Below are 288,358 nucleotides of genomic sequence, written 5' to 3' on the forward strand. Positions count from 1 at the left end.
TGGGTGGGTGAAATAAGCATCCGTGTTGGTCTGGGGCAGTAAGGCGCTAATTTGATCATCCCTTACCTGGTCCTGGCAGTGGTCTCCCATGTCCTTGGACAATGAGAGAAAAAATAATGAAGACAATCACTGTGATCCTCATTGCAAAGTCGCTTTCTCAAAACCAAGTGAGAAATGGTTGCCCCCTGCTGCCGCGCACGCCTTTTTATAGGCTCGGGGGGCATTGTGACATCATCAATCACAAGGCAAGCCTCTGATTGGCTGCCATGGTCACATGGTATAACCACTTTAGCCAATCAGCAGCAGGTTAAAGCAGACATACACAGGGCTGTTACCCATAGTGATCAGTCACAGCACAGCCTTCATTTAATTTTTTTCAGACATTTTTATAAATGAGGCCCATTCCATGACCTATGTTTTTTGCCATCCACATCAATGCTCACACATCGAGCAAAGCTTGAGGCTGCACTACTGAGACATTCTGATGTCCCTGGAGACATGTGTGGTTGAAAATGACCCAATATATCAATTTCCATATAGACATAGCTATTCCAGGCAGAAATGAGAGATATTATTGCAGATTTTGCATTGGGGACTGAGAGCCTCGGGTGACTTCTGAGAGCAGTGATGTGCCCTGCAGGCTGCACTATCAGAATTTTATTTTAACTGCCATGTTCCCTTTTAAAAAGTCCTGGCCTCTTTGAAAGTAGCCCCACCCCTTTCATGCTATGCTCCACCTAGCGTTGCCAGTTTTCAGAAAGAAAAACTACCTCCCAAGTTTATATGGCTAAAATGGGAGTGGCTTTGGGGGCGTGGTTTAACATAGGGTGCTATTTCACATCTATGGGTTTATCATATTTCCAGTTTCGCAGCATTTTTCCTGTCTTTTTCAATATAAAATGCAGCCAAAAATCATGTACTGGCCTCATATGTGAACAGGTATAATGAATGAGCTCTTATGGAGAAAAGAAAACTACCAAAAGGAGGGAAAAATCCACCTTCTTCACCTATTTCACTGCTGCCCCTGAACCGCATGGCCCTATGCAGGAGCCCAGATTGACCAGGTTTATGATACTGCTCTGTTCTAGAAAACCAATTGAAGATGACGGTTTATTGCCACAGTCAGCGATACAAAATGTCTGTTCTGATGGATTCATCAGGGGATCAGCAAAAACACATCCAGTATATAATACTACTGGTGCCACTTCCATTTATTTTATTTTTTTTGTGTTTGAAAAAAACGGATCCTGCACAATTGACTTACATTGTGTTTCATGCCGGATCCGTCTTGATCAGTATCTCATGACACACTCAAAAACGCTGCTTGCAGTGCTGTTATGTGTGTCATGGGAATGCAACAAAACGGAAAGCATTTTGGTGCACTCCGTTCGAGACTCCAATAATTTATTGTGTATTACCTTCAGATCTGATGCCTCCAAGGACCCTTCCTCCCAACCTTACCCAAATCCTAATAAAGGAAAATAAAATTGCCAAATGTTCCATAAAATCCTATCCTCTTCTCCCTTAGATATACTCCCCCAATAAGAAAACAAACACCCTCAAACACCCAAGCCCCTATCCATTCCTTACTTAGAGATATACTCCCCCATAAGAAACCTACAGTCTTCAAATACCTAAGCCATATTTGTAAGCCAACAACTTAGTAACCCCTACTCTTGCTCAAACCTCCGTCAAGCCACCTACTCTGCTAGGACAAGGGTCCCCACTACATGACTCACACTCAGATGAATAGTACAGTTGTAAAATGAACAAATCTGCCTTTAGGGAATATACCCTTAGAAACACTAGACATGCAACTTGTGCCCAGTACTTTTGGGGGTATTCTTTTGTATTGCAGTTGTCACACTTTAGGGGTGTATGCAGGCACAGTTGAGTCTACAGAAAAATTTACTTTGCATGACAATTTTATTAGCAACTTTTTAGTAACTAAACAACTTGTCTATAACTTTGATATTTGTGCAGTACCCCAAAATAGGGTACTTGCAAACTTTTCTTGTTATGTCGTGTTTTATAATGTTATGTAGCATGTTAATATCTTGAAATGTACCAGCATATCGCTGTATGGATCAGTCGGGTTTAATAATCCTGACTTAGCCCCTGCAAGGTATGGGATATGCGTCTGCCCCTAGCTGAGCCTAGAGAGTAGTTACCATAGGAAATAAGAGCTCTGACATGTGCTCTGTTGCTCATAAGACAAGGCTAAAGTTCCAGAGACTCACTATCTCTGAGGATTATCTACTGAGAGAAAGAACTCTCTACTTTTATAGCACTCCAGGAAAAGAGAGCGAGAAAGAAAGGTCCAGAATTTGCAAGGCACTGAAGTCAGTAAGGTATTTGCCGTTTAAGGCTGAGGTGGCTTTACTGCAGTGAGAGGGAAATTGCTTAAACAACACTCCATACCAGGGTTGCCATACCAGGGTTTTTGGAGAACATATCCCAAAATCTCGGAGAGCCAACATTTTTTACAGACAAATTGTGAAACTAGAATGACTGGTAAGGATTATAAGTGTAACGGATCTCCTAGCACCCCGACCGGGTACCTCCGTCGATAGATGCTCCTAGTGCTTTCCGAGGACTCCAAGCAGTCCACTTGACACCGTACGCCCTGCAGACCCCACGAACCGCCGCAGCTTGGTTGGGGTCTCACCGTCCTCCACCCACGCTGGACCTACGACAAGGCTCCAGGCTCCAGTGGGTGAACCTCTCCTACAGCCAGAGAGCAGGAACAGCTCTTACAAGAGCTAGTAGTTATGCCAGGGGAATATAGCAAATCTTCAGCGTATAGCAATCCCCCAGTTTTGATCAGTTATCCAAACACCAGTCTCAACATGATGAAGGATAAAGCAGGAACACTTTATTGAGGGCTACCCGCCCGTATTTATGCAGGTCCCCATCTGGTGGACACGCCCCCAGGGGACCAGAATGGAGACTGCGACACACCGAACAGATACAACACATCCCCACAATGCATCATGGTTTCCTCCTCTCTGCCCCAGAGACAACCGAGGAATAATCCAATTATCTCTCAGGACAAAGGGGAGATCGCCAATACACATGTGGAGACAACAGGACAGACATCACCATTTAAACACACAATGTCACACCCTCCCAGCAACCACAGACATTTAACATATTCCCAGATAGCTCAAGTCTGAGTGCATATCATTAGGCGAATGGCACTCAGACCACACGAATACAATTAAACTAGCCATCTGGGTGCCCTCACATAACAAAATACAATTCCAAAGACAGATTTAAGCTGTGCGGCCGGCCTGTCTTCTTTAAAGTTAGTATGGGCCATAATCCTGAGGCAGGAGGCTGGCAACCAGCCCCCTCCAAAACACCGTGGCGAGGTTGGTTTCGTCACAATAAGTATTACACGTCTATAGCTTCATATACTGACAAGAACTTATTGCCAGCATTTACTGAGAGCTGTGAAATGATGATAATTATATCCATGTTAAAAGTTAAGCTGCATTCAAACAGCTATGTCCGTTTTGTGGAAATGTGTAGATCTGGATCCCTGCAGACATGTAGCAAAATATAGGACATGTCACCAGGACTAACACTATTAAACCATACACAATGCCTGATAGGGATGTCCCAAGTGATTAAAAGTGGTGTTATTTAGAGAAGTCACTAACTATTCGCCGGCGAACATTGCTTGTTCACATTCGCCGCGGCGTCTAACATATGCGATGTTCGGTCCGCCCCCTATTTGTCATCATTGAGCAAACTTTGACCCTTTACATCACAGTCAGCAGACACATTCCAGCCAATCAGCAGCAGACCCTCCCTCCCAGACCCTCCCACCTCCTGGACAGCATCCATTTTAGATTCATTCGAAAGCTGCAGTCTTAGTGAGAGGAGGGACAGTGCTGCTGCTGCTGATCTAATAGGGAAATCGATAGCTAGGCCAGTGTATTCAGTGTCCACTACAGTCCTGAAGGACTCATCTGATCTCTGCTATAAGGACAGCGTCCTGACAGCACCCCAAAAAGCCCTTTTTAGGGCTAGTACATCAATCTGCTTTTTTTTTATTTTTTATCCTCTGTAACCTAATTGCAGGTGCCTGCCAGCGTATGTGTCAGGCTCACAGCGTATACTGTGCCCACTTGCCCAGTGCCACCACTCATATCTGGTGTCACACACAGTAACTTGCATTTAAAAAAAAAAACACAACAATTTTGACTGTAATATAATAGCAGTTACTTTTCTGCAAGCGTGTGTGTTAGGCCTACAGCGTCTGCTCTGCCAACTTCTGCCAGTGCCACTCATATCTGGTGTCTCACACAATAGCTTGCATTTAAAAAATAAAAATAAAATTTTGACTGTAATATAATAGCAGTTACTTTTCTTCAAGCGTGTGTGTTAGGCCTAAAGCGTCTGCTCTGCCAACCTCTGCCAGTGCACAGTGCCACTAATATCTGGTCTCACACACAGTAGCTGCATTTAACAAAAATATATAATAATTTTGACTGTAATATAATAGCAGTTCATTTTCTGCAAACGTGTGTGTTAGGCCTACAGCGTCTGCTCTGCCAACTACTGCCAGTGCCACTCATATCTGGTATCACACACAGTAGCTTGCATTTAAAAAAAAAAGCACAATTTTGACTGTAATATAATAGCAGTTACTTTTCTGCAAGTGTGTGTGTTAGGCCTACAGCGTCTGCTCTGCCAACTACTGACATTGCACAGTGCCACTCATATCTGGTGTCACAGTAGCTTGCATTTAAAAAATAAAATACAATTTTTGACTGTAATATAATAGCAGTTACTTTTCTGCAAGCGTCTGTGTTAGGCCTACAGCGTCTGCTCTGCCAACTACTGCCAGTGCCACTCACATCTGGTGTCACACACAGTAGCTTGCATTTAAAAAAAAACTATTTTGACTGTAATATAATAGCAGTTACTTTTCTGCTAGCGTGTGTGTTAGGCCTACAGCATCTGCTCTGCCAACTACTGCCAGTGCACAGTGCCACTGATATCTGGTGTCACACACAGTAGCTTGCATTAAAAAAAATAAGCAACATTTTTGACTGTAATATAATAGCAGTTACTTTTCGGCAAGCGTGTGTGTTAGGCCTACAGCGTCTTCTCTGCCAACTTCTGCCAGTGCCACTCATATATCTGGTGTCATACACAGTAGCTTGCATTTAAAAAAAAAACAAAAAACAATTTTGACTGTAATATAATAGCAGTTACTTTTCTGCAAGCGTGTGTGTTAGGCCTACAGCGTCTGCTCTGCCAACTACTGCCAGTACACAGTGCCACTCATATCTGGTGTCACACACAGTAGCTTGCATTTAAAAAAATTAATACAAATTTGGGGCCAGATTTATCATTAGCTCAGGTCAGAATAATGGAGTGAAAAAGTCCCCAAAAAAGTCCCAAACGCTAAAACTGCGCACAAATTTGCGACTTTTTTCTGCTCTGCACTATGCTCGCCAGTTTTCTGAAAGTGGGCGTGTTTTCTTATGTAAATGAATCTCTAGACAGATTTACTATTGGGACTATTTAAAAAGTCGCAAAAAAGTCGCAATTTCACTCCAGTGAGGACCATGCTTATCTTTTGAGACTTTTTATTAGAACATGCAACTTTTTCATAAAAACGTGCGACTTTTTTGTAAAGATGTGCTACTTTTGTAAAGCTGCTTACTGACGGATAAACTGCTACAGTCAAACCACATTTATTACAGTCTTAAAGGGCCGATCATAAATCTGACTTGGCTAAAACTGACTTAAGCCATATGTGAAAGTGGAGTGAGCTGTCAGAGTCATGATAAATTTGGCCCTTTGACTGTAATATTATAGCAGTTACTTTTCTTCAAGCGTGTGTGTTAGGCCTACAGCGTCTGCTCTGCCAACTTCTGCCAGTGCCACTCATATCTGGTGCCACACACAGTAGCTTGCATTTAAAAACAAAACAAAATTTTGACTGTAATATAATAGCAGTTACTTTTCTGTAAGCGTGTGTGTTAGGCCTACAGCGTCTGCTCTGCCAACTACTGCCAGTGCACAGTGCCACTGATATTGGTGTCACAGTAGCTTGCGCGCATTGTACAACTAAACTAATAAAAAAAAAAATGACAGGCAGAGGCAGGCCACCCCGCAGGGGCCGTCGTGGTCGTGGTGCTGTGATTCCCTTTGGCCCTAGAATAATGCCCAGTGTTCAGAGGCCACTTACCCTGAACTCGAAAAGTTCTGAGGACATATTTGACTGGCTAAGGGCTCTTTCACACTTGCGTTGTCCGGATCCGTCGTGTACTCTATTTGCCGGAATTACACGCCGGATCCGGAAAAACACAAGTGAACTGAAAGCATTTGAAGACGGATCCGTCTTCAAAATGCGTTCAGTGTTACTATGGCAGCCAGGACGCTATTAAAGTCCTGGTTGCCATAGTAGGAGCGGGGAGCGGGGGAGCAGTATACTTACCGTCCGTGCGGCTCCCGGGGCGCTCCAGAGTGACGTCAGAGCGCCCCATGCGCATGGATGACGTGCCATGCGATCACGTCATCCATGCGCGTAGGGAGCCCTGACGTCACTCTGGAGCGCCCCGGGAGCCGCACGGACGGTAAGTATACTGCTCCCCTGCTCCCCACTACACTTTACCATGGCTGTCAGGACTTTAGCGTCCCGGCAGCCATGGTAACCCTTCAGAAAAAGCTAAACATCGGATCCGGCAATGCGCCGAAATGGCGTTTAGCTTAAGGCTGGATCCGGATTAATGCCTTTCAATGGGCATTAATTCCAGATCCGGCCTTGCGGCAAGTGTTCAGGATTTTTGGCCGGAACAAAAAGCGCAGCATGCTGCGGTATTTTCTCCGGCCAAAAAACGTTCCGGTCCGGAACTGAAGACATCCTGATGCATCCTGAACGGATTTCTCTCCATTCAGAATGCATTAGGATAAAACTGATCGGGATTCTTCCGGCATAGAGCCCCGACGACGGAACTCTATGCCGGAAGAAAAGAACGCAAGTGTGAAAGAGCCCTAACACAGGACACCCAATCTTCTACAGCTTCCGCTCGGAACCTTGACGCACCATCCTCCTCCAGCTCAGCTTTGGGCACTATTCAAGTTACCACTCGCCCGCCCGCCGCCACCACCAACACTAGCACCACAGCCGCTTCACTTGATCTGTCAGAGGAGTTATTTACACATCAGTTGGAAGAAATGAGTGATGCGCAACCATTATTGCCAGAGGATGTAGATAACAGGGATATGTCTCAGTCAGGCAGCATTACACACATGGACGTATGGTCTGATGATGATGATGTTGTACCCGCTGCTGCTTCCTTTGCTGAGTTGTCAGATACAAGTGAAGCGGTTGATGATGACGATGTGTCCATGGATGTCACGTGGGTGCCCGCTCGAAGAGAAGAAGAACAGGGGGAAAGTTCAGATGGGGAGACACTATTGTGTGTCAACTATTGACAACTCTTTGCGGTTGTCTAAAATCTATTCCATACACGTCCCCTGATAGGGGACGTAACAGGGATTAAACTGATAGGAATAGTACTAGTTAAGACACCACTCATATCTGGTGGCAAAGTACATTGCACGCGCAGTGCCCCAAATTGGAGGTAGGAGGACCGACCAAGCATCTTTTTCCATCTCCCGGTTCCTAAAATCTATTCCATACATGTCCCCTGATAGGGGACGTAACAGGGATTAAACTGATAGGAATAGTACTACTTAACATACCACTCATATTGGGATTGCATAGTACATTGCACGGCGCACGCGCAGTGCCCCAAATCGGAAGTAAGAGGACCGACCAAGCATCTTTTTCCATCTCTCGGTTTCTAAAATCTATTTCATACACGTCCCCTGATAGGGGACGTAACAGGGATTAAACTGATAGGAATAGTACTACTTAACACACCACTCATATCTGGTGGCACAGTACATTGCGCGCGCAGTGCCCCAAATTGGAAGTAGGAGGACCAACCAAGCATCTTTTTCCATCTCCCGGTTCCTAAAATCTATTCCATATACACGTCCCCTGATAGGGGACGTAACAGGAATTAAATTGATAGGAATAGTACTACTTAAAGGGAATCTGTCACTAGCAATGTAGAATTTTTTTTTTTCATGGATCCATGTTTAATAAAGTACCTTTTTTTCCATCTGTGTTGTTCTTTCCATTGTGAGTCATGTCATTTCTTCTAAAAATCGATTCTTATGATATGCAAATTACGCTGTAAGGAGCCCAGAGGGGTGTTTTTGAAGTGCTGTGCCCGCCTAAATATGAAAACTAATAACGCCTCCAAGTTCAGCCAAATCGCCTCCCAGAGGCGCGGCTAAGTGCTCAACACCCACCCCCCCCCCCTCAGCGCCGCGCTCTGCAAACACCCCGATCCTCCTCTCGTTGGCATCCCAAATCCCGCGCAGACGCAGTGCCGGCGATTGCCTGCGCCTGCGCTCTGATAATACGACTGAGGGCAACAGCTTCAACATCGTCACTGGGCATGCGCCGAGCCCAGTGACGTGTTCGCTATTGCCTCAGCCAGCAGCAAGCTGAATAGGCTGTCCGTCCCCTGTCCCGACGTAATCAAGAGGATTTCATTCTGTATAGGTAGCGATATGACAAATGTATTTATTAACTACTACTATACACCAACGTATGTTTATATTAGTACACTAGTTATAAAATCAATATAATATATGGCCATATGATTCTATACAACCCCCCCCCCCCCCCACACACACACACACACAAATAAAACCCTCAACCATATATGATATAAATAGAGCCCACATCTTTTTATATTATATATGGTTGAGGGTTGAAATAATGTGCTAAGACATGTGACCCCCCCCCCCCCCCCCCACACACACACACACACAAAAAAAACCTCAACCATATATGATATAAATAGAGCCCACATCTTTTTATATTATATATGGTTGCGTGTTGAAATAATGTGCTAAGACATGTTAAACACCCCCCAAAAAATAAAAACATTGAACATTGTATAATAAAAATAGCCCCAAATCTTCCCAGAGGTGCAACGCTCGCTGCATCTCCTCCATGAGGTGCAACGGTCGCTGCATCAACTCCATGAGGTGCAACAGTCGTTGCATCTCTTCCCAGAGCTGCAACGGTCGCTGCATCTTCTCCATGAGGTTCAACGGTCGCTGCATCAACTCCATGAGGTGCAACGGTCGCTGCATCAACTCCATGAGGTGCAACGGTCGTTGCATCTCTTCCCAGAGGTGCAACGCTCGCTGCATCTCCTCCATGAGGTGCAACGCTCGCTGCATCTCCTCCATGAGGTGCAACGGTCGCTGCATCAACTCCATGAGGTGCAACGCTCGCTGCATCTCTTCCCAGAGGTGCAACGCTCGCTGCATCTCCTCCATGAGGTGCAACGGTCGCTGCATCAACTCCATGAGGTGCAACGGTCGCTGCATCTCCTCCATGAGGTGCAACGGTCGCTGCATCAACTCCATGAGGTGCAACGGTCGTTGCATCTACTCCATGATGTGCAACGCTCGCTGCATCTACTCCCAGAGGTGCAACGGTCGCTGTATCAACTCCATGAGGTGCAACGGACGCTGCATCAACTCCATGAGGTGCAGCGGTCGTTCCATCTCTTCCTAGAGGTGCAACACTCGCTGCATCTACTCCATGAGGTGCAACACTCGCTGCATCTACTCCATGAGGTGCAACGCTCGCTGCATCTCCTCCATGAGGTACAACGGTCAATATAATATATGGCCATATGATTCTATACAACCCCCCCCCACACACACACACACAAAAAAAAACTCAACCATATATGATATAAATAGAGCCCACATCTTTTTATATTATATATGGTTGCGTGTTGAAATAATGTGCTAAGACATGTTAAACACCCCCCAACCCCCCAAAAAATAAAAACATTGAACATTGTATAATAAAAATAGCCCCCACATCAACGGTCGCTGCATCAACTCCATGAGGTGCAACGGTCGCTGCATCTCTTCCCAGAGGTGCAACACTCGCTGCATCTACTCCATGAGGTGCAACGGTTGTTGCATCTCTTCCCAGAGGTGCAACGCTCGCTGCATTTCCTCCATGAGGTGGAATGGTCGCTGCATCTCTTCCCAGAGGTGCAACGCTCGCTGCATCTCCTCCATGAGGTGGAACGGTCGTTGCATCTCTTCCCAGAGGTGCAACGCTCGCTGCATCTCCTCCATGAGGTGCAACGGTCGCTGCATCAACTCCATGAGGTGCAACGGTCGCTGCATCTCCTCCAGGAGGTGCAACGGTCGCTGCATCAACTCCATGAGGTGCAACGGTCGTTGCATCTACTCCATGATGTGCAACGCTCGCTGCATCTACTCCCAGAGGTGCAACGGTCGCTGTATCAACTCCATGAGGTGCAACGGACGCTGCATCAACTCCATGAGGTGCAGCGGTCGTTCCATCTCTTCCTAGAGGTGCAACGCTCGCTGCATCTACTCCATGAGGTGCAACGCTCGCTGCATCTACTCCATGAGGTGCAACGCTCGCTGCATCTCCTCCATGAGGTACAACGGTCAATATAATATATGGCCATATGATTCTATACAACCCCCCCCACACACACACACACAAAAAAAAACTCAACCATATATGATATAAATAGAGCCCACATCTTTTTATATTTTATATGGTTGCGTGTTGAAATAATGTGCTAAGACATGTTAAACACCCCCCAACCCCCCAAAAAATAAAAACATTGAACATTGTATAATAAAAATAGCCCCCACATCAACGGTCGCTGCATCAACTCCATGAGGTGCAACGGTCGCTGCATCTCTTCCCAGAGGTGCAACACTCGCTGCATCTACTCCATGAGGTGCAACGGTTGTTGCATCTCTTCCCAGAGGTGCAACACTCGCTGCATTTCCTCCATGAGGTGGAACGGTCGCTGCATCTCTTCCCAGAGGTGCAACGCTCGCTGCATCTCCTCCATGAGGTGGAACGGTCGTTGCATCTCTTCCCAGAGGTGCAACGCTCGCTGCATCTCCTCCATGAGGTGCAACGGTCGCTGCATCAACTCCATGAGGTGCAACGGTCGTTGCATCTCTTCCCAGAGCTGCAACGGTCGCTGCATCTCCTCCATGAGGTGCAACGGTCGCTGCATCAACTCCATGAGGTGCAACGGTCGCTGCATCAACTCCATGAGGTGCAACGGTCATTGCATCTCTTCCCAGAGGTGCAACGCTCGCTGCATCTACTCCATGAGGTGCAACGCTCGCTGCATCTCCTCCATGAGGTGCAACGGTCGCTGCATCAACTCCATGAGGTGCAACGCTCGCTGCATCTCTTCCCAGAGGTGCAACACTCGCTGCATCTCCTCCATGAGGTGCAACGGTCGCTGCATCAACTCCATGAGGTGCAACGGTCGCTGCATCTCCTCCATGAGGTGCAACGGTCGCTGCATCAACTCCATGAAGTGCAACGGTCATTGCATCTACTCCATGATGTGCAACGCTCGCTGCATCTACTCCCAGAGGTGCAGCGGTCGTTCCATCTCTTCCCAGAGGTGCAACGCTCGCTGCATCAACTCCATGAGGTGCAGCGGTCGTTCCATCTCTTCCCAGAGGTGCAACGCTCGCTGCATCTACTCCATGAGGTGCAACGCTCGCTGCATCTACTCCATGAGGTGCAACGCTCGCTGCATCTCCTCCATGAGGTACACCGGTCGCTGCATCAACTCCATGAGGTGCAACGGTCGCTGCATCTCTTCCCAGAGGTGAAACGCTCGCTGCATCAACTCCATGAGGTGCAACGTTGCTGCATCTCCTCCATGAGGTGCAACGGTCGCTGCATCAACTCCATGAGGTGCAACGGTCGCTGCATCAACTCCATGAGGTGCAACGGTCGTTCCATCTCTTCCCAGAGGTGCAACGCTCGCTGCATCTACTCCATGAGGTGCAATGGTCGCTGCATCAACTCCATAAGGTGCAACGGTCGTTGCATCTATTCCGTGAGGTGCAGCGGTCACTGCATCAACTCCATGAGGTGCAGCGGTCGCTGCATCTCCTCCATGAGGTGCAACGGTCATTGCATCTATTCCGTGAGGTGCAACGCTCGCTGCATCTACTCCCAGAGGTGCAACGCTCGCTGCATCTACTCCATGAGGTGCTACGGTCGCTGCATTTATGGCGCAAGGTTCACAGATCACTGCTTATATTCACAGATGTTCAAGATCAACATTTATACTGAGATCTTTTTTATAATATTAAGATTTAATACATTTTTATTTCCTTTTTTTTAAAGATTATATGTAAAATAATTATAATGGATACCGTTGAAAGTTTGGAAGAATTGGAGGGGTTTAAGGAAAATAAAATTATTGAATCATCTCAGACTTCTGTGAGTATGCAATAAAATATTTTAATTACAGTACATATACATTTTTCTTGAAAATAAGCAAGCTAACAATTTCTTTGATTTATTCTAACAGACTACAGATTTGGTGACCCTCAATGAAAATCTAGAAGAGGTTGATATTATTAGTAGTTGCAATGATTCCTCTTTTGATCTGGATTATCCTTACCATCTCCAGGCATGTTCTGTGGATGAGGAAATTGATAATCTACAGGTATTATCTATTTTTAATATTTTATAAAAATATCTTTTGATCAATACTTAATTAGTTAAACATGAATAAGAGAGTAACCTTTACAATGCTAACAATATTTAAATTTCTTTTTTTTTCACTATGCTTATAACTATTTTTATTTGTATTTATAATATATTAAATTTGAAATAAAAAAAAATTGTATATTTTTTTATACAGAATCTGTTTGAAATTAAAATGTGTGAAAATTTTAATGAAGATGGAAGTGATATAGTAGATATACAGGAAACAAGTGATTCTCCTACTAACAATCCGACATTGGATAATGAAGCCCAAGACATTCTAAAAGACGATGATGAAAACCGAGAGGTACAAATATTATGTGTGTAATTTGAATTAGCAAAATTTTAGTTAAAAATTATATTTTAATATTTTAAAATTTTTAATTTATTTCTAATTTTATTTTAAAATTATAGTGATTGATAAAGCCAATCAGCCCCTACCATCCTTCAATAAACAATACCATAGTAGCAGCAAATTTATCCATAAATGTATTCTTTTTATTATGATTATGATTTTATTTATACAATCAACCAACGTTGATCTACAGAAATTTCAACATAACTTCCAATCATTATTTAAATACATAAGGTTAGGACATAGGGTAATTAGTAGAGCTAATTCTTTTTAATATTTCTAGCTAAAATTGTCAAGCTTGGGATGAAAATTTAAATTTATAAAGTTTCTATAAGCAAAGATCGCGTTTGGACTTAGCACAAGCCCTTTTGCCTATGATGGCATCAGACACATGGAAAGAAACGTGCATGTGCTAGCTCGCAAATTTTGAGTTTGCACACTATTAACCGTTTCTGCCTAAAGAAATATCATTTTTGACAATTTTTTATTTTTTAAACAATATAACAGGAAGAAATTAATTTTGTATGTAATGAATGTGTTTTTTAATTAAAAAATATTATAAAATTGTTATTACAGATTTCAACACTTCTTTCGGAATTACGAGAAAAATACAGTAATCTATCAAATATTGAATGCTTCCCTGACAATCCTACTAGACGTGAAAATGAACGCTATATTGAGTTTGATATCGAGCCAGAGGATGATTGTGTAGGAAACACTAATTGGTGCACATGTTTGAGATGTCATGTTATGCCTACATATGTTGAGTCTATATGTTGCCATGAAATATCAAATGCAGAACCTTACATTACGGACAATATTTGTATCACGCTTCATGAGTATTTTAATTTATATTGTCAAAGAGAAGACCTTATAAATATCAATCTTCGTGCCGTTGGTCAAGTTCGAACACCGTCCCCGGATAGAGATTTTAACAGGTTGACATCAATTTTAATTTACCTACTATTACTGAAGTATAATTTTATTAGATTGGTGTATATCTTGATTTATTGCATTAGCAACGCCATTATAATATGGGTCTGATCAGCTAGTCAAGCAAAGCATTATTTTTATACTTCCATGGAGTAGATGCAGCGACTGTTGCACCTCATGGAGGAGACGCAGCTACCGTTGCACCTCATGTAGTTGATGCAGCGACCGTTGCACATCATGGAGGAGATGCAGCGACCGTTGCACCTCATGGAGTTGATGCAGCGAGCGTTGCACCTCTGGGAAGAGATGCAACGACCGTTGCACCTCATGGAGTTGATGCAGCGACCGTTGCACCTCTGGGAGTAGATGCAGCGAGCGTTGCACATCATGGAGTAGATGCAACGACCGTTGCACCTCATGGAGTTGATGCAGCGACCGTTGCATCTCATGGAGGAGATGCAGCGACCGTTGCACCTCATGGAGGAGATGCAGCGAGTGTTGCACCTCTGGGAAGAGCTGCAACGACCGTTGCACCTCTGGGAGTTGATGCAGCGACCGTTGCACCTCATGGAGGAGATGCAGCGACCGTTGCACCTCTGGGAAGAGATGCAACGACCGTTGCACCTCATGGAGTTGATGCAGCGACCGTTGCACCTCATGGAGGAGATGCAGCGACCGTTGCACCTCATGGAGTAGATGCAGTGAGCGTTGCACCTCTGGGAAGAGATGCAACGACCGTTGCACCTCATGGAGTTGATGCAGCGACCGTTGCACCTCATGGAGTTGATGCAGCGACCGTTGCACCTCATGGAGTTGATGCAGCGACCGTTGCACCTCATGGAGGAGATGCAGCGAGCATTGCACCTCTGGGAAGAGATGCAGCGACCGTTGCACCTCATGGAGTTGATGCAGCGACCGTTGATGTGGGGGCTATTTTTATTATAGAATGTTCAATGTTTTTTTTGGGGGGGGGTTGGGGGGTGTTTAACATGTCTTAGCACATTATTTCAACACGCAACCATATATAATATAAAAAGATGTGGGCGCTATTTATATCATATATGGTTGAGGGTTTTATTTGTGTGTGTGTGGGGGGGGGGTTGTATAGAATCATATGGCCATATATTATATTGATTTTATAACTAGTGTAATAATATAAACATACGTTGGTGTATAGTGGTAGTTAATAAATACATTTGTCAAATCACTACCTATACAGAATGAAATCCTCTTGATTACGCCGGGACAGGGGACGGACAGCCTATTCAGCTTGCTGCTGGCTGAGGCAATAGTGAACACGTCACTGGGCTCGGCGCATGCCCAGTGACGATGTTGAAGCTGTTGCCCTCAGTCGTATTATCAGAGCGCAGGCAATCACCTGCACTGCGCCTGCGCGGGATTTGGGATGCCGACGAGAGGAGGATCGGGGTGTTTGCAGAGCGCGGCGCTGAGGAGGGGGGGGGTGTTGAGCACTTAGCCGCGCCTCTGGGAGGCGATTTGGCTGAACCTGGAGGCGTTAGTAGTTTTCATATTTAGGCGGGCACGGCACTTCAGAGGGGCGTTCCTGGGCACCGTGGAGAAAGAAAAACGCCCCTCTGGGCTCCTTACAGCGTCCAAGAGGACCGACCAAACATCTTTTCCATCTCCCAGTTCCTAAAATCTATTCCATACACTTCCCCTGATAGGGGACATAACAGGGATTAAACTGATAGGAATAGTACTACTTGAACACACCACTCATATCTGGTGGCACAGTACATTGCAAGCCGTACGCGCAGTGCCCCAAATTGGAAGTAAGAGGACCGACCAAGCATCTTTTTCCATCTCCCGGTTCCTAAAATCTATTCCATACACCGGCCCCTGATAGGGGACACAGAGATTAAACTGTTAAGAACAGGGTTTTTTTTATTTTAAAAAAAGAGGACAGCCTCTGCGGAGCTGGGTATTTTTTGGCCGCGTTACTGAACGCTCATGCACAATGGCTGTAGGCTCATGCGTCCTTTTGCGGAGGTGACAAACCTGGTCAGTCAAACCCAAGGCAACATCATCGACCTCATCCCATATGCATTTTTTCTGGAGCGTGCCCTGCGAAGAGTGCTGGATCAGGCTGTAGATGAGCATGAAGAGGAAGAGTTGTGGTCACCATCACCACCAGAAGCAGCCTTGTCGTCGTCGATTGCTGGACCTGCAGCAATGCAGAGAGAGGAGTCTGAAGAAGAGGAGTCAGAGGAGGAAGGTGGCTTTGAGGAGGTGGAAGACCAACCACAGCAGGCGTCCCAGGGGGCTTGTTGTCACCTTTCGGGGACCCTTGGTGTTGTACGTGGCTTGGGGGAGGAAGAGACCTTCAATGACGTCAGTGAGGACAAGGAACGGGACATGGCTAGCTTGGTATCCAACTTTGTGCAAATGGGGAGTTTGGTCTGTCACTGTGAAGCGGGCGTAACCCTTACACTACCTGATCGATACAACATCATACCTGATATTTTAAAGCACGTTATTCTAAACAATTTAGGAATGCTAGGTGATTTATGCCCTTTATGGATTAAAACCAGACTCTGCGTCGACTACGTAATTTTCCATGGGAGTTTTGCCATGGATCCCCCACCGACATGCCACAGTCCTGGTGTTAGTCCCCTTGAAACAACTTTTCCATCACTATTGTGGCCAGAAAGAGTCCCTGTGGGTTTTAAAATTTGCCTGCCTATTGAAGTCTATGGTGGTTCGCCCGTTCGCAAACATTTGCGAAAATTCGCGTTCGCCTTTCGCGAAATCTCTATTAATGCATAGTGACGATCATTGAGTCTGGGAGGAAGCATTTAGGTGATTAACTTGTCACATTGTCTGAATGTGCATCCGGACAGAACAGAGTGTGGAGAAAGTTTTCACTAGACTCCAGGAAAGTTGGGTGGATTTGAGTTTTTGAGCTTACCTTAGATATCCATTTGAAAATCTTAAGTGCTGCCTTTGTGGATGGTCTTAAGGATCATCTGGAAAGGTCTAGTGTTGGCTAGGCTGGAGAGAAGTTACTTTTGTCCCTCCATGTTGTTAAAGTTAAATTAAACAAAGGAGGGCGTGGCACGCTATCCATCCTCCCCACTTCCTCGCTTGTGGGAGGAGCTACAAATGTTTAGCCCTTCAAGTGCAACGCCCATAGGGAATTAACAATCCAGAATCAAACGCTGGATCCCTATTATCTATAAAATGCTTAGGATCTGTTTCTATTGCCTCATAGCAAACACGTTCCATCATCTCTCATGGCTAATGGTAGTATCACATGTGTAGGAGTAGATAGTAATGCAATTCCTACTCCTCTCACCAATTAATCACAGTCTTAAGGGTGTACAAAATTAGATCTGACTACTCTGCTGCGTCTGGAGGGAGTAGTAGTAGTGCCCTCTAGGCGTTGTAGTGCTTTCCCACCTCTATAAATAAAAATTCTAATAAATTCACATGACTGTCTCCAATTAATAATCCAATTTTTGAGTTTCTGGTAGATAATTTCAGGTTCTTGGAAGATGGAAAATAAGGTGTCCTACCAGGATATTTAACTGCGGGGGCAGATCTCCTGGGTACCGCTCAGAAAAATAGGAGAATATGAAAACGAAGGGGAGCAGTAACAATTTAAAACTTAACTTTTACTAGATCCATTCCCCCAAGGTGGGGAGTAAGAGACCCCTTACAAACAAAAATCACAATAAGACAGACAAAACCCCTGCAGAGGGGGTTTATTGGACGGTTTGGTGCAACATAGGTGGTGCTGCACACCAAAATAGGTCTCGCCCCCCTCCCCCAAAAAGCCTATGGAGAATATCAAAATATATATTCTCCATAGGCTTTTTGGGGGAGGGGGGCGAGACCTATTTTGGTGTGCAGCACCACCTATGTTGCACCAAACCGTCCAATAAACCCCCTCTGCAGGGGTTTTGTCTGTCTTATTGTGATTTTTGTTTGTAAGGGATCTCTTACTCCCCACCTTGGGGGAATGGATCTAGTAAAAGTTAAGTTTTAAATTGTTACTGCTCCCCTTCGTTTTCATATTCTCCTATTTTTCTGAGCGGTACCCAGGAGATCTGCCCCCGCAGTTAAATATCCTGGTAGGACACCTTATTTTCCATCTTCCAAGAACCTGAAATTATCTACCAGAAACTCAAAAATTGGATTATTAATTGGAGACAGTCATGTGAATTTATTAGAATTTTTATTTATAGAGGTGGGAAAGCACTACAACGCCTAGAGGGCACTACTACTACTCCCTCCAGACGCAGCAGAGTAGTCAGATCTAATTTTGTACACCCTTAAGACTGTGATTAATTGCAATGTTAGTGCAGGAGACAGAGTTGAAGACACTCGCTGAGGTTTGTAAGCTGGCTGAGGGTAAGACTGCTAACATCAATATTAATCCAGGTACGTGTTTTCTGTGACTCCCCACTGCAGACTGAACCAGTGAGATCTACAGTAAGGTCTGATTGGATGGGGGGGCCGGAGAGGATGGGTTGGCCGTCGCTGTGAGTATTATTGGGCCTGTTACAGAGTTCGATTTCTTCACTTTGTGGGTCCATCTTTCTGTTGTTGTTTTTCCGGCCGGAATAAAGTTATAAGTGAGAGAAGACTATCGGGACTGGTATAGGGCCGGTCTAACTGCTCTGTGGGCCTATTTTATTTTTATTTTTTTTCTGATTCCCTTCTCGGCTGGCAGGAATAAAGTTAAAATGCAAGATTGGAAAGAGGGAAATAGGGAAACAGGGAGATAGGGGAAGAAAAGAAAGAAAGGGAAAAGAAAAAAGAAAAAGGGGGGCAGCTGAAGATATTTATTAGGCGGCTGATACAGCCTATTGCAGCTGCTACGTGTCCTCCCCTGTTCTTATTCTCATGTTTACTCTCACTTCCATATGTGCCTAGACCCTAGACCCTAACCCTCTAACCGCAATCGATTCCTTAAACAGGATTTACCCATTCTTCAACACTGTCATATTTTTTCGGACTAACCAGGGACTAATCTACCTCTATGTGGCTCTATCCTGGCATTTAAACTCTAAAGTGACTATCTGCTGTGCCATTATAGACTTCCTTTTTTTCTTCCCTCCTATCTTTTTTGGGGAATTGGACTCCCCTTTTTCGGACATTATGAAAGTATTTTATTGAAACTGTTTGTTTTCTTTCCCTCCCTCTCTGCTTTATTCTATACTAATATATTATACTAATTGTATTAATAATTTTTTGTCTGTAACTAATGTACGTTTGTTCCAAGTTTTTGGAGGGGGTGAGGAAGGGGAGGACAAAAATTTAAAATGCCATAAAAAAAGAGTGAGGAGCAGCGCAGCCCTACGGGGAGTACCGCCAGGCGATCAGTTACAGGATTAGAGAGCGGGATTAAACAACAGGGTTTAAATAAGTTCTTGGTTCCGAACTCGCTGGGGGCTCGTTCTCCACAAATAGAAAAAAACATAGATGTCGGGTCTCAAGGCTTGATGCAGGAGACGGGTTCTACAGGGGCAGAGGGAGAGAGGGAAACTGCGGTGACATATACAGAAACAGACGCAAGAACGATGCAGGACATCCTTTGCACTGTTTCTAGGATGGAAAATTTAATGGGTAATATAGTGACGCAGCTTGGGGCAGTGCAAACAGATGTTACTGTTATACGGGATGAGATGGAGAAAGTAAGACAGCGCCTATGTGAGATGGAGAAAAGGATCCCTGTCCTTGAACACTCTGTTCAAAATTTAGAAAAGGAGGTGGCACTTCTAAAACAGACAAACGTTAAGATGGAACAAAAATTAATTAATCAAGAAGATCCAATATAAGATGTGTAGGGATCCCAGAGCGTGCAGAGGGGGATAACTGTACTGAATTCATGGAGAAATGGTTAAGGGAGAATTGTAAAGAGGGTACTCTTTCCCCCCTGTTCGCTATTGAGAGAGCACATAGGGTCCCTACAAAAAACAGGGTTCCAGGGGAATATACTAGACCGATACTGCTGAAATGCCTATTAGCTAAGGATCGTGATATGATAATAGCTGATGCCAGAAACTCTGAAAAATACCAGATACAGGGTGAAAAGATAAGACTCTTTCCGGATTATTCGGCAAATACTAATGCTCGTAGAAGAGATTATATAACTGTAAAAAAACGATTAACCACCTCCCGACCGCTGTACGCGTATATGCGTCCGGGAGGTGGTTGCTTTATTCCTCCTGGACGCATATACGCGTCTTCTCGCGGCTCCGTTCAGACGTCCGTATGATTTTTACGGATCCACGGATACATGGATCGGATCCGCAAAAAGCATACGGACGTCTGAATGGAGCCTTACAGGGGGGTGATCAATGACAGGCGGGTGATCACCCATATACACTCCCTGATCACCCCCTGTCATTGATCACCCCCCTGTCATTGATCACCCCCCTGTAAGGCTCCATTCAGACGTCCGCATGATTTTTACGGATCCGATCCATGTATCCATGGATCCGTAAAAATCATGCGGACGTCTGAATGGAGCCTTACAGGGGGGGTGATCAGTGACAGGGGGGGTGATCAGTGACAGGGGGGTGATCAATGACAGGGGGTGATCAGGGAGTCTATATGGGTGATCACCACCCTGTCATTGATCACCCCCCTGTAAGGCTCCATTCAGACGTCCGCATGATTTTTACGGATCCATGGATACATGGATCGGATCCGTAAAAATCATGCGGACGTCTGAATGGAGCCTTACAGGGGGGTTATCAATGACAGGGGGGTGATCAATGACAGGGGGTGATCAGGGAGTCTATATGGGTGATCACCACCCTGTCATTGATCACCCCCCTGTCATTGATAACCCCCCTGTAAGGCTCCATTCAGACGTCCGCATGATTTTTACAGATCCATGGATACATGGATCGGATCCGTAAAAATCATGCGGATGTCTGAATGGAGCCTTACAGGGGGGGTGATCAGTGACAGGGGGGTGATCACCCTGATCATCCCCTGTCATTGATAACCCCCCTGTAAGGCTCCATTCAGACGTCCGCATGCGTTTTGTGGATCCGATCCATGTATCCATGGCTCCGAAAAAAAACACGCGGATGTCTGAATGGAGCCTTACAGGGGGGGGTGATCAGTGACAGGGGGGTGATCACCCTGATCACCCTGATCACCCCCTGTTATTGATAACCCCCCTGTAAGGCTCCATTCAGACGTCCGCATGCGTTTTGTGGATCCGATCCATGTATCCATGGATCCGTAAAAAATCATGCGGATGTCTGAATGGAGCCTTACAGGGGGGGTGATCAGTGACAGGGGGGTGATTACCCTGATCACCCCCTGTCATTGATAACCCCCCTGTAAGGCTCCATTCAGACGTCCGCATGCGTTTTGTGGATCCGATCCATGTATCCATGGATCCGTAAAAAATCATGCGGATGTCTGAATGGAGCCTTACAGGGGGGGTGATCATTGACAGGGGGGTGATCACCCTGATTACCCTGATCACCCCCTGTCATTGATAACCCCCCTGTAAGGCTCCATCCAGACGTCCGCATGCGTTTTGTGGATCCGATCCATGTATCCATGGATCCGTAAAAAATCATGCGGATGTCTGAATGGAGCCTTACAGGGGGGTGATCAATGACAGGGGGGTGATCAGGGAGTCTATATGGGTGATCACCCCCCTGTCATTGATCACCCCCCCCTCCCCCCCCCCCCTGGTAAGGCTCCATTCAGACATTTTTTTTTGGCACAAGTTAGCAGAAATCTTTTGTTTGTTTTTGTTTTTGTTTTTTCTTACAAAGTCTCATATTCTACTAACTTGTGTCAAAAAATAAAATCTCACATGGACGCACCATACCCCTCACGGAATCCAAATGCGTAAACATTTTTAGACATTTATATTCCAGACTTCTTCTCACGCTTTAGGGCCCCTAAAAAGCCAGGGCAGTATAAATACCCCACATGTGACCCCATTTCGGAAAGAAGACACCCCAAGGTATTCCGTGAGGGGCATATTGAGTCCATGAAAGATTGAAATTTTTGTCCTAAGTTAGCGGAAAGTGAGACTTTGTGAGAAAAAAACTTAAAAAAATCAATATCCGCTAACTTATGCAAAAAAAAAAAATTTCTAGGAACTCGCCATGCCCCTCATTGAATACCTTGGGGTGTCTTCTTTCCAAAGTGGGGTCACATGTGGGGTATTTATACTGCCCTGGCTTTTTAGGGGCCCGAAAGTGTGAGAAGAAGTCTGGGATCCAAATGTCTAAAAATGCCCTCCTAAAAGGAATTTGGGCCCCTTTGCGCATCTAGGCTGCAAAAAAGTGTCACACATCTGGTATCGCCATACTCAGGAGAAGTTGGGGAATGTGTTTTGGGGTGTCATTTTACATATACCCATGCTGGGTGAGAAAAATATCTTGGTCAAATGCCAACTTTGTATAAAAAAATGGGAAAAGTTGTCTTTTGCCAAGATATTTCTCTCACCCAGCATGGGTATATGTAAAATGACCCCCCAAAACACATTCCCCAACTTCTCCTGAGTACGGCGATACCACATGTGTGACACTTTTTTGCAGCCAAGGTGGGCAAAGGGGCACCTTTCGGATTTTGCAGGCCATTTTTTACACATTTTGATTGCAAGGTACTTCTTACACATTTGGGCCCCTAAATTGCCAGGGCAGTATAACTACGCCACAAGTGACCCCATTTTGGAAAGAAGACACCCCAATGTATTCCGTGGGGGGCACGGCGAGTTCCTAGAATTTTTTATTTTTTGTCACAATTTAGCGGAAAATGATGATTTTTCTTTTTTTTTCTTTTTTCCTTACAAAGTCTCATATTCCACTAACTTGCGACAAAAAATAAAAAATTCTAGGAACTCGCCATGCCCCTCACGGAATACCTTGGGGTGTCTTCTTTCCAAAATGGGGTCACTTGTGGGGTAGTTATACTGCCCTGGCAATTTAGGGGCCCAAATGTGTGAGAAGAACTTTGCAATCAAAATGTGTAAAAAATGCCCTGCAAAATCCGAAAGGTGCACTTTGGAATATGTGCCCCTTTGCCCACCTTGGCAGCAAAAAAGTGTGACACATCTGGTATCGCCGTACTCAGGAGAAGTTGGGCAATGTGTTTTGGGGTGTCATTTTACATATACCCATGCTGGGTGAGAAAAATATCTTGGTCAAATGCCAACTTTGTATAAAAAAATGGGAAAAGTTGTCTTTTGCCAAGATATTTCTCTCACCCAGCATGGGTATATGTAAAATGACACCCCAAATCACATTCCCCAACTTCTCCTGAGTACGGCGATACCACATGTGTGACACTTTTTTGATGCCAAGGTGGGCAAAGGGGCACATATTCCAAAGTGCACCTTTCGGATTTCACCGGTCATTTTTTACAGATTTTGATTGCAAAGTACTTCTCACACATATGGGCCCCTAAATTGCCAGGGCAGTATAACTACGCCACAAGTGACCCCATTTTGGAAAGAAGACACCCCAAGGTATTCCGTGAGGGGCATGGCGAGTTCCTAGAATTTTTTATTTTTTGTCGCAAGTTAGTGGAATATGAGACTTTGTAAGGAAAAAAGAGAAAAAAAAAAAATCATCATTTTCCGCTAACTTGTGACAAAAAATAAAAAATTCTAGGAACTCGCCATGCCCCTCACGGAATACGTTGGGGTGTCTTCTTTCCAAAATGGGGTCACTTGTGGCGTAGTTATACTGCCCTGGCAATTTAGGGGCCCAAATGTGTGAGAAGTACCTTGCAATCAAAATGTGTAAAAAATGGCCTGCAAAATCTGAAAGGTGCACTTTGGAATATGTGCCCCTTTGCCCACCTTGGCTGCAAAAAAGTGTGACACATCTGGTATCGCCGTACTCAGGAGAAGTTGGGGAATGTGTTTTGGGGTGTCATTTTACATATACCCATGCTGGATGAGAGAAATATCTTGGCAAAAGACAACTTTTCCCATTTTTTTATACAAAGTTGGCATTTGACCAAGATATTTTTCTCACCCAGCATGGGTATATGTAAAATGACACCCCAAAACACATTCCCCAACTTCTCCTGAGTACGGCGATACCAGATGTGTCACACTTTTTTGCTGCCAAGGTGGGCAAAGGGGCGCATATTCCAAAGTGCACCTTTTGGATTTCACCGGTCATTTTTTACACATTTTGATTGCAAAGTTCTTCTCACACATTTGGGCCCCTAAATTGCCAGGGCAGTATAACTACCCCACAAGTGACCCCATTTTGGAAAGAAGACACCCCAAGGTATTCTGTGAGGGGCACTGCGAGTTCCTAGAATTTTTTATTTTTTGTCGCAAGTTAGTGGAATATGAGACTTTGTAAGAAAAAAAATAAAAAATAAAATCATCATCATTTTCCGCTAACTTGTGACAAAAAATAAAAAGTTCTATGAACTCACTATGCCCATCAGTGAATACCTTAGGGTGTCTACTTTCCGAAATAGGGTCATTTGTGGGGGTTTTCTACTGTTTGGGCATTGTAGAACCTCAGGAATCATGACAGGTGCTCAGAAAGTCAGAGCTGTTTCAAAAAGCGGAAATTCACATTTTTGTACCATAGTTTGTAAATGCTATAACTTTTACCCAAACCATTTTTTTTTTTTGCCCAAACATTTTTTTTTTATCAAAGACATGTAGAACAATAAATTTGGCGAAAAATTTATATATGGATGTCGTTTTTTTTGCAAAATTTTACAGCTGAAAGTGAAAAATGTCATTTTTTTGCAAAAAAATCGTTACATTTTGATTAATAACAAAAAAAGTAAAAATGCCAGCAGCAATGAAATACCACCAAATGAAAGCTCCATTAGTGAGAAGAAAAGGAGGTAAAATTCATTTGGGTGGTAAGTTGCATGACCGAGCGATAAACGGTGAAAGTAGTGTAGTGCCGAAGTGTAAAAAGTGCTCTGGTCATGAAGGGGGTTTCACCTAGCGGGGCTGAAGTGGTTAAGGGACGCAGGTATAAAGTACAGCTTACTTTTTCCAGCAAAATTAAGGGTGGAATATAAAGGAAAGAGTGTGTTCTTTCAGGCACCGGAGGAGGTTAGCGAGTGGGCGGATGGGAAGGGCCTTTGAGGCTAGGGGTGGTAGAGGGGAAAGGAGCTGATATGCTAGGTTATGGAGTCGTCCCGACTGCTGTATAGCAGAGGGGGAGACTATTTAGGGGGGGGGGGGGAAGTATTCATGGGAAGAGGGAGAGGGGATGTGTTGTTTTTTTTTCTTTTGTTTGCTGTTCCCTCTCTGCTAGATGGTTAGGATTGTTTAGTTGAATGTTAGAGGTCTGCGCGAGAGAGTTAAGAGATTTGCTATCCTTGAGTGGTTGAAGAGGTTCTTGCCAGCCATCATTTGCCTCCACGAGACCCACCTGGATAAGGAATCACTGAGTTGGTTGGAGAAGAGATGGATCGCAGAGGGGTATCACTCTGTATATACTACTTATTCTAGAGGGGTGTCAATTTTGGTACATAATAAGATTAAATTCGAGTGTGTTGTTTGCGAGGCTGATGACTATGGCAGGTACCTCTTTTTACACTGTAACATTGAAGGAATTAAAACTGTAATTGCTAATATATATATTCCACCGCCGCCGTATAAGCCAGATGTTTTGTATCAATTGCACAGATTTATGTTGAATAGACAGGAGTGTGTAATGATTGCGATAGGAGATTATAACGTGGTAATGGATCCACTCAGGGATAGAACGTCTAGCAGAGGGAAGAGAGCACAAAATGTAGATTTTTTCAAAGTAGCCCAGGGATTTAATTGGGTTGATGTTTGGCGTTTTCAGAACCCGGATGAAGCCATGTATTCCTGTTATTCTAAAACGCATCAAACCTGGTCTAGAATAGACATGGTCTTGGGAAATAAAAACTTAATGTTCCAAAATAAGATTAGGATAAAGTATGTACCCATGGCCCTATCAGATCACACTGCACTGGTAATTGAACTAGATCTGAATAAAAATAATACTCTGCCATTCTTTAAGTTTATCTTTGATTTTAGATAAAGAGAGTAGAGCTGAAGAACTTAAATCTTTTTTTAAGGAAAATAAGGCCTCTGCAAGTAGATTAATTGTTTGGGACACCGTTAAGGCATACCTAAGAGGTTTGTTGTTCAAAAAGGTGAACCATTGGAAAAAAAAGTACTAGAGAAAGTAGTAATGTATTGGAAAAAAAACTACAAAAAGTTAGAATAGCCTGTATAAGGCACCCCACCAACTGTAATAAGAAAGCCTGGGAGGAGGAACAGGAAAAGTCAAAAATACATAATTTAGAAAGAAGTAGGAAAGAACTACTCTTCCAGGGGATCAGGTTAGCCTCAGAGGGTGAAAAGGTGGGTAAAATCTTAGCAAATTTAGTAAGAAATCAAAGAGAGAAATCCTGGGTTGGTGCGATTAGGGATAGAACGGGTGAAATAACTAGTACATTAGAAGACACTAAAAAAGTGTTTATGGAATATTTCCTGGAATTATATAAATCCCGGGTACAATATTCAAAACAAGATTTAGATTTATATCTAGATCAGATCGTTTTTAGAGAGATATCCCAGGCCCAAAAAGAATATTTAGAAAAAGAAATAACGGTGGCGGAAATAAATGAGGTTCTGGGAAAGGTAAAACCAGAAAAAGCACCAGGTGGTGATGGGCTCCCCTTTGAAATATACAAAACCTTTTCTCAGGTGTTAGTACAAGAGTTAAAAATAACACTGAATGAGGCCCAAAGATTAAGGGTTCTACCGGACTCCATGAAAGAGGCAATTATCACATTAATTCCAAAAAAGGGGAAAGAACAATTAGATCCCGGGTCATATAGGCCAATATCTCTTTTAAACACGGATGTGAAAATTTTGGCAAAGGTCCTGGCTGATAGGCTGTTAAAGGTTATTAAAGTAGTAATAAACGAAGATCAGACCGGCTTTATACCTGGTAGGACGATATGCTCAAATACAAGAAGGCTATTTCTTAATATTGAAGCTAACAGATTAGAAGCAGGGGAGAAAGCGGTACTTTCACTAGACGCCCAAAAGGCATTTAATTGTATTGAATGGGAGTACCTATGGGCAGTACTAAAAAGGATTGGTATAGGGGAGGGATTTATAAAATGGATTCAGCTTATATATTCCAATCCAAGGGCTAGAGTGATGGTGGATGGGAGCTTGTCCCTGCCAATTGCCCTTCATCGTGGCACTAGGCAGGGATGCCCTCTCTCCCCATTACTATTCGCTATTGCAATAGAACCACTGGCAAGTATAATAAGAGATGATAGTAAGATTAAAGGGTTTCAATACGTGGTTGGAGAAGAAAAATTATTAATGTATGCGGATGATATTTTATTGTTTTTGCACAATACTAGGGATCAGTTTAACAGAGTAATAGAAATAATTGATAGTTTTTTTTTTCTGGTTTAAATATTAATTGGGGGAAATCACATATGTTGTTACTAGGAGAGGGACAGTCACAGGTTGATGCAAGGGTTCATGTCCTTGAGAAACATGAGAGTTTCAAATATTTAGGCATACAAATCTCCGGAAATGTAGAAGATTATGAAAAATTTAATGTACTCCCTTTAATAAAAGAACTTAGAAGTAGGGTACATATTTGGAAAAGATTACCAATATCAATATATGGACAGGTAAACTTAATAAAAATGTTTTTTCTTCCAAAAATACTCTTTGTTCTACAAAATGCCCCATTGAGACTACCGCAGAATATTTTTAAGTTATTCGACAGCCTAATGGGGGACTTTATTTGGAAAGGTGCTATACCGCGGATAAAGAAAGAAGTGCTTCAGCTTCCAGTGCGAGAAGGAGGACTAGCGGTTCCGAATAGTTTTTTTTATTATTTAATAACACAATATGGTCACATAAAAGGTAGTCTAAATGTTTTAGTGGGTAAGCAGGAAGTAAACAGATTGGGGTGGAAAGAGGAATGTAACTACCTAGAGGTGTTGGAATCAGGTACATTGGGGAAAAATAATACAAGCAATAGAATATTAAATTCACTGGAGTATATATGGGTGGAAATTAAAAAAAGATTGGAGATTACAGGTTTTTTGCACTATACACCTATTTGGAAAAATTTAAAGGAACTACAAACGATTAGGACCTATATAGACTGGGAAAAAAAGGGGATAAAATATCTAGACCAGATATTTGAGGAGGATAAGTTGAAAGACTTCAATACACTGGTGAGGGAGTTCGGGATCCCCCAAAAGAATATGTACAAATACTTCCAGCTCAGGAATGCGCTACAGACGGTGAAACAGTTGGATAAGTATAGAAAGGAAAAATCAGATAAGCTGTACAAATGTACTAATGGAGGGGAAAGACGAGGACTAACTGCAAGGAGATATAAGATTTTGATGGAGGCAAAGAGTAAATGGACCATAATGCTCGCCGGGAAAAAGTGGGAGAGTGAATTACCCTTTTTTATGGAAGAAAAATGGAAAGATGCCCTAAGTACCTATGCTAGGATCTTGGATAGGGGCTCACACAAGATCTCACAGTTTTTTATAGTGCATAGATTACATAGATCTCCGTGGATGTTGAATAGAATGGGCGTGTGTACCTCAGATAAGTGTCCGAAATGTAGGGGAGATAGAGCAGATTTAATACATTGTTTTTGGAGATGCCCCAGACTGTTTAGATATTGGACAGAAATAGCAGAGACGGTATTCTCAATTTTGAAGGTTCAAATATCTGAAGATCCAGTGACTTGTATATTAGGGGCAACCGAACAGTTAAAGTTGAATAAAAAGATAAGATTAGTCCTTAGTAAAGTATTATTTCACGCTAGACTACTTATACTTAGGCAATGGGTAAAAGAAGATCCTCCGACAGTGGTTCAGTGGAGAAAAGCAATTGATAAGTTGATTAAGGAAGAGCGGGTGATGGAGGGTTATAGAAAAAAAATCACAAAACCTTGAGGAATTATGGAAAAATTGGCTACTATAGGGCTGGGCATGTGTTAGAGAAAAGGAAAGAAATTTTTTTTTTTTCCCCTCTCTCTCTCTCTCCCTCTAGGGTGGTGGGTGGGTATTTAACAAACGGGACTGATAAGGGAGTAAAAAAAAAAATCCTTTGTGATTTTGTAATGTTAATTGTTAATTTGGATATTTTCTACTGTCAAAATTGATGTGTTTTATGTATAAACGTATATGTTCTTATGAGATTGAAATAAAAAGATATATATAAAAAAAAAAAAAAAATCCAGGTATGCTTTCGGTATCACTCATTATTATGGTCTAATCTGGTGAAGCAGAGATTTTGTTTGATCCATGGGTAAGCCTATCAATAATGAATGCTGAGTGTATGAAAGATGTTTTATGCCCTGATACTGCCTGAGAAGGTAGAGGTTAAACTATTACCTGAAGTCTAGGTAGGCAGAGAGGAAAAATGTAGGCGTGCTCAAACCCTGTCACACCGAGCACGGACCATGCCAAGAACCACTGCATAACTTAAGTAAAAAGAGAAAAGAGTCCAGCTCGATTAAAATTTACCTAAAAGTTACCTATTTTTCAGTGCAGATAAAAGCCAGTTACAGTCCAGTCTACAGGTTTCGGATCAGAGACAATAGCGATCCTTCCTCATGACATACACGTACTGAGGAGGGGGTTGGATATATAGCGCATTACCTGAAGTCTACGCTAAGTGGAAGTCTGTGTGATATGGGATGGCTTAGGGCCAGTGGACTTCCAAAAAGTTTGTCTTTTTCAGATACAAGCTACAGAGGCTGAAAGGAAAAATTAAAGGATAAAGGTAGAAGTGATGATTGAGAATGGACTCTGGAGAGTTGGGAAGAAACTCTTCCTTCAGAGGGCACTCTACCTAAAGAGGATGGATTTAGAACATAGGCAAATCAAGAGAGAGCAGGTGTGATTGGGTTCTGTTGGATGGCTCCTGGGTTCAACAATGCTGCCACTAGGTTAGTTGAAGGTGAATGCTATAATAATGATGAGAGAACTAGGGGAGTTCCAGGAAGGCATATGCCCAGGTCATCTTACCCATTTCAGAGACTGCGGATTGACTACATTCAGAACAAATGTGGAACAGTGTGAATATGTATATGTCTCTGTTTATCTCTTTCCAGGATATTCAGAGATTTGGCCTGTAGCAAAGGCTACAGCTAAAAGATACTGATTGAGGTGAGAGTAACTATCCCTGGGGCTTTTCTCCATCTGGTATACATCTAACCAGAAGATAGGCCTAAGTCCTTATGAAGTACTCTTTGGGAATGCCCCTAGATTAGGTCTCTATTTCCCCATCAGCTCCAGATGCAGCATAGTAGTTTTCCAAATTATGTTGTCTGTTGCACAAATTGATTGTCTAATGTGTATTTCCAAGTTTTAGTTTTCTAGAATCCAGACTGTATAGAAAAAATTCATTCTTTACAATCAGGAGATTGGGTAATGGTGAAACGAGAGACGTGTGGAAAGTCCTAGAGCTACAGTTTGAAGATCTACATCAAGTCCTGATAACCACCGCCACTGCTGTCGAATTGGAAGGAGAGCCTTATTGGATCTATGTGTCTTATTGCAATCAAGTGCCAGGACTATAAGAGCCATAATATTTTGTTTCATGTCGTATTGTTTGTTTTATATTGTACAAAGGGGAAATCAAATCAATTCCAACTGTGTTATATTATCAAGATGAGTTAGGAACAACTAAGTTGACTTTTGCAGTATAGTGGACTGTAAGACAGATAGGACACTTGGTTTTGGTCTGATAAGTACATCTGTGTGACTGGAACTGACCCAGTCTATGGTAATTGTGTTTAGATATGACCATACCAACTGTAGATATTGGAGAACACTAATCTGAAGTGTTGGGAATATAAACCAGTGGAAACTACCTCTAGAGTCAGTAAAGGTGAAGGTTTGTCGCAAAGGATGACTGTCCTGAAGGGAACACCACCAAACAGTTGTAAACATAATGAGTGTAATCCTCTGTTCCTGTCCATTACAAATCCTATCCAACAGGATTCAGGGATATATGTTTTAGGAGCATGTGTAAGTGACAAAGATCCCCTAGGCAAATTTAGAATATTGGTAAAGTAAAAACCTCAAGTTCAGTTGCATCTGTGGCTCCTACATCCTTACCTATAGTTGGCATTAAATATTTGGCCAATTTAAAAATATGACAAACTGGCCTTAGAGACAGGATTTTATACAGGAAAGCCCTTTGGTGTTTTCCCTCCAGTATATTGTTCTTACTTAATTCAGTTGAAGAAGACAAGTAGTGACTCTGATAGTTCCTGACAGTTGGTTTATCAAAACGCAGATATCTGGTGATTGTGTGGAGATTTGAAACTCCGACCCAGGATGCAGGTAGAATGAAGTGGCCAATGTACCCTGATCAAGTACTGATGCCATTTGTTCTATTTTCATCTCCTAAATTAGATCAAATCAGAAAACAAAAGTCTGGTCACGACTAAGGAGGTCACTCCCTACATCCTTTGACTCACATATATACATGGATGTCATAGGAGTCTGCAGAAGAGTTTCTGACAAATTTAAAGCTAAAAGTCTGATAGCTGCAGGATTTGAGTCAATTCTCACGATTAGCAGTAAAAAAAAAAAAAGGAGATTGGATTAACATCTCTATTGTCATCCACAGAGATTTGTGAACTCTACAGAACCGACTGGTCCTTGACAGCAGAAAAAGGAGGGGTCTACAGGAACTGCTGTATCTACATTCCGGACAACACTGCCCCTGATGGAAGGATCACCAAGGATCTGAAGAAACTGATGGACTTTATCAAATGAACAATGTTTTGGGAACTGGTTCAGCGACTACAATGTTTTTAGCATTTGGTTTTAATAGGCAATTATATAGTTCTCAGTTTTAGAAAATAATTTTTAAGAATGTTTAATACATCCATGCGCACACTATGTATATGTGCTGTGCCCCTGTCAAAGACAAAGATTATTCTATCCTGAAGTATATAAAACCTTTTTGATGGTTGCGGGGTAAATAGGACAAGGTGAAGGCAAACCCGAAAAAGAGTTGAGGGGACCTGGTGAAGCAATAAGGAAAGTCCAGCTCTTCACTGTTTAGGGCGTTGGGAGAATACCTGTCATTCATGCCCTGCTCAGGTTATGTGCAGAGGTCTGCCAGGTTAGCAGCACGTGTGTAGTTTTTTTTTGTTTGTTTTGGGTTTGGAGTTGAGCTGTATCGGCCTCTCTTCAGGTGCACTGGGTGGGGTCGTTTGTGTGAGTTTAAATTACGCCCCTTCCCAGTGTCCTGTGCGGGTTAAAGCTTCTGTCTTGCTCTGTGGAAAGGTGGATTTGCTGTTTCTGCTCTGCTGCAAGATAAGTTGGTTTTGGGTTCCTTTTTCTGTTCTGTCTAGGCTGTTAGCGAGACACCTGCCTCCTCCAGGACCTGAGGAAGCAGGCTGCCTCTTTCTCCCTTTCCACCATCTCAGGGACTTTAGGGAATCTTCAGCCTTAGGCACGGGGGCACATTGATTCCCACCTTTAGGGTCTTAACGTGGGCACAGAAGTCCAGGGAGAGCTGGTAGCGATTTGTCAGGAGGTGACCTTTATCCCCAGTTTCTGGCCTAGACGCCTGTTCTGAGGGTTTCTGTATGTTCATTGTATCTTGTATCCTACCCACCATGACAATACCTCACTTTGCCTGTTCATCTTTGGTCTATTTCCCGCAAAAGGAGGGATTTGTGAGAGATGGGCTTTGATCTTCTATGTGTATGTGGTGTGAACATTCTGTGGTACACATTTTTTGTGTAGTACACATTTTTGTCCACTAGATGGCCGCAAACCAGATATATGAGCCATGTGTGAATTCTTTTGTCTTAAGGTCAATAGGGAAAGGTGGAGTTAGGTTGCAGTTTTCAAATCTACCTATGGACTCAGAGTTGAAGTTGCTGAAACCACTCCTATCAGGTTAAGGAGCCAATAGTTTCTACTTAAGGAACACCCCTTTTGTGATGTCATGTCTGCTATTTAAGTCAATGTAACTTGAATAAAGCTCTCTTCTACCATGGCTTAGGGGGGATGAGAAGATGCTTTCATGAAACCACCTAGTGTCTGGTCTCATTATGAAAGCAGTATAGCACGTGCATACATATACTTCTAATCGATTTGGCACCACACAAAGAAGACGAAAATCGTATAAATTGCGATGACACATCTAAGCCGCAACATAAATATGTGATTGAACCCCTTTAATTATTGATATATCCTTTGAAACCAAGGAGTGCAACACCTGTGGGCTGCATGCGACCCACAGTTTGCGGCCCTTGTCCTGCTGGACAGAAACAAAGCTGATCATCTCCCTGTCCAATCAGCTGTCTAGCAGGAGCAGGTCTGGTCCCTAGGTGTCAGCTAAGGAGAAGACAGAAGCGGTTTATTATTATCACTTCTGCCTTCTCCTGTGCTTGGTACATAGCGCTATGCATTGAATAGAGGAAGCAGCTGCACTCTGGGACATTCTGAATTTAAAGAGGATGTTTAGAAAGGGCTGTAAAATAGTAATAAAAAGTCATACTAACCTTACAGATCCTCTGCTGCTCCCATTTCAACACTTCCCAGCCACAATTGGTCTTTGCTTCCTGGTCTAACTCAATACATAGGTAATGGCCGCTTAGCCAGTCATGGGTGGGTCAAGTTAAAGGAGTTTTCCCATCTCAACATTTATGGCACAAATCTATTCTGAAGCTAGGAGTGGGTCCTAGGGGTGGTACCTTGGAACCGAACCCTAGTTCGGGAAATGGTTTTTTTTACAGTATAAGGCCTCATGCACACGACCGCATTTTGTTTCCGTGTCCGATCAGTTTTTTTGCGGATAGGATGTGGACCCATTCATTTCAATTGGTCTGCAAAAAACGTGTGCTGTCCGCATCAGTACGTCCGTTCCATTGCTCCGCAAAAAAAAAATAGTGCATGTCCTATTTTTTTCTAGTTTGCGGACAAGGATAGGCTTTATTACAATGGATCTGCAAAAAAAAAACGGATCCGTAAAAAAAACAAAAAACGGATGCCATACGGAACATCATCCGTTTTTTTTTGCGGATCCGCAATTTGTGGACTGCAAAACACATACGGTCGTGTGCATGTAGCCTAAATCAATTTCTGAAGTTATTATGCGAAGTCTCGCGAGACTTCGCAAAATAATAACTTTGGCTCATCGGAGCCAATACATTCTAATACTGTACGGAGCGCTCGAAGTTTTATGTGACTCGACTTCGGATGTTTCACTGGTTGCCCAGCCACCACAGAATACAGTTCAAACTTCTCACCCACAAAGCTCTTCACAGTGCTGCACCTCCACCTACCACCCTACTCGTGCTCTCAGTTCTGTTAGCGACCTAAGATTAATAACCTCCATAATGCGTACCTCTCACTCCCGCCCTAAAGACTTTTCTTGAGCTGCACCTACTCTCTGGAACACTCTTCCCCGAAATACTAGGTCAATTCACAACTTCTCCACCTTCAAACGTGCCTTAAAAACACATCTTTTCAGGCAGGCTTATCAAGCTACCTAAACTGACTATTCCCCGACTAAATCTCTTCCCCACCAACTCCTCTGGCCTGAACTCGATCCTCTAGCAGTCCCAAAACCGAAGCAGATCAGCCAGCACCACTCCTGTCAGTTCAAATCCTACTTATCACAATCAACTACCTTATGTGTCACCCCCAATTCCTCATAGATTGTAAGCTCTTGCAAGCAGGGGCCTGACTCCTAGTGTTTCACTTTCATATAATCATATTAGCCAGTTAGTTTTGTTTCGTACATGAACACTACGAAATTGTAAAGTGCTGCGGAATATGGTGGCACTATATAAATAAATGTTATTATTATTATACCTAATCTGGCACATCTCCAGCATTCCATGCAACGTTTTTTTGTCCAGCCGACATTTGTGCCGGATCTCCGAAACAGAGAATAGTGAAGAGATAGCTGTCAACCAATTGATCTTTCGACCAACTCCCTTATACCTATGACATCGCTTGTACATGTAATGTGACGCCGTCCGACCCTATGGACATAGGCCTCATACACATAGCCGTACACAATTTTCGCTCCATGAAAGCGGGTCTGTGGATAGCTTCTGTTCCCATTCCATTTTTCATCCATTCCAATCAATAACAAGAGCTATTATCATCTGCACAAACAGACAAGTACAGGACCAAAGTGAGAAAAACGGACATGAGAATAATCCCATTGACTTCTATAGGACAGTCTTACAAATGTATGGCACTCTGAAGAGAAATAATGTAGTAGTGTGCATGAGGCCTTACATAGATAAAGAATTGGGGGATGGTCATAGAAAAAAAACGGACAGTAATCAATGTCTCCTGTCTGTGTAACTTCCACTCATCTCCTCCCGGAGGATGATACTTCTCTGTGAATGTGTATATAACAGGGCCCCAGAAGATGCCGTAAATCATGAAGATACTTCCATGCTGGATGTTTGTGTCCTGTCCTCATCTACTAGAAAAATAAATAAATGGAGGAACGCATTAGAAAGGCAGTAGTGACTCGGCATTTAACCTGACGACTGAATGAGATTGGAAAAACATGGCCGCTCATGAAACAGCGCCACTCTGGTACATAGGTTGTGTCCGGTATTGCAGCTCATTTACATGAACTGTATTTTAGTTTCCACATTGAAAATCTGCACTGCGTGCAAACCAAACCCGGCCGTAGGCCTCAAGTGTATAGGACCCGTATCGTGGCTGTAAGACCCACACTCCGCGAGGATCCCACCGTAGATCGCCGCTTTGGTTATCTAAGTTCAGTTTGCTTCATTTGCAGGAGGGTCTGGGTCTTGTGGCTGTAATAAGGGTTATAAAAAGCAGGGGCGCTGACTTCTACGGATACGTGTGCTGTCATCTTTAACCCCTTAACGCAGTACGCCGTGCATGTACGGCGGGGAATGCATTGTGGGATGCATTGCGGGCTGATCGGGCGGACACCGGAGTGGTACACGCCCAATCACTGCAGGGGTCCGGCAGTCCCTGGCCATCAAAAAGGCGTCTGCCCCCAAAAATAGTACCAATCTAACGGTCACCTCATCCTGCAAAAAAAGAGCCCCAACATAGGACAATCACCTAAAAAATAAAAAACTATGGCTCTGACTATGGAGCCACTAAAACATGATTTTTTTTTGTTTCAAAAATGCTTATTGTGTTAAATGTAAAAAAAAATAAAAAAGTATACATATTTGGTATTGCCGTGCTCATACCAACCTGCTCTAAAAAAATGTGTAAAACAGTAAAAAAAAAAAAAAAAAAAGAAAGTGTCAAAAAAGCCATTTTTTGGTCACCTTACATCACAAAAAGTGTACTAGCGAGCGATCAAGAAGTCATATGCACCTCAAAATTGTACCAGTCATCTTATCCCGCAAAAATGATACCCTACCTAAGAGAATAGCCCCAAAAAAAATCTAAAACTATGGCTCTCAGATTATGGTGACACTAAAACATAATTTTTTTGTTGTTTCAAAAATGATATTAGTGTATAAAACTTAAATAAATTAAAAAAGTATACATATTAGGTATCGCCGCATCCATAACAACCTTCTCTATAAAAATATCACATGATTTAACCAATCAGGTGAACACCGTAAAAAAATAAAAACGTTTCTAAAAAAGCCATTTTGTCACCTTACATAAAAATGCTTTATTATGCAAAACTGAAACAAACAACCCCAAAAAATTGTCAAATTTGGTATTGGCGCGTTCATAACAACCTGATTTATAAATTAGCTTATGATCTAACCTGTCAGATGAACGTTGTAAATAAAACATAAAAACCAGTGCCAAAACAGCTATTTTTTTGTTACCTTGCCTCACAAAAAGTGTAATATAGAGCAACCAAAAATCATCTGTACCCTAAAATAAAACTGCCATCTTATCCCGTAGTTTACCAAATTGGGGACACGTTTTTTGTACAAACCGGATTCCAAAAAAGTTGGGACACTATACAAATCGTGAATAAAAACTGAATGCAATGATGTGGAGGTGCCAACTTCTAATATTTTATTCAGAATAGAACATAAATCACGGAACAAAAGTTTAAAAACTGAGAAAATGTACCATTTTAAGGGAAAAATATGTTGAATTAGAATTTCATGGTGTCAACAAATCCCCAAAAAGTTGGGACAAGGCCATTTTCAGCACTGTGTGGCATCTCCCCTTCTTCTTACAACACTCAACAGACGTCTGGGGACCGAGGAGACCAGTTTCTCAAGTTTAGAAATAGGAATGCTCTCCCATTCTTGTCTAATACAGGCCTCTAACTGTTCAATCGTCTTGGGCCTTCTTTGTTGCACCTTCCTCTTTATGATGCGCCAAATGTTCTCTATAGGTGAAAGATCTGGACTGCAGACTGGCCATTTCAGTACCTGGATCCTTCTCATACGCAGCCATGATGTTGTGATTGATGCAGAATGTGGTCTGGCATTATCTTGTTGAAAAATGCAGGGTCTTCCCTGAAAGAGATGACGTCTGGATGGGAGCATATGTTGTTCTAGAACCTGAATATATTTTTCTGCATTGATGGTGCCTTTCCAGACATGCAAGCTGCCCATGGCACACGCACTCATGCAACCCCATACCATCAGAGATGCAGGCTTCTGAACTGAGCGTTGATAACAACTTGGGTTGTCCTTGTCCTCTTTGGTCCAGATGACATGGCGTCCCAGATTTCCAAAAGGAACTTGGAATGGTGACTCATCTGACCACAGAACAGTCTTCCATTTTGCCACACTCCATTTTAAATGATCCCTGGCCCAGTGAAAACGCCTGAGCTTGTGGATCTTGCTTAGAAATGGCTTCTTCTTTGCACTGTAGAGTTTCAGCTGGCAACGGCGGATGGCACGGTGGATTGTGTTCACTGACAATGGTTTCTGGAAGTATTCCTGAGCCCATTCTGTGATTTCCTTTACAGTAGCATTCCTGTTTGTGGTGCAGTGTCGTTTAAGGGCCCGGAGATCACGGGCATCCAGTATGGTTTTACGGCCTTGACCCTTACGCACAGAGATTGTTCCAGATTCTCTGAATCTTCGGATGATGTTATGCACAGTTGATGATGATAGATGCAAAGTCTTTTTCGCTGGGTAACACCTTTCTGATATTGCTCCACTATCTTTCTGCGCAACATTGTGGGAATTGGTGATCCTCTACCCATCTTGGCTTCTGAGAGACACTGCCACTCTGAGAAGCTCTTTTTATACCCAATCATGTTGCCAATTGACCTAATTAGTGTTAATTGGTCTTCCAGCTCTTCGTTATGCTCAAATGTACTTTTTCCAGCCTCTTATTGCTACTTGTCCCAACTTTTTTGGGATTTGTTGACACCGTGAAAATTTGAATCTACGTATTTTTCCTTTAAAATTATACATTCACTCGGATTAAACGTTTGATCTGTCATCTACGTTCTATTACAAATAAAATATTGACATTTGCCATTTCCACATCATTGCATTCAGTTTTTATTCACAATTTGTTTAGTGTCCCAACTTTTTTGGAATCCGGTTTGTAGTTTTTACTCTAGGGGTGCATCAGGGGGTCTTCAAATGTGACATGGCAAGTTAAAATTATCCCAGTGAAATCTGCCCTTCAAAAACCATATGGCGTTCCTTTCCTTCTGCACCCTGCCGTGTGCCCGTACAGCAGTTTACGACCACATATGGGGTGTTTCTGTAAACTAGAGAATCAGGGCAATAAATATTAAGTTTAGTTTGGCTGTTAATCCTGGCTTTGTTAGTGGGAAAAAATGATTAAAATGGAAAATCTGCCCAAAAACGACATAATTACTCCTACCGGTAATTGCTTTTTCCAATAGCCTCCACAACGGGACTCATAGGAGGGTTTCCCCACCCCCAGGACAGGAAACAACATAGAAGCAGAATATTTAAAGGGCCTCCTCCCCCTTACCTATTCAGTCAATAAGAGAGGACACGGAAATGATGCAAGAAAGAATATGTATTAACAACTAAGGATAATTACATCATTATAGTAAACAACAAAAGAGAAATATAACAGGGTGGGAAATCCCAGTGCCGTTGTGGAGGCTATTGGAAAAACGAATTACTGGTAAGAGTAATTATCTCTTTTCCCCAGAGCCTCCACAACGGCACTCAAGGAGGATTGACAGAGTAAATATGCCTAGGGAGGGACTGCAGCTGAAAGTACTCTGCGACCAAAGTCCTGGTTTCTATAAACGTTCAACCTGTAATGGTTAAAGTCATAGGGCTGGCCCATGTGGCCGTCCTACAAATCTGATCCAACGAGACTGATGCGGCTTCGGACCATGAGGTGGATACTGCTCTGGTGGAATGAGCTCTAATACCCTTGGGAGGTTGAAGATTCTTCTGTAAATAGGCAGATCTGATCATACTTTTTATCCATCTTGCTATAGTTGGCTTACTGGCCGCACGACCTTTGTTGGGGCCTTGGAACTGGAGAAACAACTGGTCAAAACATCTGAAGGAGGTAGTGTTGTTAAAGTAGCAAAGTACGGTTCTCCTCACATCCAAGTTATGATACTTTTCCTCTTTCTCAGAGGATGGTAAAGGGCAGAAGGAAGGCAGCAGGATTTCCTGCTCGCAATGGAATCTAGAAACAACCTTGGGGAGGAAGGCTGGACAGTGTCTCAGGATTATACGATCGTCCAGAATTACTAAATATGGAGATTTGCAGGAAAAGACCTATATTTCCCCAATTCTTCTGGCAGTTGTTATTGCAGCAAGAAACACTGTTTTGAGCATGAGTAGTTTCAAAGGGATTTCATCAATTGGTTCAAACGGAGGATACATTAGAACCGAAAGAACTAGGTTGAGATCCCAGGGCGCAACAGCAGCACGAGATATGGGGACACTTCTCATAGCACCTTTTAGAAAGTGCCTGACCAATGGGGATTCTGACAATTTAATGTCCAAGAATGCACTTAAGGCCAATACCTGTACCTTAAGAGTTGCCGATCTAAGGCCTTTATCAAGTCCTGCCTGAAGAAACTGCAAAATTTGAGGAATCCCTGGGGAAATTATGTTACCTGAGAAAGACAGAAAGGCATTCCAGGTCCTCAGGTAGATTTTCAACGTTATGGGCTTCAGACTGAGCAGGAGAGTGGTAATCACCGCATCTGAGAGACCTTTTTTCTTTAGGGCACAGCGGTCGGTCTCCAGGCCGTCAGGCTTAGTTGATTGACACTCGGATGATGCACTGGCCCCTGGTGTAGGAGATCCGGCATCGACGGGAGAGTCCAGAAGGTTCCGGCGGGAAGTCTGAGCAGTAGGGGGAACCACGACCTTCTTGGCCAGTAGAGGGCTATGAAAATTACCTTGGCCCCCTCCTCCCCCACCTTCATCAGAGCTTTGGGGATCAAACTGAAGGGGGGGGGAGGTGTAAAGAAGACATCTGGGCCACGGCCGAGCATCTACCCACAGTGGTTGATCCCCCTGGGAGAGGGAGCAAAATTGTTTGGTCCTTTTGTTGACCCTTGTGGCAAACAGGTCTAATTCCGGAGTCCCCCACCTGAGGCATAATTGACAGAATACATGAGGATTCAAGGACCATTCCCCTTCTCTTAAGGTTTGGCGACTGAGGAAGTCGGCCAACGTATTGTCCTCCCCTCTGACATGTATAGCTGTTAGAGAAGTGAGGTTTTTCTCTGCCCAGCAGAAGATCTTTGTGGCTACGGCCGCTAGGGAGCGACTCCTGGTTCCCTCCTGTTTGTTCAACTAGGCAACTGCTGTAGTGTTGTCCGAAAAAACTTTTATACTTTTTGGCGATGAGAGAGTGTGAAGGGAGATAATAACGTTGTAAATGGCCGAGAGTTCTTTTAGATTGGAGGAGGCATGCTCCATATCTGTTCCCCAGGTGCCAAAAAAACCCTGTCTGAAGGGTTGATCACCCGTTTTTCCAGGGCAGAGGCGGTGCCGTCCCAGGAGGATAGAAGGAACGCCTGTAGAGTACTTGTGTGGAACTGGGCCCACCTGACCGACGGGATTGTCGATGTTTGAAGCCCCAGGATGGCCATGATGTTCCGTAATAATGTTATATTCCGGCTGCAAAACTGGTACATTTTCAGAAGCAGATCGTCTTGTTTTTCCTGAGGAAGAAATTACATTAATAGATGGGAATCTAAAAGGACCCCCAGGAAGGTCTTTCTTTGTTCCGGAATCAAGTCCGATTTTTTTAAATTTATAATCCACCCGAGAGTTGTGAAACACTTCTGGACCCCTGCCAGGTGGGACTGGAGGAGTTCCACAGATGGTAAGGCTACCAGGAAATCGTCAAGATATGGTACGATTTGAATGCCTTTAAGGTGGAGGAATTTGGTGACTTCTTCCATTATCTTAGAGAATACCCTTGGGGCTGAAGAGAGCCCGAATGGGAGGGCTGCAAATTGAAAATGAAAAAGCTGATTTTTTAGGAAGACGGCAACTCTAAGAAACCTTTGATGGTTGATGGAAATTGGAACGTGATAATAGGCGGTCTGCAGATCTATGGTCACCATGAAGCAATCTTGTGGAAGAATGTTTATTGTGGATTTGATGGATCTGTTTAGACACTTTAAGTTTATTATCAGATGGTATGACCCGTTTGGCTTTTGGACAAAAAAAACGGGAGAATAGAAGCCTTTGCCTTGTTCTTCTTCCAGGACCGGACGAATCACGTTCTTTTAAACTAGAGATAAAATCTCTAACTCCAGGCAGGCTTGTTTTTCTTTCTGAGGCAGCTTCTTGTTGACCAAGAAGCGGTCCGGAGGAAAGGAACGAAACTCCAACCTTAGGCCTTGTTTTAAGGTGTCTACCACCCACAGAGAGGCTCCTAAATCTTCCCAGATGGAAGTGAAATGCCTTAATCTGCCCCCCACTTGGCATCTGGCGTCATTGCTTTGAGATTGAGGAGTTCTCGGGGTTGAAAAGAAATCCTCTATCCCTACCTTTAGAAGGCTGCCATCTCTTTGACCCGTCCTTTTTCTTAGGGTCCATTTTGGATCTTTGGATCACCTCTGATGGAAGTAGCGATTTTCCATTGGAAAACCTTTTTTCTTATCCGCAGCCTTATCCAAGATGTCATCCAGGGTGGAGCCAAATAATCTGTCACCTTCACATGGGATAGAGCATAAACGATTTTTTGAGCTCGCATCTCCTGACCATGTTCGGCGCTAGATTGCCCTTGTGGTGGCATTAGACAGGGCTGCCGATCTGGCAGAGAGTCTGACCAAATCCGCCGAGGCGTCAGCCAGGAAATTGGACGTTTCTTCAGAGTTGGCAAGGAAGCAAGGATTTCTTCTTGAGGTGTACTCGCCGCCAGATGGTCTTCCAGTAGGTGTAGCCAAACTGAAAGCGCTCTCGCTGTGCATGTAGATGCTATACCCAGTCGTAACATTGCTGTGTTAGTTTCCCATGATTTTTTCAACAGGCTTTCACACTTTTTATCCATGGGGTCCCTAAGGAGACCGGTATCCTCAAAGGGCAGCGAGGTTCTCTTTGAGATTCAGGCCACTGGCGCATCCACTTTAGGAGTTTTATCCCATAAGCCTGAGTCAGACTCTGAGAAGGGGTATTTACGTTTAAAGGAGCTGGCGATGGCCGATCTTTTCTCAGGATCCTTCCAGTCTCTTGAAATAAGTGCTTTAATATTGTTGTGAATGGGAAAGGTTCTCTTCTTTTTTTCTCCTAACCCCTGGAACATTTGATCCTCTATAGAATCATAGTTGATAATTTTTAAGAGCCCATCCGTCTCCTCTGGCAGAAACAGAGGTTTCCCTGAGCCATCATCAGAGGAGGAGGAGTCAGATTCGGAGAACAATTCATCTAAGTCAAAAGCCGTATCTGAGGCCCGGGATCTCTGCGAGGTAGATGGCCTTGTAGATAGAGGCATTTTTGAGTCCACGGCAGCAGTAACTTCCTCTGTTATCATGGATCTCATGGTATCGAGGAAGGATGGAGATTCGTCAGTAACAATCTTTTCTGTGCATTTGGGGCACAGCGGTTTTTTAGACTTAGATGAGAGGGCCTTCCTGCATATGGCACATTTTTTGCGCGTTAGGTCTCCACCAATTGGCTTTGGGATCGAGGTCTCTCTGACCTAAAGAATCAAAAGGGGATTACACTTAATAGGCCCAGCTAAAAACTTTAAAGGAGGCTAAGACCCATCACCAGTGGTGGATAAGAAAACATTACAAGCACCCTGTGAGTGGAGCCATAATAAAAAAAGATGCAGGCAGCAACCATATCGCTCCTCTAGGAGGAGGCTTACCGGGCTGAGGGAGAGGGATCCACAGGTTTCTTGGCGGTGTCCATGTCTCCTGGGGCCAGCATGCTGTCAGCGCAGAGCGAGGAGGGTGTCTGTGAATTCCTCCATTGAAATTTGAATGCCGCGCCGCCGGAAGCTCCGCCCACCCGTGAGATTCTCTTGCCCAAGGAGAATCTTGTCTGATGACGTCACACTCAGGCTCAAGGAGAATCTCGCCTGATGATGTCACATGCCGGATCCCGCGATAGTTTCCGCCCAGAGAGCGCACCGGGAAGCCTGCAAGCAGGGCTTACTCCCAGAAACGGGTAAGGGAGGCCATGCGTCCCCGAGGGACCCGTTCCCTGCTCTATTCCTCCCACATGAACGTGGGGAAGGACCCCCAAGAAGGAGGCAATGCTGGGCGTCATAGCAAGAGTTTTCCACTCAAGGAGAGGCTTCCACGCGTATCCCGAGGACAAGAAAAAATGACTGAATAGGTAAGGGGGAGGAGGCCCTTTAAATCTTTCGCTTCTACGTTGTTTCCTGTCCTGGGGCGGAGACACCCTCCTGTGAGTGCCGTTGTGTAGGCGCCGGGGAAAAGTGAAATTCTGAAATTTCAGCTCCATTTTCTATTAATTCTTGTGGAACACTAAAGGGTTAAAAAAGTTTGTAAAATCAGTTTTGAATACCTTGAAGGGTGTAGTTTCTAAAATAGGGTCACTTTTTGGGAGTTTCTACTCTAGGGGTGCATCAGGGGGGCTTTAAATGGGACATGGTGTCAAAAAAGTCCATCAAAATCTTCCAAAAACCGTATGGCGTTCCTTTCCTTCTGCGGCCTGCCGTGTGGCCATACAGCAGTTTACGACCACATATGGGGTGTTTCTGTAAACTACAGAATAAGGGCAATAAATATTGAGTTTTGTTTGGTTGTTAACCTTTGCTTTGTTAGCGGGGAAAAAATTATTAAAATGGAAAATCTGCCCAAAAAAGTGACATTCTGAAATGTCATCTCCATTTTTCATTAATTCTTGTAAAACACCTGAAGGGTTAATGTTTGTAAAATCAGTTTTTAATACCTTGAGGGGTGTAGTTTCTAAAATGGGGTCATTTTTTGGTGGTTTCTATTATGTAAGCCTCACAAAATGACTTAGACCTGAACTGGTGGGTTTTGGAAATTTTCTGAAAAATTTCAAGATTTGCTTCTAAACTTCTAAGCCTTCTAAAGTCTCCAATAAATAAAATGGCATTCACAAAATGATCCAAACATGAAGTAGACATATGGGGAATGTAAAGTAATAACTATTTTAGGAGGTATCACTATATGTTTTAAAAGCAGAGAAATGGAAATTTTGGTAAATTTGGTATTTTTTTATAAATAAAAATGATATATTTTGATGTAAATTTACTACTGTGATGAAGTACAATATGTGACGAGAAAACAATCTCAGAATGGCTTGGATAAGTAAAAGCGTTTTAAAGTTATCACCACATAAAGGCGTGGGATCTCGCTGAGGGGGAGAGAAAACAGATGGGCGGGCAGAGGAAGAGGTTGGGCGGGGATAAGAGCCGAAGAGGCAGAGCTGTCTGGGCTCCAAAACGGTGGACGCCGCCCCTAGGCACTTGCGAGCCCTCATTTACATATGCATCAAAGTTCGTTTTTGGCAGTTTTTCAAGTCCACAAAAGCATATAAAGGTACCGTTTTAATCATCTGTGTTGCGGCTACAGCGGTATGGGAACTGTTAAAAAGGGGTAAATGTGCTGACAGACTCCCTTTAAATATCACAAAGCAGTATTGGTATCCCTGTAATCATAATAACCCACATGGTGGCACATGGTTTGCCTGTATGGAGCAATAAAATTCCTGATGGCAGCCCGGGATCGAAGCCTGCTTGAAGCCCCGATAAGAAAACCCTGCCTTAACACCCAGCATCATTGCCGACATCACGTCTACAGGGCCGGGTCCAGGAGAATGAGAAGAACACCGCCCTCAGAGGCAAGGTCCCTGATGTGCCTACAGGGCGAGCCTTACCAAACCTCAGATGTGGACATGGTGTGACAGATGGTTACCTCATAATATACACACAAAGATGCCTCATGCCGCAAGCTAATGAGCTGATTTGAGTCCAGCGTGATGTCAGTGAGTCCAGCGTTTTTTTAATTCACAGCTATAGTCACCCCCCTGCCCACCTGCTGCTGATTCATATGGAAAATAACTGTCAATCAGCAGCAGGTGGGCGGGGAGAGTCAGGAGCTCATGAATATTCAGGACTCATCATTATGAGCTGGAGATTTTCAATACAAGATGTTGGCAGATTGACTGGGTCAATTAAAGAAAGTGACCCAGCATTTTGCTAAGAGAATCAGTCACTTATTTATGTTGCCCTTAGTTAGGACACCATAAAACTGGTGACAGGTTCCCTTTAAGGCTAGCTCTACACGATGACATTTGTCGCGCGACAATTTTCATAATGGTAGTCTATGGTGTTGCAGTGCGACATGCTGCGAATGCGACATGACAGTTGCAAAAAAAAAACATTCAAGATGGATTTTTCGGCGGCTGTCGCATCGCAGTGCGACACCATAGACTTCCATTATAAAAATTATCGCACGACACATGTTGCAGTGTAGTTGTGCCCTATGTGTCACGCGACTTATTGTCACGCGATTCACGTAGTCGTGTAGACCTAGCCTTACAGCTAAACAATCACTATTAATAAGTGATAATGTGTGTCTTTTCTGCCAATTTCTGCCATTTCTCGTGATTGGTGGGGTTCTCAGCGGTAGGACCCCCACTAATCGGATAGTTATCTCGTCTCCTGTGGATAGGGGATAACTTTCTATAACTGGAATAGCCCTTTAATCCTCATGCGGATCCACAGTACATCTGGGGCACAAATCCCAGTGTCAGCAGGCAAACCCTTGATGTGTGAACTTAGCCTTAAAGGGGTATTTCCATCTTGCTACTTCATCCTTACCTGCAGCCAGCTATGCTGTTCACTTCCTGGTTTCCTGCTTCTAAGGCTGGGGGGGGGGGGCGTAGGCAGTTTGAGTGAAGGCTGGCCACGCCTCCTTATGACATCACACTAAGAACTCAGCCCTTGCGTGCTAGTTCATGTGAAGAGTATGAGTCATCAGTCTGGCAGCCTGCAGTGTCTGTGAGGCCCCCCCTCCTGCTGGGGAATCATCACTAAGAACCATGGGAAGTGAGGGAAGACAGTAACATGTGGCTGTACTGCATTCCAATACAGTTTTACACACAAAACCCATTCTGAGCAGCAAAACAAAAATTCACTCCTATACATCAGCCCAAAAGCATGTTAGCTAGTAGCCAAATGATCTGTGCTTTTGCCTCCCCTAAAATATTACCATCCCCCAACCAGCACTGATGCAGATTTGTTTCCATTAGGCCTCTTTCACACAGGCGTCATGTTTTTGGCCCGGATAAGATGCGGGTGCGTCGTGGGAAAATGTGTGATTTTTCCGCGCGAGTGCAAAACATTGTAATGCGTTTTGCACGCGAGTGAGAAAAATCGGCATGTTTGGTACCCAAACCCGAACTTCTTCACAGAAGTTCGGGTTTGGGTTAGGTGTTGTGTAGATTGTATTATTTTCCCTTATAACATAGTTATAAGGGAAAATAATAGCATTCGTAATACAGAATGCATAGTACAATAGGGCTGGAGGGGTTAAAAAAATAATAATTTAACTCACCTTAATCCACTTGTTCGTGCAGCCCGGCTTCTCTTCTGTCTTCTTCTTTGAGGAATAGGACCTTTGATGATGTCACTGCGTTCATCGCATGGTCCATCACATGATCTTTTACCATGGTGATGGATCATGTGACGGACCATGTGATGAGCGTAGTGATGTCACCACGCAGCCCCATTCACTTCTATGGGGCCTGCGTTGCGTGGAAAATGCACAAAGAGGAGCATGCTGCGATTTTCACGCAATGCACAAGTGATGCGTGAAAATCACCGCTCATGTCCACAGCCCCATAGAAATTAATAGGTCCGGATTCAGTGCGGGTGCAATGCATTCACCTCACGCATCGCACCCGCGCGGAAATCTCACCCGTCTGAAAGAGGCCTTACAGCTCTACTACAGTTGTGTATACACCTAAGGGCACTTTCACACTAGCGTTTTTCTTTTCCGGCATAGAGTTCCATCCTAGGGGCTCAATACCGGAAAAGAACTGATCAGTTTTATCCCCATGCATTATGAATAGAGAGCAATCCGTTCAGGATGCGTCAGGATGTCTTCAGTTCAGTCTTTATGACTGTTCAGGACGGAGATAATACCGCAGCATGCTTTAGTTTTATCTCCGGCCAAAAATCCAGAACACTTGCCTAAATGCCGGATCCGGCATTTTTCCCCATAGGAATGTATTAGTGCCAGATACAGCATTCAAAATACCGGAATGCCGGATCCGTCCTTCCGATCTGCACAAGCACAGACCGAAAATAAATAAATGCCAGATCTGTTTTCAATGCATTTTTCTGACTGATCAGGATCCTGATCAGTCTTACAAATGCCATCAGTTGGCATTCCTGCGACGGAACTGCTTGCCGGATCACTCTGCCGCAAGTGTGAAAGTAGCCTTAGACCATGTATCTGTATTGATGCATATACAGCTCTGCTACATCTATCTTCACCAGTACCCTCTAGCACTGTGGCAGAACCGCTTCCTATACAGCTCTGCTACATCTGTCTTTGCCAGTACCCTCCAGCACTGTGGCAGAACAGCTTCAGATACAGCTCTGCTATATATGTTAAAATCACCCTAAATTAGGGCATTTTAGATACACTCTGGTGTTCCAGATCAATGTACCCCCCCCAGGGGTTAATATCCACGCGTGGCTGAGAGACTGGACACTGACACAGAAGTTGGTCAAAGCAATCTCTAACTTTATTACATGGACTAAGCGTTTATGAATCTTCAGAAGAGGGCAGTCCTCTCTGAGGCTAAAACATTGTTTCATTGGTCAAAAAGTAAAAAGTGATAAGAGAAACAGAGATAACACTTCAACATCTGCGCAGTGAGTACCACTTTGGAATGTGAACTAATGTAAACATCTGGTTACCATCGCCATTTTGTAATGGAGTTTATTCTAACAAGAATACTGCCTACGTCATATGTGACACTTTAAAGAGGTGCTTCTCTATAGGCAGTGAATAATATATACATATCATCAAGCCATATGATTGGCTTACGCATTCCACCTGTTCATGCATAAGGCAATGCCTGACACTCTATGGAACACATGTAAAAGATGAGAAATCAGACACTTCCCACAGCACAGCTCTTTGCCCCCCTCTCTCTCCTTTCCAGTCTTGAAACAAAGAGGGGGGTGGGTGGGCACTTGGAAGTAGAAAAAGTTAACTCATTACAATCCTAGATTTACAAAATATAGAATAAAATTCACCCATCTTTAACAGTCCCCCCTTGAATTTCATTCTCTCCCTAAACCTAAACATCTGTCCCAATGCTCCGCCTCCTCTTCACCAGCTTCCACGACAAGCCATACCTAGCGAACAGCCTCCCGTGACACTGGATTTGAGCAAGGGGAAGTCAGATGATCTTTCCCTAACTGGCGTTGACATTATATGGGGGGACTAGAGGTCACCAGTGCTCCTGATTTTCTGGATCGAAGTTTTCATACAAGTTTCCATATTCTTTTGAGTCATGATCAACAGTCACACAAGGGAAAACCAGTCTCAACACTTCCTTGAAATCAATCCAATTATGCTTTTCTTTGAGCTTCACTGTGCTTGTGGTCAACAACACTCGGAATGGACCATCAAACCAGGGTTTTGGGACTTTTCTAACGTGTCTTTTCCTACCACCCAATCTCCAGACACAAGTGGGTGGGTTCCTGGTATTTTATCAAAACCTGGAAGTGAAGCAAAAACTCGAAAATGTACTTTAGTCAAATGCTTATACAAAACTGATCACATAATCTGTCAGACAACCATGTTGCATCTGGAGCTGCTGTGGGAATTAAAATCCTATTCTAGGGGCTGACCCAAAAAGGACCTTATAGGGACAAAGGCCTGTCTCACGGTTAGGCGTATACCTTACTAAAAGAGGGCTACCAGCAGGTACTCTATTAAGACTTTAAATCTTTAACTTAGTGTCCCGTTCAGTTCCTTTTCCCTACTCTACTGCTGCTTTGTGGATGGTACGAAGCATGTAAGGCCTGTCCTACACCCAAAACCTTCATCATCTCCTGCATCACTTCACCTGTGAAGTGAACACCTGTGTCACTTTCAATGATCTAAGGTACCCCATACTTGAACACAACTTCAGCCATAATCTTCTTTACTTCTTTGGGTACGGTTTTGGCCATCCTGAAAACAAGTCATCACATATCAATACATACTCATACATGCCCACCTTGGATATTTGAAGGTAGTCTGCAAACGTTGAAACAGATACAAAAAGCAAGACGTGTTTCTTGGGTACCTTAACCACCTTGCCCATGTTGTTCTGGGCACAAACCATTTATCCTTAAGTATGTCTGACTGTTACAGTGCTGAACCCTGGTGCGTACCATATGCTACGTACTAAATCACACATAGCAGTTTTTGTCTGGTGCATCACTCCATGGGTTGCCTGTGCCATCGTGGAGTAGAGGGACCTGGGAAGGTAAAGTTGCCCTTCTTATTTGTCGTCCCCCCTTTTTCATCCACCAGTCCCTTTCCTCCTTCCCCAGGGTTCTGTAAGGTCTTAAGAACTTTCGGGAGACAGGAGGAGTTATTTCAGGGACCTGAACTGTGGCCACTTAAGACAGGGGTCTGCTTAGGTAATTTGGCAGCCATCTTTGCCGCCTGATCTGCCGTGGCTTTCCCCTTTGCCTCCTCTGCATCTGTTTACAGTGGCCTTTCGTTGCCATCACCCCTCATGTTAGTGACACGAGGGCTTCCATCAGAGACCTCACTGCTTCCCCATTTTCGATGGGTTTACCTGAAGCGATTAAGGAGTCTCTGGCTTTCCATATGGGCCCATAGTCATGGGCTATCCCAAAGCACACCTGGAATCAGTGTAAATGGTGGCTGTTTTCCCATCTGCATATCTGCAAGCCATCTTCAGAGTCTTTTAGCTCCACTTCTGAGCAGACAAGGGTGGTAGTTCACGTTTAATCACCACTGCCCAACCTGTGTAGTACCTGCCATACCTCGATCCATCCACAAAGAGCACATGATCTAGATTACCTAATGACTGATTTACCAAATCCCACTACCTCTTGTGACATCATCTGCAAAGAGTCAGGAGCCTCTTCCTTTGAATCTGAAAGAAAAGTTTAAAGTGCGGTGCCCTAACTCTTCCCTCCCCCCTTGGTCCAGAGGCAACAGGGTGGCTGGGTCCAAAGTATTACACCTTTGGAGAGCAACATTGAGGCAACAAAATGGAACAATAATGGGCAACAAAACAATCATTTGGATTGTACGTTCATGAGGATAGATGTAATATCAGCATCACTTTGTGGTTCAGAACTATCTCAGAGCTTTCATCAAGCATAGCTAGTACAACTACTACAGCTCTGATGCAGAAAGGGGCACCTCTGGCCACAGGATCAAGTCTGACTGAATATTATACTATGGGGCGTTATTGCTAGCCATGCAGTTGGGTGAGGACAGCTGAGTCATGGCCACTCACTTCATTAACAATACAATCTAAATGTAATAATATGATAGGCCCAGTGTGGGGGAGCACAAAATTGCCAGTTCTAGGCACAAAAAACATCTACCACCTCATCTGTGAGGCGGTAGGGACTAAAGGACAAATCAATCACAGTGGAGTGAGTAGGGGTAATGGGAACCTGAGCCGACAAGGTGTGTGTGTGCATTGGGCACGATGTGGGTGTTAGAAACTGTGGCTTCATTAACGGCATGTAGGTCATGTACCATCCAATGGTGAGTGGTTTGCTTTTCTCAGCTTCTGGGAGTACTGATACAAACATGGACCAGAGAATTTTATCACTAATGGCCAACAAACAAAGTTCTTGGTCGTGGAGGGCACCTGTAAGCTTCACAGTGCCGTCCTCCTGACGTGAGATACCAGCATGTACTTTTGCAAACAAATCTGCACCTAGGAGACAACAAGGGGCGTTACCAATGACCAGCAAACGGGCAAGCGCATCTTGGTTAGGGGCAAATCTAATATGGATGGTTTCTGTTGAAAAAAAGTGAGCGTACTACTTTCCCATCCACTTCTACCCAAAGGCTGGTGTCCTTGGAGAGTAAATCAGGGGAGGCCATGTTTGCTGTGCACAACTGTCTTGGCTGCTCCAGTATCAATCAAAAACGGGACTACTTCTTTATCACCCAGAGTGAGGGATATCCTTGGGCCAGACTGAATCTGCTAAAAATGTTTAAAGATAGAGCCGATACTGGATTTCCTGTTTCTTAATCTTGATCTAACTCCCCCCCCCTCACCTGTCTGTGTTCCTCTTATGACAAAAAACATGGGTGTCTGTGGGGACGGACAGTGATCCGGGCATGGTCAACATAGAATACAATCCTCTCGTGTGGTGTGGACGAGGAGTACCACACACAGCACAACACTCTCTCTTCTGGGATCTGGGTCCCACAGACTCTGCAGGCCCACCATAGGGTGGCAGACTTACTTTTCCCTCACTTCAATGAGGCGTTTGACATCAGGGCTGAAGCAATGCCAAAGGAACACTACCTATGGTTGGCACCACTGAACCCCCAATGCTGCTTGATGTTACTCTGCATTTTGGCTTACAGAAGTATCCAACTTTTCCTATCGCAGAATTAATAGACTGGAAAACAAAACAGGACTTCTCATCTTCCATGGGAGTGTCTTATAACTAGGGGATGGGCACAAGGGCTGTCGTTGTCTGTAACGTCCACCCCCTTCAGTCGGACGCTATGGTTCTCCTTTTGTCCATCAGTAATGTGGCAGCTGCCCATCAGAACAGAGCTCTGATGTTTAGCACAACACTTAACGTAACTTCAAACATTGAAACAAACAGATCTGACAATACAGACATGAACACACAAAGGGCCCATAAGAAACTTTTCATTGACTTCAATTTAAAAATAAAATAAATAAATAAATAAAAATGTACAGCTTGATCAATGCTGTTGGCACCAATAAAAACCCAAAAACTTCCAAGAAAAATAAAATAAAATCCTCAATGCGCATATTATTAAAAAACAAAACAAATATCGTACTCCATACGCATTCATATACATTTTCATGTACTAATTTTCACAAACTGTTCATAACCACGCCCTCATACATAAAAACTGAATTGCATTCACAACTCTGCTGAAAACCTCCATCAGTCTTCACACATATTCGCCTCAATCACAACTTAAAGCCAGACCCATTCACATTCCACTGAATCATTTGTCTTCCAACCCACATTGTTTCATCCCAAAACTTGCAGCACAGACAAACACAGCTTTCCTGGAAACAGATAGCCACACCACACCCAGAATTGCTGATGGTCTGTCGCTGTAAGAGAATATACATGTTATCATACAGTCATTTTGTTAAAAGCTGGATTCCCACAGTACACTGCTTGGGAAAGAAGAAAGAAGAAAGAAAATTATTGAACAATTCTTTGTCTTGTATAATATATTACACATCACTGACTCTGCATCATTCCCTCATTCCCTCCCACCTTTTTCCTTAGTCTGATCCTCTTATCTCAGGAATGTTTCTGTTGAGGTGGGGGTAGTGAGTCTCTGTAGCTAACACTGGATACAACACCTATCCGTTAACTGACCATCTTTTACTGCTGTAATCTCTAGGATATTCCCTAGTTAAACACACACATTTCATTAGGGTAACAAAACTTAACCGGTTCGTTTCGGAACATTTAACACAAGCGCCGTTCTGATTGCAGACACTGGGGCACTTTCTTTCTTTCTTGTTAATGCCATCAATTAACATCCTGACAACTCCCCCCTCAAAATCACGGGAGTTCTGATGCCCACAGTCTGTAAGCTCTAACTTCACAGATTCTTACAGATCTTCATCCCTGTTGCCAGGGGCGACCTCTGTCCGAGTCTACACTTTCTCTAACATTCTTTTTCACATTTTAACTTTCAATTCTTCCCTCACTACTAGCTAGGGGCTGTATTTTCTCCTTCATAATGCTGGGACTGACCGATATCAAAACAACAGTATTTCAGACTGACACACACACAAAACAGAAGAGTGATCAGCACCTTTAGCCCTTTCTTCCGCAGACAAAGGATTCACCCCCCCCTCTGGTTGGCTCAAATCTGACTATCACGTCTGACTAGTCAGCCGGGACTCCCCGCACGTCTTCCCCAAAACCAGGGGTCAGGCGGGCTCCGTCGCATCTTCCTGGGGTCAGGTCAGGTAGACAATATCACCGCAGTCTTTCCCTTGATCAAAAGGTCATGAGAGGTACTACCATCTTCCTAGGGTCAGGTCAGGTAGTCTCCGCAGTCTTCCATCAGATCAAAAGATCATACGGGTCTACGCATCTTCCTGGTCAGGTCAGCCGGAGTTCCTTGTCCCACACCTCGGCGCTATAGCACCCCCTTCCCAACCAGGAGGTTACTGTTCCCTCCCTTTGTCTGTGGTTTTACCGTCTGTGCTCAATGCACTCCTCACATAAATCACAGACACACACAAAACATATACACACCAGAGTGATCTATGATTTTAGACTATTGGTTCAATAGACTCCAAGCTTTCAGCATTACAGCCGACTACTATACTTACATGGGTACCACCTCACAGCAGACTGAGCTATCTGAGCATGACGAAGTAACTAGCAGAAAGGCAGATGAGATAAAAAGTTTTCTCACCTTTCTTTGAGGTTGCAATCCTCTCTCCTCTGCCGTTCGTCAAGCTCAGGGGCCCGTCTTGTCAGCTGTCTGATGCTACATTCGCTCAGAATACAATCTGGGGTGCCATTTGTTAAAATCACCCTAAATTAGGGCATTTTAGATACACTCTGGTGTTCCAGATCAATGTACCCCCCCCAGGGGTTAATATCCACGCGTGGCTGAGAGACTGGACACTGACACAGAAGTTGGTCAAAGCAATCTCTAACTTTATTACATGGACTAAGCGTTTATGAATCTTCAGAAGAGGGCAGTCCTCTCTGAGGCTAAAACATTGTTTCATTGGTCAAAAAGTAAAAAGTGATAAGAGAAACAGAGATAACACTTCAACATCTGCGCAGTGAGTACCACTTTGGAATGTGAACTAATGTAAACATCTGGTTACCATCGCCATTTTGTAATGGAGTTTATTCTAACAAGAATACTGCCTACGTCATATGTGACACTTTAAAGAGGTGCTTCTCTATAGGCAGTGAATAATATATACATATCATCAAGCCATATGATTGGCTTACGCATTCCACCTGTTCATGCATAAGGCAATGCCTGACACTCTATGGAACACATGTAAAAGATGAGAAATCAGACACTTCCCACAGCACAGCTCTTTGCCCCCCTCTCTCTCCTTTCCAGTCTTGAAACAAAGAGGGGGGTGGGTGGGCACTTGGAAGTAGAAAAAGTTAACTCATTACAATCCTAGATTTACAAAATATAGAATAAAATTCACCCATCTTTAACATATACACTCACCTAAAGAATTATTAGGAACACCTGTTCTATTTCTCATTAATGCGATTATCTAGTCAACCAATCACATGGCAGTTGCTTCAATGCATGTAGGGTTGTGGTCCTGGTCAAGACAATCTCCTGAACTCCAAACTGAATGTCAGAATGGGAAAGAAAGGTGATTTAAGCAATTTTGAGCGTGGCATGGTTGTTGGTGCCAGACGGGCCGGTCTGAGTATTTTACAATCTGCTCAGTTACTGGGATTTTTCACGCACAACCATTTCTAGGGTTTACAAAGAATGGTGTGAAAAGGGAAAAACATCCAGTATGCGGCAGTCCTGTGGGCAAAAATGCCTTGTTGATGCTAGAGGTCAGAGGAGAATGGGCCGACTGATTCAAGCTGATAGAAGAGCAATGTTGACTGAAATACCCACTCGTTACAACCGAGGTATGCAGCAAAGCATTTGTGAAGCCACAACACGCACAACCTTGAGGCGGATGGGCTACAACAGCAGAAGACCCCACCGGGTACCACTTATCTCCACTACAAATAGGAAAAAGGGGCTACAATTTGCACGAGCTCACCAAAATTGGACTGTTGAAGACTGGAAAAATGTTGCCTGGTCTGATGAGTCTCGATTTCTGTTGAGACATTCAAATGGTAGAGTCCGAATTTGGCGTAAACAGAATGCAAACATGTATCCATCATGCCTTGTTACCACTGTGCAGGCTGGTGGTGGTGGTGTAATGGTGTGGGGGATGTTTTCTGGGCACACTTTATTCCCCTCAGTGCCAATTGGCCATCGTTTAAATGCCACGGGCTACCTGAGCATTGTTTCTGACCATGTCCATCCCTTCATGACCACCATGTACCCATCCTCTGATGGCTACTTCCAGCAGGATAATGCACCATGTCACAAAGCTCAAATCATTTCAAATTGGTTTCTTGAACATGACAATGAGTTCACTGTACTAAAATGGCCCCCACAGTCACCAGATCTCAACCCAATAGAGCATCTTTGGGATGTGGTGGAACGGGAGCTTCGTGCCCTGGATGTGCATCCCTCAAATCTCCATCAACTGCAAGATGCTATCCTATCAATATGGGCCAACATTTCTAAAGAATACTATCAGCACCTTGTTGAATCAATGCCACGTAGAATTAAGGCAGTTCTGAAGGCAAAAGGGGGTCCAACACCGTATTAGTATGGTGTTCCTAATAATTCTTTAGGTGAGTGTGTATATATAGATCCATATACGGGCAGAAAAAAAAATAATATGGAACGGACAAAAAATACTTTCTTGTGCATGAGCCCTAAGGGTAGGTTCACACTGAGGTTTTTTGAGGCAGATTTCCCTTCAGATTTTTCAGTCAACGCCAGCAGTGAATCCAGAAGGAAGGCGAAGCTGAGTCCTTCTTTTACATTTCCGATTCCTTTCGAACCCACTTCTGGTTTTCAATGAAAAACCTGCAGGAAAATTTGCCTCAAAACCTCCTCCAAAAATCTCTGTGTGAACCTACCCTTATTCATGTCCATTTATGCAAATAACTGAAAAATAACGGGGCATATCTGTCAATTTTCTGGAGAAAATACTGTATTTATGAAGCGCTGCTCTGTACCATGCACTAGTTTTAATAAACCTGCGTTCACACTGCAGTTGGTGTATGTAGCAGTTGGCCTGTATTCACCTGATGGAGGCCAAAAAAGCTTCCTCTTGGCTTCTATGGCAATTTATTACCTCATAAAAGAGTGCGTCAGGCTGCCTATTTCTATACAGCAGGTCATAGCTTTTTTTTGTATTATTTAGTAGCCATAGCTTTTTTTATTTTTTAACCGATTATAGAAGCTCATTTTTTGCGGGATGAGATGATGGTTTGAGTGGTACTATTTTAGGAGGCATACGCCCTTTTGATCGATAGGTGTTGCACTTTGTGTCATGGCAGGTGACAAAAAATAGCTTTTTTGGCACTTTTTTTTTTTTTAACGGTGTTTATCTGAGGGGTTAGGTCATGTCACATTTCTATAGAGCCGGTCGTTACGGACGCGGTGATACCTAATATGTATACTTTTTCTAATCTATTTAAGTTTTACACAATAATAGCATTTTCGAAACAAAAAAATAATATTTTAGTGTCTCCATAGTCTGAGAGCCATAGCTTTTTTATTTTTTAACCGATTATAGGAGCTCATTTTTTGCGGGATGAGATGATGGTTTGAGTGGTACTATTTTAGGAGGCATACGCCCTTTTGATCGATAGGTGTTGCACTTTGTGTCATGGCAGGTGACAAAAAATAGCTTTTTTGGCACTTTTTTTTTATTTTTACGGTGTTTATCTGAGGGGTTAGGTCCTGTGACATTTCTATAGAGCCGGTCGTTACGGACGCGGTGATACCTAATATGTATACTTTTCTAATCTATTTAAGTTTTACACAATAATAGCATTTTCGAAACAAAAAAATAATATTTTAGTGTCTCCATAGTCTGAGAGCCATAGCTTTTTTATTTTTTGTCCGATTGTCTTAGGTAGGGACATTTTAGGAGGCATACACCCTTTTGATCGTTTGGTGTTGCACTTTTTGTGATAGTAGGTGACCCCCAAAAAATTTTTGGGGCAGATTTTTTTTTTTTTTTATGGTGTTCACCTGAGAGGTTAGGTCATGTAATATTTTTATAGAGCTGGTCGTTACGGACGTGGCGATTCCAAACATGTTTAGGGTATTTTATTTTCTTAATTTTTACTTAATTATAAAAGTACGTATATGGGAAAATGTTAGATTTTTTTTTACACTTTTTTGACTCGGACCCACTTGGTTCTTGAAGATCCTTTGGGTCGGATGCCTCTATAATACACTGCAGTACCCTGTATAGTGTACTGCAGTGTATTTTCTATTACACTTAGCCTGGTCAGGCTCCTGCCTTTAGCAGGAGCCTGATAAGGCGTCCGGTTGCCATGGTAACCATCGGGGCTGACACTGCAGTGCAGCGCCCGATGGGGGAGGGAGCTCCCCCTTCCATACAGCGGTCCCTACGGACCACGGGATGGAAGGAGTTACCGGAAAAACATCAGTGCAGTCATGGGGTTCCGCTTGGCCATCCTGAAAACAGTTATACACAGCAGCGCAACCCCGATCTTCTCACCATTAACTGAGCTGAACGCTGAAAGCCCGGACAGCTCCCCTCCTCCTCTGCTAATAGGACACCATTCCCTCCTACGGCCTTCTACGAACTGTTCGGGTGGCCGCGCATGCGCTGATCTATATTCTTTTGTGCTGCGTTTACTATGTGTGGCTCTATTTTAGACGCGACTCAAAGGAATATAGAATCTGCGCATGCGCGGCCGCCCGGAGACGTGCGCGTTCACATTTTCCATTAGAGGCCGGCCACTGGATCGCCAGAGCTCCTCTGCGCAAGCGCAGCCCATGGATGCGGCAGGCGAGAGGTGGCCGTATCCATGGTAAAACGCATAAACAATGAAATAGGAAACATCAATTTTTAAGAAGAACGGTAGGAATTTTTTAATAAAAACTATTGGGCAAAAAATTATTAAATAAAAGATGATCAATAAGATGGGAGTACCCCTTTAAAGGGAGTCTGTCACCACATTTGAGCATATAAGACTGATCAAATAGCGTTATATGTGCCACCGAGAACTTAAAAACTGTACCTTTGTTGTATCTAATGGGGTTTTCTTTCAGCCAAAAATGAACTTTTAAGATTCTGTAAATGCGCCCTCTCAAGTGCCCAGGGCGGCGTCTCAATCGTCCGAGCCCCAGGCAACACCTCCTCAACGGCTCATAACCCCGCCCTCCGTGTGCCTCTGCCCGCCCGTTTACTCTCCTCCTCTCCTTTTCCACTGCAGCTGCGCAGTCAAATTCGAAGCGGGCGCAGTGCAAAAGGAGAGAGGAGGAGAGTAAACGGGCGGGCAGAGGCACACGGAGGGAGGGGTTATGAGCCGTTGAGGAGGTGCTGCCTGGGGCTCGGACGATTGAGACGCCGCCCTGGGCACTTGAGAGGGCGCATTTACAGAATCTTAAAAGTTCATTTTTGGCTGAAAGAAAACTCCATTAGATACAACAAAGGTACAGTTTTTTTAAGTTCTCGGTGGCACATATAACGCTATTTGATCAGTCTAATATGCTCAAATGTGGTGACAGACTCCCTTTAAAGGGAACCTGTCACCGGGATTTTGTGTATAGAGCTGAGGACATGGGTTGCTAGATCGCCGCTAGCACATCTGCAATATCCAGTCCCTATAGCTCTGTGTGCTTTTATTGTGTATAAAATCTGATTTGATACATATGCTAATTAACCTGAGATGAGTCCTGTCCCTGAGATGAGTCACGGACAGGACTCATCTCAGGTTAATTAGCATATGTATCAAATCGTTTTTTTTACACAATAAAAGCACACAGAGCTATGGGGACTGGGTATTGTGGTCGTGCTAGCGGCCATCTAGCAACCCATGTCCTCAGCTCTATACACAAAATCCCGGTGACAGGTTCCCTTTAAGCCCCATACAGACGAGCGTGTGTCACCTAGGTAAATTTCTGCACAGAAAACCCCCCACAAAGTGTACATGAGATTAGTGTAATCCCATACACTTTGCTGGCACTGTAATAAGCTGTGGGTTTTCCGCACGGTTCCGCAACGTGCAAGTGGTCGTAGGGCAAGATGGCAATCCTAGCTGCCTGCTGGTATTTACATGTGAGCTCATTATCTTCATAGATATTCATCTCCTTACATAACAGGATGATCCTACTGAGTCCGACGCTACACAAGCGATTCGTCTGTGCAGGAACGTCATGGGTTACAACACAGACATCAATGTGTGCGCAGTGATTTTATTAAAGGTTTGATATAAGCAGTTAAAATACAAAAACAGTCCAACAAAATGGACAGAAGATACAAAGGATGTGCCGACTGGTGATCCCTCATCCGGGGGGCAGATACAAACACCTAAAGAACAAGTGTTACATCCTAGGACTGTTTTATTATTTAGGACAAAAGCAGGTTTTAAAAGGGTTGTCCCAAAGTTTTATGCCGATGGCCTATCCTCATCCTGATTGTGGGGGTTCGACTCTCGTGACCCCCTCAGATCAGTTGTTTGAAGAGGCTGCAGCGCTCCAGTATCTTCCTAGGCCAGTGACATCGCATACATCAGTCACATGGCCCAGGCACAGCTCAGTCCCATCCATGTGAATGGGCCTAGGCTGCAATACCAAGCACAGCCACTATACAATGGGCGGCGCTGTGCTTGGTAAGCTGCATGGAGATCGAGGCATTCATCAAAGCGATGCAGCCTCTAAACAGCTGATCAGCGGAGATCCCAGGAGCCAGACACTGATGATCTAAAGTGGATTTCTGATAGGTCATCAGTATAGACCAATCAGAAAACCCCTTGAAATATCTATCCCCACGAGATATATATATATATATATATATATGCAATCCATTCAGAAAGTCTTCAGACCCTTTCACTTTTTATGTTGCGGCTTTGTGCTAAAATATTTTATTTTTTTTAAAATCTCAATGCCCCATAATGGTAAAGTGAAAACAGAATTTTAGAAATTTAGCAAATTTATTAAAAAGGAAAAATCTAAATTTGACCTAGACATAAGTTATTTCCTATAACACTTGACATATAGCTCTGGGGCCTCCCATTTCTCTTGATCATCTCTGAGATGTTTCTCCACCTTGACTGGAGTGTAGATGTGGGACCTGCACCTACCCGACACTGACTGTATACCCGAGCAGTATACCATCAATGTCCCAGATGGGAATACCTCTACAGCAGGGGGTCAGCAGCCTTCGGCTGTTGTGAAACTACACTTCCCAGCATGCTCCATTCATTTCTATGGGAGTTCCGAGAAGACCGGAGCAAGTATGCATGCTGGGAGTTGTAGTTTCACAGCAGCTGGAGGCTGCCTACCCCTGCTCTACAGGCTACCTACACACGGTGTGGATTACGGGTGGTTTTTCTGTGTGGATTCTCATGCGGAAAGATCAGAGTGTTGTACAGAACCAGCAGAGTGTATGAGATTAGACAAGTCTCGGGGACACTCGGCTTTTTCGTTCCGTGCAGAAATGATGAAATCCGCAGCATGTCAATTCTTAGTGCCGTTCTTTTGTGTGGATTTCACCCCTTACCATGGCGCGAAAACGTACACCGAAATCTGGATGGAAATTTGTGCAAATCAGCCGGCACCAGTGTGGAGGTAGCCTTACCTGAAACGGCTTATATACTTTTGTCATTTCATGCAATTTAAAATTTTGTATAGTCACAGAGCAATTTAATAATATGCATCTTTATAGCGCCACCTGCTGTTTGTTCTTTTCCTTAATTATTTTTTTTGTCCGTCTCACTGAGCTGGTCGGTTTGAATCCTCAACTGCCACCAGAAGCTGTGAGAGTTACAGGGAGAGAGCTGCAGCACAAAGGACACCCCCCTCCCAGTAAGGACACACCCCTGAGCTGCCAGGCTGAAGATAATCTAGCAGAGCAATTGGAGCAGTGAATGTGGAGATCTCTGGACCCATGTGAGGTACAGGGTCGGTTCTAGCTTTGTAAGGGTCCATTCACACGTCCGTAAGTGTTTTGCGGATCCGCAAAACACGGACACCTGCAATGTGCGTTTTGCAATTTGCGGACCGCACATCACAGACACTATAATAGAAAATGCCTTTTCTGGTCCGCAGTTCTATTTTTTTCAGGAACGGAATTACGGATCCCCAAAAAACAGATGCGGATCCCGAAAATGCGGATTCACATCCGTTTCAGCCTCATTGAAAGTGAATAGGTCCACAAATTGCGGAACAAATGCGGACCCAAATTACAGACGTGTGAATGGACCCTTAGGCCTAGTTCACATGACCGTATGGCTTTTTCAGTGTTTTGCGGTCCGTTTTTCATGGATCCGTTTTTCATTTCCGTTTCTGTTCCGTTTTTCCATATGGCATATACAGTATACATAATAACATAGAAAAAATTGGGCTGGGCATAACATTTTCAATAGATGGTTCAGCAAAAACGGAACGGATACGGGAGACATACGGATGCATTTCCGTATGTGTTCCGTTTTTTTTTGCAGACCCATTGACTTTAATGGAGCCACGGAACGTGATTTGCGGCCAAATATAGGACATGTTCTATCTTTCAACAAAATGGAAACGGAATGCATACGGAACACACTCCGTTTTTTTTGCGGAACCATTGAAATGAATGGTTCCGTATACGTAACACAAAAAAACGGCACGTACACTCGCAAAAAAAATAAAAATAGGCCTTAGAAAGAGGTTGTCATGTCCTACACGATGTATGGTTTTCATTTGTTACACAATCGTGACCTTTAAAGGGTTTCTGTCACGGGAAATAATGTTACGTAGCTGACTGACGTTAGCGATGTGTATTACTGTATGAGTATTACTTTACTGAGAGAGTAGTGGATGCATGGAATAGCCTTCCTGCAGAAGTGGTAGCTGCAAATACAGTGGAGCAGTTTAAAGGGGTACTATCATCTTAATGATCACTGTTATATCTGTTAATGATTTAACAGTGATCATTTTTCTAAATATATTTCATTAACAAATCCCCACCTCTTAGAAAAAAAATAAACCTATACTTACCTGACTGTTGTCTTCCGTCTCCCCTGGTTACGGCCACCGCTCTTCTCAGGAATCGCGGTGGCCGCGCGTGCGCAGACGACTTCTTTTCTTCTCTCGGCCGGCCGCTGTACTGAACGCGCATGCGTCCTGGTGACTTTTTCCTGCCAAGTATACTATACTGGCCAGGAAGAAGTCACCAGGGCGCATGTGAGGACTCGGCGTGCGCGTTCAGTACAGCGCGCGGCCCAGCCGGGAGAAGACATCAATCAAGATGGAGCCTGCCCCCTGCCGAGTGCCGAAACCAGGAAGTGGACAGCGCGCCGGGAGCAGGTAAGTATGAAACGCCGTGTTGAGAAAACCCCTTAAGCATGCATGGGATAGGCATACGGCCATCCTTCATATAAGATAGGGCCAGGGGCTATCCATAGTATTCAGTATATTGGGCAGACTAGATGGGCCAAATGGTTCTTATCTGCCGACACATTCTATGTTTCTATGTATCTCAGCAGTACATAACAGTATGACTTATAACTCCCTGCCTGCCGCCGTTCTCTTAAAATAAAGACTTAAAATATGCAAATAAGCCTCTAGGTGCTATGAGGGCGTTGCTTCAGCACCTTGAGGCTCGGTCTACGCACCCTTTGGCACACCCAGGTCCAGTTGATTGAGGAGAACTCGAAAGTCAATCAACTGGACCTGGGCGTGCCAAAGGGTGCCTAGACCGAGCCTCAAGGTGCTGAAGCAACTCCCTCATAACACCTAGAGGCGGCAGGCAGGGAGTGTTATAAAGCATACTGTTATGTACTGCTGACATTAACCCATCGCTGTCAGTCAGCTACATAACATTATTTCTCATGTCAGAAACCCTTTAACCCCTTAATGCAAAACGCTGTGCATGTACGGCAGGGGATGCATTGCCAGAATGCATTCCACCATACATGCACGGTGGGCTGCGCCCGCCCGATCATTGCATGGGTCGGTAGCCGGGCCCTTGCTGCATCCGCCGACATTGCTGTTTACAGCGATGCCGGCGGATTAACCCCTTCTATGCCGCGGTCAGCGCTGACAGCGACATAGAAGTTGTTTGTGGCGGGTGAAGTCTGACTTGTAGTGTGGGTTGGTGGGGACGGATCCGTTTGACGGTGACACAATATGGTGCGATTGCGGGCAGATCCGTCCCCTGTTGACTTTCGGTGTGGGGTCGGGACGGATCCGTCTGACTAAGGCCGAGTTCACACGAACGTGTGTGACCCGTGCTCGTGCTGCGGCCCGCAAATAGCGGGCCGCAATGCACGATCGCCGGCCGTAGGTCAGCCGCATCAGATCGCGGACCCATTCACTTTAATGGGTCCGCGATCCGCCCGTTCCGCTAAAAGATAGGACATGTTCTATCTTTTTGCGGAACGGAGGTACGGGACGAAACCCCACGGAAGCACTCCGTAGTGCTTCCGAGGGGTCCCGTCCCGTGCGGCCATTCTGCGATTCCGGATTTGCGGACCCATTGAAGTGAATAAGTCCGCAACCGTGATGCGGAATGCACACGAAACTGTGGCCGTGTATTGCAGCCCGCGATTTGCGGGCCGCAATACGGCCACAGATCACACACGTTCGTGTGAACTAAGCCTAATAATTGGACTTAGACTTTTTTTTACATAGAATGCGGACGGATCCGTTCTGAACGGATGCCATCGTTTGCATTTGTCTGTGCGGATGGCAGACGGATCCGCACCTAACGCAGGTGTGAAAGTGGCCTAAGATATGTTCATTATGTGCATGTATGCATCACCTGTGATACTGGATCTCCTCCCCTGGACCGCTGAATGGTTCCCATTCCAGGCTCCAGGTGCGGACACTTTGCTGATTAGAGGGGGTTGGACATTGTGCTACATAAAAAGGAGTGGTTTTAATGTGTGTTATGTCTTGATGAAGGGCTGGATTCTGTAGACCGAAATCTGTTACTGTACACCTTTTTCCTGTGATTTTGGTGGATTTTATACTATGAGCCAATAAAGAACAATTTATTACTCCACAAGAAGATGGATTCTCTCTTTCTATTGGATTACAGTACAGCTGTATTGTAATGCATTGCAGAAGGGATCAGACCCCCAAAAGTTGAAGTCCCAGAGTAGGACAGAAATAAAGTTTAAAAGAAAAAAGTAAATTAAAAAAAGTGTTTTCAATAAAAAAAAAAGTTTCAAGTTAAAAAAAAAGAAAACCCCCCTTTCCCCTGATTTTATAATAAAAAAAAAATAGAAAAAAAAACAAAAAAACCCCACAAATATCGGTATTGCCGCTTCTGTAACGCATGATCCACCCCGTCCGATAGACACCATAAATAATAAAAATAAAAACGGTGTAAAACAAAGCCATTTTTGTCACCTTACATCACTAAAAGTGCGACACCAAGCGATCAAAAAGGTGTACGCCCCAAAAATAGTACCAATCTGAGTCATTTCATCCTGCAAAAAAATTAGCCCCTACATAGGAGAATCGCCCCCAAAAAATAATAATATGGCTCTCAATCTATGAAGACACTAAACATGATTTTTTTTTGTTTCAAAAATACTTTCATTTTTAACATGCTTACATGTTAAATGTAAAAAAAAAAAAGTATACATATTAGGTATTGCCATGTCCGTAACGACCGGCTCTATAAAAATATATCACATGACCTAACCCCTCAAATGAACAGCGTAAAAAAATAAAACTGTCTCAAAAATGCTTTGTTATGTAAAACAGAAACAAAACACCAAAAGAAGTAGTCATATTTGGTATTGTTTCGTCCGTAACAACCTGCTCTATAAAAATAGCTCATGATCTAACCTGTCAGATGAACTTTGTAAATAACAAAAATAAAAACAGTGCCAAAACTGCTATTTTTTTGTTACCTTACCTCACAAAAAGTGTAATATAGAGCAACCAAAAAGATCATATGTGCCCAAAAATAGTAACAACAAAACTGCCACCTTATCCTATAGTTTCCAAAATGGGGTCACTTTTTTTTGAATTTCTACTCTAGGGGTGCATCAGGGGGTCTTCAAATGTGACATGTCAGCTCAAAATTATCCCAGTAAAATCTGCCTTCCAAAAACCATATGGTGTTCCTTTCCTTCTGCACCCTGCCGTGTGCCCGTACAGCAGTTTACGACCACATATGGGGTGTTTCTGTAAACGACAGAATAAGGCCTCTTTCACACTGGTGTGTGCACAGTCTGTGGGGCAGCCGCAGCGGACCCATTCACTTGAAGGGGTCCGCAATCCGGCCGTTCCGCAAAAAGATAGGACATGTTCTATCTTTTTGCGGAACGGAAGTACGGGACGAAACCCCTCGGAAGCACTCCAGAGTGCTTCCGTAGGGTTCCGTTCCGCATCTCCGGATTTGCAGACCCATTCAAGTGAATGGGTCCGCGTCCGTAATGCGGAATGCACACGGATCGCCACCCGTGTATTGCGGATCCGCAAATGCGTGAAAGAGGCCTCAGGGCAATAAATATTGAGTTTAGTTTGGCTGTTAAAGAGGTCTGAACCCGGACATAACTCCATTTTCACCCAGGCAGCCTCCCTGACTTGAGCATCGGAGCAGTTCATGCTCCGATGCTCTCCTTTGCCCTGCACTAAATCGCGCAGGGCAAAGACATTTTTTAGAGATCTGGTGATGCACCGGGGCTTTCCATGGGGCTGCCAGGAAGCCCGGTGACATCACCAGCACTGATAGGCGGGATTTAGCGCTGCCCTAGCCAGCAAAATGGCTAGGGCAGCGCTAAAGCCCGCCCATCAGAGCGGGTACGTCACCGAACACACTGCCGGGCGGAAGTTTCCGCCTGGCAGTGTGTTATTGAAAACAAAAGGGCCCGTGCACGATTTAGCGTAGGGCAAGGGAGCGCATCGGAGCATGAGATGCTCCGATGCTAGCCTCAGGGGGGCTGCCTGGGTGAAAATAAGGGTATGTCCGGGTTCAGCTCTTAACCCGGACACCCCCTTTAATTCTGGCTTTGTTAGCGGGAAAAAAAAAATGATTAAAATGGCAAATCTGCCCAAAAAAGTGAAATTCTGAAATTTCATATCCATTTTCAATTAATTCTTGTGCAACACCTAAAGGGTTAACAAAGTTTGTAAAATCAGGTTTGAATACCTTGAGGGGTGTAGTTTTTACTGCGCGATCCCAAGCCCTGCCTGCTGCCCCTTTGGCTTCAAGCAGACATGCAAATTAGCGAGGACTGATCCCCTCTCCCCTGCTAGGGCTCCGATTGGAGGAGCAGGGGAGAGGGGATCCGCTACACCACTAATGATTAATAAGGGGGTGGGGCTTGGGTGGGGGGGCGCACTGCGCCACCAATGATTAATATACTAGGGGGCCTGGGGGGGGGGGCACTGCGCCACAAATGAGTAATATACTGGGGGGCTTGGGGGGGGCGCACTGCGCCACCAATGAGTAATATACGGGGGGCTTGGGGGGGGGGGGGGCGCACTGCGCCACCAATGAAGTTAAATCTCTCATTTATTCATATACAGGAGGCGGGAGCTGCAGGATCACGTAGCCGGCTCCCGACCTCTATGCGCGGTAGCTGCGATCCACGGCACCTGAGGGGTTAACCGAGGATCGCAGCTACAGCTCATAGAGGTCGGGAGCCGGCTATGTCATTCTGCAGCTCCCTCCTGTTCAATTTTTCAATCTTCATTGGTGGCGCAGTGGCCACAGCCCCTCCCCTTCTCTTGTCCCCTGTCCTCCCATTGGCTGCAGCGGCAGCACAGGGGGAGGGAGACACTGCTCCTTCACTAGTGAAAGGTAAAAAAGTGATCAGTGTAAACTGTCACTTTTTTTTTTCACTGGTATTGACTGTTAGGTTTTAGGATAGTTTAGGCCCCTTGGTTAGGTAGTTAGCGATCAGTTAGCGCCCAGCCCACCGCACCGCAGTCACTTATTCACTGATTAGCGTATCGCTAATCAGCATTGGTACTTTTATAGTACCTGTAAGTGATCAGAACTGATCACAGTCAGATCTATAATTGTATTAGTGTCACTTTAGTTCTCCCTCCACCCAAAACGCAGTGTTTGCCCGATCAGGCCTGATCGGTCGCCCACACGTACGTTTCACCCACGCCCGCCCCGCCGCAATGACAAAAATATTTTTTTTTATCACTGCACAATCACTTTACACGCACTGCGGCGATAAAAAAATCAGTTTTGATATTTTTTATCAACCGCAGAGGCCTCCGGTACTTCGCTAGCCTCCCATTTGTAAGACAGGCTTGCTTTTTTTCTTGGGTAGCCTCAGGGAATACCCCTAAATTTAGTAGTCCAAATGGCAAATAAGGGGTATTCTTCTGAAGAGGCCTACAGGCTTCTGACCCAGTCGGATGAGGAATGGGAACCCTCATCTGACGAATCCAGCGGGTCAGAATATGAACCTGTAGAAAGCAGTGGCACTCTGACCCAAAGTTTGGACGAGGAGGCTGAGGTCCCATATAGCACCAGGCGTACCCGTCCCCGTGTTGCTACACCACAGGTTGCGCAGGATCCGCTTCAAGGGCAGCAGAGTGGGGCTGGCACTGTAATCGCGTGGTGAGGCATACACCAGCAGCGCAGCCCATCCTGGACCTAGTACCAGCACTGCCGTACAACATGGTGAAGTGGCGAGCACCAGAAGGGCAGTTGAAGCTGGTACGGTGGCACGTGCAGTAGTGACCCCGTCGCAGCCACCGCACAGACAGGCCCATAGAGCCCCTAGAGTCCCTGAGGTGTTGGCAAACCCTGAATGGCAGTCCCCAACTTCAGCCGCACCAGCAGTTCCCCCTTTCACCTCCCAATCTAGAGTTCGGGTTGAGACAGCTCAGATCGGAACTGTTTTTTTTTTTAGCTGTTCTTGACTGCGGAGCTCTTGGACTTAATCGTGGCAGAAACAAATCGGTATGCCACTCAATTTATAGCCGCCAACCCGGGAAGCTTTTATGCCCAGCCTTTCCGGTGGAAACCAGTCCAAGTTTCCGAATTTAAAACTTTTCTGGGCCTTCTCCTCAACATAGGCCTGACAAAAAAAGCATAAATTGCAGTCATATTGGTCCACGAACCCAATTCATCACATGTCCATGTTCTCTGCTGCCATGTCCATGGCACGATTTGAGGCCATCCTGCGTTTCCTGCACTTTAGTGACAACAGCACCTCTCGTCCCAGAGGCCACCCAGCTTTTGACCGGCTCCACAAAATTCGGCCCCTCATAGACCATTTCAACCTGAAATTTGCAGATTTGTATACCCCTGAGCAAAACATCTGCGTAGACGAGTCCCTTATACATTTTACCGGGCGCTTTGGCTTCAAACAATACATCCCAAGCAAGCGCGCTCGGTATGGGGTCAAATTGTAAAAGCTCTGTGAAAGGGCCACAGGCTATACCGACAAATTTTGTGTCTATGAGGGTAATGATCAGACCCTGGAGCCGGTCGGTTGCCCTGACTACCTGGGGAGCAATGGGAAGACAGTCTGGGACTTGGTGTCACCCTTATTTGGCAAGGGGTACCATCTTTATGTGGACAATTTCTACACAAGTGTGGCCCTCTTCAGGCATTTTTTTTTTAGAACAGATTGGCAGCTGTGGCACCGCGCGACCTAGTCGCCAAGGCTTCCCCCAACGGCTCGTTACCACCCGTCTTGCAAGGGGGAAGAGGGCTGCCTTGTGTAACCAAGAACTGCTCGCGGTGAAATGGAGAGACAAGCGTGACGTTTACATGCTCTCCTCCATTCACGCAGACACGACAATTCAAATAGAACGAGCAACCAGTGTCATTGAAAAGCCCCCCTGTGTCCACGACTATAATTTGCTCATGGGAGGGGTGGACTTCAATGACCAGATGTTGTCTCCGTATTTAGTTTCCCACTGGTATAAGAAGGTGTCTGTATACCTAATTCAATTGGCTGCATATAATAGTTTTGTTCCCTACAGTAAGGCTGGGAAAACAGGATCCTTCCTCAAATTTCAGGAAGAGATCATCGAGAACCTCCTGTATCCAGGAGGTTCCGTGTCCCCATCCACCAGTGTAGTTAGCCGGCTACACGAGCGACATTTCCCCAATGTAGTTGCTGGTACCTCAACCCAACCGTCACCCCGAAAAAAATTTCGTTTCTGTAGCAGGAGTGGAATAAGGCGTGACACCCGCTATTTCTGTCGTGACTGTCCTGACCACCCTGCCCTATGCTTAGGGGAGTGTTTCCGGAAGTACCACACACAGGTACACCTAGCATAGGGATCACATCTCACCAGGACAGGCACACAGGGCTATTAGAGCCTATTCACTCACAGCTGCTGCAAACCTCTCCTTTCACCTGGGACAAAGTGCATAATGTACTTCGCCACATCTTTGGGCGATTTGCGCCTTGCACATTGTCCCATGGGGAAGGAGAGGTTTGTCCTATGAAGGTAAAAAAATAAAAAATAAAATAAGCAAAAAAGTTAATGTTCTGTTCCAAAAGTTCAAAAAAAAAGTTAATGTTCTGTTCAAATGTTATTATAAAGTTCATGTTAATAAATTTATTGCGTTGCGGCCTGTTTTTTTTTTTTTTTACCTTCTAGGTGGACCACTGATGTGCATTCTGACAGAAGCATTGCGCTGCTGTCAGATTACACAAAAGTCGGTGTATGCGGTGCTGCAAGACGAGATTTCTCCTCTGCAGTAAAAGATACGTTTGCTGAGGCATATGAGCTGAGGAGGTGGCGGTGTTCATATGCTTTGGCAAACACTTTGTATATAAAAAAAAAAAATTAAAAAATCCCGGCAATGATTTATTCATCCACATCGATTGATGTGAATGGAGAAATCATGTTTGCCAGGGCATACGAGCTGAGTGGGTATGGATGTTGGGCGGAGCTCCTATGTCCTGGCAGACGCCTTTCCCCTCCTTTTTTTGGGGGGGCAGAGATTTTTTCATCCACATTGATCGATGCAAATGAAGAAATCTGTCCCATTCATTTTTTCTTTCAGCCCAGAGGCTGAAAGGAAAAAAAAAATTATCTCATTACCCGTATGCTCAATATAAGGAGAATAGCAGAAACTCCTAATGCTGGCTATACATGTAATGATTGCAGAGACCCTCAAGTGCCAGGGCAGTACAAACACCCCACAAATTACCCTATTTTGGAAAGAAGACACCCCAAGGGATTCGCTGAGGGGCATATTGAGTCCATTGAACTTTTTGTCCTAAGTTAGCGGAAAGGGAGACTTTGTGAGAAAAAAAAATATATAAAAAAATCTATTTCCGCTAACTTGTGTCAAAAATAAATAAATCTTCTATGAACTCGCCATGCCCCTCACGGAATACCTTGGGGTGTCTTCTTTCCAAAATGGGGTATTTATACTGCCCTGGCATTTTAGGGGCCCTAAAGCATGAGAAGAAGTCTGGAATCCAAATGTCTAAAAATGCCCTCCTAAAAGGAATTTGGGCCCCTTTGCGCACCTAAGCTGCAAAAAAGTGTCACACATGTGGTATCGCAGTATTTAGGAGAAGTTGGGCAATGTGTTTTGGGGTGTATTTTTACATATACCCATGCTGGGTGAGAGAAATCTCTCTCTAAAATGACAACTTTGTATTAAAAAAAAAAATGGGAAAAGTTAACTTTTAGAGAGATATTTCTCTCACCCAGCATGGGTATATGTAAAAATACACCCCAAAACACATTGCCCTACTTCTTCTGAGTATGGCGATACCACATGTGTGACACTTTTTTGCAGCCTAGGTGGGCAAAGGGGCCCAAATTCTAAAGAGCACCTTTAGGATTTCACAGGGCATTTTTTACACATTACTTCTCACGCTTTAGGGCCCCTAAAATGTCAGGGCAGTATAACTACCCCACAAGTGACCCCATTTTGAAAAGAAGACACCCCAAGGTATTTCGTGATGGGCATAGTGAGTTCATGGAAGTTTTTATTTTTTTGTCGCAAGTTAGTGGAATATGAGACTTTGTAAGAAAAAAAAAAAATCATGATTTTCCGCTAACTTGTGACAAAAATAAAAACTTCCATGAACTCACTATGCCCATCAGCAAATACCTTAGGGGGTCATTTGTGGGGTGCTTCTACTGTCTGGGCATTGTAGAACCTCAGGAAACATGACAGGTGCTCAGAAAGTCAGAGCTGCTTCAAAAAGCGGAAATTCACATTTTTGTACCATAGTTTGTAAACGCAAACCAATAAATATACACTTATTGCATTTTTTTTATCAAAGACATGTAGACCAATAAATTTAGAGAAAAATTTATATAGAAATGTAGTTTTATTTGAAAAATTTTACAACTGAAAGTGAAAATGTCATGTTTTTTGCAAAAAAACAAACAAAAAAAACCTGTAAATTTCGATTACCGTATTTTTCGCCCTATAAGACGCACCGGCCCATAAGACGCACCTAGGTTTTTGAGGAGGAAAATAAGAAAAAAAATATTTTGAACCAAAAGGTGTGCTTTTGGTGGTTTTTGAACTAATTGTGGTCTGTGGGTGACGCACTGTTATGGGGGATCTGTGGGTGACGCACTGTTATGGGGGATCTGTGGGTGACGCACTGTTATGGGGGATCTGTGGGTGACGCACTGTTATGGGGGATCTGTGGGTGACGCACTGTTATGGGGGATCCTCTCTGGATGGTACTGTTATGAGGATGAGGATCTGTGTATGACAGTTATGGGGGGGATCTGTGGGTGACGCACTGTTATGGGGGATCTGTGGGTGACGCACTGTTATGGGGGATCTGTGGGTGACGCACTGTTATGGGGGATCTGTGGGTGACGCACTGTTATGGGGGATCTGTGGGTGACGCACTGTTATGGGGGATCTGTGGGTGACGCACTGTTATGGGGGATCTGTGGGTGACGCACTGTTATGGGGGATCTGTGGGTGACGCACTGTTATGGGGGATCTGTGGGTGACGCACTGTTATGGGGGATCCTCTCTGGATGGTACTGTTATGAGGATGAGGATCTGTGTATGACAGTTATGGGGGGGATCTGTGGATGACACATATATAGCATCTTATGCTATGTGTCATCCACAGATCCCCTCCATAAGTGTGGGGGTCGCATCTGCTTTTATAATGGGGGTGGGGGTCGCATCTGCTTTAATAATGACAGCGGGGCCTGTGCAGTGACTGTATTCTACTACACGGGCCCCGCTTACTGTATAATCATATCCCTAATAGTTAATTGTTGTGTGCATGTAAAAGCATAATGAGCGCTGTGTATTACTTACAATTAGAAGCGCTCGCCGTTCGGAGCAGAGAGCAGAGAGGAGGGAGGAGGCAGGCCGGGAGGACGGGCGCTGGCAGTGTGAGTCATACGTCATGCGCCCCCGCCGCCTGCTTCATTCATAAAGTGGGCGGCGCAGGCGCGTGACGTATGACTCACGCTGCCAGCGCCCGTCCTCCCGGCCTGCCTCCTCCCTCCTCTCTGCTCCGAACGGCGAGCGCTTCTAATTGTAAGTAATACACAGCGCTCATTATGCTTTTACATGCACACAACAATTAACTATTAGGGATATGATTATACAGTAAGCGGGCCCGTGTAGTAGAATACAGTCACTGCACGGGCCCCGCTGTCATTATAAATGCAGATGCCGCCCCCAGCCCCTCCTCCCTCACAGCTGATACACCCGCTGCACGGCATCGCGGCGGGTGTATCATTGAAAACAAGGCAAAATCAGCTACATTCGCCGTATAAGACGCACTGCTATTTTCCCCCCACTTTTGGGGGAAAAAAGTGCGTCTTATACGGCGAAAAAAACAGTATTAACAAAAAAAGTAAAAATGTTAGCAGCAATGAAATACCACCAAATGAAAGCTCTATTAGTGAGAAGAAAAGGAGGGCACCAGCACACAGGTCTCCCCTCCACATGCTGTTGCTTCTCCAGGACTCATCAGTCATCACCGGTCTCTTTCCGCCTCCTCTTCTCCTCCTGGCTTTCCTCCCATTAAGGACCATTGACAATACGCCCCGCCCCTTCCTGTCAGATCACGTGCCCTCGTTTAACCCTCTCCTGACCTACGTTCACTCAAGGCCCATTCTGGAGAAGAGGGAGGGGGGTTCGGGCTCCAGGGAAGCCGCCATGGGAGCGACGTAGACAGCAGGTCTGGGAGGACTGCATCTGAGGAACAGGAGGCCATGATGTAGAAGAGACGGCACCCGCCAGCTGGCACTGTAAGTCACATGTGCACACGCGGCGGCTGCTGGCCGGCCCTGACTGCCCCTGGCACACTGATAGCGGCCCGGGCGGCTCTTTGCCCAGGTGACAGCCTGTTACTCCCGTGGTCTCCATGTACCGGGCGACACGTATGTGCCACAACAGGTGACGTCACCGGGCTGCACATAGTCTCGTCACGTGACAGACCGGCACCTGTAGACGTTGCGACCCCAGCCCTGTAATGGAATGATACCTCCAGGGGCCTGTGTGGCATTTCTGGGGCCCCAGTGGGACATGTAAGCTCCTCCCCAGAGCTCTGCCCTGTCACAGCGCCAATATGCTGACCCCTGATGTCCCCATACATGACGGAATTGTATATATTTGGGGTATATAACCCCCAAACCCACATGGGAATATCTACTCATGGGCAAGGCTTACGTGAGGTGAACGCATTGCACCCGCTCTGAATCCGGACCCATTCACTTCAGTGGGGCTGTGCAGATGGGCGCTGATCTTCACGCATCACTTGTGCTTTGCGTGAAAATCGCAGCATGTTCTATATTCAGCGTTTTTCACGCAACGCAGCCCCATAGAAGTGAATGGGAATGCATGAAAATCGCAAGCAAGTGCGGATGCAATGTGATTTCCACGCATGGCTGCTAGGAGATGATGTTAGTAAATTGATAAAAGTCACTGTATAATTTTCCCTTATGGTTCCTAATACAGAATGCTTACTAAAATGTGGCGTGAGGGGTTAAAAAAAAAAATGTACTCACCTCATCCTCTTGTTCGCGCAGCTGTCATCATCTTCTTCCTTCTGCTTCTCAGGACCTGCAAAAGGACCTTTTGATGACGTAATCCTTCTATCTTCATTCAGCAGGACCTGCGCTGACGTCACCACGTGGTGAGCGCGATTACGTCATCAAAGGTCCTTTTGCAGGTTCTCAAAGAAGAAGCAAGATGACCATGCCAGCTGCGCGAACAAGTAGATGAGGTGAGTAAATGTTATTTAAAAAAAAAAATATGTTTTAACCCCTCAAGCCACATTTTAGTAACCGTGTTATAAGGGAAAATAATAAAATGAATAGAACACCTAACCCAAAGCCGAACTTCAGTGAAGAAGTCTGGGCTCGGGTCTGGGTACCACATTCATTTTTTTCTCACACGCGTGCAAAACGCATTGCACTCGCGCGGAAAAAACTGAACATCAGAACGCAATCGCAGTCAAAACTGACTGCAATTGCATGCCTACTCGCGCGGTTTTCCCGAAATTCACGCACAACGCATCCGGAGCAAATCTGGGACGCCCGGGTGAAGGAGGCTTTAACATAGCCAAGACAGATCCGACTTGAACAGCATTGAAAGTCAATGGAGGACGGATCTGTTTTCTATTGTGCCAGATTGTGTCATAGAAAACGGATCCGTCCCCATTGACTTACATTGTGTGTCAGGACGGATTAGTTTACCTCCGCTTCATCAGACGGACACCAAAGCGGTGCAAGCAGTGTTTTGGTGTTCACCTCCAGAGCAGAATGGAGACGGAACGGAGGCAAACTGATGCATTCTGAGCGGATCCTTTTCCATTCAGAATGCATTAGGGCAAAACTGATCCGTTTTGGACCGCTTGTGAGAGCCCTGAACGGATCTCGCAAACGGAAAGCCAAAACGCCAGTGTGAAAGTAGACATCGCCCACGTTCCGGTTAACTGTAACTCGATAACAAACGTACTGATATAGAACGGTTTAGCTGCCTGAAAGGTACGTTAAAAGCATCTTTATTGATTCAATTATAAAAAAAATCGGTTCTGCACCAATTCTGGTACTCGGGCTAGTGGTGTGAACAGGAGCGTAGGGAATATATATATACACACTCACCCAAAGAATTATTAGGAACACCATACTAATACAGTGTTGGACCCCCTTTTGCCTTCAGAACTGCATTAATTCTACGTGGCATTGATTGAACAAGGTGCTGATAGCATTCTTTAGAAATGTTGGCCCATATTGATAGGATAGCATCTTGCAGTTGATGGAGATTTGAGGGCTGCACATCCAGGGCACGAAGCTCCCGTTCCACCACATCCCAAAGATGCTCTATTGGGTTGAGATCTGGTGACTGTGGGGGCCATTTTAGTACAGTGAGCTCATTGTCATGTTCAAGAAACCAATTTGAAATGATTCGAGCTTTGTGACATGGTGCATTATCCTGCTGGAAGTAGCCATCAGAGGATGGGTACATGGTGGTCATGAAGGGATGGACATGGTCAGAAACAATGCTCAGGTAGCCCGTGGCATTTAAACGATGACCAATTGGCACTAAGGGGCCTAAAGTGTGCCCAGAAAACATCCCCCACACCAATACACCACCACCATCAGCCTGCACAGTGGTAACAAGGCATGATGGATACATGTTCTCATTCTGTTTACGCCAAATTCGGACTCTACCATTTGAATGTCTCAACAGAAATCGAGACTTCTCAGACCAGGCAACATTTTTCCAGTCTTCAACAGTCCAATTTTGGTGAGCTCGTGCAAATTGTAGCCTCTTTTTCCTATTTGTAGTGGAGATGAGTGGTACCCGGTGGGGTCTTCTGCTGTTGTAGCCCATCCGCCTCATGGTTCTGCGTGTTGTGGCTCCACAAATGCTTTGCTGCATACCTCTGTTGTAACGAGTGGTTATTTCAGTCCAACGTTGCTCTTCAGCTTGAATCAGTCGGCCCATTCTCCTCTGACCTCCAGCATCAACAAGGCATTTTCGCCCACAGGACTGCCGCATACTGGATGTTTTTCCCTTTTCACACCATTCTTTGTAAACCCTAGAAATGGTTGTGCATGAAAATCCCAGTAACTGAGCAGATTGTGAAATACTCAGACCGGCCCGTCTGGCACCAACAACCATCCCACGCTCAAAATTGCTTAAATCGCCTTTCTTTCCCATTCTGACATTCAGTTTGGAGTTCAGGAGATTGTCTTGACCAGGACCACAACCCCACATGCATCGAAGCAACTGCCATGTGATTGGTTGACTAGATAATCGCATTAATGAGAAATAGAACAGGTGTTCCTAATAATTCTTTAGGTGTGTGTGTGTATATATATATATATATATTACCTCCTGTATTCACACCACCAAAAATATATTTCCCTATTAGATTGTGGGAGCTGTGGAGCCCATAGGATTAGTGACGTAGCAAAGTCCTTGTTTTGAGTGGACCACCCCTCGAATCATATGGCGGCTCTACATATACCATAAGTCAATTAACACTGAACATGTATAGGTGCACTGTGTTGACTCAGTGCACTGTATTTTCTCGACGCGTTTCCCTGCCGATATTTGTCAGTGTTTCTTCAGGAGAAAAACCTACTGACGGTCTAGTTCAGATATTGTGCTACAACACTCTGTTGGCAAGTGTGAAGCAATAGCGCCAGCCTATCGATACTTTGCATAGAGCTGCCTAAGGCTACATGCACACGACCGTATGTGTTTTGCGGTCCGCAAATTGCGGGTCCACAAAAAAAAGGATGACGTTCCGTATGGCATCCGTTTTTTTTTTTTGCAGATCCATTGTAATAATGCCTACCCTTGTCCGCAAACTAGAAAAAAATAGGACATGCACTATTTTTTTTTTTTGCGGAGCAACGGAACGGACATACTGATGCGGACAGCACACGGTGTGCTGTCCGCGTTTTTTGAGGACCCATTTGAAATGAATGGGTCCGCATCCTATCCGCAAAAAAAAACTGATCGGACACTGAAACAAAATATGGTCGTGTGCATGAGGCCATATATATATATATATGTATATATATATATATATATATATATATGTATATATATATATATATATCTATCTATCTATCACTACTACACTCTAAGGGAGCATTCACACGACCGTGTTTTTCTTCCGTGTCCGTTCCGCAATTTTTGCGGACAATGCACGGACCCATTCATTTCTATCGGTCCGTAAAAATTGCGGAATGCCTTTCATTGTCATCCGTGTGCTGTCCGTTCCACGTTGCTTTTTACTTGGCCGCAAATTGCGGTCCGTGGCCTCATAGAAAGTCATTGGGTTCGTAAAAAACGGATAGCACATGGAAATGCATCCGTATGTCATCCGTTTTTTTGCGGACCCCTGGACTGAAAACATTCTAGGAAACCCCATTTCAGTTTTTTGCAGGCGGTGAAAAACGGATGACACACGGAAGCACCACGTCCGTATTATACGGACTTACTGAACGGAAACGAAAAGATAACTGAAGAAATACGGAACACACGGATCCGTGATTTGCGGACCGCAAAACCAACACGGTCGTGTGAATGCTCCCTAACAATGAGAGGCTGGTTTCACACTGTGCACAATCTATAGTTTGTAAGAACGCTGACTCAGTTGGATCACGCTGCACGCCTCTGATGGCGTGCGTGCAAAACACATTCAAGCCTCTGGCACTATGAGGGCGTTTCACTGCTGCACACTCATTGTAGGGCCTCATGCACACGACCGTGGTGTGTTTTGCGGTCATGTGCCTGAGGCATAGAGTTAACATAGCCCACATTCCCACTACGAATGAAGATTTTTCACGGTGTCACTTCTTTGCCTCTGCCAGCCTCGCCAGTGGCTCCCTGCCTCCCCACTGTAGTCAGCTGTATCTGTGCCACCGCCCAATGTTCCTGTAATTATGGGGATCCCAGAGGTCAGACTTGCCATTGGCACATTGATGGCACATTCACTGGTTATATAGGACAGACCATCTATCAGTGCAGGATGGAAAGTTATACCATTTACTAATATAATTCCTCATCTTTAAGATCTTTGCTTACTGTCATAGAATGGAAACATTCCAGCATGGATGTTTATAAAGAATGTTTCCTTTCAATGACAGAAAGCAGAGGTCTTAATATTTTAGAAAGTTGCTGAAATTTTCTGTTTCTTATGACTAATGTTTATCTGAATTTAAAAATAAATAAATAAAAGAAATGTTTTGGGAAATTTTGTTTAAAATTTGAAAAAAAAGTGCTTGTAAAATTCTTCCAACTTCCTAAAAAAAAACTAATGACATTTGCAAAATGATGCAAACTAGACATATGGTGAATGTTATCCATTCTCCTCTAATCCCCGGGCCCCTCGCACAGGTAGTTCTTGCCTTGCTCCCCGGCGTCACTCCTGATCCCCGCACTATGTTATGTTGCTACGAACATGAAGTACGACGTGTCGCGAGAAAACAGAATTGGTCGGATACGTGAAAGCATTCCAAAGTTATTACCACATAAAGTGACGTGAAGATTTGCAAAAATTGGCTGCGTCTGGAAGGGAAAAAAGGACAGGAAGGGGTTAATACTTGGTCTGAACGTTATTATTTTCGGCAGTCCCTTTGTTCTCTTCACATGTTGGGGACATCAAACATTTCCCTTTGTCGGTGCGCCCTGTGACAGCTGTCTTTGAATGAAATCAGAAGAATATGTTATCTGTCCGCTGTCTGCAAGAACTCCATCTCCAACCCAGGGGGGGATGGTGGGGGGGTGGGGGGGTGGGGGGGGGGGTGCACTCTTTACTGTACCTCTCATCTGAGAATCAGTGGTGGCCCCCATTCAGTGTTATCTTCCATCATGTGCCTATTACCTTAAAGGGGTTTTCAGAGATTATAATTTTTTCTTACTGATGACCTGTCCTGAGGATAGGTCATCAATATCTTATCCGTGGGGGTCCAACACCCGGGACCACCGCTGATCAGCTGTTTGAGACGGCGTCGGCGCTGCTGCCTTTTTTTTGCTCACCAAGAACAGCACCGTACATTGTAAAGCGACTGTGCTTGGTAGCGCAGCTCAGTCCCATTCGCTGCGCTTAGGCCACATGACCAATGAACGTGCCTAGGAAAAGCAGAGAGAAGGCCGTGGTCGTCTCAAGGTGTTGGACCCCCACCGATCAGGTACCGATGACCTATCCAGAGGATAGGTCAACAGTATCAAAATCTTGGAAAGCCCCTTTAAGGGCTCATGCTTACGACCGTTGGATGTTTTGCAGTCCACAAAATTACGGATCTGCAAAAAAAGGATACCGACCGTGTGCATGCCGCATTTTTCGGAACGGAATTGCCGGCTCCTAATAGAACAGTCCTATCCTTGTCCTAAATGCGGACAATAATAGGACATGTTTTATTTATTTGTGGAATGGACATATGGATACAGAACGTACTCAGAGTCATTTCCAGTTTTTGCAGCCCTGTTGAAGTGAATGGTTCCACATATGGGCCACAAAAAATGGAACAGAAATGGGAAAAAAAATCAGTTTGTGTACATGAGCCCTACTTGAACCTGCACTTATATATTAGGGAGTTCTACAGCTGGACAGTCTTGAGGGATCAGCCATTGTGCTGGTGTCCAACAGGCCTTCTTCTATAATGTATCTACCCCTGGGGAACAGTATCCAAGAGTAGATAGACAACTAGGGGGCATGTCTGATACACTCCAGTTTGTTATAAGGGGTTATCCTGTCTGATAATGGTATAGCACATGTCTGGGAAATTGAATACAATTCGGAGGGGTCCAACGTCAGGGCCCCACAGTGCTCCCCGCCACCTGTTCTACGGGGAATATCAGCACCGCGCCATTCACATGAATGGGATGGTTGCAGTCCCCTGTATATTGAGTGCCCCGGAGCATCACTGTGCAGGGAATCACTTTCCGTGTTTCCATGCTTAAATAGTGCTTTGACCCCTTCTTCTAAAGATTTGTGAGGGTCCTGGTGGTTAAACCCTCATCAATCAGTAAGCGATGACATATGGCAGGAAAATGGGTCCGTGCTCCGCATTTGAATGTAGCAGCAGATACATGTGTCCTCTGCTGCCTGCAGCTCTGGGGGGTTGCTAGAGATGGTAGAGTGCAAGCACAGTGCTGTCTCCAGCAGCCCCATAGAGACCTGCTCCTGATGAGACGGCAGATGGTGTTCTGAAGGTTCGCAGACCTGGATCAGGGTATCAGTGAGCTTCTGGCAGGGCCGTCTTTAACGCGGGGCAAGAGGGGCACCAGGCAGCTGCCTCTTGAGCGCCATATTTTTCGCCCCATAAGACGCATTTTCCGACCCGCAAAAATGCCCCTGCGTCTTATGGGGTGAATACTAATAAGCGCTAACATTATGGAAGCGCTCATTAGTACCGGAGGACCGGGAAGCGGTGAAAGCTCTGTACTCACCGCTTCCTTGTCCTCGGCTGTGCAGGGCTGCACACAGTGTGACCTCACGCTGTGCGCAGCCTTCACAGCCGACAGCCGAGGACCAGGAAGAAGAGAGAGAGAGAGAGCGCTGGTGGTGAGGAGTGGCAACGTCCAGGAGCAGGAGAGGTAAATGGTTGGTTTATTTTATTTGCGCTGATATGAGGCCGGGGAGGCCTGATATATAAGGCTGGGGGGCTGATATGAGGTCTGATTGAGGGTCTCATTAACATTGGTGCTCTGATTGGGGCTGTCATCTGAGGTCCGATTAACATTGTGGGGGTCTGACTGCTGGTCTGACCTGAGGTGTAATGGAAAATATTTTTTTCTTATTGTCCACCTCTAAAACCTAGGTGCGTCTTATCCACTTCCCATCTGGGCCATTTGCCCCCTTCCTGACCAGGCCTAATTTTGCAAAACTGACATATCTCACTTCATGTGGTAATAACTTTGGAACGCCTTTATTTATCCAAGTCATTCAGAGATTGTTTTCTCGTGACACATTGTACTTCATGATAGTCATAAATTTGAGTCAAAATATTTCACCTTTATTTATGAAAACATCCCAAATTTACCCCAAAATTTGAAAAATTCGCAATTTTCTAAATTTCAATTTCTCTGCTTTTAAAACAGAAAGTGATACCTCATAAAATATTTATTATTTAACATTCCCCAAATGTCTACTTTATGTTGGCATCATTTTGGAAATGTCATTTTATTTTTTTAGGACGTTAGAAGGCTTAGAAGTTTAGAAGAAATTCTTCAAATTTTTAAGAAAATTGCCAAAAACCACTTTATAAGGACCAGTTCAGGTCTGAAGTCACTTTGTGGGGCCTACATAGTGGATACCCCCCATAAATGACCCCATTGTAGAAACTACACCCCTCAAGTTTATCAAAACTGATTTTACAAACTTTGTTAACCCTTTATGCGTTCCACAAGAATTAAAGGAAAATGGAGATCAAATTTTTAAATTTCACTTTTTGGGCAGATTTTCTATTTTAATCCAATTTTTTCTTTAACACATCGATGGTTAACAGCCAAACAAAACTCAATATTTATTACCCAGATTCTGCGGTTTACAGAAACACCCCACATGTGGTCATAAACTGCTGTATGGGCACACGGCAGGGCGCAGAAGAAAAGGAACTCCACATGGTTTTTAGATGCCATGTCCCATTTGAAGCCCCCTGATGCACCCTTACAGTAGAAACTCCCAAGAAGTGACCCCATTTTGGAAATTAGGGGATAAGGTGCCAGTTTTATTAGTACTATTTTTGGGTACATATGATTTTTTGATCATTCATTATAACACTTTATGGGGCAAGGTGACCCAAAAATTGGTTGTTTTAGCACAGTTTCTATTTATTTATTTTTACAGCGTTCACCTGAGGGGTTCAGTCAAGTGACAATTTTATAGAGCAGATTGTTACGGACGTGGCGATACCTAATATGTATACTTTTTCTCATTTATTAAAGTTTTACACAATAATAGCATTTTTGAAACAAAAAAATTATGTTTTAATGTGTCCATGTTCTGATAGCTATAGTTTTTTTATTTTTTGAGAGATTTTCTTATGTAGGGGCTCATTTTTTGCGGGATGAGGTGACTGTTTTATTGGTACCATTTTGTGGGACATACGCATTTTTGATCACTTGGTGTTGCACCTTTTGTGATGCAAGGTGACAAAAATTGCTTGTTTTGACACAGTTTTTTTTGGGTTTTTTTTTACGGTGTTCACCCGAGGGGTTAGCTCATGTGATATTTTTATAGAGCTGGTTTTTACGGACGCGGCAATACCTAATATGTATACTTTTTTTTTTATTTGTTTCACTTTAACACAATAATAGCATTTTTGAAACCAAAAAATGATGTTTTAGTGTCTCCATGTTCTAAGAGCTATAGTTTTTTTATTTTTTGAGAGATTTTCTTATGTAGGGGCTCATTTTTTGCGGGATGAGGTGACGGTTTTATTGGTACCATTTTGTGGGACATACGCATTTTTGATCACTTGGTGTTGCACCTTTTGTGATGCAAGGTGACAAAAATTGCTTGTTTTGACACAGTTTTTTTTGTTTTTTTTTTTACGGTGTTCACCCGAGGGGTTAGCTCATGTGATATTTTTATAGAGCTGGTTTTTACGGACGTGGCAATACCAAATATGTCTATTTTATTTTATTTTTTCTATTTTTAATTTTTTTTTTTATTCCTTACTTGGGGACCTTTTTATTTTTACATGTGAAACTTTTATTTTATTTTTTTCAACCCTTTTATTTTTTTTTATTTTTTTTTACACTTTTCGTCCCCCATAAGGTCACACAAGACCTCTGGGGGACATTTGCTTCACTTTTTCTTTTTTTTTCACTGTTGATTTCTCCTGTAACTGGGGCTGACATAGTAGCCCCAGTTACAGAAGAAATGCACCCCCCAGAGAGGCTGTACAGCGTGATTCTGCGCTGTACAGCCTCAGTGCAGGGCTGATCGAGGTCTGTGAGAGACCTCACACAGCTCCTGCAGCTCCGGTCCCGGCGGTCACATGACCGCCGGGCCGGAACAGGAAGCGCACAGCGCTTCCTGCTCTGCAGACACAGCGCTCGGTGAGCGCTGTGTCTGCAGCGATCCGGAAGGCAGGAACACCTGGGCACTGTCCCTGCCTTCTCTCTGGGTTGCCCTGCTGTCACGATTAGCGTGCAGCTGCTATTTCTGAAAGGACGTTCAGAAACGTCCGTTCAGAAATAGAGGTCCACCCATAGGACGTTTATATCCTATGGGCGGACTTAAAGCGGTTATAGGGCGAAAATACGGGTACTTGCTTGCTCCTCCTTCCGACCTCCCCTGCCCCTTGCGTAAGCTGCACGCTGTAACGTCACGCGGAGGCACTGCAACGCTAGGGTGAGCCGAGCCCCGGTTCTCTTTCCTGAACTGCATAGCGGTGCCCACTTCCAGCCCTGAGCCCAGCTGCCCAGAGCACTGATCCTGAGCCGCTGGAGTCTTCCGAACTGTATTTACAGTAATTTTTTTTTTTGTGTGTGTTGTGGTGGAGGGCGTGAATGTATGCTAGGGTGTGGGAAGGCGGGTTCCAGGGGGCCCAAGTAAATTCTTGCCCAGGGTCCAATCAATATTAAAGACTGCCCTGGCTCCTGGGCATTCTGTGGTGCTAGTTGGTGCCATCGGAAGCACAGATTGAGAATGTCCCAGAGGCTCTCAAGTGGATTCAGGTCTGGGAATCATGAGGGTCAATCAATGGCATCAATGCCTTCCTCATCCAGGAACTGGGTATAGACTCTGGCCACTTGAGGTGGGCATTATCCTGCAGGAGGAATCCCGGGACTACGGCGACAGTTGCAAACAGCAGTCATGGTACCATTGGCTATCATGTGGAGGTTTATACAGCCGGCAAAGGATATACCACTCCAGACAATCACTGACCCACTGCAAACCTGCCAATTTGGGTATTCTCTGGTGAATGCCAACCAAGCTGCACAGTGCTGAGCCTTGAGTACAGGTCACATCAGGCCCTCATGGAGTCATGCAGACCATACTGGAGAACTTTTTGTAAGGCTCTGGCAGTAGGGCTGCAGCTATCGATTAATTTAGTAATCAAGTATTCTATCGATTAATTAAGTACTCTAATAAGAAAAAAAAAAATATTTAAATAACATTTCCCTTTATAAAAACTCATCATCAGTCCTCTGTGCCATCAGCCCCCCAAGTCTTCAGTCCTCTGTGCCATCAGCCCCTCCATGCCATCATGTCCCCCAGTGCCATCAGCCCCTCCATGCCGTCATGTCTCCCAGTGCCATCAGCCCCTCCATGCCGTCATGTCCCCCAGTGCCATCAGCCCCCCCCCATAATACTTTCCTGGCATGGTGTGCTGCTGGCCGATATGAAGTCCACAGGAGAGGGACTATAGAATCATCTTCTTCCCAACATGCAATAGGACCTGATGTCAGACAGCACATGCTGACTATGTGTGCACGCCAGGACAGTGCAGTGCGGTGCCGACGGGAGGCCACGGAGCTGTAAGTGATAGCTGGCTTTACTTCATTTGCGCTCCGTGGTCACATGATCAAAACGAATAGTATGGTCCCCGTGCTCTTGAGACACTGCTGGTGGATACAACAATAGATGTGTAGCCTTGAGGAGCAAGACGACCCATGCAACCTGTCTGGGCTGCAAATCCCGTCTCGTGCTACCAGTAGCTACAAGGACAGTAGCAAGTGGCAAAACTAGAGTTATTGTCTGCAGTCTTCACCTGTGAAGCCATTCCCTTTTGGCGATTGTCTTGCTGTAGCCCAGGGGTCAGCAACCTTCGGCACTCCAGCTGTTCTGAAACTACAATTCCCAGCATGCTTCATTCATTTCTATAAGAGTTCTCAGAGGAGCATAGCAAGTATGCATGCTGGAAGTTGTAGTTTCACAACAGCTGGAGTGCCGGAGGTTGCCTACCCCTGCTGTAGCCCCTCTATTGTACCTGTTGTCACTTTATTTGCACCAAAGCAGGTAACATTGAGTCCCAGTCACTGGGGGGGGGGGGGGGGGGGGGGGGGGTTGTTTAACAGTCAGCTGGGATCTGCAGCATGCAAATCCATCCCTGAGCAACCAATTTATTGGATGGTATTACAAGCTGGGAAAACCGGCCGGTCAGCTCTCCCTGTAGCTGTGGAGCCTATGGCAGGGCGGAACGAGGAAGTGTCAGGCATCACTATAGACGGAGAGGACTGCTGGCAACTCTTCGGGGATCCTGCTTGCTACTAGATGCACGGTGTGTTCATGACTTTTCTGTTGTGTGGAGCGAACTAATGTTTTAAGTTCAGCGTCTAGAGTTTGGGTTATCGAAGAATCGCGTTATGGATTCTAAATTCCGTTATGGTCTGTGGTAGCAAAATCCATAACGGGATACTCCGATAACCCAGACTTTAGACGCCGAACTTAAAACACAAGTTCGCTCAACACTACTTTCCTGCTTTCCTTGTTCTTGTATGTGGTGCATTGTCTGTACCTCAAATCCAGGTGTGAATATTACCTGTAGTATAAACCTCTGTAACTAGTGACCCTGGGGGGCAGTGCGGGAGATATGAGGGACACCCTGGGGGGCATTGTGGAGAGCAATATATAAGAAATGGGTCAGCAGTATGTGAGAAATGGGGGAGACACTGTGGAGAGCAATATATATAACAAAATGGGGGGGTCACCATGGAGGGCAGTGTGTGATCAGAACCTATAATATTATTTCCCTATGACACCAACCGTTTTATAAAGTGCGGTTACTTGTTAAAAGGGGATGCGGATGCTGCCGGCAATGAGATGCTGCTGTTTTTGGCATACGTCAGGTGTGTGTCAGTGATTTAATGTATTTCACTTGTTTTGAAAAGCTTAAAGGGAACCTGTCACCGGGATTTTGGGTATAGAGCTGAGGACATGGGTTGCTAGATAGCCGCTAGCACATCCGCAATACCCAGTCCCCATAGCTCTGTGTGCTTTTATTGTGTAAAAAAACGATTTGATACATATGCAAATTAACCGGAGATGAGTCCTGTCCCTGACTCATCTCACGTACAGGACTCATCTCAGGTTAATTTGCATATGTATCAAATCGATTTTTTGACACAATAAAAGCACACAGAGCTATGGGGACTGGGTATTGCGGATGTGCTAGCGGCCATCTAGCAACCCATGTCCTCAGCTCTATACACAAAATCCCGGTGACAGGTTCCCTTTAAGGTGCTTTCACACGTTTTTTCTTTTCCGGCATAGGCTACTTTCACACTTGCGGCGGAGAAATCCAGCAGGCAGTTCCGTCGCCGGTACTGCCTGCCGGATCCAGCAAAACGTATGCCAACTGATTGCATTTGAAGACTGATCAGGATCCTGACCCGTCTTACAAATGCATTGCAAGAACGGATCCGTCTGTCCGTTTGTCATATGGACAAACGGATCCGTTTTGATTTTTTGATATTTTTTTCCACATTTTTACAGGTCTGCGCATGCTGACGGAACTCTGCTCCGGAAAAGAATAACGCTAGTGTGAAAGTACCCATAGAGTTCCGTCCTAGGGGCTCTATACCGGAAAAGAACTGATCAGTTTTATCCCCATGCATTCTGAATGGAGAGCAATCCGTTCAGGATGTCTTCAGTTCAGTCGTTTTGGCTTTTCAGGACGGAGATAATACCGCAGCATGCTACGGTTTTATCTCTGGCCCAAAAAAATGGAAGATCCGGCATTTTTTTTTTAACTCCGGTATGTATTAGTGCCGGATTCAAATTACTGCAATGCCGGAACAAAAATAAATGCTGGATCCGTTTTTTCGGATAACACCGGAAAGACAGATCTGGCATTTCAATGCATTTGTAAGACTGATCGGGATCCTGATCCGTCTTACGAATGCCATCAGTTTTGACGGATCCGGCAGGCAGTTCCGGCGACGGAACTGCCTGCCTGATCACTTTGCCGCAAGTGTGAAAGTAGCCTAAGTCAGCTCTGCTATTTAACTCGGAGGCATCTTAGAAAAAACCAATACCATGTGGTACATACAGGGGGAGTCAGAAGTCTCAGGACACACTTTTATTTCAGAAACTAAAGTGAAATTGAAGTATCTGAATACCCCAGCGGGTAATGGGTGAGGGGGGCCTATCTTTTAGGCTCTCTGGAACTTGGCCACCATCTTCAAAGCCTCCATATTGGATCCAGGACACATCTTTCCATTGAGAAGGCGGTCACGTAGCATATCGGAGAAGACCACAATTTTGTCAGAAGTTGATTGCCGCAATCAGATTTGCAATATTTCTTGTGGTTCAAAAGTTATCACCACAGAAAGTTGCAACAACAACCGGGAACGTTCCCTGTGATGCACAGCTATTTGACGTGTTCAGTGTGTTGTTGCTGGTGCTGAACACAGAACTTTGACGTTTGGGACTTTCTATGTATGCCAAAAACACCAACAGTACCGGATTCAAAAAGCGTGATTGTCTTTTGTAGAATTAGAAATCGCAGAGAGAGAGGTTATTCCAATGTCCCATCACGAGGATGCCACCGCTTTAATCAGTCTGACCACTGGGACCCCCACTCATGCTGGCCACTGGGACCCCCACTAGTGTAACATTGCCTTCCTTTCTAACTTCTCCCTGCACAATGGCAGCTTGACATCCCCACTGATATGATACTTCATCAGTTTACGACCTGTGAATATCCCCTTTAAGTCCTATCAGGTCTGGTTAACCGTTAACAGCCTGCAGGACTGTGACCAGAGTGTCACCTCACACTGCGCCTGGAAAGTTCTGTTCCCTGGAGTAAGGCCGACGTTACAGACTCATGGCATGGATTCCCTTAATATGGACTGCAAATCTTTCAAAGGGGAGGTAATAATATATAATATTGATGAAAATATTATGAGTTGCTATCAATAATCTGCATGAAGAACACGATCGCTCCAAGGGTCCGGTCAGAATTATTAGGGCAGGGCGGCTGATTGATTCTTGCCTGAGCCCTGCTCTTTATCTGTAACCACAGGGTGCCAGCTGGCCATGTCGGCACTGCTACAATGTGACCTTTCTCCCCCACATTTTGTTGCAGGGAAGTTGCAACAAAGTATATCTTGTGGTTGCAGATGTTGAAGCAATTCAGTACTTCCCCCATCAAGGGCCTTGGTCTCATGGACTGGCGTGTTTCTGCCACGATTGTTGCCCACCTTTGCCCTTATACTAGGATACAGGGATTCCTGTAATAGTGTATGGAATCTAAGAAGTTTTATGGTTGTAGATCCTAAAGTGGGGGTTCACATTAAGGGTACATGCACAGCAGAATTTCCCGTTGCAGATTTCACCAATTGCAAAGGGTTAAATCCGCAGTGTAAATGGATATGCTGTGGATTTCAAATCTGCACTGCCGCTTAATTTACACACGCATGTGAAAAAAATGTATGGTAATGTAAAATGCTGCAGATTTGCCACCCGAAAATCTGCAGCATATCCTATTCCCATTTAAAGGGGTTGTCCAGTTTTAAATATCCCGAGGATAGGCCATGAATACCTGATCAGCAGGGGTCCAACACCTCGTACCCTCGCTCAGGGGCGGACTGGCCATATATCCTACAGGTAAATGTCCAGGGGGCCGCCCAAGCCCTTCTCAGCGGCCGCTGGCCAGGTACATAATGATCTGACGCGCTCAGCATTAATTAATGCTAGGAGCATCAGATACCTGCGCACCTAACCAGCAGCCGCAGGTGCCTTTCTGAATTCTACTGTATCTCCATCCTCTGTATGGTGATAAGGCGGTATTTTGTGCTGCAATGTGGTATTTGGTTTTGCTGGGACGGTATTTTGTACTGCACTACGGTATTGCTGGCCCCGCTCACTTCTGTTGCATCTGTCTACTGGTGTAATTTGTCTTGGCCATGTGTGGTTTTGTTGCCCCACCTTCTGTCAATTTGGACTTGTCAAAAACTTGGGGCCACTTTTAGGCTCTTTTCCAGGGCCATTTTCAAGTTCCCAATCCGCCCCTGCCCTCGCTGATCAGCCGTTGTGGTATTGCAGGAACAGAGTAGTGGACAGAGCTTCATGGCTGCAGCGCTGTTCCCATTGACTTTGGTGGACCGCATTTTGGGGACTGCACATGGCCGGCACTTAATAGAAAATGCCTATTCTTGTCTGCAATTGCGGACAAGAATAGGACATGTTCTATTTTTTTCGGGATCAGAATTGCGGACCTGGAAGTGCGGATCCGCAATTCCGGATCCGGGCAGCACATCGTGCTACCCCATAGAAATGAATAGGTGCGCAATTCCGTTCCGCAAAATTCGGAACGAAATTGCGGACGTGTGAATCGACCCTAGGGTAGATGGAGCTGTGTGGTTGCGATGCCAACTTCCAACAATGGAGCTACTCCCGAACAGCTGATCAGCGGGACTTTGGTATGTCGGACACCCATCAACCAGCAGGTGGTGGCATCATCTAATAAAAACTTGATAACTCCTTTAAAGGGATATTCCAATTTTCAGCATCAATTGTCAGGAAACCACACATGTTGTCACTTACTAATAGTGATTGTTTATCTGTAATGCCCCGTTTTCCTGCACTCCTGTGGTCACATGACATTTTCCCTATTTCAATGATATCACGTCTACTTCTGAGGTGTGCAAGGCTCTGCCCTGTAGACACAACATCACCAGTGACCTTGCCTCTCAGGTCGGTGTCCTACCTATTAGTCTGGACCCTGCCCTGCAGACGTGATGTCAGCAGTGATGCCGTGTCTTAGGAACCATTCAAATCAATGGGGCCACAAAAAAAAAAAACAGAAGTTAGGCCTCATGCCCACGACCGTTGTGTGTTTTTCAGTCCACAAATTGCGGATCTGCAAAACACACATGGCGTTCGTGTGCTGCGGAACGGCACGGACAGCCATTAGTATAACTGCCTATTCTTGTCCACAAAACGGACAAGAATAGGACAGGTTATATTTTTTTTTAAGGAGCAACTAAGGGTACTTTCACACTTGCGTTTTTCTTTTCCAGCATAGAGTTCCGCCCTAGGGGCTCTATACCGGAAAAGAACTGATCAGTTTTATCCCCATGCATTCTGAATAGAGAGTAATCCGTTCAGTTTGCATCAGGATGTCTTCAGTTCAGTCGTTTTGACTGATCAGGCAAAAGAGAAAAACGCAGCATGCTACGGTTTTCTCTCCGGCGAAAAAAAACTGAAGACTTGCCTGAATGCCGGATCCGGCATTTTTTCCCATAGGAATGTATTAGCGCCGGATCAGAATACCGGAATGCCGGATCCGTCGTTCCGGCATGCGCATGCGCAGATCGGTAAAAATTAGAAAAATGTACAAGACGGATCCGTCGGTCAGCATGACAAGCGGAGAGACGGATCCGTCCTTGCAATGCATTTGTGAGACGGATCCGCATCCGGATCCGTCTCACAAATGCTTTGTCAGTGGCAGATTGGCGGATCCGGCGGCCAGTTCCGACGACGGAACTGCCCGCCGGATCACACTGCCGCAAGTGTGAAAGTAGCCTAATGCGGACAGCACGCAGACTGCTGTCTGCATCTTTTGCGGCCCCATTGAAGGGAATGGGTCCGCATCCAAGCCGCAAAAATTGCAACTCGAATGCAGAGCAAAACAACATTCGTGTGCATGAGGCCTTACTCCGTGTGCATTCAGTTTCCGTGTGTCCATTCCGCAAAAAAATATAGAACATGTCCTATTATTGTCCACATTACAGACAAGGACTTTCTATTAGGGGCCAGCTGTCCCGTTCCGCAAAATACGGAATGCAGGCCGACGTCATCTGAATTTTTTTGCGGATCCATGTTTTGCGTGTGCATGAGCCCTCAGGGTGGGGTTTTTCCATCAGGTCTTTAAGCAGGCATGGATCCAGTGAGTGCCCCCATGAATAATATGTTCACTATATTTAGGGATACCAATATTGTTTTGTGATATTCAATAAAAAAAACAGTAAAACTATGAGGCATAGAAAATCCCATCTTTACAGCTAAGTTTATCTATTGAGATATGGGTACGGCAGCCATTCACTGTACAGATGATCTGGGGTTCAACTCTCATTGAAACCTGTAAAATAAACTTTTTAGTAAAAGTTTTGACAGAAAAATAAATTTTTTACTTTCCAGCTTTTTTGGTAAAAGTTACATTTTTCTGCAACGTTATTGTTACTAAAAAAAGAAAAAACAACAAAGCAAAAAGAATTAAATTCAGCCCTTCCAGGGTCTGTAGTGTAATGGTAACTCTTCTGCCTGACATACAGAATGTCTGGAGTTCAACTCCTGATGAAGACCTGTCAAATAATTTCTTTACTTAAATTCTATATACTGGAAATGGGTTCCACCTTTGAACCATATCCAACATGGCTTTGTTAGTATTCACTGCATTGAAGTGAATACTAACGAGGCCTCCAGGCCCTGCTTGGATCTGTGATGTTCCAGCTGGTAGGGGAAGGAGAGTGTGGTAATGTGTACGGTATAACCGGGGAGGGTGTGTATATCCCACCCAGATACCTCAGCTGGGTGAAGTAAATGAAGTCCAGAAATGGTGTTGCTTTAGCAAACCTAGTTGTTGAAGCTGTTTGGTTTAGGCTACTTTCACATTAGCGTATTTTGCGGATCCATCATGGATCTGCAAAAACGCTTCAGTTACAATAATACAACCGCATGTATCCGTCATGAACGGATCCGGTTGAAAGTCAATGGGGGACGGATTTGTTTTCTATTGTGCCAGATTATGTCAGAGAAAACACTGAGCCAAACGGATCCGTCATGGCACACAATGTAAGTCAATGGGGACGGATCCGTTTGGTTCAGTGTAGTCAGACGGACACCAAAACTCTGCAGGCAGCGTTTTGGTGTCCGCCTCCAAAGCGGACTGGAGACAGAACGGAGGCAAAGTGATGCATTCTGAGCAGATCCTTTTCCATTCAGAATGCATTAGGGCAAAATCCATTTTGGACCGCTTGTGAGGGCCCTGAACGGATCTCACAAACGGAAAGCCAAAACGCCAGTGTGAAAGTAGCCTTAGTTGTATGGACTGGATTTTATTTGGTCTGAGAGGTTTGGCAGTGGGACCTTTCAGGCCGCCCATCCTTCCACTGCACACATTCCCTTTAGGCTACATGCACACGACCGTATGTGTTTTGTGGTCTGCGAATTGCGGATCTGCAAAAAAAAAAACGGACGCCATCCGTATTGAAAAGGAAGCCTGCAGAGGCTCTGTGTGGTCCCAGCCAGGAGGGTTGGGGGGCCACAAGCCTTGAGTTTTAGGGGCCCAGCAACGCCTGAAGAAAGAGGTGTTGCATGGTCAGAGTCAGGAGGACTCTTGGACCATATCCCCCCCTCCAAGGTATTGGTGTGGTCACAGCCAGGAGGCTGCTGGACCATATGACTGAGTAAAGCCGGATCTCACCCCATGTGTGAACTGTGTCTTAGAGGTAAGTTAAGGAGGCCTATGTATTAGGTAGAGCCTAGACGGGCAGATGTTTGTTTTGTGGTGCTGGAACCTCACATCAGCCAGTAACATTAACTTGGGTGATCATCTGTACTGCTGAAGAGACAAAATAAAGCACCCAGTCTGTGAGAGAGCGATCCCTTACAAGAGGCAGAGGTCTGATGCTACAGACACTCCTTGAGTCTTGCACAGGAATGTAAACAGAGGGAGGAGGTCACAGATTGCAAATTGCGCTCAGAACGTCATCTGACTTTTTTTTGTAACTGGAAAACCCCTTTAACCTTTTATTACATGTCAGAAGATATCATGAGAGGAGGTTCAGGAGGACCCAAACACATCTTCTGGTTATTGGCTGAGAAATCTTGTAATAAAGGGGGCTCCGGGCACATTTCTCCAAACACTGGCAGACAGCTAGGGAAGATGGAGGAAGCCACTGCCAGACATCTTGCTGCATTTCATCTCCCTGAGAACAGAAGGATTGAACATGTTGAAATCCAACATCCTAATCTTTAGCTCCCTCAACACAAAATACATCCCCAAAAACTTCCACTTGCCGGCCGTGAGGAGGGCTCAGGTGGCCTCCTGGGTATCGGCCCACCAGGAAATTTCCCTGTAAGATCTATTGCCAATCTGCCCCTGCTCTTAAGGCATGTCCCCTGCTTGGGAAGCCCTTTTATTAGCGCGAGTGGAGAATTGCTGCTAAGAACGGCCAGTGCGCTTGCCGTATCTGCTCAACCATGTGTGACATGTTTTTTTAATATCCGCAATAACCTCTTAATAAACCAAGAGGGTCTGCATTTAGGTCGAAATGGATTTTGGTTTTACATTTGTCATCCAAATTTAAAAAAAATGTAAAAGAAATTTCTTCTGTAAAGAACAAATATATCCTCACTCCACAAGAGTGTTATCTAGTCAAGGCCAGGTTACCAGATGTCAATGTATAGATAACTTTAGTGCTGGGGTTCATAGCTCGGTGGGGCATTGACCTGCCCCATGTAAACCATTGACTGTTGCCTCATTATAATCCTTGTCAGAAGCGTGTGAACTGTTGCGATCCTACCATTAGATTATGTAAGGTGGGCCATATGAAGAAGATTCTGCAAACACTCTGGTTTCATACCCAATCGGATGTCTGTACAAACCGTTTTGTGTAGAAACCGAGGGGGATCCAGCGTGATTCAGAAAAACATAAGCGGTCATTTGTGATGAGAAGTATGCCACTTTCTGGTGTACTTTTGTTGCAGATTCGGTTGATTTGTGGCCAAATCTTTGACTTCACTTTTCCAAGGTGGCGGACCAGGCTTTTTCATCTAATTTATCATTTTCTATGCCTACAAAAGGCAAATAAAATCCCTGGAGAGTCACTGAGGAGAGCTTAGGCTGAGCCAGAACATCTAGCATAAGGCCTCTTTCACATGGGCGTTGCGGGAAAAGGTGCGGGTGCGTTGCGGGAACATGCGCGATTTTTCTGCGCAAGTGCAAAACATTGTAATGCGTTTTGCACGCGCGTGAGAAAAATCTACATGTTTGGTACCCAAACCCGAACTTCTTCAAAGGTGTTCTGTAGATTGTATTATTTTCCCTTATAACATGGTTATAAGGGAAAATAATAGCATTCTGAATACAGAATGCATAGTACAATAGTGCTGGAGGGGTTAAAACTCGCCTTAATCCACTTGATCGCGCAGCCCGGCTTCTCTTCTGTCTTCTTTTTTGCTGTGTGCAGGAAAAGGACCTGTGGTGACGTCACTCCGGTCATCACATGGTCCGTCACATGATCTTTTACCATGGTGATGGATCATGTGATGGCCATTGTGATGACCGGAGTGACGTGCCCACAGGTACTGTTACTACACACAGCAAAGAAGAAGACAGAAGAGAAGCCGGGCTGCGCGATCAAGTGGATTAAGGTGAGTTAAATTTATTTTATTTTTTGTAACCCCTCCAGCCCTATTGTACTATGCATTCTGTATTAGGAATGCCATTATTTTCCCTTATAGCCATGTTATAAGGGAAAAAAATAATGATCAGGCCCCCATCCCGATCGTCTCCTAGCAACCGTGCGTGAAAATCGCAGCGCATCCGCACTTGATTGCGGATGCTTGCGATTTTCACGCAACCCCATTCATTTCTATGGGGCCTACGTTACGTGAAAAATGCACAAAGAGGAGCATGCTGCGATTTTCACGCAACGCACAAGTGATGTGTGTAAATCACCACTCATGTGCACAGCCCCATAGAAATGAATAAGTCCGGATTCAGTGCGGGTGCAATGCATTCAACTCGCGCATTGCACCCGCGCGGAATACTCGCCCGTGTGAAAGGGGAATAAGGGTGGTTGCACTTGGAGGCCACAGTGGAAATTGGAGACAGGTGTTGTTTCTATACGAAAAAATGATGCCTAGGCCAACCAGCAGATACACATGGACTGCCAGATGTTCCGTTCCTGAGTCACCTAAGATAGCACCTCATAGGTTCTAAAATCTGAGTAAGATAACCACTCCCATTTACAGAAGAGCAGCTCTGAAGCACAAACTTCAGCTGTAACAAGCAAAATACTGTACAGAAACATTAGCAAGTAAGTTATTTTTTGGGGGACCAAGTTCTGACTTAAAGGGGTGCACCATGAAAAATATTTTACATTTTTCAAGCCAGAACCTGGCTCTGAATAGTTTTCTGATTGCATGTAATTAGAAATGTATTATAGCCACTGAGCTATTCAATAACATGCATATGTGTAGTGCCACCTGCTGTTTGTTCTTTTCATTATTTCTTGTCCACATCACTGAGGTGGTCGCACATGCTCAGTTTAAATTTTCAACTGTTATTGTATGTTAGACATTGTGGCAGTTACAGGGAAAGGACTATAGCAGACAGGACATGCCCTCTGAGAAAGGACACGCTCCTGAGCTGCCTGCCTGAAATAAATCTAGAGCAATGAATGAGGAGATCCCTGGATCCATGTGAGGTACAGGGCTGGTTCTAGCTTTGTTAGAAGGAGATCTTCATGTACTATATGATGTCTGATTTTTCATCAGTCATAGGATAACCCCTTTAATAGGGAAGTTGTGCCTACAAAGGTCGTTGTTTTGAGTACAGTAATGTTTTTAGAAGCATCCTGTACTATTATAACCCCAACTTTCTAAACCCTTATTTACAACTTCAGAAGGAGGCAAAATCCTCTATTTGCAGCTTTTGCCCCTAAAACACACTTGCCTGAATTAATGAAAAGAATCTCCCCAGGTCACCATTCTAATATGAAGCAGTCAAATGAGCCGCTGTGTATATCCATCACATGGATTTCCCTGGACAAGCAGGAAGTAGCTTGTGAGCTGCTCTACTAGATATGAACTAAAGCCCACCAAAACAGAGTTTTTTGAGATGTTAAAATGGCTCACTAGTGCCACAAAATCCAAACTCTAATCCTTTCAATATGCTTGCCTCTCAGATTCTCGCTTGGTCCTCTAGACCAGGGATGGCCAACCTGTGGCTCTCCAGCTGTTGTAAAACTACAACTCCCACCATGCCCAGCTGTAGTCTGATGGCTGTAGGCAGTCTGGGAGTTGTAGTTTTGAAACAGCTGGAGAGCCTCAGGTTGGCCAGCCCGGCTCTAGACCATCCAGATGTATTGTTCATAGTGGTGAGATATGTGATTGTTATATCACCTTGGCCAGGGGAATTGATAAGTAGTGGAGTGAGTAAAGGTGGCTTTAGACAGGTAGCTGAGCAGCAGAGTGGCCCGATTATCTGGGTGTCTAAATCCACCTTAACATTGATCATCTTGTGATAGTGGCATATATCAAAGGGGGGAGATATATGAGGCAGCAAGTGAACGGCCAGATCTCGAAGTTGTGTTGAATGCAGGAAAACTGGGCAAACTTCAAAAATCTTTAGGAGTTTTTTGAGGAGCATGATGACCTTCAGGAGATCTCAAGTCTGGTTGAGAGACTGTGGGATGCGCTGGAAAAACAAGCCTAATTCACAGAGACCTTACTTCACAGGACTTCAAAGGGTTTTCTAAGATTTTTATACTGATGACCTATCCTCTGGGACCCCCGCCGCTCAGCTGTTTAAGAAGCTATCCTGAGGATCGCTCATCAGTATAATAAATTGCAGAAAACCCCTCGGATCTGTCCTCTTAGTGCCACATACCACAGGACCTCTTCAGAGGTCTTGAGAAGTCCATGTCCCAAAGAATCAGAGATGTTGTGGTGGCACAAGGGGGGTTTAAACAATATTGGGCAGGTGGTTTTAGGGTACTTTCACACTAGCGTTTTTCTTTTCCGGCGCTGAGTTCCGTCCTAGGGGCTCAAATCCGGAAAAGAACTGATCAGTTTTATCCTAATGCATTCTGAATGGAGAGTCAGTCCTTCAGGATGCATCAGGATGTCTTCAGTTCAGTCTTTTTGACTGATCAGGCTTTTCAGAAAAACGTAGCATGCAGTATTTTTACCTCCGGCCAAAAAGCCTGAACACTTTGACTGAACGCCTGATCAGGCTTTTTTCCCATTGACTTGCATTAACGCCGGATCCGGCGCCGTGTGTTCAGTCAAAACGGATCCGGCTTTTGCATGTTAAACCCGAAAAATGTGTCCAAAAAAGTCCATAAATGGCGGATCCGTTTTTTCCAATGCATTTTTTCATTGTGATCGAAAGCCTGATCAGGATTCAAATGTAATCCGTTTTCACACGTTTTTCCGGATCCGGCGGGCAGTTCCGGTGTCGGAATTGAACGCCGGATTAAAACAACGCTAGTGTGAAAGTAGCCTTAATTTTCAGTGATTTTGTTTGTTTTTGTTTTACAATTTGTGTCAAAGGATTTTCCTTGGCCAGAAGCAGCTTCTGATCAGTGTATGAGTATCGTTTGGGGACGTCTATAGTATTATTTAAGGTTGTCGCAAAGTGGAGTTCTTCAATATTCAGAGAAAAAAAGAATAACTTACCTGCTACGGTATGTGTCATCATGGGGGTATTATTACATCTCATACCTGGGATTTTCTTTTTCACTTATATGACAATTTATTTCCTGGTTTCTACAATATAAAAAAATGATTCAGCTCTGCTTTTTCCTTATGCAAATGAATATTTCCGCCTAGGTGTATTCACACCAAACCCGCTGTGAGAAGTAGAGCGGTGTATGAATGGCAGGAAAGTAGCCTTACAGGTTATAGGTACTAGATTTCTGGTTTTGGTGATCCAGGAAGTTACTAGGATTGCCCAATGTGGAGTCGGGAGGGAATTTTTGCTTCTTGCTAAGATTGGGAAAATTGGCTTCTAGCTTAGCAGGTTTTTTGTCCTTCCTTATTTTTCAGGCTTACTAATTTAATGTATTGCAATATTAATATTTAGTTGTAGCCCAAATGAAGGCCTCAAGCACATGACCATTGTTTTGGTCCGCATCCGAGCCGCAGTTTTTGCGGCTTGGATGCGGACCCATTCACTTCAATGCGGCTGCAAAAGATGTGGACAGCACTCAGTGGGCTGTCCGCATCTGTTGCTCCGTTCTGTCGTCCGCAAATAAAATATAACCGGTCCTGTTCTTGTCCGTTTTGTGGACAAGAATAGGCAGTTATATCAATAGCTGTCCGTGCTGTTCCGCAAATTGCTGAATACACAGGGATGCCATCTGTGTTTTGCGGACTGCAAAACACACAACAGTCTAGTGCATGAGGCCTAAATTGAATAAAACTTACTTAGAGAACTAAACCTATGATTGAAATTTTTATAAGATGTCCCTAATGCCCTGATAAGTTTTTCTATTGTACTTTATTAATAATTCCCTGTGCGCTTAAAGGGAACCAGTCACCTCCAAAAACCATCCCAAGCCGCCAGCAGCGCGTTTCCGACAATAATTTTCTTCCTGAAGGCAGATGCGGCAAAAGCTCTGAAAACGTTCCTTTATCCCCTGCCGGCGCACTTCTCTAGTCAGGCTTGAAGTCAAGGGGGCAGCGGTCTCCTTGCTTCAAGTCATGGTAACCACGCCCCCTTATCTGCCCCTTCGCTGTGACTGACGGCGCTTATGCAGAGAGTTCGGCAAAGCCATGCAAACTGCCGGCTGTCAGTCACAGCGAAGGGGCAGGGAAGGGGGCATGGTTATCTGGACTTGAAGCAAGGAGACCGCTGCCCCCTTGACTTCAAGCATGACTAGAGAAGTGCGCCGGCAGGGGATAAAGGAACGTTTTCAGAGCCTTAGCCACATCAGCCTTCAGGAAGAAAATTATCGTCAGAAACACGCTGCTGGCGGCTTGGGATGGTTTTTGGAGGTGACAGGTTCCCTTTAAATGCAGTTCTCCCTACACCGCTGACAGCTCATCGGTGTACGGAGTACGGACTGTAGATTTTATGAATGAGAAAGTATTGGTGAGATTTGTCGGATCTCTTTTGCTTTGCTACGCTGCATAAAAATCTGCGTGGAAAAACCATGCCTAATCCGCAATGCCCTAACCTGCGCATATTGCTGCTCCTGCCTGTGCCCCTCAGAGGTTTTTTAACTCCTGGCATAGGACATGGGTACCCTGTACTATGCCAGGATTGGCTGAGCGAAGCTAAGAGAACTGCATGTCAGCTCTTAGCTTATTGGAGCAGGCAGAAGCAGGAGCACGCTCTGCTCAGTTAATCCTGGCACAGTACATGGGTACAGAGTACCGATGTGCTATGCCAGGAATTAGTAAACCTCCGGGGCCCCATTTATAAACTTCACAGTGCGTACTCCGTACACCGCTGAACTGTCCCTTTTTGTCCGTCTTTTCACCAACCATTGCAATGAGCCAGTTAGCCATCCCCCTTTCGTACAAGTCACTGGCACAGAGAGGGGAACGTGGGCTCCCCGCTTTGTCGGGACAGATCCGGAAGTGACATGGAGCCTGGAATCGGAACGTCGGGGGAATACCGTATTTAGAATCAAAGTGTGTTAGGAAGTTTTGCCAATTTTCATCATCAACAGCCATGTAATTTTTTATTTCCCCGGACAACCCCTTTAAGGCCTCTTTCACACGGGCGAGTTTTCACGCGCGGATGCAATGCGTGGACCCATTCATTTCTATGGGGCTGTGCACATGAGCGGTGATTTTCACACATCACTTGTGCGCTGCGTGAAAATTGCAGCATGCTCTATATTGTGCGTTTTTCACGAAGAAGTGAATGGGGCTGCGTGAAAATCGCAAGCATCCGCAAGCAAGTGCGGATGCGGTGCGATTTTCACACATGGTTGCTAGGAGATGATCAGGATGGGGACTCTATCTTTATTATTTTCCCTTATAACATGGTTATAAGGGAAAATAATAGCATTCTTAATACAGAATGCATAGTAAAATAGGGATTGAGGGGTTAAAAAAATAAATAAATAAAATTTAACTCCCCCCATCCACTTGTTCGCGCAACCCGGCTTCTTTTCTTTTTTCAGGACCTGGGTAAAGGACCTTTGATGACATCACTGCGCTCATCACATGATCCATCACCATGGTGATGGACCATGTGACGGACCATGTGATGAGCGCAGTGATGTCACCACAGGTCCTTTTCCTCCTGTCATCAGAGAAGAAGACAGAAGAGAAGCCGGGCTGCGCAAACAAGTGAATGAAGGGAGTTAAATTTATTTTTAACCCCTCCATCCCTATTTTACTAAGCATTCTGTATGAAGAATGCTATTATTTTACACCTAACCCAAACTTGAACTTCTGTGAAGAAGTTCGGGTCTGGGTACCAAACATGACGATTTTTCTCACGCGCGTGCAAAGCGCATCAAAACGCTTTGCACTCTCTAGGAAAAATCACGCATTTTCCCGCAACGCACGAGCATCTTTTCCCGCACGTCACCCGCAACGCCCTTGTGAACCTAGCCTTAAAGCTTTGAGCCAAGTAGCGGTGACATGGCTCGACTAAAGTCCAACGCAGAGCTGTATTGTATGATATCATGGCTGCACTGTCCCTTGAACTCATTATTCGCCTGTTCTACGTATTGTCAGACCATCTAGTCAAATATTTAACTATCCTATGGCCGGGGACAAAGATTTTTCACTTGGAAAATACTCTATAATTATTAACTTTTGGGCTTAGTCTGCACAAGATCGAATTTTTTATTTTTTTTCCTTCATATTTTAATGTTAATCCGAGGTGATTCACCAGCAAAATCTGCATACGTTGAAGGGGTGAAGTCTGTGGGGCACATTCACACCTGTCTTTGTTTCCCCTTGCGCTTCCGGAGGATTAGCCTAATTTATGACAAGTTATGCGCCTCGTCATAAATTTAGCTAATCCTCCGGTAGCCGTGCCCCCGGTTGGCGTAGTTCTTAGCCAACATGTACACGTTTAGTAAATTTGCCCGCCCCTAACCTTTCCCCCATCCTGCCCAACTGTCGAAAAATTCAACACCGACCGCGCTACTTAATATTGTCACGCGGCCGATGAAACAGTTGACTATTTTTTACATCTAAAATAGTTGCAAGCCCCTTGATTATTAACCCCCTGTGCGTATTGTACTGGAATTTGCTATGGAAATGCGGTGCAAATCTGCAGCGTCTGAACTTGTCCAGGTGCGGGTTGACAAACGGAAGATTCGCAGGTCCTTTCATGTGGATTTCTGTGTATTGTCGCAACATTTCTGCTCCATAATCCACACACGAGTGTTATTTTTTTTTTTGTCGTGGGATTTCCACAGATCTCCGCCTTGCGTTGCAAAGGGTGAAGTGTGCACACAAAAAAAAAAAAATCGCACAAACAAATGACATTCTGCGGATTCCAAAATCCTCACAGCAGGTACATTACTGCACAGAAAAAAAAAGCAAAGTGTTGGTGAGATTTGTCGGATCTCGTTTGCTTTGCTACGGTGCATGAAAATCTGCGTGGAAAAATCATGCCTAATCCGCAACGTGACAGGTGCCCTAACCTTGGGCGTACTTTTTCTAGAGCCTGAAAACCCCTTTTATATAAAAGCGGTAATATTTTAGGCCTTTTATTATGTGAATACGCAGTTCCCTTTCTCTAATGGTCCTTTGTGTGTACAGGTCGGAAACCACCAGTTGTGTATCTTTTACAGACGAGATGTTGCTACACTTCCTATCATTTAGTGTGAAAAGTACCAAGTATTGTGGAAGTGGGGGCTGCAGGGATTGTGTATGACGGTTTTGTAAGACGATTTTGCGGAAGTGGCTGTAATTTCTTCTTTGTAAAAAAAAGTGAGGAAATCCTAGAAATGGAGCCGCCGGTAGCCGAGCCTTTGTGCCGTGATACATGGCATCTCCCTTTCACCCAGGCTGTTTTTCCTTTTGATTTACATGGTTATCACGCTGCGTGATTATTGGCATTTAAGCAGTGTTCTACACCCTTTAGGGTGTGTTCAGACATTGTGGGGTGAGTCCATCAAGCTTAGAACAGCATGTAGTTGTAGATAAGTAGGTGCATCGTGACCAGCCCCTGAATGGGAGGCATTCGTGGAACTGGTTGGGTGAATTAATTCTCCATTAAAGAGGTTGTGTCACTTCGGCAAGTGGCATTTATTATGTAAAGAAAGTTAATACAAAGCACTTACTAATGTACTGTGATTGTCCATGTTGCTTCCTTTGCTGGCTTGATTCATTTTTCCATCACATTATACACTGCTCGTTTCCATGGTTACAGACCACCCTGTAATACAGCAGTGGCGGCCGTGCTTGCACACTATAGGAAAAAGCGCCCACCTCTCTGGTGGCCGAGATCGTGTGGGCGCACATAGGCTGGTGCTTTTTCTTATAGTGTACAAGAAGGGCCGCCGGTGCAGGATTACAGGGTGGTCGTAACCATGGAAACAAGCGGTGTATAATGTGATGGAAAAATGAATCCAGCCAGCAAAGGAAGCAAAATGGACAATCCATTAGTAAGTGCCTTGTATTAACTTTCCCTACATGATAAATGCTATTTGCTGAAGTGACACAACCCCTTTACGGGTCCATTCACACGTCTGCAACTGTTTTGCGGTCCGCAAAAGACAGACATCGGCCATGTGCGTTCCGCGTTTTGCCGTCCGCACATGGCCAACACTATAATAGAAATGCCTTTTCTTGTCCGTGGCTGCAGACAAGAATAGGACATGTTCTTTTATTTATTTTTTGCGGGGCCGCAGAACTCTCAAGACAGTTTTATCCCAGATTTCAGAGAGATGGTTCGTTTTAGGAAAGAAAGGGGAGGGGGGGGTGAAAAGAGCTGAACTGGAGAGTAAGGCATTTTTTACTAATAAGATATATTACAGATTTTCTTGTATTCCCCTGGACTATTGATTTATGTTGGGTGAAACGGCATTGATCGTTTGAAGGTTATCTGTCTCGTGACAAACACCCTTAAAGCTTCAATCAATGTGGAGACTTATTATTCAATTCCTTCACTGTAGGCCAATTTCACACAGAGACTCCTTTTTGGGCCCACATTACCCCAAACCGTGAAGTTCTAAGGATATGAACTTGTTGAACTACACAATTATATGGTGATCTAAATTGAGTTCAGTGGAAGCCTATGAGGTCAGGACTTTATAGCCACATTTTGTCCCTAAAATGCAACCTTATTACACCTATCTGAACTAAACCTTCAGCAGGGTCTACTGCTAGTGCCCTAACCATTAGCTTGGACCGTGCAGTCCTATATCTAGAAAGCTAGCGGGAGTTGGTCATCTTGAGGGGCGGGGGAATTCGTCGAGTAATTTCTTGGATAACAAATGGCTTATTGTAATACTGGCCATGAAATAATCGCTTCCTTTCATTGTGGAACAGCGTGAACATGGATGTACTGAGGAATGTGCATACATTTTGCTGGTCTTGGCTCTTTTGCTTTCCAGCACATTTGCAGGTTTCTGTAAAACAAAATGCAGCCTGTTGTCCTACAGTAATTCCAAGCCCAGCCTGACTGCCCTCTGTACCAGGGGACTTCAATGTTTGCATCTGATGTCACATCTTACTTAAAGGGGTTGAAGACTTTGGGCAGTCCCTTTTATTTTTTTGTTAAAAGGGTTCCTCGTCAATACGCTGATGACAGGTCATCCTTGTGTTTGGACCACCAGCAATCGGCCGTAAATTGTGCCACCAGCAAGTGTGTCATTTTCCTGCAGTGCCACCACAGGGCAAATGGAGCATTACACAAGTGTCCATAGAGGCAGAGCTTGTTATGAGCTCATTTGCATCTCTTTTTTCCCGGAATTCCAGAGGAGCATGTATGGCCTAGAAGTCTCCTCACGCTGATTAAGGCACTCTCTCCCCAAGACGAGATAATACCCCCAAAGCAAGTGTCTATTTAACTCAGTGTGCCATCCATTTACTGAATAAAGGAGTCTGTCCTCCAAAGAGAGATGCTGTATGTATCCACTCTCCTCTGACTGACCTCCTAAGGCTTCACACTAGCGGCAGGCGAGTCCGGCAGGCTGTTCCGACGGGTGAACAGCCTGTCAGATCCGTCCTGCCGCTAGGTCACCCATGCCCCTGGACTGCCTCTCCGTCCCCATTGACTATAATGGGGGCAGAGCTCCAGCGGCAGCGTACGGCAAGAGGCAACCTTGCCTCCAGCCGTGCGCTGCCACCAGAACTCCGCCCCCATTATAGTCAATGTGGACGGAGTGGCGGTCCGGGGGCACACATGAACTAGCGGCAGGACAGATCCAACAGGCTGTTCACCTGGCGGAACAGCCTGCCGGACTCCCCTGCCGCTAGTGTGAAAGTACCCTAACACCTACATATTGTTATTACCCTTATTGGTCATTTTATTACTGGTCAGCTACACAATTGATGAAGTTACTTTGTATTATTTAACCCCTGTTAATGCCTTTTTTAGATCCAGTTTTTAGATGGGTTGGGTTTGACTAAGTGCATTGCTTTTGGATATTCAGTTGTCAGCATTGCACACCTCACATACGGGAAGAGACTGTAAAAAGAGAGAAACTAAAGACTCGGGGACTAGGCAACCGGTTACTACATAGGACAATTCAAGTTGGGGTTTATGCACACGAACATATATTTTTTTTTTGTTTCCGTTCAGTTTTTTACAGGTCCGTATGGGAAACCATTCACTTCAATGCGACTTGAAATAAAATATGGAAATGACTCGGTGAGCATTCTGTGTCCGCATGTCCGTTCCACAAAAAAAATAGAACATGTTCTTATTCACTTTGCAGACAAGGACAGGCATTGTTACAAAGGATCCACATAAAAAAAGGACGTCACATGGATGTTTTTGTTTTGATGACTGCAAAATACATACGGCCGTGTGCATGAGCCCTTAGACAGAACCTCTGTGATTTGACTGGAGACATCTAGGTGTTTGACGCTAATGGAAACTGTCAGAACCGTCACGCAAGTTTCAATTACGGACATTATTGTCACACTCTCCCCAATGGGGCTCACAATCTAAGTTCCCTATCAGTATGTCTTTGGAGTGTGGGAGGAAACCGGAGAACCCGGAGGAAATGCATGCAAACATGGGGAGATGCAGATGTTGTCCTTGGTCAGATTCCAACCTAGGACCCCATTGCTGCAAGGCACCAGTGCTAACCACTGAGCCACCGTGCTGCCCATACTGCCATACACCTTTTAGATGTATGTTGGCCAAACCCACCAGTTTTGGTTGGACTGGCCAACCATCTAGTGCAGGGATCGGTAACCACTGGCGCTCCAGGTGTTCTGAAACTCCATTCACTTCTATGGGAGTTAGAAGAACAGCTGAGCATGTTTGCATGCTGAGAGTTGTAGTTTTAACAGCAGCTGGAGTTCTGAAGGTTGCTGATCCCTAATCTAGTGTGTGAAGTTTTGCTGCCAGGAGATGTGCAATGTCACATCTGATTGTATGACTCAAGTGGCTACCCGTCACCTCTGATTAAGTCACACGTCACTTGAAAACATCCACTCCGGTTAGTCGTCGGGTCCCATAATCTCCAGTGCTGATGTCGATGGAACATCATCAGCGCTGCTACAACGCCCTCCACGCGGCTCCTTCCCGTCAACCACCCCAGTTTCCGCCTACTGTTCCCTTATGCTTCCCGTCGACGTGTTTGGCTTGGAACGCATGAGCGAACCGTGCTCGTCAATTGTTCTACTAAGGCACCAATCTGCTGCCTGCATCTGATCAATCCCATTCATACACTCCCCTCCTATTCTACAATGTACGGCCATATTACACAAAATCCCACTATTGTGGAACAGGGGAGGAGAGTATGGACGAGATTTATCAGATGTAGGCACGAACTGGGGTGGTTGATGTGGAGGAGCGCTGGTGACGATCCATCGACATCAGCGCTGGGGATTATGGGACCCGACGACTAAATGGAGCGAATATTTTTAAGTAAAGGCGGCAGATGTCATGTGACAGCACATCGGAGCGGGCGAACGCTACCGATTTTTAAAGGCAAGTGAATTCGAAAGTTGTACAAGGGACTACACTGGGGCAAACGAAACCAGGTTTTAGGTCTTGAATAATCCCTTTAAATGGTAGCATGCGCAATAAAGGTCCAGGTGGGTGTGACATTGGCAGCACTGGTTGGATAGTGTCAGACTGTGCAGGGAAAAACCCCTAACTGGTGACACCCATCTGGACCTTTATTGCAAACTGCTAGTAACTCATCTATAAGGCTCCTTTCACACTAGCGTTCGCTGGTCCGCTCGTGAGCTCTGTTTGAAGGAGCTCACGAGCGGACCCGAACGCAGCCGTCCAGCCCTGATGCAGTCTGAATGGAGCGGATCCGCTCAGACTGCATCAGTCTGGCGGCGTTCAGCCTCCGCTCCGCTCGCCTCCGCACGGACAGGCGGACAGCTGAACGCTGCTTGCAGCGTTCGGGTGTCCGCCTGGCCGTGCGGAGGCGTGCGGATCCGTGCGGATCCGTCCAGACTTACAATGTAAGTCAATGGGGACGGATCCGTTTGAAGATGCCACAATGTGGCTCAATCTTCAAGCGGATCCGTCCCCCATTGACTTTACATTGAAAGTCTGGACGGATCCGCACTTAGCTTTTTTTTTGCCATTTTAATGCAGACGGATCCGTTCTGAACGGAGCCTCCGTCTGCATTATTATGCGCGGATCCGTTCAGAACGGATCCGCCCGAACGCTAGTGTGAAAGTAGCCTAACTTCTAGCAGGAATAATAAAGAAACGGTACAAAAGTCAAAAGAATAAACTCTCCAGAATTGTTTTTGCATGGAGGATGGCAATAATTACTAAAACAGACATTTTAGGAGAGGTTCTCTTTTAAAAGTGTTTTCCAGGGCTAGCCAATTGATGGCCTCTCTTCAGGGTTGGTCTTCAGTGTTAGTTTGGTGGGGGGTTGTTTTTGGCCCCCTTGCGGCGCTCTCTCTTCCTTGTTCATATTTCTCGGTACACATGCAGGCCGTTTTGTAGCAGAGTTGTCCCATTCATGTAGTATTAACTTGTCCACTTGGGGGCGCATTCCCATCATGTGTCTTTACAGGTTTGTCGGGAGAACAAAGTGCAGTATAATGCCGCATGCACATGACCGTATCCATTTTGAGGTCCGCAAATCGCTAATCCACAAAATACAATTGCGGTCCGTGAGTCATCTGCATTTTAATTGCAGACTCATTGTTTTTAATCTTTTTGCAAAATGTACATACGGATGTGGAACGCACACAGATGATCTGTGTGCTTTCCACATCGATATGTCTGTTCCGCGAGACAATAGAACATATCCTATACTTGTACGGACCGCATGCGTAATTTGAGGACGTCTATAAACTCAGTGTTTGCTTCTGTAAATCCAGGTACATTCTGCAAGATAATTTACCACAATGTAGCAACCTGCCTTTTCTTCCTCCTTCGGCAACGCTTTATCCTGTTTGTGTAATCCACAGACTTTTCGCGTTCCTGGTATTAACCTATGCTGGTAGACAGGAAGCCGGGTGGAGTTTCCTCCAACCTTCAGTGTAACGTTGAATGGATTCATAGGCTGTCCGCTCAGGCAGGTAGTCGTTCGGGTTCTTGCTTCCCTCCTCGGTGTGTCTCGCTGTCAGCTAGGTGGGGATGTGTTTGGTGATTTTATGTCTCGGCTGTCACTCACTTGGCACATCAGTCCATAACAATCCCTCGCTCTTCCTTTTGTATTCGGTGACGTAATATAAATATAACCTGAAATATTTCTTCCTCTTATAGGTATTCTCATTCTTTGTGAGTGACTCATTCCCAACTGCACTATGGAGCGATCCCAGAACACGGCGTGCGGCAAAGATAAGAGTGTGAACGCAGAAGAAGCACTTTTTTTTCAAGCCTGTGACTTCGAGGAGGATATCAGTCGTGGGAAACCCATTCGAGGAAGGACAAAATCACGCAGTCTCTCTGCATCTCCAGCACCTGGAAGCACCAAGGAATTCAGGTATGTGGGGGGAAAAAATGTAGTGGCTTGCTTGAAATTTATATTATTTTTACTGCATATATTTATTGGTATAAATGTTTCATCTCTTGTGAACTGGTGTCTTGCTTTTGGTTGGTCAGTGGGCTGCTGTCCATCCCCTGTAGGTTACCATCCATCCCCTGTGAGCTGCCGTCCAACCCCTGGTGGCTGCTGCCCGTCCCCTGTAGGTTACCATCCATCCCCTGTAGGTTACCATCCATCCCCTGTGAGCTGCCGTCCAACCCCTGGTGGCTGCTGCCCGTCCCCTGTAGGTTACCATCCATCCCCTGTAGGTTACCATCCATCCCCTGTGAGCTGCCGTCCAACCCCTGGTGGCTGCTGCCCGTCCCCTGTAGGTTACCATCCATTCCCTGTAGGTTACCATCCATCCCCTGTGAGCTGCCGTCCAACCCCTGGTGGCTGCTGCCCGTCGCCTGTGGGCTGCCGTCGAACCCATGGTGGCTGCTGTCCATCCCCTGGTCGCCTGTGGGCTGCCGTCCGACCCCTGGTGGCTGCTCTCCATCCCCTGGTCGCCCGTGGGCTGCTGTCTGACTCCTGGTGGCTGCTCTCCATCCCCTGGTCGCCCATGGGCTGCCGTCCGACCCCTGGTGGCTGCTCTCCGTCCCCTGGTTGCCCGTGGGCTGCCGTCCGACCCCTGGTGGCTGCTGACCATCCCCTGGTCGCCCGTAGGCTGCCCTCCGACCTCTGGTGGCTGCTGTCCAGTCTCTAAGAAATAAAATAGTTTGTGATACAGCGAGGGAACTCAAGCCAACAATATCTGGAAACCCTGGCTCCACAAATAAGCACCTTGTAGATTAAAATCTAAGTTTTCTCACTTCAAAGCTTGTATTGGGATGCATGGGATAGGCATAAGGCCATCCTTCATATAAGATAGGGCCAGGGGCTATTCACAGTATTCAGTATATTGGGCAGACCAGATGGGCCAAATGGTTCTTATCTGCCGACAGTCTATGTTTCTATGTATTTCAGAGACCAGTGCACGATGTTGGGGTTCCAAGCATGGTTCTCTTGTTTTGGTAGCTAAGGGGTAAATCTTGAATGAAAAATATCTATACAGGGGGTATTCCCCATGTTGTAATCTTATGGCTTATTGCTATGATCTGTACCACATTATGATTCATGGGGGTCTGAGAACAAAGGAACAAGGGTCCTTTTGCTATTTGTCTGCACAGCAGTGTTCCTGACCGCCCGCTCTGTAGCACACCCCCATTTTAGGGAAGCTGTGTTTGCAGTTCCTTGCACAGCAGGGTCAGAAGAGGGTCCCTGAGAAGTCGCTCCCTCTCTTAACTGTGGTTCAGTCATTCTGAGGATCAGTGCAGGTCCCTTTTAAGATCGTCTATCAACCACATAATAGATTGCATGCTTCCTTGGCACAGAAGACGCCTTCTGATACGTGATATTATTTCATTGTTTAATTTCCAAAAACAAATTGTTGTATCCCCTGCTGCCAAATGTTAGTAATTTCATAGATCAGTTTCCGGGAAGGAAGTTTTATCTGTGTGGATATACGACATATAATAAACATTCAGGCTAAGGCCAAGCCTAAAAGGAATGGAAAGTAAATTTTTGCGTAGCTAAGAGCATGAACGGGAACCTGTTGCCTCCATTTTGTCACCTGAGCTGTGCTATCTGCTTTGTCAGGTAAAAGGATATCGTTCTTCCGCATTTACAGCATGCTCCATACTTCTGCTACTCAAGAAAACGTGTCCCGTTCCATGTGCAGATTGACACTTGGGAGGAGTCTGATATATTCATAAGTTTAGAGGCAACCCTGTCTCTGTCGTGATTGACACTGCAGCCTAGATATGCTCCATGAAATCCCATATACTGTGATCTAATGTTCACCAGCATGATCAAGCAGACTCCACTGTACTGCGCAGGCGTGTCACTACGCATGTCAGGAAGGAGAGAAAAGACTCTGATGATATTGGGGTGGGCACAGGTGCTCCGTGAAGCTAGCATACTGGAGATATAGAGGATTTGAAAGTTTAGTGGAGGAACTAGGGAAGAGACCAGGCTGTCAATCACCAAGAGAGAGATGGACTGGAGGCAGAATAAATAACGGATGACGCAACAATGGCTCATGTGCTATATGCGCTATATCAAAAGGGATTACACATATGTGGGCAACATTTTTTAAAAGCGAACGATTGTGATGATTAAAGGCTAGATATCTGTTATAGTGGGTTTGATGATAAAAACGATTGGACAAGTTCCATTACGGCCTCTCTTCACACGAGCAAGTTTTCAACGCGGGTGCAATACGTGAAGTGAACGCATAGAACCCGCACTGAATCCTGGGTCTTTTCACATGATTGTTTTTCATGCATCATTTCTGCCTTGCATGTTCTATATTCTGGGGTTTTCACACAGCCCTGGCCCCATACAAGCAAATGAGGCTTTAGTGAAAAACGCATTGCATTAGGATGCAGTCCAGATGCAATCCGTTTTTCACTGATGGTTGCTAGTAGGGCTGCACGATAAATCAAAAAAATTATCGAATCGCGATAATCGGCAAATGCGATATGGCGATTTGGCCGACCCGAAAATGCAGCGATTATATATAAAGGGGCCCTGCGCACATAACTGCCTTTGCGTGTAAAGTGTTTTACTAGTGTGTGTGTGTGTGGGTGAAACAATCTCTCTCCTAACAGGTCCGGCCTCTGTACTCACTATGAATGCAATGCACTGCAGCGAGCTGGCTGGCCGGCGCGTGACTGACGTCACTTAGTAACGCTCCTGCTTCCTGCTCCTGCTCCTGCTTCGCTGCCGCTCGCTGCAGTGCATTGCATTCATAGTGCGTACAGAGGCTAGACCTGTTAGGAGAGAGATTGTTTCACCCACACACACACTAGTAAAACACTTTACACGCAAAAGGCAGTTATGTGCGCAGTTTAGGACACATGAGGGGGACCAGCATAAGATGCTATATGTTTTATGCTGGCCCCCCTCATGGCCCTATGTGTCCTCCACACATCCCCTATAACAGTGCCATCCACAGGTCCCCCATAAGTGTCCTCCACAGATCCCCCATATAACAGCGCCCTCCACAGATCCCCCATATAACAGCGCCCTCCACAGATCCCCCATATAACAGCGCCCTCCACAGATCCCCCATATAACAGCGCCCTCCACAGATCCCCCATATAACAGCGCCCTCCACAGATCCCCCATATAACAGCGCCCTCCACAGATCCCCCATATAACAGCGCCCTCCACAGATCCCCCATATAACAGCGCCCTCCACAGATCCCCCATATAACAGCGCCCTCCACAGATCCCCCATATAACAGCGCCCTCCACAGATCCCCCATATAACAGCGCCCTCCACAGATCCCCCATATAACAGCGCCCTCCACAGGTCCCCCATATAACAGCGCCCTCCACAGGTCCCCCATATAACAGCGCCCTCCACAGATCCCCCATATAACAGCGCCCTCCACAGATCCCCCATATAACAGCGCCCTCCACAGATCCCCCATATAACAGCGCCCTCCACAGATCCCCCATATAACAGCGCCCTCCACAGATCCCCCATATAACAGCGCCCTCCGCAGATCCCCCATATAACAGCGCCCTCCACAGATCCCCCATATAACAGCGCCCTCCACAGATCCCCCATATAACAGCGCCCTCCACAGATCCCCCATATAACAGCGCCCTCCACAGATCCCCCATATAACAGCGCCCTCCACAGATCCCCATATAACAGCGCCCTCCACAGATCCCCCATATAACAGCGCCCTCCGCAGATCCCCCATATAACAGCGCCCTCCGCAGATCCCCCATATAACAGCGCCCTCCGCAGATCCCCCATATAACAGCGCCCTCCGCAGATCCCCCATATAACAGCGCCCTCCGCAGATCCCCCATATAACAGCGCCCTCCGCAGATCCCCCATATAACAGCGCCCTCCGCAGATCCCCCATATAACAGCGCCCTCCGCAGATCCCCCATATAACAGCGCCCTCCGCAGATCCCCCATATAACAGCGCCCTCCGCAGATCCCCCATATAACAGCGCCCTCCGCAGATCCCCCATATAACAGCGCCCTCCGCAGATCCCCCATATAACAGCGCCCTCCACAGATCCCCCATATAACAGCGTCCCCCACAGATCCCCCATATAACAGCGTCCCCCACAGATCCCCCATATAACAGCGTCCCCCACAGATCCCCCACAAACACGCGTCCTCCACAGATCCCCCATAAACAGCGTCCTCCACAGATCCCCCACAACACGGCGTCCTCCCCAGATCCCCCACAACTCGGCGTCCTCCCCAGATCCCCCACAACTCGGCGTCCTCCCCAGATCCCCCACAACTCGGCGTCCTCCCCAGATCCCCCACAACTCGGCGTCCTCCCCAGATCCCCCACAACTCGGCGTCCTCCCCAGATCCCCCACAACTCGGCGTCCTCCCCAGATCCCCCACAACTCGGCGTCCTCCCCAGATCCCCCACAACTCGGCGTCCTCCCCAGATCCCCCACAACTCGGCGTCCTCCCAGATCCCCCACAACTCGGCGTCCTCCCCAGATCCCCCACAACTCGGCGTCCTCCCCAGATCCCCCACAACTCGGCGTCCTCGGCGTCCTCCCAGATCCCCCACAACTCGGCGTCCTCCCCAGATCCCCCACAACTCGGCGTCCTCCCCAGATCCCCCACAACTATGTCATACCCAGCCGCGTCAGCGGCTCATATGGGAAAATCCAAGCAAATAGACCTCTAGCACAATTCCTTTAAAATATCGCATCGTTATCGCAATTTTTAGGGCCCTAATCGCAATCGCACAAAATTCCCATATCGTGCAGCCCTAGAACTTGCTAGGAGATATTTATAAATCTTCCATTTTTTTCCCACGCGCGTGAAAAATGCATCAAAACTGATTTCACCCATGCGGAAAAAACTGGAACGCTGAACACAATCGCAGACCAAGCTGACTGAACTTCCGTGCAAAACCAGCAGTTTTTTCCTGAACATACCCTGAGGGAATCCGTAACGCTCTCGTGTGAAAGAGGCCTAAAAGTCACAAAATTCTCTTCCATAGGTCTCTTAGCTGTGTCTGGTTCTGGAAAGCTGTGGAATGGCTAATACAGGGGCATCCCAATAAATTAGAATATCATCAAACGAGTGAAACTCGTATATTCTATAGATTCATTACATACAGAGTTATCTATTTCAAGTGTTTATTTATTTTAATGTTGATGATTATGGCTTAGAGCTAAAGAAAACTCAAAAGTCAGTATCTCAGAAAATTTGAATATTGTGAAAAAGTTCAATATTGTAGACTTCACACTCTAATCAGCTAATCAACACAAAACATCTGCAAAGGTTTCCTAAGCCTTTAAATGGTCCCTCCGTCGGGTTCAGTAGGCTACACAATCATGGGGAAAACTGCTGACTTGACAGTTGTCCAGAAGACAGTCAGTGACACCCTCCACAAGGAGGGTAAGACACAAAATGTCATTGCTAAAGAAGCTGTATCTATACATATTAATAGAAAGTTGAGTGAAAGGAAAAAGTGTGCTAGAAAAAGGTGCACAAACAGGGATAACCGCAGCCTTGAAAGAATTGTCAAGAAAAGGCCATTCAAGAATTTGGGGGAGATTCACAAGGAGTGGACTGCGGCTGGAGTCAGTGCTTCAAGAGCCGCCACACACACAGATGTATCCAGGACATGGGCTACTACTGTCACATTCCTGGTGCCAAGCCATTCATGACCCAGAGATGTCAGAAGCATCTTACCTGGGCTAATGAGAAATAGGACTGGACTTTTGCTCAGTGGTCCAAAGTCCTGTTTTCAGAAGAAATTATATTTTGCATTTCATTTGGAAATTTAAGGCCCCAGAGTGGAGAGGAAAAAGAGTGGAAATGCACAAAATCCAAGTTGCTTGAGGTCCATTGTAAAGTTTTCAGTCAGTGATGGTTTGAGGAGCCATGATATCTGCTAGTGTTGGTCCACTGTGGTATATCAAGTCCAAAGTCAGCGCAGCCGTCAACCAGGAAATTTTTGAGCACTTCATGCTCCCCTCTGCTGACAAGCTTTACGGAGATACTGATTTCATTTTCCAGCAGGACTTGGCATCTGCCCACACTGCCAAAAGTACCAGTACCTGGTTTAATAACCATGGTACTGTATCATTGTGCTTGATTGGCCAGCAAACTCGCCTGACCTAAACCTAGAGAATTTATGGGGTATTGTCAAGAGGAAGATGAGACATCAGACCTAACAATGCAGACGAGAAGACCGCTATCAAAGCAACCTGGGCCTCCATAACTGTGCCATAGGCTGATCCTCCATGCCACACGGCATTGATGCAGTAATTCATGTAAATGGAGCCCCGACCAAGTATTGAGTCCATATACTGTACATACTTTTCAGAAGGCCAACATTTCTGTATTAATCATTTTTAATTGGTCTTATATCATATTCTAATTTTCTGAACATTTAAAATTGATCTCTCTGTGTGTAATGAATCTATAAAATAGGAGTTTCAACTTTAGAATTTTTAATTACTGAAATGACCTTTCGATCATATTCAAATTTATTTAGCTGCACCTGTATGAATGCAGTTAGCATTATCATAGACGTGTAACCCTTTCCCAGACCCCTGAATGACAGCATGGCCGTATTTGTCAGCAATCTGGGCACAAGGATGAATGACTGCAGTTACTATGTGAGAATCTGGGAAAGTTGCATAGTTACATAGTTAATATGGATGAGAAAAGACATCCGGTAAGTCAAAATCACAGACATATAGTGGCCAATATGGGGGAACTGCCCAAACCCCAAACACTGTAGCGTGTCTTTCATTGGGCGAGCAGTCCCACCACATGTGAACCACAGAAATACAGTGGCAAGTATGGGGGAGCTGCTCAAACCCCAAACACTGTAGCGTGTTTCTCATTGGGGGAGCAGCCCCACCGCATGTGGACCGCAGCAAACGACCATCCCGAGCAAATAATGCATACAAAGGAGGACGCCAGCGTGGTCCACATGCACCACAGAAGCATCCTACACAGACTGGAGCATTGTGCGGATGAAAATGCAATTATATAAATCACTGAAAAAAAATGCACCAAACGGATATATCACTGACTATACTAGCTGGTCATACAAGCAGATATTAAAAGCTGAGACTTTTGCCAATATATTCCTGTCAGGAAGATATCGGAGCCCATCATGCACCACGTCACGGTTCTCAGCATGGCAAGGGGTCCTACCACTGCGCTACCTATGGTGTGAACAGGGTCTGAAGGTGATGAAATCCAGCTCACAGCCAAGCTTCCACACAACCGCCTAGCAGGACAACTAGTGCAATGTGAACAAAGCCAGACTGTAAGCCACACCCATATCAGACCATGTGATGGAGGCTACCAGGTGCAAAGGAGAGTGTTTGAATGCCAGGTAAAGGCACATACACTACATATAAAACATATAAAACAAAATCACAGAACTATAGTGGCCAATATGGGGGAACTGCCCAAGCCCCAAACACAGTAGCGTGTTTCTCATTGGGCGAGCAGTCCCACCACATGTGAACCACAGAAATACAGTGGCAAGTATGGGGGAGCTGCTCAAACCCCAAACACTGTAGCGTGTTTCTCATTGGGGGAGCAGTCCCACCGCATGTGGACCGCAGCAAACGACCATCCCCAGCAAATAATGCGTACAAAGGAGGACGCCAGCACGGTCCACATGCACCACAGAAGCATCCTACACCGGTAAGTCCATCAAGTCCAACCAAGAAGTTGGGCCCAGTGCAAAGATGTAATGTCAGCCATCTTGGTGGTCACCCCCGCTTTCCAGTTTGATTGACTAAAAACCTGACTTGGAAAACTGTTGTATTCTTTTCAGTCTTTTATCTGTGTATCTTCTTTCCTGGGGCGTTTCTTGTCTGACCACCATCACACTCACTAATAATGAATGGGCAGTAACCCAATAGATCGAGATCTGCTCCGGCACATGATTAATGGACGGAGCAGTGTGACATGTGCCATACAATAGGTTTATCCACTGGCTGAATACATGAGGAAAGAAGCGGCCAGCACAGGGCAGAGACGCTGGGAAGAGGATTATTTTATTATGTGGGTCATACTTTTCAATTTAAATTTTTAATTTTAAATTATTATTTTTTATACAAAAATCAGCACAGTATCCAAAGATGAGATAATAAAACGTCCACTCCCTGGGGTCTGCTGAGAAGAATGCGAGAAGGGTTAAATATAGTGTAGAAAAAGTAGATTCATGGCAGCGAGATGTGACCACAGTCCAAGGGTTTGTCTGACAGCATATCCTTCAAGGCAAGGCAGAACTGCACTGCCGACACAGAGGCTTGGCGGGACTGTCCTTATGTCTCATGCTGTCATGGCCGTCTCGGTCTCTTCTCGGGAAATACAGGCGATGCACTGGTGGATTGTTCCTGCTGCCAGCCACAGATGCCACGTCTAAAATGACAGCTAAGCAGAGAGAATAGGGTGCACGGCAGCTTTTGTTACCCATTTGTGTATTTATTACTCGCTTATATAGCGCTGACCTATTCCGCAGCGCTTTACAGACGTCATCAAGCTGTCCACAATGGGGCTCACAATCTAAGTTCCCTATCACGGAGTGTAGGAGGAAACCCACGCAAACACGGGGAGAACATACAAACTGCATGCTGATGTTGTCCTTGGTCGGATTTGAATCTATGACCCCAGCGCTGCAAGGCACCAGTGCTAACCACTGAGCCACCATGCTGCCCATGTTCACTATCCATTGTCCCAAATTTTTGTATCGATTTTCCTATCCTCGGGATAGACCATCATTATCTGATTGGCATGGGTCACCCTGCACCCCAACGACAAGTTGTTCCCAACTAGCTTTGTGTCGGAAGTGCATAGAGCTTGGTTACTGCAGCATTCACATCAATGGGAGCGGAGCTGCAGTTACCAGCCTCGTCCAGCAGGTAAAGGGAGGCTTCATTACTTCTTGGTCATGCTGGTGAATGCAGCGGGTGCCTCATCCGTCGCACATTGCTGGATGTAGATTTCACCTATTGTATTTTAAAGAGTGAAATCTCTTTCAAATGCCACATGTTGTTCACATATATCGGGGCACATTTATCTATAACGCAGGTCTTATTAAAGGCTGTGTGCTCCACCTCTTCGACATGTAAGACAACTTCCTAGCTTTCTTACATTTAGACCTTTCTCTACGCCTGAAACAGTAAGGACTCATGCACGCAACCATTGAATGTCTTGCGGTCTGCAAATTGATGATCCGCAAAACAGATACCGACCATTTTGTGGAATGGAACGTCTGGCCCCGAATAGAACAGTCCTATCCTTGTCCATAATGCGGTGTTTCATGCTTTCCCATCCATTGCACATATATTTGCTTAATGCTCGGGGTCTGATGTTCCTCCTTTGCTGGTTGATGTAATATGATGCTCTAAGTGGTTAATAGGGTGGTTGTGTGGTGGATTTGACTAAGCATGACTTTGCAGTCCTGGCGTCACTCCTACCCCAGCACCCTCCTCTATTGTACGGCTTGCCAGCCCGTAGCCTATGACTGCAGTGTCATCATGACCGTGGTGGAGAGGACGTCATCTGCCCCCCTCTCCACCACAGTGAATGTTTGTATGCTTTGTTTTATTTAACAGGCATGTCCAACTCCTCCAGCATTGTATAGGACATTGTAGAAAGAATCCTTGGTTAGTGATGAACACGTTCTAGAAAAAATATACAACTTAAAGTGTAACTTAACTTTAAATTAAGTTTTTTGTAAAATGTCCTAAATGCCTTAATAATACTTTTTGTAATATACTTTATTAATAGATTTTTAATAGAGTTTTTATGTTTATGAATGGGGCTGCAGGGCATGTAGTACGGGCAGGAGCACACATTGCTGCTCCTGCCCGTGCCCCCGAGGTTGGCTAAATGCTGGCATAGCACATGGGTACCCTGTAACCATGCGCTATGCCAGGATTAGCGGAGCGGCTCCTGCCTGTGTCTGCTTAGTTAAGCTAAGAGTCCTGCATGTCAGATTTTAGCTTTACCAATGTGCTTATGCCAGCATTTAGCCAACCTCGGGGGGGGGGGCACCGGCAGGAGCAGCAATGTATGCTCCTGCCCGTACTACATGCGCTGCAGCCCCATTCATAAACTGTAGATTCCAGAACACTCTATTAAAAATTTGTTAATAAAGTATATTACAAAAAGTATTATTATGGCATTTAGGACATTTTACAAAAAACTTAGAGGTTGTCCAAGTTATATTTATTGATAACCTATCCTCAGGATAGGTCATCAATATCAGATCAGCGGGGGTCCAACAGCTGGCACCCCGCCAATCAGCTGTTTGAAGAGAAGGCACGTGCCGTGCCAGCGCTGCCTCCGCTTCATTGTTTACCTGCTCGCCATCGCATCTCCAGCGGTGAGCAGGTGTAATTACACCCAAGCCGTCCCATATATTTCAATAGGACGGATCGTTCGTATGCACTTCTATAGGAGTGATCTGTCCCATTGAAATGAATGGGATGGCTTGGGTGTAATTACACCTGTTCACCGCTGTAGATGCGCTGGCAAGGATCGCGCCTTCCCTTTAAACAGCTGATTGGCGAGGGTGCCAGTCCAAATCATCAATAAATATAACTTGGACAGCCCCTTTAATTAAAACTTTAGTTACTTTTAAGACCTCATGCACATGACTGTGTTTTTGGTCCGTGTCTGATCCGCATTTTGTTGTGAATCACACACGGACCCATTCAGTTCTATGGGTCTACAGAAAGGAACCGGACAGAACACGGATGTAAGGGCTGCGTTTACATGCATCCATCATCTCCTCTGTAAGGTGACTAGTGATCACTCCTGCCGACGAGTGTTTGCTCGTTCATCAGATGATACCTTGCCCCTTTAGGGCTCATACACACAAACGTGTGCTGGCCATGCCCATATTGCAGCCCACAAACATTCACTTGAATGAGTCCGCAATCCGGAAGATACGGAGCGGAAGGCAACGGAAGCACTATTGCCTTACAAAGGACAATTATTGACAATAAGCATTTCTACCAACGATCACCGATAATTGGAGCAATCATCAGTCCTTAGGACTAGAGATGAGCGAATTTCATGTTATGAAATTCGTTCACACTTCCTTTGGTGGTAAAAGCAGAATTGCGTTATGGATTCCGTTACCATGGACCATAACGCAATTCTATGATGGAATGCATAACGGATACAGTACGGATGCCTTCTGAGGCATTCCGTTATTCATTCCGTCATAATAGGTGTCTATGGGCTGCAAAACGGATCCGTACTGTTTCTGTTATGCAGGGGAGGTGACAGAGGTGACCTACAATACTTAGATACACAGTCAGGGGGTTAAACCACTATCCCCAAACAACCAGCCTAAAATATCACCTTTACTTCTCCAAACACAGACACAAGCAGGTTAACCCTGCCAATGATGAGAGCCATCCCGTGCCATAAACCTAGCCTGATTGGCTCTGTATGGTCCCCGACAAAGAAGTCGCCCCCACACCAGAAGCCAATAAAGATGGGTATGAGTATATTTTGGACCTTATTCCGCCAAGGTGTATGGCTGAAATAGGACTTCAATGGGTTGTGTCACTTCAACAAATAGCATTTATTATGTAGAGAAAGTTGATACAAGGCACTTACTAATGTATTCCATGGTTACGACCACCTTGCAATTCAACAGCGGTGGTCGTGCTTGCACATTATAGGAAAAAATGCCAGCCGAGACCACGGGAGCGCACATAGGCTGCTGCTTTTTCCTATAGTGTGCAAGTACGGTCACCGCTGTTGGATTGCTGGGTGGTCGTAACCCCTGGACATGTATATTGTGATGGAAAAATGAATCCAGCCAGTAAAGGAGGCAATATGGACAATCACAATACATTAGTAAGTACCTTGTATTAACTTCCTCTACATAATGAATGCCATTTGCTGAAGCGAGACAACAATGCTCAGCATGAAAAATATCAAAGGATGGACGAACATACAACAAGGGATTAGTCCAAACACAGGGAAGGTAGCCTCCGATATATTTGAAGGGTTGTGCAGCACTTTTATGGTGATGGCCTATCCTCAGGATCGGGGTGGGGACGGTTCAATACCCATCAACCCTGGCACCAGCTGTTCTGCAGTTGCTCCAGCGCCGGAACTACACAACTCTATCCACTGTGCAGCTGACAGAGCTGGTTACTGCAGTGCTGCAGGAGTGAATAGGAGCAGCGTGGAAGTAACCAGCATAGTCCACTGTGTATTTCTGGGAACAGCTACTCGAGAACAGCTGACCGGCAGGGTGCAGCTTGTCAGACCCCCACTGATCAGATATTGATGGTTTATCCTGAGTTTAGGCCATCGCTATAAAAACTATGGACCACAAAAGGGCCCAATGTGTTTTGCTACAGCAGCCAGCGAACGTCATCAGGAGTCACCCAAATAAACGTGATATAGTGAGCGATCCCGATACGACCTCTGCATACTGAAATGGCCAGAGCCCCAGCCAGATGCACGGCCACTCCGGCAAGTATAGCATGTATAGTACACAAATGACACAGCGGGATTGCTTACAGTATACGAACATGCCCGGGATAGTAGTGCAAATATCAGCGCTATGCAGGGAGTGTAAGGATGGAGCCGTATCTACTGGGCATAAAAATGAATGCGTATACCACACAGCCGGCAGATATATCAGATGTAAAGCAGAAGCGGGATGTTTTACATGTAGAAAGGAGGTTCATCTGTGATAATGACTTGTTTCTCTAACTTTCTATGCTTTTTTTATTTGCAGGAGAACGAGATCCATGCATGGACCATGCCCAGTAACTACGTTCGGACCAAAGGCCTGTATGCTGCAGAATCCGAAAGCGATCATGTAAGTCGTAGTCCACGGGAACAGTAACTTTTAATGTACTTTTGGTTTACTTGTGTTCCTAGTCCTGTGTTTTAGTATGACTAGAAAGTGTTATAGGGCACAAATAGAGCAGGTCTGTCAGCTGAATTTGCCGCCTTGGGTAAGGGCAGTGTATTTTAGCTACAGGTCTATACTTCTGTAGGCAAACGCCACAAAACATGTTGTGCCACTTGGCTACCTGTAGCACTTAAAGGGGTTGTCCCGTGTCCTATATTGATGACCTATCCTCATAGGGGTAAACCCCCTCCCTTTGGCAGAGCTGCGAAGGGAAGCATACTTACCTCCTCTCCTTGGCCTCTGCTTCTCCGCTCCTAGGATGTAAACTTCTGTTTTGATGCCGCTGCAGCCAATCATTGGCCTCAGCAGTGGCCTGCTACCCTTGTATCATGTCAAATGGTCAGGTTACAAGACGAGCAGGTCACCACTGCAGCCAGTGATTGGCTGGCTGCAGCAGTGTAAAAATGGAGAAAATTATAAAAACACGCAATATGCCTTTTTTTTTTTTGTCACCTTGAACCGCCAAAAAGTTGAATAACAACAAAACTACAGTTTGTCCTTTGTATTGAGCCGGCAACATGAGGCGTGATTTATATATTTATTTATATATATATATATATATATATATATATATAGTTCAAAGAAAGCAGGACTGCACTCCAAATAAAAGTGAAAAATCAGTGGAGCTTTATTCACCCATAATTTTGGCAACTTTGCGACGTTTCGGCTCACAAGAGCCTTCTTCCAGCATAGAAACAGTGAAAATGGCAGCATATAAAGGCAAGTCTCAAGTGACTGGCCAATCATACTGTGATTACAATCATGATTAGATTAAATACATGTGGTACATATAAACAAAGTGCATGTGCATATAGTGACTAATGAGTAAGAGATCGATGTTACAAGAACACAGTCCCCGTGATCGATCATATAATGAATACAAATAAATATTATAAAGTGCATAATTATATCGGATGGAGATCTTAGAAGTCGCACCTCTAGATGGAATGGCGCCGGCATACACTATCATGTTTCATTGTGCGTCTCCGTTCCTTCGCTGCGCATGTCCAGATCCGCGTCATCAACTCTGTCAAAGCGCTTTCATGTGACGCATGCGCTCTATCTCAATAACATTGAACATACCATTTTGATATAGGGCAACATTGCCCAACGGTAACGTAAGTGCCATTCATGCCTACCTTCATAGAGCACAACGCTTTCCTGCATCGTACATTAAGCCGCAGTAGGTATATCCTACACAAATCAGCATGTGGAGAAGGTACCAACTCTGCCGAGATGGATCCTACCCACTAGATGGCTTGTGCCGGAGGGGAACACGTCAGTGTACTCAGCCAGCACTGTCAAACTACTTGCTGAAAATAACGCAGCCATAAGAGGAATTCTTAAAAGAAGGTATAGCTAAATCAAAAAGGTTTCTTATATGGAAATGCGCAGCGCGAAGGCTGTAGATGTAGCAGCATGGTACCATCATCATCAAAGAGGGCCAGTTCCAGGATCTGCATCCATAAGAAATTTCATTAAAATTGTTGTTCTAAAAGGCAAAGAAAAATATAACAAATTAATTACAGATTAATTAATCTGTGTCATAATGATTAACAATATGTGTTTTCACCGTTTCAAGGCACTTATATACAACTGAAGAGGAGGAACAACACGAGACAGGGGAGATCAAGTTAAAGCTCTCATCTAAAATCTATATTAAGCCCATTGGGATGTAGACTATCCAGAGTATATATCCATCTTAGTTCTCGTTGTTTCAAGATTGCCAGACGGTCACCACCTCTCCTGGGCATAGCCACATGGTCGATTATCCAGCATCTTAGATCCCGTTCACCGTGGTGAAGGGATCCAAAATGTCTGGAAACCGGCAGATCGGTGCGACTTTTCCTAATTGAGTTCCTATGGTTATTTAATCTGACCTTCAATTCTGTGGATGTTTCTCCTACATATATTAAATTGCAGGGACATGATAAAACATAAATAACATAGGATGATGAACATGTCAAATGATGTCTAATAGGGTATTCTCTACCTGTAAATGGATGTACAAAGGATTTTGATTTCTTTATGTAACGACAATTGACGCAGTTGAGACATGGGAAACAACCCAGTCCCGCCTGCGTCAATGGTCGCTGAATGACATTTCTTTTTGGACCCACATCTGCTAAGCATGCAGGGGAGTCCTCTGAGATCTGCAGTAATAGCGGTAGTTTTGCCATGGGGCGCTGTATTAGCAGCATTAACCCTGATTGTCTTGGTTGTCAGTGTTTATTTCCGTAATGAGTAGGTTTAGTGTCGGAGCAGGACACGCAGGGTGGAGTCACTTTAATTGTCCCACTCCAGTAAATACTGGGAGCAGTAGGAGCAGGGCGCTGTGTACAGGTCCTGTGATTCACATTTGACGTGAACGCCAGATCAATATTGACTCTGCAGCTTCTGTTCTGAGTAAACGGGGAGTGAAATGACATTGATCTTATGATATTTAGCAAATAATAGAAATAAGTTCTCGTTATTTGGGAAGAGCAGTAGCAGAGGCGGACAGAGTAGTCTGGATCGTGGGTAATCCAAATAGGAGACCCCCTCTTTTTTTTTTTTTTGTCTACACCACCCTTAACTCATGCAGATGTTGCGCAGTGCTGCGAGGATTGGGAGGCCTCTGACCGCCGGGCTGTGCGCTCCTATTTAAATGAAGTAGCAGACACGACAGCATGCTCACTTCTCCATGGAACTGCTGGAGATAGCCAAGTGCTTGTACTCTGCCATCTCCAGCAGCCCCATAGAGTAGGTGGAGAGATAGAAGACATGGACGTCTGCTGCTCCTTCAAACAGGGGGAACATGAGCCCCCTTTCCTGTGATCTTCTGGAACCGCACCGATCCGACGGTCATCTGCTATGCTGTGCATGAGTAGTTGTAATGGGACAACCCCTTTAAATTCACTGTGTTCTTAGCCCCGGAGTTTTTCAGCCTTGTCACTTGAAGTCCATCTCCCTAGCTAGCGCCCCTGCATGTACAGGAGAGGTAATACAATGCAATGCGGAAACTGGGTCTTAAAATGAAAACCAACTTCTAATGAACCAGATACACAACTGCATTTGGTTTCCCAATAATATTGCTATATAGTTCTAGAATGCTGCCAGTCTGCATCCAAATAATGCCATCCTAAACCACCCCAACAATATTGTATATATTTATTTTATACTCCCCATACAAGTCACAACTTTCTATTTCCAGTTGTTAGACAAAAATACTGCCACACCAACAAAATGTGGCAACATGGTGCTCAAATACTGACCTACTGTGCCCAGATATCGAGATACTATTTCAAAAAATGCCATACCATAACAAAATCGCACCATACACAAGTCACTGGCACCCCTCATAGCAGCCGGCTGGCCTATGGTACCCCTCACAGCAGCATGCCAGCCACCCCATAGAAACATGGCACATATAGTCCCCCTTTTCCTGTAACACCGTGCTGCGCACAGACCCCCACCCTTTCTCTGTAGCAGCCTGTCGCACACAGACACCCACAGGCATTCTCCTATATGGAGAGCAGCTATAGAACAACAATTGACCAGCACAATATAATCTGGGTAAATGGGCTCCATGGGGCTCCTGAACCAGCGCCTCTCCTGTCCATGTCTGGAATTGCAGCTCATCCCCAATTAAATGCTGTGGCAGGAGCGGCGGTGCAGATTCCAGAGATTACCAGTCAGCACTGGTTCTTACCGATTACCTCTGTTCTGTATTTCAAGGGTCAGTTCACACCCCTTGTTAGAAACCAGTTTAAGATATGGCAGAAATCACTGTGTTATCAAACGACCTTTGATTTGGAGACAATTAGCCGTGGATAAACAATACCAGCCTGGTTCAGCCAGTAATCCCCTCCTTTTGTGTTAACCCCTTTCTCCTGAGAATCCGGAGCGCCTGCTTCCTCCACATTCTCTTACCGTAGTAAGTAATCCCGGAGCACGGGAACGTGTTCAGCACCAGATGCGGCACGTGTGATATTTCCAGATAATAAGGCCTGGAAGCATCTGCTGCTGCCACTTGTAAAATCCGGGGTACAGACTGGTGCGTCCAGGTGACTGACCCCTTGCAGTAGTTATCTCAGGTGCTGCTCTTTTGCTGTACTCTTCAGAAGATCTTACAAGGAATTGGTCATCTGGGTCTAATGTCGGTAAAAGATATTAGAGGTTGTCCAGACACCTAAATTTCTTTTTTTAAAGGTCTCATAATGGCGCAAAATAAAAATAGTAGTTGTGTAAGGCCTCGTTCGATCAGGCTACCAGAGCTCATCCTATACGACCGTGTACCGCCAGATCTTCATTGACTATAATAGGATCGAATGGAGATCTAGCAGCTCCCCTGCAAATATGCCAGGATTTAGCCAGACGAAACCGCTGCAGCAGGATCAGGCTACTAGATTCCAAATGCAACCCCCCCCCCCCCGCAATGAATGGAGTGCAGGTTAAGCAGGTGCACTGCCATTTATCTCTATCAGACTGACAGAACTAGGTCAGTGCCTCACTCTATAACTAACAGCCCAATAGGGAATAAATGGAGCAGCATTGTGCATGCTTGATTTACCATTCCATTGATTTTAGGGGGCCACGGTGTACAGGATTCCCCTTCCCCCTAACCCGCACCAGTGTAATAGTTACACCCTATACTGTGGATGGGGAATAACCTCATACAACTGGAATACCATTTTCATTTTAACTACATAACGACCAAGTGCCGTACACGTACACCACAGGATTAATGTTCCTTCTCATGCAGTCTTTAAAGAGCAGGGCGGATCCCTGGATGTCAGACAGCTTAGGACCCCGAGGAGAAGACAGCAGCGGTTTATTACCACTTCTGTATTCTTCTTTCTTTGGTGCATAGCACTCGAGGAGCAGTATGCAGGGATTAGGACCATCGGACCCGGGTGTCTTAGGAAGAGCTACCGGGTCTTAGCAGACTCTGATCAGCTCTATTTGTGTACAATGCCCCACAGAGGGCTGTTTTCCCCTATAACTGGGGCTCCTTTGGATGCCCCAATTACAGTGAAAAAGTACAAATGCAAAGGTGATAACAGGTCATCTTTGAGAATGGGGCGGGGGATTTTTTGCTAAAGAAAGGGGAGCCAGGAGGTCATAACAACCAATCGGGTTGGACGGTCTTCACTCTTTAGTCCCCATACGTATTGCCTGGCAGTCGGCCAGACACTTGGGCTCCTTTTATTCTGATGATTTGTATTATGGGAAGTCATCTTTGCATTGTACAATCTGATATTAGGAAAGCAAACTGTCCCCTTCATTGTATCAGCTCCAACAAACTCCCCGGTAGGTACATTTATAGACAGGCCTCATTAAATCTAATAGATATGGAGGCTGATGACGCGGGCTGTTAGGTGTGTTTATTTATCATCTGCCCTCTGCTGGACACCCGGGGCCCTACTGGAATAATGGGTGACTCCTAGATAGGTTCTCATCTACTTTACAAGGCAAATAAAATATGTATGTAGTCAGTTCACACTAAGGAAAAATATAATATATATATATATATAGTACAAACATACATTTGTGTGTGTATGTGTATGTATGTATGTATGTGTGTGTGTATGTATATATATATTTATTTCTATTCATGAATGAGGCTTGCAGAAATCCACCTGCTTGCCACAAGACAACCCAATGCAGATGAGTGGGAAATGTGAATATGTTTTTTTTATTTTTATTTTATTTCACTTGCTCCTAACACATCACAGTAACCCATGCTAACCCACTCACTACCCTGAGCATTAGAAAGACAGAGAAATAATATATAACTTTAAAAAATAAATAAGTAATTACATTTGCTCTTATCTTTAGGGTCGAGGCTACTAATCCAAGGTTTCCACATTTATACACCTAGCACAGAACTTTTCCTGCTCTGAGTAATTGGGGGCAGTGAAGACGGCCGTTATGTGCCTCAAACAGTCGCTGAAAAGGCACAAAATATAGGAAGTATTCATAGTGATGCTACATATCCCCTAAAACTATTAAAATCTAAAAAACATTGGGTCAAGAGGAACTGTGACCCCACAGATAGGAAATATGCTTTCCACTACTTTGTGCCACATCAGATGAATCCAGTCCGCCTCTGTGCCCCAACTCATCGGACACTGAGGAGATTCGCTGTCTGCAATCCTATAAATAAATTTGGATGAATAGTAAAATCCGTGGGTGATCATAATCTGAATCATCCAATGCTGATTTTTTGGACATAGATCCCCTTGCCGATCACGAGAACGGAGGCCGTTCTCCCATATGTGAATGGAGCTGCGGTTGGTGTGTGTGCTGCCGCCCCGCTCAGTTCTAGGGGGCTCTCGGAGCACTTGTACTTGACCCTCTCCATCCGTCCCATAGAGCTGAATGGAGTGGCGGACATGCATGCGTGACTGCCGCTCCGTTCAAATAGGGGAGCACAGGCCCCTGTTTGGTGGGGACCCCTTTAAAGGGATTATCCCCCATTAACAGTTCGATGGGGGGTTGACAACTGATCTGCGGGGGTGCTGGCGTTGGACCTCCACCGATCTGATATTGATGAACTCTCCTGAGGATGTCATCAATGTTGTACTCCTGGAAAACCCCTTTAGATAAGTGTCTGACTATAGTCAGCCCCCTTCTTTTCCAGAAAGATGCACTTCATTCCCATAGCTTTCATACAATCTGTATTTTTTTTTTTAAGATATAGTGAAAAGTACAATTTAATTTTGGGAGGAAATGATCTTTTCTTCTGTCATGATGCAGATATGGAGGACAGACTTCATTTAGTCTATTTCCTGTAAGATACGCCTTCAGCAGTGAACGACCTGGGGAAGAAATTCATTCACTTTGTGGGGCGTGAAACGCGTTTTATCCTCTGTCGCATGTCTGTCTGCACTATTGTGCAAGTATTTTTATAGGTTTTACATCCTGTATTTCGCCAGGTTGCACAGAGGACATGGCGGCGGTACAATGGTGTGGATTTTCCCTGGCTGCTCGGAATGACGCACTGTTTCTATAAATGAGAGATGATGTGTCAATAGGCATCGTGTCATCCTATAAAATCCCTGTGATCTGGATAATGGAGTCATACTAGGCCTTAATATTTCATGGGAGATTATCAAAACCTTCCAGCAATTACCAGATGCCAAACACATTGCTCCATGGATATTCCTCTTTGTAATTAAAAAAAAAAAAAGTTTAGCCCACTTCTGGAAGTATCCAGAATTGCCTCATACATTGAGCTCTGTAAAATATACAGTTCTCATTCCATACCATACATTCCAGAAATTCCAATGGGAAAACCCATAATTATTCCAGTTTGAGAAACAAATTACTTTTGTGGCTGGAAATCAAAGCATCACAAAATGGATATTTTCTGACCCCCTCCTCTTTTATTTCGTAATTATTTTATCTGCCCACAGTACACCATACACTGCATATTTTGCCGCATATACCTGTTTTGCATATCTGCACTTTCCTTCCCCTTTTCTTGGCATCATGACCTCTTGGCAGGATGCTTACATACAGAACTGTGATCAGTTTCCTGCTGGGTTTTCTAACAAAACCTAGCATGCTTTGCTCCACCTAACATGTAGGGGGAAACGGCTACTGCATAGGGAACATACCTTTTAAAGGGATTGTCTAGGAGTTTGATATTGATGTCCTGTCCTCAATATAAGCCACCAATGTCAGATCAGTGAAGGTCTGACCCCAACCATTTCTGCCGATCAGCGATTTCCTTGTAGCTCCGGCACCAGAATTACACAGCTCTGTCCATTGTGTAGTAGACACAGCTGGTAACTGCAGCGCTGCTTCCATTCAAGCGAATTGGAGCAGATCCGCAGATCTTCAATTACCAGTGCACTAAACAATGGACAGAGCTGTGTAGTTCTGGTGCTGGCGCCACAGGGAACCAGCTGATTGGCGTGAATGAGGGGTGTCAGACCTCTAATGATCTGATATTGATGGCCTCTCCTGCAGATTGGTTATGAATATCAGAAACCGGACCCCTTTTTTAACTGTGAATGTTAGTTTAGAAAGGAGGAGAAAGAAGCCTTTTTCTCTGATGAGATATATTACAAAGTTTCTTATATTACCTGTACTATTTATTTATGCAAAGTACCGTGACCATTTAATGGTGGCATATCTTTAGGAATTGGTTATCATTACCTGTTGGATCAGGGCTGACTGTAGAGACCACTACAATCCCTGGTGGGCCTGAAGTGCTAGTTAAAATGCAGACCCCCATCAGTATCAAAATCCTTGACAACACCTTTAGGCTACATACACACGAACGTTGTTTGTTTCTGTGTCCGTTCCGTTTGTTTTAAATTTTTTTGCACATAGGATGCGGACCCATTCAATTCAATGGGTCTGCAAAAAATGTGGACAGCACACCATGTGCTATCCGCATCAGTATGTCCGTTCCGTTGTCCCGCTATAAAATTGTACATGTCCTATTTTTTTTCTAGTTTGCGGACAAGGATAGGCATTATTATAATGGATCCGCCCCAAAAAAAGGATGCCATACGGAATGTCATCCGTTTTCTTTGCGGATCCGCAATTTGAGGACCGCAAAACACATACGGTCGTGCGCATGTAGCCTTAGGGTGCATTTGCACGACCGTAAGGTGTTTTGCAGTCCGCAAATTGTGGAGCCGCAAAACACGAATACTGGCCGTGCGGATCGCACATGGTCAGTGCTATATAGAGAATGCCTAAGCTTGTCCGCAAGAATAGGACATGTTCTATCTTTTTTGCGGCTGAACGGAACAACGGATGCGGACAGCACACGGTGTGCTGTCTGCATCTTTTGTGGCCCCCATTAAAATGAATGGGTTCGCACCCGTTCCGCAAATTTGCGGAAAGGATGCGGGTCCATTTATAGGGTTGTGTGAATGCACCCTAAAGTGTAAAAAAAAAAAAAAACTGGCATGTGGTGAGGATTTCAGCTCCTCGGCATGTCAATTTAGAGTGTGGATTTCATCTTTTGCAAAGCATATGGTTAAATCCGCAGCAAAATTCACATGGAGCCCTACTGAAAATGACGTCCTGGGTGGAGGTCCCCTAATGGTATGTTTAGGCATTGCAAAAAATCTAACGTGCATTTGCCCCGGAATCCGCTGCAGAAATCCGAGGCCGATCCATGGCTTTCTGACGCAGATTACATGCTGCAGATCCACCCATGGATTTAGCCTCATTCATGAGGCTAATCCACAAGTGGCCGCCTGCTGCATTTTCCAAGCGGCAGGGCATGCTGAGAGTTATACACATGAACTGGGGGGAAAGCCGCAGGTCTTTTGAGTCATGACACACATTACAATTCAGAGGCACCATTACAGGTAAAGGTGACGAGATGTCAGCTGCTCTTCCTGATCGGTCAGGCCTGGTAATATGAAGATGTGTCTGTAGAGTCAGTGCATCATTTACTTCCTCCTCCACCTGACAGAAGGAGCCGCACTCCTCCTCCTCCTACTGGGCAGGATCAGCATTACATAATACAATCAGCATGTCTTAAGAGGCTGTGCCGTGGCTGCCTGCCAATCTGAGCCTGAATACCTGGACAAGCCCTCATCAAATCTTCACTCCCCCTCCTGCATCGTCTGACCACCACCTTCTCAAATAGACTTGTCCAAGCTCCCGGGAGAAGCGACGTTCCTCTGCGTTGAGTAGGGTCACTGCTCCAGCTGCTCAAAGACTTTCCTAAGGAAGTTTCTCTGTCTTCAGGTTTGCAGAAGAAGCAGCCTATCCCCTGATTGTGAGTGTAATGGCAGATAACTGTACGAAGACCCAGCAAACGTTCCTCGCGCTGCCACCATTTAGCAACACGTGCAGCTGTTTTCACTTATGTCCCGGGGATAGAAGACTGCAAGTTCGGTTTTAGAAATGACTTGATGTGTAATTTTCAAGGTCTCTTCCTGCCCTTCGGACACAGGCAAGACATCTTCCTCCCTTTTTTTTTTTCTTCCTGGATTCTTTTTCTTCTCCATCTTTTGGGGATTTTCCTCCGTTACAATGCCGTCCTGCCAATAGCATTGTCCCCGGGAGCACCACCTTTTTCACTGTTCTTTGGCATCGGTGAGATTTATGCAAGACACCATGAAGATATTGGAGAAAGTGAAGCGGAGAAACTTTCCAGGGAATACCTGGCAATGGTCAGTATCTCGTCCCCGGATGGAGGGGGAAGGGTTGCTGTGCTTAATCAGCACGAATAAGTACATAATGGAACAGGGAATACACAGATCCCAGGGCAGCGTTCAAAGCATGAGTCCCCGCTGGCCGGGCTCTGCTTATTCTGCAGTTGTCGGATACCGTCTGATTTCACCAGAATTTGATCTACTGAAAGGGATGGGCAACAATGTTTGTATACTTTTGCCTGTCTGTGTTATTATTATTTTTTACACTATGCTTATCATATATGTGTCGTGAGAGTGTAAGCTTTCTGCTTTGCTGTGAATTATGTGCGTTTCTGCTTCTTGTGGATTTTGCGTGTTACCCAAAGCAAAACATCTGTGTGAATATGGGCACAGAAGAGTCGGCTCTGAGCAGTTTACTACAAGCTGCCTTTCATGTAGCAGAGCTGAGCGTGTTTAGTGGTTGTTGTTGTTGTGCTTTCTGATAAGTTACTCAGATCTCTCCAAGCACAATCTTGGATCAAAAATATAGATTTAGTTTTTTAATGCCGTTTTTGAGTGTGACATTTTATTTCAATTTATGGGGGAGGCAGTTGTTACGGTATATGGTAGCTGTAGTGTGATGGCTGATGTCTCCCATCTAAGGCTACTTTCACACTAGCGTTCGATCGGATCCGTTCTGAACGGATCCGATCATATTAATGCAGACGGAGGCTCCGTTCAGTACGGATCCGTCTGCATTAATAACTTAGAAAAAATTCTAAGTGTGAAAGTAGCCTGAGCGGATCCGTTCAGACTTTCAATGTAAAGTCAATGGGGGACGGATCCGCTTAAAGATTGAGCCATATGGTGACATCTTCAAGCGGATCCGTTCCCATTGACTTACATTGTAAGTCTGAACGGATCCGCACGGCCAGGCGGACAGCTGAACGCTGCAAGCAGCGTTCAGCTGTCCGCCTGTCCGTGCGGAGGCGAGCGGAGCGGAGGCTGAACGCCGCCAGACTGATGCAGTCTGAGCGGATCCGCTCCATTCAGACTGCATCAGGGCTGGACGGAGGCGTTCGGGTCCGCTCGTGAGCTCCTTCAAACGGAGCTCACGAGCGGACCGACGAACGCTAGTGTGAAAGTAGCCTAATTGGAACTTGTCATCAAGGGAATTATTCTGGGATGTCTAGTATTTTCTTAACTTGAAATCCGTACAACCTTTTGTAATACTTGGGCTACATGCACACGACCGTATGTGTTTTGCGGTCCTCAAATTGCAGAGGACATCCGTGTGCCATCCATTTATTTATTTATTTTTTGCGGATACGTCGTAACAATGCCTAAAACGGACAAGAATAGGACATGTTATATTTTTTTGGGCAGAGCTACGGAACAGAAATACGGATGTGGATAGCACTCGGTGTGCTGTCCGCATTTTTTGTGGACCCATTGAAATGAATGGGTCTGCATCCTATCCGCAAAAAACCCTGGAAAGGACACTGAAACAAACAACTGTCATCATGAAAATGATATCCAGTCTACCTGCAGTGTAGAGCAGATCGATATACAGTGGTCCCTCGAGTTACAATATTGGTTCCAGGACGACTTTTGTAAGTTGAGTAATTGGTTCCAAAGCCCCAAGATAAGAGAAAATGAGGATTTAAGAAAAATAAGCAGATAACAACTAAGACAGATAAAACAAGTCCTTACCTGTACCAGTCAGGAAGTCCTTACCTGTACCAGTCAGGAAGTCCTTACCTGTACCAGTCAGGAAGTCCTTACCTGTACCAGTCAGGAAGTCCTTACCTGTACCAGTCAGGAAGTCCTGATTACCAGCAACTAATCCAGCTGCTTTACCAGAGAAGTGGCCTTGATTGGTTGGATCGGAGTCTGAGACGTTGTAAGTTGAGTTTAGTTTCAATGTACGATGGGTCAGAAAATAACATCGTAGGTTACAGATATTGTATCCTGGGGCCATTGTATCTTGAAGGACCACTGTATAGTCTTAGTGGAAGAGGTTCTGCAAAACATGTGCTTTATTCATATTAATCCCTATTCTTTCAGTGCTTAGGAGATCCGTCCTGGCACACAATGTAAGTCAATGGGGACGGATCCGTTTTCACTGACACAATCTGGCACATTAGAAAACGGATCCGTGGTCCATTGACTTTCAATGGTGTACAAGACGGATTCGTCTTCGCTATGTTAAAGATAATACAAACGGATCCGTCCATGACTGATCCGCACAAAACGCGAGTGTGAAAGTAGCCTAAGCTCGGTGGGCTGCTGTTAATATGGGGATACAGGTGTTGGTGCAGGAAACATTATAGGAAAAAGTGCCCAGACCACATAGGCCAGTGCTTTTTCCTAGCGTGTGTAAGCATGGCCACCGCTGATGAATTGCATGGTGGTCGTAACCATGGAAACTAGCAGTGTATAATGTGATGCAAAATGAATCCAGCCAGCAAAGGAAGCAATATGGACAATCACAATACATTAGTAAGTGCTTTGTATTAACTTTCTCTACATAATAAATGCCATTTTCTGAAGTGACACAACCCCTTTAACTCACTCACCATGTACCTTTTCAAGGCTGAGTTTTGCTGATAACCACTCACATCCCAGACTACTAGGCTACAGATCCACACAACCATATATGTTTTGTCCTGGCTGTGTGCATGCTGCCGTTTTCTTTTTTTAATGCAATAGAAATGTCCCTATCCTTTTTTCATAAAACCGGAATATGACATGTTCTATCTTTTTTGTGGGGCCGCGGAACGGTGTGCTGTCCACATCTTTTGTGGCCTCATTGAAATTAATGGGTTTGCATCCGATCCGCAAAAAATTAGGTTTGAATGAGGACCAAACATACAATCGTGTGCATGAGCCCTTATCTATAATCTGCGATAGCGGTAGCTCAGGTCACATATCTTTTCTGCTCCTCCATTGCAGATTCCTTCATATTTAATGGGAAAAAATAGAGCTCACAACGGACCAATGTTTTAGGCAAGTATCGGGAACGAACCAAACGTTCCTGATAATTGCCCGATTGTCAGCGGAGCTGGAGGCCACATTTACATACAGCAATCACCTCTGCTGTATGGGGACAAGCGATCACTACAGAGAAAATCATTGTGGGCAGCAGATCCCTGTGTACAGGAACAGTGCTATTTGGTGCCAGCAAAATGACACAATCACCCAATGAACTAGCGTTTGATCGCCACCACCTTTTAGAGTACATTCAACCATAAAAAAAAAAAATCCCTAAAATAAAGTGGCCTAAATGGGAGGAAATGCTCGAAAACCCCAAACACTGTAGCGTGTTTATAACCGGGGGAGCAATTCCTCTGCATGTGATCCGTTGCTAACAGCAATCCCCAGCAACAATGCATACAATGGAGGATGCCGGCAGCGGACCACATGCACCACAAAAGCATCCTACACAAGATGGGATAATGTGTGGATGCAAATATAAAAATACATAAATCACTGCGAAAGGTGCACCACAATGATATGCAACTGACAACACTGGCTAATCCCTCAGGCTGATGTTAAAAACTGAGACTTTAGCCAATGTATTCCTGCCAGGAACACATCGGAGCCCTTTTGCACCACCGTCAAGGTATCTCAGCGTGGCATGGGTCCTACCACTAGACTACCTACGGTGTGTGAACACGGTCTGAGAGGTGCTAAGATCCAACTCACAGCCAAGCTCCCACATACCTCCATAGTGAGATCACTTATGCAGTGGGAGAAAGAATAGGGCTGTAGATCAGACCGTGTTCACACACCATAGGTAGTCTAGTGGTAGGACCCATGCCGCACTGAGATACCTTGATGGTAGTTCAAAAGGGCTCCGTTGTGTTCCTGACAGGAATACTTCGGCTAAAGTCTCAGTTTTTAACATCAGCATCAGCTAATCAGAGTGATTAGCCCATGTTGTCAGTTGCATATTATTGTGGTGCACCTTTTGCAGTGATTTATACATTCAACCATTACACAAGCATTTCTACAAACTCTCTTATCCCTGATAACTGGCCTTATCAGTCTGTGTAAAAGGACCCGAACGGTATTATCCCATGGTTAACGTAAAAAATGAGAATCTCTTTCTAACAAAGCCAGAACCAGCCCTGTATCTCACATGGATCCCCATTCATTGCTCTGCTAGATTTATATCAAGCTGGCATCTCAGGAGGAGTGTCCATGCTCTCCCTATCACAGCTCAGGAGGAGTGTCCATGCTCTCCCTATCACAGCTCAGGAGGAGTGTCCATGCTCTCCCTATCACAGCTCAGGAGGAGTGTCCATGCTCTCCCTATCACAGCTCAGGAGGAGTGTCCATGCTCTCCCTATCACAGCTCAGGAGGAGTGTCCATGCTCTCCCTATCACGGCTCAGGAGGAGTGTCCATGCTCTCCCTATCACAGCTCAGCGGGCGTGTCCATGCTCTCCCTATCACAGCTCAGCGGGCGTGTCCATGCTCTCCCTATCACAGCTCAGCAGGTGTGTCCATGCTCTCCCTATCACAGCTCAGCGGGCGTGTCCATGCTCTCCCTATCACAGCTCAGCGGGCGTGTCCATGCTCTCCCTATCACAGCTCAGCGGGCGTGTCCATGCTCTCCCTATCACAGCTCAGCGGGCGTGTCCATGCTCTCCCTATCACAGCTCAGCGGGCGTGTCCATGCTCTCCCTATCACAGCTCAGCGGGCGTGTCCATGCTCTCCCTATCACAGCTCAGCGGGCGTGTCCATGCTCTCCCTATCACAGGTCAGGAGGCAGCTGAAGGATGAAATTGAGCATGTGCGGCCTTCTCAGTGAGCAGGACAAAGAAATAAGAAAAAAAACATTCAGCAGGTGGCGCTGTACAGATAGATTTTATTGAATAACTCAGTGGATATGCAAAATTTTTAATTACATGCAGTTACAAAAGTATTCAGATGCTGGTTTGAAAATTTTTCGTGAGTCAACCCCTTTAAGTCAATGGAATCCCCCTGGCACAGATGGTAGATATTTAGCGATTGATATGGCTGGTGGTTTTCGTTATGAATGGCAAAACGTAACAGTACTTGTGGATGGCTTTTTTTTTTTGTAACCTTAGCGCCATTGTTTCAAATATTCATATTTTTTTTTTTGTTATTGTATAGGTTTATATTATACATAAAATATCTCTGCTTGCAAATATTGGTTTATTACAGTCAGTCAGACTAAGACAAGACCATGTCTAGATCTTCAGAGCTTTATTTTCAAGGCTCTTCAGACAGGCGTTCATAGGAAGGAGTAGATTATTCTATTGGTGCCAGTGCATGTAGATTTAGGAGTGTTGTCCAACCAGTGGGTCTCCATCTATTCAGTGCAGCTCTCACAGCAGCACACCATTGTGGTCAAGAGGTTGTATAGGAAATCTGTGTGTCAGCTGTTTCTGTTGTCACCTCAATAATGCCGCACGTCCCCTCCGTCTGTTCCTGTCACTGACACGAAGTGCAAGGTCCAGCAGCTAATTACTCCTTCATACAAGTAACCTTCTTTGTACTTCTTACATTGGACTCCTCTGCCAGAAAGTCAGATCTGTTTAGTATGACTCCCTGTGGACTGTCGCCCAGCTTTTCCAAAGCCTTGAATGGCAGAGCTAATTGTAGCAAGACTTCTCGTACCTGTATGGTGGACACCCCTTGTGGATCTGTAAGGGTGCCCATGTGGCACTCAGAACATTTGAGTAAAGGTGGCCATACACATTAGTCTAAAGTTCATCAAAATGGACTATTTCATCCAAAACGAACGTTCTCCGGACGAAATTTAAAAATAAAGGATAGCAAACAGATGACGGACCATCATCCTCTGAAGAGAAGTCAGCCATGTTCAATATTTTGTCTGATAGTCGAAGGAAAGACCTTTCATTCAGAGAAAGATCATCGTTCATTATGGTGCATTCACACAAACGTAAGCCATCTTTGCCCATGCTGCAGACTGCAAATTATATGGGCATCAGGTGGTTGAATCCCGTATTGCGGTGTGGACCCATTTTCTTGAATGGTTCCGCAATATACAGCAAAAGATAGGACTTCCTTGGGCTCCCAATCCGTGCCTCCACTCCACACTGCACCGTATCTTGAGGATCGTAGACCCATTCAAGTCAATGAGTCCCCACATCCGTGATACGAGATTCACGTGCTCTGTGCCCATATATATTGCGGAACCACTGTTTGCGCTGCGCAATAATGGCATGTAAATGCACCATTTTACTAAAACGATCAACTACCATCAGAATAACTGTCTTTCCTGATGAATTTGGCAGATTTGTGATAAAATCCATAGATAAGTGGGTCCATGGTCTGGACGGGATGGGTAACGGAAATAGAGATCCGGAAGGCTAAGTATGTGTCACCTTAGCGCGTGCACAGGTACCACAGGCCGCCACATAGTCCTCAACACACTTACGCAGCCCGGCTATCAGAATCTGAGAGATGAGGTCGGCAGTGGATCTTCTCTCATGGTGTCCCGTAAGAACCGTACAGTGATGTTCCTCAAACACCTTGTGCCGCAATTCTGCTGGCACAAGCAATTTCCCAGAGGGGCAAGGATACGGTGAGTCTCCCTGGGCCTCTAATACCTTCCCCTCTAGGTCAGGGTAAAGAGCGGATATCCTCACCCCTTCCGCCAGTATAGGACTCCAATTTTTAAAATCGCCACCTCCAGGAAAACTACGTGACAAGGCATCCGCCTTGACGTTCTTAACCCCAGGATGATAGGTGACAGTGAAATTGAATCTGGTGAAAAACAAAGACCATCTGGCCTGCCTCGGGTTCAGTTGTTTTTTGTGATCTGTGATTGGATGAATCGCCCTTCCAACCAATGACGCCAAGCTCCGTCAGCCCGCTCAAAACTGACCAATAACAAAGCTCCTCACTGTAAGGAGCTTTGTTCTTGGTTGTTTCAGACAGCAAAAGCATCGCTGCGCTGCCTGTGCCGTTCACAGCGCTCACTGCGCTGATGAATGCAGGCAAAAGTCTAAGGTGTATTGGTACGCCTTAGACTTTTTCTAGGGAGTAAAATGGGGTTCTGTGCCTCCGTTCCACACTGACCTTTTCAGATTGCGGACCCAATGGTCCACATCCGTGATGCGGTGAGCACACAGCCGGTGCACGCATATTGTGGACCTACTGTTTGCAGGCTGCAATATGGGCACGGCCGAACAACGGTTGTCAGTAGGATTTAGGCCAAAATCATGTAAATTAAGCTATACTTTCCCATATGTAATTTGTCATCTGGTTTGGGACCACTAAACCACTGGCATGTCGGTTTTGATATGAGCAAAATGCCAATAATCAAACAAAATGCTGGTGTTTTGGTGGCCCCAGACAAAGAGAGAGGTTCCCTTTAAATGATGCCATATGGCTGGGATATGCCTTCATCTGGTCATTGGGAATCGGCAACCTATGTCCTTCACTTTCTCTACAGCAAAGGAGCTGCAGTTTACCTACCCTGAGGGCCCACCAGGGATTGTAATGGTCTCAAGGGTTAGCCTATATCCAACAGATGATGATAACCAATCCTAATAATATGCCACCACTAAATGGTCCCTGTATTTTCACCCAACTCTGCATAAGTGAATAGTACAGGTAAGTATAAGAAATTGTGTAATCTATCTGATCAAAGAAAAAGGCTTCTTTCTCCCCCCTCCAAAACGATCATTCTCTGTTAAAGGGGTTGTCCAGTTTCCGATATGGAAGACCTATCCTCAAGGTAGGTAACCGGTATCAGATCGGTGGGGTCCGGCTCCCCACAACGCCTCTGAGCAGCTGTTTGAAGAGACTGTTAATCGCTGTCAATGGCGAGCAGGCGTAATTATAGCTCCTCCGGAGAATTTGTAGTTACACTCCAACTTCAAGTGAATGGGACGGAAGAGCTGTAGTTAAAGCTGCTCACCGCTGCAATGTCGGTGGAGAGCACATAAACGGTGAAGAGAACGCAGCGCCCCCACTCGTGATGTCTCTTCAAACACCTGTCTTGAGCATAGTTCATTAATGTTGGAAACTGGACAACCCTATTATGGCCGCCTTGAGAGACAAGATGTCTGACAGCTCACTGAAGAATCAGATTACATACTGAGTTCGCTCACCTATGTGGGTGGCAGATGCTGGGACACTGCCACTACTACCAGCCATTGCAGTGCTCCTCGGCGTTGTCTCCCATCTTTCCAGCGTTCTGCATTGTTATATTACTTTATTAATACGTTCCATATAGGGCTGTAAGTAAACAGTTATTTTAGAAATAGAGCATTCTATCGATTTATTTTTCACAATTAATCGAATTAATCTAATAAGAAAAAATGAATTTATAGACTGTTTTCCTTTATAAAAACTCATCAGACCCCCTACCATCAGTCCCCAACACCCTTCATTCCCCCCCCCCCCGTGCTATCAGCCCAAGTGCATCAGCCCCCCCCGGTGCCATCAACTCTGTTCCTCCGTTGCCATTGGCTCTCCCCCACCCCAGCGCCCATCAGCTCCACGCGCCCATCAGCTCCACTCCCCCACCCCAGCGCCCATGAGCTGCACTCCCCCACCCCAGCGCCCATGAGCTGCACTCCCCCCACCCCAGCACCAGCAGCCCCCCCCCTGCTCCTCCTGACACCCGGAGTGTACAACGTCATTGGTTGCTATGACGCTGTGTGCCCGGCCTTAACTTTCCAGCAGGGGCGCCACCAACACTCCATCATTCCACGCTGCTCTGCTCCTGACGTCACACAGCGCGTCGGGTCACGGCGTGCATATGTCAGGAGGTCAGTGCAGTGTGGGACCATGGACGTGCTGTGGAGTGTCCGGAGGCCCCCTGCTGGAAAGGGAAGTATTCCGAGCGCAGCCGGAGACCATGGAGCGGTAGTAAAAGCAAGCGCTTCACTCCTGCTCCGTGGTCACGTGACACAAACGAATCTCATCGAGGATTTTTTATTTATTTTTTCGAAATACTCGATTTAGTCGAGTACTCGTTGCAGCCCTAGTTCCATTGCAGTACTGGTTTGTATGGTATTTAGACTCATGGAGAGGCAGCTTCTATAAGTCACCATTAGTGGTAATCTCCCAGCGCATCTTGCGTGTTTAATAGAGCAAGCGCAGAACATAGATGACTACTCTTTTCCAGGTCATTTAGGGTAAGGGCTATTTAAGAAGGCAATCTGATTCCATATTCTGGTCAGTATTATGATTGTGGCATGTGCCTTGTCTCATCTTTACATTCACCACAACATTTCAATGTTAATTATGTTCCTGATTGGTTCCTGGAGTCTAGTGAACAGCCCACTTTATGGATCCAGTATGAGCCCCAAGACACAAATCACTTTGCCGGTTGCATCAGCGGCTGCAATTTCTCTTCTAATATCCTCTGACTGCCTGGGGGAAAAGCAAATTTTCTGCTATCAGCCAGTCTGAGCGCAACCACTTTCCCTACAATACTGGAAGCCACCTATTGTGTCAAGACTCAAGACTTCTTTGTACATGTTCGCCATCTATCCTTCTACAAAATGCTCCGACGTCTTCCTAAGACTTGTGTCATCGCTGTGTGGTCACGACTCAAGGTTCTTTAAAAACACTGCCTTTCAGAGTGGAATTCTCTATCTCTATATGTATCGGCGGTTCCCCACAATGCCGGTTCCTTTGAGTGTCGGTAGACGTGTTGTAGTCTTACCAGGCAGATTCTTGAAAAGCTGATAATGAACATTTTGCATTGAGAGAAATTGCACAGTTTCTAATAGTACTTTCTTTTTCTTTTCTTTTTTTATTCTAATTACTTTTAGGCATATCCAGGACCCTGCAAGCCAGCTTCTAACGTGGAACAAGCCACCCAAAAGTGTGCTGGTGATCAAGAAGGTCAGAGACGCCAGTCTACTGCAGCCCTTTAAGGAACTCTGCGTGTTCCTTACAGAGGTAAGAATATCTGACGCTGAATATCCTATGTATTAAGGTTGATTTTCTGTATCGCCTAAATTTTACAATCTCTCCCTATAATTTTTTAACCATCTCCACCCTGCGGTTCACCTATAGTCTTCACATAGATGTGGTGCCCAAGAGTCTGTGCAATCCCTCATAGTTTCCTCTAACCTCCTTTAGTCTCTTCCTTGTTTTATAAGCCAGAGCCGGTGCACCAATATCAAGCAGCTCTTGTTCTTGAAGACTTTGTCCGAATATATATAGTTAGTTGTCTGGGTTTTTTTTTCGCCCTTGACTTCTCTGCCTTCTGTATTGTTTTTAATATGGGTACAGTTTTGGCTAGATCCCAATGGAGTTAGACAGACTTCAACCACACGGATGTAAGACAAAAATATGATGACATCCATGCATGTGAAGAAAAAATTATTGGCCATAGCGATGACATCACTGGTGACCACTACAGCTGCCGGTGTCACGTTGGGATGTCATTGCTTGAGACCAAGATACAGAGACACTTGGATGACAGGAGATTGTTAAGGTGTGTCTTATTTCTAAGTAGGACAACCTCTTCAATTATGGTTTGAAGCCAAGGAAGGGAATGATATTTGCAAGTTTTTGGTTGCTTTTTTTTTCTGAAGAAACTTGCTTGCATGGTTTTATCTGAGCAGGAGTCTGCCCCCAGTAACGCCAAGCAAGCGCCGATTTCTGAGGATCTCTAGCCAGTCTGCATGCAATGGATGCTGCTTACCACCGCTGCTCAGATTTAACTCTTGCTTCCTTATTTAGCAGAAGAACATGATTGTTTATGTGGAGAAGAAGGTCTTGGAGGATCCGGCCATCGTGAACGACGAGAATTTTGGACCAGTCAAGAAGAAGTTTTGCACTTTTAGAGAAGGTATCCCCCTGCAGATCTGTTTACTTGTATCTGGCTTTAAAGTTGACTCAATTCTGCCAAATCCTCCTGATCTGCTCGAAAGCCGATTATGTAATAATGTAGCTGCTGTCTGTGGACTCACACCACCACTTGTGTTCCTTGTTACAACACTTAATCACCTTGTGGGTCTGCAATGGTGAACTTTCTGCCTCACTTTACAGCAGGTTCTTCAGAGTTTTAACGTATTAAAAGAACGGTAAGCCTACGAAAGTGATAACGGTGAACTGCAGATAAACGTGCCCCCCACCGTTTGTCAGGCTGCAGACTTTTCTACCTGCATGTAAACAGTCTTGTAGAAATCCTCCTGAGAACAGAGGTTGATCTGCTCCAGATCTCTTGTGTTTTTGTCTAGCAGTTGGTTGAAGGTATGAGGCTTGTCCGAGTGGGTGAGGGTCAAAATTCTTTGTCTCCTATTGCAGATGGGGCAGCGGGGGAGTGCATCTTCTGCAGCCAGTTGTCTTATTGCCAGACACAGGATTGTGAGAGGAGTACTAGGCTGATCTCTTGGACACATATAGATTTTATTTTTTATTTTTTTAATATATTATTTAAAGTAGAAGGAGGAGATTAGTAAGAGAGGGAGTGTTGGGATAATATTTTAGAACATCTATGTTCAGTGTTCCTGATAATTTTATGATGACCTCCTAAAAGTGAGCATTAGCACCATACACTACAACAAATGAGGGAACATATTGAGTAGATTATAAATTTAGCATAATTAATGCATATAATGCACTTAAAGGTGTTTTCCAGACTGTCATCGGTGGTGGTCCAGCTTCCCCAGGTCAGCTGTTGAAAGGGGCTTTGGTGCTCTGGCAAGGGCTGCAACCTCTTCCTCAGTGACACCACACCCATTGGTTACATGGCTTCTGTGCAGCTCAGTCTTATTCAAGTGAATGTGACTGAGCCCCAATACCAAGCACAGCCACTATACAGTGTACGGTGCTGTGCCTGTGCCAGGAGTCAGACCTCCACCCATCAGATATTGATGACCTATCCTGAGGATAGGTTATTGATATTTAATTAATGGGAAAAACCCCATTTAATGAATTAGACGACTCTGCGTCATAATAAATGTCACTTATTAGCATATTTGGCCTTGGAATGGACTAGAGCAGGGATGCTCAACCTGCGGCCCTCCAGCTGTTGTAAAACTACAACTCCCATCATGCCCGGCTGTAGACAGATAGCTGTAGTCTGTCCGGGCATACTGGGAGTTGTGGTTTTGCAACATCTGGAGGGCCGCAGGTTGGGCATCCCTGGACTAGAGAGTCTGCTAGATCTGATGCTCATGACAGAGGAGCTTTTCTCCAAAGGGCAGTTTTTAGAGTGAAACTGTAATATTAGTGCTTCAAGGTTGGTGAATGAGCCTAGGGGTGCCAAAAATAAATCTGCACTGGCTTCTGCACTGGGCTGGAGTCTTATTCCACTTGTATAGACCCCCACTGTGCCCCCCATAAGCTGGATTGCACTCCATTATGTCCCATTCCCCTTGTATTTTCCCTCCCTGTGCCTCCATCGGAAGGATTTTGCCCCATTGTGCCACCTTCCCCTTGTATAGGCCCTTACTGCGCCCCCCATAAGCAGGATTGCGTACCCTTTCTCTTGTATTGGCCCTCACTGTGCCCCCCCATAAGCAGGATTTAGCCCCATTGTGCAAATGTTTTAGTAATCTGGTATTTTGATCAGACAATATCCCTTAGCAAGCTAAGGTATTTGTTCCGGACAAAAACCGGATTAGCGGCGGAACGGAAGGCATCCTGAACGGATCTCAGTTTTTTTTCCCGGTTTTGAGACGCTATGCTGGATCTCAATACCGGAAAAGAACAATGCAAGTGTGAACCAGCCCTAAGAGGAGTATGTATGTACATGCTGTGATTCTCGAAATTGTGGGTGTTCTGGAAATTGTGGGCTTGGTCCCTTTTAACACCTTAGTGACCACACACATTTTTTTTCAAATCGCATTCCAAGAGCTCTAACTTTTTTGTTTTTTATCAATGTACTTGTATGAGGTCTTATTTATTGCAGGACAAGTTCTATTTTTAATGCACCATTTTGGGTACATGTAATGATTGATTAAAGCCAGCTGTTCAGCTAAACCGCCCCCTTTGTTTACGTCAGTAAAAAGGCGTATTAGTGGTCACTAAGGGGTTAATTTAGTTGGCAAGGATTTTAAAAGTAATATAAGAGTAGTTGTCTTGTTGAACAGGTTCTTCTTTCTTCTCCTCTCGTTTGGATTGTTTGACCCGCCCTTGTCCTCGGAAGCCTCCACTGTACAGTGCCGGATTCAGAGCAATTCTACCTTTACATTGTGTATAGTTTCCTCCACAACTACAGAAATCTGCTGACTGACTGCTATACATAGTAAAGAATTGGAGTATAGGTAGCCATATGTCAGCGAACAGTCAACCAACCATCTAATCTGTGGGGTTGTCTCGCAACTCTCCCTCAGTGGCAGTGTTGGGGGAAGGGGGCATGTTGATATTGATATACTTTTGTTCTCAAGGATAAGCCACCACCCGTCTGGCCAGTCAGCAATTTATTCTTATCGCATTAGTGTGCACAGAGGTACCTCTCAAGGAAAGAGAACCATCTCGCTAGCGCCGCCTTGTGGAAATGGCTCCCTATGAGTCAAAAGTCGACTTTTTAATAAGCCTTGGAATATGCCAAGCCAGATTCCCATCCATAGACAGCTGTCAAAGGGGGCACTAGCAAGATGGTTCCCTGACGTTGAGGTACCTCTATGCGTATTATTTTCCCATGGAGCATTGCCAATAAAGGTGCATTTAGACGGGGACTATGAGAAGCCTACTGTTGGGAAGGATACTTTCCTTCCTGACAGTTGGCTGCTCATTCAGTGGAGGTGACCGTTGCATTTATATACAGCGATCTCCTCTACAGCATTAAAACGAGGGATTACTATTGGGATCCTCAAAGAACTGCATTGTTTCAGGGCAGCAGACTGCTGTTTAGACAGCACTATCTGCTGCCAAAAATTGATAAATTTAGGTGCCTGCACGAACGACAGGACCACCCGATGGATGAGCGCTTTGCTCGTTTATCGGATGATCGGCTGCTCCTTTTATGTGTCGGGTATGAGCGTTTTCAGGAAAGTTCGTTCCCGATAATCTGCCCGTGTAAATCCACCTTTAGTCTCCATGGAACACTTTCCAATAAGTCTCTCTCTTTAAGGGCCGCCAGTACCCTGCTTAAGATATCTCCTTAGTGAAAACACATGCATGCTCAGACAAGCATGCACAAGTGCATATGTATGGAGGAGGGGGGAAGGGGGTTAGCGGTTAGCTATCTAAGGTGCATCTCCACCTTTACTTCCCTGAATGCTAATCTGAATGTCAAATCATTTACCAGATTTTGATGACATCTCCAACCGGATTGACTTCATTATTTGCCTCGGAGGAGACGGCACCTTGCTGTATGCATCGTCACTTTTCCAGGTCAGTTCTGGTCACCTGCTCAACATTTTGTACCAAGCATAAAGTGCCAGGAACATGATTGATAGTGTTGAGCGAACTTGTGGTTTCAAGTTCGGCATACAAGGTTCGGGTTATCTAAGAATCCCATTATAGAATCCAGAACGGAATTCTTAAACAACCCGAACCTTGTACGACGAACTTGAAACCACAAGTTCGCTCAACACTAGTGATTGACTGTTGTGGTTTTGTAATGAAAAGGGATGCAGTTAAGAGCTTATTCACACATCGATATTAAAAAATCATCCATGTTGTGGCCACACACAGATGATTAGTAATACAGAAGTAGGGCTGGACCTGGCGACCACTGGGTACAGTTGTCTCAAATTCTCCCCGGGTCCGTGTTCTATGAGACACAGTCCAATATAGGACATGTTCTGAGTTCTTGGCATGGACCCTCAATCTGTACCGATAAACAGTGGTGTGAATAGCACCACTTACTTCTATGGGTCCACGTGCAGTCCGTTGGACACTTGGACAAAATATATGGTTGTGTGAATAGGCCCTAACATACCCCTGTATAGAAAGTATCCCAAAATGCTAGAGTGAAACTTCTCAAAAAGTCCATCTCTTTGAGAAGACCCAAATGTAGACCACATTTTTCTGTGTTAAATTTCCAAATTCCTTATATTCTATGTATATATGCCTTGTTCTTTGAGAGGAACACCCTTCGAAAAGACTGTTTTCAAGGCAGTTTCTGTTCATCTCAGAGGTGTCACCATATTCATGGTCCATGACCCTCCAAAGAAATCTTCCCCATTTATGCCTATGAAGGGAAAAGACAATGAAAAAAAAAGAAATATCAAACAGTTAGAGACTCTTGATGCATTTAGTTTCACTCATTGTATATCCAGAGTTTCAAAAGAAACCCTTTCTTTGGCAGCTTCTGCTTTAGTGCCATGATGTGCCCTGGAGCATTATTGAACCAGACATGGTCATGGGCAGATGTTCCAAAAACATTGCCATCGGTGAGATGTTTCACCAACCTTGGAACCATTTGCCCATAGATTCATAAGGAGTCTAATACTGTTTCCTATAAAACACTTTGTGGTTGACATCAAGCTTACAATCTGATCTTCAGATCAGGACAGATTAAACCCCTCAGACCCCCAGCTATTTTAAATAGCAGTATATTTGTTTGCTAGTTTCTTTTTTTTTCTTTTTTTTTTTTTTTGCATTTCATTAACCTAAGGGAACCCATCTCGTCGATGCATGTTATAGAACAGGAGGAGCTAAGCAGATTGATGTATGGTTTTTAGGTATATGTTTCATTTCATTCATTTAAATCCCTGCTCATTCTGGGCTCTGAAGTCCAGGAGGCGGTCCTATCAGTGATTGACAGCTCTCTCTGTATACACAGTCCTAGAGGGAAGGCTGTCAGTCACTGATAGGACCTCCCAGAATGAGCAGGGATTTACATGAATGAAATACAAGTTATACTGAATCTTTTCCCCAAAAACTGTGGGGCACATTTATTAAGACTGGCGTTTTAGACGCCGGGGTTAATAAAGCCCTGCACTGGCAGTGGATCGATGGAGTTATGTAGAGGCGCCTCTTCAAACCTTCGGCAGATCATCCGCCACTTCTAAGTGTAAGATTGCTTCCTTGGTGTCTTACATTTAGACCTTTTTCTACGCCTGAAACAGGAGTAGAAAATGGAAAGTGAGACGCGCCTACCGGCCCATGCCGCAGCCACATATTTTTAGACCTGGTTTGAGCAGGGAGAAGTCGCAGATTGAGGCACAACTAGCTGTCGCACCACAATCTACGCCTGAAATATGCCTAAATGACCCTCTATATATCAGTCTGCTCACCTTTCTCTAGTCTGTACCACGATTCTGGAAGATTACACTGCATTTACTTGGTGACCAGTTTCCCTTAAATTCCGGCTCACTCTGGGCTTAGGAGTCCAGTGGGCGGTCCTACTCAAGGATTTGCATGTATGTATACAGAGATGGCTTTTAGTCACTAATTGGACTGCCCATTGGACTCTTAAGACCAGAATAAGCAGGAATTTGAATAAATGAATAAATTACACATTTTACTGAATCTTTTCGAACAACTATCAATCTGCTCAGCTCCTCTTGTTCTATAACCTGCTGCCTGAAGATTGCATGGATTTTCCAAAGGATTACATTTTTTACACATAATCAACAATTTTTCGCCATCCATAAGATAAGGGACAAGTGGCTGATCGATGGGGCCTGACCACTGGGCTCCCTGTGTGTCTTCCCCCTCATTTAGGCTACTTTTACACTCGCATTCTGGGCGGATCCGTCATGGATCCGTTACAATAATACAACGGCATGCATCCGTCATGAACAGATCCGTTTGTATTATCTGTAACATAGCCAAGACAGATCCGTCACAAACTCCATTGAAAGGACGGATCCGTTTTCTATTGTGCCAGATTGTGTCAGTCAAAACGGATCCATCCCCATTGACTTACATTGGATCCGTTTGGCTCAGTTTCATCAGGCGACGGACACCAAAACGCTGCAAGCGGCGTTTTGGTGTCTGCTTCCAAAGTGGAATTGAGATGAAACGGAGCCAAACTGATGCATTCTGAGAGGATCCATATCCATTCAGAATGCATTGGGGCAAAACTGATCCGTTTTGGACCGCTTGTGAAAGCCCTGAACGCATCTCACAAACGGAAAGCCGAAACGCCAGTGTGCAAGTAGACATCGCTGTCAGAATATGCAGGTACTGAAACTGAAAGGTCCATTTAGTTTCCAGAAACACTGCCGCTTGTGCCTTCAGTCTGTATCTGGTACTACAGCATTCACTTGACAGAGGCTGTGCTGCAGTACCAGACATGGGCCAATACAAGAGAAACAAAGCCCCGTTTTCTAACCTTATACAACGTCTTTCATTTTCTCAGTGGATGAATAGGGGAGGGAAACAGACATTGATGTTTGAAGAGTGTTTTCTTGTCCGATCCCTTCCTCTCCTCTTCGTTTCCTTTGTTTTGCCCTGGGATAAGGTCTCTAAGTAGGTGCTCAGTTATGTGGGTTTTGCGATGTGAAGTCCGGTCATGACGTCAGTGACCTCTCGCCGCTCCTCGCGTGGGAAGAGTAATTGTTTAGGCAAAACCTTACTCTTTTTTTCCTTCATTGTTTGCATGTAATGTACTTGTACAAGCTTCTAAAGTTGTAACCTGTTTTTTTCCTCCCTTGTAGGACAGTGTCCCTCCTGTCATGGCTTTTCACTTGGGATCACTAGGGTTTCTCACCCCCTTTAGCTTTGACAACTTCCAGAATCAAGTCACTCAGGTTATAGAAGGTAAGAACATCGTCCGAGGTCACATCATGGGCAGCCAAGCTCCTCACAGGGAGGGACGCTCTTGTGTCACCCTTTTGTCTGTGAATTGTGCGCTTACAGGTTGCTTTGTCTTGGCACAAGAAGAGAAAAAGAAACCTTTGTAACCTGTGCTGATCTCTGACAACCTACTCCTTTTTAAAGAGTGTAAATTAGATGTAACGTATGCCATGAGGTTTCATATGTCCTACAGATGAACGTTATCAGTGCAGTGTGTGAATGCTGTTAGGGGACACCTGATAATGGGTGCTTCGATGAATGTATGAGATCCAATTTAGGTCCCATTTGGCTGGCAGAGGGGCTTTTCCGGGTTTGGATGCCCCTTTCAGTAGCTAAAGCTGAGAACGACATCCACAACAAGTCTCATCTGAATTCCATGCTGTAAACAACATTGGTTCTCCCAGCAGAGAGAACCACTGTATATGTAGTTGTCCAAACCCCTTAAGGATTTATGTAGCAGACACTTATTTACCAATGAAAATATAAAACTGGTTTTTGTATCACTATGTGTAAATCTAATATACTTATTAACCTGTTCTTGGCCAGGAAATGCGGCACTTGTCCTTCGCAGCAGGCTAAAAGTGAAGGTGCATAAAGAGTACAAAGAGAAGAAGACCATTGTACAGAATGGCATAGAAGAGAACGGGCTCATTGTGAACCAGCAGGAGAAGGAACATGTCAAACAAACCAAGTACCAGGTGGGGATTTAGACAGATAAGACTGTCCTGTTACTGTGATTTTACGCTAGAACCTACCAGTTGGGTGCAGCAGTGTACGCAGCTAATGTGGTGACTCTAGATGAAACGTTTTGTTGAAAGAAGTTTCACGTAATCTCAATTTTAACATAGTTTCATTCATAATACATTGCTACTAAAGAATCGCTGTGTTCAGCCAAAAGAGACACTAGCACACAAACTGCAAATTTCCTGATCCAAATCTTTGGCACATGGGGCATCTCTTGCAGCTTATTACTAATGAAGTAATGTCCAGTCGCAATATTGTCACACTATGTGCTTCCCTGCAGACCATTAACAGTAAATGATGGCTAGAGATGGTGGCATGTCCTCCCACTTTTGTTGTTACAGTAGAAGTTGTTAAACTTGTCTTCGTCTATGAATTGTAGGTGCTGAATGAAGTGGTGGTGGACAGAGGCCCTTCTTCTTATCTATCCAATGTAGACGTCTTCCTTGATGGACATCTCATCACTACGGTTCAAGGAGATGGTAATATTAAATGAATGTCCACTTCTAATGAACGTTAACCACTGTTACTGACCATATAACCTATTTTTTACTCCATAAGGCACATCTAGGATTTAGAGCAGGGAAATAAGAAAAATAAGACCTCAGATCAGACCCACAATCTTCATCAAACCTGAGATCAGACCCCTATTCCTCATTATACCTCAGATCACACCCCCAATCTTTACAAGACCTGAGATAAGTCTCCCATTCCTCATTAGACCTCAGATCAGACCCCCATTCTTCATCAGATCTCAGATCAAACCCCCATTCTTCATCAGATCTCAGATCAGACCCCCATTCGTTATTAGACCTCTGATCAGGCTGCAATTCATTATTAGACCCCAGATTGGAACCCCATCTGACATAAAATAAATAAATGAACTTACCTTCCACGTTCCTCGTTGCGCTGTGACCTGACCTTGCACTGTGTCAGGTCATAGTGCACTACATCCTGACGCTGTATGCAGTCAGGACACAGTGCAGCGAGGTGAGTACATCCATCACCTGCTTTATTCATTGCTTCGTAACCCTAGTGAGCACTTCCATAATTGAAGCGATCACTATGATTCGCTCTTTTAGACGCACTGTCATTTTTCTACCACTTTTATTGGGGGGGACCTTGTTCAGGTAGCTGTGAATCAGTATTATATATTGTGATATATTATAATTTAATGGCTGCAGTTTATTAGTGATTTTTTTTGTTGTTGCAATTTTTGGTTAATTTCTAGTCTTTAATTTCTCTACCCTCAGGAGTTATTGTGTCCACCCCTACTGGCAGTACCGCCTATGCAGCTGCAGCCGGAGCCTCCATGATTCATCCAAACGTACCAGCTATCATGATCACCCCTATCTGTCCCCACTCTCTATCCTTCCGACCAATAGTGGTACCTGCCGGGGTGGAGTTAAAGGTAGGTTCCTACGCTACACACCTAATAATACCGCTTTCCATAACGTGTGAAGAATATCTTCGGGCAAGTTCCTATTTGCTGTTGATTTCGATACAGATTTGTTCTTAATCCTCACAAACGGAATGCCACACCGAGTATTGCCAGTACTTTGCAATCAAATAATGCCTAGACTGGTTCTAGCTGAAAAACTCCAGTTTAGGGTGGAGGTTTAATCCTGTAATTTCTTGGAGAATTGCCATTGGCGGCAGTGACTTGCTTATCATCACTGTGGTGGTTGTTATATTATTTATTTTTAGTTTTATATTCTGTATATTCCCTCTATTTAATTTATGTGTAATATAATGATGATTGTGCTATTATAGCTACCAATTATAAAAAAAAAAATTGCAGACTTTTAAAAACATTTTTTAACATTCAGTTCAAACAAACCCACTAAATGGTGATGTCCTAACCTTAATGTTAAAAGGGTTATCCAAGAGTAAGACAGACCTCGCAGCGTGGCCGACCCGTGGGGGTGATCACACTTACCTGGTCCCTGTCACTCCTTGTCCAGCACTTCGTCTTCCGGCCTTGCTGAAATCAACATCCGTTGACTGACACATGACTGCTGCAGCCGTCACATGATGCAAGGAAAGCAGGTCACCGCTGTAGCATGTGATTGGCTGCAGTGGTCACAGTTCCCCCTTTTCAGCACAGCAGGGAGAGGAAGAGACCAAACCTAGCGGCGTGGACCAGGTAATGGCAAGGCTTTCGCTTTAAGAAATATAGACTTGAAATGTCGTGTTTGGAATCTGCACTGAAGTTTATTTGGTGCATATAAGCAAATATATCAGTAAGCTGCTAATGCCCACATGTAGGCTTGTTAGAGGAATAGCTCCCTCTAGAGGTGAAAATGTTACAATAATAATTGCAGGGTATTTTGTAGTTCACTGCAGTTTGTGACTAGGACACCTGTTGCTAAAGGGAAGTGATTCAACATGTTGTTATATATGTGATTTCCCTGAGCACAGGGGTCTGCCCCCCTACAAGCACATCCCGGTTGAGATTCTGAGGTCTTTATATGTGTAACCACTTTATAAAGAGATTACGCCTCTTTTCAGATAATGCTTTCACCTGATGCACGGAACACAGCGTGGGTCTCATTTGATGGGAGGAAGAGGCAAGAGGTCTGCCATGGAGACAGGTGAGTGAGGGTTGTACAGACGAAGCAGCGGATGGTAAAGATCTTTACGGACATAAATAAGACCTGGACACTGAGCACTTGACATCATGGAGCTCGTTTTCGCTCTGAAAATCTAGTGACTGGTCCACTTTTAAAGACTATCTGTTAGGCCCCTTTCACACGAGGGAGTTTTCCGTGCGGGCGCAATGCGTGACGTGAACGCATAGCACCCGCACTGAATCCGGACCCATTCATTTCAATGGATCTGTGTACATGAGCAATGTTTTTCACGCATCAGTTCTGCGTTGCGTGAAAATCGCAGCATGTTCTATATTCTGCGTTTTTCACGCAGCCCTGGCCCCATAGAAGTGATTGGGGTTGCAGGAAAAACACATCGCATCCGCAAGCAAGTGTGGATACAATGCTTTTTTTCACTGATGGTTGCTTCTGTTTTTTATCACGCGCGTGAAAAACGCATCAAAACGCATTGCACCCTCGCAGAAAAAACTGAACGCAATCACAGACAAAACTGACTGAACTTGCTTTTGCAAAATGGTGCGAGTTTCACTGAACGCATCCGGACTAAAGCCGTCACGCTCGTGTGAAAGAGGCTAAGACTGTGTTACAGTTAATGGGATAAGTTCCATTAACAATAGGAATAGGAACGAACACTTGTCAATGTAGCCATATACTTCCAGAAGGAATAACAGAGGACAACAGCACGACACAGAGGTCTAAAAATAAAATAATTATTTAATGGGTAGTATGAATATTTATGAAACGGCCATGGCAGGAGAGCTGTTCTGCCCTTATAGGGGCTCAGATGGATGATTTTCCCGTCTGGGTGCTGGACGGGTTTAGACCGGAACATCACCCGGACTGAAAACTGACACGTTAAAATAAATGGGTAATTTCACATGAGCCCCATACCAAGTAAATTGCAGAATGTACCATTTAGCCCAGAGTTTCTCAAGTGAATGGTTCTGCAGACAAAAAAGGCGGCACACAAATGGCAGTCATCAAGCTTCCTGTCATTCATCTGAATAAGCCCTTAAAGGGTTTCTTTTTTTTTTTTTTGATTCAGTATTATTCACCGCTCCCCCAGCAGTATCTGTAAAAGACCTATACTGACCTGCTCCTCAGCTCTCCATTCTGGCAAAGGTGAGGGTCACGTGAGCTACTGCAACCAATGACTGCAGTGACATGTCCCTAAGGCCCCATGCACACGGCCGTGTGCGGGCCGTGGAACCGCGGCCTGGATCCCTCCTGAGAGCAGGAGCGCACTGGTTGCTATGACGCCGTGCGCTCCCTGCTGCCGGCACAGTACAGTAATACACTGGTATAGATCATACCAGTGTATTACTGTATTGCGGCGGCAGCAGGGAGCGCACGGCGTCATAGCAACCAGTGACGCCGTGCGCTCCTGCTCTCAGGAGGGATCCAGGCCGCAGTTCCACGGCCGTGTGCATGGGGCCTTAGTGATAGATGACCCATCAGTGACATGATGATTGGGCTCACGTCACCGCTGGAGGCCAATCTTTGAGCGTAAGTTCACAGACCGGAAGTCCAATGATGGAAGCCCAGATACCACAGGGTGGGGAATTAATAAAAATAAATCCTTGACAACTCCTCCAGAGCTCAGCACCATTGAAGTGAAATTTGAAGTGCTATTTTGAAAGAAAGCAGCCATCTTTTGCTAGTCCTGGAAACCCTTTTAAGGATTACAAGTTATTTATATTTGTAAGCTGCCCCTACCAGTATGTCTTTGGGGTGTAGTACCCGGAGGGAAACCCGTGCAAACACTCCATGCAGATAACCTACAAACCCGATGCAAATGTTGTCCTTGGTCAGATTCGAACCTAGGCCCCCAGCACTGCAAGGCATTCAGCCACCGTGCTCCCCAGTGATCTACGATTACCCCTCTCTACCATCTTCATCACTTTTTCTCGAGCTGCACCTACTTCTCTGGAATGCTCTGCCCCGGAATATCAGGTCAGTTCCCAACTTCCCTACCTTCAGACATGCCTTAAAAACACCTCTTTTCAGGCAGGTTTCTCGTGCTTTCTGAACAGAGTCTTCCCCTTCTCACCCTCCAACTCTTATTCTTCAGACCTGAACTCGATCTTCCGACAGTAATCCCTACACCACTCCTTTTAGTACAAAGATGGCTGGACCACTTTATATAACAGTCAACCACCACTTCCTCATAGATTGTAAGCTCTTGCGAGCAGGGCCCTCACTCCTAGCATTTCAGTTGTATATTAGCCAGTTACGTTGTGATGTCTTGTTTTTTACATGAACCCTCTGAATCGTAAAGCGATGCGGAATATGGTGGTGCTGTATAAATAATGATTATTATTATATATAGGATCTTGCTATTAATCATCCTGTCTCATGTCGTTCCAGTATAAACATCACTACCTCTTGTTATCCCGTCCCTTCCATCTGTTTCCGAGACCCGGTGAATGACTGGTTCGACAGCCTGGCCGAGTGTTTACATTGGAACGTCCGCAAGAAACAAAACCATTTTACAGGTGACGAGGAAGAGGAGTACTAGCAATGGCCGGATTTCAGAGACTCTTTCCAATTAAAGTGATCTATTTTCTTCGAATACGTGCCCCGGTTATGGACTACGATAGACCAAATCATACAAAAGTGCTTTTCTTCAGGCTACCAGCTGCAAAGTACTGGTCAAATCCAACAACCAGCTTCCTTTATTTATCTAAACTCGCGTTTAAGACAGAAGTTTATATTTGTGTTTCTTAATAATGAAACTTAAACCAATAAATGAAATAACCCCTTTTCTGCCAGCACGGCCTGCACTGTATTGTCCTTTATCACAATACAATGGAGGCCGCTCCTGGTGACCATGTGGTTATGTAGAGCTGTTTACATTTTATAATTAACTGTCCCATACCAGAAAAAAAATATTGTAAAATATATTTGTTCTTATATTTTCAGAGCCTATTTTGTGGAATCTGTGATTTACACATTGTACATATATTAAAATATATATGCTCCATTCTTGACCCCATGTACAAACCCCAGCACCTTACTGTGTTCTTCGTGACTGAGCAAGAAAACACGGTTTGTTTCAATAACCTGTAAGATTCTGCTTCTGGCACTGATGGAACCGGTATGAACTGCAAATACTGCCATGAGCTTTCCTTTAGCCCACATGGGGCAGACTGAAGATTTGCTGGCCGAGTCTCCCACCAGAAGTTTAAAGGGGATCCCCATCTCAATGTTTGCGCCATATCATTAGGACATACCACAAATGTCAGATAGGTGCGGCCCCCACTTCTGGAACCTGCTCCTTTCTCTAGAACATGGCCCCTGAAGTGAAGGCAGAGCATGTGCGGTTTTCTCTCCAATTAACTGTTATGGGACCTCCGAGAAGCTTGGCTATTTTTGGAAGCCCCATAGCAGTGAATGGAGAGAGAGACAGACAAGTGCGGCCACTTCTCCATTCACCATTATAGGACTGTTGGAAATGGCCATATCGGAGGGTGGCTGAACATGTATGACTGCTCACGCTTTGCTTCTGAGGTTCCAGTTCTGGAGAGCGGTGTGGGTTCCATCTCTGGGATACGTTCCTCTCTGAAATTTGTGGCATATCCTAGCAATATGCCCCAAATCTTGAGTTGGGAAAACCCTTTTAATGGGGTTCTCTGGGAATTAAGCAAATGAAAATACTTAAATATTACTTTATTATAAATATATTCTCAAATACCTTTCATTATTTATAATGGCTCGTTTTGTCTAGGGTACAATGATTAGGAGAAACAAAATGGCCGCTGTCCTATTAGTACGCACAAAACCTGTCCTTATCACACAGCAGGACAACTTACTTCACAACACTAAGCTAAAGAGCTACCCAACTTCTCCTCTCTGCTCTTCTCATCAGAGATTATGATCCTGAACACAGATTATAAGACATTTAGCTGAATCTCTGTGGGAATGGAGTTCATGAGGAGACATGGAGGACAGACTGTGGTAATGGAGACTGCATACAAGAGCGGCTGCTTATTAGCCACACCTTACCTCCTCCCTTGTACTTAGTCTCCTCATGAACTCCATTCCTACAGAGATTCACCTGAAGATCTTATCGGCTGTATTCAGGATCAAAATCCCTGGCAAATAGGAGAGGAGGATGAGGCAGCTCTATAGCGCAGTGCTGTGAAGTAACTTGTCCTAATCACACAGGAGGACAAGTTTTCTCTGTTCTAATAGGACAGCGACCATTTTATTTCACCTAATGATTGCTCCCTAGACAAAACGAGTCACTATAGCTAATGAAAGGTATTTGGGAATATATTTATAATAATGTAATATATAAGTATTTTCAGTAATTTAATTTAATTCCTGGAGAATGCCTTTACGGTATGGCCACACGTGATTGATTTTCCACAGTAGAACTGCAAATGCAAAATCCGCAGTGTATAAAATATAACCGTAGCAACAAAGTTGAGATTTTAAAAATCCTATGCACACACTGCAGAACATTTCCGCAATGAATCCATATATAATTTAATCTATGGTATGGATTTTATAATAGCAGCATGTAAATTTATGCTGCAGATTTAACCCTTTGCTATGCAGATGGGGAAATCTGCGCAAAACCATAGTATTTGCTTCAAGTTCCACATGAAATACAGCACTTTCTTACTGCTGTGACATTTCAGTAGATAACGCTGTGGAACATTTGCAGCAGACCAATCATGTGTGGACATATCCTAAACGGGCGTTCCAGTTGCCTAGGCGGATGTATGTCTCTGGAAGCCTCCCTTGCAAAGCTTCTTTTGGAGGAGAGGTTTCCAGCGCCAGTCACCAGACCGGCATCATCATTGGAGATGTTAATGAGGTTTTTATACTGTCCATAAAATGGATCTATAAGTGGAGTTACCTGTAGTTAATACATTGTAAGCACTTTTCTTACTATTAGTTTACATCTATGATTGTACATATAAATGATCACATAGGCTTTCTCATCAGCCACTATTGCATCAGATACTTTGACAAATCTGCCTGGTTGCATAGCTTTATTTTTTGTGTAGTCTACTGGTTTTATCTATCTTTTTGAAATTAAGTCCCTGCATCACCAACAGAAGGGGGGCAGTGACTCCATTATTACTGTGCCCACTCAGGAAAGCAAAATAGCTTGGGCAGGCAGAGTTCACTTACTGTATGCAGATTACATACATTACATGATGAGAAATGCTGGCGTTCTAAAGCTCTACATTAGTGCATCCCGGAACTCCACCAAATCACTGCACTGAAACTGGTGAAAACGGTGTCAAAATTTACATACTCATCTTACTTATTTCCCATATTTTATTCATAGCAAATTCACCACATGTGAACATAGACTTAGCAAGCCCTGCTCATCTACATGTTTCATGTGTAGAAGGGCCTTCCAACTCTTCCATGTGCCAAAGGGTTTTTCCAGGGGATTTTTTAAGGGCCACAATCGCTACTCATCTTACTACGTTGCTGCAGTCCCCACCGCTCTCCACTTCCTGGTCCCAGGCTTGGGAATGTCTTGGATTATCTGTCATTCAATCACTGAGTGATCAGTCCAATTCCTTCCCTGTGTCAAGTCTGCAACCAAGAAGTGGAGGACAGCCTTGCAAAGGCAGTGGCAGGGTGGTTGGTGAGGTGAGAAATATTTTTTTTTTTTTTTGGGGAGGAAAAAAAATCCTCTGGAAAAATCCCTTCAAGCTGTGGGCATGGTGTAGGCTCCCATTTCACAGACCACCACTCATGCAGTCTTTTTAAGTCTCTGACATTTCAAAAGATAGATAAAACCAGAGGTTTACGGTAATAGAAATCTGTAAAGCCGGCCATAGTCGTGAGCTAACTGTCGGCTGACTGCTATCCTACCAGAGTACAACTGCTGAATTGATGTCCTATATATTAAAAGCAATTAAAGAAACAGACTGAACCCATTCAGGAATACGAGAGGGTCAGGCCACCACATTAAAGGGGTTATCCCATGACTAATGTAAAAAATGGAAACCAGCTATTGTATAGTACATAATCTCTCTCTAACAAAGCTAGAACCAGCCCTGCACCTCACATGGATCCAGAGATCTTCACATTCATTGCTCTGCTAGATTTATATCAAGCTGACAGCTCAAGGGGAGTGTCTTTTCTGCTGCAGCTCAGGAGGCGTGTCCATGCTCTCCCTATCACAGGTCAGGAGGCGTGTCCATGCTCTCCCTATCTCAGCTCAGGAGGCAGTTGAAGGAAAAAACTGAGCATGTGCGGCCATCTCAGTGATCAGGTCAACCAAATAAAAAACTAATAACAGGTGGTGATTTTATTCAATAACTCAGTGGCTATACTAATTTTTTAATTACATGCAATTACAAAAGTATTCAGATCCAGGTGCTGGTTTGAAAACTGTAGACTATTTTGCATGGGACAACCCCTTTAAGATATACAGCACCTTTATTCTGCCATTAGGAGAGCTTAGCGGGTGACATTACACCCACAACTTGAGCATGATCTTTTTTGCTTTCCACTTCTGATCTGGAGATGCAAAATACTGTACAATTTTTTTTTTCTTCTGACCTGTATTTAAAGACTACAATATGTTGCTATACAGATGGAAGTGGGCAATAGGAAGTTCTACTTGCTGTACAAGACACTTCCTCCCCAGGCTATAGCAGCTTGTTTAGGTCCTTCCCACTATGTGAAGGGATGAAGAACAGAACAAGATGTCTTAATTTTACAATAAGAAAGTGCAAGTTATGTGCCATCTGTGTACTGAGGAGAGGGAGAACTGGCTCATACTGTAAATCAGCTGCTTCTCACAATTAAGTCTTATATGTTATATAGGAAGTGCTGCTCCAGTGTCCAGGTTTCCTGAAGTATGCCATATACATGGTCATCCAGCAGTTTTACATATATTTTGTAGCATATGACATCTATTACAGTTTTACTTGTTTCATTGTTCGTTTTGTTTGTTACTGTTTGTTCTGAACAATCAAGCAACCGGTTCTGTCAGCAAAAAAAAAACTATTGTATCATTTCCTATTTGCATAAAATGTGGACTTTTTGTTACAATTTGTATTGTAAATTCTATTTTGACCTAATGAATCCATTGTTCAACTGCAGTGTCCAAAAATGTAATTGTCAGAACAGCTTCAGGTAGTAACAGTCACATGAGAACGGCGATATTAGCAAAAGACATAAAAAAAAGGCTCTCATGGGGTGAAAAGTGTTGGTTGAATTGAGTCCCGGCGAGCGAAGATGTTGTTCTGGACACGAGTGCGGTCTAGCACTGTCACTCTAAAAGCAGGGGGGCGTCGCTGAAGCGGTGCTCAAATAGTTAATTTGCATAATTTTAAAAGGTAATTTTTCTCTGCAACGATATCACGAACAGACATAAGACAGGTATCATTTTAATTAGGTACCTGAAACCAAACCTGCTCTGTACAGTACTAGAACAAAGTTTTATGCGAATCGACTTCGGATGTTCTATTCGCTCATCCCTAGTGGTGGTCTTGTTGGAAGGTGGACCTATGGCCCAGAGCACTCTGGATCAGGTTTTCATTTAGGATATCTCTGTACTTTGCATTCAGCTTTCCCTTAAAGGGAACCTGTCACCAGGATTTGGGGTATAGAGCTGAGGACATGGGTTGCTAGATTGCCGCTAGCACATCAGCAATACCCAGTCCCCATAGCTCTGTGTGCTTTTATTGTGTAAAAAAAAAACATTTGATACATATGCGAATTAACATGAGTCATATCTTACTTGTGTGACCAAAGAAGAGTCATATTTTCAAGCTCTGACTCGGCTCAGGTTAATTTGCATATGTATCAGATCAGGTTTTTTTTTACACAATAAAAGCACACAGAGCAATGGGGACTGGGCATTGCGGATGTGCAAAAATGGCCCCAGAGAGGGGAGTGTCATTATATTAAAACATAACTTTTAATGTTATCTTACAAATAAAAAATTATGTGACCCACTGTGATACACAAACAAACATATAGGAGAGGACCTAGAATAGTACCCAAAATGCTAGTAGAATAAACAAATCTTCTCCACCTCCCAGCCGCCTGGTAGATTTAGTTGTTGTTTCCCCCAATCATAGAGGATCTACTACACAGGATTACTATATCCTCCTGACCATATAGCATAGGACTACCCCTCCTTTGCAATATCGCACCCCATCATCTAGGGGCAGCAGATGCAAGCTTAAGTGCTTGATCCAGTGTTTTAGCTGCAGGCTACACACCTGCGGTTTGTCTCCGTCTTTTTCCACTTTTGTACCTACTTCCCTGAAGAGTCGACACTGACAGAAACGTGCCACGTCGGGAGGTCATCGGAATTGCTTTCCCTCGCTATTTTATGAGACTTGGGGATCAGGTCCAAGGTACGGACAGGTATCCGGACGGGGTCACCCCTTTCGGGGCGGGTGTTCTGTATAGATGGGCAGAAGAAAAATAGCCCCCTCCCCAATTAGTAGGGTTATACAGGGCCCAGGTCTGCATCTACTATACAGGTACCAAGTAAGATTGCGACTTCCCGTGCGGTTTACATTCAATGTCTCCTGGATATCCTTCCTGGCTGATTCTACTGTCTACAAGGATCTGTTAAGACTGCTCACATCTTTAACTAGGTGGAGCAGCTTTGTTTATTCTACCAGCATTTCGGGTACCATTCTAGGTCCTCTACTATATGTTTGTTTGTGTATCACAGTGGGTCACATAATTTTTATTTGTAAGATGACATTAAAAGTTATGTTTTAATATAATGACACCCCCCCTCTGGGGCCATTTTTTCCTAATTTATATTAGAGTGCTTCTAAAGCCTAAACAGATTGAGCTTTTGTTCATCTTCTGTATTGCGGATGTGCTAGTGGCCATCTAGCAACCCATGTCCTCAGCTCTATACCCAAAATCCCAGTGACAAGTTCCCTTTAACTCGGACTAGTTTCATTGAAAAAAAAAAAAAAAAACAGCCCCACAGCATGATGCTGCCACCACCATGCTTCACTGTAGGGATACTATTGGGCAGGTGATGAGCAATGCCTGGTTTCCTTCAGACATGAATTGTGTCCAAAAAAGTCTAAAAAGCTTGATCTTGGTTTCATTGGACCACAGAATTATGTTTCTCAGTCTGAGAGTCATTTATGTGCTCTTTTGCAAACTCCAGGAAGGCTTGTGTGTGTCTTTTTTACGGAGGAGAGGCTTCTTTCTGGCCACTCTGCCATAAAGCCTATATTGGCAGAATGCTGCAGTGATGGTTGACCTTCTATAGGTTTCTCCCATCTGCACACAGGATCTTTGGAGCTCAGCCAGAGTGACCATTGGGTTCTTGGTAATCCTCCTCCCCATTACTTTAGTTTGTTGGGGCAGCTAGCTCTAGGAAGAGTTCTGGTTGTTTCAAACTTCTTTCATTTAAGAATTATGGAGGCCACTGTGCTCTTGGGAACTTTCAGTGCAGCTAAACATTTATTTGTACCCTTCTCAAGATCTGTGCTTCCAGACAATCCAGTCTCTGAGCTCTACATGCAGTTCTCATCCTCCCCATGGCTCTGATATATATTGTCAGCTGTAAAACCTTATATAGACAGGGGTGTATCTTTCCAAATCATATCCTATCAACTGAATTTCCCGTAGATGGACTCCAATCAAGGTGTAGAAACTTCTTCAAGATGATTAAGAGAAATGGGAGGCCCCCAGAGCTAAATGTGAAGGATCCATGTGAAATTTTAGTTTTTCTTTTTTGAAAAATCTACAAAAATCTCTAAAATTATGTGGTATTGAGACCAGACTAATGGAGGAAAACTTGATTATTAAAAAAAAAAAAAAAAAATTAACCTCAAGGTGGCAACATAAAATGTGAAAAAGGCTGAAGACTTTCCAAACGCACGATATGTATAGAGCTCCTATGCAGGCTTGTATAGCTTCATGATTACAGGCTACTAACAAACCATGTGTAATTTGGTTTGTAACTAGGGATGAGCAAACTTCATGTTTTGAAGTTCCGGTTTGGGTTTAGCCTGAATTCAGTTATGGATTACGTTACCACGGAACATAACTGAATTCTATGACGGAATGCACCACGGAAGCTTTTAGGAGGCATTCCGTCATAATAGTCTACGGGCAGCATAACGGATCCGTTTGGTTTCCGTTATACATGTCCGTCCATGCCCAACAACTGATCAGCAAGGATTCCCAAAAATGTATCAATTACATACGGATGATCTATTCTGATAAGTTGGCAATATTCTAAGAGTTACGGTACTTTCACACAATTTAATAGAGAATGGTGTAATTAGCTAATTTCTAAATCACTTCATTAAAAAAAAATCTGCCTGCATCCACCCTAGTCACCTCACCTCCATCTAATCTGCAGTCCACTGCTTGTTAGGTTAGATCAGTGATGGCTAAACTCCGGCACTGCAGCTGTGGTGAAACTACGACTCCCAGCATGCTCCATTCATTTGTATGGAGTTCTGAGAACAGCCAAGCAAGGGGGCATCTTGGGAGTTGTAGTTTTACCACAGCTGGCGTGCCAGAGGTTAGTCATCACAGGGCTAGGGCAATCTCTAGTAAGACAGTTCGCAGAAATTGGGGGGTGGGGGAGGTGGTCCGAGATAACAGAGCTCCTGATAACGGGGGACATTATAGAGAGGAACTGACATGTAAGGAAGTGAATAAAGTACTTGGGCTGACATATAAACTATCTGTTTAGGTGGTGCAGTCTCTCTGGCACTTCTGTCTAACTCTTACCCTTCCCCCCTCCAAAGATTTTTAAATGACCTGTGTAAAGCTAGATTCACATATATCGTAAGAGGTCCGGCAGGTTGTTTCGGCAAAGAACAGCATACCGGAGCGCTCTGAAACCAGCATTGCTGGACGGTAGCGCAATGCCCACTGGCCCTTATTAATTATAATAGGGTCCGGCGGAGATCCGGCAAATATGCAGTAATATATCTCTTAGGCCTCTTGCACACAAACGTATTTTCTTTCCGTGTCCATTCCGTTTCCCCGTTCCGCTAAAATATAGAACATGTCCTATTCTTGTGCGCTTTACGGACAAGGATAGTACTGTTCTATTAGGGGACAGCTGTTCCGTTCCGCAAAATACGAAATGCACACAGATGTCATCCGTATTTTTTGCGGACTGCAAAATACATACAGTCGTGTGCAAGAGGCCTTACTACTCATGTGAAACTAGTCTAATCTAGGGTTTTTTTTGTTTTTAAATAACTGGGATGATACAGACACATACAGACAGACAATGTAACACCTGCAATACACAAGAAATTTTATTAGAAACATACAGATTGTATAAAAATGTCTGCATATATATCCCAATACATCATACATCCATTGACCATAGTTCAGGCGTTACATTTCTGTTAAAGCTTTGGCAAGTAAAGTCTGTGTAAGGACAATAGTAAACGTAAAGCACAAAGATTACTAATACAAACGAGTGCAAATAAGAAAAATGGAGAAGCCAGGACAGCCAATCAGATTCAAACTACTTTAAAGTGACAGATTTATATATGTAATCTGATTGGTTGCCAACAGTAACAGTATAAGGCCCTACGAAGCAACATGGTTGTGGATAAAAAGCACCTCGACTGGCATGTGGGCACGGTTTGCAAACTGATCGTTAATGGTTGTGCGGTTTATGTGCCTGTTCTATAGGACAAAGAATTACACATAACTTAAAAGGATATGGACATCTTTTGGAGCAATTTTTTATTACTGCATTCCACTTTGGGCTACACATCATTTTTTCAATTGGTCTTTATTAAAAATTTCCAACAGTTTTTCTTTTAAAGCTTTCCATTTCAGAGCTTTTGGAGACTAGCCGGCTGCTCCAGAATGAATCCGTCAATGAGCTGCTCTGATGGCTGGGTCTGTAACCCTTATCTGTAATTTCCTAAGATCACAAACACACAATATAGCTAACATCAGTCTTTATGAGCTGTCAGGAGTTCAGAGAGATGACTGCAGATCCAACCAACAGAGTAGTTCTCTGACAGATTCAGTGTGAAGTAGACAGCCTGAAACTGAAAGCTGTACAAGACATACTGTTGAAATTTTTTAATAAAGAGGTATTAAAAAAGTGATTTTTAGCCCAAAATGAGTAGAATGCAGAAATAATAAATGCCTCCAAATGTGTTCATAGCCTTTAAAGCGTGTGTACACAAAATAAGGTCCTGGAGGAGTAGATGTGTACTTTAGGGGCTGTCGAATCAGTTCTGCCAGACTCCCGAGGTACCAGTTTGCCCAGTTATGCAGCAGCACATCCCTCTTGCCATCCTGCTACCTTAGAAGAGCTGTAATGGTGGCCATATTGCTTTTCACCCAGTTTTCCTAGTTATGACTGAATATTTAACAAACAACACTGAAGAAAAAGATTGAAGGGGTATTGCGGAAACAACAAGTTATTCTCCACGTTAGATCGGTAGGGGAGGTTTTCCCTGTTTGAACATCAGTCATGTGCATGACCATGGCTCCATTCAATCCAGATACATGAGGCCCCCCCATTCTCGTGTTTGGTGAAGGGTCTGTTACCGAAATACTCCTTTCAGGATTTATACCTAGTATAAGGAGGGCTTGTCGCTCTCCTGACATGTATGCTTTAGGAAATGCATGCATTTAACATTAAAACAACTATTCTGGAGCATCATTTCTAAGAATGCTGCATTGTGCTATTCCCCTTGGAAGTGTGAGAACAAACTGACAACTAGGGGTTTACCATTCTGCTTGTCCGTAGCACTGTCCCTCAGAGTCCAATGCGGTCAGCACTGACTGAGCACCCTCAGACTGTGTGAGGACACACCACATTTAAAGCAGGAATGGTAACGCCCACACACTTCCAAGTGGAATTTCAGAGGAACAGCAAGACAAGATTCTCCAGAATTATTTTAGTTGGCATTCAAGTACTTTGGAAGAGATGAGAATATGAAATCATAAATAATAAAATGGTGAGACTTTGTTAAAGCGTACAACACACCGCCACACAGTAAGGGCGGCCATGTTGTCTGCTTACTCAGCCTGCATGAAACAACCTGACCATGAGCATGGCGTCCAGTGGATTAATGGCTGCTTTCCCACTGAATTGTGTCTTACTTTTGTAAATGTCCGCCCCTTCTGTGTGAAGTGTATTTAATGCAGTTTAGTCTATCCTAATAAATAGAAAGAACGCGTATAAAATCCACAGCTAATAGATTAGTGACTGTGTGCTATTAACTATATGGTAACATAAAATATGCCCCTCATAAGCTATGAAGCAGAGGCTGTGCTACGGACCTGCCCCTAATGGTTTCATTTTTGCCAAAACCTCCGCTCCTTGATAGACTGGTTGCCCTGCCTAGCAACCCTCATCTATAAGGCTGCAGTTATCAGGCAGACCCCCACCTATCAGACAATGGGGGCATTTCCTAGCGATATGCCCCCATTGTCTCAGATGGGAATACTACTCCTCTGGGAATTAAGAAAATGAAAATACTACTTTATTATAAATATATTCCCAAATACCTTTCATTAGTGTAGGAGTGTATCCAGAAAAACTACACCGATATAAAAACTATGGTTCTTGAGCCCTTGATTTGGTCACATTACACCTACTAGTGATCAAATGTATGAACACCAGGCTACATCTGAGGAGCTCCAGCTACAAGTTCAGGTTCTTTACCGAAGGAAAATGACTGGAGGACCCAATTCTAAAAGCGTTGTGAACTGACCGGCGGCTGTTTCCCCTCGACAAACAGCTGATCATTGAGGCCCGTTGCTGGAACTCCCGGGCACCAGCAGGGGAAAGCAGCCACTTGGCCTCCACTTTAATCTATATAAAAAAAAATATATAATCTTATTAAAAGGGGTTCTCCGGGAATTAAGAAAATTAAAATTCTTAAATATTACTTTATTATAAATATATTCCCAAATACCTTTCATTAGTTATAATGGCTTGTTTTGTCTCAGAAGCAATCATTAGGAGAAATAAAATGGCCACAGTCCTATTAGTACACACTAAACCTGTCCTAATTACACAGCAGGACAAGTTACTTCACAACACTGAGCTAAAGAGCTGCCTCATCCTCCTCTCTGCTTGTCAGAGATTATGATCCTGAATATAGATAAGATCAGCTGAATCTCTGTAGGAATGGATTTCATGAGGAGACATGAAGTACAGAGAGGAGGGTGGGGATAATGAGCAGCAGCACTGGTATGCAGTCTCCATTACCACAGCCCCACACAGTCTGTCCTGTCCATCCTCTCTGTACTTCATGTCTCCTGATGAACTCTATTCCCACAGAGATTCAGCTGAAGATCATATGTATTCAGACTCATAATCCCTGACAAGTAGAACAGAGAGGAGGCTGAGGCAGCTCTTTAGCTCAGTGGTGTGAAGTAACTTGTCTCGCTGTGTGATTAGGACAGGTTTTGTGATTAATAGGACGGTGGCCATTTTATTTTTTCCTAATGATTTCTCCCTAGACAAAAAGAGCCATTATAACTAATGAAAGGTATTTGAGAATATATTTATAATAAAGTAGTATTTTCATTTTATTAATTCCCAGAGAAGGGGTATTCCCATCTGAGTCAGTGGGGGCATATCGCTAGGAAATGCCCCCATTGTCTGATAGGTGGGGGTCTGCCTGATAACTGCAGCCTTATAGATGAGGGTTGCTAGGCAGGGCAACCAGTCTATCAAGGAGCGGAGGTTTTGGCAAAAATGAAACCATTAGGATGCTTGTGAAGATGGCTTATAGCTGCTTTGTGGTTACAAACTTTCCAATCTAAACTATTTGACCCTGAGAGGTAATAAAGACATTGTAGTTAAACATATATAGAATGCGCAAGCTATACAGTGGAAATGACAGGCGTATATGTAGCAGAGACTTGGTGGTGACAACATTAAAGAGCCTGACTTGGGTTCCCTTTCTCACCTGCATCCTCTCAATGAAAATCTCAAGACAGCCCTCCGTGGGTCAGTAACAGATCTATATTTGTAAGTAACAGAACAGACCACGTTCTATATTTTCCATCACATGACATAGAATTAGCTTATTCTGCATCCTGGCAGATGGACCGACACCACGGTGGCACAGCGACGTCCCCCAGAATGCACTTCAGTGGAGAGCGTTACCATTATATGGGCTGAGCTACAGTAAGCGGATGTAGCAGTTCTGCAAGTACACGGAGGATTAAGTATGTGCTATGTTACATAAAGTATACATGTGGAGATAAGAAACTGCAAAATAAAGTTCAGCTACACTTTAAGGACAGAAATAAAATCCATGGCACGGCTCGGTGCGATCCAGTACGACAAGTGCAGAAAGTGGCCGCAGCAGTGGACAGAAGAATACTCAAGGGTCTGGAGAGAAAAGCCGAAATCTTCCCTTTTACAGACGGCTCTGAAGAGCACAGCGATGCTACACTTCCTCCCATCTCCATAATTGATAGGATTGCAACAGCCCGTCCTGGCCAGTCCTAAGAAAGTCTTCCTATATCATCTTTCAGTGCTTCTAGGAATCAATCCTTCCATAGGAAGAAAACACTGTAAAGGGTTAAAAACAAACACGTGACTACAACTGCACTGGTCAGCAGAAGAACTTAGGCCATTGATGGCTAACCTCCGGCATTTCAGCTGTGGTGAAACTACAACTCCCAGCATGCTCCATTGATTTCTATGGGGTTCTGAGAACAGTCAAGAAAGTGTGCATCTTGGGAGTTGTAGTTTTACCACAGCTGGAGTGCCGGAGGTTAGCCATCACAGGCTTAGGCCATGTTCACACGTCAGTGATTCACGGACAGCACACGTACCCATCCATTTTAATGAGTATTCACACATCCGTGTTTTAGAATCGTCCGTGGTTTTAACACGGAAGGATGCTCTATTTTTGTCCATGTTTAGGGATCCCTCACACCCATTATATAGTCTATGGGTCCGTGAAAAACACAAACGCCATCCGTGTTTCAGGGATCATTTATAGGAGATGCTCGGAAACTTATTTTCAGCTGTGCAGTGCCAGTGGAACGGGTGACATATGGAAAGAAAAAAAACGGACATACAGACCAAACCCTGATTCTTCACAGATGAATCCCTGACCCTCTGATCACAGATTTCCTCACGGACGTGTGACTAAGGCCTTATTCAGGCAATGGTATTTTTTTTTTGCATGAGCGATTCGTGGACATCATGTGGACCACACAAATTAACATGGCTATTCACACATCCGTTTCCTTTAAAGGGGTTCTCCAGGAATGAAGAAAATGCAAATACTTAAATATTACCATTATAAATATATTCCCAAATACCTTTCATTAGCTATAACGGCTCGTTTTGTCAGGAGAAATAAAATGGCCGCAATCCTATTAGTACACTCAGAACTTTTCCTAATCACACAGCAGGACAAGTTAGTTCAGCTGGAATGGAGTTCATGAGGAGACATGAAGTACAGAGAGGATGGACAGGACAGACTGTGGTAATGGAGACTGCATACAAGAGCTGGTGCTCATCAGCCACATCCCCACCTCCTTTCTGTACTTCATGCCTTCTAATGAGCTCCATTCCTACAGAGATGCAGCGGAAGATCTTATCAGCTGTATTCAGGATCATAATCCCTGATAGAGCAGAGAGGAGGATGAGGCAGCTGTTTAGCTCAGTGTTGTGAAGTAACTTGTCCTCCTGTCTGATTAGGACAGGTTTTGTGTGTACTAATAGGATGGAGGCCATTTTATGTCTCCTGATGATTGCTCCCTAGACAAAACAAGCCATTATAACTAATGAACCCCTTTAACATCTGTGTGACCGACCTGAACTCACTGCATATCCTATTCTGGTCCGTATCTGCAGATAAAAATAGCTACTGTATTTCTATTGATGGGAGTGAAAAAAAAATAATGCACAGAGGCAATCCGTTTTTCTACAGACAAAAAAAAACAAAAAAACAGACAGACAGTCGTTTAAATAAGCTGAAATATCCCAAGCCATAGGGCAGAACACTGGGCCATATGCATAACAGCCATCATCTGCTCATAGGATATTGCTAAGGTGCTATTCACACAAATGTATTAGGCCCCATTCACACGAACGATACGGATTGTGTACAGATCTGTTCAGGTAAAAACCGATGGTTTTGCACATTAGTTCAGTCAGTTTTGTCTGCAAGTGCGTTCAGTAGTTCAGTTTTTTTCATGCGGATGCAATCAGTTTTGATGCGTTTTTCACTCACATGAAAAAAAGTTATAATTATTACAAACAACATCTCTTAGAAACCATCAATGTTCACCCTGTCGGATCCGTCCTGCCGCTATTTTGCCGTGCCGCTGGATTGCCGCTCCGTCCCCACTGACTACAATGGGGACGAGGGCAGAGCTCCGGCGCAGCACGGCGAGAGGCCGCTGGACTAAAAAGTCGGACATGCAGTACTTTTAGTCCGGCAGCCTTTCGCCGTACACTGCTGTGCTGGAGCTCCGCCCCCATCCCCATTATAGTCAATAGGGACAGATCGGCAGTCCGGTGGCACAGAGAATTAGCGGCAGGACGGATCCGACAGGGTAAACAGCCTGTCTGATCCGTCCTGCCGCTAGTGTGAAAGCATCCAATTGAAAAAAGAGAGAGGCTCCGGCACCAAGCGTGGACGTAGAAAAAGTTCCCAATCTTTATTCAGCAAGTTCCATATACAGCAAACAGTGGCACAGGCTCCCACTTAATCCCAGGCAATCAACGCGTTTCGGACAGCAGTGTCCTTAGTCATGATCCAGGTGTCCTGCATGGTGGTCACTGAAATAGTGTCCAGTTTCCGCTATCCCGCCCCCAAGAGGAGTTCTGGGGAGGCGGGTTAGGCGCCAATACAATCAGAACCATGCAAGGCACCTGTGCAAACATTTCTCCCGTGATACAAAAACATATGAAAATTTCTTTTAGACATACCAAACAATTAAACAATTTAAAATCATATGGTTATACTATTTAAATACATCAGAGATATTGGTCCAAAAGTGGTAGAAAAGGCATATATATATAGTATTGTCCATTGAATAAATTTGAGACACATATCTGAACATTTATGGATGTATATAGGTATATGAATAAATAAATAAATATCCCCAACAAACATAAGATGCGAGGGAACAAATATATGTATGTAAAGAGTGGAACAAAATATCTAGGAATATATAAATATGTAAAAATGACAGCAGAGACTGCGCAAACGAGATGTGAGCAAATCTACTAATATAATCAGATGGAGTTGTCAGTGTGTATATGCGTATATTTCATTAAGTGGTTGTTTATATCCATCCACTTTAGCCATATCGAAGTAGCCATGGTCTTAAAATAAGTTATATTCACATATACACTTGGAAAACGCCTGGTGTGAATTCATGTCCTAGTCTGCACATATTCGGCAGTCAAAGGGTCATGACCAGCATGAAGTTAATTAGTAGCGCTGCCCCAAGGTGTTTCCTACTTCTTGTTGTATGAAGATGTCCTTTTCACACGATCCTCTTAGTATTCCTAAAGAGAGTATACTGTCACTATAATCCAAGTTTTTAGATAGGAACGGATGAAATAAACAAGACAGTTATATGAAATCTGGTCTCTTTATTGGAGTTGGACATAATCAAATTTATTCTCATAAAGTCTTGTCTGCTTATTTTTCGGTACTCAGTTTGTTTTTAATTTTAATTTAATTTTTCTGTTGGCAACTTATTTTGTTTCCTTGGTATACTGCTTTCATTTTCACGTTCTCCGAAAATCTTCCTGATGATCAATATTTTTTATTGTTATTATTAATTTATATTATTCATTTAGTTATATTATGGTATGGATATTTTATTCCTAATTGCCCATAATTCTGACCAATGATATTTTTTATTTTTTTATTTTAAATTTTATAATTTTTCAATATGTGAAACTAATAGAACGTATTTACCTATATATCCACCCCATTGATATCTAAATTGGGACGTCATTAGGCATGTGGATGTACTCTGCCACAGATGTCTATCCGTGACAGAGTACATCCACACCCAATACCCGTAATCGTAACTACACAGGGATCAGATCAGTGTATAATATAGAACCATTATATAACGCTATCCCCACATTGTGGCCTCACACTCTGTAGATAGAAAGAAAAGAAAACCACATGTTTAAAAAGGAAAAATTATTTCCAATGGCCATGTAAAACATTTGTCTAATTAGCAAAATATAAAACAGGAAAAATAATAAAATAATATATGGCTTCTCTGCATGTTACCTTTAATAAAGGTACATTAGTTCTTTTTTAAGGTTCATGCCCTGTGGGTATCTTGTTTTTAATCTCCAGATCCAGTATGCTTCCCGCAAAAGGGTCTTTTGTTTGATATTACCCCCCCTTTTAGGAAGTGTGATACGTTCAAATGCAAAGGTGGAAAATGTGGCTATATTGCGGTCGTGGATGTTTATAAAATGACTGGCAGCATTGGAGATCCCTGTTATTCCTATCTAAAAACTTGGATTATAGTGACAGTATACTCTCTTTAGGAATACTAAGAGGATCGTGTGAAAAGGACATCTTCATACAACAAGAAGTAGGAAACACCTTGGGGCAGCGCTACTAATTAACTTCATGCTGGTCATGACCCTTTGACTGCCGAATATGTGCAGACTAGGACATGAATTCACACCAGGCGTTTTCCAAGTGTATATGTGAATATAACTTATTTTAAGACCATGGCTACTTCGATATGGCTAAAGTGGATGGATATAAACAACCACTTAATGAAATATACGCATATACACACTGACAACTCCATCTGATTATATTAGTAGATTTGCTCACATCTCGTTTGCGCAGTCTCTGCTGTCATTTTTACATATTTATATATTCCTAGATATTTTGTTCCACTCTTTACATACATATATTTGTTCCCTCGCATCTTATGTTTGTTGGGGATATTTATTTATTTATTCATATACCTATATACATCCATAAATGTTCAGATATGTGTCTCAAATTTATTCAATGGACAATACTATATATATATATATATGCCTTTTCTACCACTTTTGGACCAATATCTCTGATGTATTTAAATAGTATAACCATATGATTTTAAATTGTTTAATTGTTTGGTATGTCTAAAAGAAATTTTTATATGTTTTTGTATCACGGGAGAAATGTTTGCACAGGTGCCTTGCATGGTTCTGATTGTATTGGCGCCTAACCCGCCTCCCCAGAACTCCTCTTGGGGGCGGGATAGCGGAAACTGGACACTATTTCAGTGACCACCATGCAGGACACCTGGATCATGACTAAGGACACTGCTGTCCGAAACGCGTTGATTGCCTGGGATTAAGTGGGAGCCTGTGCCACTGTTTGCTGTATATGGAACTTGCTGAATAAAGATTGGGAACTTTTTCTACGTCCACGCTTGGTGCCGGAGCCTCTCTTTTTTCAATTGAATCTACCACACGGACTGACTTGGGTCCGCCCCGTGCACAGCTACATTGGACATGTGAGGTGAGCTGGCTTTTCTTCCTTTGCATATACTAGTGTGAAAGCACCCCAACGCAGAGATGATGACGTTCACGCATTACACCCGTTCCGAAAACTCGCTCATGTGAAAGGGGACTTATACACCTGTATTAGGTCCCATGCAGTCTGTGTGCCGCCCACATTTTATTTGGGACCTTTTGACTTCTATAGGTCCGTGGTCTGCATTTTGTGGACATATGCCATCCTTTTGCGTAACGGACATACGGTTACGGAAAGAGCACGAATGAAGACAATGAGACACCAAAAAATGTGGATGCAACATGGACCGCACCTATAATTTGCAGATCAGCGATTTGTGGACCGCAAAATGCATACAGTCGCATGCATGAGGCCTTGAAACTCATAGCATCATAGATCTGTCTGCAGTCAGGTCACAACACGCAAGTAATATGAACGTATAATATAGAACACGTATGTGTGAATGGACCCTTAGACTTGGGCAGCACTGTGCATGCATGTAGGCTGGGACTGGTCAGCTAGGAGATGCTAACAGTTCCTCCATGGTTTCCCCCCCATTTATCTATTGCTCATACTTTACACCGCTCACATTACTTACTTCTCTCTCTCAGTCCTTGGCCGAAGCTCCGATACACACGGTACAGAGACCAAAACAGCACAGACTTAATAACCACAGAGATGAAGGAGCCGGTCACGGCAGCAGCTTCCAGGGTGTAGGAGTTGCCTATGCCCCATTCCATCGCCACCTGATAGCAAAGCACATGAGATGTAAGCAGCTTGTACGCCAACATTTTACATATAGAAAAGTCCAACAAAAGAACCACTCTGGAATTTATGGAGGACAAGCACAATAAAGACACTGTACGTGCTAAAGAGCTTGTGCTGCCAGTAATACAAGTACTGCATATAAATGCTGCTCTCCTGACATGTCTGTTCCAGCAAATACTTCTGGAGCATCTTTTCTTACAGCTCTGCACTTTGATGTTCCTCTGTTACTAATCCTATAAATTTATGAATAAATTGGCAACTAGGGGTTATCAGTCCTGGATGTGTCCCTGCATACGTGGAGACACCCCTTTGACAAGCGGAATGCTTATACTCAGTTGTCAATGTATTACTACTAATTAATTTAATTTTTAGCCAAACAGTTTTAGGAAAAGATTCTCCAGAATTACGTGTTTGAGGGCGACACAAATATTTGCAAAAACAGACTTGTCAGGAGGGATGACAGATCTTCTTTGAAGGGGTTTTGGATTACTATGGTTTAAGAGATATGCTCCTGTATTTACCTCATCTTCCCCATGCTTTCACCCTGTTTTTTCCATCCTGTAGGTAGAACTTCCTGTTACTGTATCCAACCAAACCCATGATGCACTTCTCCTTCCTTTGCCACAGCTCCAGCACCGCCCCTAACACCGAGCTAGTTTATAGCTCCTCCCACCCAGCTAGTTACATAGACACTCCCACATCACTGCTCAGCGCATGGACATAACATCACAGAAAATAGGAAAGAGCTGCATGGACAGCCCAGAACAAGAGATAGGAGAAATAAAAGGTAAAAGAAATACATTACAGAATTACAGCTACCTTTATAAAGGATCACCATATTTTTCAAAAGTGGGGGGGAAATGGCAGTGCATCTTATGGGGCAAATGCTGCCATTTTTACTCTGCTAACACTGATACATCGCGGGCCGGGTAGCGAGGATCAGAATTTTATTTTTTTACCTCTAGGAGGTATATTAATATACTAAGACTGGAGTTACAAACAGCAGTGTAAAGTCTGTCAGTGCAGAATGTGGCACATTTTAAGAGGTACAGGCCTCTTAATAAATTTGGTGCATCTCCAGGCCCTCCATGTCTGAGAATCTGAAATCTACACCAGCTATGAGATTTTGGCATAAATGACAGTGAATCTGTTGGGAAGTGGAAGAGGCGTGGCCTCAAAGCCCCACCCACTTTCCCTTAACACTTTTAAAAAAGTGTCAAAACTTTTTTTTACACCAGAACAGGGCCTAAAACATTTATTAAATGTGCCTATATGTTTATTAGGGATCGACCGATTATCGGATTTACCGATATTATCGGCCGATATTCAGGATTTTGAACGCTATCGGCATTTATTTTGCCGATATTCCGATAGCGTATGGGGAACACAGATCGCGCTGCTGACAGCGCTCTCCGTGTTCCCTCAGCAGCAGCACAGGGGAGAAGGAGCAGTGTCTCCTCCCCCTGTGCTGCTGCTGCTGCTCCAGCCAATGGGAGGACAGGGGACAAGAGGAGGGGAGGAGCTATGGCCACTGCTCCACCAATGAAGCTTAATCTCTCATTTATTCATATACAGGAGGTGGGAGCTGCAGGATCACATAGCCGGCTCCCGGCCTCTATGAGCTGTAGCTGCGATCTGCGGTAGTTAACTCCGCAGGTGCCGCGGATCGCAGCTACTGCTCATAGAGGTCGGGAGCCGGCTATGCGATCCTGCAGCCAGCTCCCGCCTCCTGTATATGAATAAATTAGAGATTAAGCTTCATTGGTGGCGCAGTGCGCCCCCCCAAGCCCCCCAGTATTAAGCATTGGTGGCGCAGTGCGCCCCCCCCTCCCCCCCAGTATTAACCAGTGGTGGCGCATAGGGCCCCCCCACCCCAGTCGCAGTGCGCCCCCCCCACAGGATCCCCTCCCCCCTGCTCCTCCGATCGGAGCCGCAGCAGTGTAATGCTGGGGCTCCGATCGGTTACCATGGCAGCCAGGACGCTATTGAAGCCCTGGCTGCCATGATAAGCTCCATGCTGCTGTGTGCACAAAGCACAGAGCAGCAGGGACAGTGTGAGCTCCTATTCACCCTGATAGATCTCTATCAGGGTGAATAGGACAAGGGTTCTAGTCCGTAAGGGGGCTAAAAGTTAGTAAAAAAAAAAAAGTTACAAAAATAAAAACACCAAAATATTAAATATAAATGAAAAAGAAAGATTTACAAAAAAAAAAAATACACATTAACAATAAACATTAATTTTCAGCAGATTTGTGGGAATTTTTTTATTTTTTTTCAAAAATGAAAATTCCCAGAATATCGGTATAAATTATCGGCTATCGGCCTGAAAGTTCACAAATTATCGGTATCGGCCCTAAAAAATCAATATCGGTCGATCCCTAATGTTTATACAGAGGATTTGGAAATGTGGGTCAAAAAACCTGAACTTTGGATAAAAACATAAAAATTTTTTTTTTTTATAATCAGCATAGCTTGTTGGACCTAAAAATGAAGTTATATTGAAAGGGAGTGATGTTTAATTATTCAGTAAAGAAGACCAGAGCATTTAAAAACATGGTTTAATGACTTATTATATCATATTACTTTCTGGCTCTCTAGGTTATTTTTATATATTTTTTTAAACATAGGACAGGGAGCTTTTTTACTATAGTTTTCCACATTAACTTCTTAGTAAAGGTAACAGAGGAACCAGTTTTAAGACTTTACCTTTTCAGTATGGTCACCTTAAAAAGGTCCATTCACACATCTGCAATTCTGTTCCGCATTTTGCGGAACGGAATTGCGGACCTATTCATTTCTATGGGGCTGCACGATGTGCTGCTCGGATCCGGAATTGCGTAGCCACACTTCCGGGTCCGCAATTCCGTTCCCGGAAAAAATAGAACATGTCCTATTCTTGTCCGCAACTGCGGACAAGAATAGGTGTTTTCTATTAAGTGCCGGCGATGTGCAGTCCGCAAAATGCGGAACGCACATTGCCGGTGTCCGTGTTTTGCGGATCCGAAAAACACTTACGGACCTGTGAATGGACCCTTAAGGTAGTCTCTCACCTAAAATCACTATTATAGAACACTAACATCAGGATCTCCATTACATTCCCCATATTAGAATGCTACCTTCTATTATGCTGTCCATCGCTGATTTTCTCAGAAAAACACTTTTATTCAATATGTTAATTAGCTTCTGAAGGTGCCCAGGGGGCGGTGTTCATGCGGCCGTTGCCCAGGCCTCTCGGCGCTCGGAAACCCCTCCCCTTTCACCCCTCTGGCCCGCCCTAGGTTCTTCTGATTACATCCTCCTTTTAGTGAGATTCACCACGCCTGCGGACTTTATTCCCCATTATGGGCAGAGGCACAAGAGCATTTAATGCGCATGTGCCGGCCCGTACATCCCAATCTAGCCGGCCTTGTGCCTCTGCCCATAATGGGGAATGAAGTGCGCAGGAGCAGTGAATGTGTTGAACACCGCTGGCGCTGGATTTCTCACTAAGAGGAGGACGTAATCAGAAGAACCTAGGGCGGGCCAGAGCGACAAGGGGCCTGGGCAACGGCCGCATGAACACCGCCCCAGGGCACCTTCAGAAGCTAATTAACATATTGAATAAAAGTGTTTTTCTGAGAAAATCGCCGATGGACAGCAAAATGGAAGGTAGCATTCTAATATGGGAAATGTAATGGAGATCCTGATGTTCATGTTCTATAATGGCGATTTTAGGTGAAAGACTCCCTTTAAAGCTCCATGCACGTGGTGCGTAATACAGTACCAGCTAAATAGAGGTCATCTCATCTCATTTATTTCTCATCTACACAGTGGAGAAATTTCCACATGGAAATTAACCTGCAGTGTGGATTTTGAAAGTGTAAATTTCTTCTTCTGGAGCAAATCCACGTCAAAATCCCTTGACAAAATCCACAAGTAACACATGGATTTTGGTGTGGAAACACAGTAAAAAAAACTGCACACACAATCCATGCAGAAAATCTGCATAAACTACCCTGCCATGTGCAGGTGTCCTACAGTTAAAGATCGAATGACTGGCTTGGGGCTAGAGTCAAGGATCTAAATCACATAGAGAGTAGATAGATAGATGTTTTGTACATGTTCCTTTGACTATAGACACCCATACACCAACCAGCGGGCATCATAAATGAGGCAGGGTACCTTGTACAGAAGATACACCAGATAGGCCATTTCCGGAAGGTTCTGTAGCACAAATATCCACACGAGAGGCTTCAATTCTTTCAGAATCTGATAAGAAGTAAATATAGATGGATTTATGTTAGTATTTCACCATAAGTAACAACTAGTATAAACCTAACAGCAGGCACATCACTGCCTAGTAAGCATTTAGAAGGACACATGGGGAAAAAGGTGGTTAAAAATTTAAAGATCTAAGAATACAAAGCAAAGGTGGCAAGGGTTTCCCAAGGAAGACTCGTGTTCTTTAATGTAGTCTGCAGCCTCTTTTCTTGATATCAAATGGACAGCATTGTAAGTAAATAGGATTCACAAGGATATATTGTGATCCATCTGAAAGCAGATGCTTCAAGGCTGTTATGAATGGAAGCTATAACGGTAGTGTGAACAGAGCCATGGATGCACCTCAGTTTACGGGGGTCTTCTGTGTTTCAAAGTTGGGTGTTAACCAGTATGTTGATAATTACAGATCTAGAGGAGTGGTCACACAGCTTTCCCAAACTTCTGAATGGCCTATCTGCCAAGTCATCCAGTGATATGTCCCCACATTGATATCTATGGGCTCGTTCCCACACTGTATAGCTAGCCATTCATTCCACCGCGGTAGTAATGCAAATTAGCTCACTTTCCAAAAAGAAAGTTAAGCCTCTTATGCCACCAGATGTAAAGTAGCTATTCTATAAGTCATCGTTCAACCTTTTAAACAGGCCTTGAGGCATAACTTGGATAACAGCTAAGCCAGTACCTCCACTGTAGGCAGCTGTTAGGGGCGATTGCCCCTCACCAGTGCAGAGCAGAGATAACTGGCTTAACTGGGCGAGAGTGCTTTGTCAGGATTCAGGGGTGTATTATTTCTCCCTAAGCCAGTACTTACGGCTCTGCACTAATAAGGAGCAATCACCCCGAAACAGCTGTCTGCAGATGAGGTACTGGCTTAGCTATTACTAAGGTTATGCTTCAAGGCCTATTTAAATGTCAAGCATTCACTTATAAGATAGCTGCCATTAATCTGGTGGCATCAGAGAATCACCTTTCTTTTCTTTTTGGAAAGAGAGCTAATTTGCATATATTTTTGTGGCCTACTAGGTGCCCTCAATAAGGAGAAATTTTAAACCGCCTCCCCCACGTGAGCCATGGTAGTGAAACACTGAAGGGGAAACAGATGCCAGAAATTAACCCATTATTTTCTATGGAATAGTTTCTGGCATCTGGTGCATCAGACTGAAAAACACAGCATGCAGTTCTCCTGACCGGTCTTTTTCTGGCTATGTTCGCTAGACCAATGCATAAAATGGCTGGCCAGACACAACTGATGTATGTGTACACCTTGCCTAATTTGAAACATTTAAGAAAAAGTGGAACAAGTTAATAACAAAATATCATGGAAAGGGAACAGGGGGCTATATTTATTGGAAATTCAAGGATATTAAGGGAGAAATACTTACCGCCAGGATACCAATAGTGACTTTAAAAATGGCCCAGACCAGACCAATGACAAGTATGATGGTGTGAAGTGTAGAGATTTTATATAAGCCCGAAAACAAGACCAGGACAGTAAGGCAAAGCTGCAAATGAGAAAAAAAAAAGTTATGACTTCTGTGCAGGAACCACGGGTGCAGCCAAATGCAGATATTTGCTAATCTGTGGGTGGATTAGGCGCTATTGCAAACTATGGCAGAAATCAGAGGGTCAGTCTTGGATTTCTGACACAGGTTTCACAGCAAAAATATTCACCTTTGAATTTTCTGACATGTATTTCTGGCATATGAACATATCCTTACAACAGTCACGTAATGTCAATGTAATAGCGGTTTAATATCAAAGGGACCTTGTTTTCACATATCTGTAACATACTTTGCATGGTAACATCAATATTGGTATCTGGCTGCCCAGCATATTCACCTGCCTTTGGGGAGTGAAGCTGGCATACTTGGGCTACGCTCTCAATAGTGTTCGGAATCCGGTAGCCTTATCCGGCGTGCTGTTCCGACATAAATGCCACCCGTTGGCAGCATGCCGGAACCCAGTATTTATGCAGGACAATCGTCCAGATCACCACTGGACCCAATTATAGTCAACAGGAATCCAGCGGTACACAGTTGTGTCTGGCAGTGCCAGATACGGTGAGCTCTGGTATCCTCGCCACCGTTACAGAAGTTGGTAAATGCAAGGCATTTACCCAGGAACATATACCCCCAGGTGAACGCGCTCATTTATGGGTGGGGCTTACATTCGCTACACCCAAAGAGCTCAAATTTGCCGGAACTCTCTCTGTTGATAGCTATGCGCTGGACAAGGATGTGGCGTCACTACAGACTAGTCCTGTGATGGCTAATCTCTGGCGCTCCAGCTGTGGTAAAACTACAACTCCCAAAATGCACACTTGCTTGGCAGTTCTCAGAACTCCATAGAAATGAATGAAGCATGCTTGGAGTCGTAGTTTCACCACAGCTGGAGTGCCAGAGGTTAGCCATCACTGGCCTAGTCAAAAAAAATGGGCCTGATGGATGCTGGCAGTGGAAAACTGAGGATCAAAACACTTCTGACAAAGTTGTGCCTTTTAATTTCTCTACCAGCCATTCTCAGATGCCACGTTCAGCCTGTAACACAAAGAACTGTGCTCCTAGAGACCAGAGTTCATCTTTCCTTTCTTATATTGCTCCAAGCAACTCTAAAAATGTCTGCCAATAGCAACAAGGCCAGATTCCTGGAAGTTTTAATAACCGAGACCCAATAAGTCTCATATATCAATCTTCTGAGAGTAAAAGTCGCTCTGTTGTCCCCAACAACCAGCGTCCAAGCTAACTTGTCGGTGTGGGCACCATTTTGAAACATGAGATCCAAAGGAAGCCTCCATTTTGATGTTCAGTTTTAATCATGATGGAAGTCCTCTCCTCCATTTCCCACTTGCAACTTTTAAAAGAAGACTGATCAAACGATAAACATTCACTGAAATACTAAGACGGCAATATGGCTGCCTCTACAATGTCTTCTGAAAAGACAGTCGGGGCACCAATAGCTAAAAAAATATAAAAAAAATAAAAAATATTAAAAACCTAATAGGATTTCCATAAATATATCTGAAGACCATAAAAAAAAAAAAAAAAAAAAGGATTACGAATCTCTGTATAAAATAGTAGAAATGGAGGTTTTCTGACAGGAATAATCCCGTTATACATGTAACGGGACATACAGTTATTTGTATTGTATTGACTACATTCCCTGGAAGGTGTCAAACGCTGCAGAAAAGCAGCACTCCGCCGGCTAAACATCCAAACTACACAAATATGGTTGAATTATTGATGAGATGGCAAAAGCACATTATCCCATTCAAACCTCGCAAGAAGTGACCCTGTCAATTTTCATCATTTCTTTCCATTTTAGCTCAACCAGTCTTTTCCTCTCTGACACCAACCCCGGAGATGAATCTCACTAATGGTGTTAGTCCACCGTCCTTGTTCTTAAAAATAGGGACTTGTAGAACCTCCGCCATTTTATGATACCTCAGAGGCCTCAGATTCAACGGAATCGGACATAAATGCCGACACACTTCTGATGTCCGATGGGGGCTGATAAACGCCGATACGTATATTGATAATATCATGGAACGCCGGCAACGGCTAATGTGGCCATGCACAGTAGAAAACTGCACAATTACAGAACCAAGGAAGAGAGCTGAAATGTAATGGAAATATAGATTACCTCTACAGGCGGGATGATGCTAAGCATCAGACCAAAGTTCTGCCAACTTCTTAGTCCCTGGGAAAGCTGAGTGACAACTAAAATGGCCGCTGTTATTGCTCAGTGGGTTATCAACCATCTTTTCAGAATCCTGAATAGCAAATCTACCTGATTATTAGACTATATTATCATATATTACAGTATTATAACAGTGGGAGGCGTTACTGGGATACTCCGGGAAAGCTGGAAGAGATGGAGGTGTAACTTGAAGCTCCAGGGGGTCTCTGGGCCCCCTCAGACACCAAGGCCTGTACTACTGCTAACTCTACACTCCCTATAGCTACCCCCATGGATAAGACCTTCGATAACGGCATCGGCGGCCATATTGGCTGCACTTCGCTTTACCAGAAACCGCAAACAACTGTAAATACGGTCGTTTTTGGCAAATATGAAACCACTGTGCTCTGGTTTATGGGAAAATAACATATGCCATCATATCACTGACAGCCTGCTTGCTTAGAATACATTTCAAGCAGCAGGTGACACCTCATAGCCTGAGGAATGCAAGAAAACACATTTGACAACCAATGTTTGTCTGCGTCCCCACAAATCACTACAGGGCTGTATTACTATTCAGAATAATGCTAAGCATTTAGCCAGCAGCCGTGATCTCCTAGCAGGCTGTTGTGGGACGTGACAAGGCCTATACCTCATATAGTCTCTGTATGTATTTCTGTTGTGCTACTTTACAAGCTCAAAAGGGGCCTGTATAGCAACCTTCATTTCCTTGAAGCATGGTAGTCAGCAATTGGCTTAACATGCTTACTGGCATAAGCAATGAAAGCCTCACCTGCCCCCCAACATCTCAAATCAGGGGAAACCAGAATCTTGCAGCTTATGTGATTCTCAAATTAATTTCCCTCAAGAAGCAATCAGGCCCAACCCCTATATCATCCAAAAGTTAAATAGGTTTTGAATCAAAGAAATGGACCATAGTGGAAAAATTATTATTACTCTTACCGGTAATTTGATTTTCCCTAGTCCATGACAGCACCTTTTCTCTTTTTACTATTATTATTATTTATTTTTCTCTGCACACCCTGTGCACCATAATCAAGACCCAACACCAACACCACGAAAAAGAAGGGAGGGTAAAATAAGGGTGCCGTCATGGACTCAGAAAAATCAAATTACCGGTAAGAGTAATAAGTTTCCCCTTCGTCCTATGAAAGCACCAGGAGAGATCCCAGAGTAAGAAACTTAGAGTAGGATAACAGCTTGTAGAACCTTGCGAACGAAAGAAAGGTCAGAAACAGAGGAAAGGTCCAGCCTATAATGTTTATAAAAGGCAAGGGCAAAAGACTAGATGGCCGCTTTGCAAATATACTGGATTGATGCGTTTGCTCTTTCTGCCCAGGTGGTGGATGCCGCTCTTGTGGAGTACGCTGTCCAGCCCGTCGGTACCAGCTTCTGTAGGGAGTCATAAGCTAGACAGATAGCCTGTTTAATCCACCTAGCTAAGGAACTTTTACTAGTGGGCTTCCCTTTATTAGGGTCAGAATATTGAACGAATAGGGACCATGACTTCCTCCATTCCTTAGTAGCATCCAAATAGCTGAACTCCAATTCCTTCTGACAACTGTCATTGGGGCAAAAAGATGGAAGCACTACCTCCTGAGCCCTATGAAAACTGGACACTACCTTGGGAAGAAAGGTTGGGTCCAGCCTAAGGACTATCCTATTTTCCTGAATAGAGGTATAAGGAGGGTTCATGGACAAGGTCTGAATTTCCACTATCCTCCTGGCCGAAGTAATAGCTACTAAGAACACACACTTTAGCGTCATAATCCTGATAAAGGATTCTGAAATCGGCTCAAAGGGTTCTTCCACTAGGCTCTGTAAAACCAGACTCAAATACCAGGGGGGAACTTTTGAGATTCTAGCAGGGATATCCCTCACTACAGCCTTACAAAATCTCAAGACAAGAGGGTGGGATGCTAACCTAGTGTCAAACAGTAAGCTCAAGTCTGCAATCTGGACCTTAAGGGTGCTAAGGGACAGACCTTTTACCACCCCTCCCTGAAGAAAAAGAAAAATTTTAGGAATACAAAGATTACAATGCGGAACAGGATCAATCCCAGGAAGGCAAAAAAGGCGGCCCATGTTCTAGAGGTAGAAATAACGGCCCCAGACAACGCCTATATACTATTAGCGACCTTTCAAATACCAGGTCGTCAAGTGGAGGCCTTTTACCGGAGGATGAATGACTGGACCCTGGCTCAGAAGGTCTGGAATCTCTGGTAGCACCCACGGCTCCCTGACCGAAAAAAGTCTCAGCCACGTGAACCAAGCACAACGGGGCCAAAACGGCGCTACCATGATCACCGAGGCTCTGTTCTCCCTGATCTTCCTGAGGACTCTGGAGATCAACTGAAGAGGAGGGAAGGCATAGAGCAGACCCCTTTCCCACGGTTGTAGAAAAGCATCCACTCCCGAGCAAAATCCCCCCAGAAAAAGGGGAAGAAAAAAACGTTCCACTTTCCTGTTCACTCTTGTGGCGAAAAGATCCACCGACTGCTCCTCCCTAAAGCGGAACTAGCCGGGAGAAAACACCCAAATTTAGAGACCACTCTCTTTGGTCCAGTCTGTGACAACTTAAAAAATCTTCCTCCTGGTTGTCTACCCCTTTGATATGAAGGGCCGATAAGATAAGGACAGGACTTTTCCCTCTAGCAAGGAAAAAAAAAGAAATCAGAGCCGCTATCTGTTGTAACTCCAAGGATCTGGTCCGCCTCTGATGATTCAGGCCTAAGCTACTATTGAACCATTGTCTGATAAGACCTTTAGAGAACGATCCTGGAGCAGGGGCAAAATCTCCTGCAATGCTCTCAGCACCACCATTATTTATTTTACGTTTGAAGAAGCGGCACATATCGATGCTACCCAAGGATCTTGAAGAATCCTGTTCTGGACATGAGCCTCCCAACCAACTGGACTGGCATCTGTAGTCAATACTATTGGATCTGCAATTTTCCAGGGAACCCCCTGGGTGATGTTGTCTGGGTCCAACCACCACCTTAGGGAACTGACATACTCTTCCTGATATATATGGTTTCCGAAAAAGAAGATCCATCACGGACCTTACTTTCTGGACCATCTCTGGAGGTAGAAAGGATTTCTGAGTGGGCGAGTTCAGTAATATGCTCCATCTGGGCAAGAAAAGTCTATTCGGACGAAGCAACAATAAGAAAATTGTCCAGGTAAGGGACAAATAGGACATCTTTCCCTTATATGAGCAGCCATCTCTGCTACCAGTTTTGTAAAGATACGAGGGGCCATGGAAATCCCGAATGGTAGAACCTGGAACTGAAAATGCTTCAGACATCCTTGTATTATCAGCGCCACCCTCAAGTATTTTTGGTGAGCTGGCTATATTGGAAGATGACAGTTCTAGACATAAGACACATACTACCATGTAGCTTTGTACAAGAGGTCCACCACTGACTTCATTGTCTCCATCTTGAACTTCCTGTATACTAAAAATCTCTTTAACCCTCTCAAGTTTATGATGATCCTGTATTCTCCACTTGGCTTTTTTACAAAAAAAAAAAAAGGCTGGAGTAGAGTGTGTGCCGTACTCCTCCCACCAGCTTCCTATCACTGCTATCAGGGTAGTTGGTGCAGTACTCCTCCCACCAGCTTCCTATCACTGCTATCAGGGTAGTGGGTGTTGTACTCATCCCACCAGCTTCCTATCGGGGTAGTGTGTGCAATACTCCTCCCACCAGCTTCCTATCACTGCTATCAGGGTAGTGTGTGCAGTACTCCTCCCACCAGCTTTCTATCACTGCTATCAGGGTAGTGTGTGCAGTACTCCTCCCACCAGCTTCCTATCACTGCTATCAGGGTAGTGTGTGCTGTACTCCTCCCACCAGCTTCCTATCACTGCTATCAGGGTAATGTGTGCCGTACTCCTCCCACCAGCTTCCTATCACTGCTATCAGGGTAGTGTGTGCAGTACTCCTCCCACCAGCTTTCTATCACTGCTATCAGGGTAGTGTGTGCAGTACTCCTCCCACCAGCTTCCTATCACTGCTATCAGGGTAGTGTGTGCCGTACTCCTCCCACCAGCTTCCTATCACTGCTATCAGGGTAGTGTGTGCAGTACTCCTCCCACCAGCTTCCTATCACTGCTATCAGGGTAGTGTGTGCCGTACTCCTCCCACCAGCTTCCTATCACTATCAGGGTAGTGTGTGCTGTACTCATCCCACCAACTTTCTATCAGGGTAGTGTGTGCTGTACTCCTCCCACCAGCTTCCTATCACTGCTATCAGGGTAGTGTGTGCCATACTCCTCCCACCAGCTTCCTATCACTATCAGGGTGGTGTGTGCTGTACTCCTCCCACCAGCTTCCTATCACTATCAGGGTAGTGTGTGCTGTACTCATCCCACCAACTTTCTATCAGGGTAGTGTGTGCTGTACTCCTCCCACCAGCTTCCTATCACTGCTATCAGGGTAGTGTGTGCAATACTCCTCCCACCAGCTTCCTATCACTGCTATCAGGGTAGTGTGTGCAGTACTCCTCCCACCAGCTTCCTATCACTGCTATCAGGGTAGTGTGTGCCGTACTCCTCCCACCAGCTTCCTATCACTGCTATCAGGGTAGTGTGTGCCGTACTCCTCCCACCAGCTTCCTATCACTGCTATCAGGGTAGTGTGTGCCATACTCCTCCCACCAGCTTCCTATCACTGCTATCAGGGTAGTGTGTGCTGTGGAAATATTACTTTCCAGCCTTTGTTTTATGGTAAGAATTCCATATTTCTGCCATAACCAACATTTTCAGTTTTCGGCCATAGCCTTTACATAAAGAAAAATATAACAATTCAAGGTCTGCTTTGGGAATCAAACCACAGACCTGTTGCATGGCAGATGGGAAAGGGACATCTAGACCACAAAGCTCCACTGCTTAGTAGTAGATTTTCTGCGCCTAGAAGGCAGTAGTTCTACTACGCTATACATTAGGCAACACTTCTAGTATAACTATAGCATATCATTATACTGCTACTTTTCTGAAATGTTTTTTTCCTGGAAGGAAGTGGTAGGGTATGGACAGGAGGGTAATAATATTTTCCCCAAATATAGGCATGTAATAGATTTATTAAAACTAAAAATTGACAATTATAAGGTGCATTTACAGAGAACTTCCAGAGCTCTGATCCTAAGAGACCAAACTACAGGTCATGTCCATGGAAAACTGCAGGGCAAGAAGCCAAGAGGAGGGCATTTGTGCAGGGAACAGAGCTAGGAAACAGTATACAATTGAAAAAATACTTATCTGCAAATGCTCTACAGAGTGGCATAGCTTTACTAACTAGGTTGTGCCATCTGCAGGCAGCAGGTTATAGATCAGGAGGAGCTGAGCAGATTGATATATAGTTTTGTGGGAAAAGATTCAGTATAATTTGTAATTTATATCTCTGCTTTTTCTTAGGAACGCCCCCCGGTACCAGCTCTTAGTACAGAGGGGCGGCGTCATCAGTGACGGACAGCTATCTATGTATACAAAATTATATAGAGATATCAATCACTGGTGAAACCTCTGTGTACAACTGCTCAGAAAAAACAGATATAAATTACAGGTTTTACCGAATCGTTTCCCACAAAACTATATATCAGTCTGCTCAGCTCCTCCTGCACTATAACAGCTGCTTGCAGATTGCATTGCATTTTGTGGTGACAAATCTTAATAAAAACTCAGTAAAAACAGCAGTAAATTAATTAACATTTACCCATTTTCTCCCCTGCTGCTTCCAGCACTGTGGTCTGGTCTTTCCCGCTGAGGTCCGTTTTCCTGGCTGCAGAAGTGACATTCTAAGCACACCACATCATTGCTGCAGGCCCATACACTGTTGAGGCCGGTGATTGGCTGCAGCAGTGACATTCTATGCACACCACATCATTGCTGCAGGCCCATACACTGTTGAGGCCGGTGATTGGCTGCAGCAGTGACATTCTATGCACACCACATCATTGCTGCAGGCCCATACACTGTTGAGGCCGGTGATTGGCTGCAGCAGTGACATTCTATGCACACCACATCATTGCTGCAGGCCCATACACTGTTGAGGCCGGTGATTGGCTGCAGCAGTGACATTCTATGCACACCACATCATTGCTGCAGGCCCATACACTGTTGAGGCCGGTGATTGGCTGCAGCAGTGACATTCTATGCACACCACATCATTGCTGCAGGCCCATACACTGTTGAGGCCGGTGATTGGCTGCAGCAGTGACATTCTATGCACACCACATCATTGCTGCAGGCCCACACACTGTTGAGGCCGGTGATTGGCTGCACAGTGACTTGTGTAAAACAGAATGTATTCACTGGAGCCAGAAATATGACTTAAAAGGGTTTCTCTCACCAGATTTAACCCTATTAAGCTAGCTGACATTAGCGATGTGCTAATGTCAGCTAAACCTAACTAGTCTATTCCTACTTTTATCTATGCCCCCATTATGCCAGAAATCTAACTTTTACAATATGCTAATTAGCCTCTAGGAGCGAGGGGCGTTGTTCCTGCTCATAGAGGCTCTGTTCTCCCGCCTTTGTCGCCTCCTTCCAAGTCCTGATTGACAGGGCCAGGCAGCGCTCGCATCTGTCTGCCAGCCCTGTGCTCTGGTGAAATCTCGCACCGTTCAGTATTCAGCGCAGGCGCGGTGAGGGAAAGACGCTCGCAGGCTGCCAGCTTCCTCCCCGTGCCTGCGCCGAATACTGAACGGTGCAAGATTTCACCAGAGCACAGGGCTGGCAAACAGATGGGAGCGCTGCCTGGCCCTGTCAATCAGGACTTGGAAGTATGCGACAAAGGCGGGAGAACGTAGCCTCTAGGAGCAGGAACACCCCCCCCCCCTGCTCCTAGAGGCTAATGTCAGCTAGCTTAATAGGGTTAAATCTGGTGACAGAATCCCTTTAAAAATAAATCGTCAGCAGTTTTACGCTGCTAGGTTATAACGGATCCAGCCAATGATTCCCCATATTCATGAGTTTACAGCTGGAGCTGTGACCCAGCATTCTGCTAAGGGTCCATCCACACGTCCGCAGTGTTTTGCGGATATGCAAAACACCAGGCCGGCACCCCAGTAGAAAGGTCTATTCTTGTCTGCAGCTGCGGACAAGAATAGGACATGTTCTATTTTTTTTGCTGAGCCGTGGACCGGAAATGCGGACAGCACACTGTGTGTTGTCCGCATCTCTTCTGGCCCCAGTGTAAATGAATGGGTCCGCACCCATTCTGCATAATTGCGGAACGGATCCGGACCCATTCTACGGACCTTAAGGGGATCTGACACCAGTTTATAATGCCCTAAGGGTACTTTCACACTAGTGTTATTTTCTTTTCTGGCATTGAAATCCGGTGAAGGGTCTCAATACCGAAAAAAAACGCATCAGTTCTGTCCCAGTGCATTCAGAATGGAAAGCAATCCGTTCAGTATGCATCAGGATGTCTTCCGTTCCGTCCCTTGTACGGTATTTGACTGGACAAAATACAGCAGCATGCTGTAGTATTTTTTCCGGACAAAATCCCAGAACAATACCGCACTTGCCGGATCCTGCATTAATTTCCATATAGATGTATTAATGCCGGATCCGGTATCAAGTGCTCCAGAAAATGCTGCATCGCTGGATCTGGTTTTCCGGTCTGCGCATGCATCGGGACATAGGAGGAGCTATTTTTGCTTTTGATCTTTAAATACTGGATCCGGTATTTCCACGGATCCATCTAACGGATACTGAAAAAGAAAGGCTTTCCGTTGTGTACACGTTCTCGGAACTGCCTGCTGGAATAAAAAAAACACTTGTGTGAAATTACCCTTAGTTAGGACACCATAAAACTGGTGAAAGATTCCCTTTAAGCGATGTGGGACCATAGCACGACACTGGAAGCGGAGGGGAGAAAATGTTAAGTATCGCTTCTTCTGTTATTTTTGACTATTTACAGCTGCAACTTGAGTTTTTATTTAACAACGACAGCTCCTTTAAGTGCACTAGAGGCGGAGCTTCACTGTGAAGTGCTCTCTGCATTGGACTGGTTCACAGCCCCTCCCCTCCGAGTGGCAGATGTAGCATCCAACCAGGAGAGCACTACAGTTGTGGCTCTAAGCAGAGCTGAGGGGACGTGGAGCAGCTCACAGCAGACAGCACTTCACAGTAAAGCTCTGCCCCCAGTTGTCCTACTTCAGTAAATGGCATTTATCATGTAGACAAAGTTAATACAAGGCACTTACTAATGTATTGTCCATATTGCTTCCTTTGCTGGCTGGATTCATTTTTCCATCACATTATACACTGTTTGTTTCCATGGTTATGACCACCCTGTAATCCAGCAGTGGTGGCCGTGCTTGCACACTTGTTCTGCCCAGCTGGGCTAGAGAATTATTACAGATCACGTCTGCCTCAGTCTTGGTATTTCTGAAGTGTTTAGTGTGGTTATAGCACCATCTAGCGGTGTTAAGTTGTAATACTCTTTGTTTTTCCTGTTACAAAGACTACTGCATTGTGGGAGTGAAAAGCATTCTGGGAAAGAGAAGTCTCCAGTCTCCAGGACACAGTTCAGAGCTGTTCTATGCATGTCTCCTTCTCAAATTCCACCATCCTTGTAAAATCATATCTGGTGAGAGATCTACCTTTGTTTCAGGGACATCATGTCATGCAGAGCTGTTCAGTCAGTTGTAATAGTTACTCAGGGAGTTGTTACTATCGCTAGCTAGATATGTAATCCTATGTATAGGCAGCCATTTTACCATGTGCTTTCACTGTCAATGCAAATTTTATAGTATCCATGCTTAATACTTATACATGTTATTTGTATTCTTGTAGTTTTACCAAACAATCCTATTTTACCAATAAATCGTATATAATCAATCACATATGTACAACCTGTTGACCAATAAACAAGTTAGACTACAAAGAACAGTCCTCTTACTTGGAAGACAGGAATGGTTTATGCTGAATGTCAGACTGCACACTGTGTGAACGTGTATGAAGACAGAACAACACTATACAAATAAGTGCTGGACTATGAGCACTCACGTGGTCCCAGCCACCGGAGAGGCCTGTTCTATTTCCTATATTGTGCAAGCATGACCACCGCTGCTGGATTACATGGCGGTCCCAGCCATGGAAATGAGCAGTGTATGATGTGATGGAAAAATGAATCAAGTCAGCAAAGTAAGCAATATGGACAATCACAGTACAATTAGTAAGTCCCCTGTATTAACTTTCTCTACATGATAAATGTAATTTGCTGAAGCGAGACAACCCCTTTAAGTAGCAGAATAAAAATTCATATTCTTACTACTCCCGAGGGCAAAAATTCCACAAAAAGTTTGTTTGTCCTGCTCTCATCACCAGCCCCCAACCTAAAGCTGTAAGCGGTCAGAACTGCTGCCAGATGCCATAAATAGTATAATCGTAAAAATAAGTCCAGTACCTGCGCCTGCAGATCAAAGGTAAGCAATGAGAAGCAAAGGCTCAGCATGTTGTACTGCAACTGGAGACTCTCTAGAGCACCTCCAACCCGAAATGCCATCATATTTTGCCCCAGTACCAGGCTCAGAGCACAGACGACATGGAACAGGCCAACAAGCAGGATTACTATGAATCGAGGCTGAGGGGAAAAAAAAGACAACAGATCAATATGACAGAGGTGAACGGAGAGGCATTAAAAGTCAAGACAATTACCGGTATGCTGCAGTTATCCAGGAGCCAAATATATATGATATATCTGTAGGATTAACGTTTCATCGCCTGGGGTCTGACCCCAGGGGGCCCCCATCAATCAGGAGAATGAAGGGTTAGTATAGTATAACAACTACTGCCTTGCCTCTGGCTTGGGAGTGTCACCCAAAACTTTATTTTATTTCTTGTGAAAGTTATTTCAATGCTCAGATTTTTGTAACTTCCACTCCCTTTAACATTCAATTCCTCCGGTACTGTACTCTGAGCAACTTTCAATTCTGTACATCTCACTATAGCAGGGGTGCCCGACCCGTAAAGGTCCCGTTTTCCCCCTGTAACTTGGCTTCCTTGGATGCCCCAGCTACAGTGGAAATAGTGCAAAATACATAAAGTGCTAGTGTCCCCCAGAGGTCTTTCAATGACATTTTTGGGCACCACTGGCTCAGCATTGACTATAACGGGATCGGACAGGGATCCGGCCAATCTGCAGCATATACAGCTGCAAGAAAAAGTATGTGAACCCTTTGGAATGATATGGATTTCTGCACAAATTGGTCATAAATTGTGATCGGATCTTCATCTAAGTCACAATAGACGATCACAGTCTGCTTAAACTAATAACACACAAAGAATATGTTACCATGTTTTTATTGAACACACCATGTAAACATTCACAGTGCAGGTGGAAAAAGTATGTGAACCCTTGGATTTAATAACTGGTTGAACCTCCTTTGGCAGCAATAACTTCAACCAAACGTTTCCCTTAGTTGCAGATCAGACGTGCACAACGGTCAGGAGTAATTCTTCACCATTCCTCTTTACAGAACTGTTTCAGTTCAGCAATATTCTTGGGATGTCTGGTGTGTATCGCTTTCTTGAGGTCATGCCACAGCATCTCAATCGGGTTGAGGTCAGGACTCTGACTGGGCCACTCCAGAAGGCATATTTTCTTCCATTTAAGCCATTCTGTTGTTGATTAAGGCTACTTTCACACTAGCGTTCGGGGTTCCGCTTGCGAGTTCCGTTTGAAGGCTCTCACAAGCGGCCCCGAACGGATCCGTACAGCCCTAATGCATTCTGAGTGGATGCGGATCCGCTCAGAATGCATCAGTCTGGCACCATTTGTCCTCCGCTCCGCTCAGCAGGCGGACACCCGAACGCTGCTTGCAGCGTTCGGGTGTCCGCCTTGCCGTGCGGAGGCAAACGGATCCGTCCAGACTTACAATGTAAGTCAATAGGGACGAATCATTTTTAAGTTGACACAGTATGGCTCAATTTTCAAACAGATCCGTCCCCCAATTTTTTTTTGTTCATGGTAATGCAAACGGATCCGTTCTGAACGGATCTAAGCATTTGCATTATAGGTGCGGATCCGTCTGTGCAGATACCAGGCGGATCCGCACCTAAACGCAGGTGTGAAAGTAGCCTTACTTCTATGCTTAGGGTCGTTGTCCTGTTGCAACACCCATCTTCTGCTGAGCTTCAGCTGGTGGACAGATGTCCTTAAGTTCTCCTGCAAAATGTCTTGATAAACTTGGGAATTCATTTTTCCTTCGACGATAGCAATCCGTCCAGGCCCTGATGCAGCAAAGCAGCCCCACAGTGTTGTGTGTTTCTTCCAAACAATTCAACTATGGTTTCATCTGTCCACAGAATATTTTGCCAGTACTGCTGTGGAACATCCAGGTGCTCTTGTGCGAACTGTAAATGTACAGCAATGTTTTTTTGGACAGCAGTGGCTTCCTCTGTGGGATCCTCCCATGAAATCCATTCTTGTTTAGTGTTTTACGTAACGTAGATTCGCTAACAGGGATGTTAGCATATGCCAGAGACTTTTATAAAAGTCTTTGGCCGAATGCACACAGCCGTGTTCCGCGGCCCTTGGTATGCCTGGCTGGATTCCTGTTCAGAGCAGGAGCGCACGGCGTCATTGGTTGCTATGATGCCGTGCGCTTTATGCCGCCGCTGCACTACAGTAATACACTCGTATAGTGTATTACTGTAGTCCAGCGGCGGCATGAAGCGCACGCTGTCATAGCAACCAATAACACTGTGCGCTCCTGCTCTGAACAGGAATCCAGCCCGGCATACCACAGACCGCTCTCGGCCACGGAACACGGCTGTGTGCATTCGGCCTTTAGCTGACACTCTAGGATTCTTCTTCACCTCATTGAGCAGTCTGCGCTGTGCTCTTGCAGTCATCTTTACAGGACAGCCACTCCTAGGGAGAGTAGCAGCAGTGCTGAACTTTCTCCAATTATAGACAATCTGTCTTACCGTGGACTGATGAACAGCAAGACTTTTGGAGATACTTTTATAACCCTTTCCAGCTTTATGCAAGTCAACAATTCTTAATCGTAGGTCTTCTGAGAGCTCTTTTCTGCGAGGCATCATTCACATCAGGCAATGCTTTTTGTGAAAAGCAAACCCAGAACTGGTGTGTGTTTTTTTATAGGGCAGGGCAGCTGTAACCAACACCTCCAATCTCATCTCATTGATTGGACTCCAGTTGGCTGACACCTCACTCCAATTAGCTCTTGGAGATGTCATTAGTCTAGGGCAGGCATTCTCAAACTGCAGCCCTCCAGCTGTTGCAAAACTACAACTCCCAGCATGCCCGAACAGCCTACACGTATCAGCCTACAGCAGGGCATTGTGGGAGTTGTAGTTTTACAACAGCTGGAGGGCCGCAGTTTGAGGATGCCTGGTCTAGGGGTTCACATACTTTTTCCACCTGCACTGTGAATGTTTACATGGTGTGTTCAATAAAAACATGGTAACATTTAATTCTTTGTGTGTTATTAGTTTAACCACCTCCCGACCGCCTAACGCAGATATGCGTCCGGGAGGTGGTTGCTTTACTCCTCCTGGACGCATATACGCGTCATCTCGCGAGACGCGAGATTTCCTGTGAACGCGCGCTCACAGGAACGGAAGGTAAGCGAGTGGATCTCCAGCCTGCCAGCGGCGATCGCTCGCTGGCAGGCTCGAGATCCGAATTTTTTAACCCCTAACAGGTATATTAGACGCTGTTTTCATAACAGCGTCTAATATACCTCCTACCTGGTCCTCTGGTGGTCCCTTTTGTTAGGATCGACCACCAGAGGACACAGGTAGGTCAGTAAAGTCGCACCAAACACTACACTACACTACACCCCCCCCCCCCGTCACTTATTAACCCTTTATGAACCCCTGATCACCCCATATAAACTCCCTGATCACCCCCCTGTCATTGATCACCCCCCCTGTCATTGATCACCCCCCCCTGTCATTGATCACCCCCCCCTGTCATTGATCACCCCCCCCTGTCATTGATCACCCCCCCCGGTCATTGATCACCCCCCCTGGTCATTGATCACCCCCCCCCCTGGTCATTGATCACCCCCCCCTGTAAGGCTCCATTCAGACATTTTTTTGGCCCAAGTTAGCGGAAATTTTTTGTTTGTTTTTGTTTTTTCTTACTAAGTCTCATATTCCACTAACTTGTGTCAAAAAATAAAATCTCACATGATCTCACCATACCCCTCTACGGAATCCAAATGCGTAAACATTTTTAGACATTTATATTCCAGACTTCTGCTCACGCTTTAGGGCCCCTAAAAAGCCAGGGCAGTATAAATACCCCACATGTGACCCCATTTCGGAAAGAAGACACCCCAAGGTATTCCGTGAGGGGCATATTGAGTCCATGAAAGATTGAAATTTTTGTCCTAAGTTAGCGGAAAGTGAGACTTTGTGAGACAAAAAAACAAAAAAAAATCAATATCCGCTAACTTATGCAAAAAAAATAAAAAATTTCTAGGAACTCGCCAGGCCCCTCATTGAATACCTTGGGGTGTCTTCTTTCCAAAGTGGGGTCACATGTGGGGTATTTATACTGTCCCTGGCTTTTTAGGGCCCGAAAGTGTGAGAAGAAGTCTGGGATCCAAATGTCTAAAAATGCCCTCCTAAAAGGAATTTGGGCCCCTTTGCGCATCTAGGCTGCAAAAAAGTATCACACATGTGGTATCGTCGTACTCAGGAGAAGTTGGGGAATGTGTTTTGGGGTGTCATTTTACATATACCCATGCTGGGTGAGAAAAATATCTTGGTCAAATGCCAACTTTGTATAAAAAAAAATGGGAAAAGTTATCTTTTGCCAAGATATTTCTCTCACCCAGCGAGTACGGCGATACCAGAGTACGGCGATACCAGATGTGTGACACTTTTTTGCAGCCAAGGTGGGCAAAGGGGCACATATTCCAAAGTGCACCTTTCGGATTTCACAGGCCATTTTTTACAGATTTTGATTGCAAGGTACTTCTTACACATTTGGGCCCCTAAATTGCCAGGGCAGTATAACTACGCCACAAGTGACCCCATTTTGGAAAGAAGACACCCCAAGGTATTCCGTGAGGGGCACGGCGAGTTCCTAGAATTTTTTATTTTTTGTCACAAGTTAGCGGAAAATGATGATTTTTCTTTTTTTTTCTTTTTTCCTTACAAACTCTCATATTCCACTAACTTGCGACAAAAAATAAAAAATTCTAGGAACTCGCCGTGCGCCTCACGGAATACCTTGGGGTGTCTTCTTTCCAAAATGGGGTCACTTGTGGGGTAGTTATACTGCCCTGGCAATTTAGGGGCCCAAATGTGTGAGAAGAACTTTGCAATCGAAATGTGTAAAAAATGACCGGTGAAATCCGAAAGGTGCACTTTGGAATATGTGCCCCTTTGCCCACCTTGGCTGCAAAAAAGTGTCACACATGTGGTATCGCCGTACTCAGGAGAAGTTGGGGAATGTGTTTTGGGATGTCATTTTACATATACCCATGCTGGGTGAGAGAAATATCTTGGCAAAAGACAACTTTTCCAATTTTTTTTATACAAAGTTGGCATTTGACCAAGATATTTCTCTCACCCAGCATGGGTATATGTAAAATGACACCCCAAAACACATTCCCCAACTTCTCCTGAGTACGGCGATACCAGATGTGTGACACTTTTTTGCAGCCAAGGTGGGCAAAGGGGCACATATTCCAAAGTGCACCTTTCGGATTTCACCGGTCATTTTTTACACATTTTGATTGCAAAGTTCTTCTCACACATTTGGGCCCCTAAATTGCCAGGGCAGTATAACTACCCCACAAGTGACCCCATTTTGGAAAGAAGACACCCCAAGGTATTCCGTTAGGGGCATGGCGAGTTCCTAGAATTTTTTATTTTTTGTCGCAAGTTAGTGGAATATGAGACTTTGTAAGAAAAAAATAAAAATAAAAAATCATCATCATTTTCCGCTAACTTGTGACAAAAAATAAAAAGTTCTATGAACTCACTATGCCCATCAGCGAATACCTTAGGGTGTCTACTTTCCGAAATGGGGTCATTTGTGGGGTAGTTATACTGTTTGGGCATTGTAGAACCTCAGGAATCATGACAGGTGCTCAGAAAGTCAGAGCTGCTTCAAAAAGCGGAAATTCACATTTTTGTACCATAGTTTGTAAACGCTATAACTTTTACCCAAACCATTTTTTTTTTTTGCCCAAACATTTTTTTTTTATCAAAGACATGTAGAACTATAAAAATAGCGAAAAATTTATATATGGATGTCGTTTTTTTTGCAAAATTTTACATCTGAAAGTGAAAAATGTCATTTTTTTGCAAAAAAATCGTTACATTTCGATTAATAACAAAAAAAGTAAAAATGTCAGCAGCAATAAAATACCACCCAATGAAAGCTCTATTAGTGAGAAGAAAAGGAGGTAAAATTCATTTGGGTGGTAAGTTGCATGACCGAGCGATAAACGGTGAAAGTAGTGTAGTGCAGAATTGTAAAAAGTGCTCTGGTCATGAAGGGGGTTTCACCTAGCGGGGCTGAAGTGGTTAAGCAGACTGTGATAGTCTATTGTTGTGACTTAGATGAAGATCAGATCACATTTTATGACCAATTTGTGCAGAAATCCATATAATTCCAAAGGGTTCACATACTTTTTCTTGCAACTGTATGCTGGGCTTCGGTCTGACAAAAATGACCTTTTTGCCCAGCTGAAAGCCCGTTGGATCCCACTTTAGCCAATGGGGATCCGGCAGTGTACAGTAGTATCCGGCTGTTCCTCTGCCAGAAAAAAACTGCAGGAATTCACAACGTGTATGTGAACCGGTTTTTTGGCGGTATACATCAGCATACACTGTATGGTGTCCGTCATAGGTATCCGCTTGATATATATGTCACGGCATATAAGTTAAACGGAGGCCATAAACGCGATGTAAGCAGAAGTTGGTTGAAACCGGTTTCAGCAGATTGTGAAGTGCACATTTTGCCACTCTCTTCTTCTATTGCTTTCAACAAAAAAAATCTAACCTGGAATTTTCATCCAAAACCCCATGAATTATGGTATTGGGCTGGCTCTGTAAGAAAACACTCACCTGTATATCAGGTTTCACATCTTTAGAGAGTACACTAAAGTTGACAATTGAACGAATCATTTCCAGTAAGATGGAGAGCACAAAGACGATAAGTTCCTGGCGGTTCTCTTGCAGGATGCCCCGGGTGACGTAATAGATGCAGAACACTGATAAAAAGATAAATAATTCTAAAGCTGGCCATACATAATACATAGAAGTGGGTTGATGGTTAAAAAGCAGTTGAGCAAACATCTGGTCAACGATCATTTCTGAGACACGGCCATACATACTTCAGTCCATATTAGGCCTGCACGATATATCGCCAAAGCAATCGTATCGCGATAATCGACGATTGCGATATGGCGATTTGGCAGACCCAAAAATGCTGCGATTACCTATACACAGAGGGAGGAGGGGATTGGGGCCGGCATCTGTATTAGGAATGACAGCGGGGACCGGTGCAGTCCCTGTATTCTAATGCACCGGCCCCGCTCACTGTTGTATATTATCTAACATGTAGGCATTGTTAAAATATAATCTGTATAATCCAGCTATATTACTTACAGCTAGGTTCTGTAGGAGAGAGGAGGCAGGCCGGGAGGGCTTTATGAATGAAGCAGGCGGCGTGGACAAGTGACGTAGTGAGTGACGCGCCGCCCGCCCGGTCTTCTGGCCTGCCTCCTCCCTGCTATGGAACTCAGCTGTAAGTAGTACAATTTAACAATGCCTACATGTTAGATAATATTATACAACAGTGAGTGGGGCCGGTGCATTAGAATACAGGGACTGCACCGGACCCCACTGTCATTCCTAATACAGATGCCGGCCCCCAGCTCCTTCACACTGCAGGGACACTATTATTGGGGGGGGGGGGGTGGATCTGTGGATGGCACATAGCATAAGATGCTATATATGTGCCATCCACAGATCCCCTCCATCACAGTGCCATCCACAGATCCCCTCCATAACAGTGCCATCCACAGATCCCCTCCATAACAGTGTGCCATCCACAGATCCCCTCCATAACAGTGTGCCATCCACAGATCCCCTCCATAACAGTGTGCCATCCACAGATCCCCTCCATAACAGTGTGCCATCCACAGATCCCCTCCATAACAGTGTGCCATCCACAGATCCCCTCCATAACAGTGCCATCCACAGATCCCCTCCATAACAGTGCCATCCACAGATCCCCTCCATAACAGGGCGCGGTGTAAAAACGGTGCACAAGCCGAGTTTTCTACGGCCCCATTGAAAGTCAATGGAGCCGCAGAAAAAAACGGAAAACGGCACAACGGCCACGGGTGCACACAACGAGAGAGGGAAGTAGGCTCTAACCAGTGTTGCCACTCAGGATCCTGAGGCCTAACAGTGTGCCATCCACAGATCCCCTCCATAACAGTGTGCCATCCACAGATCCCCTCCATAACAGTGTGCCATCCACAGATCCCCTCCATAACAGTGTGCCATCCACAGATCCCCTCCATAACAGTGTGCCATCCACAGATCCCCTCCATAACAGTGTGCCATCCACAGATCCCCTCCATAACAGTGTGCCATCCACAGATCCCCTCCATAACAGTGTGCCATCCACAGATCCCCTCCATAACAGTGTGCCATCCACAGATCCCCTCCATAACAGTGTGCCATCCACAGATCCCCTCCATAACAGTGTGCCATCCACAGATCCCCTCCATAACAGTGTGCCATCCACAGATCCCCTCCATAACAGTGTGCCATCCACAGATCCCCTCCATAACAGTGTGCCATCCACAGATCCCCTCCATAACAGTGTGCCATCCACAGATCCCCTCCATAACAGTGTGCCATCCACAGATCCCCTCCATAACAGTGTGCCATCCACAGATCCCCTCCATAACAGTGTGCCATCCACAGATCCCCTCCATAACAGTGCCATCCACAGATCCCCTCCATAACAGTGCCATCCACAGATCCCCTCCATAACAGTGCAAATAGACCTCTAGCACAATTCCCTTAAAATATCGCATTGCATATCGTTCAATGAAAACAGGGCGATGGGTGACAACTGGTCACGTGATGCAAGGGGAGCAGGTCCTTGCTCCAGTCTGTGATTGGCTGCAACGGTCACGTGTCCTCCCCCGTCAATAGACGCCAATTTCAGGGAGCCCTGGAAGCTACAGAGACCGAAACCCAACGGCGTGGACTAAGCAAGTATGATCTCCACCGCGGGTCGGCCACTCTGGCAGGTCTATATTAGTCTCAGAGAAAGGCAAGGTAATGTAAAACTGGCTGAGAGCATTGCCTCTATGTACCCTCACATGGAAATGACAATCATTGAGCGGCTGCACAGTGCTGGGGTCCTCGGTTGGAATCTGACCAGGGTCAATATCTGCATGTTCTCCCCATGTTTGGCGGGTTCCTTCATGACTCCAAAAACACTGAAAGGTTAACTGGCTTCCTAAGAATGTGGCCCTAGTATGCGTCTCAAAAATTAAACTGCGAGCCTTATTGGGGACAGGGACTGCTGTGAATGGGACAAACTCTGTACAGCACTGTTGAATATGTTGGAGCTGATCTTCCCCACAAGCCTGTATATTTGGCACCCGCAGATAGAGCTGCCTTTTCAATGTGCAAAGCCCCCCCTGCAGCCCTATATAAGAGCAGTCTTCCATTCTTAGAGAATGACAACAGAAACACATGAAGGACATGCTGGCTATGCAAGTCACCAACACAGAACTGTAGGTTCACTACAGGGTATTCCAATAACAAGAAATAATCCCCTATTCATTAGATAGGGGATAACTGTTAGATCGATGGGTGGGGTTCTAAAAGAGTCACTTCTTGTTACCGGAATTGCCCTTTAAAAAGGTAAATAGTTTGTTTTCCAGGAGATTGTCCTGCAGAATTCGTTGAATTAAGAGACTACCCGGTATTGTCAGAATTCATTGAAATAAGAGAATACCCGGTATTGTCAGTTTTGATATACAACACAAGACTAATGAACCCTAATACCTGGAAGACGTTCTCCGTGGTTCAGCACATGACATAAACAGCTTGTTTGACTTGTTATTTTCTTAAGCAGGTTTTTCGTGTCATGATTCTCAAAGGATAATTTGCTCCAGGGCGCTATTCTAAACGCTGCACCCTCCCAAAGACAGTGAGACTACATATATCAGACAATGGGGGCATATTCTAGCAATATGCCCCCATTTTCTGAGATGGGAATACCCCTTTAAATGTGAAACCCTTTGTCCTGAATACAAGTTATTTCTTTGAAGAAAATCATTTACTGAATTGTGTCTTGGTATTTTTTTCAGCTTAATTAACAAAAGTAAGAAAATCAAGATTGAAATCAAAAATCGTCCATAGGGTTGACAAAAAAGGGTAGCGGATCTGCCCAAACTAGACAAGTGGTAAAGGTGAAACAATCAAAAGTGCAGCCTGTCAGTATATGCTCAACACAACTAACAAAGTCTGCGTGAGGTCTCTTAGCCCACGGGTGTTCACACTTCTCCGGTTATGGCGATATACTTCAGTGCTGAATGCAGGTACCGCGATGCTCGTTTGTGCCCATTATTCCAGCGCTGCAGCCTTAAGAAATGATGCATACATAGCGCTCACCGCGTATGGTTCCACATAGTAGCACTTTATTGTACTTACAAAGTTGTTGTCTTAATCAAATCACAAAATATCACTACCCGACCCCGGTTCCGTTCCGCTTCGTCAGGGGCGTGCCGAGATTCACTTCTGGTACGGGTACATTTAAACCTCCTCATTCAGGACGTCACGTCCACAAAAATGAACTCCCTCATATTATTATAGTAAGTATTTTTCAATACAAATAAATATATTTCCATATCTCTCAATAACAAAATTATACAAACATACAACAGGTTTAGAAAACAGCTTGGAGCCTCTGTCTACTTAATCCACCCTGGACTGCAGGTTAATTTACTGCATTCGCTTTACTCAGTTCTTCTATTAAACAGATATAGGAGTTGTCTGTGGCATTCGATTGATGACCTACTTTTCAAAATGAGGACACATGACTAGGAGCATCAATGTGGTAACTGAAGGTGCAATATATTATTGCGCCATCCACAGATCCCCCATAACAGTGCGCCATCCACAGATCCCCCATAACAGTGCGCCATCCACAGATCCCCCATAACAGTGCGCCATCCACAGATCCCCCATAACAGTGCGTCATCCACAGATCCCCCATAACAGTGCGCCATCCACAGATCCCCCATAACAGTGCGCCATCCACAGATCCCCCATAACAGTGCGCCATCCACAGATCCCCCATAACAGTGCGCCATCCACAGATCCCCCATAACAGTGCGCCATCCACAGATCCCCCATAACAGTGCGTCATCCACAGATCCCCCATAACAGTGCGCATATCCCCCATAACAGTGTGCATATCCCCCATAACAGTGTGTCATCTACAGATCCCCCATAACAGTGTGTCATCTACAGATCCCCCATAACAGTGTGTCATCTACAGATCCCCCATAACAGTGTGTCATCTGCAGATCCCCCATAACAGTGTGTCATCTGCAGATCCCCCATAACAGTGTGTCATCTACAGATCCCCCATAACAGTGTGTCATCCACAGATCCCCTCCATAACAGTGTGTCATCCACAGATCCCCTCCATAACAGTGTGTCATCCACAGATCCCCTCCATAAGAGTGTTCGTCATCCATAGATCCCCTCCATAACAGTGTCAGTTATATTATTATGTCAGGGCTTCTCCTTGGCATTTTTTTGGCTGGCAGGATGCCCTTAGAAGTTCCCTAGGTGCTGCCCCTTTCAATTGCCTTCGAGTCCTCAGGACGCGTATACAATTAAAGTGTCACTGAGCTTTGCTATGTCAGAGCGGCATATGAAAGGTTTTGATTGGTGGAGGTCTCAGGAGGGGACAGAACTGAGAAGGACAGAACTGAGAAGAATACACTTTCTATTGAGCTTGTGTCCTGCAGCGAGGAGAGAGGTTGCGCCATTTGTGTGCTTCTCTTTCCTTGTTCTATGACTGGTACTCAGCATATCAGCACTCAGACCCCACCGATCAAAGCTTTTCATGTCGTTCTGACATGTCAAACGTTTTTTGAAAGTACAGTGACGCTTTAAAGACTAAGCCTTTTGCTCTTGTAGGCCAGAGGCTACTTCAAGCCTCCGGCCTACAAAGTGTTTTGACTGCACTGCAGGCTGGTGCAATGCAGTGATGTCATCACACCCGCCAGCACCAAGCCAATGACAGCACAATATATATTGCACCAAAAGTCGCAATAACGCCTGTACCAGCGTCCTTGATGCCTGTTCAGGCTGTTTTACTCCATAGAAAAAGACTAAGGCCACTTTCACACTCGCGTTTTGTGCGGATCAGTCATGGACGAATCCGTTTGTATTATCTTTAACATAGCCAAGACGGATCCGTCTTGAACACCACTAAAAGTCAATAGAGGACGTTTTCTATTGTGCCGGATTGTGTCAGAGAAAACGGATCCGTCCCCATTGACTTACATTGCGTACAAGGATGGATCCGTTTGGCTAAGTTTTATCAGTCGGACATCAAAATGCTGCAAGCAGTGTTTTGGTGTCTCCAAAGCGGAATGGAGATGGAACGGAGGCAAACTGATGCATTCTGAGCGGATCCTTTTCCATCCAGAATGCATTAGAATGCAAACTGATCCGTTTTGGACCGTTTGTGAGAGCCCTGAACGGATCTCAGAAACGGAAAGCCAAAACGCGAGTGTTAAAGGGCTTCTGTCACCCCACTAAACCTTTTCTTTTTTTGCTTACTTATAATTCCTACACTGCGATTTATGGCTACATGATCTAATTAATCATTTTGGTCCTGTAGATTTGGTTAAAAACATGCTTTTAAAATATGCAAATTACCTTGCTACCAGCAAGTAGGGCGGCTACTTGCTGGTAGCAGCTGCATCCTCCTATCATAATGACGCCCCCTCCGCAGTGTGATTGACAGGGCCAGGGAACGGAATCGTTCTCTGCTGGCCCTGCCGGTTTGCATTCAAAATCTGGCACCTGCGCCGCAGCCGTACCTGTCTTCAATCGGCGCAGGCGCACTGAGAGGCGGCCGCTCGCTCGGCCGCCCCATCTTCAATGCGCCTGCGCCGATGACGTCACATCTACACCCGCCTCTCAGTGCGCCAGCGCCGATTGAAGACAGGTACGGCCGCGGCGCAGGCGCCAGATTTTAATCATGTAGCCATAAATCGCAGTGTAGGGATTATAAGTAAGCAAAAAAAAAAAAAAAAAAAGTTTAGTGGGGTGACAGAAGCCCTTCAAAGTAGACTAAGGTGTTCCAATATGCCTCAGACTTTTCCCTGAAATGTATCAGCGCGCAGCGCGCTGTAAACTGCACGGGCAGCGCAGCGATGCTGCCTGTGCCTGAAATAACCAATAGCAAAGCTCCTCACAGCAAGGAGCTTTGCTACTGGTCGGTTTGACAGGCTGCCAGCATGATACAGGCCCCTGCAGCAGCCAAAAGTGGCGGGAGTTGGAATGGGGGGTAGCTGTACAAAGGAGAGCAGGGCGCTCTGCGCAAGGACCCAGGTGGCAAATATGGCCTGGACATCAAGAAGACTATGACCCGGACATAAAGATGGATGCACAGAACAAGGTGACACAGCAGCATGTAATGTATCTATGGGTGTGATCATCACACTGCACCCCAATCACCATACATCACACACTGATGTATGTGGCGCAGTGTGTAGTGAATGCAGGCAGGCTATTATAGCCAAGTGATAAAGTACAGGGAGGATACACTATATTGGACTGGACTTTATCACTTCGCTATAACAGCCTGATGGTATATACCGTAGATTAGTAAGGGTTCCTTGCATAAATACTCACCCCATTCGCACCACCGCTATTTACTTCTGTTGTTCTGCTCTGTTAGATGAGCAGAATCATGAAAATAACGGAAGTGCTGGATCGGGCACATAAGGGTTTTGTCATACAGTCAACATACACAAAAACATAAACGGATAACTCAGACAGATGCCACACTGCGGCATCCATCACCGTGGAGTTCCATTTATTTTGCAGGACTCTGCAGGATGGGAAAGCGTAGTATACCATGTTTTTCCATCCTGCAAAGTGTAGCAAAGAAAATACAAAGGTAAACGTATACTTTTTTTCTTTTCTTACAATGGAATTCTATGGGACGGTTGCCACAGTATGGCATTAGACATATAAACATTTTTTGTGTACATTAAATGTATGACAAAAACGTGATGCGAGTCCCGCCTAGCTGACAAGAAGCTGAACAGACTCCGCCGACTATGAAGGAGTCAGGTCTTTTTGACAGAATCTGCAACAGAGGCTCCAACGAAGATGTGAACCAGTGTCGGCCTACGTATTTGTATTACCGCAACTTTCGTACTCCCCCTCGGGTAAAAATACTCCTCAAAAATTGTAAGAGGAGTATTTGTACTCTTCCAGAAAAAAATGTAGTGCGACCTCCGACTGCACACAATTATTATTTGATAACTAATATTCTATTAGTGATTGGTCATAGTCAAGCAATGTCTTTGCCTAGTCCTGGAGAGAATAGATAGAACGTATAATACATTTTATAGTCATATTTTACATACTAATAATCTGCTTAATCCCTTAAAGAGGTTGACCCATCACACTAGGGGGGCATATCTCTAGAACGGAGCCTGCAAAGTGAAATAGAGCGTACCGTGCATGCGCAGCCGGCCTCCATTCATTTCTATGGGACTGCCGAAAATAGCCAACAGCTGGCTCAGCTATTTCCGCCAGCCCCATAGAAATGAGTAGAGCGGAGGCCTCGCTTGTGTGGTGCGTTTCCCATTAATTTCTATGGGATTTCTAAAAATAGATGAGCGCGGCCGCGCATGTGCGGTCTTCTCTCCTTCACTTCATGGGTTCCGTCCTAGAGATAGGTGCAGGTCCCAGAGGCGGCATATGCCCCCAATGTATAAGATGGGCCAACCCCTTCAAAATGACCAAGTCAATCTTGGAGGCATTATTTTCATTCTTTCATTTTGTCCTTCAAAGAGGCCAAAACTTTATTTTCCCATCAACAAAGCCATACGAGGGCTTGTTTTTGACCGGGATAAATTGTATTTTTTAACCGCACCATGTAAAGAGAATCTGTCATCAGCGACCTCCCTATCCAACTGTTTGCATAGACACATAGCTGTGACTCACATGATTAAAATGGCGTTTTCTTTTTGTATATCCGAGGCTCCATTCCCGAGTTAGGACACTTTTTCTTAATATGCAAAATATTCCTTTGATGCAACGAGGGCGTCACCATTGCTCTGGTTGCACCCAAGCTCCACCCAGTTCTGTGGGTCTGTCCTTCGCTGCTTTCCCACTGCCACGCTCTGCCAATCAAAGCAGTCAGAGAGGAGCTGACCACAGAAAGGAGCGGAGCTTGGGTGCCACAAGAGCAATGGCGACACCCCCATTGCACCACAGGCCTAATTTGCATATTAAGATAAAGTATCATAACTTAGAAACGCAGCCTCTGATCTACAAAAGAAAAACAGCGTTTTAATCAGGTGAACCACAGCTATGCGACTATGCAAACAGTTGGATAGGGAGGTCACTGGTGGCAGATTTCCTTTAATGTTCTATATGATGTACTGAAAATCTGCTCAATGCACCCCCTACTGGTAACAACCAGTAGCAGATCAATTTATACCCTTCTAGTAGCAATAATTCAGGATGAAACTGAGCATATGAAAGCATGCTCCAACATCATTATTACATGGGGAATAACATTAATGATTAAAACAGACATGTCAAGAAGAGACAGGTCCTCATTAATGAGTGACCACAACTACTAGTGCACTTACCTATCCCTATGAGCTGTATGAGAGACACGGTTGAGTCTTCATTACTCTGCTGCACGAGATTGGAAATGGTTAAGCCAAGAACACATAGGAGAGAGATGATGGCCAGGCAGAAGTAGGCCTTTATCGGCCATGGAAGCTCAGCCCAAGGCTTGACCTGTTAGAATACATTAAAAATAAAACGTCATTAATGCTAGACATTACCTTGGCTTGCAGACCCTTCAGATCAGTTTATAAAGCGACCAAGACGAATATTTAGAGCAGCACAAGGCTCAGCGAGACCCAAAGGGCAACGGCAGCAGCAGTAATCACTGGTATGGGACGTCAAACTGACATACATCCAACCATGGTGGTCATCCTGACCTCTGTCAGCACCTTTCTGTACGAAACAGATGTTCCTGCATCTAACTTATAAATGTAATAAATCGTAAATCAAATACAGCGGCTCACCCCTATTACGTATGGGTAGGTGCTCACCCTCTGGTCCTACCCTCAGGACCCCAAAAGATTCAAAAGGTAATGGGTGAAATGAGGGGGCACACACACCAGGGAAACAATTGATGGATGAATAATTAATATTTATTACTCTAAAAACACTCCCCTAAAAAGATATATATAAAACATACATAAAGGGTATAAATAACAACCTATAATTCATGTGTATCTAAATCCACTGGTATAGATGATAATGTCCACTGTTCAACTACAGTGCTCTGGATACTATTGTGGGTACAATAAAATAAAGTTCATCCAAATGATTACCCAATTCGTACTGTGCTATAAAGATGTATAGTGGCACAGAATGGTACGAAGTATCCAGAAGATGGCACCAACGGGTGTATTCAATTCAAATGCAATGGAACAATACTGCTGGTTGGATAGCAATGTCCAGTATAACATATATGAATATATGCACAGATCCGCAGATTACTCACAGTGTCCAGCCGCTTGCAGTCTCCCAGTCTCACCCGGTCTCACCCCTCCTTGTTGCACGGCTGTAGCGCTGATTTTCCAGGTAGCCGAGCACGGCCGTCTGTGGCGTCCCACGTGACCTAATGCTCTGGGGTTCCGGGCGGACGCTTAGATGACGTCACTGCTATGCGGCGGTAATTTCAAATCTGATAGCGGATCTCATGTGCTGGCAACTTTATATTCCGTTTCTTTATTCTTTATTCTTTTGCTTTCCTTGAATCCACGCTCACTCCACAATGCCAGACGCGTTTCGGGGTCTTACGCCCCTTCCTCAGTGGCCACTGAGGAAGGGGCGTAAGACCCCGAAACGCGTCTGGCATTGTGGAGTGAGCGTGGATTCAAGGAAAGCAAAAGAATAAAGAATAAAGAAACGGAATATCAAGTTGCCAGCACATGAGATCCGCTATCAGATTTGAAATTACCGCCGCATAGCAGTGACGTCATCTAAGCGTCCGCCCGGAACCCCAGAGCATTAGGTCACGTGGGACGCCACAGACGGCCGTGCTCGGCTACCTGGAAAATCAGCGCTACAGCCGTGCAACAAGGAGGGGTGAGACCGGGTGAGACTGGGAGACTGCAAGCGGCTGGACACTGTGAGTAATCTGCGGATCTGTGCATATATTCATATATGTTATACTGGACATTGCTATCCAACCAGCAGTATTGTTCCATTGCATTTGAATTGAATACACCCGTTGGTGCCATCTTCTGGATACTTCGTACCATTCTGTGCCACTATACATCTTTATAGCACAGTACGAATTGGGTAATCATTTGGATGAACTTTATTTTATTGTACCCACAATAGTATCCAGAGCACTGTAGTTGAACAGTGGACATTATCATCTATACCAGTGGATTTAGATACACATGAATTATAGGTTGTTATTTATACCCTTTATGTATGTTTTATATATATCTTTTTAGGGGAGTGTTTTTAGAGTAATAAATATTAATTATTCATCCATCAATTGTTTCCCTGGTGTGTGTGCCCCCTCATTTCACCCATTACCTTTATAAATGTAATAGTCTGTAAGGGAAATGGTTAGAGAATTTCTTCACTGAAGAAGCTTGACCCTGAACCCCTCATTTAGGCCACAGGATCTCAATAAGACATGTCATAAGAGCCTGAACAGCGAGAGTCTGGCTGATGAGACCAGTGGGCTGGTGACGGAAATGTCCCCACATGCATGGTCATTCTCCTGCTTCTGTGGGGTCTTTTTTTTTTTTTTAGCATCTCCGTACTTTCTTGCTAAAAGTTTGAGAATAAATAGACATGTCAAGAGAGGCCATTATCCCCCATACTGTGTACCACAACTACTAGTGCACTTACCTATCCCTATGAGCTGTATGAGAGACACGATTGAGTCTTCATTACTCTGCTGCACGAGATTGGACATGGTTAAGCCAAGAACACATATAAGAGAGATGATGGCCACGCAGAAGTAAGTTTGTAAATGAATAGAGCCCTCTAGTGGTAAAAGATTGTTATACACTTATATGGAGCATACTGTGTTTTTCCCCTCAAAGATTTTTCTGTGGCTTTATACCTCACCAGCTGATCAGCTGAAAGAAAGGACCCGCTTTATTGTGTACATCAGCGATCCCCAACCGCCGGGCTGCTGGCCAGGACCGGGCCCTGGAAGATTGTTAGCCGGGCCGCGACAATCAGGGCCGTCTTTAACGTGGTACTTATAAAGCGCTCATTAGTATTCGAGGACCAGGAAGCGGTGAAGGATCTGTACTCACCGCTTCCTGGTCCTTGGCTCGACTGTGCAGATCTCACACTGTGCGCCGCGATGCACAGCCAACAGCAGGATGAAGAGGATCACGATGGTTAGGAGAGGCAAGTATTTTTATTTTATTTGCGCTGGCTGGCTGGCATGGGGGGCCGATGGCTGGCTGACATGGGGGGCCGATGGCTGGCTGACATGGGGGGACGATGGCTGGCTGACATGGGGGGACGATGGCTGGCTGGCTGGCATGGGGGGGGGGGGGGGTCGATGGCTGGCTAAAGGTTGGGGGGGGTTGATCTGAGGCATTGGGGGTCTGATCTGAGGTCTGATTGACATTGGGGTCTGATTAGGGCTGTCAGCAGAGGTCTGATTAATATTGGGGGTCTGATTGCTGGTCTGACCTGAGGTGCAATGGAAAATATTTTTTTCTTATTGTTCTCCTCTAAAACCTAGGTGCGTCTTAGAGGGCGAAAAATACGGTACAGTGCAGCAGAGACCCTAATCAGTTTATATAGTCGTTATATATTTTAATATGCACCTTGTGTTTTGTTATGCGTGTGAATTAGTCAGCGCCGACTAGCACCACTAAGCCCCCCCCCCCCCAAGCCCCCTCCCCCCAACCGATCCCTGGGAAAATTGTCTTGCATGAAACTAGGTTGGGGAACACTGGTGTACATAACACTGCCAGCACCCCGCCCTCTGATAAATATTACTGCCAGCACCCCACCCTCTGATAAATACTACTGCCAGCACACAGCCCCCTGGTAAATAATACCACCAGTGCCGACATGAAGTGCTTTAAATTTATGCTTTCCCTGAATTTAGAACTAAAGTCAATGAAAGCAATATAAATACACATGCCCTTAGTGGAGTGTGCCAGTAGCAGGAAAAGTCAGAAGTGCAAATGATCTCCCATAATTTAAGAGTTTTCTAGACAATCCTGGAGAAGAAATATGTGCAGACAATTCTACCTTCTCATATTTTTTAAAACTGTATCCAGACCCCCTTGGACACAAGAATGACATGAGCTGTGGCGTCATACCAACCCTGGTCTATGGTACAACCACAGCTCCTCCAAGTGAACCTAAGAAAGCGCCAGGGGAGAAGCTGCAGGGTGGTCTCACAAGCCTCACAGCCCTTCCAACAATTGGTGGAGTAAGGGTCCATTCACACGTCCGCAAAATGGGTCCGCATCCGTTCCGCAATTTTGCGACACGGGTGCAGACCCATTCATTTTTAATGGGGCCGGAATGTGCTGTCCGCATCCGCGGATCCGCACTTCCGCAAAAAAAATAGAACATGTCCTATTCTTGTCCGCAATTGCGGACAAGATAAGGCATTTTCTATTATAGTGCCGGCGATATGTGGTCCGCAAATTGCCGAATGCACATTGCCAGTGTCCGTGTTAGTGTGTGCTTGAGAAGACAGGTTCTAGATTTATAACAGACTAGTAGAAGGACCCGGCTTTGCACGGATATATTTCATTTAATGTTTGCAAGTGTTATTAAAAGATAGACAGTATCACCCAGTCACCACTACAGCACCCGCCCCTTTAACAATTAACTCCACAGTCTCCCACCCCTAACACTGACCCCCCACAGTGCCCTGCCACTTTAAAATGGGACCTCCACAGTACCCCGCTGCCTTAACAGTGACCTCCACAGCAGTTCCCCCTTTAATAGTGGCCCCTGCCCCCTTAACAGTGACCTCCACAGTGTCCACCCCCTTAACAGTGACCTCCTTAGACTATCATTAAAAAATGTCGCACAACACATGTAGCCCTAGCCTAAAGCTGACCTACAGCAGTGAAGAAAAATGGCTGGGTTGTTATGGAAACCTAGAGTAAAACTGTGTGTATGTGGAGACTTAGGGCCTGCGAGCTTCTGTTGGCTGATAAGGCACATGTGACCGTGTGTATGGCAGTTGGGATATGAAGAGAAAGACTTGCAGGCTTGTATTCGCAAATGCAGGTAATTTTTTGGGAATATCTCCATATTTTGGCTTAGGGCCTGGACACAAGTGCGGATGCGGTGTGATTTTCACGCACGGTTGCTAGGAGACCCGATCATTATTATTTTCCCTTATAACATGGTTATAAGGGAAATGATGCGCTCCGCCCTTAGAGCAGTGTAACACAAAACCAGCCGAACTCATGCTGTGTCCAGGGCTGAGTGGAAGCTGTGGAGCAGAACCTACAGAACAGAGCCCAAGACCGCAGCGGTGAAATGGAAAGCACCGACCACAGGTCACCGCTAAGCGCGGCGCCCAGGACCGCGGCGACAAGTGGGGGAACAGCGGCGTACAGCAGCCGCTGTTACAGAGCAATATGTGTGTAGCAAAAACAGTTGGAGCATACAAACTCCATGCAGCTGCTGTGTAGGGGCGTATGACCCCCACAAGATTTATTTCCAGGTAGCAAGGGATGTGTATACCAAGTTTCATTGAAATCGATGGTTGCGTTTTTGAGTGATGGCGGAACATACATACACACACACGGTATATACGTCGTTCTTTATATACAGAGTAAAATTAACAGGAATAGTTCCCTTTAAAGGAGTTAGAAAGTAACAACAGGAAAAAGAAAACAGGAAATGAAATTCTCCACGACTTCCTCATCGGGTCCCTGGCAGGCATACGTGGACACTTCTCCTTATGCCCTGTGAGCCACGTAAACCAGTGTCATACGTTGGGCAAACATTTCCACTGTAGATTCGATGGCAGATCTGCAGCAGAATCCACCAGTATCCACACAATCGGATATTGATATCCTATGCCTGGGGTGGCCAACCTTGCAGACACAGAGCCAGAAAAAAATAAACGTATGACTACCAGGAGCCACAAGCTATACATTTACACAAGAGTCCCTGTATTTTTCGCCCTATAAGATGCACCTAGGTTTTAGTGGAGAAAAATAAGAAAGAAAAAATATTTTTCATTTGATCTGGAGGAGGTTTTTTCTTATTTTTCAAAAAAAAAAAAATCTTATTTTTCATTAGCAGAGAAGAAAAGAAAAAATATATATTTTTCATCAGACCCCCAATGCTCATCTGACCTAAGATAAGATCCCCAATCCTCATCAGAACTCCAAATCAAACCCCCAAAATAATACCCCCAATGCTCAGATCAGACAACACTAATCAGACTCCCAGTGTCAGACTCCCCCCCCCCCATGCTTAGAACTATAATTTAAAGAAATAGTCTACCTCCTGATCGGGCACCTTCTACTCTGCAGGTCTGACACGGTCTCCGCTGTGACCTGATGCGCACAGTGTCAGGTCATAGTGCGCGTCTCCACCTACTACGTTCTGACACTGTGCGCATCAGGACGTAGTGGCGAGCGAGCTGGAGCTCAGAAAAGGAGATCTGAGCATGGGGTGGAGAGTGCGCTGGTCTGACTGCTTCCCAGCTCCACCGCTAGGGCCGCACTTCAAGAGGCAAAGAGCCGCGGGTTGGCCACTCCTGCCCTATGCTAAGTAGCGGACACCCCCTTTAACCTTAAACATCCAAAGTCGATTTGCATAAAACTTTGTTCTAATACTGTACGGAGAAGGAGCTCCGTACAGTATTAGAATGTATTGGCTCCGATGAGCCGAAGTTATTGCTTGTACCTTGGAACCGAACCAGAGTTCAGGAAATGTTTTTTTTACAGTACAAATTCATTTATAAATGTTATTATGTGAAGTCTCGCGAGACTTCGCAAGGCAATAACTTCGGCTCATTGGAGCCAATACATTCTAATACTGTACGGAGCTCCTGCTCCGTATAGTATTAGAATGAAGTTTTATGCGAATCGACTTTGGATGTTTCATCCGAAGTCGATTCGCTCATCCCTATCGATGACCAATCCTGAGGACAGGTCATTAATATTAAACATCCCAAAAAAAAAAACTAAAAAAAAAACTTTAACATAAATGATTCTAGTGAATTTTTGAAACTAGACAAACTGCTCTTAAAATGGTGCGCTCCTCCACATGCAGAGCCTTCAGAGCAGCGAGCCATACATTTTCAAATCAGCAGCATGCACATTCTGTTGTGGAAATTTTGCGGACTTTCACAGTAGAGTTCACCCTTAAAGGGCCACTGTACTTTCACACAATTCCATTTAACAGACAGTGGTGTAAGGTGATGGCCACTAGGGGTCTCACTTCCACCTAACTCGCAGTCCGCTGCCTGTTGTCAGGCAAGATCCGTCCCTGGTAACAGAGACACAGAAGATGGCTAAGGGTACTTTGACACTTGCGGAAGAGGATTCCGATCTGTCAACACGGACGCAAACTGATGGCATTTGTCAGACGGATCCATGTGCGGATCAGTCTGACAAATGCAATGAAATACCGGATCCAGAAAAACGGATCCGATATTTTTTTTTTGCATTTCTAAAGGTCTGCGCATGCGCAGATGGGAAAGCCGGATCCGTTTTGCCAGAACACCTAATGCCGTATCCAGCACTAATACACTTCAATGTAAATTAATGCTGGATCCAGCATTCCCGCAAGTGTTCGGGATTTTTGGCCGGAGAGAAAACTGCAGCATGCTGCGGTATTTTCTCCGTCCAAAAAACGTAAAAGGGGCTGAACTGATGCATCCTGAACGGAATGCTCTCCATTCAGATTGCATTAGGATAAAACTGATCCGTTTTTTTTCCGGTATTGAGCTCCTGTGACGGAACTCAAAACCGGAAAACAAAAACGCTAGTGTGAAAGTACCCTAAGATGAAGTGGGGGCGTGTCAGAGCTGGCTGAGACCCTGATAGAATCACTGCCTATACACTGTACGTCCGTCAATCTGATCTATCCCTCCTTATCTGTTCTGTGAGCCCCAGTTTATGCCTGTAAACATAGTGGGAAGTAAGAGAAGTGAGGTCACCGATTCCATAGAAGGTAGCCCCCCCTCCCCTGCTTCTGAGTGAAATGCATCTAGCTGTGCAGCTGGAACAGGGAATAATATGGCTGAAAAAAAAAACATAATGGAAGTCCAAACATAACTGTTCCTTCCCAGGTATGATTGTACAAAGAAACACAGCCATTGCGCAGGTACGCTGTGTCAGAAAGTATTCACCCAAGACTGTAAGCAGATGACAAATTTTATTCTATCTAGAACTTGTAGTGCACTTACAGGACCAAACGGCGTAGGGATGAGCTCCTGGTGCCGAGGCTGCAGGTTGGGCAGGGGCAGGTCACTGGCATCACTGGTCTGCGGGACAATAGGCCTGTGGAATTGAACAGTCACATACGTTATCTTACACCACGACATCCTAGGCACAAGCTCAGCGCGTTATTGCGGATTTTACGTGTAGCTCCATTCACAAAGGACACCAGCAACTCCACTCAAAGTTTAGAGCTGACGGAGGGAGGCAGGGTGGGATTGGGAAAGGTGAGGCTTTGGCGTCCACCAGCGACAGCCCAGCATCCCCTCAGTCCCTGTTGCTCTCAACTTCCTGGTCCCCGGCCGATCGCCTGGAAATACCGGAAAAGCTCACTCAGCCAATCACTGACCAGATCAGTGGCACCTCGCCCATGATTGGCTGTGCACTCCTTTCTTAATATCTCCATCGGGACCGGGAACTGGAGAGCCGCAGGGACAGGAGCAGCACAGGACCCGTGACAGCGGGACAAGGTTGAGGGGGGCTTGGTTTTTTATTTTGAACCCACTGAACTATAGGTTAGAAAAATGAATACCGCTGGACAACCCCTTTAACTCAGATCCCACAAATAATTCAGACCCCAAAATGAACTGAGACCCCACACAGCAAAATTCATTCAGCCCCAAACATCAGACCCCACAATTCACACCCCAAAATTATTTCAGACCCCCCAGAGTACAGGTCTTGGGGTCTGAATTCTTTCAGGGGTGCTTCCACTGTACATAACGGAGGGACCCCCTCCCATACCACATAGGGGGTCCAAATACAGGTTATGGACCGAGACCGGGGGGAGTTACTCAGCGTTACAGGAGGACTACTTCCCACCCCTGGACAGGAGGAGTAGTAGTAGTAGTAGGCTGAACTATAAACCCCCTCGACTGACTACATCACTAAGAACTTGTGCAAAGGTATTCCAACTCTGGTGCATGCTGGGACTTGTAGTCCTTACAGATACATGGGATGTGCATAGCCCTGGTAGCGGACCCACTATGTAATAACATGATGCTGGTACCTGTGATCTTCCATCGTGCAGGCGACGTGTGCCCGAGGTCCCCCCGGGAGATGCAGCTCCTCGCCGGGCCTGCCGTGCCCCCTTACACCCGACACCTGCGCCCTATTGCCCAGACGGGTGGCAGAGTGTGAGCACGCAGGGCTGGTCTAGTGCAGTCTGCTCGGCCGGGCTCCCGGTGCATCACGGGACATGTAGTTTTTCTCGCACAGGTCTTGCACAATCAGCCGCAACCTCACGATTTCTCAACCTTCCCGCATTCACTCACGTCCAGTAAATCACGTGACCACAACAGCCTGGGAAATGTGGTGCAATGACAGGGGTTACTTACAGGCTGTTCTACTACCACTGCTTGCTAAGTGTGACATTAGGAAGGTTCTGAGAAGCGACATTTGCCTCTATAAACTGCTGTGGCTCCCACTTATACAGGACACCCCCGATCTATGCCATTTAATTCTCAAAAATTCCCTCAGGGCCCTATTCACAGCTCATGCTGCCTTCACTTGGACCGGTAAAGATACAGGGGGGCTGAAGGGTTCTACACATAAGGGGGAACGTAAAGAATATCCCTTACAGGGGCACATTTACTACAGTGTTTTTTTTTTTTTTTTTACCTCTATTTAGTCTTAAAAATACTGTTTTAGAGAACCTCTATTTTTTTGTTGCATTTACTAATTGAAATTGTGCCTGTTTTGGAGGCTTTTGCATCTCGTTTGCCCATTTTGATTACTTTCATGGAGACGTGCGGCTATTTTCAGCTCTCTTGCGCCAGATTTTCATGCACATACTAATTAGACCAGGTTCGGTGAATATCAACCTGTCATACTGATAAAGAACCACTAGAGGTCAGACTAATGCCAAAACGCCTAGTCTAATTCATGAAGGGCTTAATAAATAGTCAGCCAAGGAAGGACGCCAGTCTAATTGGAAGCCTTACCCTGTTTTCACACCTGAGCGTTTCTCAAACGCGCGTTTTTGTCGCGCGTTTTTATGCACGTTTTTTGCAATAGTAAACGCGCGTTTGTGTGATTGACTGCAGTGTCCTATGGCCACAAACGCGCATCAAAACGCCCCAAAGAAGCTCAAGAACTTGATTATGCGCTGGGCGTTTTACAGCGTGATCGTACGCGCTGTAAAACGCCCAGGTGAGAACCATTCCCATAGGGAAGCATTGGTTTTCACGTGTTGAGCGTTTTACAGCGCTGTAAAACGCTCAGGTGTGAACTTAGGGTAAGGCCTTTTTCACACGAGCGTGACGGAATAGGTCCAGATGCGTTCAGTGAAACTCGCACCATTTTGCAAACAAGTTCAGTCAGTTTTGTCTGCAACTGCATTCAGTTTTTCTGCGCAAGTGCAATGCATTTTTCACGCGCGTGATAAAAAACGGAAGGTTTACAAACAACATCTCCTAGCAACAATCAGTGAAAAAAGCATTGCATCCGCACTTGCTTCCGGATGCAATGCGTTTTTCACTGAAGCCCCATTCACTTCTATGGGGCCAGGGCTGCGTGAAAATCTCAGAATATAGAACATGCTGCGATTTTTCACACAACGCAGAACTATGTGTTTATTTATGTCACGCATTGCAGCCGCACGAAAAAAAATCGCTCGTCTGAAAGGGGCCTTAGGCCTCTTTCACATGAACAACAAGCATTGGCTTAGGCCTCGTTCACACTTCAGTGTTTGGTCAGTGATTTCCATCAGTGATTTGTGAGCCAAAACCAGGTGCAACTCTAAACACAGAACAGGAGCAGATCTTTCCCTTCTACCTCATGTCTGTGGAGGCTCCACTTCTGGTTTTGGCTCACAAATCACTGATGGAAATCACTGACCAAACACTGACGTGTGAATGAGGCCTTAGGGTGCGTTCAGTGAAACTCGCACCATTTCTCAAGCAGGTTTAGTCAGTTTTGTCTGCATTTGCGTTCAGTGTTTCAGTTTTGATGCGTTTTTCATGCGTGTGAAAAAACACTGAAGGTTTACAAACAACATCTCCTACCAACCATCAGTGAAAAACGCATTACGTCCGGATGCAATGCCTTTTTCACTGAAGCCCCATTCACTTCTATATTCTGCGTTTTTCACGCAGCCCTGGCCCCATAGAAGTGAATGGGGCTTCAGTGAAAAACTCATTGCATCTGGACGTAATGCGTTTTTCACTGATGGTTGGTAGGAGATGTTGTTTGTAAACCTTCAGGTTTTTTTCATGCGTGTGAAAAACGCATCAAAAGTGATTGAACCTGCGCGGAAAAAACTGAAACACTGAACGCTTTCGCAAACAAAACTGAACCTGCTTGGGAAATGGTGCGGGTTTCACTGAACGCACCCTGAGCCAATCCGTATCGTTTGTGGGAGAGGGGTCTAAAACCAGGCGAGATTGATAAATTTGCCCCATTGGGCTCTTTCACAAGAGTGATACGGATTAGGTCAGGATATGTTCAGGAAAAAACTGATGGTTCTGCGGGCAGTTTTTTCTGCAGTTGTGTTCAGTGTGTGCGTTTTTTCTGTCCAGATTGTATCCGGATTGCATGCGTTTTTCAGGTGTGTAAAAAGAAAAACGGAAGAATAACAATCTCCTACATCTCCTAGCCTCCATCAGTCAGTGAAAAACGCATTGCATCCGGATTCCTTCCATTTTTCACACAGGCCCCATTCACTTCTATGGAGCCATGCGTGAAAAACGCACAATATAGAACATATGAACGAAAAGATGATGCGTGAAAAATAGGTGCCCTGACTTTTGGAAATCACAGCCCTCAAATGATTTGAGGCCCAGTCTGGTGACTTACACATCTTGGGGGAATTTATTAATATAATGGCCCCCTCTTTGTTATTAATATAATGGCCCCTCTTTATTAATAACAAAGAGGGGTCCATTATATTAATAATAAAGAGGAGGCCATTATATTATTAAAAATGTATTGGCCCCCTCTTTATTATTAATGTAATGTCCACCTCTTTGTTATTAATGTAATGGCCGCCTCTCCACTCTTATTAGTATGATGTCCAGTCAGTGGTCCTCCTCTCTCTGCTCCTCCCCCAGCCCCATAGTGCCCCCAGTGCCTCTGCAATTAGGGTCGGGTACATAAAAAAAAAAAATAATAATTAATACCTCTTTCCATCACAGCTTATGGCATCCCGGCACAGGCGGTCACGAACACCTCACTGTGCCTTCCCGTGCCGCATCATCTCACGAGATCTGACGCAGGAGGTCACAGTGAGGTAATCGATTCGTCGCTCTACTGCCTTATAAGCTTCAGCCTGGTGGCCTGAAGCCTATAAGGCATTATGGAGAGGACAGGAGCCAATTTGGCGCTCGGGGCAACAGCCCCCCCCCCCTGCCCACGCTACGCCACTGACCTTCGAATCATCGTGGATGGTAGGTATGTGTCACCGAGGTTCCTGGCCTTGGTGAAGTAAGAGCCGGTATTTTATGTGTCAGCAGCAGCTAGTGCTAATTGACACTGTAAGATTTAGCATGGCTGTTATAGCTGATCCGGGACGGCTCTTACTGGGAGTAGTCAAAGTGCAGGGTGGGTGACTACTCCCCATGTTCCAGGCCAGGTTTTGCCAGGCATAAAAACCAGCCAGCACTGCCAAGTGTGTAGATTTACCTCCCTCTGACAGTGGAGCTCAGGAGTCTGTGTGCTGTGAACTGAGGGCTGTGCTGGGATTTGAAGTTTGAGCCAGGCTGGAGGACTCGGGCCCCTCTAAAGGCGAACAGGCCGCCTATGGACTTGATGAGGCTGAACGGCTAACAGGGTGTGAATTAACACCCAGGAGAAAAGGTGACTTTTATTGTTTATGGACTTTCCTTGTGTGTGAACAAACACCAAGCCACCTGCGTTTGGTGATACACCTTATCTGCATTTTGTTATACACCATTGTGTGAATAAACACCACTGTTTGATTCAAGAACTGTGCACTTTGCCTCTATACTGCGTCCGCTAGTCCTGACTACTAGAGTGAATCCCCACAATAGCCAAGACGGATCCATCTTGAACACCATTGAAAGTCAATGGAGGACAGATCCGTTTTCTATTGTGCCAGATTGTGTCAGTGAAAACGGATCTGTCCCCATTGACTTACATTGTTCAGTTTGTCTCCATTCATTTTCAATGGGGACAAAACTGAACAGACCAGAACGGAGTGCACCAGAATGCATTCCGTTTCGGTTTGTTGAGTTCCCATGCCGGACACAAAACTGCTGCAGGCAGTCAATAGTGCCAGATCAGTTTTTTTTCCGACATGAAAAAAATCTGATACGGCACCCATTGACTTACAATGGTTTTAGTGCTGGATCCTGTATGTTCATTTTCAATATAATACAACCGATATTATTATTATTCAAATCCATTTTGCTGTGGCTTTGAGATTCCATGTTGGATCTCAAAACCTGACTGTCACGGCGCCGTGCACTCAGTATAACAGATAACGCACCAACCAGGCTCTGGACGAGAGACAGGGGAAGGGTCACCTCCTAGCTGACCTCTTTCCCTGCACTGCTCAGCCCACATGCAGACCTTGAAGGTAGGTGTGATGTGTCCTCCAGCCTAGGCTGACAAAACCCTGAATTCCCTGAGATGGTGAAGTGGGGAAATAGGAGCAGCCTGCTCGCACAGAACCTGGATGGGATAGATGACACAAACAACCAAACTAGAAATGACACTTATCTTCCAGAGCAGGAACAGACAGCCAACCTTCCCAGACCACAATGATTAGTATAATCCGCTCAGAGCACTTAGCTGGAGGCCATTTAAACTAATGACTCCACCCAGTGCACCTGATGAGAGGTGGATCCAGCACGGCACCAAAACAAAAACTAAACTCGTGCTGCTATCCTGGCCGACCTCCGCACATCGTCAGAGTGGGGCATGACAGTACCCCCCCTTCTACGGGTGACCTCCGGACACCCCGGACCAACCTTATCCGGATGGGACCTATGAAAGGCCCTCACCAGTCGGCTGGCGTTGACATCAGACGCCGGGAACCCACATACCTCTCCTCAGGTACTGGAGGGAACCACGAAGAACTCTCGAGTCGAGAATCCTGGAGATCTCGAACTCCAACTTTCCCTCGACTAGAACAGGAGGAGGAGGCAATGGCGATGGTACCACCGGTTTCATGTATTTTTTTAGTAAAGACCTGTGGAAGACATCATGGATCCTCCAAGTCTGCGGAAGATCCAGCTGAAACGCCACAGGATTGATCACCGCAGAAATTTTATACGGACCAACAAATCTTGGACCCAGTTTCCAAGATGGCACTCTCAACTTGATATTCTTAGTGGACAACCACACCAGATCACCCACACACAGGTCCGGACCAGTCACACGTCTCCTGTCAGCCATTCGTTTATACCTCTCACCCATCCTCTCCAAATTCCCTTGAATCCTCCGCCAGATAGAGGACAAAGCAGAAAAGAATCTCTCCTCCTCTGGCATCCCAGAGGAACCAGACCCAGAAAAGGTACCAAACTGAGGATGGAAACCGTATGCGCCAAAAAATGGCGACTTACCCGTGGACTCCTGCCTACGGTTATTTAACGCAAATTCTGCTAAGGACAAGAATGAGGACCAGTCCTCCTGATTCTCAGCCACAAAGCACCTCAAGTAGGTCTCCAGGTTTTGATTAGTACGCTCCGTCTGACCATTCGACTGCGGATGAAAAGCCGAAGAGAATGAAAGTTGAATGCCAAGCCGAGAGCAGAACGCCCTCCAAAACCTGGAGACAAACTGCGTGCCCCTATCAGAGACCACATCCGAAGGAATACCGTGCAACTTCACAATATTATCCACAAAAATCTGCGCAAGAGTCTTAGCGTTAGGCAGACTCGTTAGTGGTATAAAGTGAGCCATTTTACTGAAACGGTCGACTACCACCAAAATCACTGTTCTCCCGGAGGAACTCGTCAGGTCCGTAATAAAGTCCATTGACAAATGCGTCCAATGACGAGATGGAATAGACAATGGAAGAAGTGAACCAGGCGGTCGAGTATGAGCAACCTTTGACCGAGCGCAGGTTTCACAAACTGTCACGTAATTCTCAATGCTCTTACGTAACCCTGGCCACCAGAACCTCCGGGACACCAGATCACAGGTGGACTTACCACCAGGATGTCCAGCGAGAACAGTATCGTGATGTTCCTTGAACACCTTGTATCGTAGGCCCTCAGGAACAAACAACCTCCCTGGGGGACAAGAACCAGGAGCCCCCTCCTGGGCTCCCAACACCTCCATCTCCTATTCAGGGTACAGCGTGGAGACCACCACCCCATCCGCCAAAATCGGCGCCGGATCTTCTGAATCACCTCCCCCAGGGAAGCTGCGAGACAAGGCATCTGCCTTGACGTTCTTGACCCCTGGGCGAAAGGTAACCACGAAATTGAACCTCGTAAAAAACAGTGACCATCTGGCCTGCCTAGGATTCAGACGCTTGGCAGATTGCAGGTAAGCCAAATTCTTATGGTCTGTATACACCGTAACAGGGTGAGACTCCCCCTCTAACCAGTGACGCCATTCCTCAAAGGCCAACTTGATAGCCAACAACTCCCTATCTCCAACATCATAATTCCTCTCGGCGACCAGAGCTTCTTGGAGAAGAAGGCACACGGGACCCACTTGCCAGGAGATGAACCCTGTGACAGCACCGCCCCAACCCCCACTTCTGATGCATCAACCTCCACCACGAATGGCTGAGACACGTCCGGCTGCACCAGAATGGGAGCAGACGCAAAACACTCCTTAACAGCCGAAAAGGCCTGTAATGCCTCATCCGACCAGACAGAGACATCAGCGCCCTTCTTGGTCATATCAGTAAGAGGTTTGACTAGGGTAGAATAATTCGAAATACATTTTCTATAATAATTTGTAAACCCCAAGAACCGCATCAAAGCTTTCTGATTCTCTGGTCGGTCCCACTCCAGAACCACCCAGACCTTTTCGGGGTCCATACGAAAACCGGAATCAGAAAGCATGTATCCCAAGAACGGAAGCTCTTGCACCGCAAACAAACATTTCTCCAATTTGGCATATAACTTATTCTCCCGAAGGATCGTCAAAACCTGTCTCACATGATCCTGATGGGTCTTCAGGTCAGGAGAATAAATTAAAATGTAATCTAGGTAAACTACCACGAACCTCCCCACCAAGTGATGAAAAATGTCATTGACGAATCACTGAAATACTGCTGGCGCATTCGTCAACCCAAAAGGCATTACCAGGTTCTCAAAATGACCCTCGTGCCTATCGAAGGCCGTTTTCCACTCATCCCCCTCCTTGATCCTGATCAGATTGTATGCTCCTCTCAAATCCAACTTAGAGAACACCTTGGCTCCAACAATCTGATCAAAAAGATCAGAGATCAAAGGCAGGGGATATGGATCCCGGACTGTAATACGGTTCAACTCTACTGCCACTGGAGACTTAGATGGTCTAATATGACCCTTTGCCAAACTCTCGGCGACATACTTTCGCATGACCTCTCTCTCGGGTTGAGAGAGGTTGTAAAGCCGAGACTTAAGCCCCCTGTCACGGCTGAGGATGGGGAAAACCCTCAGCCGTGCGATGCCGGAAGATGGTCGCTGCTCGACCAGGACGACAGGATTAGGGAGCAGGTCACCTCCTAAAGCGTCCCTAACCTGACCCTAACTCCTAGCTGCATGGGCCGACCTTTAAGGTAGGAGGACCCATGCTCAGGAACCTCGGATCCCTAACTCACCCTCCGACCGGTCCCTGGACTAGGAGTCAGGGTAAGACGGCCTGTTCCTTCTGGACACGGAGGAACAGGGGTCTCACTGGCCAAGTTGCAGGGAAGGGGGAACACTAACAGTCTTACAGATATGGCAGGTGAACCGAACTAGTTCCACCTACCTGCCACAGCCTTGTTGACTGGATCCCTGTGCTGGCAAGCTGATGTCCACACAACCTGAGATGAACCCAGCAACCACACATCCACGCACAGGAACCCAGATCCATAAGCTGCAATAAAGAAGCATAAAGACAAACACATCTTCTAAACACCAAACGACATTATTTTGCTATGACCAGAAGGATGGCCCCCACTGGCAGTTGGTAAGTAACCAGGAGGATGTCTCCAGCCAGCATGGCTGAAGCACCCTCTCTGGCTACTGCCTACAACTGAGGCTTTATAGGGCCAAGAGGCCGCACCCAACAGTCAGACACACCCCGTGACTCACACACACAGAAAGGGAGTTAACCCTTCCAAAACCACAGAAGGGAAAACACAACTTAAAGGGCTTCTCTTCTGTCTTCTTCTTTGAGGAATAGGACCTTTGATGACGTCACTGCGCTCATCACATGATCCAATCAACAAACACATTGTGGCTGTTGCCGCAGGCAACGACATGGGTGGCAACCGTGTCCTGGGAGTCAGCCCGAAGGCCGGGACACTGCCACCACATGTACACACAACGACCAAACGTTGCCACGGGCAACCACAGTGAGGGGAAGATGTGAGTGCACACCACACATAACACAGAGTGCACACAGACATACCAAAGTGCATACAAACGCACACACAACTCCAAGGGAACCGCACACATAGCTGTTGTCCGCGGCAACCGCACTTGAGGCCAACAACATTATGCCTCCAGCTGCGGTTGACACTACAACCCAAACCGCGGGCAACTGTATGCGGCTCCCAAGGAGTCACGGCCATAAACATGGTCGTGACACCCCCGGAATGAGATTCACTGGACAATCATAGTCTCGATGAGGGGGCAATTCCTGAGTCCCACCCTCCGAAAAGACATCCGAAAAATCAGAGAGATACTGAGGCAAGGCCGTAATGGACACACCAGAGATAGATGTGACAAGACAATTATCCGAACAAAACTCGTCCAACCAATGATTTGTCTCGCTTGCCAGTCTATAATTGGGTTATGTCTAGACAACCATGGCAACCCCAAAACTATAGGAGCTGGCAAATCCTTCATGACAAAACAAGAAATAATTTCAGCATGTGAATCACCCACCCTTAAATGAATACCATGAACAATGTGAGTAAGGCTCCTTTGAGAAAGAGGGGAAGAATCAATTGCAAAAACACGAATCTCGTTCTCTAACGTGCAAGAACTTAGTCCTAGGTTTTGAAGAAAAAGAAGGTCAATTAGGTTTACCCCAGCACCACAATCAAGGAAAACATCAACAAACACATTTCTAGACTCTAGCGCCACCATAGCTGAAGGGAGAAAACGGGAACTGCAGGGAGCTTGCATACCCGTCTGCTCCACCACACCATTCATACTACCAAGTGTGAGGGAAGTTTTTTTTTTTCTCTTTCTTCTTTTTCTCTTCCACCTGTGGTTTAACATAAGGACAAGAAAAAATAAAATGACCCCTCTTCCCACAATAGTAACATAGATAGTAGAGACTTTAGAAAAGTGCACAATCAGAATGGCAAGATATCTGACCTAACTGCATGGGTTCCTCCCCTACCCCAGAGTTATAAGTAATATCACCCTGGGCAGTAGGTGAAACAAAACCACACGCGGGAGGAATCCCCTGCACGGAGGGACCCATACACCTCTCTCTGATACGTCTATCTGTAACGATCGGCAGGGTGGTTCCATCTGCAGCACAGCGACTCCTCCCACTGGGCGGAGCTACCCCATATAAGCCCCGTGGCAGCTATGCACAGTGTTCCACTAATTTGGAGTGTGCACCGTGCATACTGCTACAGAAGCCTCCCCCATAGGCATTGGATCCGGACCCCGGAACCCCTGGGAACCTTATTCCTCACTCCGCTAACCTCCCTGGCAATCCGGGACGCTACTGAGGACTCTACCAAACCGCAAGTATAATGAATTCAGTGGCTGAATATAACCTGGACTATCAGTACCTTCCAACTAAACAATAATATTCAAGGCACTCTGTTCTCTGTATAACTTATGCAAGTGAGGTGTGTGTTATGGAAAACAAGATTTATGGACTATAACTGTTGCCTACATCAAAATGAATTACTACATCCACCTGTAGGGCGTATGGCATCTCGCCGCTAATAATACATTCAGAGCAGGGAACAGGTGTATGATGTCAGGATCCCTAACTCTCCGCTCAGTTGTTTGAGAGAGCCGCCTGGGAATCCACTACTGAACCTGATCTATAACCTCACTTTCCTTCTGGGTCTTGGGCACTGGTTAATGCAACACGATTCCGCAGTTGAGATCCTCGCAAAACAGCTCGGTGCATTACACTATCCAAACGTATAGCCAAAGACATTGCATTCTCCAAAGTATCTGGGTACTCATGAAAAGCCAGGGCATCTTTCAACCTTTCAGATAACCCCTGACAAAACTGACTACGTAACGCGGGGTCGTTCCACCCCGACTCAGTAGCCCACCTTCTAGCTGGTGTCATCTGAGACTTACAACACACTACTTGAATTCATAGGAAATCAATGTAGACTTAAGCTGCTGTATGGGCACACTGCAGGGCTCAGAAGGGAAGGAGCGACATTTGACTTTTGGCACATGGAATTTGTTGGAATGGTTTTCGGGCGCTGCATCCATTTGCAGATCCCCTGAGGTACCCGTACAGTGGAAAGCCCACAATAAATGACCCCATTTTGTAAACTATACCCCTCAAGTTATTTATCAAGAGGTGGAGTGAGCATTTTAACACCACAGGTATATTGCAGATATTAATGAGCAGGGGACCGTGCAAAATGAAAATTGAAAGTTTTCCATAGATATGGCATTTCAGCGCCCAGCAGCTTCTTCACAGAAGTTCGGGTTTGGGTTAGGTGTTGTGTAGATTGTATTATTTTCCCTTATAACATGGTTATAAGGGAAAATAATAGCATTCTTAATACAGAATGCATAGTACAATAGGGCTGGAGGGGTTAATTTTTTTTTTTAACTCACCTTAATCCACTTGTTCGCGTAGCCCGGCTTCTCTTCTGTCTTCTTTGAGGAATAGGACCTTTGATGACGTCACTGCGCTCATCACATGATCCATCACCATGGTGATGGATCATGTGACGGACCATGTGATGAGCGCAGTGACGTCATCAAAGGTCCTTTTCTTGTGCACAGCAAAGATGAAGGCAGAAGAGAAGCCGGGCTGTGCGAGCAAGTGGATTAAGGTGAGTTTTTTTTTTTAACCCCTCCAGCCCTATTTTACTAAGCATTCTGTATTAAGAATGCTATTATTTTCCCTTATAACCATGTTATAAGGGAAAATAATAATGATCGGTTCTCCATCCTGATCGTCTCCTAGCAACTGTGCATGAAAATCGCACAGCATCCGCACTTGCTTGCGGATGCTTGCGATTTTCACGCAGCCCCATTGACTTCTATGGGGCCTGCGTTGCGTGAAAAACGCAGAATATAGAACATGCTGCGATTTTCATGCAACGCACAAGTGATGCGTGACACCAACGCTCATGTGCACAGCCCCATAGAAATGAATGGATCCGGATTCAGTGCGGGTGCAATGCGTTCACCTCACGCATTGCACCCGCGCGGAAATCTCGCCCATGTGAAAGGAGCCTTAGTTTTTTTATTTTTTGACCGATTGTCTTAGGTAGGGGCTAATTTTTTGCGGGATGAGATTACAGTTTGATTGGTTCTATTTTGGAGGGCATACGCCTTTTTGATCGCTTGGTGTTGCATTTTAAATGATGTTAGACTACTTTCACACTAGCGTTGTTTAAATCCGGCGTTCAATTCCGACACCGCAACTGCCCACCGGATCCGGAAAAACGTGTGAAAACAGATTACATTTGAATCCTGATCAGGATTTTTAGCACAATTAAAAATTGGGAAAAACGGATCCGCCATTTATGGACTTTTTTTTCACATTTTTCGGGTTTAACATGCAAAAGCCGGATCCGGTTTGACTGAACACACGGCGCCGGATCCGACGTTAATGCAAGTCAATGGGAAAAAGACCGGATCCGGCGTTCAGTCAAAGTGTTCAGGATTTTTGGCCGGAGGTAAAAATACAACATGCTACGGTTTTCTGAAAAGCCTGATCAGTCAAAAAGACTGAACTGAAGACATCCTGATGCATCCTGATCGGATTACTCTGCATTCAGAATGCATTAGGATAAAACTGATCAGTTCTTTTCCGGATTTGAGCCCCTAGGACGGAAAAGAAAAACGCTAGTGTGAAAGTACCCTTAGGTGACCAAAAATTGCTTTTTTGGCACAGTTTTTATTTTAGTTAGTTCATGTGATATTTTTCTAGGGCTGGTTTTTACAGACACGGCGATATCTAACATATCTACTTATTTTTTTTATTTCACTTTAACACAAAAATAGCATTTTTGAAGCAAAAAAAAATCATATTTTAGTGTCTCCATTGTCTCAGAGTCATATTTATTTATTTATTTTGCGGCATATGCCTTTTTGATCGCTTGGTGTTGCAATTTATGTGATGTAAGATGAAAAAAAATTGCACTTTTTTGGCACTGTTTTTATTTTTTTATTTTTTTACTGTGTTCACCTGAGGGGTTTGGGGGTCTGATCCCCTCTGCAATGCATTACAATACATCTGTATTGTAATGCATTGCCTGTTAGTGTATTACACAGAGTAATACACTAAGGCTGATTTCACACGGGCGAGATTTCCACGCGGGTGTAATGCGGGAGGTGAACGCATTGCACCCGCTCTGAATCTGGACCCATTCATTTCTATGGGGCTGTGCACATGAGCTGTGATTTTCACGCATCACTTATGCGTTGCGTGAAAATCGCAGCATTTTCTATATTGTGCGTTTATCACGCAACGCAGGCCCTATAGAAGTGAATGGGGCTGAGTGAAAATCGCAAGCATCCGCAATCAAGTGCGGATGCGGGGCGATTTTCACTCATGGTTGCTAAGATGACAGTCTATTCACTGTATTATTTTCCCTTATAACATGGTTACAAGGGAAAATAATAGCATTCTTTAATACAGAATGCATAGTAAGTGGTCAATTGAGGGTTAAAAAATAAAAAATAATTAACTCACCTTCTCCTCTTTATCTCGTAGCTGCCGGTCTCTTCTTACTTCTTTAATCATGAGCTGCCGGCTAAAGGACCTGTGGTGACGTCATATCACATGGTCCAATCACATGATCCATCACCATGGTTCATGTACACCTTCGGAGGCCATTTTTTATTATGATTGCATTTTACTCATTTTGGGCTAAAAATCATCTGGTCTTTATTAAAGAATTTGAGCCGTTCTGTCACAAAGGGTTAACTGTCTTGCTGTCACAAAGGGTTAACTTTCACTTTGTGCCCTAATAAACCTTATCTCTAATTTACTAGAGATCATAAACATTTATTTAAGCCAGTAAGATAAGAACTGAGCTATAATGACTGTTTATAATGTCAGAGAGCAGAGATAAGGAGCCATCATGTGAGCTGTCTGATGGAGCAGAGAGAAAATTCGGAACCTGCTACTAGAGCTTCTCACCCCTGTACAGAAAAAGGCGTCTCCATATTTTTAATATAGATCCATTAAAAAATATATTTTTACTTTAAAATGAGTACAATGCAACAATAAAAAAATTGCCCCCAAAGGTGTACATAGCCTTTAACCCCTTAGTAACCACCCATATGCCTTTCTACAGAGGTCCCTAAGGGCCTTAGGCTGGTCCGCCATCTTTTCACGGTGGCCCTATCTAAGCGCTACAAGGCTGTCATGACAGAGGGTAGGGATAAGTGCAGCCCTAAACGTCACCCCACCTCTGTCCCTGCCTACTTGCAAGGCCCGCACTAACCGACGGCGTACAACTTGGCAGCAGTCCCTCGCTTAGATACGTGCAAGGGCCTAAGAAGATAGAGAAATACCGTAACAGAGTCAGGCAAGTCAAAGCCAGGAGGTAACGCAGGTACACAGGGAGCAATACAATAACGAGGTCAAAACACAATCCGGAGTCAGAAGCCAAGAGGTCACGTCAATTCCAGGAAGGTCACAAGGTCGAGGTCAAAAACAGAGCCGAGGTCAAAAACACACACAGAAAGGCACAATACAAAAATTCTGGTGAGGGTAACAAGACCAATCACAGGCAACCTGTGGCCAGCAAGCTGCCTGTTTAAAGAGCCCTAAGTGATGAGTGTAGCTGGGCAGCTAAGACCTGTCCTAGGTTGCTAATACAGCTTATATGTTTATACACTAGACCTGCCAATCACCTTAATACAGTTCCTTTATTTGTGTGTTAAAGACAAAAGCAGAGTTATTTACAGTGACTTCATGATTGGATGTCATATATAGAAACGGCTTTGCGGTTCACCCGGCGGTCGGTTCGCGACGAACTTTACACATTCGCGGTTCGCCGAACATGCCAACATAACGCGATATTCGCTGGTGCCATATTTTTTTACATTGTGAGAACTTTGAGCCATGACACTTCCATCAGGTGGTACAGGACAGCCAATTGAGATGTTTCAGCACATGGACACACCCCCTACCTTATAAATAGACCTGATCTGGCTGCCATTTTTCTTTCTGTCTTTTGTTAGTGTAGGGAGAGGTTGCTGTGTGGAGCAGGGACAGGCTGTTAGTGTTAGGGACACAAATCGCTAGCTAATAGGTCCACAAAAGTCCTTTTAAGGACTGGTATAGGTGTGCTATTGATTGGTGTGCAGTATATAGGGGTGTAATACACTAATAATATACTTTCTAATATAGAAAGCATATTATAGTGGATTTGTATAGTGCAGCACTGTGACTGGTGATCGGTTCTGCAGCGATACTACAACTACAAAGAATGACAAACGCAATTAGAAAAAAGTATTAGAACTGGTGTGATAGACCAGTGGCCCCCAAAACCATATACTGAAGCAGGGTGTTATCTAAGAATATACTACTCAAATAGTGGGTGCTGCAGAAATGTATCCGCTTTCACTGCTACACACATAAAATTTAAATTTTTTTTTTTTTTTTAAACTGGTGTGATTATAGACCAGTTGCCACCAAAACGACATATTGAAGTAGGGTGTTATCTAAGAATACACTACTGAAGAAATTTATCCTCTTTCACTGCGTTACCTCTGCTACACACATTGATCAAATTTAAACAATTATTTTTTTATTAAAACTGGTGTATAGACCAGTTGCCACCAAAATGACATATTGAAGCAGGGTATTATATACCTTCTTTCACATACACTGTGCTTCTCTAGATACTTTTGTCACTGGGTCATTTAAAAAATGACAGGCAGAGGAAGAGGCAGGCACTTCCGCAGGGGTGGTAGGAGTAGGGCAGGAGCACCAGGCCGGAGCTAATGTGGGAAATTGCAGAAGCTGCGTTTAATTATGTCAAAGGACGCACCAGACTTGGTTGAGGGGCTCACTCAGCCTTCCACTTCTGTATCCTCCTCATCCTCTCTATCTGCACCCTCTTCACTCTCTGCTGTGTGCACCCCCAAAGACACCACCACCATATACCCTCCACTTGAGTCATCTTCCGATCCATCACAAGACATTTCCGATGCACAGCCATTCTTGGCATCGGATCAGGAAGAGGAGGTAGCAACGGCTGCCACTCAGCAGTCTGACGACAGTACCCAGATCAGCCCAAGGAGGTTGGTCCCCTGCTGTTGCTGTCTACTCTGAGATTTCTAACGTTAGTGGTGGGGAAGGTGATGTCGATGATGACGTGTCTATGCACGTAACATGAGTGCCCAAGAGAGGAAGAGGAGGGGAGTTCAGAGGGAGAGATGGATCAGAAGATAGGGAGGAGAAGCAGGCTGCACTTACATTGCACAGGAGGGACAAACCAGACTGCTAATGTATCAGGAGCGAGCCATCAACCATGTACGGTCACATTTTGCGCTCACAGAATGCCAGCACATGGATCCGCAGTGTGGGCTTTTTTTAAATGTGTCAGCTGCTGACAATAGTGTTGCCATCTGCAGCCTTTGCAGTCAACGCATAAGTCGCGGTAAGCCCAACACCCACCTAGGGATGACCGCCTTAAGAAGGCACCTGGCCTCCCATCACCAAGCCCAGTGGGAGCAACGCCGTCAGAACCCACAAAGCCACACTCTAGGCTCTCACCGTCCAGCCCCTTTTCCTTCGCCTCCCTCCTCACAATTGTCCTCCACTCCACATTCCATCATGCCGTCCTCACGTTTGTCAGGAAAAAGGCCCAAATGTTCGAAGTGTAAAAAAATTATGACGCCAGATAACCCTCTTGCCCAACGGTTGACCGCTGGCTTGTCGGAACTGATAGCCCGCCAACTACTGCCATACAAACTTGTGGACTAGGAGGCCTTTCGAAAATTTGTGGCCATTGGAACACCACAATGGAAGGTCCCAGGAAGGGCATCCCAGAGCTATATGGCCACGTTCAAGTGAAATGTATCTCTGGCACACAGTGTCGGTGCCAAAATACATCTGACCACAGGCACGTGGTCTAGCAAACATGGGAAGAGAAGGTATATAACTTTTACTGCCCACTGGGTGAACCTTCTGACAGCCGTCAAGCATGTAACCCGTGGCACCCGTGTAGATTTGGTTTTACCGCCACGGATTGCATGCAGGCCTGCCTCTTCTTCTCCTCCTCCTACTCCATCCTCCCACTCCTTCTCGGCTGACTCCTCCTTTTCCGCTGCTACCGTCTCTTCCGCTGCGCCGGCCAAGATCCCCAGAACCTATTCGACATGCCAGGTGAGACGTTGCCATGCTGTGCTGCGTCTGTTGTGCCTGGAAGCCAAGCGCCACAACGGTCCTGCATTCCTTTCAGCTTTACGTTCACAGGCAGGTCAATGGCTAACAGCTCAATTTGACAGTTGGTAAAGTGGTGTTCGACAACGGTGCTAATCTGCTGAGCGCGCTGAAACAGGGCAAAATGACACACGTGCTGTACATGGCACACGTCATGAACTTGGTCGTGCATCGATTCGTTGTCAAATACCCCGGGATCCAGAACGTCTTGCGGCAGGCCAGGAAAATCTTGGGCCATTTCAGAAGATCTTACATGGCCATGGCTCGCCTTGCTGACATTCAGTGGCGACACAACCTGCCCGTCAGACGTCTTATTTATGACTGCCCGACCCGATGGAACTCAACCTTGTATATGCTCGATAGGCTGCTCCAGCAGAAACATGCAGTTAACGACTACCTGTACGAACTCTGCGGCAGGACAGGTTCTGGGGAGCTTGTTTTTTTTTTTCACCGCGCCAGTGGCTGCTCATGCGCGACGCATGCAGACTTCAGCGGCCATTTGATGAGATCACCAAACTGGTCAGTCGCAGCCAGGGCGCCATCAGTGACATTGTACCTTTTGCCTTCTTTCTGGAGCGTGCATTGATCAAGCCGTCGAGGAGCAGGAGCAGTAAGATGAGGAAGTCGCAATGCTGGATGATTTCCCAGGGGGAGGCTACTCCATCTGAGACAAGTCAACACCAGGAGTCTGAAGAGGAGTCATAGGAGGATGGTGCCGGGGAGGAGGAGGAACAAGAAGAGCATGCTTTAAACCTTTCTGGGATCCCTGGTGTTGTCCGTGGATGGGGGGAGGAGAACAAGGACAACATTATCCTGGATGATGAGCAGGAGTCTCACGGCTGAGGATGGGGAAAACCCTCAGCCATGCGATGCCAGAAGATGTTAGTCACCACTTGGCCAGGAGCACAGGATCAGGGAGCAGGTCACCTCCTATAACGTCCCTAATCTGACCCTGACTCCTAGCTGTATGAGCCGACCCTGATGGTGGGAGGGCTCATACTCCGGAACCTTTAAGTCTCTACTAGCCCTCAGGGTGGCCCTTACTAGGAGCAGGGTAAGGCGACCTGTTCCTCCTGGATACGGAGGAACGGGAGTCTCACTGGCCAAGCTGCAAAGAAGGGGAGACATATACAGACATATAGATATGGCAGGTGAACAACACTAGTTCCAAACTAACCTGCCACAGCCTTGCTGACTGGAACCCATGCACCAGGTATTGCTGTCCACACAAACACTAAGGAGACAGAACACACAAACCAGGGGAGTGAAACCACTTAAAGGGGAAATGTCCAAACAAAAAACCCTGTGCACACCAGACAAGGAAAGTGCACACATATAAACACACGTTGTGTTGAGGAAGGGTTGAGACGTATGCATGTATATCCATGCATGCCCGCAAACACGTGCGGGCATGTATGGTATATATGCATACATTAACCAACGCACCATGGGATGATGTGTGCAGATGTGCCCAGCATCTGCGCACGTCTGCCCATGGTGATCCCCAGGGGCTCATGGTGGCCCCTGTGGGATACAAGTGGGCCCTGTGGGATATATGTAGGGGCTTGTGCCCCCTTATAATATGTAGGGGCTTGTGCCCCCTTATAATATGTAGGGGCTTGTGCCCCCTTATGATATGTAGGGGCTTGTGCCCCCTTATAGTATGTAGGGGCTTGTGCCCCCTTATATCTGTGCCCTCTTATAGTATGGGGGCTGTGCCCCCTTCATAACCTATGTGCCCCCTGATGTATGATTAATGTATACATGTGTATGGATGTGCCCCCAAGCATCCATACACATGTATAATATATATATATATATATATATATATCCCCCCCCCCCCCTACATGGACCCAGATGCATCAATGTGAATGTGCCCCAAGCATTCACATTGATGTAATCTGAGTGAAGGCGCCAGGATGACCGGACAAGGTTCGGTCATTCTGGTGACCTCAAAGGATTTAAATTCTAATGAATTTGAATCCTTTTGTTCTAATTATCTGCAGCCCTGCTGGAGATAATTAAACATAATAGAGAGAGAGGAGACACCTCCGCTCCCTCTATTATGTGCATTCCGGCATCGCAATTACCATTGCGATGTCTGGAATGCCGAGAGCTACAGGCGGGAGATCAAAGGATCTCCCGCCTGTCTGCAGCGCGTCCCCGATGTGCGGGCCGGCGCAGTGACGTCATATCACTGCGCCGGCCCACGTGGATGATGGGGGGGCGCGCGCGGGCCGCCGGGGTTAAATGCCAGCGGCCACGGCACTCCAACAGTTAGGGTCAGGGCCCCCATGTAGAGGAGAGCGCGTCCTGCGCTCCGGACGAGGCGGGACCCCTCCCACCCCCATCTGGAAGAGGAGCGCATCCTGCGGTTAGCAGGGCGCCTGACCGGACCCCCCCCCCACTGCTGTGAATGGACCTCCCCCCCCCAGATAGGAGAGCGCATCATGCGCTCAGGAAGAGGATCCCTGCCGGACACCCCTCCCCATAGGAGATCGGCGTTAACCCCTGGACACGAGCATAAGTATCACCCCCTTATTATCCCCTATCTACCCTTTTAACCCCTAATCCCCTGATTAACCCCTGACCCTCCACCACAATCCCACCACTTATCCCTATCCCACCACCCTACTTGCCTTAACCCCTTCCCTGCCAGAAACCTGACACCCCTGAGTCTGTCCCTACCTTGGTTAACCCCTACATCCCCCTGGTGAACCCCTGCATTTCCCCTGGTTAACCCCTGCTCTGCTGCTCTGTTGAGCATGCAGCTGCTCTGCAAACAAACTGTATTTCATGGCCTGCAGGTATTAACCCCTGCAGAGCCATTGTTGTGTTTAACCCTCTTGTAACCCCGTAGGGACAGTGAGTAGACAGACGGGTGGGTTATTGTTAATATACTTGTATGTGTGTATTGTATAGTTAGTTTGTGGGTGGAATTTGGGAACGTGTAGTGTAGTTATTGTATATGTGTAGTGCTGTGTATTGTTAGTGTATTGCGTGCTTAGTGTATTGTAATAAATACCGTAATATTTGTACCCTTTGTGTAGTGTGTACTTGTTAGCGGTAGTGAGTAAGGCGCTTGCAGCTAATATAGTGATTAGTGTAAAGCATAGCGAAAGTATTGTGTTATTGTTATATAAAGGTATAAATAGGTGGAGTCATCACTAGACGGCTCCTCCTATTTATGAATATTAATTACCGATATCTACATAAATATTGGTGATTAATATTCCCCCTTTACATTGGCGAGCCAGGCCCACTGCTTAGATTTTGAAATATGTGTTTGGTTTTCAGGCTAGAGGTCGGTTGTCCTGTGAATTGTCAGGCAAGAGGGACGTGGTCAGCGGTCTGAACGTCTAGGTGAGACGTGGTCAGCGGTCTGAGCGTCTAGGACCTGATAATTCGGACAGGTAACGCGACTCTTCCTCACTGCACCAAACACAGATCAAAATCTTTAGCAGAGAATCTATGTTCTATCTGTGAATTAATATTTTGCTATTTGCTTTGCACGGTCACTACATCGCTCGAGTGATTGCGAGGGAGAAGAGGATACGTCACTGGAGGAGATCCATCTTCGTGGGAGCAGCGTACAAAGTCAGGCTGGTCGGGAAGAAGTGATCCGGGAAAATGGACTTCTTCCAAGCAGCTGCTAGGACGAAGAGGTACGGCCCCAAAGAGAAGATGGACGCTCATCAAACGGTGAGTATGGACTTCCCCACACTGCAACACTTGAGCAGACACAGCACATTTAACCCCATCCTCCCCACCACATACAAGTCAGCAGAAATGCTGTGGTCCGATTTGTTGGCACAGGCTTGTAGTTATGACAAGCTTTGTGTGAACAAACGGATGGTGTTAAACAAGGCCACCAAACGGCTTCAGATGCTGGCCAAACTCGTTCATACGTTTGAGGCTAGCATCTGTAAGCCAAAGGAAGTGGCGCTGGTATCTCAGTCAACGGAGACAATTCCTCCGGCCGTTCACTGCCAGTGCTGTGCCAGTAATTCGGACCAGGTTTTGGCATTACGGGCACAGCTGGCGGAGAATGTGCAGTCTACTGTTGACCGAGATGCGCAGGTGGCTAGGATACAGTCACAGTTAGTAGAGCTGCAGAAGCAGAAGGAGGAAATTGAGGCTAAGTTGACCCAGTTTTATACTGAGGTCAAGGCCTTCAAGGAGCGGACTGCCTCTACTAATGTGACGGTAGCCAAATTGAAGGCTCAGGTTGCTGTAAGGTCCCAGCTAATGTCTGGCATGCAACAGGTCATCACCAAGTTGGTGCCGGCCCTTTCTTTTCCCATAAAGTCAGGGTCGGAATATCCCAAAACTTTGCCCTATGCAGGGCAAATAGGGGGGAGAGTAGTCTGTGACAGGCCAAATCACCAGACCAAGCCTGTCCAGACTAACAGAGATTTTTCCCTGACTTTGGGGAAAAGAAACATCATGAAAAGTGCCTCCCTGAAGATGGAACAATTCAGGGAGCGCGGTTGCAGTGTGGACGGACCTAAGCCATGCCGGGCAAACATCAAATGTTTTGCGTGTGGTGGCTTGGGTCATATAGCGAAGCACTGCAAAACACACAAGACAGAAAGCCCAATCAGGTGCTTCAGGTGTGGGAACAAAGGACACATTGCAAGGAATTGCCCTTGTGCAAGTAATTGCAATGTGTCCAGTGATGGGAGGCAGGTAACAAATGGTGCAGCAGGGTCTAGTCAGCTTGGCCATAAAGGGGTAACCTCTCGGCAGCATCATCAGCTGCTGAGGGGCCAGAGTGGCCAAGCTAGGCTAGGCAACATTTGACACCCCCTGTACTATTTGTTACACCGTTTATTCCCTGTACATGTCCATGTTGTGTGTTTTTGTTGTCTGTTGTAACGTTCTTCTTGGTGTTGATGGTGGTCCTTGTCTATGAGTGTGTTCCCCCAGGCTGATTTATGTAGTGTTGTAAGTCCCGTCTGCTGTCTTTGTTTCATTCTGTGTCCCCTTGGAGTGGAGCAGTGTTATACTGTGGATCGAGAACGTATAGGTTCGCGAGCAGATAATATCACACGGGAAATCCTGCTGGTCGGGAGAAGGCATAAGGACCTTCTTCATGCAGCACACAAAGGATGATGTGATATTATTCTGGGCAACCAGGGTCTCGGATCGATACAGATAACACTGTTGTGCTCAAGGTTTTCGGTAGGGCTGTGTTGCGCTGGGGACTGGGGCGGACAGACAACATTGGTGTAATGTTGTGCTGCGCACTTAATTCTAGTCCGAGCAGGTAGCACAGCTCTGATAGGGATTGGACGCAGAGTGTTTGGCAGCAGAGTGTGGACTGTGTTCTTGTGTTGTGGGGTCCTGGGGAGCCGGGGCATGCCTATGCCGTTGGTTCTGCGGGCCTCCACAAGATGGGATCACAGGGGGAGGTCAGCCTGGGTACACATGAGTGGACAGGGATGCGGTGCCATCAATAACAAGATGGTGCTTTGTCCACAGAACTCCAGTTATCCTAACCTAGTAGGGTGGCCATCCTCATCTGTTGGTGCAGAGGGATGTGTAGCAGAGGACGCGATCCTCTGAAGGTAGGGTGTTCAGACACCAGTGTTAGGATAATAAGGAGTCCTGTGAGACAAAGGGCAGCCCAATACCTTTCTCTACCCATGGGTCAAAGGTATTGGTGCTGGGAATTTTTGTACATTTAACTGCACCGTTAGGGGAGAAATTCCCCTGGGAGCGCATGGTATTTTCTTCTGCCATAGGTTTTATATGGAGCGGAAGAAAAACCCAGGAGAGGCCACGGAAGAGACCAGCTATTCCCCCTGACACTCTTGAGAGGCTCCAGAGGATCCCACTGGATTTTGGCAACCAAGCGACCTCTGCCTAGAGGTGTTCTAGAGACAGAAGACTGTGCCACAATCCAGCGGGAGCATTATTTAAGGCTCTGGAGGAAGATTTGGAGACGTTCGGGTGGAAGAGCATATCACTTGTTTCACCCAGTGAAACTTCTTCTGGTTCTGGTGATCGTCATCTACAGTCGGAGGGTCAAGGGACTTACTGACCAAATACACCAGAACCAGACAGAACTTTACAGAACTATCCGGAGGAGGAGGCTCAGGACATCACCACAAACATTGTTCCTGTAGCCAAATATTGTATGGACACACTTTGTTTTCTATGGGGGTTCGGGACGTATAACATGTACTACCCTGAAACCCCATAGCACATTGTATTGGATTTTGTTTGTCGGTCGATGGTGTACCCATAGACACTCTAGGTACAAATGTGTGACAGCCCAAAACTCGCCCAACACACTGCGGTGATCTATCATTTGACTGTACACATTTGTATCCTATAGTCGTTTCCCATTGACACAGGGGTCTACGACCTACCTGTGTCTTTGGAGGTAGAGAGGAATGCCAGGTTGCATGAGTCTCTATGGGTACACACATGTAATGGAATTTGGTGGTGTTCGGAGGGATGTAACATGTATTTTGTGTGAATGGGGATAAGGTTAGGTCACGATAGGGACAGGCATCATTCATTTGCCACCTTGAACCCTGGAACGGTGAAGTTCTTAAGGGAAGGGCTGGATGTGTAGTGTGGCGGAGGTGTTCTCCGCAGTAGAATTTAGGTACTATGACATCACCGCTTAAGAGTCTGACCTGCCTTGTAAAGACCTATTAATCTGTCCACGGGAGAACCGCACCCGTCAAGATGGAAACAGACGTTGGATATAAGAAAGTTGGGACTGAAGTTGTGAGGGTGAACCCGCTCCAGATGCCTTGGAGGCGGGCCATACCTGAAGATCGGCAGAACGACCGAGAGACTGTGGGGGTGTGGCCACTCCAAAGTGGGGGTGGCCGACACTAAAAGACTGCGAAAGAAAGGCCAGTTAAAGACTGCAAGGGTGAACCCGCTCCAGATTCCTTGGAGGCGGGCCGTACCTGAAGATCGGATTACCGAGAGACTGTGGGGGTGGGGTCACTCCAAAGTGGGGGTGGCCGACACTAAAAGATTGATAAAGAAAGGCCAGTTGACTGAGAGACTGTGGGTAAAGATGTCAAGAAGAAGACGACGGTGTATCCTGTGGACGGAGGAATAGGTTACGGTGAAGGGCAGGTCGGAGGAAAATGGATTAGGGATGTCTAAGTACCTAAAAATCAGTGTACACTACAGTTCTTCCTGAACTTCCACCAAGGATGGGGTTGAGGGGGGTGCAAATATATCTCAACTCGTTCCCCCAATTATATTGTCGTATTATATAGTCCGACAACAGGGGGATTGTTGAGGAAGGGTTGAGACGTATGCATGTATATCCATGCATGCCCGCAAACACGTGCGGGCATGTATGGTATATATGCATACATTAACCAACGCACCATGGGATGATGTGCGCAGATGTGCCCAGCATCTGCGCACGTCTGCCCATGGTGATCCCCAGGGGCTCATGGTGGCCCCTGTGGGATACAAGTGGCCCCTGTGGGATATATGTAGGGGCTTGTGCCCCCTTATAATATGTAGGGGCTTGTGCCCCCTTATAATATGTAGGGGCTTGTGCCCCCTTATGATATGTAGGGGCTTGTGCCCCCTTATAGTATGTAGGGGCTTGTGCCCCCTTATATCTGTGCCCTCTTATAGTATGGGGGCTGTGCCCCCTTCATAACCTATGTGCCCCCTGATGTATGATTAATGTATACATGTGTATGGATGTGCCCCCAAGCATCCATACACATGTATAATACATATATATATATATATATATATATATATATCCCCCCCCCTACATGGACCCAGATGCATCAATGTGAATGTGCCCCAAGCATTCACATTGATGTAATCTGAGTGAAGGCGCCAGGATGACCGGACAAGGTTCGGTCATTCTGGTGACCTCAAAGGATTCAAATTCTAATGAATTTGAATCCTTTTGTTCTAATTATCTGCAGCCCTGCTGGAAATAATTAAACATAATAGAGAGAGAGGAGACACCTCCGCTCCCTCTATTATGTGCATTCCGGCATCGCAATTACCATTGCGATGTCCGGAATGCCGAGGGCTACAGGCGGGAGATCAAAGGATCTCCCGCCTGTCTGCAGCGCGTCCCCGATGTGCGGGCCGGCGCAGTGACGTCATATCACTGCGCCGGCCCACGTGGATGATGGGGGTGTGCGCCCCCTGGTGGGCGGCGCAGCGCGGGAGTGCGGGCGGCCGGGTTTAAATATCCGGCGGCCCGGCACTCAGGCGGGGAAGTAAGGGTCAGGGCCCCCATGTAGAGAGAGGGCGTCCTGCGCTCCAGAAGAGAATCGGGACCCCCCACCTTGTGAGCGCATCCTGCGCTCAGGACAGCCTGACCGGACCCCTGCCGCCCCTACCCCACCATGAGGAGAAAGCGCGATCGGCGCTCAGGAGGAGCGTAGAATCACCCTGGACAACGAGCATAAACATTAAGTATCACCCCCTTCCCTGACCCCCTGCTCATCCCCTATCTCACACCCTGGACCCTGACAGATAACCCCCTCACTGCCAGTCCCCTGATAACCCCTATCCCACCAACGATTCCCTCTCACCTAACCCTTCTCCTACACCCCTGATCTTTCCCTACCTTGGTTAACCCCTACATCCCCCTGGTGAACCCCTGCATTTCCCCTGGTTAACCCCTGCTCTGCTGCTCTGTTGAGCATGCAGCTGCTCTGCAAACAAACTGTATTTTATGGCCTGCAGGTATTAACCCCTGCAGAGCCATTGTTGTGTTTAACCCTCTTGTAACCCCGTAGGGACAGTGAGTAGACAGACGGGTGGGTTATTGTTAATATACTTGTATGTGTGTATTGTATAGTTAGTTTGTGGGTGGAATTTGGGAACGTGTAGTGTAGTTATTGTATATGTGTAGTGCTGTGTATTGTTAGTGTATTGCGTGCTTAGTGTATTGTAATAAATACCGTAATATTTGTACCCTTTGTGTAGTGTGTACTTGTTAGCGGTAGTGAGTAAGGCGCTTGCAGCTAGTGTAGCGATCAGTGTAAAGCATAGCGAAAGTATTGTGTTATTGTTATATAAAGGTATAAATAGGTGGAGTCATCACTAGACGGCTCCTCCTATTTATGAATATTAATTACCGATATCTACATAAATATTGGTGATTAATATTCCCCCTTTACACGTTGCCAAGTGCAACCGCATGTAGATTGCAGCAAGCTGCCTAGCAACAGCTCAGGCTGCTATACTGCCAAGTACAAATATGTTGCCAGCGGCAACCACATGTGAGGCAAACAATCCAGCCGCCCTCACAATGTGATTGACAAAAACCAAACCGCAGGCAACTGCTTGCGGATCAGGAGTCACGACCATGACCATGGTCGTGACAAGGAGCCAGGCCACTACACCGTTTCCAGTTTAGTGCAAATGGGGGCCTTCATGCTCCGGTGTTTTAAGAGGGACCCCCGTATAAAAAGCATCAAGGGCAAGGACTAGTACTGGGTGGCAACGTAATTAGACCCCCGGTACAAACAAAAAATGGCGGAAATGTTACCACCATCACAGAGGGCTGTCAGAATGCAGCACTTCCAGGCCTTGCTTAGAGAAATGCTGCATTCTGCTTTTTTGGGCATTGGGAGAGGAATTTCCACACACAGAGAAACAGTTGCAGCTACTACTCCAACTGCGCCTGCAAGAAGAGAGCGGTTTGAAGATGTATTGGTTACTTATGATATGTGAACATTCTTTCAGCCGACCCATCGACAGCTGTCCTCCGGATCCAGCCTCAGGGAACGTCTAGACCAACAGTTGTCCGACTACATCGGGTTAACGGCCGATTTGGACGCTCTGAGAAGTGATGAACCCCTAGACTACTGGGTGGGCAGGCTTGACCTCAGGCCAGAGCTTGCACAATTTGCAATGGAACTGTTGGCTTGCCCCTCGTCAAGTGTCCTGTCCGAAAGGACGTTCAGCGCAGCAGGGGGGATCGTGACTGGTAAGCGCACTCGCCTAGCTCACGACAGTGTTGACTACCTAACATTTCAAAAAATGAATGAGGCATGGATCTCAGAGGAATTTAACACATGTGACCAATAGACCATGTTTGATTCAAATTCCTCATGACAGCCCATATCCGCCACCACCCATAACAATTTATGGTCACTGTCTTCGGTAAATACAGCGGCATAAAAGGCCTTTTATGCCCGTTGAATGCCTAATTTTTGGGGCCTGTAAAGGTCTACAGTATTCTGTGAATGCCTAATGTTCCACCAGCCACAGAATACAACTGTATTTGCTGTCAGGTGAACGCCTGTCGGATACTTTTTGGGGCATGTAAAGGCCGACACTTACTTCAGTATCCTGTGAATGCCTAATTTTTCAGACTGGAATTGAAAATCAATGGGTTTGTAAACGTTCCTCTCAATTGTATAACGGATGCGGACACATTTTACATGTGAATGGACCCTATATGTATTTGACATGTATTTACCGACTGCTGTCAGTTCTGGCTGATTTAGGCTGATCTATTACACTAAAAGCGAGCAATATTACAAAAAACAAAATACATGTTATAACTGTATAAACAATTTATAAAACTTATTAGAAAAAATAATAATAATTATGGCAACTTTTCCAAAAGGATAATCATCTCCTGCACCCCCTTCATGGCCTGGCGTTGCCTCTCCTCTATGGCCTTCAAGCGCCTTCAAGCGCATATCATTGCGCTGCTCCTTTTGCATTTTGGCCAATTTGGCCTTCAATGTCTTCATTCCTGTTTGAAAAAATATATATGAACATTATTTGCAACTCTTATTAAACCTTTAAACCTTTATTTTGTGGTGCATCTGACTTTATGATCACTTGCTATTACACCTTTTTGTGATAAAAGTTGTCCAAAAAATTGACTTTTTGGAGAGTTTTAAATTTTAGTTTAAAAAGGTGTCCACCTGAAGGGTTATTTGGTATGATATTTTTACACAGCTGGTTGTTACAGATGCGGCCAGAACGAATATTTTTCCTTATTTTTTTGTTATTTCTATTTTAGACAATAAATGCATTGTTGAACCAAAAACAATTCATGCTTTACTGTCTCCATATTTTGAGAGCCATATTATTATTTTTGACTATTATCTAATGGTAGGGTCTCATTTTTTGCAGAATGAACTGACCGATTATTACTATTTTGGGGGGCATATGCGGTTTTTTGATAGTTTGGTGTTGCACTTGTTGTTAGGTTAAATAAATTAATATTTTCTTAAATTATTTTTTTTTATGTTTAAAGTGTTCACCGGAGGGGTTAGATCATCGGATATTTTTATAGAGACGGTCGATATGTACACGGCGGTACAAAATATGTCTGTTTGTCTATTGTTTACCTTTTTTTAATTTATTTTTATTTAAAGTCTTTATACACATTAACTATTTAAATCTCAATACGTTAGTTAGTGATATTTATGATCTTTATATAGTTTATTAGTTAGTGATATTTCAGTACAGTATAATATTTTTTTTATTTGTTAGTTAGTGATAGTTCTATTGAGTTTAATATTATTTATTTGTTAAGTTGATGGTGTTAATGTAGATTAAAGAGTTATTGTCCAGTGTTCTTTTTTTGTATTACTATAGTGTATGTTGTCACCTCATTGTTGTCCCTTTTAATCTTTATGTACATGTTATGGATACATAATCATATTGCTATGTGCGCATATTTACCCTCCTGGCGGGGGCTGGTGATCACCTCTTCTTCCTCCGAGTCCTGAGATGGGGTGGTGCTGGAGGGTACAGCACTTTCCACCTCCTTCACTCCTCCCATATCTGGTGGGGGTTGCTCAATAGGCTGGGAGGGTCCGGCCTCCTCCTCCTCTTCCGCCTCTACCTGCACTACATCACAGTCTCCGCCGATTTCTCAGAATGGAGGGAATAGGAACTTCTGTGATCACAGAATGTTCAGATTTTAGATAAACAACTCAAAAATCTTAAGAACTTTTGATATAAAGAAATTCCAATATGGAGGGATCTATAAATAATTGCAGTGGCTGTCAGCTTTATGACGCATAACTCAATAAAAATTAACAGTATGAAAAAAGATATCCCCTCCACAGTGTCTAGATGGAACAATAGGGCGAGAGGAGACCCATGTGATGGGATTATCTCCTCAGTGTATCTACTTCTCTACACCAGAGTCGGCTACTGCTTAATCCCATCACTAACACAATAGAACAAAGGGAAAAATAAACCAACACATTTATTGGGAGTCTCAGAGCAGAGTTAACCCTTATTGCGTTTATGGATTCACACCATGCTACTTTAATGGGGAATAGGAAAGATGTGGCCTATAAACTCAACCAAAAATTCATGGTTTACAGTTTCCTCTAAACCAATTAGGTAAGAGTGGGGGTCTCCATAGTCCTGGGTTCATAGCCCGTAGGAAGGAGGCTAGACCTTAGGCTTCTACTATAGACACAGTGATGGTTCAGTCCGTCACTTGTCTGGCACAAAGCCAACACATCACATAACCCAAAGAACACCATTCCCACAGTGAAACATGGTGGTGGCAGCATCATGCTGTGGGGATGTTTTTCATCAGCCGAGACTGGGAAACTGGTCAGAGCTGAGGGAAATATGGACAGGGATATCTTGAGCAAAATCTGTACCACTCTGTAGCAACCAATGACGCCTTGCACTCGGCCATTCTGCAGGGTAACCTAACATAGTGGGTGTAATGTCACAGGAATACTTAAGTGCAAAAATCAATAATATCTAGTGAGACCTTATAAAATGTGAAGTTTGGTGCACTTAAGAAAAATTTGAATCGCAGAAGGTCGCACTGGCGATTTTTTTTCATAACACTCTTATAACATGCATATAAAGCGATTGTTCAGAGATGCAAGTGAAATGTAATCAAATACACTACTTTAATGTAAGATTACTTACAGTCACCAGGAGTTCTTCCTCTTCCTCGTTTAACTTCGCTCCAACCATCGCATCCATCTAATTGCTAGTCGGTGTAAACCAGTCGCTGTAGGCCGTACCTTCAGAACGCATGTGCTCTTGCGATTAATATTTTGCAGAAATTTCGCTGATAAAAAAAGAATGCTTGTCGATGGTAAAATCGCTTAATACTTCTGGTATGTCAGTGTCTTTGTTGTGGGACTATGTGTGCTCAGTATTTTGTGGCTGCAAATATAACCTGGAGGTTTCTCATGTTCGCATGCCATTAAAATAAATGGGACCCGCCGCGAACCTGTGGTTCGCAAACATTTGAGCGAGTTCAAGCGATCGCGTTCGTGAACCGTCCCATCAGATGTTCGTCCATCACTAGTCATATAACTGTTATATATTGTGTTCACAGAAGCAGAAAAGATAATATGCCTTTAAGATTCATTATATAATGTAAGGTAAGCTCAATGACACAGCAGAAACAACAGAAATCATAGAGTTAAACTGTTGTTGCTGGGCAGGAGTCTTGACCAATCACAGCCAGCCTCACACACAGCAGCAGTTTTGACCAATCACAGCCAGCCTCACACACAGCCTGTATGGGAAATTCCCCTGTATGGGAAGCTCCTGCTGCTAGACTCATTACACCAGAGGAGAGAAGCTGAACAGACATTCACTCCACTAAGAGCTGTGTTTTATGGAAGCAGAGAGTTCCAAAATAGTTCCAACAATTGCAAACTACAAAGTTCACAATTCAAATTCCATATTGCAATACAAATTGCATACAACCATACCAGATCATACTCAACCAATCTGCAAATAGTTACTGCTAACTGCTAGGGTTGAGCGAACCCGAACTGTAAAGTTCGGGTTCCTACGAACTTTAGGATTTTTGGACCTCGGACCCGAACCCGAACATTTCAGTAAAAGTTCGGGTTAGGTGTTCGGCTATTTTATGGTGCTTTTTAAAAGACTGCAGAGCAGCCAATCAACAAGCGTTTAACTCTGTGCCCTTAGAAGCCATCACAGCCATGCCTACTAATGGCATGGCTGTCATTGGCCAGTGCAGCATGTGACCCAGCCTCTATATAAGCTGGAGTCAAGTAGTGCTGCATGTCACTCTGCTCTGATTAGTGTAGGGATAGGATGCTGCTGCTGTGAGGGATACAATAGGACAGAATCTTTAATCAGAAGTGCTTGTTAACTCAGCGATCGACCTTTTTACCCTGCCCTGAGCCCAGTGACCCAGAAAAATAACTTTTATCCGTCTGTTAGTTAGGTGGGCGGCGGCGGCGGCCATTTTATGCAAGTTCATAGCAACAGCACAGCATATGTGCATTTGTGACAGTCAAATAGAAGCTTGAACTACTGCAATTATATTCTGGGTTTTAAAAAAATCACCCATTTTTGGCAAGACCCTACATCTGTGGCCTTTGCAGCATTAGTCAGTGTGCAATTTAAGCTAGAAATACAGCAATACATTTTTGGGTTTTAAAAAAAACACCCTTTTTGGGCAAAATACTCAATTTTACAGCCCTTGCTGCATCTGTCAGTGTGAAATTCAAGCGTTATAAACTGCTGTCATATACTGTTATTTAAAGAACACCCATTTTGGGCAAAGTACTTAATATTGCAGCCTTTGCTGCATCTGTGATTGTTAAAAACAAGCTTGAAATAATTCTATAATTTTCTGGGTTTTAAAAAACACCAATTTTTGGGCCTGTGCCGCATTATTCAATGTGCAATTTAAGCTAGAAATACAGCAATCATTTTCTGAGTTTTAAAAAACACCCTTTTTGGGCAAAATAGTCAATTTTACAGCCCTTGCTGCATCTGTCAGCCCTGAGATACACGCTTTAGATACTGCTGTGCTATTCTGTTATTAAAAATACACCCATTTTGGGCAAAATACTCAATTTGCGGCCTTGTCTGCATCTGTCAGTGTGAGATACATGCTTTAGATACTGCTGTGCTATTCTGGCATTAAAAAAACACCCATTTTGGGCAAAATACTAAATTTGTGGCCTTGTCTGCGTCTGTCAGTGTGAAATTCAAGCGTTATGTACTGCTGTCATATTCTGTTATTAAACTTAATATTGCAGCCTTTGCTGTATCTGTGATTGTTAAAAACAAGCTTGAAATACTATAATTTTCTGGGTTTTGAAAAACACCCATTTTTGGCAATACCCTCCATCTTGGGGCTCTGCTGCATTAGTCAGTGTGCAATTTAAGCTAGAAATACAGCAATAATTTTCTGGGTTTTAAAAAACACAATTTTGGGCAAAATATTTTTTTTTACAGCCCTTGCAGCATCCGTCATTGTGAGATACACGCTTTAGATACTGCTGTGATATTCTGTTATTGAAAAAAAACAAAACATTTTGGACAAAATACTTAATTTGCGGCCTTGTCTGCATCTGTCAGTGTGAGATAGACACTTTAGATACTGCTGTGCTATTCTGGTACTAAAAAAAACACAAATTTTGGGCAAAATACTTAATTTGCGGCATTGTCTGCATCTGTCAGTGTGAGATACAATCTTGAAATACAGCAATAATATTCTGGGTTTAAAAAAAACACTCATTTTGGGCAAAGTACTTAATATTGCAGCTCTTGCTGCATTTGTCATTGTGAGATACACGCGTTAGATACTGGTGTTCTATTATGTTATAAAAAAAACACCCATTTTGGGCCAAAATCTTAATTTGCAGCCTTTGCTGCATCTGTCAGTATGAGATACATGCATTAGATACTGCTGTTCTATTCTGTTATATTAAAAAAACACCTATTTTGGGCTAAAAACCTAATTTTGCAGCCTTTGCTGCATCTGTCATTGTGAGATACACCCTTTAAATACTGTTGTTCTATTCTGTTATTAAAAAAAAACAAAACATTTTGGGCAAGATCCTAAATTTGAGAAATATGAGGAGAGCGTCAAAAAAGGGACGTACCCCCGGCCGTGGTGCTGTTGGTGGAGCTCCTGTTGCAGGGAGAGGACGTGGCCGATCTGTGCCAGCTACACGCACAAGTGAAACACCTTCCTCAGGTGCAAGTAGGCGACAGAACCTTCAGCGGTATTTGGTCGGGCCTAATGCGGCTCTACGAATAGTGAGGCCAGAACAAGTATAGGCGATAGTAGATTGGGTTGCTGACAGTGCCTCCAGTTCCTTTAAATCGTCTCCCACCCAGTCTCCTGCTAAAAGATCAGAGTTGGCACCTGCAGCCGATGTCCAACAGTCTTTCACCTTACCCCCCTTGCAAATCAGCCGAGCAGTCTGAGGCCCAAGTCATGCAGCAGTCTCTTCTGCTTTTTGATGACTCTGCTAGCAGGGTTTTCCAGGGCCATCCACCTAGCCCTGCCCCACCGATGCCCAACCACTTATGTTTCAAGATGACCACAGCAGCACATCTCGGATGATGACGAAACACAGGTGCCAACTGCTGTGGCTTTCGAAAGTGTGCAGATCGACAAGGAGGGCAGGGGTGAAGACTGGGTGGAAGATGATGTGGAGGACGATGAGGTCCTTGACCCCACATGTAATCAAGGTCATGCGAGTGACCTGTGTAGTTCGGAGGAAGAGGCGGTGGTCACACAGGGCCACCAGCACAGCAGAAGAGGGAGCAGGGTGCAATAGCGGAGCGGCTGTCCCCTAGACAGTACGCCTGCTACTGCCCACCGCAGCAAGGGACCGAGCACACCACAGTCAGCTCCAAGGAGTTCCCTGGCATGGCAGTTCTTCAGACAATGTGCTGACGACAAGACACGAGTGGTTTGCACGCTGTGCAATCAGAGCCTGAAGCGAGGCATAAATGTTCTCAACCTGCATGACTAGGCATCTAAGTGCAAAGCACGAGCTGCAGTGGAGTAGACACCTCAAAAACCAAGAAAGGTCTCTGGCTCCTCCTGTGTCCTCTTCTGCTGCAGTCTCTGCATCTTCAACCACCTCTGGAGTGACAGTGCCACCTGCCACCCCACAAACAGAGGATCTGCCAGCAAAACCACCACCTGGGTCACCAAGCATCTCCACAATGTCCCACAGAAGCGTTCAGCTCTCCATCTCCCAAACACTGGAGCAAAAGAGAAAGTACCCCCTACCCACCTGCGATCCCTGGCCCTAAATGCCAGCATTTCAAAATTACTGTCCTTTGAAATACTGTCATTCCATCTGGTGGAGACAGAGTTTTAAAAGCCTTATGGCGGTGGCTGTCCCACAGTAGGTCGTGCCCAGCCGCCACTACTTTTCCAGGCGTGCCATCCCTTCCCTGCACAACCAAGTGGGGGACAAAATCAGGTGTGCACTTCCCAACGCCATCTATGGCAAGGTCCACCTAACTACAGATACGTGGACCAGTAAGCACGGTCAGGGACATTATATCTCCATAACAGCACACTGGGTAAATGCAGTGGTCGCTGGGCCTGAGGTGGATAGCAGTTTGGCGCATGTCCTTCCACCACCGAGGATTGCAGGGCGCCTCAGTTTGCCTCCTGTTGCTTCCTCCTCCTACTCCGCTTCCTCATTCTCTACCGGCTCCTCATCCGGTCAGCGTAACACCTTCACCACCAACTTAAGCACAGCCAGGGGTAAACGACAGCAGGCAGTTTGAAAACTTATCTGTTTGGGGGACAAACCCCACACCGCGCAGAAGCTGTGGACGGGCCTTGAACAACAGACAGATGAGTGGTTTGTGCCAGTCATCCTCAAGCCTGGCCTGGTGGTCTGCGATAATGGGCGAAATCTCGTAGCAGCGCTGGGACTAGCCAGTTTGACGCACATCCCTTGCCTGGCGCATGTGCAAAATTTGGTGGTGCAGAGATTCCTTAAAAATTACCCCGGTATGTCAGAGCTGCTGCATAAAGCGCGGGCCTTTTGTGTGCGCTTTCGGCGTTCTCATCCTGCTGCTGCTCACCTGTCGGCGCTGCAGCGTAACTTCGACCTTCCCGCTCACCGCCTCATATGCAACGTGCCCACAAGGTGGAACTCCATCTTGCACATGCTGGCCAGACTGTGCGAGCAGCAGCAGGCGATAGTGGAGTTTCAGCTGCAGCACGCACAGGTGAGTAGCTCTGCGGAACAGCATCACTTCACCACCAATGACTGGGCCTCCATGCGAGACCTGTGTTCCTTGTTGCGCTGTTTTGAGTACTCCACCAACATGGCCAGTGCCTACTACCTACTACCTTCACCAACGCTTCCACCTACACCGCCACATCCACTGCCTCCTCAACCTCCTACTCCATATGGACCTCGTCCTCCTAGATCAAGATTATTATTATATTTTTTTATGTATTTTATGTTATTTAAAGGGAACCTGTCACCTGGATTTTGGGTATAGAGCTGAGGACATGGGTTGCTAGATGGCCGCTACCACATCCGCAATACCCAGTCCCCATAGCTCTGTGTGCTTTTATTGTGTAAATAAAAACGATTTGTTTCATATGCAAATTAACCTGAGATGAGTCCTGTCCCTGACTCATCTGACATACAGGACACGTCTCAGGTTAATTTGCATATGTATCAAATCGTGTTTTTTTACACAATAAAAGCACAGAGAGCTATGGGGACTGGGTATTGCAGATGTGCTAGCAGCCAGCTAGCAACCCATGTCCTCAGCTCTATAGGCAAAATCACGGTGACAGGTTCCCTTTAAAGTCATTTCCCTATCCACATTTATTTGCAGACCACTTGCCATGCTCTTAACCACATTTTGATGCCATTTGCAGCCCTCTAGCCCGTTCCATGACATTTTTACAGCCATTTTAGTGCTCAAAAGTTCAGGTCCCCATTGACTTCAATGGGGTTCGGGGTCAAGTTCGGGTCCCAAACTCGAACTTTTTTGTGAAGTTCGGCCGAACCCATCGAACCCGAATTTCCAGGTGTCTGCTCAACTCTCATCACAACCTTTCATTGTGGAAGTGGACACGTCCGAGGTGGGGGTAGGAGCAATTTTATCTCAGGGCCCGTCACCTGGTAAGTGACATCCATGTGCCTTTTTCTCTAAAAAACTCTCTTCCATAGAGAGAAATTATGATGCGGGGAACAGAGAGTTACTGGCCATTAACTTGGCTTTTGAGGAATGGCGTCATTGGTTGGAAGGGGGGATTTATCCAATCACTGTGTTCACAGATCACAAAAACCTGGCTCGCCTGGGGTCGGCTAAACAACTGAACCCGAGGCAGGCCAGATGGTCTTTGTTGTTCACCAGATTCAATTTTACTGTCACCCATCGTCCTGGGGTTAAGAACGTTAAGGCAGATGCCTTGTCATGTAGTTTTCCTGGTGGTGGTGATTTTGAAAATCCGAGTCCTATACTGTCGGTAGGGGTGATGATATCCGCTCTTTACCCTGACCTAGAGGTGAAGGTGTTAGAGGCCCAGGGAGACTCATCAGATCCTTGTCCCTGTGCGGTTCTTACGGGACACCCTGGGAGCAGATCCACTGCTGACCTCATCTCTTGTAGATGGCCGGGGTTGCGTAAGTGTGTTGAGGACTGTGTCAGCCTGTAGTACCTGTGTACGCGCTAAGGTGACACATACTCGGCCTTCCAGTTTGCCATAAAAAATCGTAGACAGGAATCCACTAGGAAGTCGCCATTTTTTGAGTCATATGGGTTTCACCCGCAGTTTGGCACATTTTCTGGTTCAGATACTTCTAGTATCCCTGAGGAGGAATGTTTTTCGTCATCATTGTCATCTATATGGAAGAAAGTTCAAGATAACTTAATAAATATGGGCAACAAGTGTAAACGTGTGGCTGACAGGAAATGTATGAAAGGTCTCGACCTAAGAGTGGGTGATTCTGTGTGTCTGTCCACAAGAAACATTAAGTTGAAGGTACCTTCTTGGAAGTTCGGTCCAAGATTTATTGGTCCATATAAGTTCACTGCCATTATTAATCCTGTAGCTTTTCGTCTTAAACTCCCTCAGGCACTGAAAATTCATAATGTGTTTCATAAGGAGGAGAGGATGTGAGTACCGGCTTCTGACGTGAATGCCAGTCGTTTGGTGAAAGCTTTTCACAGGTCTCACCTGGATAAGGTTGGTCCTGGGTGTCCAGAGGTCACCCGTAAAAGGGGGGGTACTGTCACAGACATTCCCGCGACAGGTGGCAGGAGATCGGTGAAACTGGAAAGACATGGTTTGATCTGACATGTTTTCCGTTTGGATCAAATGACGTCTGTGTTGTTTCTCGTGCTTGCCACACCTTCTTTCCCCAGGTGTGGCTATTAGGGTCATTTAACCTTCTCTATTTATAGTTGCTTCTCCCACATTGCTGTGCGGTTTATAGCTTCTGTTTGGACCTTTGGATAGATTGTGGTTGGTTGAATCTCAGCTAAGTTCCTTGTGCTTCCATTGCTCCTTTGAAGTTAAGTCTTTCCTTTCCCTTTTGTATTTTGTTTGGGTTCTGTGTTGCATTTCCCTATTGTTTGTATTAGGCCTGAAGGAGACTCCTGTTTCTCCTTCCTTTTGAAGGACCAGGGTCCTATACGGCTTGATAGGACTCTAGCTATTCCTGCTTATAAACTCACCTACATTTGGGGTCTGTTCATACTGGTAGTCAGTGAGGATTTTGGTTAGGGTTTTCACTAGGAGGTGTCCATTTTCCTTCCCTAGAAAGGATGACCAGGAGTCTCCCTCAGGCCTACAACAAAGGGTGTGGGAAAAACAACACATAGGTAAACCAAAACAAAATGCAAAAGGGAAAGGAAACACTTAACTTTCCAGTAGCTATGGCAGCAACAGGAACCAAGAACCAAACACCAGCAGACCACAGATACCACTGAAGCTATAAATCGCACAGCATTGTGGGAGAAGCAACTATAAATAAGGAAACCTAATCTACCACAATAGCAACACCTGGAGGTTAGAGGTGTGGCCAGTATCAGACGTCTATTGATCCACAAGGAAACCTGTCAGATCAAAGCATGTGTTGCCAGTCTCACAGATCTTCTGTCATACACTGTCGCAGGGACATCCATATGTCTCAGTACGTCAGTGACACTCCAATATGGTTTGGCGGCTTCTTGATACCATGTGTGCTTCTCGGGTCTGCTGGCCCCCCTGCCCCTTTTGTAGTAGTGGCTGATGAGGGTTTTGCCCTTCTGGCTAATGTTTTGCGAACCTTTGCATTGCAGTCGTTAGACACCTGTAGGCGCATTTTTAATTATCACCTTTCCCAAGCCAGGCATTATGTTGAATGTGCCTTAGGTAATCTTTTGTCCCGGTGGCGTGTTTTTTTGACAAGCATTTAGTTGTCCCCCACCAGTGTGCAGTCAGTCATCAAGGCGTATGTTGTCCTCATGGGGGCTTTAGGAGAGACAGTACCCCTCAAAATATACCAGAATCTTATGACAATATATTCAGGTGGGGGAGAAAAAGGCACCCCCTCACCCAGGCACACACTCGTTACCCCCCTATGGAGGAACCAGGTGCAATAAAATATGTAAATGTCCAGGTATCTATAGAGACAGTACCCCTCAAGATATGCCAAGGCTTGTGCCAATATATTCAGATGGAGGGGAGGGGGGGCACCCTCATACACAGTCACAACCTCCCAGTCAAGAGACCCGATGCAGTGCAGGGTATAGATGCCCAGGTATCTTTAGCATCCCCAAACTCAGGTGCGGACATCCACCAAGCACTTCATCCGACCGCGCCACATGTCAATACCGCCAGCCTCTTCCCAGCGCGCCCCACACATCTCCTCTTATCAGCCGATGATGACTACAGCCGGAATGAAAAAAAGAGGTATGAGGGCCTGTCACTGAGCTCCTCCACCTGACTGGCGTTTAACCCCATCAAAAGCACTCTTTAACCTGCACAAATAGGCAAAGTGGGGAGAGATCACACCAAGGACCCTGCAGAACCTACCCCGGTCCACTCCAAACAGCCTGATATGGAGCAATTCTTGAGAAAGCCGCTCAAGAGTCGTGCTGCCGAGACTCCCAAGATGGTGCCTACGGCACCTCAGCATTCTGAAGCAGAGGAATATTCGGAAGCGGGAAGCGCATCTGACACCTCCAATTATAAGGCTCGCAAACAGGGCGTGATGTTTTCGAAAACGGCTCTTCGAGAAGTCCTGGACTCAGCTCTGGCTCCCTTGAAGCAAGACCTGGCTGATATTAAAGTAGATCTACGCAGCAAAGGTCAAAGAGTGGCGGCGTTGGAAAATTCGCAAGACACGATTATTCGCCACGAGGGAAAAACTTGTGCGCCACTCCGATCGCATTACGACCTGCTCAACAACGCTCTTCTTTGCATCGAAGAGCGGGAAAGTCGTAGTCGCCGAAGGAATATTCGGATCCGAGGCCTACCTGAAACATTCGCATCCGAAGCACTTGAAAAAAATCGCAAATGAAATTTTCACGAACCTCCTGGGTCCTGATAGAGCTGCGAAAATAATAATCAAACGCATCCATCGAGCTCTGAGACCTAAGCCTAGAGTATCTGACCCGCCGAGGGATGTCATCTGCGGCCTTCTTAGCTACATGGACACTGCTGCTCTGCTGAAAGCAGGTGGAGAGGCAGATCGCCTTGAATTTGAAGGTACGCCGATTTTGTTTTTTTTGAGGACTTGGCACTAGAGTTGAGCGAACACCTGGATGTTCGGGTTCGAGAAGTTCGGCCGAACATCCCGGAAATGTTCGGGTTCGGGATCCGAACCCGATCCGAACTTCGTCCCGAACCCGAACCCCATTGAAGTCAATGGGGACCCGAACTTTTCGGCACTAAAAAGGCTGTAAAACAGCCCAGGAAAGAGCTAGAGGGCTGCAAAAGGCAGCAACATGTAGGTAAATCCCCTGCAAACAAATGTGGATAGGGAAATGAATTAAAATAAAAATTAAATAAATAAAAATTAACCAAAATCAATTGGAGAGAGGTTCCATAGCAGAGAATCTGGCTTCCCGTCACCCACCACTGGAACAGTCCATTCTCAGATATTTAGGCCCCGGCACCCAGGCAGAGGAGAGAGGTCCCGTAACAGAGAATCTGTCTTCATGTCAGCAGAGAATTAGTCTGCATGTCATAGCAGAGAATGAGGCTTCACGTCAGCCACCACTGCAACAGTCCATTGGCATATATTTAGGCCCAGCACCCAGGCAGAGGAGGGAGGTCCCGTAACAGAGAATCTGTCTTCATGTCAGCAGAGAATTAGTCTGCATGTCATAGCAGAGAATGAGGCTTCACGTCAGCCACCACTGCAACAGTCCATTGGCATATATTTAGGCCCAGCACACACACAGGCAGAGGAGAGAGGTCCCGTAACAGAGAATCTGGCTTCATGTCAGCAGAGAATCAGTCTGCATGTCATAGCAGAGAATGAGGCTTCACGTCAGCCACCACTGCAACAGTCCATTGGCATATATTTAGGCCCAGCACACACACAGGCAGAGGAGAGAGGTCCCGTAACAGAGAATCTGGCTTCATGTCAGCAGAGAATCAGTCTGCATGTCATAGCAGAGAATGAGGCTTCACGTCAGCCACCACTGCAACAGTCCATTGGCATATATTTAGGCCCAGCACCCAGGCAGAGGAGGGAGGTCCCGTAACAGAGAATCTGTCTTCATGTCAGCAGAGAATTAGTCTGCATGTCATAGCAGAGAATGAGGCTTCACGTCAGCCACCACTGCAACAGTCCATTGGCATATATTTAGGCCCAGCACACACACAGGCAGAGGAGAGAGGTCCCGTAACAGAGAATCTGGCTTCATGTCAGCAGAGAATCAGTCTGCATGTCATAGCAGAGAATGAGGCTTCACGTCAGCCACCACTGCAACAGTCCATTGGCATATATTTAGGCCCAGCACACACACAGGCAGAGGAGAGAGGTCCCGTAACAGAGAATCTGGCTTCATGTCAGCAGAGAATCAGTCTGCATGTCATAGCAGAGAATGAGGCTTCACGTCAGCCACCACTGCAACAGTCCATTGGCATATATTTAGGCCCAGCACCCAGGCAGAGGAGGGAGGTCCCGTAACAGAGAATCTGTCTTCATGTCAGCAGAGAATTAGTCTGCATGTCATAGCAGAGAATGAGGCTTCACGTCAGCCACCACTGCAACAGTCCATTGGCATATATTTAGGCCCAGCACCCAGGCAGAGGAGGGAGGTCCCGTAACAGAGAATCTGTCTTCATGTCAGCAGAGAATTAGTCTGCATGTCATAGCAGAGAATGAGGCTTCACGTCAGCCACCACTGGAACAGTCCATTCTCAGATATTTAGGCCCCGGCACCCAGGCAGAGGAGAGAGGTCCCGTAACAGAGAATCTGTCTTCATGTCAGCAGAGAATTAGTCTGCATGTCATAGCAGAGAATGAGGCTTCACGTCAGCCACCACTGCAACAGTCCATTGGCATATATTTAGGCCCAGCACCCAGGCAGAGGAGAGAGGTCCCGTAACAGACAATCTGGCTTCATGTCAGCAGAGAATCAGTCTGCATGTCATAGCAGAGAATCAGGCTTCACGTCACCCACCACTGCAACAGTCCATTGTCATAAATTTAGGCCCAGCACTAGTGTTGAGCGGCATGTCCCATATTCGAATTCGCGAAATTTTGTGAATATTCGAAAGAATATTCGTAAAATATTCGCGATTATTCAAATTCGTTATTATTTCGCATATGCGATAATTCGAATTATCGCATAATACATATGCTATGCAAAATTCACATGTGCGCTAATGAAATCGCCTTACGAAGATTCGCAACTCAATTCAATCACTAATGTATGAATGCAATGCCCTTTGCCTCTGTTCTGGGACAAGTGTAGATATTCGCATGTGCGCTAATAAAATCGCCTTACGAAGATTCGCACCTCAATCACTTTCTAGGGAATGTGAGACTTTTGGGAATCAATCGAGATACAGTGGGGGGTGATGACAGTAGTTGACAGAGTACAGATCAATGTAATCTGTAAGGTGGAAAGTAAAATAAAAAATACGAATATTCGTAAATCGAATTTTACGAAGTTCTACGTATTCGCGAATATGGTGCTATACTATATGAATGCACAGGCCTTTGCCTCTCTGTTCTGGGGACAAGTGTAGATATTTGCATTTGCGTTAATAAAATCGCCTTACGAAGATTCGCAGCTCAATTCAATCACTAATGTATGAATGCAAAGCCCTTTGCCTCTGTTCTGGGACAAGTGTAGATATTCGCATGTGCGCTAATAAAATCGCCTTACGAAGATTCGCAACTCAATTCACTAATGTATGAATGCAAAGCCCTTTGCCTCTGTTCTGGGACGTGCCGATATTCGCATGTGCGCTAATAAAATCGCCTTACGAAGATTCGCAGCTCAATTCAATCACTAATGTATGAATGCAAAGCCCTTTGCCTCTGTTCTGGGACAAGTGTAGATATTCGCATGTGCGCTAATAAAATCGCCTTACGAAGATTCGCAACTCAATTCACTAATGTATGAATGCAAAGCCCTTTGCCTCTGTTCTGGGACGTGCCGATATTCGCATGTGCGCTAATAAAATCGCCTTACGAAGATTCGCGCCTCAATCACTTTCTAGGCAATGTGAGTAAGATCTGAGCTGTTGGACCTTTGGGAAACAATCAATTATATGTGTACTGTAATTTTGTGGGGGGGGGGGGGGAAACAAAAAACGAATATTCGTTTTTACGAATATATAGCACTATATTCGAAATATTCGCGAAATCGCGAAGTTGCGATATTCGCGAAAAAAATTTGCTTTTCGAATATTCGCGCTCAACACTACCCAGCACCCAGGCAGAGGAGAGAGGTCCCGTAACAGAGAATCTGGCTTCATGTCAGCAGAGAATCAGTCTTCATATCATAGCAGAGAATCAGGCTTCACGTCACCCACCACTGTAAGAGTCAATTTTCATAAATTTAGGCCCAGAACCCAGGCAGAGGAGAAAGGTCCCGTAACAGACAATCTGGCTTCATGTCAGCAGAGAATCAGTCTTCATATCATAGCAGAGAATCAGGCTTCACGTCACCCACCACTGCAACAGTCAATTGTCATAAATTTAGGCCCAGCACCCAGGCAGAGGAGAGAGCTCCCGTAACAGAGGATCTGGCTTCATGTCAGCAGAGAATCAGTCTGCATGTCATAGCAGAGAATGAGGCTTCACGTCACCCACCACTGCAACAGTCCATTGGCATATATTTAGGCCTAGCACACAGGCAGAGCAGAGAGGTCCCGTAACAGACAATCTGGCTTCATGTCAGCAGAGAATCAGTCTGCATGTCATAGCAGAGAATGAGGCTTCACGTCACCCACCACTGCAACAGTCCATTGGCATATATTTAGGCCTAGCACACAGGCAGAGCAGAGAGGTCCCGTAACAGACAATCTGGCTTCATGTCAGCAGAGAATCAGTCTGCATGTCATAGCAGAGAATGAGGCTTCACGTCACCCACCACTGCAACAGTCCATTGGCATATATTTAGGCCTAGCACACAGGCAGAGCAGAGAGGTCCCGTAACAGACAATCTGGCTTCATGTCAGCAGAGAATCAGTCTGCATGTCATAGCAGAGAATGAGGCTTCACGTCACCCACCACTGCAACAGTCCATTGGCATATATTTAGGCCTAGCACACAGGCAGAGCAGAGAGGTCCCGTAACAGACAATCTGGCTTCATGACAGCAGAGAATTAGTCTGCATGTCATAGCAGAGAATGAGGCTTCACGTCAGCCACCACTGCAACAGTCCATTGGCATATATTTAGGCCCAGCACCCAGGCAGAGGAGAGAGGTCCCGTAACAGACAATCTGGCTTCATGTCAGCAGAGAATTAGTCTGCATGTCATAGCAGAGAATCAGGCTTCACGTCAGCCACCACTGCAACAGTCCATTGTCATAAATTTAGGCCCAGCACCCAGGCAGAGGAGAGAGGTCCCGTAACAGACAATCTGGCTTCATGTCAGCAGAGAATTAGTCTGCATGTCATAGCAGAGAATGAGGCTTCACGTCAGCCACCACTGCAACAGTCCATTGGCATATATTTAGGCCTAGCACACAGGCAGAGCAGAGAGGTCCCGTAACAGACAATCTGGCTTCATGACAGCAGAGAATCAGTCTGCATGTCATAGCAGAGAATCAGGCTTCACGTCAGCCACCACTGCAACAGTCCATTGTCATAAATTTAGGCCCAGAACCCAGGCAGAGGAGAAAGGTCCCGTAACAGACAATCTGGCTTCATGTCAGCAGAGAATCAGTCTTCATATCATAGCAGAGAATCAGGCTTCACGTCACCCACCACTGCAACAGTCAATTTTCATAAATTTAGGCCCAGAACCCAGGCAGAGGAGAAAGGTCCCGTAACAGACAATCTGGCTTCATGTCAGCAGAGAATCAGTCTTCATATCATAGCAGAGAATCAGGCTTCACGTCACCCACCACTGCAACAGTCAATTGTCATAAATTTAGGCCCAGCACCCAGGCAGAGGAGAGAGCTCCCGTAACAGAGGATCTGGCTTCATGTCAGCAGAGAATCAGTCTGCATGTCATAGCAGAGAATGAGGCTTCACGTCACCCACCACTGCAACAGTCCATTGGCATATATTTAGGCCTAGCACACAGGCAGAGGAGAGGTTCATTCAACTTTGGGTAGCCTCGCAATATAATGGTAAAATGAAAATAAAAATAGGATTGAATGAGGAAGTGCCCTGGAGTCCAATAATATATGGTTATGGGGAGGTAGTTAATGTCTAATCTGGACAAGGGACGGACAGGTCCTGTGGGATCCATGCCTGGTTCATTTTTATGAACGTCAGCTTGTCCACATTGGCTGTAGACAGGCGGCTGCGTTTGTCTGTAATGACGCCCCCTGCCGTGCTGAATACACGTTCAGACAAAACGCTGGCTGCCGGGCAGGCCAGCACCTCCAAGGCATAAAAGGCTAGCTCTGGCCACGTGGACAATTTAGAGACCCAGAAGTTGAATGGGGCCGAACCATCAGTCAGTACGTGGAGGGGTGTGCACACGTACTGTTCCACCATGTTAGTGAAATGTTGCCTCCTGCTAACACGTTGCGTATCAGGTGGTGGTGCAGTTAGCTGTGGCGTGTTGACAAAAGTTTTCCACATCTCTGCCATGCTAACCCTGCCCTCAGAGGAGCTGGCCGTGACACAGCTGCCTTGGCGACCTCTTGCTCCTCCTCTGCCTTGGCCTTGGGCTTCCACTTGTTCCCCTGTGACATTTGGGAATGCTCTCAGTAGCGTGTCTACCAACGTGCGCTTGTACTCGCGCATCTTCCTATCACGCTCCAGTGCAGGAAGTAAGGTGGGCACATTGTCTTTGTAGCGTGGATCCAGCAGGGTGGCAACCCAGTAGTCCGCACAGGTTAAAATGTGGGCAACTCTGCTGTCGTTGCGCAGGCACTGCAGCATGTAGTCGCTCATGTGTGCCAGGCTGCCCAGGGATAAGGACAAGCTGTCCTCTGTGGGAGGCGTATCGTCATCGTCCTGCCTTTCCCCCCAGCCACGCACCAGTGATGGACCCGAGCTGCGTTGGGTGCCACCCCGCTGTGACCATGCTTCATCCTCATCCTCCTCCACCTCCTCCTCATCCTCGTCCTCCTCGTCCTCCAGTAGTGGGCCCTGGCTGGCCACATTTGTACCTGGCCTCTGCTGTTGCCAAAAACCTCCCTCTGAGTCACTTCGAAGAGACTGGCCTGAAAGTGCTAAAAATGACCCCTCTTCCTCCTCCTCCTCCTCCTCCTCCTGGGCCACCTCCTCTTCCATCATCGCCCTAAGTGTTTTCTCAAGGAGACATAGAAGTGGTATTGTAACGCTGATAACGGTGTCATCGCCACTGGCCATGTTGGTGGAGTACTCGAAACAGCGCAACAGGGCACACAGGTCTCGCATGGAGGCCCAGTCATTGGTGGTGAAGTGGTGCTGTTCTGTAGTGCGACTGACCCGTGCGTGCTGCAGCTGAAACTCCACTATGGCCTGCTGCTGCTCGCACAGTCTGTCCAGCATGTGCAAGGTGGAGTTCCACCTGGTGGGCACGTCGCATATGAGGCGGTGAGCGGGAAGGCCGAAGTTACGCTGTAGCGCAGACAGGCGAGCAGCAGCAGGATGTGAACGCCGGAAGCGCGAACAGACGGCCCGCACTTTATGCAGCAGCTCTGACATGTCGGGGTAGTTGTGAATGAACTTCTGCACCACCAAATTCAGCACATGCGCCAAGCAAGGGATGTGCGTCAAATTGGCTAGTCCCAGAGCTGCAACGAGATTTCGCCCATTATCACACACCACCAGGCCGGGCTTGAGGCTCACCGGCAGCAACCACTCGTCGGTCTGTTGTTCTATACCCCGCCACAACTCCTGTGCGGTGTGGGGCCTGTCCCCCAAACATATGAGTTTCAGAATGGCCTGCTGACGTTTACCCCGGGCTGTGCTGAAGTTGGTGGTGAAGGTGTGTGGCTGACTGGATGAGCAGGTGGAAGAAGAGGAGGAGGAAGCCGAGAAGGAGGAGGTGGCAACAGGAGGCAAAGAATGTTGCCCTGCGATCCTTGGCGGCGGAAGGACGTGCGCCAAACAGCTCTCCGCCTGGGGCCCAGCTGCCACTACATTTACCCAGTGTGCAGTTAGGGAGATATAGCGTCCCTGGCCGTGCTTACTGGTCCACGTATCTGTGGTTAGGTGGACCTTGCTACAGATGGCGTTGCGCAGTGCACACTTGATTTTATGGGATACTTGGTTGTGCAGGGAAGGCACGGCTCTCTTGGAGAAGTAGTGCCGGCTGGGAACAACATACTGTGGGACAGCAAGCGACATGAGCTGTTTGAAGCTGTCTGTGTCCACCAGCCTAAATGACAGCATTTCATAGGCCAGTAGTTTAGAAATGCTGGCATTCAGGGCCAGGGATCGAGGGTGGCTAGGTGGGAATTTACGCTTTCTATCAAATGTTTGTGAGATGGAGAGCTGAACGCTGGCGTGTGACATGGTTGAGACGCTTGGTGACGGAGGTGGTGGTGGTGGTGGTGTTGGTGGTACATCCCCTGTTTGCTGGGCGGCAGGTGCCAACGTTCCTCCAGAGGCGGAGGAAGAGGCCGAGGCGGCAGCAGCAGAATAGGCCGAGGCGGCAGCAGCAGAAGAGGTAGCAGGGGGAGCCTGAGTGACTTCCTTGGTTTTAAGGTGTTTACTCCACTGCAGTTCATGCTTTGCATGCAGGTGCCTGGTCATGCAGGTTGTGCTCAGGTTCAGAACGTTAATGCCTCGCTTCAGGCTCTGATGGCACAGCGTGCAAACCACTCGGGTCTTGTCGTCAGCACATTGTTTGAAGAAGTGCCATGCCAGGGAACTCCTTGAAGCTGCCTTTGGGGTGCTCGGTCCCAGATGGCGGCGGTCAGTAGCAGGCGGAGTCTCTTGGCGGCGGGTGTTCTGCTTTTGCCCACTGCTCCCTCTTTTGCTACGCTGTTGGCTCGGTCTCACCACTGCCTCTTCCTCCGAACTGTGAAAGTCAGTGGCACGACCTTCATTCCATGTGGGGTCTAGGACCTCATCGTCCCCTGCATCGTCTTCCACCCAGTCTTGATCCCTGACCTCCTGTTCAGTCTGCACACTGCAGAAAGACGCAGCAGTTGGCACCTGTGTTTCGTCATCATCAGAGACATGCTGAGGTGGTATTCCCATGTCCTCATCATCAGGAAACATAAGTGGTTGTGCGTCAGTGCATTCTATGTCTTTCACCGCTGGGGAAGGGCTAGGTGGATGCCCTTGGGAAACCCTGCCAGCGGAGTCTTCAAACAGCATAAGAGACTGCTGCATAACTTGAGGCTGAGACAGTTTCCCTGGTATGCATGGGGGTGATGTGACAGACTGATGGGGTTGGTTTTCAGGCGCCATCTGTGCGCTTTCTGCAGAAGACTGGGTGGGAGATAATGTGAACGTGCTGGATCCACTGTCGGCCACCCAATTGACTAATGCCTGTACCTGCTCAGGCCTTACCATCCTTAGAACGGCATTGGGCCCCACCATATATCGCTGTAAATTCTGGCGGCTACTGGGACCTGAGGTAGTTGGTACACTAGGACGTGTGGATGTGGCAGAACGGCCACGTCCTCTCCCAGCACCAGAGGGTCCACTAACACCACCACGACCATGTCCACGTCCGCGTCCCTTACTAGATGTTTTTCTCATTGTTATGGTTCACCACAACAACAAATATATTATTTGGCCCAATGTATTGTATTCAAATTCAGCGGGATATAAATTTGAGGCCTAGTATTTAGGCGCTGGGTGACCGGTATGGATTTAGTGACAGAATTAGACTTGGAAATGCACAGAAGCGTGTGTGTGTGAAGTTATTCTGAATGACCCAATGTGCACCTTGAATATTATATACCCTTTTAGGGATAGATTTCAAATAGCTCTGATATAGCAGAAACCACTAAATTATGAAATTGCTAAATTGGGAATTGTACTTCAACCCAGAACAAAAAATGTGCTTTGACGGACACTAAATATCTTGCCCAGCAACAACAGTACAGCGGTGGGTAACGAGAGATTTAGAGGGAATTAAATTTGAGGCCTAGTATTTAGGCGCTGGGTCACCGGTATGGATTTAGTGACAGAATTAGACTTGGAAATACACAGTAGCGGGTGTGTGTGAAGTTATTCTGAATGACCCTATGTGCACCTTCAATATTATATACCCTTTTAGGGATAGATTTCAAATAGCTCTGATATAGCAGAAACCACTAAATTATGAAATTGCTAAATTGGGAATTGTACTTCAACCCAGAACAAAAAATGTGCTTTGACGGACACTAAATATCTTGCCCAGCAACAACAGTACAGCGGTGGGTAACGAGAGATTTAGAGGGAATTAAATTTGAGGCCTAGTATTTAGGCGCTGGGTCACCGGTATGGATTTAGTGACAGAATTAGACTTGGAAATACACAGTAGCGGGTGTGTGTGAAGTTACTCTGAATGACCCTATGTGCACCTTCAATATTATATACCCTTTTTGGGATAGATTTCAAAGAGCTCTGATATAGCAGGAACCACTAAATTATGAAATTGCTAAATTGGGAATTGTATTTCAACCCAGAACAAGAAATGTGCTTGAACGGACACTAAATAACTCGCCCAGCTACAGCACTAGGGACAGATTTAGCTGGATATAAATTTGAGGCCTAGTATTTAGGCGCTGGGTGACAGGTATGGGTTTAGTGACAGAATTAGACTTGGAAATACACAGTAGCGGGTGTGTGTGAAGTTATTCTGAATGACCCTATGTGCACCTTCAATATTATATACCCTTTTAGGGATAGATTTCAAATAGCTCTGATATAGCAGAAACCACTAAATTATGAAATTGCTAAATTGGGAATTGTACTTCAACCCAGAACAAAAAATGTGCTTTGACGGACACTAAATATCTTGCCCAGCAACAACAGTACAGCGGTGGGTAACGAGAGATTTAGAGGGAATTAAATTTGAGGCCTAGTATTTAGGCGCTGGGTCACCGGTATGGATTTAGTGACAGAATTAGACTTGGAAATACACAGTAGCGGGTGTGTGTGAAGTTATTCTGAATGACCCTATGTGCACCTTCAATATTATATACCCTTTTTGGGATAGATTTCAAATAGCTCTGATATAGCAGGAACCACTAAATTATGAAATTGCTAAATTGGGAATTGTACTTCAACCCAGAACAAAAAATGTGCTTTGACGGGCACTAAATAACTTTCCCAGCTACAACAGGACAACGGTAACGAGAGATTTAGAGGGATTTAAATTTGAGGCCTAGTATTTAGGCGCTGGGTGACAGGTATGGGTTTAGTGACAGAATTAGACTTGGAAATACACAGTAGCGGGTGTGTGTGAAGTTATTCTGAATGACCCTATGTGCACCTTCAATATTATATACCCTTTTTGGGATAGATTTCAAATAGCTCTGATATAGCAGAAACCACTAAATTATGAAATTGCTAAATTGGGAATTGTACTTCAACCCAGAACAAAAAATGTGCTTTGACGGACACTAAATATCTTGCCCAGCAACAACAGTACAGCGGTGGGTAACGAGAGATTTAGAGGGAATTAAATTTGAGGCCTAGTATTTAGGCGCTGGGTCACCGGTATGGATTTAGTGACAGAATTAGACTTGGAAATACACAGTAGCGGGTGTGTGTGAAGTTACTCTGAATGACCCTATGTGCACCTTCAATATTATATACCCTTTTTGGGATAGATTTCAAAGAGCTCTGATATAGCAGGAACCACTAAATTATGAAATTGCTAAATTGGGAATTGTATTTCAACCCAGAACAAGAAATGTGCTTGAACGGACACTAAATAACTCGCCCAGCTACAGCACTAGGGACAGATTTAGCTGGATATAAATTTGAGGCCTAGTATTTAGGCGCTGGGTGACAGGTATGGGTTTAGTGACAGAATTAGACTTGGAAATACACAGTAGCGGGTGTGTGTGAAGTTATTCTGAATGACCCTATGTGCACCTTCAATATTATATACCCTTTTAGGGATAGATTTCAAATAGCTCTGATATAGCAGAAACCACTAAATTATGAAATTGCTAAATTGGGAATTGTACTTCAACCCAGAACAAAAATGTGCTTTGACGGACACTAAATATCTTGCCCAGCAACAACAGTACAGCGGTGGGTAACGAGAGATTTAGAGGGAATTAAATTTGAGGCCTAGTATTTAGGCGCTGGGTCACCGGTATGGATTTAGTGACAGAATTAGACTTGGAAATACACAGTAGCGGGTGTGTGTGAAGTTATTCTGAATGACCCTATGTGCACCTTCAATATTATATACCCTTTTTGGGATAGATTTCAAATAGCTCTGATATAGCAGGAACCACTAAATTATGAAATTGCTAAATTGGGAATTGTACTTCAACCCAGAACAAAAAATGTGCTTTGACGGGCACTAAATAACTTTCCCAGCTACAACAGGACAACGGTAACGAGAGATTTAGAGGGATTTAAATTTGAGGCCTAGTATTTAGGCGCTGGGTGACAGGTATGGGTTTAGTGACAGAATTAGACTTGGAAATACACAGTAGCGGGTGTGTGTGAAGTTATTCTGAATGACCCTATGTGCACCTTCAATATTATATACCCTTTTTGGGATAGATTTCAAATAGCTCTGATATAGCAGAAACCACTAAATTATGAAATTGCTAAATTGGGAATTGTACTTCAACCCAGAACAAAAAATGTGCTTTGACGGACACTAAATATCTTGCCCAGCAACAACAGTACAGCGGTGGGTAACGAGAGATTTAGAGGGAATTAAATTTGAGGCCTAGTATTTAGGCGCTGGGTCACCGGTATGGATTTAGTGACAGAATTAGACTTGGAAATACACAGTAGCGGGTGTGTGTGAAGTTACTCTGAATGACCCTATGTGCACCTTCAATATTATATACCCTTTTTGGGATAGATTTCAAAGAGCTCTGATATAGCAGGAACCACTAAATTATGAAATTGCTAAATTGGGAATTGTATTTCAACCCAGAACAAGAAATGTGCTTGAACGGACACTAAATAACTCGCCCAGCTACAGCACTAGGGACAGATTTAGCTGGATATAAATTTGAGGCCTAGTATTTAGGCGCTGGGTGACCGGTATGGATTTAGTGACAGAATTAGACTGGGATATGGCCAAAAAATGAACAGACTATTGCTGGTTAAATGCACTTGGTGTGACAGCTTCACCCTGATGTAGGCTTTAGCCAAAAAACAACCACACCATTGAGGGTTAAATGCACTTGGTGACAGGCGCAGCTTGCCCCTGATTTTGTATATGGCCAAAAAATGAACAGACTATTGCTGGTTAAATGCACTTGGTGTGACAGCTTCACCCTGATGTAGGCTTTAGCCAAAAAACAACCACACCATTGAGGGTTAAATGCACTTGGTGACAGGCGCAGCTTGCCCCTGATTTTGTATATGGCCAAAAAATGAACAGACTATTGCTGGTTAAATGCACTTGGTGTGACAGCTTCACCCTGATGTAGGCTTTAGCCAAAAAACAACCACACCATTGAGGGTTAAATGCACTTGGTGACAGGCGCAGCTTGCCCCTGATTTTGTATATGGCCAAAAAATGAACAGACTATTGCTGGTTAAATGCACTTGGTGTGACAGCTTCACCCTGATGTAGGCTTTAGCCAAAAAACAACCACACCATTGAGGGTTAAATGCACTTGGTCGCAGCTTGTGCTGGCGCACCACAAGACACAAAATGGCCGCCGATCACCCCAGAAAAATGAGACTGACAAACGGTCTGTGCAGCCTAAAAACAGTGAGCAATTGAGGATCAGCAGCTCAATGATCCACAGCTGCAGATCGATCAGTTAATCAAGTCCTTTGGAGGAGTTAATCTGCCTAATCTCGCCCTACTGTCGCAGCCGCAACCTCTCCCTACGCTAATCAGAGCAGAGTGACGGGCGGCGCTATGTGACTCCAGCTTAAATAGAGGCTGGGTCACATGGTGCTCTGGCCAATCACAGCCATGCCAATAGTAGGCATGGCTGTGATGGCCTCTTGGGGCAAGTAGTATGACGCTTGTTGATTGGCTGCTTTGCAGCCTTTCAAAAAGCGCCAAGAAAGCGTCACAAAAGCGCGAAGAAAGCGACGAACACCGAACCCGAACCCGGACTTTTACGAAAATGTCCGGGTTCGGGTCCGTGTCACGGACACCCCAAAATTCGGTACGAACCCGAACTATACAGTTCGAGTTCGCTCATCCCTACTTGGCACCCTCTACGTAGGCGAAACACTGAATTTTTCGCCCGCTATTAGAAGCACTTAAGGCCTCAGCCACCCAGTTCAGATGGCTCTATCCGTTTGGCCTGGCCATCATGAAAAATGGGAGACAGATTACCATACGCACTCCTCAGGATTTACAAGCTGCCTGGATATCCCGTCCTGAATGCCTGCTGACCAGGGGGATCCCATACCTTCACCTCCAAGTGCGGATCAATGGAACCTCATCTCCTCGGGTAAAGTGGTCAGACCTGGTCGGGATCCTCAGCTTTCTGCTAAATCTGGTCTTCCTCCACATCGTTAAGAGCACACGGTACTTCCTGGATTTCCTCTAAGTCCTAGGCCCCTCTCCAAGGCCACATCACCTCACAGCCACCCTGCCAGTGGCCACTGATGATATCCTGATGACGTCTCTCTATACAACGCGAGCGAGACTCTATCCTTTGCGTTCTTCTTAGGACCTTGTTATTGTTATGGTTTTATGGTTTATTACCCCCCCCCACCCCCCTCAGAAGCTGGGGTTTAGCCAGCGTTTAGTCTGGTTCACTACCCTTGTCCCCTGATGGACTCCTTATGGCCCTCAAGTGTTCTACAAGACCCCTCGCCTGATGGATCCCGACCGACCGCCGTTATGAGAAAGGATCACTTCAACATCTGGCGCTCTGTAGAGCTACCATTTACTAGCTTGTTGTTTTGGCTGCTACATTTAACTCTTTGTTTCTTCCCTCTTAATTGCAGATGTTCTTTTATTATTGTCTTTGTCTTCCTTCCCTCCTGTGTGTCCTCCCCTCCCTCTTCCACACTCGACTGGTTTACATGGCGACTGTTCGCATCATCCCTCTCCACTGTCTCAAGATGGCTTCCATTATAGTGTCATCCTTCAACGTTAGAGGTCTGAATGAGCCATGCAAGAGATCCTAGGTCCTATTTCTATTACAGAAAGACAAAGTTTCCATCGCATTCTTCCAAGAGACTCACGTCCGGGCGGGTAAGATACCTAACCTCCCTCCTAAAAAATTTCTCGCAATGGTATCATAGTGCACATAGCTTGGCTAGCAGAGGTGTCAGCATAGCCATTCACAAGCAACTCCCCTTTGTAGTATCTGCCTCCTCTTCAGACCCTGAGGGTCGGTACTTGTTTGTGAAGGGCACCATTGCAGACATTCCGGTTACACTAGCTAATGTGTACGCACCTAACAGAGGCCAGGTCCCATGGCTAATTCAGACCCTCTCATCCCTATCCTCTTTTAAAAATGGTATTGTCTTTTTGGGAGGCGATCTCAATGTGTCCCTAGACCCTAGCCTTGACTCCTCTTCTGGGAAATCAGAAGTTACGCATATACGTCTGCGGTTCTTGAAACTTGCCTTGAAAAAATTAGGTGTCTTCGACACGTGGCTGTCATGGCTGGTTGTGGGGGAAACACCCAGCCGTGCGGTGCCAGGAGATGGTGGCGTTACCCCTTGGCCGGGACCACAGAGTTAGGGAGCAGGTCACCTCCTATTGCGTCCCTAACGCTGACCCTGTCTCCTATCAGTATGAGCCGACCTTGATGGTAGGAGGACTCATACGCCGGAACCTTACAGTCCCTACGAGCCCTCTAGTCGGCCCTGTACTAGGGGACAGAGTCAGACGCCCTACTCCTCCTAGGCACGGAGGAGCAGGGGTCTCAACGGCCAAGCAACACAGGGGGAACATCAACAGACATATGGAAATGACAGGTAAGTGAGACTAGTCCTGCACTTACCTGCCACAGACACACAAACCTGGAACCCATGAACAAGTGCTGATGTCCACAGCAACATAAAGGACACAGCACACACCAGACATTACACGGGAAACCAGGAAACCATAAGCTGCACTAACAAGATAACCCCACACACACCTAGATAACACCGTGAAACATAGTTTTAAACTGACAATGGTTTATGACCAGAAGGATGGTCCCCACCAGGCAGATGGAGGAGACAGGAGGCTGCTCCAGCCACAGGCTTTATAGGGCTAAAAGGCCCCACCCAACGATCAGCACACACCCAGTGAAGTCACACACACTGGGAAGGGAGTTAACCCTTCCAGCAACACAGAAGGGAAACTCACATAAAGGGGAAAGCACACAACCTCACTCACCTGTCTCCGACGGCAACGGCATGCGTGGCAACCGTGTCCTCCAGAACAGCCAACAGGCCGAGACACTTCCACAGCATGCAAACATCAACAGACGTTGCCGCGGACAACCGCAGGTGAAGGGAGGAGTCCAGGTGCATATTAAACATCACCTCGTGCACAACAAACAACACAAAGTGCACACCGACATACAAACGGGCATTCACACCAAACCCGTTGCCAAGGGCAACCGCACGCACACTTGTTGTCCGCGGCAACCGCACCTGAGGCAAACAACTAAGTGCCCCAGCTGCGGTTGACGAACTCCCAAACCGCGGGCAACAGCATGCGGCACCCAAGGAGTCACGACCATGACCAAGGGTCGTGACACTAAGTGCCCCAGCTGCGGTTGACGAACTCCCAAACCGCGGGCAACAGCATGCGGCACCCAAGGAGTCACGACCATGACCAAGGGTCGTGACAGTGGTGCACTCTAAACCCATCAGGTAGGGACTATACATTCTTCTCCCATGCCAAGTCCTCCTACCATAGATTGGACCACTTCCTCCTGTCCTCAGACCATGCCCAGCTGCTCTTACAAGCCAAGATAGGTAATATCACTTTGTCGGACCACGCTCCAACTTTCTTGCACATCTCCTTGACTACTCTTCCGAGAAGGGAATGGAATTGGCACCTCAATGATACCCTTATTTTAGATCAGACTAACTCCTCGAAACTAGCCTCTTCCCTGACTGAGTTCTTTCAGCGGAACAATGCTGGACATGCACCACCTTCACACTCCATCGTTTGGGAAACTCATAAAGCTGTAATTCGGGGAGAACTTATTGCCCTCGGTGCCCACATCAAAAAACAACGCTCCCAAGCTATTACCACTCTCATGTCCCGTATTGAGTTGCTTGAATTTGTACACAAACAATCGCAAACGCTTAGTTGCGCAACTGAACTTATTGATGTGAGAGCAAAACTTAAGAATCTACTTAATGTGACCTCGGACAAAATTCTTCTCCGCTCTAAATTTAAATCCTATGCCCATGGTGATAAAGGAAATAAACTTATGGCGGTGCTGGCTAAAAAATAATACTCGTACTCCTTTATCCCTGCTATTAAGGATGCAAAAGGTAACCACCTGAAGTCTTGCCCCGACATAGCGAAGGCTTTTAGCGCCTTCTATACTGAGCTTTATAACCTCCCTCCCTCCTCAGGTCAATCAGTTGCACCCTCTCTACAACTCCCTAATGTCACCCCGGCTCAAGCTGCTCATCTGGTAGCCCCAATCACGGACTCTGAAGCCTTGAAGGTTCTTGTCTCTATCCCCTCGGGGAAGAGCCCTGGACCTGACGGCTTCTCCATCACCTATTATAAAACTTTTCAAAATATTCCAGTGCCACACTTCCGCTGCCTGTGTAATCACCTTCTTAGAGGAGGCCAACTCCCTCCATAATCGCTCTCGGCCCATATTAATATTATTCATAAAGAGAACAAAGACCCCCTAAATTGTGCCAGCTACCGCCCAATATCCTTATTGAATACGGATGTTGAATGGTGGGCCAAGATATTAGCTCAGCGGATCCAATCGATTCTCCCTGACATCATTCATAAGGAGCAGGTTGGGTTTGTCTCTGGCAGACAGGGGAACAAGAATACCGTCCGCCTTCTTCATCTTATGAATTGGGCACGGAGCACCTAGCTTTGCTCAGCACTGTGGCCCTGTCGAAATTTGGCTTCCCTGACCAGTTTATCTCAGCTATTTTCTTCTTGTACTTGTCCCTCTCTGCCAGGGTGAAGGTCAACGGCACCTTTTCACCTGCCTTTGCCATATCTAAAGGCACGAGGCAAGGTTGCCCACTCTCCCCGTCCCTCTTCGTCATCATTATGGAGACCCTATTATGTAAGATCAAACAAGATCCAGATATCGAAGGCATCAAGATGACTTCTTATACCCATCTTACCGTGGCATTTGCGGATGATCTGCTCATTATGACCACTAACCCTATGATTTCATTCCCACGACTACAATCACTATTTGAGGAGTTTGGATGGGTCTCTAACTTCAAGATCAATTATAGTAAGTCACTAGCTTTGAATGTATCTTGCAAACCCTATGTAGTCAAGAACCTCAAACGCACCACCTCCTTTACTTGGGCCCCCCACGATATAACGTTTTTGGGGATCCGTATCTCAGCTGACCACGACGACTTATTTGGTCTCAACTATGCTCCCCTACTTAAATAAAACACACCTGCAGTCCCTTAAACTCCCTTTTATCTCGTGGATAGGCAGGAAGAACTGCCTCAAGGCCTTTATAGTTTCCAAACTCCTGTATTTGCTACAAACATTACCGATTTGGCTACCCTGTTCTTATTTCGTAGAGATACGCCGTATGTTCTCCTTGTTCCTGTGGGTGGGTAAATCCCCTAGGATAGCTTATTCTACATTGACAAGAGAAAGAAGATTTGGGTGCTTTGGTCTGCCCGACATTCATACTTACTATACAGCTTCACTCTTAAGTAGATGCTTCTCTCTCCTCTCGCGTCAACCCCCGAATCTATGCTTACAATTAGAACGTGTTATACTCACCTATAAAGAGGGACTTATCCTGTGGGGAATCCGCACATGTTCCCCTAATAACTCGTATGCTTCCCCCTTTGGAAAGGCATGCTAGTAGAATGGGCCAAACTATATAAATCCCGAGACCTAAGGTTCCCGAACCCTCACCTCCCCCTACATCTACTACAGAATTACATTTATCCTGACATTCTTAGACCCACTGGAGTTTGGCACCTGCTGTCTGTCCTTACCCTACAAGACATTACTTCTTCAACTGGGGACTTGGCATGGGACAAGATTCACACTCTACCTAGAGTCAAAGCCCTCTCCTTCCTTTCTACCTGGGTATTTATTAACTCTCTTAAACTGCCCCCCCCCCCCCCCCCCCATTACCGATACGCCTGCTTGGTTGGAAAAAAGGCTTTGTGTGTCAGAGCTCCCGAAGAAAACCCACCTGACGGTTTACAGGGAGTTGCTTTCTTCTGCACTTCCAGCGCTGCACTTTATGTCTGCCTGGGAAACATACCGTAGCTCTCAATCCATTTATCCGAGCCAGAGAAAGCCTCTATTTTATCTCACTCTCATGGCTTCAACCGATGCATCAAAATTCAAGAGAATTTGTATAAACTACTTACGCGCTAGTACAAAACGCCAGAATTCCTGCACAGACTTAACCCTGATTTCCAGGAGCAGTGCTGGAGGTGTGGAACAGAAGTTGGCTCCTTGTCGCATCTCTGGTGGTTCTGCAGTAAAATCCGCCCCTTCTGGACCCAAATAGAGACCACAATTAATCGGATATGCTCCTCTAACGTCCGTCTAGCTGCAAAATTGGTCCTCCTTTGGTGTCCCAATGACTCCCTTACTCCGTCTAAGACTAATCTCCCGACCATGCTCCTCACCGCTGCCCGATTGTTGATTGGTCATATTTGATGTGGTTGCGAGACATCTTCCCGCAATAGTGTGCCTATTAGAAACACATCTTATAGATGAGAATATTAACTATGTGAAAATGAGATGGGGAAAATATGACTACCATGCTTGCTGCTCGGCATATTCCCGGGGTGTTAGTGTCTATGTCAATAGAAATATGGATTATACTCCAATTGCCCATAGAATTGACAGAGAGGGCAAATTAGTTTTTTTGCACTGTCACCTAAATGGTATCGATTGCATACTGGCATTTGTGTACGTTCCTCCTTTTTCCGTGTGTTATGTCACACTTGGCGGTTTTTATTAGTTCCAGAGCACAGTGTCCGGTTCTGGTAACTGGCGACTTTAACGATGTCATGGACTTGGAGGAGGATAGATACTGTAAGGATCATCCCTACAAAGTAGATAAGGGAAAATTAACACTGTTAAGAAGGGTCCCCCGAGAAATGGCACTGACAGATATCTGGCGATATCTATATGGGGAACAAAAAGTATTTTCTTGCTTCAGCCGGGCAAATACCGTGATGTCCAGAATAGATCTAGCTTTAGCTAATCTAGACTTTCTAGATTGTGTAATAAAAATGAAGTATGAAGCCCACACGATATCTGACCACTCTCCAATAGTGGTCACGAAAGAAATGGGGAATGTTAAGAAGAAAACAAGGAGTTTTAGATTAAACCTCCATTGGATCAAGCTAGTTAAGGATCAGGAAAATATAACAAGGGAGATCCAAGAATTTTGGCTATTGAACATTCCGTCCGCCCCCATACATTTAGTATGGGATTCTTTTAAAGCGTTCCTACGTGGGGTGTACATAGCCAAGATTAACTGGAAAAACAAAAGAATTCGCTGCAAAAGAATTAGCCCTTAAAAAAAGGGTCAAGAACTTACAGGGAGATTTAGTAAAAATATTGGTGCTACCGTACAAACACAATTTGAAGAGGCAAGACTGGAGTAAAAAAATTATTTATTCGAAAAGGCACAACACAAGGTCTTCTTTACAGGAGCTAAATACTTCTTGCAGGCAGGGAAACCAGGGAACCTTTTGTCATCTTTGATTCAGAACCAAAAAAATATCAATAGGATAAAAAATATTAAACTGGGAAACGGAAAGACTACCACATGTCCGGAGGAGATCGAGCGAGAGTTTGTAAAGTACTATAAAATCCTATATACAAATAACAAAAACCAGCAGGATGGAGATGTTGAAAAGTTCCTGGAGAATATTAATCTCCCTGAATTAACAGAGCTGGAGACTAAAATACTAAATCGACCTATAGAACTAAAGGAATTGTCTGAGGCTGTTAGGACTATTCAGGGAAACTCCTCTCCAGGGACTGACGGACTCCCGTTTGAAATTTATCGCCAATATAGGGACATAATCCTGCCGATGTTACTACAGGTTCTAAATAATTCCTATGAGACAGGTGAGCTCCCTGCGTCCCTATCTGAAGCAGTGATCGCACTCATTCCAAAAAAGGGTGCGTATCGCCCGATCTCCCTCTTAAATACAGACTATAAAATCTGTGCAAAAATACTTGCTAACAGATTAAAATTAGTCATTGATAGGTTAATCCATGGATTTATACCTAAGAGATAAGTGCAATCTAGTATACGCAGAGCTTTTTTGAATATGCAGGATGCGCAGGGGGAGGCTCCCGCTCCATCCTTTTCATTAGATGCTGAAAAGGCATTTGACAGGGTGGAGTGGGAATATCTCTGGAAAGTAATGTATAGGATGAACATGGGCAAATATTTCATAAAATGGGTCCAGATCCTATACCATCACCCTAAAGCAAAAATAAATATTAATGGACTATGGTCTGAGTAAATAGAGCTGCATATAGGAACAAGACAGGGATGTCCCCTCTCACCTTTATTGTTTGCTTTATTTAAAGAACCACTAGCAGCTAAAATTAGATCGGATGAGGGGATCTCCGGTTTTGGTATGAAGGGGACTTTTGACAAGATAAGTATGTATGCAGATGACACTCTGATTTTCTTGGAGAATCCAACAATGCAGCTGTCTCACCTTATGGAACTAATTAACACGTTTTTAGTGACATCTCGGGATATAAGGTTAACTGGGCAAAACCAGTAGTCCTTCCACTTGACCAGAAAGGCCCACTGAACCCCCTAGGAATTAGGGTATTAAAAACTACGGAATCTATGGATGCAAGCATTTTAGATTTTGTGAAACTGAATGTCACCCCTCTGTTGACCAGATGCAAAAGTAAAATCGGCGTCTGGCAGAAGCTACCAATGGGCCAGGCGGATAGAATTGCCCTAATAAAAATGGTTTTGCTTCCCCAGATTTTGTATATTTTGGCGGCTTGTCCAGTCTGGATAGAGGACCATTTCTTTAATCTCTTGGAACGATTGCTGAATGACTTAATCTGGGAAAGAAAAAGGGTAAAACTCAAACAAAAATATCTCTGGCTAGCGGAAGAGGATAGAGGATTATCTGTCCCCTTTTTTCAGGGATATTATTTAGCTTCCCAAATGCAGTGGATAAAGTCAGGTGGGAATAATATAAAAGAATATCTGGAACAGGGCTTTATCAGCCCAAAATATAGTATATTTAGCATTCTGGAGACAGGATTAATCAAAAACAAAGGGAAAAAATGCCCAATATGTCGAATGGTGGACTTGTCTTGGGGCAAGATTAAAAAAATATTAGGAATCCTGAACACTTCATATTTTATACCTTTGTGGTGCAATAGCAATATTGTAGAATTTCAATCAATCACAGACTATAAATACTGGGAAAATAATGGTATTATTTATGTATCACAGTTTGTAAAGAACAGGACAATAATAGCACTAAAATAATTATGCCCTGGTAAAAATATAGACTCTATGAGTCAATTCCGATATCACCAACTAAAACACGCATTTGAAGCCACACAAAATAGGGAATATTTTATTACTACAAAACACGATTTTACAGATTTTTGTAATCAACACACGACAACAAGGGTGACCATTTCCCAAGCGTATAGGATAATAAGGAAGGGAATGGGAAAATACAAAAATTTAATAGTGAGGAAAAATGGGTAAAGGATATACAGTCGTAGCCAAAAGTTTTGAGAATTACATAAATATTGGAAATTGGAAAAGTTGCTGCTTAAGTTTTTATAATAGCAATTTGCATATACTCCAGAATGTTATGAAGAGTGATCAGATGAATTGCATAGTCCTTCTTTGCCATGAAAATTTACTTAATCCCCCCAAAAACTTTCCACTGCATTTCATTGCTGTAATTAAAGGACCTGCTGAGATCATTTCAGTAATCGTCTTGTTAACTCAGGTGAGAATGTTCACGAGCACAAGGCTAGAGATCATTATGTCAGGCTGATTGGGTTAAAATGCTTGAAATCATTGTTCTTCCATTGTTAACTATGGTGACCTGCAAAGAAACGTGTGCAGCCATCATTGCGTTTCATAAAAATGGCTTCACAGGCAAGGATATTGTGGCTACTAAGATTGCACCTCGATCAACAAATTATAGGATCATCAAGAACTTCAAGGAAAGAGGTTCAATTCTTGTTAAGAAGGCTTCAGGGCGTCCAAGAAAGTCCAGCAAGCGCCAGGATCGTCTCCTAAAGAGGATTCAGCTGCGGGATCGGAGTGCCACCAGTGCAGAGCTTGCTCAGGAATGGCAGCAGGCAGGTGTGAGCGCATCTGCACGCACAGTGAGGTCAAGACTTTTGGAAGATGGCCTGGTGTCAAGAAGGGCAGCAAAGAAGCCACTTCTCTCAAAAAAAAAACATCAGGGACAGATTGATCTTCTGCAGAAAATATGGTGAATGGACTGCTGAGGACTGGGGCAAAGTCATATTCTCCGATGAAGCCTCTTTCCAAATGTTTGGGGCATTAGGAAAAAGGCTTGTCCGGAGAAGGAAAGGTGAGCGCTACCATCAGTCCTGTGTCATGCCAACAGTAAAGCATCCTGAGACCATTCATGTGTGGGGTTGCTTCTCATCCAAGGGAGTGGGCTCACTCACAATTTTGCCCCATAACACAGCCATGAATAAAGAATGGTACCAAAACACCCTCCAACAGCAACTTCTTCCAACAATCCAACAACAGTTTGGTGAAGAACAATGCATTTTCCAGCACGATGGAGCACCGTGCCATAAGGCAAAAGTGATAACTAAGTGACTCGGGGACCAAAACTTTGACATTTTGGGTCCATGGCCTGGAAACTCCCCAGATCTTAATCCCATTGAGAACTTGTGGTCAATCCTCAAGAGGCGGGTGGACAAACAAAACCCCACTAATTCTCACAAACTCCAAGAAGTGATTATGAAAGAATGGGTTGCCATCAGTCAGGAATTGGCCCAGAAGTTGATTGAGAGCATGCCCAGTCGAATTGCAGAGGTCCTGAAAAAGAAGGGCCAACACTGCAAATACTGACTCTTTGCATAAATGTCATGTAATTGTCGATAAAAGCCTTTGAAACGTATGAAGTGCATGTAATTATATTTCATTACATCACAGAAACAACTGAAACAAAGATCTAAAAGCAGTTTAGCAGCAAACTTTGTGAAAACTAATATTTGTGTCATTCTCAAAACTTTTAGCCACGACTGTAGGATCAAACACAATAGAATGGGGGAGCATATATAAAAACATTAAAAAGTTAACGATTTCTAGTCATTTTAGGATTATCTATTTTAATATTGTCCATAGAATATATCTGACTCCAATATTGCTAAGTAAGATTTACAAAGAATGAGAATCAAAATGCTGGAGATGTAGTGAAGAGTCTGCTAATTATATGCATATGATATGGACCTGTTCAAGTATGCAATTGTACTGACGAGAGGTCTTTGGATTCTTAACTGCAGAGTCTTCAATACCTCTTCCATATAAACCGGAAGTGGCCGTCCTAGGTTGTTTACCATCAATTAGGATAAGAGAGGAAAAAAGGGTCTGGATAAGAGGCCTTATGGCAGCAAAAGTCGTCATTGCAAGAGAGTGGGGGATCAAAAAGAGCACCGAATATTAGGGAATTGAAGAATCTATTGGTAAGAATCAAGAGATATGAGGAATATGTGGTACGTCCCGAATGTGTGTCATCTTTGTCCCGGGGTGAGGGGGGGAGAGACCGGGGTGACCATTGGTGAAGTTTACCGAGGCGACCATCATGGAAGGGGGTGGGAGAGGGGTTAAAAGTTTGGATAGATAGTAGGCGATCCAAGTCAATTCTAATATGGAACTGAACAGGAAATATTTGAACTCTCCTATAACAATGGAGACTACTTATTAGATTTGCACAGGGCTGTGGAGTCAGTAGATAAATGTTCCGACTCCGACTCCAAAGCCCTGGATTTGCATGTCTCTGTTTGTTCAATGTGATACAATTTTTTGTACCTGTCATGTTGCCAGGTTGTGTACTGTTGTACTCGGAATCAGCACTGCTAAACTTTATTTTAATTTTGTATTGCAAGAAAAAAATGTAATAAATGAAAAAAACAACAACTAGGTTTCTCTTTAGGCCTACTTTTCAGGCACTCGCACAAGCACGTGCTGTCTTTATGGGACTGATTGAGATAGCCAAGCCAAGACCTTGAATGGAGTGACAGCGCACATGACTGACCGTAGCTCCATTCAGATGGGGGCCATAGGACCTCCATTCTCATGAGGGCCACCCAAGTCATAAAGTAGTAACGGATGTTAAAAAAAAAAACTGAAAAAATAAAAATGTATTAATTAATAAGCTAAAAGGAGAATGCCAGTATATATCCATACTGCAAATGGCAGCATTTGAAATAGTCCCTTCTCATTTATTCATGAAATTAACACTAATGAGATACAAGATCTGAAAGAAAATTGTATATTTTCTATAAACATACAGGGGAAGATTTTTCTAAACTATTTCAAACAAAACAAATCTGTTGCCCATAGCAGTCAATTGTATTCCAGCTCTCAGTTTATGAAATCCGATTATTACTATAGGCAACTGGTCACTAGTTTTGACAAATCCCCCATATAAATCATTCAGTTGATCTGCTATTACTGGTGCATCAGAATTTACTTGTTGAAGCAATTCCACTTATGTCCACTAGATTGCACCAGAGGCTAATAAATAACAATCCTTCCAGTAAAATAAATCAAAAGGTATTGGTGGCTCACCTGGCTACTCCTATGTCATTAGGTGCTCTAGATTCACCTAATTCACCCAATCAGAAGTATTTAATGTAGAAATAAATGGATATTGCGAACCGGCATTCTACAACTAGTTCCAGGCAGAGGGCAATATCAATATAAGTATAAAAACAATCAATTTATTTCTTTAAAAATACTCACTTTATGTTTTATTGGGTATTTTTAAAGAAATAAATTAATTGTTTTTATACTTATATTGATATTGCCCTCTGCCTGGAACTAGTTGTAGATGAATGGAGCAGCTGTGTGCATACACGACTTGTCGCTCCATTTATTAAACCCATTTAACTGCTGACGGCCTAATATCCTTAGGATGTCTATCAAAGTTTGAGTGACATGGATCTGACCCATGGTAACCCTGTCTATGGCCGCTTCACTGTGGTACCTGACTGCATGCTGAGGCGTATTGGGTTTGCTAATATCAAGGCTTTCTAATCAGTCAGAGACTAGCTACCTATAGATGGCACTACTGAGGCAGTTAAATTGGAGCAGAGCCTATACTGCATTGATAGGCCGCCATTCCTTTATTTTGCTAATTGGGTTGCAGTTACGAGGGATCGACTTTTTTATATTAGCGTTTATCATATTATCGATGCGTCCATGCCCTCCGTCAGCTTTGCCGTACACCATGTGGTTCCATATTAAAACCATTATAGATGGTCCTTACCCTCCTTCTTGTTCTGTGTGACATGTTGCCCTCAGGTCAGGACACTGTAAATTTATTTTGACTAACCAAAAAGTTGCTGAATTAATCTAAATCTTATTAGCAGCAGAGGGCACACTCGCTCCGTGTGATGCCTCACACCTGAAAACTAGGGCTACTTTCACATCTGCGTTTTTGCTGGTGCCGGTTGTATTATCTATAAAATAGCCATGATGGATCCGTCTCTAAAACCATTGTAAGTCAATGGGTGACCAATTCCCTTGAATGGGTCCGCGATCCTACCGTTCCGCAAAAAGATAGAGCACGTTCTATCTTTTTTGCGGTGCGGAAGCACAGAACGGAACCCCAGAAAGCACTCTGTAGTGCTTCCGTAGTGTTCTGTTCCGTTCTTCTGTTCCGCATCTCCGGATATGCTGACCCATTGAAATGAATGGGTCTGCATCCGTGATGCGGAATGGCCACTGAACCGTGCCCTTGTATGGCGGATCCGCAAATGCGATCCGCAATACGGAAATGGGCAGTACACATTTGTGTGAACGAGCCCTTACATTGTGAGTCATGACGGATCTGTCTTGCTTCACATCCAAGGACGCACTCAAAAATGCTGCTTGCTGCTTTTGTGTGCGTCGTGGGAACGCAGTCAAAAGGAACGGAATGCATTCTGGTGCACCCCGTTTAGTTCAGTTTTGTCCCCACTGACAATGAATGGGGACAAAACTAAAGCATTTTTCCCTGCTACTGAGAGCCTATGATGGATCTCATAGCGGAAAGGGAAAGCGCAGATGTGAAAGTAGCCTTAGATGTAAAGGGGGTCTGTCACCAGGAAGTTCACCCTTAGGGCTCGTTCACACAACCGTGTGAAGCATGTGCTGTGGACCACAAATTGCAGTCCACAATGCACGGGCACTGTCCGTGGGGCAGGCGCATGGGGATCGCAGACCCATTCACTTGACTGGGTCCGCAATCCTTCTGTTCCACAAAAAGATAGAGCAAAATCTATCTTTTTGCGGTGCGGAAGCACGGAACGGAACCGTAGTGCTTCCGTAGTGTTCCGTTCCTCCGTTCTGCATCTCTGGATTTGCAGATCCATTGAAATGAATGGGTCCGCATCCGTGATGCGGAATGGCCACGGAACGGTGCCCGTGTATTGCGGATCCACAATACGGAAACGGGCAGCACATGTTCTTGTGAATGAGCCCTTAGGGTGGGTTCACATCACATTTTATGCCTCCGTTAGAGGCATAGATACATAGATAGGATAGATAGATAGATATAACAAAATATGAACAAAGCCTCAGTCCTTGTGACAAAACTGTAATTTAGGAATTGGAATGTGTCAGCTGTTATTTGGGTAACTCATTGGAATGGTTTATGGATGGTTTTTGTGTATTTGTACTTTTTGCACACTCAGTGGTTGACGATGGCAGCTGCAGCCTTCATATAAAACAGGGCCCTAACAAACGAGAGCTAGAAGTTGATTCGATGCTGTAGACAATCGCTCCACTCTGCACCTATTTTGATAAATTAGAAGATCTGGTTGAGCGCGGCTCACTTCCAGTACGTACATCGCAGGAAAGTAAACAGACCCCTAGCAATCCTTTAGCACTTCTGTCAAGTCCATAGAGATTACTTCACTTGTTCCATAAATATGACATATTTTATGCTTTTGACTCAAATTCATGTCAGATGAATGCTATGCGGGTTAGGGCAAAAATATGTTATCTGCACCGTTCAAACTTCTACTTTTCTCTCACCAACAGAAATCCTGGTCATGCTTTCATTTTTTTCTGTGAGTTGATGAGCACTGAGCATCTATTTAAAGGGGTTGTCAGGATATATACAGTGTATATATATATATATATATATATATATATATATATTTTTTTTTTTGTTATAATGTCTGTTAATTTTTTTTTTTCTCCAGAAACAGCACCACTGTGTCGGAGGCGTCTTCAGGGGACAGGACAGAAATACAGGACAAAATAGCACAGAATGCTGCACTAGTTTGTCTGTGAAAATGCTGAAACCCCATTGTTGTCAGTGGTTGACTCATTTATGGGGCATATCCAGCACTTCTGTTATTTTTGTTGTTCTGCACCCAGGGGCGGATTAAGTGCATGATAGGCCCCGGGCTGTCTACCCAACTTGGGCCCCTGCCTCCATTTTAGTTTAGTTTTTTTTTTTTGTATGAAGAGGCTGCGGTGCTTCATGAGCGCCACAGTCTCTTCCTAGGCCATATGACATCTTCAGACTAAAAAAAATACCCCAAATTGGGTCCTAAACTGAAAAATTTGGTCGCCAAATTTAAAATACATATAATTATAATAAAAAAGACTTGGAGGAGAATACAGCACCACATACCTCTAACATCCAGTGACATCTCCTGTCATGTAGACCTTCTCTTTCCTCTTCTCCTCCATTTGACCCAGACCACCATGGCAAATTCTTTTAGCCACATCTCGTCTCTACAGTTTGTAACACAGACACGTTAGATTTCTCACTTTTTCCATCAACCTCCTCATCCTGGTGTCCCCACAGTGTCATCCTGCTGCCACTCCCAATACTGTGCCTGTTGTGCCCCCCAATGTCCCAGGTACTATACTGCTTAAAAAATGGTGACCCTAATAGACATAATTGGAGTCATTTATCAAACTGGTGTAAAGTAGAACTGGATTTCCAAAAGAGCTGTCAAATATGAAAGGTGGAATCTGATTGGCTGCTATGGGCAACTAAGCCAGTTCTGCTTTACACCGGTTTGATCAATTACCCCAAATGTTCCTATAGTGTCCACAGCAGTTATAATGTCCCATAGAGTGCCCCCAGTAATAATAACACATTGTGCTCCAGGCAAAAATCTCAGTATAGTGTCCCCAAAAATAATAGAATTGCCCCTACAGTGCCTCCCCAATAGCAACACCCCATATAGTAATTTCCACCACACTGCCCACACATAGTAATCCCCCCATAGTAATTTGCCCACACACAATAATTTCCCCCAAACTGCCCAAATATAGTAACACAGAGAGAGGAAATGCACCAAACAGATATAACACTGACTATGCTGGCAAGACATGAATAAAGGTATTAAAAGCTGAGACTTTTGCCAATATATTCCAGTCATGGAGATATCGGAGCCCATCATGCACCACGTCACGGTTCTCAGCATGGCAAGGGGTCCTAACCGCTGCTCTAACTGTGGTGTGAACACGGTCTGGAGGTGATATAATTCAGCTCGCAGCCAAGCTCCCCACAAGTGCCCAGCATGAATACTGCGGTTGTACAATGTGAATGAAGCCAGGCCGCGAGCCACACCCACACCAGACCATGTGATGGAGGTTACCAGGTGCAAAAGAGTGTTAGAATGCCAAGTAAAGGCAAACGCACTCAAATCTAACAAGGCAGAAACCAAAAAACAAAAAAATATATAGTGGCAATTCTGGAGGATTCTAACACTCTTTTGCACCTGGTAACCTCCATCACATGGTCTGGTGTGGGTGTGGCTCGCGGCCTGAGAACCGTGACGTGGTGCATGATGGGCTCCGATATCTCCATGACTGGAATATATTGGCAAAAGTCTCAGCTTTTAATACCTTTATTCATGTCTTGCCAGCATAGTCAGTGTTATATCTGTTTGGTGCATTCTCTCTCTGTGTTTCATATGTTTGCTACATTCAGTGTAGTTTGCTCTTGTGGTGCATGTGGACCGCGCCGACATCCTCCATTGTATGCATATTTTGCTGGGGTTAGTCGATTACTGCGGTCCACATGCGGTCGGGCTGCTCCCCCAATAGAAGACACGCTACAGTGTCAGGGGTTTGGCAGCTCCTCCAGAATTGCCACTATATATTTTTTTGTTTTTTGGTTTCTGCCCCAATATAGTAGTTTGCCCCACACAGTAATTTCCCCCACATAGTAATTTCCCCCACACTGCCCCCACATAGTAATTTCCCCCCACATAGCAATTTCCCCCCACTGTCCCCACATAGCAATTACCCCACACTGTCCCCACATAGCAATTACCCCACACTGTCCCCACATAGAAATTACCCCACACAGCAATTACCCCACACTGTCCCCACATAGAAATTACCCCACACTGTCCCCACATAGAAATTACCCCACATAGCAATTACCCCACACTGTCCCCACATAGAAATTACCCCACACTGTCCCCACATAGAAATTACCCCACACTGTCCCCACATAGAAATTACCCCACACTGTCCCCACATAGAAATTACCCCACACTGTCCCCACATAGAAATTACCCCACACTGTCCCCACATAGAAATTACCCCACACTGTCCCCACATAGCAATTTCCCCACACTGTCCCCACTTAGCAATTACCCCACACTGTCCCCACTTAGCAATTACCCCACACTGTCCCCACATAGCAATTACCCCACACTATCCCCACATAGCAATTTCCCCCACACTGCCCCATATAGTAATTTGCCCCCACATAGTAGTCCCTCACATAATAATTTGTACCCACACAGTAATTTGTCCCCACATAGTATTCCCTCCCATAATAATTTGGCCCCACAGCCCCCCCATGAATTCGATGTCTCTTATTATGTCGTACTGTTTGTCCCCCACCCCCCACATGTGCCCCAATGTAGGCACATGAAATGAAAAAAATAAAATAAAAAAATAAATGAAAAGCTAAATATTCACCTATGTCCAGGGCCAGGTGCTTGCTCGCAGAGGAAGGCGGGATGAGGCAGTTCTGCGTCCCGACACAGGAGCGTGATGACATCATCACGCACGCCTGCTCCGGGATTTCACTACCGCATAGGCCTCAGGCCTACTAGGCCTGAAACCTGTGGTGGTGATTGGCGACGGGACAGGGAGCTATGTGCTCCCGTGCCCCGCCGCAGTATGTGGGCGTTCGGGTTGGCGTTGGGGCCCCCCAGCGGTGCTGGTCCTGGGGCTGCCGACCCGAACATCCCTATTGTAATCCGCTACTGTCTGCACCTATAACAGAACAGAACAATAGAAATAAAAAGGCCCACACTGAGAATTTGGCCCACACTGCCGTAGCCTGACCCTAGACTTCGGGTAACACCGTGTGTATTCTGAATTCTGGGGCCTCACACCTACAGTAAATACTAAATTATCTGTGCTCAGAGTTATCACTGTGTTATCTGTGGTGTGTCATAGGACTGCAAGTTACATCTACTACATTATCTGTAAAAAAAGGGCATGTCCACAGGTTGTGGGGGGTGCAATACTTGGTTTTCCCGATGTGCTGACACATCACACTATGCCACTGAGAAGATCGCTCACAGAATATGGGATTGTTTCAGAGCTAGCTGAGATCCTGAGTCTGATAAAAACAACTGCTTCTACACTCCTGCCTTTCTGTAAATCTGATTTCCTCCTCATTATTTGTTCTGTGAGCTTCGGAGATTAAACAAACATGGTGATAAGTAAGGCACAGGACGTCACAGCAGTACAGTGCTGGCAGATTCCACAGAATGGAGATGCCCCCTGCTTCTGAGAGATATGCATCTAGCTGTGCAGCTGAAACAGGGAATAATATGGCTGAAAAAAACATTGAGGAAGCCCAAACATAACTGTTCTTTTCCAGTTATGATTGTACAAAGAAGCACAGCCATTACCCAGGTACATTTTAAGGATCTGTATTAGATAATGACACCTTTATTTGGTAGGCAGAAACATTCTCGTGTGAAACTGTGCTATTTGTTTGCCAGTCTAAGTAATGAATGCCCAGCTGGTATCGTCATTGCTTTTTTACTGATTGTATTGTGCAAATAAATAACCACTATATCCATTATTGCTGCCATCAAAAATGTTGCTGGCATTGCAATAAAGAAAGCTGGTTTGATCTCAGGCAACAATACGTTTTCTCTCATTGCCTGCAGGGTGTTAAGGGGGAGGTGGCATAGCTTAATGGTGAGAGCTAGAGATGAGCAAAGTTTTGAAAAATTCAATTTGGCAGCTTTGCCGAAGTTCAACAAGAAATTCAATTAGTTCTGAATTCATTTGTCACAGATCTCGATAAATCAGGTATACCCAGATTAATCTGCCTAATCATACTCTTGCCACTCTTCTACAATTTATCGCCGTGTACATTAATGTCCAGTGCACTAATATTCAAATAGTGGCCCCATGACAGAGTGGGGAGGGTAGCAGCAGTGGCAGTAACAGTGACAAAAGTGGCCGCATGACAAAGTGGGGACAGTGGCAGCAGCTGTGACAATTATGGCCCCATGACAGAGTGGGGAGGGTGGCTTAACAGTGACTATGGTGGCCCCATGACAGAGTGGGGAGGGTGGCTTAACAGTGACTATGGTGGCCCCATGACAGAGTGGGGAGGGTGGCAGCAGTGGCAGTAACAGTGAAAGTAGTGGCACCGTAACAGAGTGCGGAGGGCGGGCAGCAGCAGTGTCAGTAATTGTGACAGTAGTGAACCCATGACAGAATGGGGAAGATGGTAGTGACGGTGCCACTGACTACACAGCATAGGGGTCATTTTTTTTATAGATATACGCCAATTTTGGGGGATTTGTCATGGGCATACAACTCCCAGCATATCCAGTGTGTTGTAATGTACCCTGATATCATATTAAAATGGCCTGGACATGCTGAGAGTTGTAGTCCTCCCCTCCTATACCTCCTCTTGTAATATACTCTGATATTACATAACAAGCTGGACATGCTGGGAGTTGTAGTCCTCTCCTCATACCTCCTCTTGTAATGTACTCTGATATTACATAACAGGAGGTATAAGAGGATAGGTCTACAACTCCCAGCATTTCCCTTACACTTAAATTGAATCCATACTTCTTCACATGCACGGCTGGTCTTTTTCTTCTTCATTACTTTACTGCACTGCTGAGCTCAGCCTCCAGTTCTGGTCACATGATGGTGAAGTCATCACAGATCCTTCATCCCCTCTTCTCTGCTGAGCTCCACCTCCTGCATCTGACATTATGGCAGGTCCTGTCAGCACTAGGGTAATGATTTCTCTTATATGTGAGGGAGGAGACCATACACTGCATTGTAAAGTGCAGCTGTTCTGCTGTCCGCCCGTTTGCTTACTCGGACATTCAGCTGACCACCATCACTGAAGCAGGGGGCCCCTTAGACAATGGGGGCCCTGGGCAATTGCCCAGTTTGCCATCCCCTAATGCCGACCCTGCCTGTGATGTCATCACAAGTCCTTTATCTCTTCCACTGCATTAGATTCAATTGTATTGCCATCCTGAAGACTGCAGTTCAGTTGTATCTAGCAGGCAGGCAGTACATTCGGGGCCTGGGACAAAACATCAGGGGCCCAGGCCCCAAATGTTTTAACCTAGCAACGCCCCTGCTTGACAACCCTTTGCAGGCTGTGGTTATATTCATTGCTTGTGCACCTTTTGTGGCTTATCTTCCTTGTGCAGGGTGTCAATGACAACTAGATAGCTGTTAAAGTGGTTGTCTCACTTTAGCAAGTGGCATTTATCATGTAGAGAAAGTTAATACAAGGCACTTACTAATGTATTGTGATTGTCCGTATTGCTTCCTTTGCTGACTGGATTCATTTTTCTGTCACATTATGCACTGCTAGTATCCATGGTTACGACCACCCTATAATCTAGCAGCCGTGGTCGTGCTTGCACACTATAGGAAAAAGCACCAGCCTACGTTCGCACCCATGGTCCTGGCCACCAGAGAGGCTGGCGCTTTTTTTCCTATGGTGTGCGAGCACGACCACCACTGATGGATTGCAGGGTAGTCATAACCATGGAAACTAGCAGTGTATTATGTGATGGAAAAATTAATCAAACCAGGAAGGAAAGTAAGCGATATGGACAATCACAATACATTAGTAAGTGCCTGGTATTAGTCTTCTCAATGATTGTGTAGCCTACTGAACCAGACTGAGGGACCATTTAAAGGTTTAGGAAACCTTTGCAGGTGTTTTGTGTTGATTAGCTGATTAGAGTGTAACATCACAAGTCTACAATATTGAACTTTTTCAAAATATCATAATTTTCGGAGATACTGTTTTTTGGGTTTTCTTTAGCTGTAAGCCATAATCATCAACATAAAAGAAATAAAGGCTTGAAATAGATCACTCTGTGTGTAATGAATCTATAGAGCAAATTTCACTTTTTAATTGAATTACTGAAATAAATTAACTGTTTCATGATATGGATGACAGAGGAACTCCTGGATGACAGAGGAACTGAGCAGGAAAACCCTTCATTCTAGCAATCAAGGGGGTTCCAGTAGTCAGAGACTATTGATCAGCAAGTGAGATATTCTCACTACCACTGGAAAAACCACCTTAGGGCTCATGCACACGACCGTATATATTTTTCGGTCCGCAAAAAATGGATCCTGTTAAGGGAAAGATATTGCTTATTAATATCAATAGTTGTTATCAACAGCAATATCTGGGGTTACTAGTATGAAAAGCATGGAATATTACCAATTAGCAGATGATACCGGATGATTCCCCTCATCCCCTGGCTTGTGGGATTGTTCTCAGTTTGTACCACAGCTACAGAACGATGCCTTG

The 288,358-nt window shown here is 45.2% G+C and overlaps 2 protein-coding genes across 10 annotated transcripts; one reads left to right on the top strand and one right to left on the bottom strand.

The window, feature by feature from the left end:
• The first annotated feature begins 73,345 nt into the window (after nucleotides 1-73,345).
• NADK (NAD kinase) lies at nucleotides 73,346-155,115 on the top strand. 9 transcript variants are annotated; one of them, XM_044281882.1, is made up of 13 exons: nucleotides 73,346-73,518; nucleotides 75,965-76,021; nucleotides 107,770-107,989; nucleotides 120,829-120,912; nucleotides 140,894-141,023; nucleotides 141,813-141,921; nucleotides 145,330-145,415; nucleotides 148,634-148,736; nucleotides 149,319-149,470; nucleotides 149,896-149,995; nucleotides 150,767-150,924; nucleotides 152,025-152,107; nucleotides 154,493-155,115. In XM_044281882.1, exons 3-13 carry the CDS (start codon nucleotides 107,811-107,813, stop codon nucleotides 154,641-154,643), a joined length of 1,335 nt encoding a protein of 444 aa, XP_044137817.1. In that variant the 5' UTR covers nucleotides 73,346-73,518; nucleotides 75,965-76,021; nucleotides 107,770-107,810; the 3' UTR covers nucleotides 154,644-155,115. The 9 variants fall into 9 exon arrangements, with proteins under 9 accessions (XP_044137817.1, XP_044137814.1, XP_044137821.1 ...); XM_044281879.1 differs by lacking the exon at nucleotides 75,965-76,021; XM_044281886.1 differs by lacking the exon at nucleotides 75,965-76,021 and having other exon boundaries at nucleotides 141,816-141,921.
• An 11,635-nt stretch (nucleotides 155,116-166,750) lies between these two features.
• On the bottom strand, nucleotides 166,751-215,249 carry LOC122928731. Its single transcript, XM_044281889.1, has 9 exons — nucleotides 215,060-215,249; nucleotides 214,020-214,113; nucleotides 206,200-206,353; nucleotides 197,372-197,517; nucleotides 190,719-190,895; nucleotides 178,986-179,105; nucleotides 177,505-177,591; nucleotides 173,174-173,321; nucleotides 166,751-167,627 (listed from the first exon to the last, which is right to left on the bottom strand). The coding sequence occupies exons 1-9, from the start codon at nucleotides 215,071-215,073 to the stop codon at nucleotides 167,596-167,598; spliced, it is 972 nt and encodes a 323-aa protein (XP_044137824.1). The 5' UTR covers nucleotides 215,074-215,249; the 3' UTR covers nucleotides 166,751-167,595.
• Between the last annotated feature and the right edge of the window lie 73,109 nt (nucleotides 215,250-288,358).

This window comes from Bufo gargarizans, chromosome 2, assembly GCF_014858855.1.
Source record: "Bufo gargarizans isolate SCDJY-AF-19 chromosome 2, ASM1485885v1, whole genome shotgun sequence".
In the NCBI taxonomy this organism is placed as follows: Eukaryota; Metazoa; Chordata; class Amphibia; order Anura; family Bufonidae; genus Bufo; species Bufo gargarizans.

Coding starts and splice junctions, on each gene's coding strand:
- LOC122928731 (XM_044281889.1), bottom strand. Junction 206,354..214,019: donor TCCCTACGCCGTTTGGTCCT/GTAAGTGCACTA, acceptor GTATTCTAACAG/GTCAAGCCTTGGGCTGAGCT. Junction 177,592..178,985: donor TCACTATTGGTATCCTGGCG/GTAAGTATTTCT, acceptor ACTTCTTATCAG/ATTCTGAAAGAATTGAAGCC.
- NADK (XM_044281882.1), top strand. CDS start 107,811: ATGGAGCGATCCCAGAACACGGCGTGCGGCAAAGATAAGAGTGTGAAC. Junction 120,913..140,893: donor CAGAATCCGAAAGCGATCAT/GTAAGTCGTAGT, acceptor AATTACTTTTAG/GCATATCCAGGACCCTGCAA. Junction 150,925..152,024: donor CTGCCGGGGTGGAGTTAAAG/GTAGGTTCCTAC, acceptor GCCTCTTTTCAG/ATAATGCTTTCACCTGATGC.